The following is a 288,358-nucleotide window of genomic DNA, read 5'->3' as shown; positions in this document are numbered from 1 at the left end:
AGTGAGGGGACGTGCAGAGGTAGGAACCTGGACAGAATGGGCAGGGACGGCCGTCTGGTTCACGGGGGAGGGGTTGGCGGGGAGGGGTATTTCATCCACCTACAGGTTCAGTAAGGTTCAATAAGGGCTTTATTGAGCTCCTGCTGTGTGCCAGCCTCTGTGTTAGGCGCTGGGGACACCGTGAAGGAAATGGACAACTTACATTTCATCTTAACTAAACTCATATGAATTATAATATCATTCATAGCATTTATTGAGTGCCTACTCTATGCCAGCCTTCTTAGCGCCTGCCAACCAATGGTAAATAAGAAAAATTTATAACTTAACCTTGAGGAGCTCATAGACTAATAGGAGAGAAAAGTATAAATCAACTATCACAGACAGCTTAATGGTACTGATAGAAATGAACAACAATTTGCTGTGTATATTAGTTTCCTAATGCTGCTGTAACAAATTACCAAAACTTTGTCTTTGAAAAAACCACACATTATTGGCACTTCCCTGGTGGTGCAGTGGTTAAGAATCCACCTGCCAATGCAGGGGACACGGGTTTGAGTCCTGGTCGGGAAGGATCCCACAGGCTGCAGAGCAACTAAGCCCGTGTGCCACACCTACTGAATCCCTTGCACCTAGAGCCCATGCTCTGCAACGGGAGAGGCCCACAGAGAAAGCCTGCGCGCAGCAACAAAGACCCAACGCAGCCAAAAATAAATAAACAAACTTCAAAAAAAACATACATTATTATCTGTAGTTTATAGAGTCCCTCACAGGTCTCACTGAGCTAAAATCAAAGCAATTGGCAGGATGCATTCCTTTCTGGAGGCTCTAGGGAAGAACCCATTTCTTTGCCTTTTCCAACTTCTAGAAGCTTCCCAAATTCCTTGTCTGAGGCCTATTCCTCCAACTTCAAAACCAGCAACACCAGGCAGAGTCTTTCTCATGCTGTCATCTCAGGTTATCCACAGTCACATGTTCCTCTAATTCTTTTTTTTTTTTTTTTTTTGCAGTACACGGGCCTCTCACTGCTGTGGCCTCCCCCGCTGCAGAGCACAGGCTCCAGACGCGCAGGCCCAGCGGCCATGGCTCACGGGCCCAGCCGCTCCGCGGCACGTGGGATCCTCCCGGACCGGGGCACAAACCCGCGTCCCTTGCATCAGCAGGTGGACCCCCAACCACCGTGCCACCAGGGAAGCCCCCTCTAATTCTTTTAAGGACCCAGCTGGGAAGAGGGGTTGGGCAGGATGAATACATATCAAGGGCTTCCAGCCCTAGGAGAAGTCAGCAGATTTGTGGTGACATTCTGTAACAGGTCATTTGTATACAAGGTGAAGTGCTTTCTTCAGACAGATTGCTGCACTGGAAATGCTCAAAACCACCTTGGGGGAAAGACAGCATTGCCTGGCCCTGGCCCATTGTTGGGATCAGTAACTATCTGAAGTCTCATTCCCCTCCTTAGTGGTTAAGTGAAGACACGTGCTGGAGGTCAGCTGATAAGCACTAGACAAAGCTGGACTTGTACCTGGGTTTAACGCCAAAGTCTGTACTACGCCTCAAAGACCCCATGCTGTTCCCAGCCTGGGCCTTGCCTTTGTCCACACAATCTGAGCAACAGATTCACTAGAGGCAGTTTAGGTAATCTTACTTACCCCATGCCCAAGGCTTCTGGTTCCTCATGCTTTCCTCCATCCGAAGGCATCTATCAAAACTTATCAGCCAGCGTCTCACTCTGAAGGGGACCTCCTCCCTGCTAGGTGAGACTGGAGCTAATGTGATCAACTCAGCTCACTCAGCAGCTGATAATGTACTAAGGTTCTCCTTTCTTACGAGATATTTCTGTTTTCACCAGGTCTTGACACACATAACTAAATAAGTTCTGCATCTAAATATCCAGTCCACTTCACTCTGAGCTGAGACATCCCTGTCTTAGGATGAAGCTGGTGATTCTCTCCAGTCAATCAGAAGACACTTAAGAGTTCCCTAGGAAGCAGTTTATGGGGAGTGAAGGGGATTCAGCAACCTTGGTGGAGGAGGGTGGTCAGTGGCTTTGGTGACAAGGAGAGGAAGCAGAAAAGGTCTTCAAATGGCTCTTTATCAATATGTGATAAAAGATGAGGGCTGAACAACTCAGGGCAGGCATTTCTGCAGGGAGCGTTTTAGCCAATGCATTCCACAGTTTTGCTGACAAGGCCTTCACTTCAAACACCCAATCTGTTTTCTAAATTTTTTTCCTAGGCTTCTTTGATCTCTTCTTGGTAGAACCATCCAGAATGGAAGAGTATAGGGAAGAGAAAGGTTCAGGCTTTCGGTGTGAATTCTGGCTACCCTGGCTCGATGACCTCGAACAAATAACCTCAGCAAGCGTGTTTTCTCATCCGGGAAATGGAGCCAACACATCAACTCCTGGGGTTATTAAATAATGCAAGCAAAACTCTTAGCAGAGTGCCTGGAATACCATCAGCGCTCAATAAATGTAACTGAAAACTGGGCAAAATTAACAGAGACTTCTCAACCAGACGCTGAAAAATCTAGAATTAGCTGCATTTTCCCAGACTCCAGTCTGTCTCTGTAAGAAGCCAAGGCTCCTCTCCATGTCTGTTACCCACAGATGTTGACACCAATCTGTTCCAGCCCCGCGAGATCCCAGTCAGAAGGAACTGACAAAGAAAACATAAGTCGAGCAGTAACCCCTACATGTCAGGATGGACCTGACAAGACAACAGCAAATTCACAGACATCCACAAGGAAGAGTCTACCTGTACCTGAAGATGAACATCGGGTGGAAGGTTGGAGCACTGTGAGCCTGCTTCTCAAAGTTGTGCGATTTGCCAGGTCAGCCCATGGGAGTAGGATTGGAGGGAGCTCTTCTACCCAGGCAAGCGTGCAGAAGTTCCTCCAATCCCACTTCCAGGCCTTTGCTCAGGCAGTCCCTCCGTCAAGAGTGCTCTCATCTCTCCCCTCCAACTTGGAAAAAGCGTGCCCATCCCCCAGTCCCCTCACCCTCACAGCTTGTGTGGTCCCAATGCTTGTTTTATGCTGAAGTTTACTTGCTGTTTTCACTTGCTGAAGGAGGGCAACTGTCATCTCTGTCCCCTTGCAAGATGCAAGGGTTTTAAGACATAACAGAGCCTGCACTGTCCAACATAAGTATGATGAGAGCCACACTGTAACTTTAAATGTTCTAATGATACCAAAGAGTTATTAAGTACCCTTTAAAAAGTAAAAGGAAAAAAAAAAAAGTAAAAGGGAGCTTCCCAGTTTCCCTCCCTGGTCTGGGAGCTAGATCCCACGTGCACACCGTACGTAACAAGGAGTTCGCGTACCACAACTAAGGAGCCGGTGAGCCACAACTAAGGAGTCTGCCTGCCACAACTAAGACCAAATGCAACCAAATAAATTTAAAAAAAAAAGAGGTGTAATAATAATAGTGGTAGTATAGTTGTAATAGTAATAATAATAACAGAAGCTTCTGCTTCTTAAGTAGTGTTATTCTCATTTAATCATCACAACAACTCCAGGAGGTGTTGTTATTATCCCCATTTTACAGGTAAGGAAACTGAGGCTGAGAGAAGTAGTCATATGCCTAAGGTCACAGAGTGACAGAGACTGGATACTAAGTAAAGACTAAGAAAGGCAATAGTCATGATTAAGAGCAGGGACCTGCAGCTGCCCCTGACTTTATTTCCTTACCTGTAATCTACATTAACAATGTACCTCCTAGGAGTTTCTGACAAATGGGAAGCTAGATGTATAGCACTTAGCATGTACATGTCAGCTGAGAGAGCTGATACTCCTATTATTGTCATGATTATGTGACAATGTGAGTGGACATCAAGGAGGAAGACTGAAAGTTCCAGGTTTGGAAGCCTGCTTTCCAAAGGGAACAGAGGCGAAGACGAAGAACCAGGACTTGCAAAATAAATTTCTGTTCTCCCCAGATGCATCTTTCCCCCAGGGCAGGGTCCTTCTCAGCTGTAATTTTACACCAATGTCCACACCCTGCCAGAAAGAAAGAGAGCAAAATGTAAACGAGAATATTTGCTCTGTCTCCACCCCCTAGAGAAAGAGGAGCTGGTTCTCTTCGCAGCTCCCTGGAGAAGTGGGAGGGTTCACGCTCCACTGCCAGCCCCGACTGCAAAGGTCCTGGGACCATGTGAGTGGGGTGCTGGAAGGAAGCCCACTCTGGTGGGGAGAGCAGGGAGGGCTGCTGGGAGATCTGGCCTTCCCCCAAAAAAGGTGGCAAAAGGCAGTAGCAGCGTGCAGGGGCCCCACTAGCCAGCCCTGCCCTGAGATTAGGTGAGGCTGCTACTGGGAGAAGGCACAGATCTTCACCCCACTCACCCACCTCCTAAGGTGGAAATCAAAATGGGCAGAGCAGTGATCACGAAAGCCATTCTTTACTGGATTCACACAATGGGCTACGTGACTGTGGTTTTAGCTCTATTCTCTCCTTTGATCCTACAGCTGTAGTAACTGGCCACTTCCTAGTGCTAGATACTAAGCTAAGCATGTCCGTGAGTTATCTTTCTTAATCGTCTCAAAAACACTGTGAGCTTGGTGCTATTGTTATCAGCCCAATATTACAAGTAGGGAAATTGAGGCTGCAAAAAAAAAAATCAGTTCACTTTCTCAGAGTCCCTTGGGAATGAGGTGTCAGATTCTGGATTCAAACCCTGGTCTCACCAACTCCAGAGGCCAGTTCTGAGTCTCTAAGCTCATCAGGCTCTCAGAGCCCACAGCCCTGACTTCCAGGAGCACAGTTCGTCCAGTGATGGCAAAGGAATGAAGGCAGTGGCCACTATCCACTGAGCATCTGTGTTGTTCATTCAGCAGGTGCGGGAGTCAGGGTCTGCTGAGGACCTTGGCTTCCTCCCTCGAGGCCTTCCCTTCCCAGCCCAAGGTGGAACTCACTGCCCCATACTGCACCCCAGACTTGCTGGAATCACCAAAAAAAAGAAAAAAGAAAAATTAGTTTGCAAATGACTGGGCCCTCTTCCCCACACAGTCTGGCTTTGGCTTCTTTGGCAGATTTATGTGTAGGTCTGGTTTGTTTTTTTAAAGTGCAGACAAATGCCACAGGGCACTTTTCAGCTAAAGAAAACCCTGTCTAGCCGCTGCTCACCTGGCAAGCCCAGTCTGTCTTCCAACTGGAACAGAACTGCCCCTTTGTGGATGGCTGGACAGCTGACAAAGCCCTTTTCCATCCTTATCTCATCCACTCCCTCCGCCCCCACTGCTCCGCGGGCCAGGATTAGTAGTATTACTCTCAGAGCACTCAAGGACAGGGACTGTTTATCCCTAGGGTCTAAGAGAGTGGAGGCACTGAATTGCCAGGAAGGAGGCTCCAGGCCACGTGGTTAGCTAGAGGGTCAGAGCTCAACGTTGTGTCTTCTGACTCTAAAGCCTTCTCTAGGGCTCCTTTTGGATATTCAAGGGTGTTTACTGCACTGTCTGTAACAGCCACGTGCCCCTTACTGGTGGGTCCCTCATATGCACTGTAGCCTTGCTCCTCCGTGTGGTCCCGCCAGCAGCTCGGGCAGTACCGGGGGGTGTGCAGAACCTCAGGTACCACCCTGGACCTGCTGAATCCAAAGCTGCAGTTTAACAAGATCCCCAAGGCGATTCCTGTGCTCATGAAAGTTGCTAAGTCCCACATTACAGTACGTCCATCTGGTGGACCACCTTGCCACATTTTACAAAAGGATGTGATGGACCTACATAGGCTGATGTAAAAGGATCTCAGAACTTATTGCTACGTGGGAAAAAAGAAAAGGAAGTTACAGATCAAAATGAATTTGTATGATTCAATTTGTAAACACATTAAAAAAAAAAAAAACACTAGTACACGTTAATATATGCACAGAGTTGACCAGCCAGGCAGCCTATTAGGGTGCTAGTCTAGAAGGGGAACCCCAACAGCACTGAACTAGATCAAAACACAGTGCCAGTTAACTCAGGTTTCCACGCGGGACAGACCTGTGGTAACCAGGAGGGAAATAGCCTCCTCTGGGGGAAACTAGAACATTCCCTTCTTCGGCACTAGGAGCAACTCTAGGCTGTGCCACCGTGCCAGAGTCCAGCTCAGCTAGGCGACGATTCTCTCAGGTCCGTGGTCTGTCAGCTTAGTCCTTGGTCAGAGATGTGTGCCTCCCAGAGACCTAGTGATCTGTTAGTGCGTCACCTGAATCTTAGCCCATAATACAGCCCCCAAGAAACTGACTGCTTAGACTTCCCTGGTGGTCCAGTGGTTAAGACTCCGTGCTTGCAATGGAGGGGGCACAGGTTCGATCCCTGGTCAGGGAAGTAAGATCCCACATGCCACGTGGCGCGGCCAAAAAAAAAAGGAACTGACTGCTTGGACGACTGCAATTCCAGGGCAATTCCAAGTAAGTTAAAAGGTCAGATTTCATTCTGTGTACGTAATAAATTCTTTGTTTCAAAAAAGAAAGAGGAATGATCTATTTTATTAACAGAAAATCAGTTTCTCCACATCCTGCCTAAGTAAATTTTGAACCACTGTTTTTAAAATATCAAGTTGAGGGGATGCCAAATTATAAGCCTGCCCAGGGCACCTCTGTGTCTCAGTCTGGCTCTGTATGTGCATAAAAAAAACAACAACAAAGAAACCTTGGAAGGATTTATAGGAAACAGTTAAGCAGGCCAATCACTAGGAGGTAGAATTATAAGAAGTTTTACTTTTTACCTTAACGACTTTCTTTCTTCCTTAAATGTTTTGAAACATGCACTGTTGGTGGGAATGTAAAATAGTAAAGCCATTTTGGAGAGCGGTTTCTTCAAAAGTTAAACGTATGATCCAGCCATTCCACTCCTAGGTAATTTACCCAAAGGAAATAAAAGCATGTGTCTATAAGAGGACTTGTCCTTGGATGTTTGTACCAGCTTTATTTGTAATTACCCAAAACTGGAAACATCCAAAGGTCCATTTAACAGGTGAATGGATGAACATACTGTGGTGCATCCGTAAAATGAACTAGTCAGTACTCAGCAGTAAAAAGTAAGGACCTACTGCCACACACACAACATAGACGAATCTCAAAATTCTTATGCTCAGTGAAAGGAGCCAGGCAAAAAAAGCACACATACTGTGTGATTTCATTTATGTAAAACTCTAAAAAATGCAAGCTATTTATAGTGACTGGACAGCAGATCAGTGAGTGTCTGGGGATGTAGGGGGTAAGTGGGGAGGGATGGGAGGGAGAGATTACAAAAACGTATGAGGAAACTTTGTGGAGTGATGGATATAGTCCTCATTTTGATCATAATAATGGTATCATGAATATATATTTGTGTGTGTGTTTACGGGTATGTGCGGGTGGGTGTGTAAAAACATCACATTATGCACTTCAAATATGTGCCGTTTACTGTAAGTATATCAAAACAAAGAAGAGAAGAGAGAAAAGAAAAGAGAGGTAGGGAGGGAGGAAGGGAAGGGAGGGAGGGAGGGAGGGAAGAAGGGAGGAAGGAAGGAAGAAAGGAAAGAAAAAAAACAAGTCTTTTTTAAGTTTATGAGTAGCAAAAAGCAAAGGCACACCCACATTAAAATGTGTGCTTTTTCACTTGTCAATCTCCTGGTCTCCTCTACCTATCATTGCAGAAAATGCATCAAATGTGATCTTTAATTCAGCTCATTTTAAGACTATCTGTTCCTTTCTCTCCCCCATGTCCCCCACCAAGTGAAGCGGAATCCTGCTAAAATGGAATCAGATAAGGTTTCCTCGCTCCACTATGGCCCCCAGCTTCTCCCCATGGAGGTTACAGGCTGCAAGGAATGTGATGGCATGTTTAGTTTGGAGCAGACTTTAGCCAGTAAATACACTCTCAGCTCAGACCAGAATCAGCTGTGATAGAAGATAGGCCCTTCCAAAATAGCTGGAGGTCAGTCCTCTGTCCAAAAGCTCCATGTAGATCTTTAACAGTGAGGAGAGGGGAGGGGAGGGGAAGGCGGTAACCACAGCATTCTCCTGAGTATCACTGGAGCCTAACTGGGAAAGCTCTTGGCTACAGAAACTCACTGAGGAGTAACAAGAGAACAATCAGAACATGGCTGGCCAAGCTTAACGAGGTCTCTGATGGTCCCCCGTTCTCCAAGTGTGAGAGGTTTGCACCTCTGTTGGCCTCAATGGTTGACCAGCCATGTGATCCCAAGTTGGTTAGGACCAGAGGGAATCCACTGGACCAGATGGCTTTCTAGAATGCAAAACTCTAGTAACAATGATAATCATGACATCTGGCGCTGAGCACACATCTATTGGCACGTTTAATCCTTACACAGCTCCATGAAGTAGGAACTGAGTCCCAGAGAGGTTAAGCAAGCATCCTGTTAATAGGTCTGACTCCAGGGCCCATGCTCTGGGCCATAGCACCACACTGCCTCCCAGGAAACCATGGGAAGTCCAGGCATGGCAGAGATTCTGGACTCAGACCCAGGTTCAAATTCCCATTCTGCACTGATGAGTTATGCAGGAATAATAATAATACCTACCTCACACTTGCAAAATCACGTGGGTAATGAGGGCTGAGCATAGCAGGTGATCAGGAAGTGGTAGCTGCCATCATTTTCATTATCATCATCATCACCGTCAGTGTCCAGAAGACCATCCAAGGCTGCTTCTCAATAAAAGAAAAACAAGGACCAGCATTGTAAATAGTAAAGGCTGAGGCTAGGACCGGAACCTAGGCAGTGGCTTGGAACCTGTGATCCAACAACTACAAATTTTAATTGCAGTATTATATTTTCCAGTTCTGGGACTTCCATTTAATTATTTTTTATAGTTTCTAGTTTCCTGATGAAATTCTTATCTAATTTCTTGAATGCATTAATCACAGTTATTAGAGTCTCACCTCAAGCCTGGGGTTTTATTAAGGAACCGCCACCATGGGTCAGTCCTCACTCCAATTTTCGTTCCCCCAGACCTTGAGACACCAAAGCCCTGCCAGCTTCTCAGCCTCTCAGCTGCCCCAGTCAGTACACTCCTTGAGGAGAAAAGCAACTCCCCAGTTACAACTCCCTTGTCTTTCTCAATCATTTCTAGGTGCTCTCGACAGGAGGGGTGACCTGATACTAGCTCGCCTGCCGTGGCCAGAAGCAGGAGGCACCAGCCCTCCCCCCAACCCCATCCTCTTGCTGCTTCTCTGCCAACATGGATAAAGGCTGCAAAATTAAAAAGCAAAAAGAGAAAAGATAGGTGATATTGCAGTTTTCAAAGTTGTGTTATTTACTTATTTGGGCGACATTTTTCTCTATTTTATTTCAAGAAATACTACACAATATAGTTTCTGAAGGAAATGAATGATAAAAGCTGCCATTTATTGAGCACTTCAAAAGGCCTTAATTGTTTTAAGCATTTTACATGTATTAACTCAGTCCTCATTAAAAGGCTGGGAGTAGGTTTTGCCATCTCCACTGCCATGGCTGAAGGAGCCAAGGCCCAGAGAGGTGAAGACATTGGCCCAAAAACACACAGCTTTTTTTTTTTTTTAACATCCTTATTGGAGTATAATTGCTTTACATTGTTGTGTTAGTTGCTGCTGTATAACAAAGTGGATCCGCTATACGTATACATATATCCCCATATCTCCTCCCTCTTGCATCTCCCTCCCACCCTCCCTATCCCACCCCTCTAGGTGGTCACAAAGCACCGAGCTGATCTCCCTGTGCTATGCGGCTGCTTCCCACTAGCTATCTGTTTTACATTTGGTAGTGTATATATGTCCATGCCACTCTCTTACTTCGTCCCAGCTTACCCTTCCCCCTCCCCGAAGACTCACAGCTTGTACAGCATAGAGCAGAGACACAGACCCAGGTATGGCCAAACATTCTTCTTTGTGACCTAAGAGCAAGGCATGAGTAATTATAAGGAATTCGAGTATCCGGACTTGAAAGGGCAAGAAAGCCCGAAAAAATTTGCAGACCACCAGAAAGAAAATGGCTAAGGAGGATGAAGCAATGTCTTGGGGCAAGAAAGAGTTCTGAGCTCTGTTTGGTGAGCCCCAGCTTTGAGGACAGGTAACTTTGCCTCAGTGTCTTCATCTGTAAAATGGAAATGATAAAAGCATTCATCTTACCCCGTGGGCTGTTCATTCCAGGACTTTAGCACTCAACCGCCTTTCCCATTTCCCAGCTCCAAGCAGAACCTGAGACCTTCCCTGTTGAGGGAGGTTTGCTTCAGGTAGAGGAAAACTAGGATTCAGCCAGCTGCACACCTGCCCTGAGCCAAGCCTCATCCTCCTTTGGAAGGAACCTAGATTCGGATGCCAGGCCCTGCAGGGGGGCAGAGAATGGAGAGGGTGCTTTCCCAGGCCAAATGCAGAATCCCTCCAAGTCTGGATGGTCCTACAGGGCAGCAAGGCCCTTCCCACTCAGAGGGCTCACTCAGTCACAGTCTGTGCGCGTTTTCTGAGCACACACCAGTCAGTCAGGACTCGCCTGGTTGCAGGTGACTGAAACCCAGCTGAAAGTCTGAAAGCAAAAAGAGAAATGATTGTCCCTGTAACCAGACAGTCCAAGGGGGTGGTTCAGACGCGTCTGGATCCAGGGGCCTAGGTGACACCTTCAAGATCCACCTCTCTCCCTCAGGGCTCTGCCTTCCCCTCTGCTGGCTTCCTGCTCAGGCAGGCCTCCCCACGTGGTGAGGAAGCCGCCCTCCAGCTGCGCCAGGTTCACCTCCTCGGCAGCCCCAACCCGGAGAGAGCTCCTCTTTCCCAGAACTTCCAGCAGAAGTCCAGGGCTGATGCTAGTTGGCTCTGCTGAGCCTGACCCGCTCTCACAGTCTGAGGGACGTGGGCCTCCCCATGCGCAGCCCTGGACTGTACGTTCACCCCGCCTGGGGGGTGCAGGCAGCCACCTCACTGTTGATATGGGGAGGCATCGAGGACAGATTTACTGAGCCCCGCCTCTGCCAGACACTGTTCCAAGTCCTGCAGATGTATTTAAATCTCACAGAACTCTGAGTTAAATGCCATCAGGTGGGGCGGGAGGGGCCGTATAGGAGTGGGGAAGTGGGAGGTACAAACTATTGGCTGTAAGAGCGGCTCAGAGATGTATCGTACTCACGAGGAATATAGCCAATATTTTGTAGTAACTGTAATTGGAAAGTAGACTTTAAAATTTGTAGAAAGGGCTTCCGTGGTGGCGCCGTGGTTAAGAATCCGCCTTCCAATGCAGGGGACGCGGGTTCAATCCCTGGTCCGGGGAGATCCCACATGCCGCAAAGCAACTAAGCCTGTGCGCCACAACTACTGTGCCTGTGCCCTACAGCCCACGCACCGCAACTACTGAGCCCACGTGCCACAACTACTGAAGCCCACATGCCTAGAGCTCATGCTCCGCAACAAGAGAAGCCACCCCAATGAGAAGCCCACGCACCGCAACGAAGAGTAGCCCCCGCTCACCGCAACCAGAGAAAGCCCAAGTGCAGCAACAAAGACCCAACACAGCCAAAAATAAAATAAATAAAATAAATAAATAAAATTAAAAAAATAAAATTTGTATAAAAATAGAGACTTCCCTGGTGGTCCAGTGGTTAAGAACCTGCCTTCCAATGCAGGGGACGCAGGTTCGATCCCTGGTCAGGGAACTAAGATCCCACATGCTGCGGGGCAACTAAACCCACGCGCCACAACTACAGAGTTTGCAGCCTCAACGAGAGAGTCCACGTGCCACAACTAGAGAAGAGAAAACCTGCACACCACAACTAGAGAGAAGCCCAAGTGCCACAACTAAAGAAAAAGCCCGAGCGCCACAACGAAGGGACTGCGCACCACAATAAAAGATCCCGCATGCCTCAACGACCCGATGCAGCCAAAAAAAATTGTATAAAAAATTTTTTAATAAAGATAAAGAAAATAGGAACATACACACAAAAAATACCATCAGGCAGGTGAGGAAACTGAGGCACAGAGAGGCCAAGTTACCCCAAATTGCACAGTTGGGAGACAGCAAGGCATGGCCTCACACGCAAGCACCCATGGAGCCCGCCCTCCTAACCATTGCACCACACGGCTTCTACCATTTCTCCCTCAAGCTCTGGCCACACGGAATCATTTCAGTTCCTCAAATGATTAAGCTGTCTCTCACCTCCTGGCCTTTGCACTCGCTCCTCTTCTGTTCAGCACCCGCCCTTTCCCTTTCCTCCCAGCCTAGGCTGAAGCAAGCTGGCACTCAGGAAGTCTTCCCTGACCCTTCAGACCAGACGGGCCCTTCTGTGTGCTCCCAGCCCCAGGCACCCCCTGCGATGGGTTGCCATTGCCCGTTGCTTGATGATGTGCCCACCAGGTGTCAGCTGTTCTCGGGAACCATGCTACATCTGAGCAGTTGGTAGGGGACGGGCTGGCTCAGTAGTTGCATTAGTTTCCTGTGGCTACTGTAAGAAATCACCATGAATGTAGTGGCTTAAATCAACACAAGTGTATTCTCTCTCAGTTCTGGAGGCCACAAGTCCAAAGTCAGTTTCACTGGGCTAAGGTCAAAGTGATGACAGGGCTGGTTCCTTCTGTAGGCTCCAGGGAAGAATCTGTTTCCTTGCCTTTTTCAGCTTCCAGAGGCCACCTGCATCTCTTGGCTTCCATCTTCAAAGGGAGCAGTGTAGCATTTTCAAATGTCTTCCGCTCTGTTCCTCTGGTTTGTCATCACATTGTCTTCTGTCTGAAAGACACAGGTGGAGGATACCCTCTTATAAGGACTGTTGTGATTACATCGAGCCCATGTGGATAATCCAGGATCATCTCTCTATCTCAAGATCCTTCACTTAATCACATCTGCAAAATCTCTTTTGCCATAGAAGGTAACAGTCACAGGGTCCGGATGTGGACTTCTTGAGGGGCTACTGTCCGTCTACCACGGGGGTGAAGTGTGAGGACTCCCAGCCTGGAAGCCTGCTCTTGAACCCATGTGGTTCAAACTCTAACTTGCTGTGACCAAGTGATTTAACCTCCCTGTGCCCCAGAGGGCAGCGGGCAGGAGGTGACTGAGTAGAGTCGTTTGAGGAACCGAAAGCAATTCAGGCTGGCTGCAGGACAGGGTCACGGGAGGAGCCTCTTGGCTTCAAGCCCCAGCTCTGAGTCAGTTTCTGCATCTGTGAAATGGAGATGATAACGGTCCCTACCTCATAGCCCTGGCTGTCGGCGGATTAAATGAATCAAGACATGTGAAGTGTTGAGCGCCGTGCTTTGGCACAAAAACACTCGATAAAGGTTGGAAATTAGATGTTGTCTTAGTTTGGGTTTCCTTGCAAGCAAACCCAATTCTAGGATTCAAATGCAAGACATTTATCTGGGAAGTGATCCCACGAAGCACTAGCAGGGGAGGTGAGAGGTGAGACAGGCAAGGAAGGAAGCCCATAAAGGGTGCGTTAATGAGGGGCTGCTCCTGGGACGAGGAAAGGGGAGGAGCTGGGGGCTTTACCATCAGTTATTGGTGGAGGGCTACTGGGGGAGGGGGTGCTGTTCGTCCGAGGCCCTTTTGGACTAAGATGTACAGGCAGAGTGTGGACTTACGATGACTAAATAAGTTAGTTTATGAAAAGCACTCACCCAGTGAGCAGGTGACCAGAAAGTCACCAGGCAGAAGGGCTTGGCTGCCAGCAGCTGGAAGTAACCGGTGTAAGCTGAAGGGGGTCTGGGTGTGTGCTGAGCGTGTGCTATAGTCGTACCAGAGACCATCCCGCCCGGGGGGGCCTGGACTCTGGGGACTACACACACAGTGGCATCCCCCGAAGAGTGTGGCTCCCCCTGTCTTGGAAAGGGGCAGGGCCAGGACTGAGGCCCACGCCTCTGGGCCCCTCAGAGAAGGTGGGAGAGGCTCTTACGCAATGTCATGTACTTTCTCCAGGACAGGCTGAAGTGGAAATGTTAGCAGATCCCCACAGGTACCTGACAGACCAGCTCGGCAGCCCAGGGCCCCAGAGGCCGAAAGGAAGGTGGTGTCTGTGGTCAAAGTCCTGATGGGGGACGGAATGACAGGCATGTGCCTGTGCAGTGAAACAGTGAGGTGTGAAGGGCCCAGGGGTGAGGGGTCCATCGGTAAAGGCAGGGAGGAAGATGACCTTTTAAAGAACAGAGGCCATGAGGCTGTGTGGATTTGGGTGAAGGGCAGGGCTGTTGTGGCTTTCTGAGATATTTCAGGCATGAATAATGCTCAGATTGCTGGGGTGGACACGGAAAGAAAAGTGGGGAGTAGTCCTGAAAGATGGAGAAAGGCCAGCTACTCTGCAGTCACTGCAACTTGGGGCCTCAAAGGCACTTCCCCGCAGCAGTGAGGGATGAAGGCTGTTCCAATTTCAGGGCCCCGGCAGGTACCTCATGGCAAGGCCTGAAGCCCAAGGAACAAGGCTGGTTTGTACATCAGGCCAGAGCTCTGGGACGCTGCAACCCAACATCTTCCCAGTCCTCTCTCTGCTCTAAACCCTCGAGAAGTCCAGCTGACAGAATGTGGCCCGCTGCTCAGAACGTGGGATTCGGGACAGGCCTTGACCTCATTTGAGGTTCCAAAAATAGACCTTTTTTTTTTTTGAGGTACTACTCTAATCCTGGGGCCCCCTGGCTCCATGATCTGTAGATATGAACTTATCTATCTTCTGAGAGACAGAAGAGGAAAATTCAGTGTTACCTGCTAGTCTCCTTGATCCAGGAGAGTCTGTGGTCAAGGACCAGACAGCCTGGGCTCTGATTCCAGCTCTGCCATTCACCAGCTGTGTGACCTTGGGCAAGTTACCTGACCTCTCTGAGCCTCCACTAACTTCCTCTTAGTACATGTGTTGATCATAATCATACCGACCTGGTAGAATTGTAATGACTAAACAAGTTAGTTCATGTAAGACACTCAGCACAGTGCCAAGCACATAGGAAGCCACTAACTTCTCTAGTTAGTGTGTATTATCTCATTAATTCTGATAGCAACTCAAGCTGTGCTCACCCAGTGCCTGTATGTCCCCCTCAGAGCAAATCATCTTGCTGTGGTGGATTATAACTTCCTGCTAACTTTTCAGATCCTTCCACAGAAGTTCCTGGAGCCAGGAACTCTGCGTTGTTTACTGCTTTTCCCAGCACAGCACACAAGTGCTCTAAAGATGTTGATTTTGAAAGTATCCCTGATTTACAGACCAGGAAGCTATGGGCAGAGGGTTTCAGGGACATATTCATGGTTCCCTAGTAATGGGGTCATCCAATATACAGTCTCCAGCCCATGCCATTCTGCCAATCTGCAATTCTTGAGCACATTTTGTATGTCAGGCCTTGGACTGGGCACCAGGGAGAGACACAGAAAAGAAGGTAAACCGCAGCCCCGTCCTTCAGCATCCTTATCTTTAAAAGGGAGATCATACGCTTTTCAAAAAAAAGATATCCAAATGGCCAATAGGTACATGAAAAGATGCTCACCATCACTAATCATCAGAGAAATGCAAATCAAAACCACAATGAGATATCACCTCACACCTATTAGAATGGCTATCGTCAAAGAGATGACAAGTATTGGCAAAGATGTGGAGAAAAGGGAACTCTGGTGCACTGTCGGTGGGAAGGTAAACTGGTGCAGCCACTCTGGAGAAAAGTATGGAGTCTCGTCAAAAAATTAAAATAAGAACTACCATATGATCCAGCAATCCCACTGCCGGGTATATGTCCTGAAGAAATGCAATCACTCTCTAGGAGAGATATCTGTACCCACATGTTCACTGCAGCATTATTCACAGTAGTCAAGACATGGAAACAATCTAAGTGCCATCAGTGGATGACTGGATTAAGATATTATTCAGCCATAAAACAAAAGGAAATCCTGCCTTTTACAACAATATGGATGGACCTTGAAGGCATTATAATAAGTGAAATAAGGCAGACAGAGACAAATACTGTATGTTCTCACTTGCATGTGGAATGTAAAAAGCTGAACTCATTGAAATAGAAAGTAGATTGGTGGTTGCTAGGGCTGGAGAGTGAGGGAAATGGGGAGATGTTGGTCAAAGGGGACACGTTTCCAGCCTTATGGTGAGTAAGTTCTGGGGACCTAATGCACAGCATGGTGGCTGTAATTAACAATACTGTATTAGATACTTGAAAGTTAAGAGAGTAGATCTTAAATGTTATAACCACAAGAAAGTGGTAATTATGTGAGAGGATGGGGGTGTTAACTGACCTTCCTGTAGTAATCCTTCATTACACTGGACACCTTAAACTTACATGTTGTATGTCAATAATATCTCAATGAAGCTAGAAAAAATGGAGATCATACTATCTCCATCAAACGGCTTCTGTGGGCTGAAGTGAAGTTCTGACTGCTAAGAGCCTGGCACAGGGTCCAGACTGAGGCAAGGGCTTGGTTACTGGGTGCTAGTACCGGTCTGTGGGCCTTTTCTTGTTCCTTCATCTGAAATTTCCCTTTTCTCCCTTCAGGCCTCCCAAGCCTGACTAGCACCCACTGAGCCAAGTTGTCACCTCCTCCACGAAGCAGCTCTGCCCCACAGGCCGGCTTAGTTCCTTCTTCTGTGATTTTTTTTTTTTTTTTTTTTTGGCTGCACCACGCAGCAGGCAGGATCCTAGTTCTCCGACCAGGGATCGAACCAGTGCCCCCTGCAGCGGAAGTGCGGAGTCCCAACAACTGGAACCCCAGGGAAGTCCCCTGTGATCCTAAAATGCCCAAGATTTTGATGCACTCCCCAAACTGGGTTAGTTCTGGACCAGACTGTACACTCTACGAGAAGGGGCCTGGGTCCATCTCAGCCACAGCTGTATCCCTGTATCTGGCAAACGATCAGCCACATAATAAATGCTGAGTGAATAAAGGAAACAAACGAGTAGGAAGGAGAATGGATGAATGGATGGATGGATGAATGATAGATAGATGGATGGGTGGATGGGTGGATGGATGGGAGAATGGATAAATGATTGAATGGGTAAATGGATGAATGAATGAATGAATGAATGAACAGGCGCCAGGCTGAAAGGCAGCACTTCATCCTGCAGGCTGTGGATATTGCTGGGCTGTGGGGCATCCACACATGTGTGGCCTGGAGCCTGACAGTTCAGGCCTGAGGAATCTACATCCCGTCCCCACCCTGGGTGGGGTGTTTGCTCTACTCTTATTTCCACAAGGCAATTAACTGCAACCACCCTCCATCCAGGCAGACAGATTCTAGAAAGTCAAACAGCCCTTCCCTCCCTGACTAGGAAAAGAGTGACAAGGTCTTGCCATCCACCAGTGGCTGGCTTCGGGATCCTCGAGTTGGCATTCCCCCAAAGCTCACAGCCCCATCTTTTTATTTTCCTTTTATATAGAGCAAAACATTATACTCACTAGCCTTCTGTTTTATCTCAGGCATTTGGTCTCCTGTGACCTCTTCTGAAATTTATCCTCCTGAAAGATAGCGTTCACCAACAGAAATCAGATGTACTCTGCGCTTGATTTTATTTTCATTTGACCTATTACCTTTTCATGAGAACAGATACTATTTACCTGTGTAACTGCTGGTAGCTGTGGCCAGGCCCTTGCTCTGCAGTAACGTAATTTATTTAATCATCCATCATGTCAGACAACTTGTGTGCTTTACAAGGTCTCACTATGTTTGGGTGTAGAATAGTGTGGCCAGCGTGCTACCTTTGTGTAAAAAGGGTGGAGCAAAGTACGTATATTTACCTGTCTGCATATAAAATACCTCTGGAATGATTTGTGAGGAAATGGTAACATTGTTCCTTTCAGGGATAGAGATGGGGAGAAAATTTTTGCCTTGGATCCTTTGGTATCTTTTGCACTTTAAACCAGGATTTTTTAAAAAAAGATAATTAAATTAACATGAAAAATATCAAGGTTTCCTGCCCTGTCCCACTTGAGGGTGGTTTAGACTTACAGACTCACTTCCAAAGAGTAGAGTTTGGAAAGTGAAAAAAATAGTAACTTCACAGTAGAGAAGCCTGACAGACACCACCTTAACCACAAGCTCAAGGTGAATCTCACCAGCGGCGTCATGTCGGTGCCATGGACTCCTGATAGGATGTGATGAGAAGGGCACTTCACCTCTGTGGTGTTCTCTCTAAAAGCTTATAACCCAGGTCTACTGGGGAGAAAACCACACAGACTGGTGGGCATTGGACAGGAGACCTGCCATTCCTCCTCAAGACCATCCATGTCTTTTTTTGGCAGTGCAGCTTGCTGGATCTCAGTTCCCCAACCAGGGATTGAACCCGGGCCCTCAGCAGTGGAAGCGTGGAGTCCTAACCACTGGACCACCAGGGAATTCCCAAGACTGTCCATGTCTTGAAAAACAGGGAGAAACTGTCACAGACTAAAGGGGAGCCATGATAAGTAAATGCCATGTGCTTCCCTGGATTGAGTCTTGGAACAGAAAGAGGACATTAGTGGAAAACTCCAGGTGAAACCCCAATCAAGTCTGGAGTTTAGTTAATAGCTGAGTGCCAGCGTCCGTTTCTTGGCTGTGACAAATTCACACGGTAATAAAACGTTAATAATGGGGAACTGGATGAAGGAACTCTCCACATTATCATTACACCTTTTCTGTAAATCTAAAATGATTCCAAAATTAAAAGTTCACTTAAAAAAATAAAGATTTCTCAAGTTTTAATGAGGAGTAACACAAAACAAATAGCCCTACTATACCCTTTTGGAATAGGAGCTTGGGTCCCCTTTTTCCTTCTTCGGTCTGTGGTTGCAGGAGCACTGCGTGTTATGAGTCGGAAGGATGGGGCCATTTCCCACATTTCCATCAGCACTTCTGCTGATGGAGGTCTGATTCAGGCCTGGTGTTTGTCTGGGGTTGGCTGAGGCTGTTTCAACACGAGCAATTGCGGTTACCATATAAATAAAATTAATTCCCTTGGTGTTGAGGTTTGCATTTGTTCATTCACCTTAGCTGGTGTCCAGATGTTTTCTCCAGGGGAAATGGCTTCAGGCTGAGGGGGTCTGGAGCCTATTGTTTTGGTGCCACATATGCTACTGGCCAGCAAGATGCCAGCTCTCGAGTGCAGAGTTTCTGAATCTCAGTTTGCCTAACCATAAAATGAGATGATAACTTCTCTCTCATAAAGAACATATGAAAGCACTTTGCAAAAGGTATCATCATTTCGAATATAAGACCTCAAACTTTTCTACTGGGGGAATAAACGCAGCCTGGAAAGTGAGCAGTTGAGAGTTGAGAGTGGGCTGGGTATAGCCCAGAGCAGCCGTCTTCGAAATATGATTTTCTTTTGGTGGGGGTGGTGGTGGTGGTGGAATCTCAGATTTTAGCTTTATTTTTACTTATTTATTTTTTAAAATAAATTCATTTATTTAGTTCTGGCTGCATTGGGTCTTTGTTGCTGCGCCTGGGCTTCTCATTGCGGTGTCTTCTCTTGTTGCGGAGCACGGGCTCTAGGTGCGCAATCTTCGGGAGTTGTGGCTCACTGGCTTCGGTAGTTGTGGCTCGCGGGCTCCAGAGCGCAGGCTCAGTAGTTGTGGTGCACAGGCTTAGCTGCTCTGCGGCATGTGGGATCTTCCCGGACCAGGCCTCGAACCTGTGTCCCCTGCATTGGCAGGGGGATTCTTAACCACAGTGCCACCAGGGAAGGCCCTGATTTTAGCTTTGAAATTCATGAAACTTGACGTTCTAGTCCATGCAGGGCAAACACTAAAGGCCAGGGTCAGCTCCATGGGCGTGCTGCCCTTGCAGTCGACAGGGTTGTGTGCTTGGAAGGGCCAGGCACTTAATTTAATACTCTGCTGTCACCATCTTGAAATTCTCCATACTCTCTGAACCCTACATTTTCATTTTACACCAGGCCCTGCAAAACGATGTAGCCTGTCCTGCTAATGGCACTCGGTGTACATGTGCGAAGGCTACAGGCCAACTGGGATTTTGAGGGCAAGGAGAGGAGTGGCTGGAGTTGCAGAGGAGAGGAGATGTGAAGCTGTGGCCTCAGGAAAACAGCTCCTAGAGAAGGAGCTGCAATGGGAGGTAGGATTTTCAGGAAGTCTTGCTCTACTAGGAAACTTGCCTTTTAAATTCCTAAGAAACCGCCAATAAATTCTTCGTTGCTGATGGTGGGTTGGATTTGTTTTTGGAGGGAGTCCTGTGTCAGGACCGGGTTCCACTCCATCTCCTGCGCCAGGGAGGAAGGCAGGGAGCATGCGCTGGGTGTGCCCTGGGTGCCAGCTGCCATGTTGGGTGTGTTCACGCCGAGAGAACAAACCAAGAAGGCAGGGCTGAGGCGCCCTGGCCATTCTCCTGATCCCTGTTCTAGTCTGAGTCTGAGCAGGGCACCTGTTATGTCCTTGCGTCTCCAATGCTGGGATTTTGAGGGGCAGGGACAGTAGGGCTTTTGAGGCTGCCCTGGGCCTCAGCCTTTTGCTTTGTGCTGGAACTCCACTTGGAGGCTGGCCAGCCCCCTCCCCTGCCTCTGACTTTATCCCCAGCCACGCCTCTTGCTGTGGCCCCACCTGTGCCCTGCCTGGCCCCTCCTCCACACCTTTGCTCCCACCTGAAACCACAGCCCTCCTAATGCTCCAGTCCAAGTCCTACCTGGTCCTCGGGGCCAAGGCTACATCTGGACCCTCTCTCTAAACACTCACAGCACCCGGACAATAGTACAGTCAGTGTTTGCTGGGCCACTGTCTCAAGGTCTATTTGTTTATGAGGGTTGATGAGTTGGGTGTCCAGCCCCCTGCAGTTCCCATAAAAGTGCAGCTTAGTAAATGGCTAAGTGTGTGGGCTCTGGAGTCAGAGACCTGAGTTCAAATCCTGTCTCTACCAGTGTGATCTTGGGCACCTTACCCAGACTTCCTGAGCCTCACTGTGCCCACCTAGAAGGTGAGAATGGTGTCATGGGTTTGTTGAGAGAATGTATAAACGAGAGGACAATTAACTGTGGCTGTTGAAGTTATTATTATGACTGGGGATGGATGAGGACGACTCTGGACAGACTCAAATAATATAGACAATAATGGCCAGACATAGTGTGTTCCAGGCAGTGTTCTAAGTGCTTTATGTAGGAGTTATTTCTTATGATAACCTGGAAAGCTGGTATTATTTCCCCCATTTTACAGAGGGGGAAACTGAGATCCACAGAAGTGGTTATTAAGTGGTTGGCCCAACATTACAGTAACAGGTGGAGCTGGGATTTGAATCCAGACAGTCTGGCTACAAAGCCTGTACCCTCACCCACTGGCTCTGCTAGCCCTCAGACAGCACCATGCTGCTCCCTGTCTCCAGAGCCTGGGCTGGGCCGCTACCTGCTTCTCCCGACTCTTCTGGTGCTGGGTGCCCCCACTGCCAAAGGAAGGAACCCTTGGTCTTTAAATACTTTAGCTTTCCGGGTAGCTAATATCTACTGAGCAAAAAGAATGCCCCAGGAACTATGCAAAAGATTAAAATATCTCATTTAATCCTCAAGGCAACCCTAGGAATTAGGTATCATTGTTATCTCCATTTCATAGACGGAAACTGAGCTCAGATAGCTTAGATAACAAGGCAGAGTGGGGACTTGAATTGAGGTTTGTGCTACTCTCCTTCCCAAATGGAAGCAGACAGTGGGTCCTTGAGGCCCTTCTCCTGTCTGGAAGCCCACCCACAAGCCACAGCAGCAGACTCTGGGAGGCTGGAAGAGGGATGGCCCACTCCCTCCCTGGCTCCAAGAATGTGATGAGGTCAGGGCGCGCTGGTCCCATGCCAGCTCCTGTTACCACCACCCCTACCCACCACTCCCCTACCCACTCCTCCCACTCCACCCTCAGGCTAGAAGAGGCGAGCTCGGCCCCAGGGTTCTGCGTTTCCTAGAAGGCAGGATGAGGAGGGAGCAGCTTAAAAATCCGTATAATGGCCACAGATGATTTCAGGGCAAGCTGGGTACTTTAAGTGACAGTAAGAGCAGAATGGAGGGGCTTGGCCCCTAGGACAGTCCAGGAGGGCTTCACAGAGGTGGTAACAAACCCATAAGCCTCTTCCAGGGCTTCAACCAGGATCTAATGGCGCAGCTGCCTTCCAGAGACAGCAGGAGGCAGATTTCGCAGGGAGGTGGTGCCCTTGCCCACAGTCTGCTTTGCCCCTTCCTGGCTGGCCCAGCTGGCACTTCAGGTCAGACCTTGGCCCCAGCCTCTCTCCTGAGCCTGAGTCAGGGGAACACAAAGCCTGGAGCCTCCTGGAGTGCAGACACCCAGCCCAGCTGCTGGGTGTTCTCTGGGCAAGGACAGCCACCAAGTCTCAGATCCTGACAGAGAGGGTGTCTGCTCCATGCTGAGACCACTGGCTCCTCCTTAGCTGGCCTGGATCCAGGACTGGTCCATTCATGCTGCCTGATTACTTGTGTAGCACTGAGTTCAAGCCCTAGATCTGTCATTCACAAGCATGATGTGAGCTCACCCTGCTGAGCCTCAGTTTCCCCTTTTCTGGAATGGGGGTGTTAATAGTACTGACTCTGCAGTGTTTCTGGGAGGATTCGGAGACAAGGCCTGCGGACTTGTCTGGGCTGTGAAGCTCCCATCACTCACATGTCTGTACACTGACAGGCTGGACCAGCCGGGGAGGGACTATCTCTATGCATTGGATGTATACAAATGTTTCAGTCTATGAGACAACTTATGAAAGTTCAGTGACTAGTATTTAATGCTGACCTACTACTATAAAGTATTCTATATTTATATGACTTCAGAGACTCTTCTGCACTAGGACACCCTCCTTCCAGTGTCCAACAACCAGTGCTAGCCCCAGGGCATGGGGCAGATTTGCGTATTTATTTGTCTGTTCCGTAGGCTTAGATGTCCAGGATCCAGTTTAAAGTTTTAGGATGCCTTCAATACATAACTTCTTTTTTTGAATTTTTATTTATTTATTTTTGGCTGCGTTGGGTCTTTATTGCTGCACGCGGGCTTTCTCTAGTTGCGGTGAGCGGGGCTACTCTTTGTTGCGGTGCGCGGGCTTCTCATTGCAGTGGCTTCTCTTGTTGTGGCGCATGGGCTCTAGGCATGCGGGCTTCAGTAGTTGTGGCGCACAGGCTTAGCTGCTCCACGGCATGTGGGATCTTCCCGGACCAGGGCTCGAACCTGTGTCTCCTGCATTGGCAGGCGGATTCTTAACCACTGCACCACCAGGGAAGCCAATACATAACTTTTTGAAATGAAAATATTTCATTAAAAAAAAAAAAAAGTGCCTGACAGCTAGTGAGCACTCAGGAATGGGAGCTGGTTGATGGGACCAGGTACTGTGCTGGGCGGGGTGGGCGATGCCTCAGGGTACAGAGAGTGGACTCTCAAGTGCCTGGGAGGAGCCGGACAGTGTACCTCTTCTGAGCCTCGGTTGAGGCCTCTGCAGAATGGGGATAAGAGATTCATGATTCAGTCACATAAACATGCATACAGCAGGGACTTAATAAGTGTTAGATTTTGTGATGATCTCATTCAGCTTTGGCCATGTTATCTCCATTTTTCAGAAAGGAAAAAGCACAGAGAGGTGGAGGAGCTGTCCCAGGTCATACAGTGGGAAGCCTGACAAAGGGCCCTCAGGCTGCACCGTCAGCTTCCCCAGGGCTCAGATGAGGAATCAGTGGGTGCGGACCACAACACTCGGGCTGGGACAACTGCCTCAGGTGCTGTAATCAGCCAACAGCTATACGCAGGGCTCCTGACTCCCTGTCTAGCATGTCCGCTGAATCAGTCTTCCTCTGAATGGCCACCCTGCCCTGAGCAGTGCTTGCCAGCCCTGCTTTCATTCAGTACCTTTGGGGAAGCTTACACCCAGATTCCTCATGGGAGGAGGGACAGTGATGTTAGCTGCGTGTCTATCACATTATTCTTTTCAGTTTCATAACCCTGAAAGCATGTATCAGATGTCATTAGCCCCATTTTATATGAGTAATCCAAGCCCAGAAAGCTTAAGAAATCTGCCTGAGGTCACACAGCTTGGACATAGCAGGATCAGGATTCTAACTGACCGATGGGGCTGGAGCAGTAGGAAAGACAATACTAAGCATGGGGACCTGGGCGTAAAGAAGCTCCCAGAAGAGGTCTGAAGGCATGGCCGGCCCACAGACCCTCCTCAGAAGCAGATCCTGGCCTGGTTATGTCAGCTAGAAGAGGAAAAACAAGGCAAGAAGGAACAGGAAACTGTCCAGGGTTACTGAGTGTGCTCCCATATCCGCTTGTCCCTCACCACTGCCCAACTTTCAACTGGCAGCACCTGCTTTCTCTGAGTTGTTAGGGGCCACCCTGTGTCACACAGCAGGCCTGACATGCCCTGGAACTAACACCTGCTCCATCCCAGTGTCCTCAAGGGCACTGACGGCAGATGCCTAAATACTCCAGCTTCCTGAGTCGCCTGTTCCATACCATTTCCCAGTGTTCCCCTGTAGGGCTGTAACCAGACCACACTCAGGTCTGCTCACCCAACATGCAGCAAACAAAGGACCCGAACTCCCTGATGGCTTTCAGGGAAGGGTTTTTAAAGGCAACGTTAGGGGTGAGGGCTGCAGGGTGTGTGATCAGCTCACAGACTTTCTTCTATTTGGTGGTGAGGTAACAGGTGATGCTTCAGGAATCCCAATCGTCAAGCTTCTGGTTCCAACCTGTCTGGGGTCTGAGTGCTTGTGCTCAGCATGTAGTCACCATCCTCCACCTGCGAGGGGGGGTCTTAGTTTCTGCAGAACAACTCAGATACGTGTCAGATTGCTATGTGTAGCCCCTGAGGAGGAACTAGGACTCTGTTTTATCACTGAGCTATCATTTAAGCTAGCATTACTTTTCTTTCTTTTTTTTTTTTAACATTTATTTGGCTGCATCAGGTTTTTGTTGCGGCACGTGGGCTTCTCTCTAGTTGTGGCGTGTGGGTTTTCACTCTCTAGTTGTGGCATGTGGACTCTGTAGTTTGTGGCGCGTGGGCTCTAGTTGACGTGCCCGAGCTCAGTAGTTGTGGCGCACAGGCTTAGTTGCTCCGTGGCATGTGGGATCTTAGTCCCCCAACCAGGGATCGAACCCGCATCCCCTGCATTGGAAGGTGGATTCTTTTTTTTTTTTTTTTTTTTTGGAAGGTGGATTCTTAATCACTGGACCACCAGGGAAGTCCCTAGCATTACTTTTGTTGATTGACCGTTTTTCCTTTGTTCCTCTATTCCCTCACTTCCTTAATTTTAACTTCTTGTGCCTGCCATTTGGAACTCAGGGAAGGTCTAGAGACTAAAGCTTTCTCTATAAACAAGAAACAGGGGACATGGTGGGGCTTTTGTATCTGGAAGGCCCTGCAGAGTCCTACTTGGTCTCAGTCCCCCCTTTTCTTTGATATGTCTCAATTCTGAGGAGAATGGGGGCAGGACAAAAAAAGAGAATAAAGTTTTGGATAGAGAGGTTAATCATAAACTCAGCAGAGGAACTCCGTTTTAGGGGGACTCAGTTTCAGGACTAAGCCCCACAGCGATAACCTGCTCTTTAACACACTCAGCATCAATGTCTTCTCCCCGTCCACTTCCCAGCTTCCTGAGGTCCTCACCTCAAGATCTCCTTTGGGATCATCTAAGTCAGTAGTTCTCAACCAGGGGCAATTCCCCCAGGGACATTCGGCAAGGTCAGGAGGCGTTTTTGATTGTCCAAGTGACAGATGGGAAAGATGCTACTGATTCTAGCAGGTAGAGAGGCTGCTAAACATCCTATAGTGCACAGAACAGTCCCCAGCAACAAAGAATTATCTGGCCTCAAATCTCAATAGTGGGACTTCCCTGGCCGCCCAGTGGTTAAGACTCCGTGCTCCCAACATGCTCCCGATGCAGGAGGCACGGGTTTGATCTGTGGTCGGGGAACTAAGTTCCCGCATGCCACACAGTGAGGAAAAAAAAAAAAAAAAAAAAAAGTCAGTGGTGCTGAGGTTGAACATCTCTGACTTAACTAAGACACTCAGTGGCCCCTCCCTGTTGATAACCATCTAGCATCCTTGGCCAGACAGGCATGGCCCGGAAGAGCCCCTGTGTGGAAAGGGTAGACGGGTGGGCAGCTAGCCGCTGGGGTCGCCTGGCTTTTGCCTGCCTCCATCTCCCCTTCTACCTCCCACCCACTCTGTATGGTTCTGCTGCTGTTGTGGCCCCACAGGAAGACCCAGGGTGAGGATGGGCATGGGAGACAAGGCTTGGCCAATCATAGAACCCCAGCCCAGACCACTGGGATGTTGTTCAGGGAGGCACGTGACTCCAGCTAAGCCAGTCAGAATTTGCTCTGGGACTTTTCCGCCAGAGACTCTCCTTCCACCAGGGCCAGAGAGCTGGCAGGACATGAGCCTGAGGCGTCCAGCACGCAAGCAGAGCTCAACGTCAAACCTGACTAAGAAATGCTGAGGGGCAGAGGCCTGACACATAGACGGTGACACAGATCAGAACCTTCCCTTTTTTGGAATTGCTTTTCTGTCTTGACTAATAGGGCCTTGTCTCTCCCACTGGGCTGGGAATTTCCTGTTCTTTTATCTCATCTCCAAGCACCCCGCCTCCTCCCACTTCTAAGAGTCTGGAAGACAGGCCTGCCCCACAGCAGAGTCACCCAACTGCTCATTTATGACCTAGGGCTGCTCACCTCCCCGTCTAGCTTGTGGCAAACACCTGCCTGAGCCAGTCTCTCACCACATCACACAGACGAACAGACTGGGCTGGGGAAGAACCCTGTCCACCTTGCTAGGAAGGACCCCCCGGGGCAGATGTCTTCTGTGGCTCCTTTGAGGACTGGATGTAAGCTATGGATGGCTCCCGGGGGTTCACAAAACTCCTGATGCCCATTCCCTGCCCGACCTATTTTGGTTTTTCAAGAGAGCTGTCTCTGAATTTTGGACCCAGCTTGAATCCCGAATCTGCGGCTTCCTGGCTGCATAAATCTGAGCGATTCACTTCCTCTCTCTGAACCTCAGTTTCCTCATCTGCAAAACGTGGAGAGTGGAAACACCAACCGCCCAGGGGTTTTATTGGAGTAAAGATTAAAGGAAACAGTACAGGCAAAGCCCTTAGTCTAGTGTCTGGCACTTAGCAAATAGTCAACACCTTGGGGGAATAATAATATTCTGGAAATATTTTCTGCTTGAAAAATAGAGGAGACGCCCTGGGCCACCCCTCCCATGCTAAGCTAGCAGGGCAAGGACTCCTCCGATCTGTGGCCAGCTGTCAGGAGGTGGGTGTGGAGGCCGGACCCTCTCCCACCAGGGAAGGGCCTGGCGTTTGTTCGCACCCGCCTCCCACCCCGTGGACCCGACACACCCAGACCCCCACCCTTGTGAGTCAGCCCCACTCCTTAAGGCGCAGCAAAACCCACAGGTCACTTCCTGGCCACCCCCAACAAAGGCCTAGAACCCGCAGTCCAGGAACTGGCCCCTTATCGCTCCTCAGGCCTGATAAGAAGGGCAGGAGGGTCTAAGTCAGCCAGGAGTAGCCGTTTCACAGCTCTCCCTTGGTCTACGGACTGTTCCCAGCCCCACCTGGGAGCTCAGAGCCCCTCCACTTCCCCTTCTCTTCATGCTGCCCCGAGGGTCTGCCATTCAGCCCTTCGGCATCATTTCCAGAAGGAACCAGCCCGAAACTCTGGTAGGAGCAGCAGGGCACCCAGTGGAGTACTCCCTGGAGTTTATCAGATAAGCATGCACTTCTGGGGTCCAGGGAATGGGACAGGGGACGGGAACAGGGTGAAGAAGGAGGACAAAGGTGAAGGGAGGGGCAGGGCCACGCCCTCCCACTGGAGCATGCCTCTGGGAGGGGCTCAGGCTGCAGCCTCCTCAGTGGCCCCCCAGCCTCCCACCTGGCTCCACTCTGATCCAACTATCCTCCACCCAGCAGCTAGAACCACCCTCTTCTAAGCCACATCTGCTTGTCCCACCCCTGCTGTAGCTCCCACTGCCCTTTGGGGAGAGGCCAGGTTTTCTTCCGACTGCCAAGGCCTCATTCTTGTCATGCTCCAGATGGAGCTACTCACAGTTTCTGGAAAGGAACTTGTCGTGCTTCTGGCTCTTGGCTGCTGGCACTCAGAGGAAGTGGGTATCATAACTTTCTGGGTGAGTGGGTAGAGGTTTGAGGGAAGGCTTCCTAGAGGAGGTGGCACTTGAGCCATCCTGGCATTCTGACGAGAATGATGGAGGCACAGGAGAGGGACACAGGCAATTACCAAACAAGCTGACAACACCAATTCATTCAGCTTCCACCTGAGCAAGCAGCCTGGACTCCTTCCAGGAAGTGGCTTCTAGTGGAAGGAGCAGGAAACTCAGCACTTAGCAGCTCTGTGACCTTAGGCAAGTGTCTCTCTATCTCTGATCTCATGTGAGGCCACCTGTCAGGACTGCCAGGAGAGAGGAAAGCCTGCAAAGTATATAAATGCCCAGTAGGTGCTTAAGCCATTCGATCTGTGAGGGGGTTTTCTCTGGGTTGCGTCTCTGGTCCAAGTCAAGGGAAAGGGCCAGGCTTAGGGGGAAATGAGGCCAGCCTAAGCCAGATTTTCCAATTGTTCCTGACCGCGTGTTTGCTCCTTGGGGCTGGAGGGAGGAAATTCCCTGCACAAAGACAGGAAGGCAGAGGTGCTCTGTGGCAAAGGCAAAGCTTACAGTGGCGCCTGGTACGATGGGAGAGCCCACAGCACCAAGAGAGCCAGGCAAGGGAGTCACAGCAGAGGCTCCAACACCCTGGCACCTCTCACCATCTAAGCACGTCAACTCAGGATGTCACGGGGGGGGACCGAGGCCCGGACAGACTGTGGACCTGCCCTAGGTCACATAAAGACATGGCCTCCAATTCTGCTCCCCCTCCACTTGTTTTCAAGTTCACAGCCATTGACTGAGGACATTCTGTACAGTTAACGAGAAGGTGGTAATCCCACACCAACTGTGGTTTTAAAAGAATTCATTATATACACACACACACACACATATATATATGTATATATACTTTTTTTTCTTCTTTTTGCGGTACACGGGCCTCTCACTGTCGTGGCCTCTCCCGTTGCGGAGCACAGGCTCCGGACGCGCAGGCTCAGCGGCCATGGCTCACAGGCCCAGCCGCTCCGCGGCATGTGGGATCTTCCCAGACCGGGGCACGAACCCGTGTCCCCTGCATCGGCAGGCGGACTCTCAACCACTGCGCCACCAGGGAAGCCCTATACACATTTTAAACAGCTTTATCAAAGAGTAATTTATATGGCATACAATTCACCCATAGGAAGAATACTGTTTGATGAGCGAATTTATACAGGGGTTCAACAACCAACACAAGCCAGTTTTCAAACACTTCCATTACCCAATTTGCTCATCTGCAGTCAATTCCACTCCCAGCCCCAGGAAGTTACGGGTCTGCTTTCTGTCTCTATAATGTTGCCTTTTCTAGAAATCCCCAACCTTTTTAAAAAAAAAAAAGTTAGAAGCCCAGGAACGACCCTGCTCTTTCCCAGGCCTAAAAAGGGGAACACTTGCAAAAAGGTATGTCTGCGAGGGGACCTAGAGAGTGTGGGGCCTGATTCCTCTTGGTTGAACTCAGAGAACTCCCAGATGAACTTAGGGTCGGAGAGGCCTGGGTGGGGAGGGGCCTCTGTGGTCCTACCAGCCCATGCCTTCATCTCACAGACAATAATCAAAGTAGCAGCAGCGAGGGACTTCCCTGGTGGTCCAGTGGTTAAGAATCTGCCTTCCAGTGCAGGGAATGAAGGTTCGATCCCTGTTCAGGGAACTAAGATCCGACATGCCCCTGGGCAACTAAGCCCACGTGCTCTGGAGCCCACGTGCCACAACTGGAGAGAAGCCCGTGCACCGCAATGAAAGATCCTGCATGCCACAACTAAGACCCAATGCAGCCAAATAAATTAATTAATTTAAAAAAAAACAGAAACAAAAAATCAGGACTTCCCTGGTGGTGCAGTGGTTAAGAGTCTGCCTACCAATGCAGGGGACACGGGTTCGATCACTGGTTGGGGAAGATCCCACCTGCTGTGGAGCAACTAAGCCCGTGCGTCACAACTACTGAGCCTGCACTCTAGAGCCCCCGAGCCACAACCACTGGAGCCCGCGTGCCTAGAGCCCGTGCTCCACAACAAGAGAAGCCACTGCAATGAGAAGCCTGCCCATTGCAACGAAGAGTAGCCCCTGCTCGCCATAACTAGAGAAAGCCTGCACGCAGCAACGAAGACCCAACGCAGACAAAAATAAATAAACTCATAAAAAAACCAAAACACAACGAAAGAAACAAAGTAGCAGCCGCGATGGCTACTACTCAGGGCTTGGAGTGTCCATGTGCTGGCTACCCCTGGGGGCCACCCGAGGAGGGAGTATGGATCTGGGTGCAGAGGGCAGGAGTTCCTCTCTTCCCAGGACCAGTGTGTGAGGTGCTCGCTAAATGCAGAGAGGTCTTCCCCCACCCACCGCAGCCTGGATAGCAAGGGCCAGGCCTCTAACCTGCTCTCTCAGGCCCAGCCAGTTCTAGTTCTAACTGGAAAGGCTCTTGTTTCCAACCTTTTGGAAAGCTTCTGGGCCCCAAACCCCCCTGCTAAACTCACCGTGGTTCACCAGCGTCTGAAAAGGAAATTGCCGCTGCACCAACTTAAAAGTGACCAGGGAAATCAGCTTCCAAACTAGACCCAGAGCAACCACCCAGAGAAGAGCTCAGTCCCAGAAGCAGGGCAAGTTTGGAAGCAAGCCTGGGGGCTGGGCTGGCCTTTGCCTACAAATCACCTGGGCAGGTGAAAAGCAGACAGGCCTCCTTCATTCTAATCAGCAACTTGCTGTGTTTTCTGGAGACTGGAGGCAGACTATAAATTTCTTTTTTCTGCAATGACCAGGCCTAGGAGGGAAGGGGAACTTTCCAGTATATTCAGTAGGACAGCCTTTCTCACCCCAAAAGGAGCAAAGTTGTGAGTCTGTGAGTGCGAGTGACTAGAATTAATAATAACAATAGTGAACATTTATTCAGAGCTTCATAAGTACTAAATACTATCTTATGAAGCAGGTACCATTATCACCCCCATTTCACAGATGAGAAAACTGAGGCCCAGAGAGGTGAGGAATGTTCAGAGCCCCATGCAGTGAGGCGTGGGGCTGGGAGCTGACCTCTGGAAGTTAGCTCCCCTTATGTCCCCTGTGGTACTGACTTCTGCCAAGGAGATGCCTTGCTCTCCCCTGAGGCTTGTTAATAGGCCTACACTCAATCCAGGAACACCTGAGACCAATCAAAGCTGACACCAAAGTTACCCATGCCTCTGCTCTTTCTAGCACCCCAAACTGCCCCAAGAAGCCAGCGGTCTGTGATGCTGAGTAATGGAAAATGAGTTAGGTAACTTTGTTGTTACAAGTTGAACTGTGTCCCCCAAAAGGAGATGTTCAAGTCCTAACATCTGGTACCTATGAATGTGACTTTATTTGGAAATATGTTCTCTGCAGTTGTAATCAAGTTAAAATGAGGTCATACTGGATTAGGATGGCTCTAAATCCAAAGACTGGTGTCCTTATAAGGAGAGGGAGATTTGTAAACTACAGATAAACACAGGAGGAGGCCATGTGATTACAGAGGCAGATATTGGAGTGATGTGTCTACAAGCCAAGGAACCCCAAGGATTGACAGCAACTACCAGCAGCTGGGAGAGAGGCATGGAAGAGATTCTCCCTCAGAGCCTCCAGAAGAAACCAATCTTGCTAACAACCTTGATTTTGGACTTTTGGCCTCATGAGCTGTGAGAGAATAAATTTCTATTGTTTTAAACCACACAGCTGGTGGGAATTTGCTATGGCGGCCCCAGCAAACTAATACAGTCGCTTTCTCAAATCTCTTCAACCAGCCCTGTCATTTTGCTGTTTCCCACATTAATGACTTAAATAAATCTTTGACATGTGGTCACTACCTAGTTGTATGCAAACCTTTCTGAAAATGACACTTTGCCATGGCATAGACACAGAACTATTACTTCAGTTCACTCTGCCCATGGTCTGCTAAGCCACGGGCCCCCACTGCCCATCCCTCTGTCCCAGGCAACGGGATGCCGGGACACGGGGACCGCCCAGGCCGAGCACCCCTGTGGATGGCACTCCACCCAGATGGTGGCAGCAGGGAAACAGCCCTCTCAGTCTTGGTCTTTTTTAGCAGCTGGAGGGCAGAGGCAGCCTGGCAACAGAAAGCTGAGAGGTGGAGGGCTAGGGGAGAGGGGACCTTTCTAATCCTGGCCACATCTGAGGAGCTGGGCAAAGAAAATACTAGTAACCTCGTGCCAGAGGTGATGGGGGCTGGGGCTTCGTGACACGAAGCAGACGGCCAAACAGCCCACTGAGGACAGTGAGGTCATCTGGAGGCTGGCAGTGAAGAGTGTGCATAGCAGAAGTCAGCTCCCCCTGAACCCTGAGCAGGGTGCACAGGGTGGGCCTGGGAGTCGGGTGCCTTGTCCTTCATCCTGGGGCTTGGTACCAAGGCTCATCTCATTTCTCATGACACCTTCAGGGCTGAGGCAGGTGGTGAGATGCGAGCGGGGCAGCGGGCTGGGTTTGAGGTCATGTCCTTCATTTACTCACTGTGTGATCAGGAATAAGAATCTGACCATCAGCTTCCTTATTAGGAAAATTATCACCTTTCCCACAGTTCCCAGGAAGCCTCGATGGACTCAGGGCCGAGAAAGCACCTCACAAAGGGCCTGGTGTAAAACTGGCACATAAATGCTAAAAAAAAAAAAAAAATTAAGTCATCCTCAAATGCAATTCCCTTGGCTTTTTTGAGGAAATCACTCTGAGCAAGGAGGTGAGAGGTGAAAGCAATTAAGTAATTTTTTTCCCAAAAATGGAAAATATCTTTTAATTTACAAAACTTACTGCATTTCACGAATTCTAAGATGCACATTCCCCCCCCCCCCCACCACATATTAACATCTCAAAAACCCAGATATTGGTGATGTAATTTGGTAGTGGTTTTTCTTCATGGTAGTATATAAAATAATGGTGTCTTTCAAGCAATGGCATCTTAGACTTATGGAACTTGGTCTAAAATTGATACATGCTCATTGTATAAAGTTTAGACCACAGAAGTATACATAATAAAGGTTCCCCAAATTCCATTCCCCAGAGACCACCGCCACCCTGAAGACAGCCCACTTTGTGTGGAAGTGCACGTTTCTGTTTTTGTTCTCTTTAATCGCCCAGCAAATCTCCGCAGACCAGTCACCCACACCTCCTCCAGTGCACCAGAACCAAATTAATGCTTACCTAAAGAGGGCAACACATTACATACTTGGATTTTGTGATCAGACACCTTCCCAAGCCCCACCCCATGGGGCTGGCGCCTCCCCGCTGCCCAGCCCTGTCTGGAGCGCAGTGCCCTGTGCCGACCAGAAGGTGTGGCGCTGAGGGACTCCATGACTTAAGCCTTTTAAAAAAATGTACGTGCAGTGCAGTTTGTAGTTTTACCAGTTGCAAGTGACTAAAACAGGGAGGGACAGGGCCTGGTCTGGAAAGAGAGAAAGCGGTGGGAAATCAGAAATGTGTGTCTTACGCAAGGACAGGCTTTTTAACCCATGATATGATTTCGCAGAGCCATCAGGAGCCCTCACGCGCAGCTCTGTGCCAACTTAACCAAACGGGGAAGAAGGAGGCACACGGCGTCAACGTTCATGAACAGGTAGCGGCTGTCAGGAACACTGGACTGTGAAAGAGTCTGAGAACCACGTTTTTCAAAGGAGGAGGGGAAAGTGACTTGTCCAAGGTCATTTCTCTAGTGATCGGCGGAACCCGCCTGGAATCCGCTCTAGTCCATCGGCAAAAGCAAATCTGGGGCTTTTTCTACCATGTCACATGGCCTCCAAGGGGATGATGCCTTCTGCTCCCATCAGGCTACATGCAAAGTCTGCTCGGCCGAGTCTGCCTGCATGGCCCTCTGTGGATCACAACTTCAACAGAAGACTGAAATGAGAGGCAAGGGGAAGGAGGCAGGGAACATAGCAGCCTGGGGGCCCGCTGGTTATGAATGAGACTTCTGTTTGCCTGCCCCATGCGTCTGGAATTTTGTATGAAAACAATGAACTGGAAGGAGGTGAAAGCATGCTCCCCAAAGCAAGGCCACCACACTCCCCTGCCCCACACTCCCACCTCGCCTTATAAAAGACCTGCTTTGTTTCAAGCAAAGCAAAGGAGAAGCTGGGGAATATGCTGAGATTTGGGGGAGTTCAGGTGTTTGGGGCTGACATTGCCAACGTCTGGGACGAGGCAGCCATCAGAAAACTCGGGAGCCAAACTAGAACCTGGGATTTCAAACAACAATCATCTTCATGACTGCCCTCATGTTTACGTCATGCTTTACACAAACTTGCAAAATGCTTCCTCAGGCCTTTTCTCAACAGAGCAAGAGCTTGGGGAGGGAGCATCAATTCCTTCAGCCTTCTCGCTTGCTGTCTGGGTGGCACTGCTTTGTCCATGACCGTCCCCATCCCTGCAAGTTGGGCAGGCTGGGCTGGGGTCCCGGCTTCCTCGCCTGCTGGTTTCAAGACCTTGTGCGGGTTAATGGGTCGTGATGCCAGCTGCGTGAGGGCATTTGAGAGTGGCTGCCCGGCAGGATGGCTGTGAGGGCTGAACAACCTCCTAGGTAAGGGCCTGGCTCATGGCAAGACCTCAGTCGATGCTGGCCACTGGTTGTTCCAGCTAGTAAGAGGCTTACAGTAAGGCTGGGGGTATGGCCTAGCCTGGAAGCACCTGGGTAGGTCTCCGGATGTAACTCCTGCCCAGATCTGGGGTGTGTGGGGGTGTCTGGGTGGAGGGGGGAGCGTCATGTGAGGCAGGCTATGGATTGAGTGATGCTGCAGGGAGGGTGGGGTCCACAGGGTTGGGGTCACTAGTTGACAGAGTCCGGCTTTCACTAAAGTGTACAACTTTTCACTAAAGTGAAAAAAAAAAGTGACACACCAGTACTGAGATCTAATGAGGGCCAGATTACATCACTCCTCTTCCTCAACCCTCCCCGGGGTCCTCATCTCAGTCAGAGAAATAGTTACAATCCTTTCAGTGGCCCATAGGGCTTGGGTCCCCACTACCTGTCTGACCTCCCTTCCACACTTGCCTCCTCACTTGCACTCAAACATGACAAGCATGCTCCTGCCTCAGGGCTCTTGCACAAGCTGCTCTGTCTGCCAGATTATGTTCTTTCCCCTAGATATTCACGCAGCTCCCTCATTTCCTTCAGACCTCTGCTCAAACACCACTTTTTCAAAGAGGGCTTCTTTGACAACTTTTTTTTTTTGGCTGTGCCGCTCGGCTGTGGGATCTTAGTTCCCCAATGTGTGGAGTCCTAACCACAGGACCACCAGAGAATTCCCCGCAGATCGTTCATCAGATCATGACACATTTTATCACATATACAAGTTTGCTCTTTCTCTCTCTCCACTAGAATCTAAGTTTCATGAAGATAAGGATTTTGTTTGGTTAACTTACTAGTGCTTAGCAGTATGCCTAGCATGCAATTGGCGCTCAAAAAATATTTGTTGAAATGAACAAACCACCGTGGTCTGCCATGAGTCATTTTTCATTGCCTAGAACTGATATTTCTTCGCAATTGCTTTATGCCAGGCATTGGACTAAGCCCTTGCCATGCGTTAGGTTATTTAACCAAGTACTATTATTACCCCATTTTATAGATGAGAAAACTGTACCTCAAAGGTTGGTTTCCTTACCCAGGTAATAATGGCAGAGCCAGAACTATATCTAGTTCTGACGACCCCAGAGTGTGGGTTCCTAGCAACACGATACTCATTCCTGATGCACCAGGAGTCTGAAAAGATAAACACCAGAACTATAGTAGGCTTACAGCTGATCTGTATCCCTTCTTCATATTTTTCTAAATTTGTTTTCCCCAGTAAGCAGGTATTAGTTTTATAATGAGAGAAAAAAAGAAGTTGATCTGCTTGTCCATCTGTCCACCAGGCCTGACCACAACTGTGGGACCCTAAAGAGGAAGGTTACCCACTGCTCTTCTGGGAGCCTCTGAATTCCAGAATCTCTGGGAACCTGATGAAGAGCAGGAGGGATCTAAGGACCCCTGCACAGATGATGGTGGCAGAAAGATAACTTTCAGGTCAGCTGTGAGGATTGCAACTATTACCAGAAGCAGCAAGTGCTAAGATGGAAGAGAAATTTCTCTACAAGTGCAACTGCGCAACTTCTTTTCCGATTCTGGCACCACACAGACAGTAAAAATTGCTTCAAGGTCTGATACCAACTTAAATCTATGCCACCTTCCCCAAGTTGTGCTTGGCTTTGAAGCTGTGACAAGGCTTGCATTTTTCACCCAGAACCAGCAGGTCAACTTTTCCAAGAAGACAACCCAGTTCCCCACCTTGGTGTGGGTTTCTGTCCCTGCAGGGTCTGGTCAGGAGGAAAAGGATGCTGTGACAACTCTGTGACTAAATCCTCCAATAGTCAGTGAGCACCGCGGTAGGGTCAAGAAACCAGCACTTCTGGTACAAAAGTTAAAAGCTAAGAGCATGTCCTGTTCTTAGGGAATACAAACTAAGGAAAAGGAACACAATGGAAGAGTTGACATTCTCCAACAGTTTAGGGAAAAAGTGTGTGTTAGTGTACACATACACAGAGAGTGATAAAGCAAATGGGGCAAAGTGTAAACAGTCAGTGAATCTGGGTGAACGGTAAATGTTGAGCTCCTTGTGCTATTCTTATGTCTTTATTATTTTTTTATTTTTTGTGGTACGCGGGCCTCTCACTGTTGTGGCCTCTCCCGTTGCGGAGCACAGGCTCCGGATGCGCAGGCCCAGCGGCCATGGCTCACGGGCCCAGCCGCTCCACGGCACGTGGGATCTTCCCGGACTGGGGCACGAACCCGTGTCCCCTGCATCGGCAGGCGGACTCTCAACCACTGTGCCACCAGGGAAGCCCTCCTTGTGCTATTCTTGCAATGTTTCTGAGTTTGAAATCACATCAGAATAAAAAGTTACAAAGAAAAAGAAGGGTATGTGTGCTGAATTAACTAACGCATTCAGCTTAGTGTTTAGAGAAGCTGAACTAAGGGTCTAATTCCTTTTCTTGTGCTGAACTCACCCAGGAAATGGAGAAAACTGTAATCATCTCATTCCTCCTCTTCCCATTGGTCACACTGGACCGTCGTAAGCTTCCTGGTATGGGAAACATCCTGCTTGGACAAGAGCTTTGATCATAAAAATGCAGTAAATGCCCCGAGCCTGAGATTGGAATCTTTGGAAGGGACTGTAGGAGGCGGAAGGGGAAACTTGGTACCTCCCCACAGGGAGGTCAAGGCGGGGTCAACATGGAGAAAATCTGAAAACTCACAGGGCAGAGTGTGATGGTGCTGGAGGGCGGCAAAGGCGAGTGAGGCACAGCCCTGCCATTAGGAGCTCACAGTTTAATGGGGGGTTGAAGCTACACACAGGTGACCCCTGGGGTGGAAAGTGCTGGGGGAGGAGAAAGGTCACAGAAAAAGTCCTCCAGGGGCTGAGGGCAGGGAGGCTGCTTCGGGTATTTTTGAAGGACACTGGGAGACGGAGAGAGAAACTCCCTGCATAGAATGCGGCCTCATGATAACTTCCCTTTCTGCTGAAGCCAGTTCTGCACAACCAAAAGTGTGAATCCTCCCCTGCAATGGGGCAGCCTTTGCACACCCAGCTCCCTCTGTCTCAACTATTTCTGCCACCTTAAATCCCCTCTTCCTGGTGTCCCCCCAAACCCGGCTCTTCCTCCAGGCCTAGCTCCAGTGTGTGTGAAACCACTCACACACCTGCCACTTTCCTATCTTCCCCCTGCAATGACTTCCTGTAATGTCCGCAATAAGTTCAAATCTTTCCTGCCCTTCAAGGCCTGTCTGAGCCTTGCCCCCTGCAAATTTCTCAAGCTGCTCCCTGGAGAAGTCATTTGATTCTGAAAGGAGAGGCATCGGTATGACTCAGTGGTTCAAACATTTAATGCTTCCTCAGGAGGCATGGGGGAAGCTCTTTTGAACTGACCAATCCTACCACACTCTTTGCACTGCTGATCCTTCTGGGAGCCACTTTTGAAAATCCCGACAAAGCACTGCTGCACTCCGCCTTGTCACATGGCACGGACAGCTGGGGGAGTCAGCTCACTGGGCCTTAGGCCAGCCTGGGCAGGTGCATTCCTTAGCAGAAGAGAAGTCCTGAAAGGAGGAGGTGAGTTCTGGGTGGCAAAGAGATCAGAACTAGGACGGGTGCAGTTAGAGAAACAAGGACTTAGGACTCTGATGGCAAGGGACACTTTCTGTTATGAAATGCTGCCACATGTGGTCGTGTGCTCCCTGTTGCACAAGGGAGCCAAGTGAAAGTGGGGAAGCGTATAAAGATTTGTTTCGGCCCACAGCAGAATCTCCCAAATGTCCAACCCTCAGGGCAGTCTTCAGTGGTCTAGGGGGACCTGAGAAAAATAAGGGCAGCATGCAGAGGGCTTCATAAAGTTAGCCCATTGAAAGGACTGTTCCTTTGCAGGCCTCTCACTGTTGTGGCCTCTTCCGCTGCAGAGCACAGGCTCCGGACGTGCAGGCTCAGTGGCCGTGGCTCACGGGCCCAGCCGCTCCGTGGCATGTGGGATCTTCCCGGACCGGGGCACGAACCCGCGTCCCCCGCATCGGCAGGCGCACTCTCAAGCACTGTGACACCAGGGAAGCCCGGACTGTTCCTTTTTTGATACAGGTCCCAGAGTCCGAAAAGCTCTGAAAACCCAGTCTTTGGTTTGGCACCAAAACTCAACTGGCAGATAATCCTGTCCTGAACTGACACATGGTTATTTATAGCTTTTACTTATTCCACTTAGTTGAATGTTCATGTGGTTCACTGCAGAAATTTTACATATTATGAAGTATTGTATGTACCACATTATCTTTTTAAAAAAATTATTTTATTTATTTTATTGCACTGGGTCTTAGCTGTGGCATGCATGTGGGATCTAATTCTCTGACCAGGGATCGAACCCGGGCCCCCTGCACTGGGAGCACAGAGTCTTAACCACTGTGCCACCAGGGAAATCCCCACATTACCTTTCAAAATGTAAAAACTTTCAATTCCAAAACAAATCTGGCTTCCAGGGTTTCATAAGGAACTGCAGAACACTACTATTACGTGCATTCTATTTTTTAGAGTGAAAGTAAATAGTAGCTGTGGCTTGTTACGTTTTTAATAAAAATTGAAAATGTTATTGCTTGGCAAAAGAAAAAAGTTGGCAACCCTATGTCTAGTTCCAAATTTCTGGAACATTTTATTGTTCTAAGTCCAACCCTGGCATAAGGCATTTCTGATGCTTTACAAATCTAGGCTTGATTAGAACAGAGCTTGCCAGCTAGTTAGTCACACTGGCCAAAAAGAGCCTGCAGACATGTTTCATTTGCTTCACACAGTGCATTCTCCCCTCCCATCTGGAAAATGAACATGAAGTCCAGTTTCCAGTTCCTCTTGAAAATTCAGAAGCTGTTAACAACAGTCCTGCATGGCATATAATCAGCTGGAGTCAAGCGGCAGGTGGCCTCCGCTGCTTTCTAGTCAATCCCTCTCTGCAGACTGTAACACCCAGTTTGTATTTTTTGTTGTGTTCTGTTTTTTAATATTTTATTTATTTATTTATTTGGTTGCGCCGGATCTTAATTGAGGCTGGCGGGCTCCTTAGTTGCAGCTCACCAGCTCATTAGTTGTGGCATACAAACTCTTAGTTGTGGCATGCATGTGGGATCTAGTTCCCTGACCAGGGATCGAACCCAGGCCCCCTGCATTGGGAGTGCGGAGTCTTAACCACTGTGCCACCAGGGAAGTCCCTAGAACACCCAGTTTGGTCCACTGTCACTGGACAGACATACTAGAAGAGACTATGTTAAGACTGCTGGTCAGGCTTCCCTGGTGGCGCAGTGGTTAAGAATCTGCCTGCTAGGGCTTCCCTGGTGGCGCAGTGGTTGAGAGTCCGCCTGCTGATGCAGGGGACGCCTGTTCGCGCCCCGGTCCGGGAAGACCCCACATGCCGCGGAGCGGCTGGGCCCATGAGCCATGGCCGCTGAGCCTGTGCATCTGGAGCCTGTGCTCCGCAACGGGAGAGGCTACAGCAGCGAGAGGCCCGTGTACCGCAAAAAAAAAAAAAGAATCTGCCTGCCAATGCAGGGGACAGGGGTTTGAGCCCTGGTCTGGGACGATCCCACATGCTACAGAGCAACTAAGCCCGTGTGCCACAACTACCGAGCCTGTGCTCTAGAGCCCACGAGCCACAACTACTGAAGCCCGCGTGCCTAGAGCCCGCAACAAGAGAAGCCACCGCAATGAGAAACCTGCGCACCGCAACAACGTGTAGCCCCAGCTAGCCGCAACTAGAGAAAAAGCCCGCATGCAGCAACGAAGACCCAACCCAGCCAAAAATTAAAAAAAAAAAAAAAGACTGCTGGTCACCAGCTCCATATAGGAACTGCCCTAGCCAATACCTCCACAAAACTAGGAGGCTGCTGCTCTAGGGAAGGCCAGGAGCAGAGAATTCTGGGAGGCTAGGAGGCCAAGAGCAACTTGCTTGGCTCAGTGATCTCCTTAGCTGATGACACAAAAGAACTTGCTTGATTAGGAATTCCTTCTCACTTTCACAGCAACTCCGGCCAAAGCTGCAATTATCAGGAATATTGTCAGCCTGCCTGAGGCTCAGCTGCTGAAAGCCTGTAACATGGTCCTTAGTCCACAAGAATGACAGCATTTCAAAATATGGTATTAATGAATTTAAAACATCTATTTTAAAAAAAGGCACAATACAAAGCAAAATAAAGATAGTGATTTTTGGTTACTCAACTGGTGATTTTTGGTTACTCAACTGACACCTGTCCAACCAGAGTCAACACTTTGGTCACAGTGGAGTTTGCATAGGTAAAATATGCCACTCTTATAGAGATGGTCTATTTAATCAGAACTCTTTTCTTCAAATACAAGGCATGGAAGACAACATATGAAACACCCATGTACCTGTCATCCCAAATGAACAAGTCTTAAACTCTGCCACGCGTGCCTCTTAAAAAATTAATTAATTAATTTGTGGCTGCGTTGGGTCTTCAATGCTGCGCGTGGGCCTTTCTCTGGTGTGGCGAGCAGGAGCTACTCTTCCTTGCAGTGCGTGGGTTTCTCATTGCAGTGGCTTCTCTTGTTGTGGAGTATGGGCTCTAGGAGTTCAGGCTTCAGTAGTGTGGCTCGCGGGCTCTGAGCGCAGGCTCAGTAGTTGTGGCACACGGGCTTAGCTGTTCCGTGGCATGTGGGATCTTCCCGGACCAGGGCTCGAACCAGTGTCCCCTGCATTGGCAGGCGGATTCTTAACCACTGCACCACCAGGGAAGCCCTACCCTTCCCACTTTTGACAAATGATATTAATCTTTTTCATCTACTTTGAATACTTTTGAAAAGAAGATACGCAGAACTCCCTATATCATATAGAATGCATTAAAAAAAAACTTTAGGGCAATTTTAGGTTCACAGAAAAACTGAGTGGAACACAGCATGTTTTTTAAAAAATTAATTAATTAATTTATTTTTGGCTGCGTTGGGTCTTTGTTGCTGCGCACACGCTTTCTTTTTAGTTGCGGCGAGCGGGGTCTATATTCTTCGTTGAGGTGTGTGGGCTTCTCATTGTGGTGGCTTCTCCTCCTGTGGCGCACGGGCTCTAGGCGCGCGGACTTCAGTAGTTGTGTCTTGCGGGCCCTAGAGCGCACGTTCTGCAATTGCGGCGCATGGGCTTAGTTGCTCCGTAGCGTGTGGGATCTTCCCAGACCAGGGCTCGAACCCATGTCCCCTGCATTGGCAGGCGGATTCTCAATGAATAAGCCACCAGGGAAGCCCAGTATGCATTTTTTTTAAAAGCCCTGAGGGAAATCCTATTTACTTTTCACACTTTGAAATAATTTATTATTAATATTATGGACACTGACCAGGAGTTTTGGTTTGGTTATTAGAAAGCTTAGAGCCACATGTGCTGGGTGGCATGAAGTAATCTTTCCTATAAAATGAGACCAGAAAAAGTATTCAAAGACAGATGATTTAAGCGGGTCAAAGGTTCTATTTACTCCAGGTACTATCACGGTACGTACTCATCTTCACTGATAACAAGGGCTTTATGTGGACACAGCACATATATGTAATTCACCACCTAATTTTTGGCTTAAGTATTTAAAATACAAAGCTTTTTTTTTTTGGTCTAAAGTTACATGACTAAATAAACTCTTCTCATGGATTTTTGTGTGTCTGATTTTATTAGCTACATACATGAAGTACTAGATTAGAATGTCCCACTTTAAAACTACCAAATTTCGTTTGTGGAAGAAAATGTGATTAGCTCTATATACACTGAGGAAAATAAAAATCTGGTTAAAAATATCCAAAACAGGGCTTCCCCGGTGGCGCAGTGGTTGAGAGTCTGACTGCTGATGCAGGGGACACCGGTTCGTGCCCCGGTCCGGGAGGATCCCACATGCCGCGGAGTGGCTGGACCCATGAGCCATGGCCGCTGAGCCTGCGCGTCCGGAGCTTGTGCTCCGCAGGGGGAGAGGCCACAACGGCGAGAGGCCCGCGTACCGCAAAAAAAAAAAAAAAAAAAAGTTTTAAAAAGTATCCAAAACACATTAACTCTCTGAAAGTTAGTTATGGAGTATATGGGGTGGAGGGTATGGGGGAAGGTTAAATAAGCATAGGCTAATTATCTCAGAACAAGTTTTCAACCAAAACCAGAATGGCGTAACTATGAAAAGATTTACGAACAGCGAAGTAATTTACAGTGGAAACCTGTGATTCCAGAAGTGGAAATGGTTGAGGTTTTTCAAGTGCCTTTGGTGCTCCTTCCTTATTGGTGTTCTTTCATCTGCTTAAACAGCCTGCCATGAGGAAGCGTTCTCAGCCCAGCAGGAATGGATCCCTGCCATTTAAGAGGGAAAAAAATGCTGTCCAAACACACATGCCTGCTTCAAATTCTACGTGGAACAAGATCAGACAAATAAATAAAAATTTAGGATAAAAAAACCCTCTAGGATGTAATTTCATAGGAGTTTGAATCTCTGCTAAATGAAATCGGGCCACCTAGATGTACTCTGGCCAATTCAAGAGGTCAAAATGAAAAGATGAAGTGAACAGCAACTGTGGACAGGTGGGAGCATAACCAGAAAACGTTCCTTTACTCCTCCATCAACCACCCACCCCCCCAGTCCCTTTTGCTTTTATTCTCAATGCTCTTGTCTTTTTCACTTTTTCATAGGCTTTATCTCAGTGTCCTTGTAAAACAGGGTAACAAATCATATAAGCTCTGGGTTGAAATCTTTAGGAAGAAATATATAGCTGCTTAATCTGCTGAATGAGCAGCACTGTAAACACACGCAACAAGATATGGCGAACACTTGCCTTCATGTGCCAGGAGTTATTGGCTCCATCCAATCCACGCCCTGGTCTAAGACACTTTCCCCTGTGTAAGAAAAGAAATCCTCCACAAAAACAACAAAAAAACCCCCATATAACCCGATTAAAAAATGGGCAGAGAATCTGAACAGAAATTTTTCCAAAGAAGATACACAGATGATCAACAGGAACATGAAAAGATATTCAACATTACTAATTAGGGAAATGCAAATCAAAACCACGAGATACTTCACACCTGTTAGAATGGCTATTATTGAAAAGAAGAAATAACAAATGCTGGAGAGGATGCGGGTAAAAGGGACCCCTTGTACACTGTTGGTAGAACTGTAAATTGGTACAGCCACTATGAAAACCGTAATGGAGTGTCTTCAAAAAATTAAGACTAGGGCTTCCCTGGTGGCACAGTGGTTGAGAGTCCGCCTGCCGATGCAGGGGACACGGGTTCGTGCCCCGGTCCGGGAAGATCCCACATGCCGCGGAGCGGCTGGGCCCGTGAGCCATGGCCGCTGAGCCTGCGCGTCCGGAGCCTGTGCTCCGCAACGGGAGAGGCCACAGCAGTGAGAGGCCCGCGAACCGCAAAAAAAAAAAAAAAAAACAAACACTAATTCAAAAAGACATATGCACCCTTATGTTCACTGCAACACTGTTTACAACAGCCAAGATCTGAAAACAACCTAAGCGACCACTGATGGATGAATGGACAAAGAAGATATTGTGTATATACGCAATGGAATAATACTCAGCCGTAACAAAAAAATGCTACAATGTGGAGCAGCACTTACAACAACATGGATGGACCTTTAAGGTATTATGCTAAAGTGAAATAAGTCAGACAAAGTATGATATCACTCATATGTGGAATCTAAAAGAATAAAACAAATGAACAAACAAAATAAAACAAAAACAAACTTATAGATACAGAGAATAGATCAGTTGTTACCAGAGGGTAAGGCTGTTGGTGGATGGGCAAAATGGGTGAAGGGGGTTAAATGTATGGTGATGGATGGTAACTAGACTTGTGGTGGCGATCACTTTGTAGTGTATATAGATGTTGAATTATAATGCTGTACACCTGAAAATTATATCTCTATATAAATCCTTCACTAGTTGCAAGGTGCAGTTCAAACCATTTTACAGGGCAAAACTCCAGGACAGTACATAAAACTTTAAAAATGTTTTCCAATTCTAGGAAAATCAATCTCAGATGTTAGTGGTTTGTAAATTCAGGTACTTCTAGAGAAACCAGTCCTGTTCCCCAGACTACTTAGAAGGAAAACTCACCTTTGGCTCTGCAGCCAGATGTCTCTGGGTTGGATGGTTGAAGGTGAGAGGAAATGCACTCCTTTTCTATGGTTCCACAGGTTGCTATGTCTTCCTCTAGTATCCTGTACTGTGACTGGCCCGCTTCCTTGCCTGTATTTCTCCTCTACACCAAAACCTCTATGACAGCAGGAACTGAATATTGCCAGAACCTGGCACAATGTCTCACATCAGACACTCAAAAAGTATCTGTTAAATGAATGGATGTAAAGCCATCAAAGCCTGGAGACACAACATGGAGTAGCAAAAAAATAATCATCCTCATCCTCAACTTTATAACTTACTGTAATTCTGACCATGAGTCAAAAATTCTCTGGGTTTTCTCCCTGATAGGCAAATCGGTGAGAACGAATTGCTAAGACCTCTTCCAGTATTCTGATTCTACGTATGTATGTACAAAGCATGTTTAAAATTGTAAGACTGATGTTTAAATGAACACACCAGAATTCATAAGTGCAAATGAACATTAACTCCTTTAAACGTAGGTACTTCGACAAGGTACTCATTCAATTACGAAAAGCAACTTAGAATTCTGCTTGTTTCTAATTTAAAGCAAAACCAAATAGCTTTTTAATTTACAAAAGCAACATATATTTACCACTAAAAATAAATCAGAAATCATAAAAAGGGAACAGAATTGACCCTCAATCATACAGATAGAAGCACTAGTGTAGCCTGGATAAAAAATCGTTCTGAGTCCTCCTGCTATAAACATATCCTGTATGTCTACATTTTTTTCTTTATAAAACCAAGGTTATTCTACACTGGTAACCTCTTTCTTAATATAGTATGAATATATCCCCACATACTCTGCAAGCACAGCAATCTGTAGCGTGGCAATATTAATTTATTTAACCGATGACCCACTGCTGGATAGTTAGGTTGTTTACCCAACACTATTACAGAAAAATGCTACACTAAATGTCCTGGTAATTAAAATTTTGAACACACAATTATGCCCTCAGAATAAACTTTCAGACGTGAATTTTTTGGGAGGAAGGCTGTACAGTTTTAACACAGTTGACTTGTATGCAGTTTTTTCCTCTTTGGTAACAGATTTCCATCCTTTTGGTAGTAGATGTAATCACTGGAAGCAGCCAAAAGTCACTGGGGGTCAAGTCTGGTGATTGAAGTGAGATCAAGCTAGGCAATACTATTTTTAGTTGAAAGCCTCTGATTATGCAGCAGTGTGACTGGTTTTCATATGTGACTCGGAATTGCTCTTGAAGGCAGTCACAACAGGAATTCCAAACTGTTGTAAGCAATTGGCTCATTTTCAAACTAAGCATATTACTTCCTAAAGACACAACTATAAAAGGGATGAACAGAGCTGGATGCTTTCTTAGGAGTCATTCCACTGCAGTTCTATCTCATTCACACAGAAAGTCTCAACAGTTGAGTCAATCAATTCACTTTAAATAGCTGTACTGGTTCACCTAAAACTTAAATATTTGCAGTATTTATTGACCACTTGACACTTCACATACATTATTTTTAAAATTTTCATACTACCACTAAAAATAGAGATATTATTCTCTCCATTTTATAGATGAGGAAGTAGAGACTCAAAGACAAATGATTTGCCTAAGGCAGAGCCAGTATGCCAATACGGATGTTTTAGCTTTAAACACCACGTTCTTTTCATTTTCTGACCCAGCCACGTAGCACCTTAATATAATTTTTAAATGTGTTATAGGGTTTGTTCAATTCTTTTTTTGTTTTTTTTTGCGGTACGCGGGCCTCTCACTGCTGTGGCCTCTCCCGTTGCGGAGCACGGGCTCTGGACGCGCAGGCTCAGTGGCCATGGCTCATCGGCATGTGGGATCTTCCCGGACTGGGGCACAAACCCATGTCCCCTGCATTGGCAGGCGGACTCTCAACCACTGCGCCACCAGGGAAGCCCCCTACTCTTTATTTAACCTGAAAGTAAACTGAACAAAACTGGGGGTACTGCTTATGAATAGGCTCGTTTATATTCTTAAGAAAAACTGGCAGTTCACTACAAAAACCCATTTATTCAATTTGAATAAAGTAAATATTGATGCTAGACTTTACATTTAAAGAGACTTGTCTGGCAAGTGAGTCACGTTTTAACAATAACCATAGTAAAAGGGAAAAAAATTAGAGCAGTAAGTTAAATAAAAGGCTAATAAAACCTGGAGGAAACAGCTCAGTGTTTTCTTTTAAACCCTGAAGAACACCCAACGTACATTATGTTGCATAAAGAGTCATTTCATGAAAAGACTATTAACAATAAAATAGTAGAGTCAGTACGAAGAATTTCAATGATATCCAACTCAAAAATGCATAGGGAGAGTAAAGTTATTTTATTAAATCATGCACATCACGTGTGTTAGTGCAAATAGTTTAATCTGTACTCCAGAAATTCTATTGTACTTTATATCTTTACAAAATAGATTTAAAACAATTATTTACTTTAAAAAATGTAATTCTGAAGTTAAGCATTTCAGAACAATATTTGCAATAACCTATATACAGGAGGTACTGGGTACCACTGGCATATTAGCATTCTGTGGTGGAGTGGCTTCCTGCAACAGAAAATGATGAAATGAACTATATGACAGTATTTTCTACAAGTCATTTGTGACTAATTCCTCCATAAATCTAGTGATCCTCCCAACAGCAAACCCCAAATGGCTTAAAATATAACCTTTAAAGTATAAACAATGACTGCCAAACATTACAAGGCAAATTATATCCTAAACTTCTATTTCAATATTCGGCTAGGCCTGTGGATTGCCACAGAACATTCAAGCCAATTCACTGACATTCCCTCTCAGTTTTCACTGACTGAAAAATTTAACTATGTGATACTTCAGGATATTCTATGACCTATATAAACTTCATTGACATAACTGTGGTGCCGCACAAAAACCATAGCTAAACCTTCACTTCCGTGTTTTAAATTTGTAACATCAAGCAGTGTTTAGGTGCTTTACTGTGCATGGAACACTATTAATCTTGGGAATAGTGCTTCTCATTAACAGAACGTCCCAATTAACAACAATAAAAAGAAAATGACCATTTGCCTCCCCAACCAGGAAATCTGTTGGTAGGTAACAACAGCTCACCTCGAACATGAATTAGCTTTGAAATATCATTAACCAAATTAAGTCAGTAAAAGCTTATCTAAAGAGATATTAATTCTTTCTTCAATTAAACATGCTTGGAGGAAGAGATGATAGGAAAAAAAAAGTCATGCTTCCTAAAATGCTGTATATGAGAAAGTAACTTGGCTTTTAAAGAAAATATCTCTTTAAATACATGAGGTTTAATAAATTACATTCCAATTGACTCAACAGTTTGGTTTACTGCACTGAAACTGTATAATTACTATGTTTTTGCTCCCAGAAATACTTCAGTTTGCTCAAGAAAATACACACTCTCATGGAAAGTTTTTCAAAGTTGATGTCCTCCACATCATCAAGTCACATTAAGGCTGAACAAACGTGCATATATTCCCCAAATTATCACTAGAACAGAGTATTTTCCAAGTGTATTTCTCCTTAAAAAAAAAAAAAAATCCACGCAAATAGTTGTCTCTAAGTCTTGTTCCCAATAGCTCAGTGGTTTTATAACAAGTAAAAATGGCGTAAATATGTAAAAAATATATATATATATGTGTATATATTCAAACTGATAGGCACTGAGCACACAGGGCCTCTCTTCCCATGTATGTATCAGTTGTTTGGTTTGGGTAGTTATCGAATCAAAAAAAATGAGTTATCTGGCCATTAGAATTCAGAGTAAAATACCCATAAATTTAATGTTATAAATAATTTGGTGTACCAAGAAGCCTACTTTAGGCCACCATAATATTCAGAATTTCAACATACTAATTTAAAAATTACATGAAAAATTGCAAGCAAATTATTGCTTACAGTAGAATAAAGTCACAATTTTATATCCTCTTTATAGACAGATACATTTTATATAATTTAAAGCAATGACCCTACAGCTGTATTCTTGCACTTCTGCTGTTTTAAGAGGTAAAAAGGAAGAAAATGGTTCTGGTTTGTCCCCAGCATGAGTGTGGTGCCAGCTTCTAGAGGGAGGACGGTGTACGGACTCAAGAAACGCTCTCATGGAGAAGCTCTGGCCAGACCTGGCACGTACAGCACGATGGCTGTCACCGCAACCAGGGCAGCCAACATGGGCATCCAGGGCCAGGGTTTCTGTGTGGAAAGAAACCAAGAGTCAAAATCACATTCTCCCTTCTTTTTTCATACCTATTAACCCCTTGGTTCCAGAGAGTCCTGAATACTTGACAGAATATTAGAAAAACCTTATCTTTGCATAAGAATACATTTTTAAAAAAAGAAAAAAAGGTGAGGGAGTGCAGGTGTGAGGAGAGCCATAATAGCAGGAGCTGTTTTAGAGGACCATTGTGTGGAAGCCGAATACATTGCAGGAAACTCTTGGGCAGTTTTCAGTTTTCTTTGAAGCCTAATAGTGAGTACTCTAAGAAACTCTTTGAGCTCAGCCTGTTTTATTTACTCGGGTATCCACATATGACAGCTAACTGATGTCCATAAATGCCTGGAGTATGTTTCTGCCTAAAATGTTTATTTCTTGATAAAAACCAGACTCACATGTTGGTATGGTTTTATATAAGGGGCTGGTGGGTAAGGTGATAGAAAGAAAATGGTCTAAGCTTTGATCCTCTAATCTTAAACCACAGAAGACAAAATCAGAAGGGGTTCAAGATGGCAAAGTGATGTTAGGGACCCTGCTTATCTGATGCTTTTGGTAAAGACCATGTCCAGGGTAATAATGCCACGTGATCATCTCATATGCTCTACTAACCAGTATGCTTGTTGGAGGTGAGCATGGATGGGCTGTTCTCTGTTAACTATCAGAGGGCTTTACAATATCAATTTGTTTTGTTTGAAAACTTTATTTTCACTAGTGTTCTGAGTTGTATTGAGAAAGCTAGCTTTTAAAGAAATATTGTGATGTTGTAGATCAGGGCTCAGAAAGACATGGGACAGGCTGATACTCTCACAAGTAAATGCATACTGAGGTTGAGATTGTGAGCCAATGGTCCATTATGCCACTCTCATCCTTTTTCATCTTCTTAGCCACAGTGTAATATAGGCAAAGGGTTGAAACAACGAAACTCTACACCATGGAAAAGAAGAGGGAAGGGAGGAGGGGGAAGAAAGCTTGCTGAAAACTTCAAAGAGGCAAACTCTTCATTTCTCATTCAGAGCTGATTAAACATAGAATTGGGAAGGGGGTACTAAGCTGCAGCAATTCACAGTTTACTCCGGTTTGCTAGAGACAAAGACTCAGTTAAAGGCAGCATATTAACATCTGGTTAGGTTGGAATTAATTCATAGTTAGCTTTACTACAAAAGAAACAAGACAATATGTTATATGATTAGTTGATCATTCAGTTCATTTGTATGACACAATACATAGCATACTAAATGAAGGGTTTGCTTCAGGTAACAAAATACCTGTGTGGTTTTGCCATGCACTATATTACAAATATGGCACAAACAGGTGACGGGAACAAACAGACAAGGACTCAACAGTAGTGCTTGTACCTTTCTCTACCACAATGGACCGAAACACCAAAACAGGAAAGCCAGGAATAGGCCGATGAATACGGCTGGGACGGGTTGTAATATGGAAGGCTAAAGAAGGGAAGGGATATTAAAATCATTTTATGCTATAAAAAAATCATATAAGATGATTTAGAACCCAGGGGGGTGGGAGGGAGGGTAGAAAGACATTTTAAAGACATCTAATACAATCCAGAATGATGGACTGTGGTATGTAAGTTGGCAAACTACCAGTTTAAAAGGAACAGCTGGAGGCAATGTGGGTGTCCCCAACTCCCTAATGAAATGTAGCGCGTTAAGACAGAGCAATGAAAATACCTCACCAGCTGATGCTCTGCTTGACAGTACATTATTTTTGTTCCATACTCAGAAACCATTATTTGACAATGTACTCCTTTGGAAATGGCTAAGGTTTATTTTATCCCTCTATCAAAAACTTTTTTTTTTTTTAAACCAAAACTCTTTTGCTTGAGATAGTATTGCTTTCAAGCTTAAAAATAAATGCCCTGTGATGCATGGCATTTATTTTTCTAAATCAAGCAAGAGATCTGACACAACATATGAGAAACATTTAGTATATAAAGACAGGCAGCTGAATCTCAGGGCTTTCAGTGATGTTACAAGAATACAAGTAATTTTTAATTTAATTTTATTATTATTATATTTTTGGCTGCACCACGTAGCATGTGGGATATTACTTCCCCAGCCAGGGATCGAACCTGTGCCCCCTGCAGTGGAAGTGTGGAATCCTAACCACTGGACTGTCAGGGAATTCCCAGTAATTTTTTTAAATTGGAAGGGAATTACTACAATGAGTGTTATTACAGAGTAATATGTCATTACCATAAGTCTAATGTCATAAAAATAGGAAATCTACCCTTAAAGTAAATTATTTGTATAACTATAAATAATAATAGCAACGTTACTTTCAAATAGGCTCTAAATCATATAGAGGGATCCATTCTGATTATCCTAGATGTCTTCATAGGTTAATTTAGTAGAAGGTAGACTGAAATTCCATCATCAGAGAGATATGAATTAACACAAAAGAGAGAAGTAACCAAACCATTATGATCTGATTTCAGAAGAGTTCTGTAATTGACATTTTTGAAATAAATGCAATCCATTTTTGCTTATCATAAAGCCTCCATACCCAATTCATAAATTTCTGAAAGGCTTCTACCTAAGCAACAAGTCTTTATTAAAAAAAAAACAAACAAACTAGGACTTTCTTTAGCAAAGAACAGTTGGACACAACTCATAAGCATTCTGAGTGTGACTGTGTAACTGGATGGCCATGCAACATTACTCTTTTGTACTTGTGCTGCAAGTTAAGCAGAGTGCCTTTCTCCATAGGAAGTATGCGGCTCATGCCCACTGCAGTGTCCAAGCCATGACAGGGGTTTGGAATAAGTCAGAGCACAATCAACCACACTGAACATCCATCAATTAGGGCCCACAAAGGCAATGATCATTAAAACGTATAACACAACATTTATTTAGTATAACATCTTTTAAAAGACCATCTGCCTCTCTAGCAAATAAAATACAAATTAATATTATTAAACTCAATTTATACCAAAATGTTCCAATTTCACACACACACCCCCCTAGAGAAACTGACCAAATACTTCCTAATATTTATAGGAGGCCCAGAAGACACTAAGCTTTTTAGAAATGTGCCTTAGTGAGAACATTATTAGTACAAAATGAAAACCATCAAGTCTCCATTTTTTGATACAGCCAAATGCTAAGGAATCGTCACGTATCACTCTTTCTTCAGTGGGTCCCTGGTGGTATAGTGCTTTGTTTCCCAGAGGGGGAAAAACAAGAGCCAGATGAAGGCTTAGTGACAGAACTTCAGATTCATTTGGGAAAAGCTGACAGTTCTTAGGTAAATTATCTTTTTGCAGACAAGGCTCTTCCTCCAGGTAGTCCTTAGGCTCTTCTAGGTGTACAGGTTAAAGGGGCAAATTCTTACTCAAAAATCTGACAGCCCAATGATTCCATCATGGAATTTCATAATGAAAAGCTTAGTTCACGTGTACTACAGGTCTTAGTTTCTCAAATCAGTAATAAAGTCCTCTGAAGAATCAGTTTCAGGGCTCTCACCTGCCTCTCAATCAAAGCTAAGCCAAGTTTGCAAAGACTTACATTATTTCCTTTCTCTCGGAGCAGCTTCAGGTTGTCTTTACATTGTTTGAGCTCATCTGTGATTGATTGTTTTTCCTGCTCAGTCATTTCAAACTTCAACTTCAGTTCTGAGAGTACAGTCTGTGTCTTTTCATACTAAAGGCAAAGAAAAAAGAGTGTGCAGACTCAACTTAAAATGGGTATGAAGTTATGCGTCTAGTCAGGCTTATATACCAGACCCTGTTTAGTCACCTGCAACACCACAGTCAAGTCTTTTTGTTATAAGGAGAATAAGAATCACTTGCACTAATAATAAGAAGCCTTTAATGTTTACTTGATTCTATGTAAGAATTTTGTGGCCCTGGTGTTAAAAAAAGTTGAGAAGTCACCACTGTGTCATCTGTTTCTAATATAAGGGGTCACTTTTTCCACTAAGAGAATTAGAGGAGAAAAGTAAAATTCCAAACTGAGCAAAAGAAAAGCACGTGAAGAAAAACTCCATAGCCTAATTAAATGACAAGGTTAGGAAGTCTGAGTTTATATCCTCGTAAGTAATGTCAGCCAAGCTATTTTAGTCTTGAAGTAAAAAGTATTAACTCTCATTAGGCCTCCCTTTACCCAGCGTCATTGGGTATTAAAGTGTTCTGGATAAGGAATTTCTAGGCAAATGAAGCAAAGAAATATATCTAAGGCACCAATCACTATGATTGGGACATTTCTATCTCTCTATTTAAGACTTATAAGCATCAATTACAAATAATTTTTAAAAATCTGTTTCTGATATTTTTCCATAGTGAAACATGCCACTTCCTGCTCTGGAAAACAGTTCACTATATATAATATGACTTTCAGACACACTACCTAGCCCTTGAACATAGGTCAGATTAATGCAAAACATGGTATGGTTTGCCCCAACTTTAAATGTCCCAGAAGGCAGGAATGCTAGACTGGTTTCACTTCTAGATATTGCATCTTACATGCAAGCTGGGCTCTCAGTCAAAGAGCAAAGACTGTTCTGCTGCTGGCTGTGCCTTTGTCTGGCCTCCACTGCCCCACTTTGCCATTTCTGAAGGTTTTAGAAGGAAGAAAGACAGACAAGGGCTGATTATAAAATAAATATACCACAGGTCTGGCATACCAGAAAGATTCCTCCTCTTCCCTAAACACAGCCCACGAGGCTGGAAAGTCTATAGTTCCTTTCCGCCTGTATCCTAGAAATTTCTCAATAAAGGACACATTTATATGGTGCTTCTGAATAATCCAAACACCTTGGAGTGATTAATCAGGAGCTCATCATTATGCACTCCAAAGATAAATATTACAGATGCAAATGTATAAAAACATTAATCAGAAGTGGTGGAGGCAGGGGGTTAGGGTCAGCAGCGAGTTCACCATAAAGTGGGAAGAAAGACACGGGTACAGAGAGGGAGGTAAAATATGAAAGGAACTCTCTGTTACCTAACAACGTTCCCAGAACAAGTCTGGGTAGTATGCCAGAGAAGGAACTAAGGAGTAAGATTCATGGACTTCATGACAGCTTTTTTTGTGGGGTCTGTGGACTTCCTTCCAGAGGCAAAAGGTTACTGGCAGGTTGCCAAAGCAAACTCAGTGTACCTAGACTAGTCTCTGCACTAAGTCTCTTAGAACACAATCAATTCTCAATGATATGATTCTTAACAGTAACTAATAAAGAATAAGTGAAATGTGATTTGCTGACCAAAATTTTCCCTTATTTTCCTTTTCCACCATTCTTACATCCAGCCTGCCCTTTATACCAAAGCACTTAATCGTTTCTCTGTTCCAGGAGTTGTGGAGAATGACAGGAAGGCAGCTTAGTCCTGAGGATCCTGCTGTTTACCTTCAGCTTGTGAGTGGGTGGGAAGGACTCTGGCCCCAGGGCAAGATGGTGAAGCCAAACAACTTTCCTGAGTCAGTCTTTGCAGGGTGGACTTGTGTGCTCAATGTTTTATGAATTCTTAAATTACAGATATTCCTACTAAATCAAAATATATAGATGCTTTCTTAAGTCAAATATAAAGATGGTATACCATTATTTTTCTCTTAACACTGAGGATTAAATTTTACTTTTCTCAGGTACTTTTTCTTTTTTAAATGTTCAAACAAAAGCTGCCACATATATAAAATCTAATTGTCAGAACAAAGGTCACCTTCTGTAGCCTTAGTGTCACACCTCCCTTGGATATCATTTTGCTCCATCTTGCTTTCTATCTCAGAGATGAGAAATGCACTCAGTTCTGATTAAGAGGGAAATACCACACAATATTACCAGCACCTTTGATTCTTCTTCACAAAAATAATCATATCTGGGCTTGCTTAGTTTGTAATATTTTAACCTGTGACAGTGCTGAAGATACATAATCATTATATTGTGCACATTATGATTCTATGAGAGAAAGGAGAAAAAGGGGAAATGTTGAAAGGGAATATATGTGCATTAATAAAAGGTAGTAATTCATTTGCAGTGGATTACACAGATATAAGAATCTCATTAAAGAAGGTTTTAGTTACAGACTAGTATCCAATAGTTGACATCAGGACAAACGGAAAGAAAAGCAATTTCACATCATAAAGGAGCATGGTATGGTGACTACACTTCATTTCACAATGAAAACATTGAACAAGAAAATAGAAAAGAAACATACTGACAAGATCAGACATATTTTTAAATGTGCTGCATTTAATGCAATCCAAAGGCTACCAACAATTTAGATGCTGTGACAACATGCCACTGCCATTTGTGGTAACAGTTAAAGCATTTCGCACTGATTGCTCAGTGACCAAAAACAGGCAAACAAATAATGCAACAAAATGGCTAACGCATTCAGAGTAACATACAACAGAATTATCTTCCAACCACAGCATTCTTCCCAGATTTTGAAAGAATTATGGCATGTGGACTGGAAGGACACAAAGTGCTTACAGTATTAAATACTAGTATATTTACTTTGGCACAAAATTTGTGTTCCAACCAAATAAAATGAGATTTCTCCCAAAATACATATCCTTAGCAAGAAGATAAAAAATGAACATATTACAAAATCAATATGGCCACATGTGAATAAAAACTGTTACAGTTTTTTTCTTTAGGAACAAACATGAAGACAGAAGAACAACAATCATTTCCAAGTTCAGGATACTACAGGGAAAGAAAAGTGCAAAGGAAAACTACATTGATTAAACAGATCTTCTAAAAACAACTTTGGGAAAATTTGTTATTTAAGACAAAGAGTTGTCTTCAACTTCCTTCTGTTTAAAACAAATCCTTCATTTAAGAGGGTCTACAACTGGGGTGAGCCCTGCCGGGTAGATGAAAATGCATCAGCCTTCTCCATCCCCTAAGCTGGCCAGAAGTCAATGCAGGGAATAGTATAAGGCCAGTAGGACTGATTGCAGCTCTTATTGCCCCACTCTCAACTTCAAGGCTCTCTCTGCTCAGGAAAAGCCTGGGTGGGGTCTCTGCTCCAACATCAACCCTCACCATTTTAAACATGGTTTTTTTTTTTAAAGCCGCCAAAAAAACGGTCACAGAACATGTTTGGCTGGCTGGGTATGAGCTGAGTTTTCTCATCAGCAACTTTTCAGGCCAGTGTCATCTGAGGGGTTTAGACAGCATTATGGTGTGGCCCCAGTTAGCTTTCCAAAAGTATTCTAAATTAAATATGATACTGTCTTTGAAAGATAAACAGTGAATTAAGTAATCTGGTACAAAGGACTTCTCATATAGATCAACTAACTGGTAGAGAAAAACTTTTAACGTAATTTTGTATATTTATATTTTTGAGACCAAACCTTACTGATGAATTCTCTACATATGGATCATGATACACAGCTAGAAATCACCAGAGATGCTCCCAGTATCAACTCTGTGACAGGTAATGCTTCCCTTTAGTTCTAACTAGCATGAATATCTGATTTGCTTTTGGCTTTAAGTCCAACCATAATTGGGCTCATAATGTCTTTTCGCTTTACCTCTTTCTGTACATCCTTTGCTTGGTTTTCAGCCTTACTGAGAAGAGTTTTTAAATCAGCTGAATCCCGAAGATGCTGTTCTTTCAAGGATCCCACTTGATTCTCAAGCTCTTTCCTAGTCATCTGCAGGATGCTGAGATCACTGGTAAGCTCTAAACTCTGCTTCTGAGAACTGCAACATAAATATTGACAGTTATTCATGTAGAAATCACACACAGCAGGAAGTCCAATTTCTTATACATTTTACTAGGAGGGATGGAGTGGATTTCAGATGAGGAAAGAAAAGTGTAAAAAAGAATGATATTTTCAATAAGTAAAAGCATTAAAACACTAAAACAGTGAAAGTTTAAAGCTGTGTCCTATTTTCAGATAATCAAGTACACACAAAGTTTGAAATTGTAAAAATAGAAGGTGACTAATTGTGTATTTTGTCATATCACATTATATTAACTGTATCATAAAAAGATTCAGTGTAGGTCTTCTACAGGAAAAGAAAGCACATATTCCAACTATTTTCTTTAAGTACTTGACAAATAGGATGGCAGACAGAAACTTAAACCTTAGGAGCCACTTCCAACTTAAGTAAAGATAAACCTACTGAAATGAGAAGACACCAAACTGGGGAGGAAAGCACAAGACAAAGAACCAGGAGTCTGGCTTCTAGACCCCAGATCTGCCACTATTTAGTTGTGGGATGTTGAGCAAGTCACTTAACTGGTGCCATTTCATTCTCTGAGTAAAGCATTTCCTGAGCTCTGAGATCTGTGCCAGGCACCATTCGCACAGACACAAACAACACAAGGAGAGTCTCAGTGCCCTCCACTGTCAAACAAGAAGACAGAACTCAATAATTTCTGAGGCTGTTTTCCAGCTTAAATTCTATGATTGCTGTTACAACCTGATGTAAAAAAAAAAGTCCCATTTACACACTAGGAAAACACCTTGATAAGCAGGAATAGAAATTCTTTGTTCAATTCCTTCTACACCATGGACAACAAAGAACAAAAGACCTGTATATTGAAGCTGTGTTAAAGAATTTGGCTCCCATCTGCAACAGAAATAGCTAAAGGAGGATAAGGTTTTCGAGACATCCTCTCAGGATGGATCGTAAGACTCAGACTCAATATTGTAACTGAAATACTATAGAGTATAAATCCCATGCTGATTAGATGCTAGGCAGATCGTAGGGTGTACGTGTGATGTTGTCAGGGCAATATAGCTAGGAACTGTATGGCATGTAAGACACTGTAAAGGGAGACTAGCTTCTAAATACTACTTACATGCTGGGGAGGCTTAACAAATTAACTTAGAGAACTATTAAATCAGAAAAGTTTAAAAAACAGAATTAATGTCTTAAATAGTTTTTGTGAGTTTAGACAGATAACTTGACCAGAATATATTCCACGCTTCTGGGGCCTAATATTATTAAACCATATGCTTCTAACTCATGAGGAGTTTGTAGGATTGCTTTTCAACATTTAAACAAAATTTGAAGTCATTAAAAAAAAAAACATTTAACAATCGGCCAGATTCCAATTAATCATATCTCAAAAATAAGGGATCAAGTCTGAATCTTTAAAGTATCAAAAATTCCAAAACAAGAATAATTTAAGATAATCAGTACTGGAAACCAAATATCAGTATTTCTTGCTTGAGAGAATATGAAACTAAATGGATTCACCAAGATCCAAATGTATTCCAAATATGAAGAACTTGAGTGTCGGTATCATCTTACACACACTTTATACCAAACAATTTGCCCACATGTTCTGTTACACAGATGAGCAGTTGGTACATACATATACACAAACGTATGCGTGTGTGTCTGCGTGACAGCATCCATTTATTTATTTGTTTGTGTTTTGGGCCTTTATTTTGTCCTTTTCATATTTTGAAATTGTTTTCACAAACTTTTACATAAAAAACAAGCATTTGTTTTGTTCTTTATTATTAGTTATCTTTAAACATTCAGAAAGTAATACACATAGAAAAGACTATGGAAAGATATGACACTGGAAGAGAAAAAAATGCTTTAAAGATACTGATATTGACCATATGATGTTGTAAGGCGTTTTAGAGAATAAGTCAGCACATCTTGCTCCTTCAACTAGTTCTTGATTTTTAAAATGTAAAACCGATATTAAAGTTGCCTTTGTTTTTTTTTTTAATTGAGGTCCTGTGAGGTTATATAACATTTTTTTTAAGATTTTTTTTTTTGATGTGGACCATTTTTTAAAGTCTTTATTGAATTTGTTACAATATTGATTCTGTGTTATGTTTTGGTTTTCTGGCCGAGAAGCATGTGGGATCCCTGATCAGGGATCAAACTCGCACCCCCTGCATTGGAAGGTGAAGTCTTAACCACTGGACCACCAGGGAAGTCCCGCCTTTTTTAAATAAGAGATAACAAGGAATACTATTTTCTGATATATCTAGTCCTTTCGTTATCATTTTTCCCTAAAGCTTGTTTTCTATGGGAACTGACCTTGGTCACTGAGTTTTTGTTAATCTTAATGCTTTTCAGGAGTATAAATACAAGGCTAACAAGAGAGTAATGACTCCCATTTTTGGTGTACTCTGGGGAGGGAGAGGGATTAAAGAATGGCTTCAATAATAAACACGTACTACTTTCATATCTGAATTAGAATGTAAACATTGTATAAATAAAAAACATGGAATGGATCAAATTTTTAAGGAAGCAATAAATTTTAAACTATGCAACAAGTGTTGATGAGAAAATAGGACTCCACTAAATTTGCTGGAATAAATCTATTACATTCATTGGTTTGCCTGTAAGGTAATGGATGTTAGAAAGATTTAATTGCTTTTAGCAAATTTTTGATCTCACACATTGTTACTTTTTATATAACCCTGTTTGAAATTCAAAAGCTGGATTTGTATCTTTCAACAGTATCAATTCTTTATCATAGCCATCTCCTGATCACCCTTATAAACAGAAGGGATCATTGGCAAGAAAGAAAAACAAACTTGTATTTGAAATTTATTACGATTTAGTTTAAAGGGCAAGTTCAATCATAGATCTTTTGCTGTCTGTTTGTTTAGATCCGTTTGTTTAGATCTTTTGTCTATCTTTTGGTGCGGAGAAGGGGCATTTAGTGAATCTATATTCCATGAGTACACCAAAAGGAAAGGACATGCAAGTGATGGCAGGAAAAAAAGTGCTGAAGTACTCATTTAGCGTGGTTAACCTGCCAGATAGCCAAAAAGAGTCTGGATGAATATTTTGCTCCAAAAAGGTATTTAAGTATCAAAATTAAACTTAAAATTTAGATGAAAATCTAAAGATAAAGAAACATTTTGAACCTAAAAAAGAGTTCTTGCATACTTGTGCAATTCTTTTTCTTGCCGCTGCAGTTCTGATGATAGCAAAACGTTTTCCTTTTTTAGAGAACGGCATTCGGCTTCCAATACATTCCATTCCTTTCTCAACTTCTCTAGTTCACCTAAAATAGTCCCAAAACACATTTGTTAATATAGGAACATAACTATTTTTCCCCTTAAACACTTACATTTTACATGGCTATTCTTTGATTCCTGTTACTTCACAGTGGCGCCTCAGGGAAGTTCCCATCACCCTGAACTTCAGTAATATTTTTTTCTCACTTCACTTTTATAAGACAAATAATTTTTAACAGTATTTAAATAAAATGTAAAATTGAAAAGATTTTCAATTTATTGTAGAGCTTACAGACCTGAAGAATGCTTATAGCCCCAATATAAAAACACTGCTTTATACAACCAATCGTTGTCAAAGACAAAACTAGCCTGAATGGTTATTTTCCACAAGTTATAAAGTTATCATTATCAAGAGTTAAGAGCTTTATGTAAAATACATTTCTTACCTTGTAGCCTCGTTGCTTCTTCTCTCTGCTGGTCCTCACATTGCTGACATCGAAGCTGAAAAGTATTTTGCAAACTCATGATTTCTTTCTCATATTCAGATGCTGCTTTCCGCCACCGCTCAAGCTCGGCTCGCACTTTCTTAAGCTCTTCTTGTAGAGAAGCAATGTCAGTGTCCCGCTCAGAGGCAGCCTTTTCTGCTGCTTGATGAAGGAGTAAAATTTCATCTCGGGCACTAAGCAATTCATCTCGAGTGCCGGTGATTTCACTATCCTTCTCCTCCCGGAGATTCTCAATATTGATGTGTAACCTCTGCAGTTGGGCTACAAAAGTATATTTACTCATCATTTTCTTAGTCCATAGTAATCAGGAATAAAAGAACAGCCCATATGGGACTGTAGTTACTACATGGCCCAGGCTGTCAGAGCTGTTTGTTGCTTTTGATTAAACTGTACAAGCAATCCATGTTTAATGCAGAAAATGTCAAAATACAGAAATACAAAGAGAAAAAACCCCCAAAGCGACCTTTATTTCTCCCACACAGAGAAAACTGTTTCTAACATTTGGTACTTCCTCTCCTAGATTTTTTCTATGCATTTATACACATATAAAAACAAAAATAGGGAGGGATCATAATAAATACAATGTTCTCTATGCGGCTGCTGATGAATATTTTTCAATAACAAAAACCAGCTATACTAACTTTTTTTTTTTTTTTTTTTTTTTTTTTTTGCAGTATGCGGGCCTCTCACTGTTGTGGCCTCTCCCGCCGCGGAGCACAGGCTCCGGACGCGCAGGCTCAGCGGCCATGGCTCACGGGCCCAGCCGCTCCGCGGCATGTGGGATCTTCCCAAACTGGGGCACGAACCCGCATCCCCTGCATTGGCAGGCGGACTCTCAACCACTGCGCCACCAGGGAAGCCCTATACTAACTTTTTTGACTAATCCTTTATTTTAGACACTTGAGGCTGTTCAGATTTTAATTACTATAGACAATACACCTTACAAAGCAATCTTGATTTTTTTTTCCTTAGGGTGAATTTGTAGACATAGAATTGCTTGGTCAAAGGGTAAGCATTAGTAAAACCTTTGATGCTCTTGACTCAATTTTCTGTTCAAATGTCAATTCCTTAAAGAAGCTTTTTCTGATGGCTTATCTAAAAATAGCCCTCTGTCATTCTCTAGCCCTTTACTCTGCCCTTATTGGACATCACACTATATACTTATTTGCTTATTCATCTTTTCCACTAGACTGTACATCTCATGTGTGCTATCCCCAATACTAGAAGAGTAAACAATCAAGAATTATTGGTTGAATTAATGAATTAATAAAGTTAATGAATATTGCCTAATGAAAGAGGTATATATTTTAAGGATCTGGTCTTGTCCTCAATAACTTGAACTGGAAACAATTTGTATAAAATCATACTTGGTTCAGAACTAGAATACTGGTCTTGATTATAATAACACAAGAAAATTATAGGTATAAAAAGTTCCGTAGGTAGAAAAGAAGAATAATTAAAATAATTAAGAGGATTTAAGCCTTGTGTAGGAAGAAGTTGCCTAATAAATAAACATTAAAGAAAATATTAGACCTTTTAAGTCTGTGGGAAATGTTAAGAGGTAACAGGTTCAAAAATCTGAAAAGACACAATGGCCATGGATAACATGACCATGGACTTGTGGATAAAATCCTGAAATATACATGTTGGCACTAGAGAGCACTCAATGATGCCCACGTAAGACAGCTTTAAGACAAAAGGAAGCACTACATCATAGAACCTTCAGGGATAATTGCCCATACACAATACAGGATGGAAGTATAGATTCAAATCAGATTTATATAAACTAATGGATAATGGCATTAAACTATAAGAGTGTAAAGAGCTTTCAATTTAAAAAGATATACAATCTACCCTAGAAATTCTTGTTTGACCATAATACAATTTTTTAAAATAACTCACATGTCCCACTCAAAAATAAGAAAACCCAAAAGACTGGTTTTTCTTTGGGATATTTTAGGGCAAATATCATAGGCCTTATACAATGACTCCCCATTTCGTGTCAACAGAGATTACTTCTCTATTTAACTTCTTCTTACTGTACCTCTCAAACTAAAATTTTAAAATAACATTGGTTCCTTCTTTGACAATGAAGGCAAATTAATTTTACTTTAGGAATTTTACTGTGGCACAGGAAAGACATCTCCTGGAGTATCTCACAATTATAACCTCAAAGTACCAGGAGCTCTGGGTCGAAGAAAACCCTTGACAGGCAGGGGTCTTTCGGGTCATTTCTGTAATGACCCTGTGATAGCCCATACAAAGAGATAGCAAAATGGTGGATACGAAGAGCAGCCTTTACCAATGAAGGGAGTGCAGGGACCACTGTTCTATTCCATTTGGTAAATAATTTTTGTTGCAGTGCAAGTGTGCTATGAGCATTAGAAATAATATCACCAACAAGCTAAAAGTGCTGATGCACAGAACTACTCAAACTGATTTCCTGTCTGAAGGTCTCCTTTGTAGTAAGTCACTACATAACCCAGAAAATGACAGTCTTACCAAATCCATATCTTCAATCTTCCTCTTCCCACTCCAAGTGGGAGGTACTACTGGAGTACTAGGGAATCTTCCCTTAAAAAAAAAAAGGGGCCACAAAGAGCCCAGTTACAGTCTCAGATTCTAGGGAAGAACCAAAGCCTTGAAAAATGGGAACCCTTTGCATTCTTACTTTCCATTTCTTTTGAATTGCTACAAACAAACAAACAGTAACAATCCCAAATAGCCTCCGGTGTTCCATACCTTGAAGAACCTGTATTTGTTTACTGGATTCCTCAACTTGATTTCGATAGGCTTTTCTTTCTTCTTCCAAAAGAGCTGAAAGTAAAGCACAGTATTTCTAATTTAATGAAAATATTCAGAATCGAGCAGCTGGAAAGTTCTAAGAAATTCTCTCCTAAACCTCACTGAAAGAAACAAAAGTTAGGCAGTGTTATCAGTGTTAGCAGTTAGGTAGTTTAAAGATTTTTTAAGGAGCACAAAACAGTAGTAAGTAATAAATGTATTCAACCGAGTAGTAGTTGTCTATACCTCGTATTGCCAAGATAACATGTGCTGTTCTTTACTTGAGAAGCATTCTTTTTTTTTCTCTTTTTTTTGCAGTACGCGGGCCTCTCACTGTTGTGGCCTCTCCTGTTGAGGAGCACAGGCTCTGGACGCGCAGGCTCAGTGGCTATGGCTCATGGGCCCAGCCGCTCCGCGGCATGTGGGATCTTCCCAGACCGGGGCACGAACCCATGTCCCCTGCATCGGCAGGCGGACTCTCAACCACTGCGCCACCAGGGAAGCCCCGAGAAGCATTCTTAATAGTTGTTAATCAGGATTTTGAGCTTAAATGTGAAAAACAGACTTAAAATCCTCATGTTCACTGCCAAGTACATAGTAAGTACTTACTGACAGGAAGTTCATAGTTCCCCGTGGGATGCAAATCTTCGTCCTGGTCAGGAAGGCCATTTTAGAGAATATGAGGATTCTAAGACTTTGTAAGGTACTAATTGACTGCAACTAGGTAACTGCTGTGAACGCTATAGAAATGTAAGCTCTAGGGAATAGCACAGACTCCAACTGGCCTATGACTCTTATCGGTTGGGACATTAGAAAATTCTATACCTTAACCTTGCCTGGTTCCTCTCACTTACTGAAGAATCCACTGTAAAACTGCAGGGAATATAAATTTCCCTTATCTTATACTGAGTAGCTAATATTAGGTATAACTAAAACGTAGAAATTTATATTTCTAAGTTTTTTCCTTTTGCTGTACTTAATGTGTAATTAACTTTTAAGATATTTCATTGGTACAGGCCTTTCTTTCTTTTTTTTTTTTTTTGCGGTACGTGGGCCTCTCACTGTTGTGGCCTCTCCCGTTGTGGAGCACAGGCTCCGGACGTGCAGGCTCAGTGGCCATGGCTCACGGGCCCAGCCGCTCCGCGGCATGTGGGATCTTCCCAGACCGGGGCACGAACCCGTGTCCCCTGCATCGGCAGGCGGACTCTCAACCACTGAGCCACCAGGGAAGCCTCAGGCCTTTATTAAGGCCTGTACTGTATTATTAGTACAACTGTAATTCTCCTCACTTTACTGATCTGAAACATAAGCTCAGAGAGCATAAGTGATGTCCCAAGATCACATATCTAATAAAGTTGTAGATTTGGAAGAAGGTAACCATGCCTCTGGACTTGGAAGTTTGGGGCCATTCAGTTATATCTTGTTGCTTTCACATCCCCTAAAGAATCAAAGTAATCTTGATCTCACCTTGAAGTTCAAAGCATTTTTGTTTACTTGCTCTAGCTAGTTCCTGGGCTTCAATCAATTCCTTCCGAAGATGCTGAATTTCTTGTTTTGCCTCAATTTCTGACTGTGCACCCTGCAAGTCATCTGACAAAAATATGTTTATTTTAAAAGCAAGAGTTAGTATCATACCATAATCTCTATAACCAAAGATTAGCAATCTTTCTCATGTTTGAACATGCATAGTTAACAACAAAGCACAACTAAGTCTAATAAAATTTAGAAGCAAATTGTATTAAGCATTTTAGTCATTTTACCTTGGAGAAAGAACACAAATATGATTAAATTATTTTAGTAATTCATGGCAATGGTACTGTAACATACATACTAATATATACTAAATTATATATTTCACTTATATAAGGCTTATGTAGAGCTTATGCAAGGTTTGAAATTTAGTAGTATGATCATAATGCTATTCTTCTTTATTAATTTTGAAATTTCTTCATAACAAGTCAGAAAATTTTCACTTGGAACTTAACTGGAAATGCAAAAATAGAAAGAAACTTTTCTTCAAGAAAAAATATTTTAGTATGATTTCCCCAGCTGTGGAATACAAAATAAAAACTAAGCTGAAAGCTCCACTGTGCTCCCTTCATCATCACTGTTTCCTCAACACTACATACATAACAAGTAAATATTTGCTTAATTATCATTATTATTTACAATTAATTAATTAATTTATTTTTGGCTGTGTTGGGTCTTTGTTGCTGCGCATGGGCTTTTCTCTAGTTGTGGCGAGCGGGGGCTACTCTTCGTTGCGGGGCACGGGCTTCTCGTTGCGGTGGCTTCTCTTGTGAAGCATGGGCTCTAGGCGCGCAGGCTCTAGAGTACAGGCTCAGTAGTTGTGGCTCACGGGCTCTAGAGTGTAGGCTCAGTAGTTGTGGTGCACGGGCTTAGCTGCTCCGTGGCATGTGGGATCTTCCCGGACCAGGGCTCGGACCCGTGTCCCCTGCATTGGCAGGCGGATTCTTAACCTCTGCGCCATCAGGGAAGCCAAGCCCTGCTTAATTAGTAAATGATGTAACCTAAGTGATTTTATCAAAATAAATTAGAGCCACCATTACACCTCAAATAAGCTCCCTCCCCTAATTCTTTTCTCTCTAGTCACTCCGCTCATCATCTTTCATTGTATTAGAACTTTCTACTACTGAACACTGCCTGAAATAAATGTATCATCAGGTAGGCCATATTCTTCTAGTACATTCTATTTGACTACTACTTTGGTTTACAAACAACTCAGGCATAACAACTTCAATCTATCAAAAAAGAATTAAGAATAAAATTTCACAGTGTAATCACTGCAGGTCTTAGATATTACAAACACATGTTTTCATCCTCATATCTTACTTCTCCCTGTCAAAAATCTGACTCTAGGTTCATCTATTTTAGCCATTCTATCAACTCTTCCTTCAAACAGTCATGGTAAGGGTGGGGGCAAAGAGAGAGATTGAGAGAGATTTTCCGGTGGCAGGTGCATTGTCACAGCAACTACAAAACTTCTCTTTCAATATCACACATTGGGGGCTGCAAAGGTTCTAGCTGCCCATCTCTGGAATTGTCATTATGTAGGACAACGTCCTTATTCTTAGGAGTATTAAAGCAGGAAGTATCATGAAGTATCATGATGTATCTTTTTTTTTTGAAAAAAGTTGATTTACAATGTTGTGTTAATTTCTGCTGTACAGCAAAGTGACTCAGTTATACATACATTTATTCTTTTTCTTATTCTTTTCCATTATGGTTTATCACAGGATATTGATTATAGTTCCATGTGCTATACGGCAGGACCTTGTTGTTTATCCATCCTATATAGAATAGCTTGCATCTGCTAATCCCAAACTCCCAGTCCTTCCCTCCTCAACCCCACCTCGTCCATGGCAACCACAAGTCTGTTCTCCATGTCTGTAAGTCTGTTTCTGTTTCGTAGATATGTTCATTTATGTCGTATTTTAGATTCCCACATACAAGTGATATCATATGGTATTTGTCTTTCTCTTTCTTACTTTGCTTAGTATGATAATCTCTAGTTCCATCTATATTGTTGCAAATGGCATTATTTCATTCTTTTTTTATGGCTGAGTAATATTTCATTGTATATATATATACCACATCTTCTTTATCCATTCATTTGTTGATGGACAATTAGGTTGCTTCCATGTCTTGGCTATTGTAAACAGTGCTGCTATGAACATTGGGGTGCATGTCTCTTTTCGAACTGGGTATATGCCCAGGAGTGGGACGGCTGGATCACATGGCAAATCTATTTTTAGTTTTTTGAGGAACCTCCATACTGTTTTTCACTGTGGCTGCACTGATTTACATTCCCACCAACAGTGTAAGAGGGTTCTCTTTTCTCCACACCCTCTCCAGTATTTATTATTTGTAGACTTTTTAATGATGGCCATTCTGATGGGTGTGAGGTATAGTTTTGATTTGTATTTCTCTAATAATTAGTGATGATGAGCATCTTTTCATGTGTATGTCTTCTTTGGAGAAATGTCTATTTAAGTCTTCTGCCCATTTTTTGATTGGGTTGTTTGTTTTTCTGTTATTGAATTGTATGAGCTATTTGTATATTTTGGAAATTAAGCCCTTGTTGGCTGCATCATTTGCAAAGTATATGTAAATATCATTTGCAAGTATCATGATGCCTTTATCTTACTTTCAAGTGGTTCGGCAAAAAATATCTACATAATATCCTTCAGTAGATATTTTCCTACTTGTATGTTAGGGTTTTTTTCTAAGCACTTTTGACAATTTGGGCTACATAATTCTTTGTTTTGGGGCTGACCTGTGGATCGCGGGGTGTTTAGTAGGTTCATTGGTTTCAACCCACTAGATGCTAATAGCACTGCCTCTCAGTTGTAACAACCAAAAATGTTTCCATATATTGCCCAATGTCCCTGGGGGTATAAAATTGCCCAACCTTGAGAACTACTGTTCCATGTTAATAACTTTATAACCAAGAGAAGACAAATCTACACATAGGCTTCTTTCCCACAGAAGCACTGGTTAGTAATTCTGAAACTATTTTCTGTATATTCTAAAAATGTTTTAAAAAATTCATAAATTGTAGATAATGGCATCCAGGTTTCTCACTATTGGGAAAGACAATGACAGATATGGAAATACGAAAGACAATTAATTCTGTGGTGTAAGGTATGAATTAGAAGATCTGAATGTATAAAATAGACTCTAATAGATTTGAATGCATAAAAATAAATAGATATAGAAATAAATATAGACATGTGAAGCAGTAAAGATAGCCATACATGTATGTATGGATATGAATATACATACATCTATTTCTTAATTCTGTCCACTCAAGTGGGCCTAGAAGTAATGAACACACCATATACTCAGATCTTGGTTTGTAAATACCATTCTCTAGTTTAAAAAACTAGGGCTCTGTGGAGAAATGGCATTTCAGAACTAAATCTAAGTGCAAGATGAATGTAGAACATCTTTTTTGTGTCAGAAAGTAAGAAAGGACTCAAAGAATGATTGGGTCCAAAAAGACATAAGGGGCTCCCACTGGCCAAACATAAGACAATTTGAGTATCAAAATAAATAATGACAGTGACAGATGATAATCCACTGAATAAAACATGAATCCATAAATTCACACTGATATAGAAAAAGAAAGGAAGGAAGGAAAGAAGAAAGGGAAGGGAAGAGAAAACTCTTCCATGTTGTAGAAAGCTTGCTAATAAATGTAGAAGGATGACAGAATTATGAAATCACTACTTGGCAACTATGATTACAATAAATGATTCAGGCAATCATCATAAGGAGACATTAAAGCTAAGAAGATAAATGTTTGAGGAGTAACAGGATATTTAAAGTTAACATCATCAGCGATAGAACAATTCAACATCAGGTGCCTCCTGATATGATGCCCAAAATTATTTCTGTTATATTACTGCCAAAGATGCACAACTTTAATCTAATCATGAGGAAACATTAGATACAACCAAACTGAGGGACATTTTAGAAAATGACCATGGTTCTTCAAAAATGTCAATGTCATGGAACACAAAGAAAAACTGAGGAGCTCTTCCAGATTAAAGGAGACTAAAGAGACATGACAGATGAATGCAACGCATGACTCAGGATTTTCTAAGGACATTATTGAGACAACTGACAACACGTGAATAAGGTCTGTGTATTTGATAATAGTAATATATCAGCTTGTAGTTAATTTCCTGATTTTGAGAATTATACGGTAGTTATGGAAGAGAAACAGAAAACACACATGAAAATATTTAGGAGCAAGGTTATCACGCCTGCAATTTACTCTCAATGGTTCAGGGAGAGAGAGGGAGGAGGAAGGAAGAGGGAAAGGGAGATGGATAAATCAAATTTGGTAAAATGTTAACAGCAAATAGGGTGAAATGTTAACAGCTGGAAAATCTGGATGAAGAGTATATGAGGTTCTTTGTTCTATTCTTGTAACTTTTCTGTAACTGTGAAATTATATCAAAATAAAAAGTCAAAAGAATAATTTCTACATATATACATAAACAAATAAAGAAAATATGGCAAAATACTAACAACTGCTGAATCTAGGTGATGGGCACATATGGAAGTTTTTGGCATTCTTTAATTTTTCTTGTGTTTGAAAGTTTTCGTAGGTCTCTTGAAATTACCAATCCTAATGCTACAATCCTGGAGCAATCATTTCTCCCTATATTCTTATCCTTAACCTATCTTCCCCTTCTGCATTCTATATTGCATTGTGACACTAGAGCAATTTTCTTGCTGAGATCAAGAACCTACACTGCCGGGGCTTCCCTGGTGGCGAAGTGGTTAAGAATCTGCCCGCCAATGCAGGGGACACGGGTTCGAGCCCTGGCCTGGGAAGATCCCACATGCCATGCAGCAACTAAGCCCGAGCACCACAACTACTGAGCCTGTGCTCTAGAGCCCGAGAGCCACAACTACTGAGCCCGCACGCCTAGAGCCCGTGCTCCACAACAAGAGAAGCCACTGCAACGAGAAGCCCGTGCACCGCAACGAAGAGTAGCCCCCGCTCGCCACAACTAGAGAGAAAAGCCCACGCGCAGCAACGAAGACCCAAGGCAGCCAATAAATAAATAAATAATTTTTTAAAAAAGGAAGATAACTGAAAGCCTTACTGAGCTAAATAAAAACTCATTTTATTTAGATGTGCAAGCCAAATGGAAATAAATGTTTTTTAGAAACTATGATGAGGTGAAAAGATTAACGGAATCTGTTTTCCTTTTAACACAAATCATGTCTTTAGAAGTGCTTGGTGTATAGTCTGGGCCAGGAACCAGCTTTTCTCAGACTAAGGCTAAATCCTATAAAAAGGTCTACACCACACAATAACCCACCAAACAACCAGCTGTGGCACACAGAATACGTGATACTCTAGATTAAATGTGTTGTCACTATTTCTTCAGAAGAGTGACTGGAGATTTAACTTAAAACCTGACCTTTGCTTTAAATGTGGGTGAGATACTCTGAACCACGGGGTAAAGGGCCAAATCAAAACATTTCTGCCTGAGTTCTATTTTGCACGTGCATGTTTGTGGAAGGCTAATGTAGCCATAACATCTGTTACCTCAGCAACTGACAGAAGTGACCTAGCAGAAGCAGCTGGCCAGGTGGGTGCCACCCTCTTTCTACTACTATCACCCATTCCTTTGGAAAGTCTGGTAGTTTAGTTGCAGGCTTGGTTGGCGAGAACCTTCACAGTGGAGGAAGACCACTTTCTTGCTGGATATGTGTAGTCGTGTGAGATAGCCCTAGGTGGTAGCCTATGAATTTAACTTTGGCAGCAGCCTCTTACTGTTGATTCTCACCCCTTTGCCATTCCTTCTGACCAGCCGGGTTCCTTCTTGACAACTGGATCTTTTGTTGGCTCCTTTGTCCTTCCCATTGTTCTTCTCTTTCTCTATAAATTCCCCCTGCTATCGCAGTCCATCCCTATGCAAAGAATTCCCAAACACTGTTACTGACTTCTTTCTGACCCAGTCTTATCTTTCTCCACATCTGCCCCACACAGCCTGTGTTGCACCACACTTTCCTACTGGTAAATGTTATTCCTACATTAAACATTAATCCTATTTGTAAATGTCAGTACTATTTTAAGGAAAGGCATGGCTCCCTTTTCCCTCTTGGTGTACCCTGACTTATCTTTAACCAACACATTTGGGAAGCCCGTTCTGACTACTGCTCCACCCCTGCCCTGCCCCTAGCCAGGAAATTAGCTCTGCTCTCCAAAGTTTTCACCACACCTATTAAAATACTCATTACACTATCAACATGTCTCCTTACTCCATAGGACTGTAGCCTCATGTGTCTTATCTCTGTATCTCCTGGGCCAATAAATGTCACAGAATTAAATGAAAATGGCTTTCCAGTCCTAGTTTCTGTATCACACTTCCAACTGCATTTCTGGTTCTGAGGGTGACAATACAAAACTTCTGAACGTGAAAGGAAGAACTTTTAATAATTATGCTGGGACAATGGGTATAAATGGTTTCAGGCAAAAAAAAAAAAAAAAAAAAAAAAGGCAAACCAGAACCTATGGAAAACCTTCCTGTTCAACATGTGCCAAACTAAAAACATCACATTGTCTTTCCACCACATCATTTAGACTATGTCCCTAGTTATTTATACGTCCTGCAAGTTGGCAGTTGGATCTAGAATCTTGATCAGATTCTGTTTTTTGTCACTGAAAAAATACATCACATGTGGTATGACACACTTTCAGGGTCATCTCAAATGATACTTCTTCCATGAATCGCCTTTCCTCCCCATCTTCTAAGATAAACAGAAAGGAACAAATATAAAATCTGGACATTCTTTCTCCTTTCTTTGACTCCTAATGGCAACAACCACCAAGAAACAGCTTATCATCTATACCTCTTCTATAGTCAATTTGTCTAGAAACTCCTCAAGTCCCAAAGAGAGTCTTATTAGACTTTGAAACCACTGGAGTCTCTGGCACAGTTCCCTAAATAGAGCAAACTTGCATTAGACACTGCTTGGACTGAATTCCAGTCTTCTTTTTGTCTTTTTTTTGGGGGAAATGATTTCAAGCATATAAAAACCTGTGGATCAAGCCACAGCTTTATTTCTCTCAAAAGTGGCATAAATTGGTTGAAAATAATATTTCAGGAAAAATTACTACTGCTATCATCATTTCATTAATATCTCATGGTGAATGTTTAATCTACTTTAGATTCTTCTCCTAACCCTAGATGACTAACATGACAGGTAGCACATTATAATTCTAAAAAAAGATTGGCTGTTTTTTAAAAAGGAAATAATAAAATTTGAAAATAATGGTTCAAGAAGCCAGGCATAGGGTTTCAATGAATAAAATAAAGGGGCTACTTTCTACAACTCTCAAGGTCAATAACACTGTGGTCTAATAATTTATATTCTTCATTTAAGAGAAAAATTGTGTCAGTCTAGTGAATCTAATTACACAGACAACAAAACATAACCACATACACTCAAGCATAACCCAAGTGTTTCTCATAAATGTCAGTAAATACATTATTTTAAAGAATTTAAGACTTCCCTGGTGGCGCAGTGGTTAACAATCTCTGCCTGGTAATGCAGGGGACACAGGTTCGAGCCCTGGTCCAGGAAGATCTCACATGCCGCGGAGCAACTAAGCCCGAGTGCCACAACTACTGAGCCTGTGCTCTAGAGCCAGCAAGCTACAACTACTGAGCATGCAAGCCGCAACTACTGAAGCCTGCGCGCCTAGAGCCCGTGTTCCACAACAAGAGAAGCCACCGCAATGAGAAGCCCGCACACCGCAACAAAGAGTAGCCCCTACTCGCGGCAACTAGAGAAAAATCCGTGCGCAGCAACGAAGACCCAATGCAGCCAAAAATAAATTTATTTAAAAAAAAAAAAGAATTTACACAACTCTTACAAAGAAAAACAATGGATGAAACAACCATTTAGGGCTATTATGACTGTTTCTTGGAGACTCTTCTAAAATTTCCCGCTTCTAATGGGTGATTTTTCTTTATCTAATTACTGATTGATTTAACAATTCTATTCTTTTTTTTTTTTTTTTTTTTTTTTGCGGTACGCGGGCCTCTCACTGCTGTGGCCTCTCCCGTTGCGGAGCACAGGCTCCGGACGCACAGGCTCAGTGGCCATGGCTCACGGGCCCAGCCGCTCCACGGCATGTGGGATCTTCCCGGACCGGGGCACGAACCTGTGTCCCCTGCATCGGCAGGCGGACTCTCAATCACTGCGCCACCAGGGAAGCCCAACAATTCTATTCTTAAAATCAAGTTGCAAAATCTTTCAAGAGGTGTTGATAAAAATACCACTTCATTAAACAAAAGTTGGCAATCATACAGAAATGTAAGGAAAGTTTGTGGGTTCTGTTTTTGTCACCTTAACTGAAAGCAAGGTTAGGGAAACTAACCTATTTTCATCAATGGCACTCCAAACAATTACCAGTAGCATTCGTACACCCACCCTCCTTCCACATACACCTTGTGTTTTCCAGTCTCTATCTCCTACAGCTTCCCCTTTTATACCCTCTTCCTTGAGTCTGATTCTCTAGCCTATATCATGGGCACTTTTACAGATATAATTTAGCCTTCCTGTTGTACTCAAGGATTAAAAAAAATTTTGCCCTGACATCTGGCAAAGTAAACAAATTAATACATTATTAACTGGAAAAGATCCACAACCAACAACTGCTTTTCCCTAAAAGATAAAGTAGGAAATATTTTTTTAAATCCCACAATCTTATTTAATTAATGAAAAGTTACCCTTTAACTGATAGGTTTGCCTTTTTTTAAAAACTAAATTTATTTATTTATTTTTTTGGGTCTTTGTTGCTGCACATGGGCTTTCTCTAGTTACGGTGAGCAGGGGCTACTCTTCGTTGCAATGTGCAGGCTTCTCATTGTGGTGGCTTCTCCTGTTGCAGAGCACGAGCTCTACGCATGCAGGCTTCAGCAGTTGTGGCACACAGGCTCAGCAGTTGTGGCTCGCGGGCTCTAGAGGGCAGGCTCAGTAATTGTGGTGCACGGGCTTAGTTGCTCCACAGCATGTGGGGTCTTCCCGGATCAGGGATTGAACCCGTGTCCCCTGCATTGGCAGGTGGATTCTTTTTTTTTTTTTCTTTTTTGCGATACGTGGGCCTCTCACTGTTGTAGCCTCTCCTGCTGCGAAGCACAGGCTCCGGACGTGCAGACTCAGCGGCCATGGCTCACGGACCCAGCCACTCTGTGGCATGTGGGATCTTCCCGGACCAGGGCACGAACCCGTGTCCCCTGCATTGGCAGGCGGACTCTCAACCACTGCGCCACCAGGGAAGCCCAGCAGGTGGATTCTTAACGACTGCATCACGAGGGAAGTCCCCAGATAGGTGTGCCTTTGTTAATCACCATCATTATTATTATTATTATCAGTATCTTCATTATGGGGCTTAACATGTTATGTTCCCAACAACATATTAAGCAATCTACTTGTACTGTTTCATTTAATCCTCACAATAATCCTATGAAGTTGGTTTTCCCCAAACCAACAAACGAAAAACACTGAAGCACAGAGGGGTTATGCAATTTGCCCAAGGATATATTACAAATAAATGGCAGGGGCTTCCCTCGTGGTGCAATAGATTCCACGCTCCCAATGCAGGGGGCCCAGGTTTGAATCCTGCTCAAGGAACTAGATCCCCCATGCATGCTGCAACTAGGAGTTCACATGCCACAAGTGAGACCCAGCACAACCAAATAAATAAATAAGTGAATTAAAAAAAACAACCCACAAATCAATGGCAGAGCTGGGTCAGAACTCAGAGATCTTTGGCTCTTAGCCTCTTGGCTAGAGCCTGTCACTTTCCTAATGCTCTTGTGGTTTTATAACTTTGATGTAAGAGGTCTATTATTAATTCATTCAACAAACATCTGAGTTTTTCCAAATATATGGCATTGTGGTAGGGAAGAGGATAAAAATAAAATCTAAAGCAGATGGACACATAAAATTACAAAAGCACTAAAGCAGTTGAATATAATTAACACAATCATAAACACTATTTACAGGAGTTACTCAGTTTTCCTGGGTATCTCCCTTGTATACAGGAGGTATACATGTTATTAAACTCCTGTTGATGTTGTTTTTTTCTAAAAAAAAAAAATTACTACTTATAAATCAATCTGGATTTGGCTGCTGAAAAGCTTTCTGGGAAATTTCTACAGTAAAAAAAGATCATAAGAACAGCTACTTCTTTACGACGGGTGTCCCTTCCTCATTCACCTCCTTTTTGTTTCTGTGTGTCCCCCAAAGGCCCAAGGTTCCCAAACTTTTTCAGGATCAGCAAAAACATTCTATGCATTAATGGTCTTACATTTCTGAGAAGAATCAGAAATGCTCCAAGATGAGATTTCTGGCCTGTACACACATTAAATTAGATTTATTATTACCACACTAGAAAAAAGGCATGTCTCGTAAACACCAAAGGTCACCTGAGAAGAGTGTGGATCGATAAGAATACTGGAAACTATTATCATACTTAAAAACAGGTTGGCAATTGGTTGCCCGGGCCAGTAATCCTCAGGGCTTCCCTTGGTACGGGAATTCAGTCAAAGGTGCCTCAAAGAGCCATGTCAGCTTCAGTGTCCATGGGGGAGAAAAGAGAAGGCCATGATGCCCAGACTAAGGAATTCGAGAGAATCTGGGTAATCTCTTGGTTAACCAACCCCAATCCCAATCATTATACAACTAGGAGAGCAGCAGGATCATGCAGGGTGAAACTAAGGCTTCCTTATATAATCCAAAACTTAGGGTCTGTACTGGGAGATCCCTTAATAGCCCAGCCAGAAGCAAAGGCATTTCTATACAAAGAAACCTCCACAGGCTGCTTTTGCTGCTAATTTCCAAGAGTTGCCTGGTATTGGTCCACTGCTACTAAAATGCGTAACCTAGTGAGCTGAACTTATATGTCAACTTTTCTTGTGTACAGTAAGGCAATTATAAAAGAGACTAAATGCTGGGTGGGAGAGGGAGGGGATATGGGGGTATATGTATACACATATAGCTGACTCACTTTGTTGTACAGCAGAAATTAACACAACATTGTAAAGCAATTATACTCCAATAAAGATGTAAAAAATAATAATTTTCTCTAAATGAGAAATGGATCAAAACACTTAAAAGTGAATCTTCGGTGTAGCAGCTCTTGTCATGATTGCAAAAAAAAAAAGGAAGATTAAATGATGACAATCACAAGTTTATCAATAAGCCACCCCCAGGCACTTTATTTTAAAAACACTTTTATAAATGCGAATTTAATTCCTACCCATTTCATTCTAAACAAGTAAATATCAAATAAATGTACTTCTTATTTAGAAGTGACACAAGTGAAAGAATTTATTATATGCACTGCTCATCTTAGCCCCACCCAAAATTTCTAGAAGAGTCCTAAGAACCTGGGGATATTTACTGGAGAATGAGGAGGGCCAGAAAATGAGGAAATTTACAACTGCTACATATGATAACAGAGCAAACAGGTAGTTCTTTCAAGAAAGTTAATATTTTTAATCTATTTTTAGTTTACATTAAAGTGGTAATGAGTTTCTATCAGAGACATCAAGGTAAACACAAAAAGACCACAGCTGCATTTCACATTCTACCACTTATTGCCTTGCCTTCATATAACTTTGATTGATACAAACTATTTTACAACTTAAATGTTTTTCTTGAAAGCACTGGCACCAACATCAACATTTTAAATTTTAGTTCCTGATACTTTAGAGAACCTATCTTAATCTTTTAAGTTAAAACTTAGTTTTAACTAAAGCTTAAAACATCATATAATACATGATTTTGTGGCAAAGGGTGAATCTGATGCCCTGGTTTAAAATGTCTTAAAAACAAGTTAAAATACCTTTTAATAGGGACACTTTAGCAAAGGGTTCATTTAGGTCTTGCTCATCCATTTGGGCGTCTACAAAGGGGGGAAAAAAGATAATTATAAACAGTAAACTGTATTAGCAAGCTATCATTACCAAAATAAAAAACTGAAATTTATACAGCTATTGTATTTGGATCATTGAAAGTAGTTTTTAAATTTATCCAAGATTCAAGGGAGTGACTTGATAAACAGAAGTATTGCTTTTTCCCCCAAACACAAACTTTGAGAACTCCACCCACACTAACCTGCATACCTGAACTGCTCGGTAGGTAACAATAACATCTACAGATTTATAAATATTAGGTTAAAACTCACCTGTAGTGTCGTCACTACTTTTCTCCTTGCTTGGACTCAGGGTATCTGATAAATCAGATTCCTTTGCTCTTGCCTGGTTCTCTAAGAAGAAATAAATAAATAAATAAATAAATAAAAGTAGAATCTCTTTACAATTAAATAGCTTATATCAATAAAACTGCTTCAGGCTATGAGTGCTCTAAATCTACTGGTATGCGAAATACTTTTAAAATTAACTGAGATCACTGAATCTCTTACTTCTTCACCACTCTAGTCCAAAATGGAATGCTGGTTATTACACGTAGCTCATATTAAATTATAATGTGGATCATGATTGCTGTGTAGAGGAGGGCTGGGGCTTTTGTTCAAGGCTGTCCACTGGCTAACTGGAAACAAAAATGAAGCAAGCTTTGCTAAAGTATTCAGAGACCTGCAACAAATATAGCAAAATTCCCAGGACAATGTGGATACTGTATGAAGATGATGAAAGAAAAGGATTCTATTATATAAAAACACTAGTTAGGTTGCCTTAGTAATATTTATACTCATGATAAAAACTCTTTTTAAAAAAATCACCATTGTCTTTTATAAAAGTAACATTTAAAACAAGAAAATTAACAGCCTTTTATATCTAAAGAAAGTATTACTGTCCCTGAACCACAGGCCTGAAATTCTTTGCTTGAGTTGATATTTCCTTAAACTCAAAGGACCATTCTCACTACTTGGCCTATTCAGGCTATATTAAGACATAGCTTAAGCTCCATTACCTCTAAGCAAGTCTTCATTTCTCCAGCATGTTGCTCCTTTTTATTTATCTTCTCTGGGACATAGGGTTTTATAATTAATCATGTTCTATTTTATATCATTCTCTGTGTATACATATATCTTGTTTCCTCAGTGAGATTATAAATTCACTAAACATATAATTACTTTTTATAATGTTACGCACTTAACTATACCGTTTGCGGTAATCTGTATCAAAAATTTAAATGTGTACATCCACTTCTAGTACTTTTCCTAAGGAAATAATAGGCAACATATAGTATATATACATAAGGACGTTCATTGCAGCATTGTTCATTATGGAATGCAAAATGTCCAAGATATATTCACTACTACTAAGTAAAACTAAAGTCTGTTAAGCCATGTATAAGATGACCCCCTTTAGACTGAAAATGGCTATACACTTAGCTATGAATTTTTTGTTGTATATATTCATTCAAGTCTAGAAGGATCTACAACAGAGATACCATGGTCATTTCTGAAGGTAGGGATGAACATTTATTTTCTAACTTCACATTGTTTTATACATTGTTTGAAAAATTATAGCGAACATATAATTGTTTTCATAATCAACTTAATCAAGAGATATTTTTCATTTTAGAAACAGTCAGAAACATATCTAAAACCAATACTGTCAAAATAATTAATATTAAAATATAACTTGTTCCATTAAGAACTATTCCATATAAGAATAAGAACTAAGCTATTCCATATAAGAATACATTAGAACTTATGGCTTCATTTGTGAAATGAGTGATGGATTACAAGAAGCCTTTTGCTTCCTTTCTCACTGCCATTTCTAGTCAAAGGCCAACTGGGGAGAGACAGTGAGTTTTTTTTTTCGTTTGTTTTTTGTGTTTTTTTTGTGGTACGCGGGCCTCTCACTGCTGTGGCCTCTCCCGTTGCGGAGCACAGGCTCCGGATGCGCAGGCTCAGCGGCCATGGCTCATGGGCCTAGCCGCTCCGCGGCATGTGGGATCTTCCCGGACCGGGGCACGAACCCGTGTCCCCTGCATCGGCAGGCGGACTCTCAACCACTGCGCCATCAGGGAAGCCCCGACAGTGAGTTTTGATTACAAGTGAAGTCACTGATTACTGAGGTCCATGGGAATCTAATCTGTGACCTCTGGTGCATTCACAGTGTACTATAGTCAGACATTTCTGAATGTACTAGTTTTGATCACTAAGTTACAGTCTCAAATAAGGCAGGCTAACACATCTTGTCTATATATAGACAGAAAAGAAACCACTGTGGGAACAAAAAGGAAAAGACAAAAATGACTCTTTCCTAATTTTAATATTCTTGGCAATTTGATGATCAAGATACAGAGGTAAACCAAGAGGAACGCATTTTCAAAAGTATTCTTCTGTCTTAGAAGGAACTTTTATTTCCTATTTGGAGTAGTAGCCAGGAAGGTAAAATTGCCTTAGAGGTGGGACTATCTTCCCTTAAGATCTTACTAGAATATAAGCTCCATGAGTGCAGGAATTTTTGTTTTGTTAACTGCTATAATCCCATTGCATAGAACAGTGCACGGTACATAGTAGGTGCGCTAAAAAGAGGACCATTAGAAACACAATTTTACTTTGAGTAAGAAGGCAAGCTTTTAGCAAGTCAAGTCATGGTTCACCATTGTTGTGTCCTGATACTAGAGTTATTATACGGAGAGGCAAACAAAATCTATTCAAGATGAAACACAGGACACAACAAATGAGTGGTAGAGTCTCTACTGTTCAAAACATCTACTTTTCAGCTACGAAGCAGCACCCAACTTTCCAGTATTAAAAGTCTTTACTAGCTGATTTTCTGTGCAGTATTTAATCATTAAAATGCATACCAATAGTATATAGAAGTAAATGGAGGAGTGTCTACCAACATCAATACCAAAACTGTTCCCAAACTGGCAAGTCTAAAATAAGGTGAATATTTTCACTATCTTCAAGCAGACATAACGACGGATGGGCAAGACAAACACAGACCACTTCCTACACCACTGGAACCATTATTTGCAAAGAAAGCAAGGTCAAGGGTCAAGGGGAAAAAAAAAGGAGAACTAACATTTGTTGGACAACGGACCAGTGCTTCCTGCTTTATAAGCAATATTTCATTAAATTCCCACAAAATCCTCTAAGTTATATACTGTCAATCCCATTTTACAAATGAGGAAACTGAGGTTTAAAGAGCTAAAGTAAGTTGCCTGAGGGCACATAGCTAGTTACTAGTAGAACCTGGAATTAAAAGCTACTGTTTGACCTACCCTGTATTCTTTCTACTTCCACCTTGAAATCTACTGTAAACTGCAAGTTGAGTTAGGACTTAAATAGAAAGCATACGCAACTTATGATTACATTTTTCATTAGGTGCAATACCTGAAGGAAATACTACCAAGACTTGTAACAGCTGGTAATTGGCAATTTCCAACAACTGATATTTAAAATCAGTTTTAAATATCATTCCATTAAAAACATCAGCAATGAAAGCATTTAAAAAATAAAACAATCCAGCCAAACCCAAAAGAAAATACTGTATAGCCAGATATAAAGCATTTAAAATGTAATTTATTTCAGCCAAGTAGTTTGTCACAAGGATTAGTGTACCTCTGCATGCTGTCTGTGGGAAGTACCAGTAAAATGTTGACTGCTGATAGAAATATCTCTGGGTATATAAAACATCTGTTTTATCATTCTTTTTTTGGCCACGCTGCACAGCTTGCAGGATCTTAGTTCCCTGCCCAGGGATTGAACCCGGGCCCGGTCAGTGAAAGCTCTGAGTCCTTACCACTGGACCACCAGGGAATTCCCTGTATTATCATTCTTTTTTGGGGGGCTGTGTTGGGTCTTCGTTGCTGTGTGCAGGCTTTCTCTAGTTGTGGCAAGTGGGGGCTACTCTTCCTTGAGGCGCGCAGGCTTCTCATTATGGTGGCTTCTCTTGTTGCGAAGCACGGGCTCTAGGCGCGTGGGCTTTAGCAGTTGCAGCACGTGGGCTCAGTAGTTTCGGCATATGGGGCCTAGGGCACGCAGGCTTCAGTAGTTGTGGTGCACTGGCTTAGTTGCTCCGCAGCATGTGGGAATCTTGCCGGACAGGGCTCGAACCTGTGTCCCCTGCGTTAGCAGGCAGATTCCCAACCACTGCGCCACGAGGTAAGTCCCCGTATTATCATTCTTAAAGGATGTATTCTATTCACTTGCATGGAGTTAGTTGCCATAATTTATTTAATAAATGCCCTTATTATTGGACCCTTATGTTTTCCTTTCTTTGCCTTTAAAACAACACAAACAAATGCACTTGCACATTTGTCCAATTTGTTCCTTAAGATAAAGACTTGGAAGTGAAATTGCTAGGTCAAAAAGCATGTTCTTTAAAACTTTAAATACATATTTTATAGCCAGATTTCAAAAGGAAATCATAAGATTTTCTTTTTCAATAATGACATCACATAATTTGAAGGAAATATATTCTAATTCAGAATGCATTAAATAGAAGCACTTGGGTAGCAAGATACTTTTCTTTAATTATAAGAAGCACTGATTTTTTTCTAAGGCTCTACTTCTACATCAAAGTATTGGCTATTTAACCAACTAATCTGAATAGGTATTTAGGTGGTGAAGTAAAAGCTATTTTAAAATCTGTTCTCATCTCACTTTAATAAGATGAAATAAATTGCCATATGTACTAAAAATAGTTCACTGTTCTGAAACTCAATGCCTGTTTGCCAGAACAATATTAGTGATGCATATTTTATGCATTCTTTCTCCAAATATGGCATCTGCCATGCACAAAATTCCAAATGGAAGCCACCAGATATATGAAATAACACTATCCTTTTAAATATTTTTAAAAGCCAAATGGATCCAGTTACTTTCATAAAACAAAACGTAATGAAGTGGAGTATTGCAAACTTTTATCACTCATTGTTTTAGCTAACCAAAATGATTGTCAATTTAGTTTTAAATTTTATACTGGTATGTTCTTCTGATGAAAGTCCTAGAATGAATAATGAGCATATCCCACTAAATTTATTTGCACAATTTCCCTATACATAAAAGTGACTTGACAATACGATGCTTTAAAACTCACTTTTCTTCTCTAAGCCTGACAATTGTAACAGAAAAGAATCAACAGAATAAATTACTTCAAGCTATTACAGGACTGTTCATTAAAAAATATAAGGTTCTACATAATCACTTTTGTTTAAGTCAAATTGAAATGCTAACAATTAAGATAATATTAAATATCATAAGGACTATTAAACGTATGATAACCAACAAAATGGAACTGCAAGCATTTTTCACCTGTTTCAAAAAAGATTTACATTGCGTTTGATTAAAATTTTGAGATCAAAGCTGAAAATAATGCTGGAAGTGAGACAGAGAGATTGCAACAAATCTTTAATACCTAACGAAACCTATTCCAAGCATTAAAAAAAAACCCACACATATATACCCATTTAAAAAGAAACTTTCTGATGAACATATCCTTCTTAAAACAGAACTCCAACTATTTTATATTATTATCTGATATTGTTACTAGATTGCCATTTTGTGAGCTGTAAGACACAAATTGATGGTTAAAGTACTATGAACTTGGAAATGTATACTAACCTTCATTATCCAAAAGAGTTGTCAAAACCCACAGAAAAATGCCACAGAAACCCACAGAAAACGAACCTTTTGAAAGCTTTGTTTCTTCTACCACTTTGGTTAGATGCCCCTCGACGATCAGCTTCTCTGCCAAAGAAAATAAATGTTACTATCGAAGCCCAAACTGAGTAGCAAGCACTTCCCTGAGCTGGGCAGTGTAACACATTCCATGACCAAATTTAAAGATGATAACATTACTCCCATGACTAGGCTTGAACAAAAACTTGAACCTGGAAGGGGAACTAAGAGAACTGGAATGATACTAGATGAGTCAGGTTAATGCAGAAATCCGAGGGTAAGGGAACTGAACTGCTTTCAGTTTTCATTAGCTTTCACCTTATTTTAAAAGCCTTGAACTTTTAAAAAAGGACTCAGAACAAACAAAGCAACCTTCTTTAAATCAAGGATATTAAGTTGAAATAAAGGAATTCTGAGAAGGTATTTCATTTAAATAAAGAAGTAATACAAATTATATTATATCAACAGTTTACTTTTCCCTATTGACACAATTTAGCAGAGATGCCTGTATGACATGTTTCAGTAAAATGAATAATTTTAGAAGAGCTAATTACTGAAAGAAATTTAAAAAAACTTTTGCTTTTGTTTTATGGGGGAGTCTCTGCAAATGTATAATGTAGTTTCTTTATAATTTATTTAAGGTCAGATTTTCATATTCTGCCTTTCAGTCAGGAGGATAATATATCTATTCTGTATACACCATTATCTGATTCTATATGTCAGTTGGTCTCCTTCATTTTACACTTTGAAGTATGTGAAATTTCTCTATTCTTCTATCCCTCAACTCACTGCAACTTGGTCTACACCCATTACTCAACCACTGAAACGGCCCCAAGATCACTATAACCTATCTGCCAAAGCCCATGGTTCCTTTTCTTAATTTTCATTTAACATAGGCTCTTTGCAGCATGTGGCACTGTTTGCTCCTGCCTCCTTGAAAAATAGGAAGTCGAAGTAATAAATTTAGATAATTTTAAAAGGCATTAACCCTACAAGATATGTAACATAAGCTGTCTTACCCATCCTCTGTCCTACTCCATTCCATTCTTGAAAAAATCACTTCCTACAAACAACAACTTTTAACTTTTAGCCATTTCTTCTGGTATTTACATTTATATTTCTAAATAATACATTGCTATTTCTTAATTTTTCCATTTTAGGCATTATTTACTGACAATCTCTTACAGATGATTATGCTCTCATATCCTATTATCATCCTCATAAGAGTTACATTTTGTCCATCTGTCATCAGTATTTATATTATGACTATTATCTATACCTGAGTTATATAATATGCGATAATTATATTTCTTTCCTTGTACAACATTTACTATTTGGGGAACTTACAATGCCCTCTTTTGTTTTGCTAATTTTTAAAAATATATCTCAAACACAGCCCAAGTTCTTATAGAACCATAAAACTCTCAATATCCTCAAACATATCAGGCAGTCTATCACATTATATATCCCTGTCTCTCCCTTCTCCCGGCCCTTTAATCTTCCTGCTCCAGTCTGAGGTGTATCCTGTACAAGATCCCCTGCCCCCAGATCCCAAATCTTCCTCTTCCTGTTTTATTCCCTTGTTTTAGTGTAATATATCCTCTGATAATTTCCTGATAAGGGGTGGGTAGAAGGTAAAGGTTTTGTAACTTTGTTCCTCTGAAAATGTTAGTGTTCTACCCTCACATTTGACTGGTTTGACAGATAACATAATTCTACACGACATAATTTTCCTTCAGAATTTTTTTTTTTTTTTTGCGGTACGCAGGCCTCTCGCTGTTGTGGCCTCTCCCGTTGCGGAGCACAGGCTCCGGACGCGCAGGCTCAGTGGCCATGGCTCATGGGCCCAGCTGCTCCGTGCCATGTGGGATCTTCCCGGACTGGGGCACGAACCCGTGTCCCCTGCATCGGCAGGCGGACTCTCAACCACTGCGCCACCAGGGAAGCCCCCTTCAGAATTTTTAAAGCATTGTTCCACTATCTTCTAGCTTCATGCTGGAAGGTGGGTCTAATGCCAGTCTGACTCTTGTTCCTCATTATGCACTGTAGAAGCTTCTTGTGCTCAGCAATGCCTGGTTTGCCTGTCCTTTCTGGGCACCTGAGAAGACTGCATATTCCAAGTCCCTAGCACTCAGGAAGGTCCATGTGACTGGTTCTAGCCAGGGCCGAAGCATTTAAAAGAGAGTACAGTAGGGTTTTTCTACACTTGTTCTCCGCCCACTCTAGAAACTGTGTGCTCAGATTAGCCTAGATTCCTGAGTAACAATATAGAACAGAGTGTTCTCCCTCACCATGGACATGTAGCATAAATGAAAAGTAATGTCTGTTGAATTAAGCCATTATGATTTCAGGATTTATTTGTTGCTATATTATAATTTAGTTTATTATGATTAATAATACAGTATGAGATCCTTTGTTTCTCTCTGGCAATTTTCAGAATCTTTTCTTTATCCCTGGTGTTCTTAAATTTCATATACCTCAGTATATGGTCTTGTTTTTAAAAACTGAGGTTAAATTCACATAGTGTATTAATTTTAAAGTGAACAATTCAGTAGCATTTAGTATATTCACAATAATATGGAAGCACCAACTTCATCTAGCTCCAAAACATTTTCATTATCTCAAAAGAAAACCTCTTATTCATTAAGAATTTACTTCCCATCCTCCAAAATCTCTTACCATTCAATTGATCATTTTATATTTCTAAAATTAGTCTCTACTCTCATTCTCTTTGTCCTTGTGTCCTATGTGTTTTATAATATTTTACTATGAATGGATCCATTCACCATATTTAATCAAAAGTTTACTGCCTCCCTTTTAAAACTCTTTTCCTTTGACTTCTAGGATACTACTCATTCCTACTTCTTTTATGTGCCTGCTCATTCCTTCCTTCTCAGCTTTTCACTGACTTTATTTTATTCTATGATCTAAATCTGTATATACAACTCAACAGCAAGAAAAAAAAAAGACAAAAAAAAATCTGATTAAAAATTGGGCAGAAGATCTGAACAGATATTTTTCCAAAGAAGAAATACAGATGGCCAATAGGTACATGAAAAGATGCTCAACATCACTAATCATCAGGGAAATGCAAAGCAAAACCATAATGAGATATCACCTCACACTTGTTAGAATGGCTATTATCAAAAAGACAAGAAATAACAAGAATGTGGAGAAAAGGGAACCCTGGTACATTGTTGGTGGGAATGTAAACTGAAGCAGCCACTATGGAAAACAGTATGCGGGTTCTTCAAAAAATTAAAAATAGAACTATATGATCCGGCAATTCCACTTTTAGGTATTTATCTGAAGAAAACAAAAACACTTACTTGAAAAGATATATGCACACCCATGTTCACTGCAGAATTGTTTACAACAGCCAAGGTAAAGAAACAACTGAAGTGTTCATCAATGGATGAATAAAGAAATTATGGTTGGTATATATAATGGAATATTATTCAGCCATAAAAAAGAATAAAATCTTGCCATTTGTGACAATATGGATGGACCTCAAGAGCAATGTGCTAAGTGAATTATGTCAGACATAGAAAGACAAAGACCATATGACCTCTCTTATATGTGGAATCTTAAAAAAAAAAAAAAAAAAAAACAAGCTCATAGATACAGACAGCAGACTGATGGCTGGCCAGAGGAGGGGAGTGGGAGGTGGGAGAAGTGAATAAAGGGAACACAATGTTTAAAAAGGGGGAGGGGAGGTAGGCAAAATGTAGACTTCAAAAGCCTCGTGTGAAAAAAGTGATAGACTTGACATCATATAAATTAAAACTTTCTATATGATCAAGCTCACCATAAACAAAGGAAAAGGGCAAGTGCAAACATGGAAAATATATTTGAAAAACAAATAACAGATAAAAGGTTATTATTCGGGCTTCCCTGGTGGTACAGTGGTTAAGAATCTGCCTGCCAGTGCAGAGAACACGGGTTCAAGCCCTGGCCCGGGAAGATCCCACATGCCATGGAGCAACTAAGCCCATGCGCCACAACTACTGAAGCCTGCATGCCTAGAGCCCGTGCTCCGCAACAAGAGAAGCCTCCGTAGTGAGAAGCCCGTGCACCACAACGAAGAGTAGCCCCCGCTCGCCGCAAATAAAGAAAGTCCACATGCAGCAACGAAGACCCAACGCAGCCAAAAATAAATAAATAATAAATAAATAAATTTATTTAAAAAAAGGTTATTATTCACTCCATTAATTCATTCATTGAACAATTAATTAGGGAGTGCCTACTATATGCCAGACACTGTCCTAGGTGCTGGAAACACTAGAATGAACAAATGACAAAATCCCCGCCCTCCTGATTCTTACATTCTAATGGTGCGGGGAGGGACAGGCAATAAAAAAATAAACAAATAGTATGTCAGATGGCAGTTACAGAGAAAAATAAAACAAGAAATGAGGAAAGAGCCTGTGGAGAAGGCAAAGATATGACGCCTTCCAAAAATGAGTAAGAAAAAATCAAACACAAGAGTAAAAAGGCCAAAGAACAAGAACACAGAATTCACAGGCCAAGAAATGCAAATGTCCAGTAAACATGAAAAATTCTTGGTCTAGCCACTAACGCAATGCCACGGCATTATTTGCCCATCAGGTTGGCAAACTTTCAGTACTGGGAGGAGTGGGTAAATGAGTAATCTTGTGCCCCTTCACAGTGGAAGAGTAAATTAGTATCATTTTTTTTTTTTTAGAGGGCAATTTGGCAGGAACTATCTAAATGTTGAAAGCACGTGCCCGTTGACCCCACAACCCCTCTTCTGTATATCACACTGGAAAGAGAGAGGCTTGTACAAAGATTTCCAATGCAGCACTTGTCTGTACTGGGGGAAAGTAGAATACAAATTTTTAAAGTTCTGCCAAGCAAGAAAAAATTAGTCTTTGAGATTTCAAAAATTATTTTCTAATAGCATTAACTACCTGCTACACTTGAATAATTTCTAAATTTTGATGCCTAGTCTAGCTCTCTCTCTCTCACATCCCAGAACCCTAATGCCTAACTGCTTCTCAAACATCTTCACCCAGAAATCCCACAGGAACTTAATCTCACCCCTCAAAACTGAATTTATCTTCTCTTCCTTTCTCCTATATGGATTTGGTAACTCTCCTCTTCCATAGCTCTTCATTTGTATCTCTATTAAGCTATACTACAACTATTTATTTATGTCCACCTTTCCCAACATACTACAAACTCTTTGAGGAATATACTCATTCCTTCAAGTACTTACTATGCACCAGATACAGTACTAGGTACTCTTCATGGATTACCAAGATAAATGTGATAAATCTAGGAATTTAGGGTCTAGTGAAAGCAGGGAGGCATCTTATTAATAATTTAATTCTCAACACAATTATGTCACATAATACAGTTCCACAAAAGCTTGTTATATGAATATAGCAAATAATGAAATAGTATAAACACAGGTTCTGGAAGCCATTCCAATCTTTCTCTAGGATGTTGAAGATTGAAGTACCACCTTTAAAAAATTATAAACACACATTAGGAGTAATTTATTGCTCAAAACTCTCTCACCTTTAGAACAAAATCTTAAGTCCCTACCATGATCTACAAGGTCTATAAGCCAACTATGGACCCACAGAGCCAAATCCAGCCTTCTGCCGCCTCAGTAAATAAAGTTTTATAGGAACATAGACAGGTCCATTCATTTACGCATTGTCCATGGCTGCTTTTCACAACAATGGCAGAGTCTGGTAGCTATAACAGAGACCTTTTAACACGCAAAGCCTAAAATATTTACTATCTGGCGTTTTATTTATTTTTTTAAAGGCATTTTTATTCTAAAACTCCAATTTCAGACCTGCCTTGGGTTTTCATATGGTTTCTCTCCATCTCACACACTCTTTCTGCAGACACATGTACAACTCACTCAGCTTAGTCCCAAATCTGTTCAAGTCCTACATAATACTTTTATCACTCTCTATTGTCTTATAACCTTCCATTTTTTCTTCCGCAGATTTATCACTACCTGACATATTATTAGTTTATTAGTTTTCATCTCCTCAAGAGAATGTAAATTCCATGAAGGCAAAGCTATCTTTGTCTTGTTCATTTCTATACCTCCCAAATAATGCCTGGTATATACATAGTAGATGCTTAATAAATATTTGCTGAATGAATGAATTAGGCATTTATGTTTAAAGAGTTCAAACTTGGAAAAATTATTTGAATATTTTCCTCATTGTAAAAAACTAAGGATTAAATACATATAAAAAGTTTCGAACAGTACCAGTATTAAGCTCTAGATAATAATTACCTGCTGTTATTATCACTATTGAAATTATTAAGGCTATATTACCAATCTAGTGAATCATTAGTGTCCTGTGATTAAAGTATTAAGGAAAAGAATATTGTTTTTAAAAAAGTTTCTAACCGCTAGTTCTCAAACTTGGGGTGGAGACCTCAACTCTTTTAAGAAGTACTGAAAATCAGAGACCCCTCAGAGACAAAAAAGAACTTCCATATAATAATAACTGCAGGTCTTGAAAGAACTATTTGCCTTGGCACAAATGAAAGATAGATTTTCTTTCTTTCTTTCTTTTTTGATGTGGACCATTTTTAAAGTCTTTATTGAATTTGTTACAATACTGCTTCTGCTTTATGTTTTGCTTTTTTTGGCCGCAAGGCATGTGGGACCTTAATCCTCAACCAGGGATAGAACCCGCACCCCCTACATTGGAAGGCAAAGTCTTAACCACTGGACTGCCAGGGAAGTCCCCAAGATTTTCTTTCTTTTTTAAAACTCCCTCTTTTTGAGGGTTACTCTGGAGAGATTATTATTCATTTTCCCCTGTTCTAAAACTATATTTATTATGAAACAAGACTTAGAAAGGGGCATAAAACACAAAGGTACGGGTTAATAACATTTTTTTAAAGTTAATGTCTGTATGACTACTGCCCAAATTAAGAAACAGAACCTAACCACCACCTCCATAGCCTTCCACATTGCCTTTTCCAATCAAAGTCCCATGAGGTAAGCATTATCCTGACTTCTGTGGTATTTAATTTCTTGCATTTCTTTATAGTCATACTACTCAAGTATGTGTGACTAAATAATGTAATTTTAGTGGTTTTGAACTTTATTCATCCTATATACCTCAGTGTTTTTTATCCATTTAACTACTGATGGTCTTTCAGGTTACTTCCAGTTTTGAATTACTGTGAATAATACTGCTGCTGCGGACATTCTTGAATTGCGCCTGATATACATGTTTAGGCATTCTGTAAGGAACCTACCAAGGAAAAGAACTGATGGGTATAAGTTTGACAACATTTGAGAACCACCACCAAAGCACTTTGTTTAGTCAGAAAACATATTACAGAATTGCAAAAACTGCCTAATATTGTCAAAAGACTGAATAGAAGAGAACCAAATGTATTTCTTGGCTGATAAAAATATATTATATACTATCTGTATTACTGTGTGGCGCAAAATGAAAGTGAGAAACAAGGCAAACAAAAGAAGCTCAAAGGGAGCACAGGTGTGCCTAGTTCTTAGCCATTTTCCTCACATGACAGCTACAACCAATTGAAAGCAGAAAATAAACTCAAACAGTACTATCATATACAGATGTCAGCTCCCTAGGGATCTTAAACAGACAGAAAAGTAGAAGAATAAAAAAGAACTGCATAATTTGCTGTTGTAAATGCCAACCTGGAGAATATTTCTAAATCTCAAAGTTAGATTTCATTAAAAAGAAAATGTTATGACTAGGGCATCAAAATAATGTGCTTGAGACCAAATTTTTAAAATGGCATGCATATTGGTAATTTAAAAGTTAGACAATCCCTAGATTGTTGGAAACATATTACTTTAACAGGAGCAATAAAGCTAGATCAATTAGCTTTCACTGTCTTGAAAATGGGAATAAAAAGGAGGAAAACAAGTTACTTCAACATGAAAGCTCCCATTAACACCCTCTCCAAACTCTGCCCCACGCCCCTGCAAAAGTTTTCTACCTTCTAGTTAACACGTATTTCTGTGTGCCAGGAATTAGAGCACTTAGTAAACATTATCTCATTTAATTCTCATAATCCTATGAAGTAGGTACTACCATCCCATTTTACAAAAGAGGAAACTGAGGTTTGAAGAGATCATACCACCCAGAGTCATACTGCCAATGAGGGACCAAATCAGAATTCACATAAAGGTTCCTCTGATCCACCTCTAAACATCATAAATGAAAATGAGTTACTCAGAAGGTCATTAAGGGAAATACAGCTAAGAAACTGAGATTAGAATTAACATCAAGGGGCTGGTAGCGCAGTGGTTAAGAATCTGCCTGCCAATGCTGGGAACACGGGTTCCAGCCCTGGTCTGGGAAGATCCCACATACCGTGGAGCAACTAAGCCCGCGAACCACAACTACTGAAGCCCGTGTGCCACAACTACTGAAGCCCACGCGCCTACAGCCCGTGCTCCGCAACAAGAGAGGCCACCGCGATGAGAAGCCCCTGCACTGCAACGAAGAGTAGCTGCCGCTTGCCCCAACTAGAGAAAGCCCGTGCACAGTAACGAAGACCCAACGCAGCCAAAAATACATAAATAAGATAAATAAGTTTATAAAAAAAAAAAAAGAATTAACATCAAGATACAACCAAAATAAAAATTAACAATCAGCATTCAACATCAAGCCAACAATTTATTTCCCTTCAGAGAATAGCAGCTCACATAGTAGAAAGAAAGCTTTAGAACTGCACAAGGGTGACTCTGAGAGGTTGCTAATGTGAATAATAGAGACTTTTTCACAAGGTTGTTTGTTTCTGCAGCAAAATACTTAAAGCAATTCTTATTACAGAAGATAATCTGCCTTTCCCTAAAAACAGTTCCAGAGGCTGTTTGCCTTAAAATCTAAGAATAAGGAAGAACAAAAGAAAAACAAATTAGAATTCAATGACAGATTTAAAATTCAACGAAATGAACCAATTTCCAGAATACAGAAATGGATTTTTTTTTTTTAAAGGAACAGTCTATATACCAAAACACTACTGGCATGAATTTAAGACTATCTTCTGTGCAATTATACTGGAAGAAAATCTGGCAGAAATATTGGAAAGCTAGCTGACTGGGGAGATGGTTGGTACAAATAAACAACAAACAAAACCCCTCCAATATATCTTACATTGGACAACTACTCTAAGAACAAAGAAATAAAAAATTAGCAACATCTAGTTAAAACTCAAGAGTTTTCCTGTAATGGGGACATTAACTACTAAGAGAAGGGAACCACACCAAGTGTTTTCTATTCTTTGGCATAAATAAACTGCTTTGGCTTAGAGAAATAAAAGTTTAAAAGATGAAAATTTAAAACTCTGTTTCAAGTACAATATGTAATCAGAATAAGCCTGAAATTGTTTAGAGAGGCTGATCTCATAGAGTGATGAAAAGTAAACAGTCACAAGAGCAACACTGATTCAATGCATTACTCCAAATAAGGCAATTTCTATGTGAGAGCAAAGCCCTAAGAGCACGGAGGATGGAATGAGAGAATCATACACAGATAGTGACTGTAATTTCAAAATGGGGGTGGGAGGCAGGGAGAGAATTTTTTTTTTTAATCAGGAAAAAAAATAAGACATGAAATATTAAGAGAATTAGACTTTTGCCTGATATGATAGTAAAAATGATTAAGTCGCATAGTAAGCATGGATTAAGAATACAAAGACATGAGGTTTATTTCATAGGACTCTTAACTCCATCATCAAAAGGCAGATGCCCTTGGGGGAGTGGGCAGTTTGTCTCTACAAAGCAGACCTCAGAGGAAAGTTTCTCTGGCACCCAGACACCTCGACAAACAGTAGCAAGAGAAATCAAAGGGGCAGGAAGCAGTCCAGAGAAGGCTGTTTTTCACTCCATGCCCACCAAGTGATGGCAGGTCTCTACATCCTTAGCTTCTCTACCTTTTACACCCTTCATCCTTTCACTCAGCATACAAGTTAATCAAGTGGCAGAATTCACAAAATATGTATGAAACAGATTTAGAGATGTACAACTTTTAACTCAGAAAGCATCTTTAGCAAGCATACAAAAGTCTCAATGTATTCATTAAAGTTTATATGGTAAACCTTGAGTGACTAAAATTTGCAGGGAACACAGTATGTGGAGTTCTGCTTAAACCAAACTTCATGCCTGAATCTCTGAAGAAGAAAATTTGTGAAAACTTTTTAGTAAGTTTTATTAAAGTTACTTGTTAATTCTAGATTTTATATGATGTATTTTTATATAGAAAATTTACTTCACAGTTCTGGAATTATGCAAAAGGTTATATTTAAATCTGTTCAAAATCCAATCTCTATGCCAGAGAATAAAAGCTTTTCTCCTAGTAACTTCCCCGGCAGTCCAGTGGTTAAGAACCTGCCTTCCAATGCAGGGGACACGGGTTCCATCCCTGGTCGGGGAACTAAGATCCCACATGCTGCGGGGCGACTAAGCCTGCGCGCCACAACTACTGAGCTCCGGTGCGTCAACTAGAGAGCCTGCGTGCTGCAAACTACAGAGCCCACATGCTCTGGAGCCTGAGCGCCACAACTAGAGAGAAGCCTGCCCGGTGCAGCAAGGAGCCCACGCGCGCAACGGAAGAGACCACGTGCCGCAACTAAGACTTGATGCTGCCATAAATGAATGAATGAATAAATAAATAAATATTTTTTAAAAAAAGCTTTTCTCCTAAAAGAGAATTAAAAGGAACAGTCTGTTTTACCATAAAGGAAAACAAATTGAAATGTGTTCCGACCCATTTAATTTCTTCAAAATCACCTTATAAATGGAGAGAGCCAACAACCAAATTGTTCTCTTACGGAGTCATACACATAAACTGAAAAAAAAAATCTGTCAATATATTTAAAATAGGCATGATGAGACTTCCCTGGTGGTGCAGTGGTTAAGAATCCGCCTGCCAATGCAGAGGACACGGGTTTGAGCCATGGTCCAGGAAGATCGCACATGCTGCGGAGCAACTAAGCCCATGCGCCACAACTACTGAGTCTGCGCTCCAGAGCCCACATGCCTGGGGCCCATGCTCCGTAACAAGAGAAGCCACCGCAATGAGAAGCCCTCACACCACAACGAAGAGTAGCCCCCGCTCTCCACAACTAGAGAAAGCCTGTGCACAACAAGGAAGACCCAACGTGGCCAAAAATAAATAAATAAATTTTAAAAATAAAAATATAATAAAATAGGCATGATGACTCCTATGGAAGTGAACTACTTGCTATCTAATTTTTAAAACACCAAGTGAATTTACACTATACAAGCATAGTAAATAATGAGAACTAGATACTTAATATTTGCTTTTTAAAAGACGAAGCAAAAATATGAAGTATTACTGCTCACAGAATATACACTTCATTGTCAAGATCATAAATCAGTTCAAGATGCCTATCAATGAAAATAATGGCAAAAAAGTTTATGTGTGCTTGTCAAAAAATAATCCAAAATTGTTTCAAAAGTTCACTTGAGTAAGATTTTTGCTGAATTTGCCTAGCTTGCCATAATATTTATTAAGCATGACAATTTCAATAATGGCACCTTGTCATCAAACAATACAAATGTCATAAAATAATGAAAATGGGAACAAATCAAACCAGAGGTAACCCTTACTACGCCAGCTCCAGCTATCCAAATTTAAGGAGCCAAACAGATTTGGAAAATTTGAGATACAGCTCTTGCTACTTGCCACCAAAACTCAGGAACCAAACAGATTCAGATAACAAGCTATATCCCTAGCTACCTGAATTTACAACCCAAACTTCCACTATTTATACTTAAGAACCCAGTGGATTCAGACATCTAGGAATGCTTATACTTTATTTTTTCTGTTCTTTGGTTCACTCTTTGTCCAAGAAAACAGGGTTTTATATTTTCATTTCCCCTCTGTGTATCACATTTAGCATTTACCCGTGCCATTACATAGTCCTTGTAAACATTATTTTATTGGCTAATATCCTCACTGAGGGGATTGCTATAATTTATATAACTTCTGCTCAATCTCTGAATGTTTATTTGCCCCCATAACTATGACCCAATAAAAATCTCCAAACATCTTTTTCTTTATTTAAAACAAACATTGCTCTGTGTTAAAACTACAGCTAAATATTTTAGACATTTCATAATAATACTTTAAATGATTTTTGCAAACAGTAACTTAGTAAAACATTATTTTGATAGTTCTCTGTTCTTATTTCTTTAGGCTCAAAACATAAATCCCAAAAGCTCAAAATAAAAATAACTTATTTTAAAATGGTCACATAACTAAGCATAAAACCCTTCTCTTAAAGATATATATTTTAGGTTACATATCCTACTTTTAGTTGGTTTCAGTGGGTACCAATTATTTTGCCCCAATCCCTGTGTCTGCTGACTGTAAAAATGAGATTTAGTAACCAGAAGGTAACAAAAAGATGCACGAATCTTTGCTTTATGAAAAAACAAAGAACAAAGAAATGTGCCATATTTATTAAACAATTTGGCTCAAAGTAATATTAAACTTACATTCAACATTATAGTCTCTAAAATGGACAAAAACAGAAGTTCTTCTAAAACTACTAAATGAAATTCCATGTTTCCTTAAAGCATCTCTAAGGAGTATAACATGTGATCTGTTGAGTTTGTGCCTGCTATAACTACCAGGTGTGACCCTTACGATCCACAAATGCTCTTGAGATTGGCAGGGTGGGAGCACAGGGTGGAACAGTAACCACACATGCATGCACACCCATAAAATGAATTCATGAGCATAAATACTTGGAAAACCACTCATTTCAAAGAGAGAGCAAACAGGAAGAAAAAAATGCCTGACAAAATGTGTGTCTGATAGGAAAAAGTATAGATTTTATCAATGAATCTTTACTACACAGCGTGACCTTTAATTGTTACTAAGAAACTAAGAGAATAACACAACCTTGTGATTGTTACAGATTTAAACAGTCACATGATTTTCAAGTAAGATGGAATACACAATTGTTTTGTTCAGAATTCAGCATTCAGAATTCTTTTGTTCTAAATCACCTCAAAAGCCAACCTGTCTATCTTTTAAATATTATTAAAATTAGCCTTGTACAACTTCCCCAGAGTAGGTAGTAGATGTCACACTGTAGGACAATCTATTACTACTTCTTCTCTAGAAAGCTCTTGCTACCCTAAGGGCTATCTCCAGAACTGAGTGTCCAAACGAAATCACTATTTTTGTGGCTTCATTTAATCATTTAAGATATTTATCTAAGAATCTCAAAATCCAAATCTGTGATAGAACTAGAACTTAAGTAAAACAGGTTAATGTTATTACTATCTCCTAAGTATCCAGACAGAGGTTTCGTTGCTTGACATTCTATTTTATTCCCTACTCAGTAATGCTTTTTACTTAAAAAGCTTGAAACTGCTTCTTTTTTGTGGGCAATATGAAATGCTCACCTCCATCGTGAAGGCAAATACAAGAGAAACATTTTTCTCAAAAGAGAGAAACAGTATTAAAAGAACCACTGCTGTCTGAAGATGGCCTTTGTGCACTTCTACCATAACAAACACGTTGAGATGTTAATTATTCCTCTCATTTTTCAATTTAGACCCTGACTTCATTAAAATCAATGTGAAAAATACTCTGTACTCACTCTGGCATTCTATGAATTGATGAATAAAAGTGCAGTCCCCGCCACTCTTTGAAAGCAAGTGCTCTAATAAAGAAAGAAACACCTTTAAGGATACAGTTTTTGTTGCTGTTTTTGAAAACCAACAGCAAAGGTAGGAAAACCAAAATGTATTAACATGGGTAACTGAATAAGATTAATAAAAATTTAATATATTTTAATACTAACAGCAGACATATTTTGGAGTTAAAGTTAAATGACTGAAAATTATAATTATATAATCTTAATCTGTACCCCAAATGGTTAGCTTTTAAAGGTGCAGTTTCTATCCAAATAGCTCAAGAAAACCATAGAAATATATTGCTTTAAAAAGCTTCTCCCACTTTTAAAATACATCTTTTTCTTGAGAGCTTAACAAACACCCTTAAATAATTTAAAAATTTTATATTTGTTCTTACTGAATTAATTTTCAAATGACTGTTCGCCAACAGTCCCCCTTCAAAGATATTCATCTTAGTTAAGAGGCAAACAGTAAATACTTTAAGAATACCATAAAATGCCTTAAAATTTTTAAGAAACTGATATAATATTTTAATTTTTACACTTTCATTTCACTAGTAGTCTTTCCCCTTGAGTCACTTAATCTATACTTCATACACTATCAAATCATTACATTGTTATCTCTGCCTAAATGATTAAAATCAATGCCCGTACATTTTAAAATAAGAGCTTGGTAAATGGTTTCGCTCAGGTCAAACAGATTTTTTTTTTTCAATAAGTAAAGAGAATCAAAACCTAACACAGTAGTTTAATAAATGTTTCAGCCCTTTTCTTACAATAAGCTTTATTTACTTTGATTCAAAGAGTTAACTTCGAAATCTGGACAACATCCTTCAAGTACATATTTGTATCTTTCAAAACTACCAAACAGACATTGGAAGTTCAAGTGTTAAAAATATATTCCAACATGATGACTATCTAGAAGGTGTAAACACACAAAAACCTGTCAAAGAGGACGAGTCAGTACCACTCTGACTGTAAAAGCTTCTTTTATCTTCCACCTGGCCTCACCCCTCATCATTTCAACTTTGCTTAAGAGGCAGGCATCTCCTACTCTGATGGCTGGACAACCTCTCTTGACACCCTTACTGATGGCCTTCTTCTTTACCTTCATATTCAAATCCCTCATTATCCTTTATCTACTTACATGGTATGACGATATATATTTCTATATAAACACACATACAGTTATATACAGTTGTAACTACATATAACACATACATATATATAACTACATACAGTTATACAGAAATACAATGAAAAAGAGAAAAAAAGGCTAACTGCAATAGAAATTAGAAATTAAAAAAAAAAATCTAATAAATAGCATTTGCCAATTGCAGCCAAGAAATCCAAAACAGGAGTCTTCAGTTGAATAGTAATTACCAAAATAAAAAGTTGTTTACATAAATCCTATGTAAGCTATAGAACATTTTCAAAACTCAAACTGTACAATATCACTGTTAAATATGAAAACTCAGTAAAACCAAATTTTAGCCTAACTAAAGGACTTTATAAAACATATTTAAAAATATATATATTTGAAACCAAATTTCAGAGAAGCATCACAAGACTTCAGATGAAATTTATTAATGCAGGACATCCCACCATCACATACCAAGCCAAAAATCAAACTTTTTACCTACTCTGATTTTACTATCTGGACTCTACATTAAAATATCTACTATACTAGTTTGGATAAAATGCAAGATTAATATAAAAAGATAAATATACATGTGACTTTCACAAAGGTTATTTCCTAAGATACATGAGGAGAGTCTTTCAGGTAGTACATGTAAAGGATTTGGATGATGACACTGTTAACACTTCATTACTTGAATTCAGGACCTTGGGAATTTCACTTTGCAAAAAACTACAAAAGATGTCACTGATAATCCAAACCAAGAATCAAGAATCAGATACTGAAAGTGCTGGGGCAGGGGAGGGGGTGCGTCCTGTGCTACTAAATAGAGCTGTAGGAATATCAAGAAAAAGCAGATACAGAAACATAATAGAGAATCATGACACTTAAAATGTGTTTTATTTATACATGAGTTACCTATGGGTTTTGATTTTTTATACCTGTGTTGTCCAGTACAGTAGCCATTAGCCACATGTGGCCACTGAGCCCTTAAAAAGTTGCTAGTTTGAACTGAAATGTGTTGTCAGTGTAAATTAAATATATACTGATTTCAAAGACTTACTAAGGAAAAAAGAATGTGAAATCCTCATTTGCAATCTTTTAGTATTGATTACATATTGAAATAATATTTTGGATATAGTGAGTTAAAGTAAATATATTATTAAATACATTATTAAAAATTTACCTATTTCTTTTTATAATTTTAATGTGGCTACCAGAAAATTTTAAATTATGTATGTGGCTCTCAGAATAGTTCTATTAGACAGAGCTTTTCTATACCTTCTAAGATATATTTAAAATATGCTTATAACATTTTAAAAATTACAGTACAAAACTGTGCTTATAGCAGCTACTTTAGATTTAAGTAATCTCAAAAATGGGATTTAATGGAGAAGTATTATTAATCTTAATTTCTCCAGACATTTTTGAAATATTCTCTTATAACCATACTTGGTTCTCGCTCTATTTAAAGAGTAATTTTAGTTAAAATCATATCTGATAGCACATTATGATTGTGGACTTTGGCAATATTTGAATACTTGATAATTGGTTTCTTACTATATCATAAATAATTCAGAATAGACCCATCTTATTCCAAAATCCATTTTGTAACTAAATCCAGTGTATGAATCTTTTGTGCATATCCAGATATTTACTACTCAGTTTCTTTAAAGACATTCTATTATTCACTCTCACACTACTCAATTTAGCACTACCAGAAAAACAAATACCAGCAAGGGAAAAATAATCATAGCAAGGAGCACCCTAAAGTGTCCGAAATATCTTATTCAGTGTTTTTTTTGGAGGGGGGGCTGCATTGGGTCTTTGTTGCTGCCATCGGGTTTTCTCTAGTTGCAGTGAGTGGGAGCTACTCTTCATTGTAGTGCACGGGTTTCTCATCGCAGTGGCTTCTCTTGTGGAGCATGGGCTCTAGGCATGGGCTTCAGTAGTTGCAGCACGTGGGCTCAGTAGTTGTGGCGCACGTGTTTAGCTGCTCTGTGGCATGTGGGATCTTCCAGGACCAGGGATCTAATCCGTGTCCCCTGTATTGGCAGGCAGATTTTTAACCACTGCACCACGAGGGAAGTCCCCTTATTCAGTTTTAAATCAAGGAGCTGTCTACAACTATTCTCCTCTAAATCAACTGGAATTGGCAAAAAATTTTAAGCAGTAATTTGACAATTCTAAATAGTATAAAGATGGGTCAGTGTATATAGAAAGATTCTTAACTGAAGGAATAGAATGTTCCCAGCTCGAGTTAACACTAACATTATCCATGAATACATGCTCAAGTCAAAAGGGTGATGGATTTGAATAAGAAGTGTACATGCCAGAAAGAGAAAAAAGGGCAAAATAACGACAACAGAAAATATAAATTCATTTAAGAATGAGAAGCCTTTAGAAGATGAGGATTAAGTCTTTTTACATGTTTGCTAAATATACTTTAGTAATAGTGGTGCAATGAATATAAACTACACCTTTAAAAAGTCTCAAATTGAAACTCAAACTGAAATTTTAAAATGTCAATGTATTTTCACAAAACATACATAAAATAGTCAAATAACAATGATTAATGAAACATTTTTAAAATTTAGAGTTTCAAGATTTGTTATATACAGATTATTTAGCTCTCGACCTTGCGGCTCACATATACATGATTACCTGAGCCTATTATGCCAGTTCTTGATTAAAATCCAACCAACCAAACCGAATCAAAACAAACCAAAAGAGCACCTCCTAACTTTAGCAGAGTTTGGTTGCTGCCCAAGAACTATAAAGATATCCCCTGATACATGGAAAAAGTATTTAGTAAGAAATTCTTGGGTATCGACCTTGATGTCTTCCACCAACTTCTGTATAAAAACTGAGTTGAGAGGCACATAGATTTGTAAACACAGAAAACAGTTTTATTCATTTTGTACTCTAAGCAACCAATACAGGATTTGGCATACAGTTGGTGCTCAATTAATGTTGGGTGAATGGGGTGGGTAGGAGGAATCTTAATGACTGAAGGAATATAGAAACCATTGAGTAGAAACCCCATGTTGCACTAAGAAAACCAACAGAGGCTGTACATTTTTGGCAAGAGATAACCCAAGCTATCCAGAAAGAAGGGTCATGTATCAAGAACAAATAAAGAATTTTTCAGATGGCAGAAATGACTGACACTGTTATCTCTGATTGATGAAACAGACGGATAAAGAGAGCAATTTCTATGATACGTTCAAAGGCTCACTGGCCTCTGAAGTAAACTCCTGGCCAGGAAGGGGGCAGGGGGTGCACAAACATTAAAAAATGGTGGCCAATTATCCCCAGGAAGCGGTATTTGATGGAAGAAAATGGTAGTATCGTCTTTGAAAATATAGTGGGGGAAAAAAGCTATACTATGTTATATAAGCCAGTACTAAAGTTGAACATTATCATTTTCTTGTTATTTGAATAATTGAAATTTCCATATAACAAGGGATATCTAACCATAGATCACAGAATTAAGAATTACAAAATAAAGGGAAGCTTGATTTTTACAAGATGGGATTTAATAGTCAATGAGCAGCATGCTTTTCATTCCAAACACTTAAAACCTAAAAACCCTGACTTCTCTATCCTGCTTAAATAGTAAAAGGATATCATGAAAGAAAAATATTTAAGTTTTTTACACTACCTTTTTCTGTGCTCCCATTTATTTTAGGTAAGAAGTCATCAACTTGTGTCCCTAGGATTAAGACAGTGTATCATTGCCTGATCAAAGAAAGTATTATTTAAAACTGGTCTCAAGTGTAACCATGGCATTTTGTATCCCTACTTACATTAAGACCGATAGAACACTTTAAATTTATTTTTACAAGAAGGGTTCAACTTCCCATTTTCTATCATCTCAGAGAAAACCTACAACTGCTTAGTAAGCTGCCAGTGAACCTCAAAAGAAAAAGGATCCTGCTGTTGATGTGTTTTTCTTATTTAAATATCTCTAAGCAGACCGTCTCAGAGGCAGAAATTTCATTCATCTCAAGGACTAAACGATGGTGCCCACTGGTGGCAATCAAGCATATTTTTAAAGGAAATTTTCGGAAAGAGGGTAGATACTTTACACCTAATACGTAAAACATCCTTCTTAAAGAAATAAGTACCCAATGTGAGATAGTAAACATCAAAAATTTAATAATAAAAATTCAGCTTTAAATAAGAAATTTGGTGACACCTACCTAAGCTGCTGCATTCTTTAAGAGTTTTCTCTTGAAGATGTTCTAACCGTACTGTAAATAAAAGTCCAAGAAAAAGATATTTCACAGATAAAAAGAAAAAATCAAATCAAATCTATTTCTGGATTAGCTTAACTTACCTTGTAAAGCTGTTAGCCTTTCATTGGTGAAGTCATTATCAGCTTGCAAAGCTTCTATTTTTGCCTGGAGCTCCTGTTCTTTTTCTTCCATTTCATCTATTTTATGTTGTAATTCTTTTTTCTCAGCTTGTCCCTTCTGTTGGATTTCCTCTTGTTTTCCCTCTGCTACCTGTTGAAAAAGAGAAAGAAAATTCAGCTGTTTTAATAAAATCGAACCTTGATTTAAGAGGTCTAAAGCAGGACTGCTTTTATTCACATAAACTTCTACGGAGAATATTCTATATTATAGAACATATCTGTAAATGTCAAAATGATGTCAAAAATGATATGCACTGTGTCATGCCTCCATATCACTTAGGAGAGAAAAACTTGTAGCAAGCAAGCAAACTCAATACATACGGAGATTATAGGGGTCAAAATGAAAAACACATTTTTCAAGAGGGAAATAACGGTTTCCCCTGAAATTACTATTGTTCCAATTAGTTTGTAAATTCTAAAATGTAACTTATTCTGAAATTTTAAACAAAATTACGTTTAGCTGAATGAATGATGATTACAAGAACTTTTTAAGATGACCTCTTTTTAACAAGTCCAATATTTAAAGCTATTATAGGTTAACCAATCACACAAAGAGGAGGTGTGCTCTGGTCTTCTCTAACAAATGTGTATCTTCTAGCCACTCAATCCATGGTTAGAATTATATAAAGATGTGTCTTCACAAACTCAGTTCTAACATTTTACAGCAGTGGTCCCCAACCTCTTTTTTTTAAAAAAAGCATTTAAAAACATTTATTTATTTTTATTATTAATTAATTTATTTATTTTTGGTTGCACCGGGTCTTAGTTGCAGCACGTGTGCTCCTTAGTTGCGGCCACGGGCTCCTTAGTTGTGGCATGCAAACTCTTAGTTGTGGCATGCATGTGGGATCTAGTTCCCTGACCAGGGATTGAACATGCATCCCCTGCATTGGAAGGTGGATTCTTAACCACTGTGCAACCAGGGAAGTCCCAGTCCCCAACCTTTTTGGCACCAGGGACCAGTTGTGTGGAAGAGCATTTTTCAACAGATGGGGTGGGTAGGGATGGTTCAGATGGTAATGTGAGCAATAGGGAGCAGCAGATGAAGTTTTGCTCGCCCGCTCGCCCACCGCTCATCTCCTGCTGTGCCGCCCGGTTCCTAACAGGCCGCAGACCATTAGTGGTCTGCGGTCCGCGGGTTGGGGACCCCTGTTTTACAGGACCAACCTGGCATTACCTATGGTCTGGTCTGTCCTCATCCTAAATGTCCTATAGCTACAAGGAGATGCAGCTGAAGTGAAGCCAATGGCCTCCCTAGAAGGAATCACTCCAAGGTTCCCTCTGGGCTTGTGCTAGCACTAACATAGCTGGGCCCTGATTTTGGGACACCCGAAAGATAAGCAGATTCCAGTTTTTCAAAAGTCTAAATATCTTGGGTTTTGCTGACTCTCATCTATTTCCTGTTACATATTTTAAAATGCCTATTATGAAGTACTATTTGTTTCCATCCAAAGGAAATATGTCAGCTTTTACAAACTTTCAGTTATCTGTGGTAAGGGGGTTTGGGCTAAATGGCACCTGATTTTTACTATGAATTTAAACCATTACCAAATTTTACATCAACAACTATTCAGCAATAACTAACTCTTAAGCTATCCAGTGTATTAGGGACGATTAATTTACATACTTCTAGGTTGAGAAATACCTACCTTTAATTTATCAGATAAATCTTTAATCTCATTAACTGCTCCATTATATTTATTGGCTAACTCTCTTAATTCTTCCTGAGTCCGTTCATTCATTTCTTTCAGGTGGGTACATTCATCTTCAGTATTACTCAGACTTCGCTGTAATTCAAATTTACAGGCAATTGATTTAGCATAAATGCACATTCTAAATTCAATTTATAAAAAGTGTAACTCTATGGGCTGTTCTAAATCAGCATCTACCCTGGACTTTATATAAAGCTGAGTTAAGTAACATAAGAATTTCAATTTACTTTAGGTACATGCTAAAACAGAAAATACCAAGAATTTGGAAAAACAAAAAACAGGGGGAGGGAGAAAAGGACAATACCTTATATAATTACACTTTTTTTTTTTTTTTGTGGTACGCGGGCGTCTCACTGTTGTGGCCTCTCCCGTTGCGGAGCACAGGCTCCGGACGCGCAGGCTCAGTGGCCATGGCTCACGGGCCCAGCCGCTCCGTGGCATGTGGGATCTTCCTGGTCCGGGGCACGAACCCGTGTCCCCTGCATCAGCAGGCGGACTCAACCAGTGCGCCACCAGGGAAGCCCATAATTACACTTTTTAAAGGCCATTGGTTATGAGTTTTAGCCTTGAAAATATTTTAAGCCTATCAATTCTTGAAAACAAGTTTAATAATGTGCACAGAATCAATTTAATAAAATTAGAAGACAATTAGCAATTTTCTTTCCTTGCATGTCATATTAATGACATGACAGTGAATCAGTCACTTTGGGATGGGGCTATTATAGAAACTATCCTTATATTAAAATATGTTTACTATTTAGTTTACAATGGACATTTTAACTAAATCCAGTAACATGTAACTTCTGTGGTAATTTTCCAGTACTTCAAAAGAATAACCCATATTATCAATTATGTTGTTTTAAAGCAATGAGAATCACATTTTGATTATTCCTAAAAGACCTAGAAAGGACCTCAGAGATAATTTCCCCTGTGAACCTCCAAACAGGAACAATTTTCCTCTCTGGAGGATGGGTAAAGTAAGAATAGTGGTGTTGCTCTCTACCTTACACTGACTATCCTCAACTGGAAGAAAAACAAAACTATGTGAAATGAGATCAATTCCCTGGCACGTATCGTGGTCCACTGTGTGGAGGCTGAATCCTAACCAAAGGGCAAATAGTAAAATTCCCTGGTTAGGCTTTTATTTCCTCAGCCACTGACTAGAGACCATAAGCACCAGAACTCACAGGGTTATGTTGAGAATTCCTGACAATGAAAACAGCATACTGCTCCTTCCCACCAGATAGACAGGAAAAATTTTCTAGCTATATAATAATATCCAAGTTTGAAATGTCCTGAAATGCTAGCTAGCACTTTTAGGCTAAAATTTTAAAATCATAGTACTATTTAGTATTTGTTAAATTTAAATACCTCAACTTCTGAAAGTTTTCTAACCACTTCAATTTTCTCCTGAAGAACCCGCCTCAGGGACTCTTTGGCTGTCGTCTCATAGTTGTGTTTATCCTCCTGTAATGCTATAAGTTCCTTCCGTAAACTATCTTCTGTTTGATTCTAGGATTAAAAAATATTTATAATTATAGCCAAGTTATTTTTTAAAGTATTTTCCATTTAAAAAAACAACACATTGTAATGCTCTTTGAGTTCTATATTAAGGTACCTCCAAACACAAATTATGTTCACTCTGTATTAATTGAAGCTGTTATTTAAAAGCTGCATGAATAAATTATGCCTTCACAAATATATTAATTCACACTTCCAACAGAAAAAAAATGTCGAAATAAACTGAAAATTTCTCTCAAATATACAAAATGAATGAACTCTTCTACTTGCCATATTCTCTGAAAGCCACAACATTTACATTTATGGGCAAAAATAATCTCTTACCTCTAAAGGGGTCAAGCATTTTAAAATAATAACTAAACCAAATGGAATAACAGCACCCTGTGGAAAAAGCTGATTCCACGTCTAAGGCAGGAAATGTAAAAGATGAGTATGGACTATCTTGTCTGATATGACAGCAGGAAGCTATCAAAGTCTTCCAGGGTTCTACCAAAAGAACCCAGGTGCCAACCTGAAGAAGTTCCTATAGACCAAAGGTGGGATAACTGGGAATCAATAAGGAAAACAAATGAAATAGGTTTATACACATGAAATATATTTAAATCTAAGTTGGGGGGAAAAAAAATACTTCATTGGTCATTCTTTGGTGGATGAAAAGGAACCAAACCATTATTTTGAAATCCAGTAAATAAAGGGAGAAAATCATTTATCCTGCCTTGCCTAAAGAAAATGTATCTCAGGATAACAAAATGGTTTATGCGGGGAAGTTTCTCTTTATAGAAGTAACTCAGCTAGTAAATGAAGGAAAGATAGAATCACAACATCACGATTTTTGCAACCCTTAATAAAAGAATGGATCTAGGAAAGGATAATCAAAGACTGCTAATATCTCAAAAAGAAAGACAACTAGACACTATGGTGCTTCCTGGTGAAAGTACACAATATTATCTACGAAGTGTTGAAAGAAAAAAAAAGTTGAGCCTACATCAGAGTTGATCTAAATCTGTAGATCAAACTACGAATTTATGGTGTGGAAGGAGGAGCTAGAAGAATGTTTAAATATCAATCCAGACTGAGGAAAATTATACAGAACAAATGACTCAGTTTCTCCAACAAATATCAACTATGATGGAACAAAGAGAGAGCTGTACATGGGTATTCACTATACAGTTCTTTCTATTTACATGTATGTTTGAAATTTTCCATAATGATAGAAGATTAAAAAGAATGGTGAAAACGTATAAACGTTTTTGCATGTATTCAAAATGACAAAGACATGAAGCCACATAAAAAAACTATGCATTCTTCTTTATGTACTTGAGATTAATACTTACTTTGGAGCAAGCCTGTAATTGGTTTCCCATAACCTCTAACCGTGATAAGAGTCTATCTTCATCTATTAAAGCCTGTTGAAGAAAAATTAAATATCAGTAAAATCCCAGAGGAATAAAAAAAAATATATCAAAATGGTTGCTACTGCCAGAAAAGATCTAAAATCATAACGCTGACCAACATCCACTGAAAAATGCTAAATTTTCATTATTTGTTCATTAGGAAATAACTTTGCCTTTGCTTCACAAAATTTTAGTTTTAGCTTAATCAACAGCTAAGGGATATTAAACTGTGCTTAAATGCTTCTTGAATATAAAGGCAACTGGAATACCTGCCAACTGGTATCTGAAGCCTCCTGGGTGATGGCTAGTAGCCGCTGAAGTGTGGCTAACTTCTGTTCCAACATCTGTTCCCGATGTAAGGCCTCCTAATATTATAAATCACAAAAGAAATTCTAATAAACTCAGCATGATACCTTTGAAGAGTAATCAATTTTTAGCACATTCTGAAAATATTCTCATATTACAACCCACAGTGTATCTCACTTTCAAATCTGATAAATCTACTTTGTAAAATATATTTAGGCCACATCATTATAGCCTCATTTGTTGAGCTGTGAGTAGTGCTATTAGGGGTGCTGTAGTTGCAACTTCCCCTATAACAGAAAACAGGTCATCTGTTTTTGTTTTTTTTACTTGTAATTAACAAGAGTCTAAAAAACCAAAAACCTAGGGCTTCCCTGGTGGCGCAGTGGTTGGGAGTCCGCCTGCCGATGCAGGGGACACGGGTTTGTGCCCCGGTCTGGGAAGATCCCACATGCCGCGGAGCGGCTGGGCCCGTGAGCCATGGCCGCTGAGCCTGCGCATCCGGAGGCTGTGCTCCGCAACGGGAGAGGCCACAACTGTGAGAGGCCCGCGTACCACAAAAAAAAAAAAAACAAAAACCAAACCTAGAGTAGAAAATCTGACAAATTCTTTAACCCCTGCATTTTATATATACACATTTAAAAGATATGTGTGTGTGTATATATGGCGAGAGAGAGAGAGAGGGCGAGGTGAGAACAAACTCATTCCAAACTAAATCCAAACAATCTGGTTAGCAGCAAAGATACTTCATAATGGCTTAGCTACATCAGTAGACATCTACAAATTTTTCCTTTTAAAAGTGTTATATAAACACAGTGTTTTATATATATATATAAAGAGAGAGACTGCTTTATTCTCACAGTCTACTCCATTTTCAGGTGTTCTAATTCTCTCTGTGACTGTAAAACACTTAGCCATAGTCGAATATGCCAAATATAAGTAAGAGTCCACCAAGTGTTAGTTCAATGTAATTAAGGGCTCACGGAGTTATATAACTATTTGGCAGCTCCAAAGGAATATTTTTACAGAGAAAGACACTGGCAAGCAAAGCCTTATTTCTAGGTCACTTGTTAACATTTGATAGCTGTTAAGAGGGTCTCCATCACTGGAAGTCAAGGTGAAAATGCTCACACAGCATTCAGTTGCGGTTTTGGCACATCTTTAAATTCACTTTCTTCTGTTTCTGTCATTATCCAAAGAAGAACATTTACTACCATAATACCTCTGAGCCACCTCAACTGAGAAGTATATACTTCAAACATAGTATTTGAGGTTTAAAGCATTCATTTGTTGCTCTCCACATCCTTGATAAATAATGATTAGGGAAAATTTGGTCTGATTAGAGTCAGAGGTACTGCTTTTTTTAAAAAAAAATAAATTTATTTATTTTATTTATTATTTTTGGCACTGGGTCTTAGTTGCTGTGCACGGGCTTGCCATTCTTCGTTACGGTGTGCGGGCTTCTCATTGCGGTGGCTTCTCTTGTTGCGGAGCACAAGCTCTAGGCGCGCGGGCTTCAGTAGTTGTGGCTCGTGGGCTCTAGAGCGCAGGCTCAGTAGTTGTGGTGCACAGGTTTAGTTGCTCCATGGCATGTGGGATCTTCCTGGACCAGGGCTCGAACCCGTGTCCCCTGCATTGGCAGGCGGATTCTTAACCACTGTGCCACCAGGGAAGCCCCAGAGGTACTGCTTTTTAATATAACTCTAAAAGTACAGATTAAGGAATCTAATAAAAGTCATTCCGCCTCAGAACACACATTAAAACACAGCTTACGCTTAAAAGGGACAAGATGCCAAGTTTATTTTAAACTTCTAAAACATTCCTAATATCCAGGAAGTTACACTAATGCTGCAAAAAGTTTTACTTAAAAACAAAGCCACCAAACAACCACTACTTCCACTAGATGGTGTAATTTCTCCTTTTTTACTCAATTCCATTTAGAGTTTCATAACTCCATGAACCACATCCTAACAGAAATCTAACACTTCCAGGAACGGACTTTTAGTTCTAAGGCATGAAATGCATGTATTTCAGTTTTTATTCAAAAGGTTTACAACTTATATTAGAACTTCAGCAATTCAAAAAGACGTATACAGAAAAGACAATCCAGTATAATTTTCCCTCAAAGAATTAGAAAAAGAACAATGAAAGATTATGCCATTATGAATATTCAAAGAACTGACAAGAAAGATGGAAAGAGTACTGGAGTGAGTCAGAACATTAGATTCACAGTCCATGTTGACTAGTAACTGAAGTATATAGCCCTGGGAAATCATTTTACCATATTTCTCATATGAAAAGTGAAGGTTAGACCAGATTAATCTCAAAGTTTTCTTCTACCTCTAAAAATAAGAGAAATTGGGCTTCCCTGGTGGCACAGTGGTTGAGAATCCACCTGCCAATGCAGGGGACACGGGTTCGAGCCCTGGTCCGGGAAGATCCCACATGCCACGGAGCAACTAAGCCCGTGTTCCACAACGACTGAGTCCACGCACCACAACTACTGAGCCTGCACGCCACAACTACTGAAGCCCGTGCGCCTAGAGCCTGTGCTCCGCAACAAGAGAAGCCACCGCAATGAGAAGCCCACGCACCACAATGAAGAGCAGCCCCCGCTCACCGCAACCAGAGAAAGCCTGCACGCAGCAATGAAGACTCAATGCGGCCAAAAATAAATAAATAAAATAAATAAATTAAAAAAAAAATAAGAGAGATCTAGGTCAATTAATGTGACTTCCTACTGAATGGTAAACAACTACTAACATTTACAGCATACGTTCTATGTGCCAGGCACTGTTCTAAGTGCTTTACATGTATTAATTCTTTTGTTGTTGTTGTTTTGTTTTGAATATTTATTTATTTGACTGCACTGGGTCTTAGTTGTGGCACACAGGATCTTCGTTGCGGCATGTGGGATCTAGTTCCCTGACCAGGGATCGAACCTGGGCCTCCTGCATTGGGAGCTCGGAGACTTAACCACTGGACCACCAGGGAAGTCCCTTGCAGCTTGTGGGATCTCAGTTCCCCAAACAGGGATCAAACCCGGGCCCTCGGCAGTGAATCACCAAGTGCTAACCACTGGATTGCCAGGGAATTCCCTGCATTAATTCATTTATTCTTTACAATTCTGTGAGGTAAGTGCTATTATTATACACATATCATAGATGAGGAAAATGAGGCACAAACAACTTTCCCAACAGGTCAGAAGTTAAAGCCAAAGATCAAATCCAGGGAATTCTGGCTAGAGTCTACCTACGTTCGTAAATACTAAACTGCAAGTGTGTAAAACCACTTTTCAATCCACCATTACATTATGCCCAGTGGAAGGTAAAATCTGATTAATGCATTGATAATTTTCACAGATGTGTACATTCTTAACTGAGGTAGAACTGCTCTTAGTGACTGACCTATAAAAGAATGTAGGGACACAGGATCACTGGTTTGGTCCTATCATTTTAAACAAAAGGCAACTGAAGACCCACATATGTAAACTGACTCACCCAAGGTCACAGAACTCATTGAGTAGGAGCCAAGATAAAAACCTCAATCTCTAAACTCCTGATTCAGGGTTTTCCTTAATCATGCTCCCTCACTAGAATAATAAGAACCATAATCCGGTCTAAATCTACCAAACTCAGAAAAAAAAAGAAAGAACAACCACTTGTTTTCTTTTTAGAGATCTGTATGGCTCTTTAAATATGGCATTAACGTCTTCAGGAGCCCATTCTAAGTATCTGCCCTACCAAGAGATCTTTCTACAGATTGAGCAGCACAGAACAGTAGTTAAGAGAGAGACTCTGAGGTCTGACTTGTCTGGGTTCAAATCCCAGCTCAACCACAGAACTCGGTGTGTGATATTGTACAAACTATTTAAACTTCCGTGTCCCTCAGTTACTCCATCTATAAAAATGGGAATAAAATATGTACCTTACAGGAATTTTGTGAGGATTAAATGAATTAATATAGGTAAAGTGCTAAAGTCTGCTAGAGTCTGGCATATAGTAAGTACTACATAATTATTTGCTATTAATAGTTAATATTTTAACAGTTCATATTATTTGCTATTATAGCTATTAATAACAACAAAAATCTGTCCGGATTTAATTTTATTTAAAAGTCACCTTTGGATAAAGAACAACTGTGGAACTTCTTCATATGTGAAGAAAAAAACTTCTCTTGTACAGAACCTTATCTTCTCTAGACTAACAATCGGATTTTTTAAATCCTTTTTTTTAATAAGACCTATTTTTAATTTTTTTTTTGTACTTTAAAAAGGTATTTCTTTTGTACTTGTATCCAGCCAGTATTTCTTTAGCCTATATTTGTGAACTAGCAAAATCAAATCTAAGTTCTGCTTTTAAAGACTAAGAATTCTCAAGATATATTTTACCTGAAGATACTGAGAAAGCTGGAATAGTTCCTGAGAGTACATACTTGGAGTGTTAGCAGCAACCTAGAAACAAAATGATACACCATTGACAGTCACACAGAATATTTGCAGAAGACATTAAAGCCAAATCAAGTCCTTGCAATGCCTATTTACTGAAATATGCAAAATAAAAATTATTTTTCAAATGAACAATTTTCTTTAGTTTTCAAAATATTTCTGCTCCATGTCTAGAATTTATAAATGGTATTGTATTACGCTGATCAGTTTGGGATTTACAAGCAGGATGGTGCAACAAGTGCTACCCATGAAAACATTCCTTGATAAACCAAATCACAAACTTACGGCACAAAGGCAATACAGCCTTTTCTTTACCCAGAAATAATACCTGCTAAATCAACAGATCTACATTTTTCCCCTTTAAAATTCATTGTCAAATAGTTCTTCAACATGTCAACAAGTCACAATCTGTTTAGAAGTAGCCATCTTCAAAATGATATTTGTATGTGGGCACGTGGGGAGAAGCAGGGCACGAAATACAATACTTTGTCCAATGGCCAGAGGCAATGAAAAAAGGTCTTTTTTTTTTTTTCCTTTAAACTGTAGGTAGGTTTTAAGAAGAAAAAGATGGGAAATAATAGTGTTTAAACATTAAAGTCACAGCCAAAATGCTTAGAACTCAAGAGTATTGGAAGAAATAACTTCTATAAAGGGTTTCTCCTGGGTGTGGAATATAGAACCACAGAATTATTTTTTTTAAAAAAAGGCACTAACAGGTTGCTGTATCATTCATTTATCCATATTCTCAACACTACCCAAGCCTTATATGTTAACTTATTAGTGATGTTAACAGCATCGTTCCTTATTAAGCTCAGAAAGTCTATTTTTACTAATATGCTAAGTAGAAGACAGAGAGGTGGCATTATTTTTTTAAAAGTTAGTCCTAAATCAGCAAGGCCATTATTTACTTCTGAAATGACTCTTGGTATTGCTGAAGTTGATGTTTAACCACTTTTACTTCTAAAAAGGGAATCTAACAGAGAACTTCAGTTTCAGGTAGGCTTTCATTCTTTATCCAAATGGAAGGAAAAAAAAGTAAAATGTTTTTCCCAGTAGTTTAGTTACTTTACTAAGAAAACTCAACATACACTTTAATGCCAAAAGATACAAGAGATCTTTTTTTTTTGCTACTTAGCAATAATATCTACAGTTTAATACACCATTATTTCTGAACAAAAGAAAAATATTTTCTAACAAGTAATTACTGCAAAGTTTCTGTCCAAATCAAGTTAAAACTGATCTTCAAGAACAATTAAAGAGAAATTTCTGTAAGCCCATATTTCTGTGTTATTTCCATGTGTAGGTATATTTTGACTAAATTATCTGGGTGCAAAGCTTTAATAAATATTTCTAGACAGAAATGCATTATAGAATAAAAAGTAGTAACTAACACTTCTTACCTTTGGCCAGGCACAAAACAAATGCTTCTAGTCTAGAGTCAGCCACTGACTTGAGATAACAAAGGTTTTGTCCTAAGAAACATCCATCCTAAATTCTCCAGTTTTTGAAGATCAGACTAGAATAACTATACAGCTATATGCATTCTTGTATTTTTGTTACAAAAGAGAAATAAGTTTCTAGGTAAAGCATATTAAAAACGAACAAACAGAAACATTTTCAAAAGCAATATAGCTGAATCAGTTTGGAAAAAATAATCATTAGCAACTTACTTTGTCAACAGGACTTGGTAATGGAGCATGGATGACACTGAAAAGTAAAATTTAGAATTTTTATCTGATTTCCTGACAATAGAGGAAATAGAGTATGACAGTACAAGAATATCTTAAACCCCAAAGTTGGCACACTTGTTTTCATATAATTAAAAGAATGTGAATTATTTTTAATCCTTCATAAACATATAGAATTGTTAGAAAACAAGGTAATAAATACACAAACCTTTTACACATTAATGTATTTCTAAACACAAATTCAAAATCCAAAACGTATTAAATGCCCTTGCTGGATCTACTATTAATGAGGGCTATGGTGAATTCCTTGGTTATAAGCACTTCTAAACAGAAAGGAAGCACTCCTTAAATTATCCATTTAAAATTTTAGAATGTGTAAATTAAGTTCTCTTAAAATTAAATACTTCTATACAGAAAGCCTTAAAAAGCAAAGTTCTACTGTAAAGAAGGCTATAATTTGAAAATACATTCTAGTGGAGAACAACTTCAGCTAGCCAAAACATTAGTACTACTCTTCTCTACCCAGCCACCTCACACACTGAAAGCTTCCATGTAGTTATGAATCTAACTCAGTATATCACTTTAAAACTAAACAGTAACACAGTATTAATTGGTATTAATTGCCTTTTGGGCCTTATAAAGTACATAAGAGGCAGTACAGTGTAGCAGTTAAGCATGCAGGCTCAGAAGCTATACTGACTGGGTCCAAATTTTGGCTCTACTTACCAGGTATGTAATCTTGGGCAAGTTATCTAACCACTATAGGTCTCAGTTTCCTCATCCATAAAATGGGGATAATCATAAAACTAACCACATAGGGCTACTGTGAGTATTAAATGTGTGAATAGAAGTAAAGAGCTTAAAAAAGTACCTAGACATAGTAGCACTTGATCACTACTACCACTCCCATGAGAACAGAGCCGCTAAGGAAGCCAGGGTTCCTGTCTTAACAAGCACTGTAAGATACTGTAATGTGGGTTGGTAGGGTGAGTAGACGGAGCACAGAGCAAGACTGCCACCCATGGTCCCTACCAGTTGCTCCTCACTCCATATCCTAGAGGCCAATCTGGTAATGGTCTGCTTGACGGTTGATTAGGTAAAGTTCCTAGATTCAACAGGTTAATCACGTGTAAGTTGCTGACAAACTGATCTTGCAGGACTTAAAAATAGGGATGACAATTCTGATTCCATTGTAGTAACTGCAAACATCCTAAGAATATTTCAATTTAATTAGTCACAAATACACTAAGATGCTGAATAAAATGGAATACTAAGTATTAGCCCCCACTTCCCTTCTGAGCTCCCCTGATATCCTGTAGAGACTCCCACTGAGACCATATAATCCCCTGCTCTACTCCTTTGATTTCACATCTGTGTTCTCAGCACTTTGAACAATTCACCTCTGCATCCCCAGAACCTATACAAGGCCCTAACAAATCTGGTGCCTAATGAAGGTTTAAAAAATTACATACAGCTTTAGTGTTTTTTCCTCTGCCTCATAAAAATGCAATAGACGTTTTAAACATAAGTTTCTTTTTCTTGATTTTATACAAGTAATACATATTGACTAGGGAAAATGTGTGAAGTAAAGCATGAGGAAATAACTAAAAACTACCCAATGCCAGCACCCAGATATAGCCATTTTGGGTATATACCTTTTCTCTGTAGATATGCACATACAGGGAAATGAACTTGAGAAAGTCTAAATAGAAGCAAATGGTATTAATGGAAGCTTTTTGTTTTTTATTTTGGCTGTGCTGGGTCTTCATCACAGTGCCTGGGCTCTTTGTTGTGGCGCACGAGCTTCTCTAGTTGCGGCACGTGGGCTTAGCTGCAATATATGGGATCTTAGTTCCCTGACCAGGGATTGAACCTGGGCCCCCTGCACTGGGAGCATGGAATCTTAACCACTGGACCACCAGGGAAGTCCCAGGAGGTTTTGTTTTTGTTTTTTTTTAAACGAGTTTTCTCAGTGACCCAAGTACAAAATTTTCCGTTCTCATGAAAATCTGGTTGATAAACAAAAGGCTAAAAATCTAGCAAAACATTCCATAATTGATATATATTTGTACTTTACAGAAACTATTGTGGATACAGGCGTATTTTGTTTGAGTTATGGAAAAAAGTTCATACGCAACAAGGCACTGTAGAAGGAAAACTTATTTAGTGTTAGGGTGGTGGGATTATAGGAAATTTTTCTATGTTTCTTATTATTTGAAAATTATTTGTGCAATAAAAATAAAAATCAAGGAAGAAAAAAGAATCAGCTTTTTGAGAACGGTGTACCTACTGAAGACCTTAAAAATATTAAATGGTATTCTGGCATACTTAAAAGCATCTTGACTGCTAGAAAATATTAGATTACAATAAGAGAAACAGTATTCATCGTGTGCTCATTATGCACCAGGTACTACACTAAACTCTTTAAGTGTACAGTCTTGCTTAATCCTCCTCATAAAATTCCTGCTCAATAGGTACTATTATTAACTTCATTTTACAAATGAGAAAAGAAAGGCCTGATCAAGTCACAGAACAGGTGGAGTTGGGCTTTGAACCAGACTATCTACCTCTAAAGACCGTTCTGATCTTCCTCCAGCTTGAGGATTGCCTGTTCAAAATTCATCTTCTCCAGAAAGTCAACCAGATTACACACAATGAAACTGGCAGCGAAATTTTAAATGATGCTAACATTTAACCACATAAGAAAAACCAAACAAAGAGACGGAAAAAGGGACAAAGATGAAAAGCACTGGGGGAACAAGAGGGATAGGAACACAACTCACTGATGTAGACTTTGAAAAAATTCATATGCCCTATCGGATGGAAGCTGAGAACAGACATGACCCTTTATGCAGCTGCTCAAAGCTTTTGAATCCATGAAAGAAAAATCTCATTATCAAATACAAACATCCAGGTCTTTAAGAAGCCATTTGTTATTAGTTGATTAATAGTTACTCTTATTTTTAAAACCTTAACTCTTGACTAACTCATATTAAAAGCTAAGTCACATTAATGTTCCCAGAGTTAACTATATTTTTAATAATTAAACTATAATTTAGAATAGGGAACAGATTAACGTTTTAAATTTAAAATGTTTAAGGGCTTCCCTGGTGGCGCAGTGGTTAAGAGTCCGCCTGCCAATGCAGGGGACACGGGTTCGTGCCCCGGTCCGGGAAGATCCCACATGCCGCGGAGCGGCTGGGCCCGTGAGCCATGGCCGCTGAGCCTGCGCGTCCGGAGCCTGTGCTCCGCAACGGGAGAGGCCACAACAGTGAGAGGCCCGCGTACCGCAAAAAAAACCCCAAAAACATAAAATGTTTTAAATTTTCTGTTTTATTCAGATATCCTGAAAGGTTTTTTAAAAAAACAAATTGGTAGCCTCCAACTGAAGCATAATATACAATAATTCTAATGAAAGCACTATTATAGTAATAAGAGGATCTCTCTCTGCTTCCTTTTTCCCTCTCTCTTTCCTACTCACTATTCTATTTCACCTTCAACTTACTGCTGCTCTCAACCTCCCACCCTCAGATATTTGTTTCTGCTTTTGTAGGACAGAAAATATTATGCTGGGTGTAGAAACAAGCCTCTACCATATCCAATATTCATATTTATTTATTCAAAATAAAAAATGCTTAAGTTTAAAGACTGTTTAGCTCCCTCTAACACTTCATAATAATAATCTGTGAAAAGTACAAGATCAAAATGTATTTATGCTTACATTTTAACATTTGCATTTTATGAGCAATTTTTCCCTCTCAAGTTTGTCCTCGTCTAAGTGACCTTTCCACTGCTTCATTTTAAAAAAGAAAAAACTACAGAATTGGAAAATCCCTCCAAAAACTCCCACCAATATAGACTACTAACTGTGTCAACATCCTTAAAGTCCTTTAAGATTATGACACTGGCATTAGCTTCAAAGGCAACCATAGTTTAAGAAGTCGTATATGAAATGCAGATCAAAATGAATACAATTATCACTCATCAATAACTTACATACTCCAAATATTCTAAAAAACTAATTTTCCAGCAAATATAAGTTATAAAGTCAATTTTGGAAACAAAATAACTGTGCCTCCTTACACATTATTATTTACTACAATTGTAACTAATGTGAAAAGCAATTATACTGTAGTACATTATATTCCAAAAGTACTACATCAATTTTCTAACATTATTAGAATAATCCTGAAGTATAAACAGTATACTATCATCTAGAATATTATTAACCAATGTAATTAATACAAAAAGTTCATAGCTCTATATTATACTCACTCTGAGCGGAGCCGGGCTTCCATACCATCTGGTAGAAAAAGTTTTATTGTGGAAACAATACACCCATGGGTAACTGGTTAAAACAAACAAATAAGATGGATAAAATAATTGTATAAAAATATATACCTTCATACCTCTCATATCTAAACATATATTTTATTCTTAAATATAATAACTTCCAGGAACGAAAATAATTTTGGTGGTTTAACAATATTCATTCCCCTGGAGAAATGCATTCCTATCTATAATGAATCACAACTGCAAGGCAGAATCACAGATAAAACTGCTTTGAAAAGTGCCCTAACGTCCAATGCTATAGCAACAATGAACCAAAGGTCACTGGAGTATATGGAAATACAATTGAGGGTCGGGGTGGGGGGGAGGGGGAGACGTACTTTCTCCTCTATATGCTAGCATCAAAATCTAAGCACAACTAGTGGGGCTTCCCTGGTGGCGCAGTGGTTGAGAGTCCACCTGCTGATGCAGGGGACACGGATTCGTGCCCCGGTCCGGGAAGATCCCACATGCCGCGGAGCGGCTGGGCCCGTGAGCCATGGCCGCTGAGCCTGCGTGTCCGGAGCCTGTGCTCCGCAACGGGAGAGGCCACAACACTGAGAGGCCCGCGTACCGCAAAAAAAACGAAAAACAAAACAAAACCCTAAGCACAACTAGTACCCAGTTTAAAATTTAGCCCTTAGTCCTCAATCTCCTGTCCCCAACCTATAACTCCTATCCATACCTCACAAAACTCTAAAGTTCTGTATAATAACAGCTTGGAATATGCCATTCAATACCCCATTTTATGAGCGAGAAAACCAAGACCTCAGACTAGTGAAATTGCTTCTACAACTCTCTGCTATTAAGTATCAGAGCTGTTGGCTAGAACTCGAGTCTGAAGTTCCCAGTTCAGTATTTAAAATCATGGTTTTGTGGGGCTTCCCTGGTGGTGCAGTGGTTGAGAGTCCGCCTGCCGATGCAGGGGACGCGGGTTCGTGCCCCGGTCCAGGAGGATCCCACATGCCACAGAGCAGCTAGACCCATGAGCCATGGCCTATGAGCCTGTGCGTCTGGAGCCTGTGCTCCGCAACGGGAGAGGCCACAACACTGAGAGGCCCGCGTACCACAAAAAAAATAAATAAATAAAATAAAATTATGGTTTTGTTTTTTCGGTGGTTGTTTCCTCCTCCACCTCCAAACATCTTTATATAACATTATATCAGTCACTTTGTAGATAGCTTCTTCTTCTTTTTTTTAAGGCTTTTTATTTATTTATTTACTTTTGGCTGCATTGGGTCTTCATTGCCACACACGGACTTTCTCTGGGTGAGGCGAGCAGGGGCTACTCTTTGTTGCGGTGCATGGGCTTCTCACTGTGGTGGCTTCTCTTATTGCAGAGCACGGGCTCTAGGCTCACGGGCTTCCGTAGTTGCAACATACAGGCTCAGTAGCTGTGGCCTGCGGGCTCTAGAGCGCAGGCTCAGTAGTTGTGGCGCATGGGCTTAGTTGCTCCGCAGTATGTGGGATCTCCCCGGACCAGGGCTCGAACCCATGTCCCCTGCATTGGCAGGCGGATTCTTAACTACTGCGCCACCAGGGAAGTCCTAAAGATAGCTTCTTACCATTGCTTCTTACTTCCTCCTTCTTCTGAATATTTCAAGAGACAAAACCTCTCAAAAGCAGTACTTGTACAGAGCTTCTCTTTCTTTTACAGAAAAAAATTATTTTCATAGTTTAAAAGTTGATGGTTTTGGGGAATTCCCTGGTGGTGCAATGTACCAATGTGAGATGAACCAAGGGCTAATACTACCTGGGCAGTTCGAGGTTGCTGAACTATTGAAAGCAGTTAAATATCAGTTAAAGATCATGTCTGACTAAGCTGATAATCTAGTCTAGTCATGCCTGCCTTTGGAAAGGTGCTTGTGACAACTAGGTAAACAGATGCATAGAAATGTTAGTAATCTTTTCAATTCGCAAAAGGCAAGTATTTAAAGCAACCTGACAAAAATGTTTCGTTCTAATACTTTTATTAATGACTCTACCTAGCAGCATTTCCTAAAATGGAGTGCTAGCAGGTATTAACAAAAAAGGATTTTGGGGTCAGAAGAGTTTGGAAAATACTTGGTTAAAAGACATTTAAAGAGTTTTTATTTATTTAAACCACAGGCTTTCTCAGAGCTTAATGGGCTTTTTGTCCATAATGAAACTCTAAAGGTTATATGTGTTTTCCAAACTTATTTGACCATTGAGAATTCCCGCTCCCCTTTTTAGGAACACTGGAACTGGCACTATGGTATAACATACACGGTATACATGGTATTATGAAGAAACTACTTTGGAAAATACTGCTCTAAAGCTTTTTTTTTTTTTTTTTTTTTTGCGGTACACAGGCCTCTCACTGCTGTGGCCTCTCCCGTTGCGGAGCACAGGCTCCGGACGCACAGGCTCAGCGGCCATGGCTCACGGGCCCAGCCGCTCCGCGGCACATGGGATCCTCCTGGACCGGGGCACGAACCCGTGTCCCCCGCATCGGCAGGCGGACTCCCAACCACTGCGCCACCGGGGAAGCCCCTAAAGTATGTTTGAAGCACTTTTAAAACAAACTTTGCTCTAGAAATTCATCCAGAAACATTATTACTGTCATACTGCCAAGATTCAAAAACAAAATTAATTGTAAAACACAATTTTAAAGTTTTTTGGGCGGGGTAAGGAGGCTGTAGGAACACTGCCACGTTAAGTGTACACATGTATTGTAAGCTAAATGCAAATTTCAGAAATGTTAAAACATGAAAAACATGTGTCGAGGGAAAACAAGGTATATCTGCAGAGAAAAATCTGCAATTACCTGCTGTATTTATGGCACTTCATTAAAAATCAGAATTAAGACTATACACGCTGACTGCCATTTAAATGAGTTCTTTCCCTATTATCTTATACAGATTATTTATTTTGCTTTGGAGTTAATATATTTACTTTATGATATACAGTCAGCCTTTCCTATTACCTCTTTACACATACACCACTTAAAGAACCAATGTTCACTGTGATAAGTTTAAAAACTGTTTAAGACCCTGGACTGGGAGACTGAAACTACTAGAATGTTGGAGTCTGGTTCTGTCTCCTTCCCTCCATTGAGTAGGAAGGTCAATACTACAATCTACTTGAGTAGGTTGAAGGGTCTCTTGAGATGACCGGCAGTAACGGGAAGTAAAACTCCAGAAACATTAAAAAAAAAACAAGACCCAAATGAGAGGTTTTAACATTTCCAGGATGGGAAATTATTCATATGCTTGCCTTTTTAAAAAATAATTAATTAATTTATTTTTGGCTGCTTTGTGTCTCCATTACTGTGCTCTGTCTTTTTCTAGCTGCGGAGAGTGGGGGCTACTCTTCGTTGCAGTGCGAGGGCTTCTCATTGCGGTGGCTTCTCTTGTTGCGGAGCACTGGCTCTAGGCGCATGGGCTTCAGAAGTTGTGGCTCGCAGGCTCTAGAGCCCAGGCTCAGTAGTTCCGGTGCACGGGCTTAGGTGCTCCGAGGCATGTGGGATCTTCCCAGACTGGGGCTCGAATGCTTGTCTCCTGCATTGGCAGGTGGATTCTTAACCACTTTGCCATCAGGGAAGTCCCTCTAATTGCCTTTTGACTGCAATCTAAAATGAAAGTTACCAAACCTTCATTCTGGTATTTTTTGCTACATAAAGCTTCTAATTCTAAGACTGCTTTTTTTTTTTTAAGGTTAGAAAAGAGACAGGGCAAGTTAGCTGGATAGACAAGTACTCTTCAAATTAAGAAAAAAATTTTTTTTAACTTGAAGTATAGTCGATTTACAATGTTTTGTTAGTTTCTGGTATACAGCAAAGTGATTCAGTTATACATATACATACATATTCTTTTTCATATTCTTTTCCATTATGATTTATTTTAGGATATTGAATATAGTTCCCTGTGCTATACAGTAGGACTTTGTTGTCCATTTTATATATAGTAGTCTGTATCTGCTAATCCCAAACTCCTAATTTAATCCCTCCCCCACCCCCTTTCCCCTTTGGTAACCATAAGTCTTTTTTCTATGTCTGTAAGTCTGTTTCTGTTTTGTAAATAAATTCATGTGTTATATTTTAGATTCCCACATACAAGTGATATCATATGATATTTGTCTTTCTCTATCTGACTAACTTCACTTAGTATGATAATCTCTAGTCCATCCATGTTACTGCAAATGGCATGATTTCGATCTTTTTTATGGCTGAGTAGTATTCCATTGTGTATATATACTACATCTTCTTTATCCATTCATCTATTGATGGACGTTTATGTTGCTTCCGTTTATGGTACATGGGTTACTGTAAACAGTGCTATGATAAACACTGGGGTGCATGTATCTTTTCAAATTATGGGTTTTCTGGAGTTTTCTCCAGATACATGCCCAGGAGTGGGATTGCTAGATCCATATGGCAACTCTTTTTTTAAGGAACCTCCATACTGTTTTTCCATAGTAGCTGCACCAATTTATATTCCCAACAACAGTGTAGGAGGGTTCCCTTTTCTCCATACCCTCTCCAGCATTTTTTACATGTAGGCTTTTTAATGATGGCCATTCTGACCAGTGTGAGGTGGTACCTCACTGTTGGTTTTGATTTGCATTTCTCTAATAATTTGCAATGCTGAGCAGCTTTTCATGTGCCCCTTGGCCATCTGTATGTCTTCTTTGAAGAAATGTGTATTTAGGTCTTCTACCCATTTTTTGACTGGGTTGTTTTTTTGTTATTGAGTTGTATGAACTGTTTGTATATTTTGGAAATTAAGCCCTTGTCGGTGGCATCGTTTGTAAATATTTTCTCCCAGTCTGTAGGCGGTCTCTTCATTTTCTTTATGGTTTCCTTTGCTGTGCAAAAGCTTATAAGTTTGATTAGGTCCCATTTGTTTATTTTTGCTTTTGCTATTGCCTTAGGAGACTGACCTAAGAAAACGATGGTACGATTTATGTCAGAGAATGTTTTGCCTATGTTCTCTTCCAGGAGTTTTATGGTGTCACGTCTTATATTTAAGTCTTCAAGCCATTTTGAGTTTATTTTTGTGTATGGTGTGAGGGTGTGTTCTAACTTCATTATTTACATGTGGCTGTCCAGCTTTCCCAATACCACTTGCTGAAGAGACTGTCTTAGAAAAACTTTTTTTGAATTGATATTCTATCATCCTGTCTTCATTTGTGAGCTGGAGTTCAGTGATTAAAAGAAACATTTTCTTCAACTACTTGTTTATCTCAGGTATAATTCCTACAGGAAAGGTAACACAAATGCTTTATTCTTCTGTTTTCAGAATGAGAAATGGGTTTCCTAGGTTCTTCCAGAGGTGATCAAATCTTTTTTTCTTTTTTAGTTTCATTGTAACTTTATGGATTTGAACATATTTGATATATTTCAATCCACTGCTCTTATTATTGCTTGATACTCAAATTGTCTAACATTTAATCAGCCAAAATTCCACGTTAATTCCTGAGTTCTTCTAACAGAACCTCAGCAGTCTTAGATAACTCCATTGCTTCCTGATATAACAAAAATCTTATAAATTCAACTTATACATTTCCTGCCCTAGATTCAGAGGCAGCTATTTCCCAGAGAAGTCCTCTTTCGACCTATTTATTTGATGGGAGGAATCCTTTCTCTAGGTATGTGGATTAATTTGCTACTTTATTTCTCTTGGAGTGATATTGCTTGTTGGTTTATCTTTTGACTTGGTTGGTTCTTTGGCTTTACCTGTTGGCTCAATATTCACTGAAAACATGCTGGCTACAGAGGAGCATGCTGGGAATGACAGGAAAAACCAAGAGGACTACAACCAGGTCCCTGTCCTTGAGATTTCAATTCAGTTTGTAGACAGAACTAGAAATATCTAACATAACAACAAAGGGGGAAAAATGCTATAAAGCACTGTGGGAATTTGAAATGGACAAGGGCAGGGGCATTTATGAAGAGGGTAAAGAAAAAAAAAAGAATAGGATTTCAAAAGCTATAAATGGAAAGGCAGAGAGAGTGGCATGAGCAAAGAAAAAGAAAACGAGAAGGATGTGAGAGAGCTGCACATCTAATGAGGGCAGCTGGAGGAGATTGGAGGGAGGGGGTAAAGAATATATTTCAAGGCCCTTTAGGTGCCAGTAGTTAACATGTATAGGTGCTAAGCACACTATACATGTTAACTACTTATGACAAACCACGTAAATAGTTATTTTTATGTTCTATTTTTACAGATGAAGCAACTAAAGTCAAAGAAGCTAAACTTGCTTGAGATCCCATTTTGGCAAGTGGCAGCGCTAGTATTCAAAAAGAGTTTCTTCTCCTTCTTGCCTCTAAATAATGTTGCTTAACATACACTAAGGGAAGTAATGGGAAATAAAATCAAAAGGTTGAATTGGATCCACATTTTTGAGGGTCTCAAGTGTACAGGTAAGCATTTCAGACTTTATTCTACAGTATGACACAGCAACTTAAGGCTTCTAAAAGCAGGAGAATGACATGAATAAAGCTGTAACAGAAGAATATTCTGGAGGCAGTGGGTTGGCAAAATATGGTGGCCAGAAGTGGAGAGCTACTGTAACATTCTAGGTTGGCATCAGGAAAAACAAGTAGTAGCAGGGAAGGGAGGCAAATGGTGTAGGTGACAACTGCTTAAGGTAAAGAAGAGACAGGATTCAGAAAAGATACCAATATTCTGAGCTAGAGTGTTTACAGAATGTTGGAGCAATAAATGAAATTGGTAAGTTAGTGGATTGCTCTAGTTTGAAGGTGGAAATTAGGCTTTGTACAGAGTAATTATAAGGTGAAAGTAGGACATTCAAGAGGAAACAATCAAGCAAGCAGCTGGAAATACAGGTACAGAGCCAGGAAGTAGGGATTCACAGCAGACAACATGAGAAGGGAAATTTGGGACTTGAGGATAAGGGAAAGCCCATAAAACAGTTGCCAGAAACTTAACAGAGCAGAGTTCTTAAACCTAGTTGTCCAAAAGAACAACCCAAGGCTTTTTAAAAATAGGTATGCCTAATAGAGGGAACCTACGTCAACATAATAAAGGCCATATATGACAAACCCACAGCCAACATCGCCCTCAATGGTGAAAAACTGAAACCATTTCCTCAAAGAACAGGAACAAGACAAGGTTGCCCACTCTCACCACTATTATTCAACATAGTTTTGGAAGTTTTAGCCACAGCAATCAAAGAAGAAAAAGAAATAAAAGGAATCCAAATCGGAAAAGAAGAAGTAAAACCGTCACTGCTTGCAGATGACATGATACTATACATAGAGAGTCCTAAAGATGTTACCAGAAAACTACTAGAGCTAATAAATGAATCTGGCAAAGTAGCAGGATACAAAATTAATGCAAAGAAATCTCTTGCATTCCTATATACGAATGACAAAAAATCTGAAAGAGAAATTAAAGAAACACTCCCATTTACCACTGCAACAAAGAGAATAAAATACCTAGGAATAAGCCTACCTAAGGAGACAAAAGACCTGTATGCAGAAAACTATAAGACACTGATGAAAGAAATTAAAGATGATACAAACAGATGGAGAGATATACCATGTTCTTGGATTAGAAGAATCAACATTGTGAAAATGATTATACTACCCAAAGCAATCTACAGATTCAGTGTAATCCCTACCAAACTACCAATGGCATTTTTCACAGAACTAGAACAGGGCTTCCCTGGTGGCGCAGTGGTTAAAAATCCGCCTGTCAGTGCAGGGGACACGGGTTTGAGCCCTGGTCTGGGAAGATCCCCACATGCCACAGAGCAACTAAGCCCATGCACCACAACTACTGAGCCTGCGTGCCACAACTACTGAAGCCCACACACCTACAGCCTGTGCTCTGCAACAAGAAAAAGCACCAATGAGAAGCCCATGCACTGCAACAAAGAGTAGCACCTGCTCACCACAACTAGAGATAGAAAGCTTGCGTGCAGCAATGAAGACCCAACACAGCCAAAAATTTAAAAATAAATAAACAAAGAACTAGAACAAAAAAATTCACAATTTGCATGGAAACACAAAAGACCCGAATAGCCAAAGCAATCTTGAGAAAAAAAAATAGAGCTGGAATAATCAGGCTCCCTGACCTCAGACTATATTACAAAGCTACAGTAATCAAGACAGTATGGTACTGGCATAAAAACAGAAATATAGATCAATGGAACAGAATAGAAAGCCCAGAGATAAACCCACGCACATATGGTCACCTTATCTTTGAAAAAGGAGATAAGAACATACAATGGAGAAAAGACAGCCTCTTCAATAAGTGGTGCTGGGAAAACTGGACAGTTACATGTAAAAGAATGAAATTAGAACACTCCCTAACGCCATACACAAAAATAAACTCAAAATGGATTAAAGACCTAAATGTAAGGTCAGACACTATAAAACAGAGAAAAACATAGGCAGAACACTCTATGAAATAAATCACAGCAAGATCCTTTTTGACCCACCTCCTAGAGAAATGGAAATAAAAACAAAAATAGGACTTCCCTGGTGGCGCAGTGGTTAAGAATCCACCTGCCAATGCAGGGGACACAGGTTTGAGCCCTGGTCTGGGAAGATCCCACATGCCGTGGAGCAACTAAGCCCATGCGCCACAACTACTGAGCCTGCACTCTAGATCCCACAAGCCACAACTAGTGAGCCCTGATGTCACAACTACTGAAGCCCGCACACCTAGAGCCCATGCTCTGCAACAAGAGAAGCCACCTCAATGAGGAGCCCGCGCACCACAACAGTAGCCCCCGCTCACCACAACTAGAGAAAGTCCGCATGCAGCAACAAAGACCCAACACAGCCAAAATTAAATAAATTTGCATATTAATAAAATAAAAACAAAAATAAACAAATGGGACCTAATGAAACTTAAAAGCTTTTGCACAGCAAAGGAAACCATAAACAAGACCAAAAGACAACCCTCAGAATGGGAGAAAATATTTGCAAACTGACAAAGATTAACCTCCAAAATCAACAAGCAGCTCATGCAGCTCAATATCAAAAAAAACAAACAACCCAATCCAAAAATGGGCAGAAGACCTAAATAGACATTTCTCCAAAGAAGATACAGATTGCCAACAAACACATGAGAGGATGCTCAACATCACTAGTCATTAGAGAAATGCAAATCAAAACTACAGTGAGGTATCACCTCACACTGGTCAGGATGGCCATCATCAAAAAATCTACAAACAATAAATGCTGGAGAGCGTGTGGAGAAAAGGGAACCCTCTTGCACTGTTGATGGGAACGTAAATTTATAGAGCCACTACGGAGAACAGTATGGAGGTTCCTTAAAAAACTAAAAATAAAACTACCACATGACCCAGCAATCCCATTACTGGGCATACACCCAGAGAAAACCATAATTCAGAAAGAGTCAGGTACCACAATGTTCACTGCAGCACTATTTACAATAGCCGGGACATGGAAGCAACCTAAGTGTCCATCGACAGATGAATGGGTAAAGAAGATGTGGCACATATATACAATGGAATATTACTCAGCCATAAAAAGAAACGAAATTGAGTTATTTGTAGTGGGGTAGATGGACCTAGAGTCTGTCATACAGAGTGAAGGAAGTCAGAAAGAGAAAAACAAATACCGTATGCTAACACATATATATATGGAATCTAAAAAAAAAAAAAAAAGGTTCTGATGAACCTAGGGGCAGGACAGAAATAAAGACGTAGACGTAGAGAATGGACTTGAGGACATGGGGAGGGGGAAGGGCAAGCTGGGACAAAGTGAGAGAGTAGCACTGACATGTATACACTACCAAATGTGAAATAGATAGCTAGTGGGAAGCAGCTGCATAGCACAGGGAGATCAGCTCAGTGCTTTGTGACCACCTAGAGGGGTGGGATAGGGAGGGTGGGAGGGAGACACAAGAAGGAGGGGATATGGGGATATATGTATACATATAGCTGATTCACGTTGTTATACAGCAGAAACTACCACAACATTGTGAAGCAATTATACTCCAATAAAGATGTAAATAAATAAATAAATACACACATACATACATACAAAGGGAAACAAACAACAAGAAAAAAATAGGTATGCCTAGGTCCCACACCTAACAAGTCTCCTTCTTAGGGCTGAAGGGTGGGATCCACACATGTGTAGCTTTACAAAGCTCTGCAGGTTAATTCTGGTGCATATCCTGGGTTGAGAAGCCATCTTTTATTTATTTATTTTATATTTATTTATTTATTTATTTATTTTTGGCTGTGTTGCGTCTTCATTTCTGTGCGAGGGCTTTCTCCAGTTGCGGCAAGCGGGGGCCACTCTTTATCGCGTTGCGCAGGTCTCTCACTATCACGGCCACTCTGGCTGCGGAGCACAGGCTCCAGACGCGCAGGCTCAGTAGTTGTGGCTCACGGGCCTAGTTGCTCCGCGGCATGTGGGATCTTCCCAGACCAGGGCTCAAACCCGTGTCCCCTGCATTGACAGGCAGATTCTCAACCACTGTGCCACCAGGGAAGCCCGAGAAGCCATCTTTTAAATGAACAAAAGAAGACTGCCATGCCATCAGACAGATTCTCTCAATCTGGCAAATTTGGCACATTCTGTGTTGAATCAGCTTTGTGATTTCCGTTAGTAGCAGGAAAGTGGAAGTATGTAAAGCTTATGGTGAAAGTTTCCAAGAGCTAGAAATAAGCAAAACAGCATGGCCAAAAATCACGGAGTAGTCAAGGAGTTGGTGAGAGTACCTCTGAAATGCGAATGATGGGTTCCAAAGGACAGATGGGTAAAGAAGTCTGGGGCTGAAGCTACTGAGAAAGATGGGCAAACTTGATGGCAAAAAAAGATGGTGCAAATGACTGGCAAGGGTTTCAGTAATAATTAAAGCACCTGACCCTGAGCTAAGCACTTTATGTTCACTCTTTCAGTGTTCACATTGAACACTGTGCCACAATGTGAACACTCAATATTATACCACAAACCTGAGACAGTTAGTAGTATCATGAGTCCCCTTTTACAAGATGAGGAAATTAAAGCTGAGACAGGTTAAGGAGAGGTAACTGAGTAGTCACAGCAGAATAAAAAGGGCAGTGGGTAACAAGAAGGTTGCCAATACCCAATCCTCATATAAGCCTCCAGATTAGGAGGAAGGTTGTCAAAATCTTAGTTGAGATGATGTGGTAGAAGGAACTTTTGTAAAATGGCAGATAAAGATTTATGAGACGTTTGAAAATTTATTCAACCAATATGTGCCAGGTTAAGTGTGGAGAGTCTACAATGAAGACAGACACACTGCCTGTTCTTGAACAGCTTACAGGTTAGTGAGGGAGGCAACCATACAAAGAGGACGAGTACAGTGTGCAACAGGGACATGGAAGGGCATTTTGTTCAGCCTAGAAAGCTTTCTAGGTGAAGGAAAGATCATGTGCAAGGGCTTGAAGGCCAGAAGGCGCAAGACCTACTGCGGGAAGTAAAAGCAATTCAGTGCAGTTGTAGCACAAAGCAAAAGGAAGATACCATTTGCCTTACTCATAACAGGCCCTTTGTTCATAGAGGCTTAACCTAGGAACAGAGTGGGTAAAGTGGGACCTGGACTGATCAGCTAATTGGAGTTATATGTGAAGTTTATAGAACTAAATGGTCCCAAGATTTGCAACAGAGGGTTACTGTAATGTATGACCCAGAAAACTCATGCCATCTGAGCAGTTTGTGGGTTTGTGAACAGAGGAGTGGCCAGCAATCGGGTTGTTAAGGCTCCCATTCCAGGAGGATCTGATAGGTTGGCTTTCTCTCTTTCTCCCTTCCTTTTTCGTTTTCTTTCTTTCTTTTTTTTTTTACTCTATTAGAGGGCTTCCCTGGGGGCGTAGTGGTTGAGAGTCCACCTGCCAATGCAGGGGACACGGGTTCGTGCCCCAGTCCGGGAAGATCCCACATGCTGCAGAGCGGCTAGGCCCGTGAGCCGTGGCCGCTGACCTGCATGTCCGGAGCCGGTGCTCCGCAACGGGAGAGGCCACAGCAGGGAGAGGCCCGCATACCACAAAAAAAAAAAAAATATATATATATATATAAGAAAGTCATCCTATTTGTTTACAATAACATTTTATATCTATAGGGCAGGGTATCACTAAAGTGCTAACCAATGAGTCTTTTCCCTGAAGCCACACTGTGTGGAAAGCCAAACATCAAAATCAGCTTGTTTTGGAGAGCTCGGAAAAGAAGACACACTAATATGAACTGATATGTTCAATGACCTCAGACTCATCACATTTTTAACAAAAATCCTGATTTATACATACATACACACAAATATAAAAACACTTTTATATATTATATATATATTTTTAAAATTTCCTTTTACACATATATTACTTTATACAAATACATAAATGTCATATATCCTAGAGGGGTTTTATTTCAGTTTTGCTACTCTTGCCCTTTTTAATTTGGCTCCCACTTCTCCTTTACTCCTCCTCTCCAATCAAACTCCAGGAAGACTCACATTAATGACTAGTATGTATGCATTCTTCCATGTTTTCCCATGTTCATAAAATCATACAAAAACACATGCATATAAATGTACATTTATAGAGATTGATGATACTTTTTAAAAATAATGAAATTACTAAAGTAATTCTTTCCTCACTCAACAATATATCTTACAGAAATCCCTGCAATTCATATAATACTAATGTATTCTTTTTAATACCTGCATGAAGGGGAATATAAAAATTATCCTTCCATTGTTTTTTGTACTATGCACAATGATGTAAAAAAATCCTTTCACAGATCCCGACAAACTAGTTTTTATCATTTCAAGTATCTAATTTGATATTCTTATTATAAATGTATTCAAAAGCACTATAGAGCATCTGTCTCCTAGAGTTATGGAAATATAAACAAAAATAAACAAATGGGGCCTAATTAAATTTATAAGCTTTTGCACAGCAAAGGAAACCATAAACAAAATGAAAAGACAACCTACAGACTGGGAGAAAATATTTGCTAATGATGCTACCAACAAGGGCTTAATTTCCAAAATATCCAAACAGCTCATACAATTCAATAACAGAAAAAAAACAACCCAATCAAAAAAATGGGCCCAAGACCTAAACAGACATTTCTCCAAAGAAGACATACAGATGGCCAATAGTCACATGAAAAGATCTCAACATCGCTAATTATTAGAGAAGTGCAAATCGAAACTACAATGAGATACCACCTCCCGTGGGTCAGAATGGTCATCATTATAAAGTCTACAAATAATAATTGGTGGAGAGGGTGTAGAGAAAAGGGAACCCTCCTATACTGTTGGTGGGAATGTAAATTGGTGCAGCTACTATGGAGAACAGTACGGAGGTTCCTTAAAAAACTAAAAATGGAGTTACCATATGACCCTGCAATCCCACTCCTGAGCATGTATCCAGAGAAAAACATAATTCAAAAAGATACGTGCACCCCAGTGTTCATAGAAGCACTATTTACGACAGCTAACACATGGAAGCAACCTAAATGTCCACAGACAGATAGACATAGACAGATGAATGGATAAAGAAGATGTGTTTTATATAGATGATGTAATACTACTCAGCCATAAAAAAGAATGAAATCATGCTATTTGCAGCAACATGGATGGACCTAGAGATTATTATACTAAGTGAAGTAAGTCAGATAGAGAAAGACAAATATCATATGATATCACTTATTTGTGGAATCTTAAAAAAATGATGTAAATGAACGTATTTACAAAACAAAAATAGACTCACATAGTTTCATTTCTGAATTTAATTTATTAATACCCTAATCAGGATTTTTTTATCTACTGTCACAAATGAAATTAGTTACAATTTTCTTTATCTGTATCAGACTTTGGCACTAATGACAGGCTGCTGGCTTCTTCAAAGGATTTTGAGAGCTTCCCACCTTCACCTATGTTGGAGTATTTAAACAACATTGGATTTATCTGTTCTTTAGTAAGACCAAATTCGGCTGTGAATGCCCATTTCTGGTCAATCTTTAATAACATTTTTTAGTCTCTTTTAAAGAAATCAACTTAAAAGTTTCCTACATCTTGGGATAATTTTGCCAGGAAAACATTAATTTACTCTAGTTTTTTTTTTTTTTTTCTTTGCCATAGTTTGGCATGTGACAGTCTCTAATAATTCTTTTGGTATATCCCATATCTGTGTTTATATCTCCTTTTTCATTCCTTATATTTTTTAACCTAATAAAGGAATCAAGGCTTATTAATTACCTATTTTATTTTACTGTTTTGTTTTAAAGATCCAGCCTTTGGGTTTGTTTAATCCCTTTCAGAGTTTTTTGTTCACTTCATTAATTTCTGCTTTTTTATTTCTTCTTCCCAACTTCTTTTTCTTGTTGTTCTTTTTCTAATTTCTTCTAAGTGCCAAGTTCCTTCATTGTTTGTCTTTCTTCTTTAACACGGAAAATATTTAAGATTATAAATTTTTATCTGAGTAAAGGATTTACTGTATTTTGGTATGAAAGTCTCCTTTCCTTTCCACATAGTTTGAAATTCCCTTTTTGATGTCTTCTTTGATCCAGGGGTTATCCAGTAGTGTTGTACAATTTCAGTAGGATTTTCCAAGTGATATAAAGCTTATCATAATACTGTTTAGCATAGAGCATCTTTTTTTTATTTTTTAAAGCATATGTTTAAACAGTAACACTCAACTCATGACACAGCTGTATCCCAAGAGGCCATGCATACTATAAGTCAACTTTTTGAAGGCAATAAATACCAAAAGAAAGAACATTTTAAATGATGAAGAAATTTTTCTTTACTTTCCTTAAAGTTGGCATAAAAGATAAATTTTCAAAGAAGCCTGCAAGAATCTATGTTGTCAAAATAATATTGTACTAATAGTAACCCTGAATCTCAGAGTTGTCCTCTTAGCTTTCTACAGCATTTTCTAAAGTGGCCCCCACAGCTAGATGGGGAAGAAGAGAGGGAAGGAGTTTGGAACTTACCTACATCTTATAACAGTCACCCCCTTGAAGATCTGCATATATGTTAGCATGTTATAAGGTCGGAGAAGTCCTGACTATCTTTAGTTAACTAAGCATTCCTAAATGTATTTGATTACTTCATTCTTCTATCAATTAACACCTTTTAATTCTCTTTGAGAAATGCAAGCCAAGAAAATAGATATTCCTTGGAGAGAAAGACAGCGTAATCAAATTCTGTCTTCTCTGTGGGCTTCTCACAGCTGGGGTTCTGTAAATGTTTGCTGAATGACTTGCTAGCAGAGGAGGTGTGATGTGGCAACAGCAGATATCAGAGTGTCCACTGCAGCTGTTCTCAGTATGTTTATACATAAGTTGAGCTCTTAGTAAGGAGCACTCAATATTTTGCATCAAAATACAAACTGTCCCTTCTATTTTAAATTGTAAATGAAAATTCCTAAGACGTTGGCCCTACACACATCCAAATTTCAAAACCTAACACCTTAAAAAAACAAACAAGCAAACAAACAAAAAACCTAACACTCTGAGGAGGCCAACAAAACCCAGCAAAAATAATACTGCAGCTGCAGTATGTAAACGTATATGCACGTGTACACACACACACTATCATCACCAGTACCCCCTGGATTCCCATATCTACTGTGCAAAATGCCAGAGACTAATGACTTAGGGTATTATCAGATCAGAGTGTGCTCAGAGAAACAAAAGCAGAAACTTGCCAATCGGTTCCACTGTCTATACTAAACTGAGACAGTGGGACTGCATACTTTTGGTTCCTATTTATTTAGTTTTATGATTCAGCCATATAATTTTTGGGTCATAAAGTAAACAGTGAACTAGGTAGGGCCAAAAAGCCTCAGAATTGTAAAATTAATCTAAATTTATTTAGCTAGAGAAAGCCTAGTTTCAAATACTTGAGACATGAAATTTTATATTCGTGGTAGCTGCCTACAGAATTCTGATTTTGTTTGGGGCAACAATGAAGACACAACCAAAAGGGACAAATCATAATTGATCTATGCCAGTCACGGATCTCCTGCTTCCCTTTGCCAAGTAACTTCCTTCCCAGGCTCCTTTGTAGCTACAGTTAAAGGTATGTATGTGACCTACCCATGCAGCCAGTGACACAAAAGAAAGAATCTGCTGGAAGGAGTCTATGAAAGATTATTCTTTCAAACATGAAAAGAGAGCCACACAAAAAGGCATTTTGCCCCCACCTTATCTTTTTTGCCTAGGACACTGGTGTGAGGAAAATAAAGCCTGGGGCTGCAGCCATCACCCTTAGACCATGAGGCAACAAGCAAAAGCGTAAAAAACCAACAAGTAAGGGATAACAGAATGGGAGGACAGTAAGACCCTCTGGATTCCTAATAACATCACTGAGCCAAGTGAACAGTCTGGACCTACCTACCTCCAGGCTTGTTGTTAATAAGTTAACAAGAAATATCCTTATGGTTTAAGCTCCTATTGGTTGAGTATAGCATCACCACAGCCAACTGTTTTCTAACTGACACAGCAGTGCCCTGTGTTTTCATACTGTGATAAAGAATATAAATTATATAACATTTTATAATTTAAAATTTTAGAAAAACGATAGGGAAAGTGAGAGACTCAACTTTTCACTGCATAAAATGTTGTACTTAAATTGCTTTTGCAAGCATGAAATGTTTTGTAACATTAAACAATAGAATAAAAAATTAAACAAACAAGACAAATAATAGGAAAAATCGATCCATACCCGTACCTTTCCGTGTGTTCTCCGTCACATCTACCCCAAACTGGATAATGTCACCGGAAAGAATTTCACATGGTGGACTTTCTTCAGAGCCTCGACTCAATCTCTGACTATTTATAAAGGTACCATTACTACTTTTAGTGTCTTGGAGATAAAACTGCAAAAATAAAATTTAAAAAAAGAGCCAAAGATTAGTAGTAATAATTCCAAACCTACTTTTAAAAAATAGTTATCAATACTTCCAACTTTGCAAACTACTGCAGGTAGATTTTTTTCCCCTATCAATTCAAACCACTTATTTCAGCTAAGATTCTCCTTCATTACATATGAAATTAGAACCCTGAAACTGGGTGATTTAAAATCCAGCTGGACAAAATGGTATATCACTTCAGAAAACAGTTTACAAGGTCCTCAAAATGTTAAACAAAAAGTTAGCATATGACCCTGCAATTCTACTCTGAGGTATATACTGAAGAGAACTGAAAACATATGTCTTCACTAAAACCTGTACACGAATGTTCATAGCAGCATTATTCCTTATAGCTAAAAAATGGAAACAACCCAAATGCCCATCATCTGATGAACGGGTTAACAAAACATAGTATATCCACATGAATTATATTATTTTACAATAAAAAGGAATGAAGTACTGATTCAAGCTATAACATGGATGAACTTTTAAAACCTGATGCTAAGTAAAAGAAGTCAGTCACAAAAGACATATATTATGTAATTCCATTTATATGAAATATCCAGAATAAGCAAATCCATAGAGATAAAAAGCACATTAGTGGTTGCAAGGGGCTGAGGTGCTGGGACAGACGGTGGGATGGGGTGAATAAGTGCTAATGGGTATAAGATTTCCTTTTGGGGTGATTAAAAGGTTCTAAAATTAGATAGTGGTGATGGTTGCATAACTCTGTGAATATACTAAAAACCAATGAATTGTTCATTTTAAAAGACTGAATTTTATGGTATAAATTATATCTCAATAAAGCTGTTATTTTCTTTTTTTTAAGCCAGCTACACAAAACTCTAATTTTATCTTTCCATCTCACTCTGACTTTGTAACTTTGCTCCTAGGATTTCTGGGTTAAGTCAAAGGAAGTGCTGTTTATTCCAAAGGCAAGGACAATTGGTATTAGGTAACACCTATATTAATTGCTATCAGTTAACTAACATACGTGGTACCAGGCCCAACACTTCAGTAAACTCTTTGTGATAAACATTTTGGAGACACTAGAAAGTAAAATACTGGAATCAACTATCAAGGTACCACTTCCTGGCCCCCCCAAACTTGCCTTTCATCACTTGGGTAATCTTCCTTCTTTAACAAGGGAAGGGACAGCAGGAGGCACAGGAAGCCTACCTATTTATCACCTACCTATTCCAAGAGAAATTAGGAACAACTGGGATCACACACAATAGACTTACTAGGAAGAGAACAACCAATAAAAAAAGATGTACCTTTCTTTTTGCATCTTTCTACACTCTCCAGCCCTGCTTATTCTAGCAACACATTTTCACTGAATGCCTTCCTAAGGAAGAAAGGAAAGAAGAAAACTAATATTTATTAAAATACATGTTGCACCACCAGGCCCTTATTTAACCTTAACATTAAAGCTATGTTATAGATATTATTTCCATTTATAAGTGAGAAAAGTGGGGCACAGGCAAGTATCTTTCCAAAGTCACAGAGCTATGGAATACAGAAGCAGGGATTTATATCATAGAATTAAAAGGGACATTTTTCCCCCATTACTTCACACTGACCTTTATGTTTCATTTATCCTTCACTCCTTCCAAAAACCCTCTTCCAAAATGAAACACAACAGAAGAATAAGCAATTTGCAGAAGATACGAAAATGACATTTCTTTTCATTAATTCCTAGGTGACAATTTAAAGGCCACCAAGCTGTCTATAAATGACTTAGTCTCTGTTTATAATTCAAAAAGAGACCGTTACTTTCGCTAGCAGTTTATATAGTTAATTACAGACCATTAATAAAGAAAATTGTGTTGATATTTTACAAGTCCATTTGAAACTTAGAGGCCTTAATATTTCACACCAGGGAGATAAGCACAGGCAATATGCTCAAGTAGGAACAATTATCCTCAAGATTTTTTCTACACTGGAACCTACCGTTGCACTGTATAAACGAGTTTGTTTTTTAATTTTAATATATTCTTGGGAAATGTGGCAATATCTGAATTCTGCTTTGGTCATTTTCAGTTATATGTGCCTTGGCAAGCCAAATAAGGGGATTATAGATTTACAGGGGTTTCCAAACTTCAAATTCTGATCCATTAGTGTGTTACTAAGTCAATTTAGTGGGCTGTTACTAGTGGTTTAAAAAAAAAAAAATTAAGAGAACAAAAGTAAGAACATATGAAATGAGGTTCAGTACTGTTTAGAAAACTTTGTTTGAAAAACAAAAATGTGTGTGTGCTTTTCTGTGTGTATACACACACACACACATATATCTCAACACCTCATGTTTGTAGCTCTTAACTCTAAAACCATAAATTTTCAAATTAAAAAAATTTTTAATCAATATTAACCCATGTTCTTTTCATTCTAACATGTCTATATTATGTCCAAAGCACACCATGGTATCTTTGGCCTTCATTTAGCTTGAACATACCATTTACGTTAGTTGCTCATTGATCCTCTGCTCTCAACCAGCTAATGGCTTCCAAACACCTTGGAAGAAAGTCCAAAGTTCTTACCATTACAGCCAATAAAGCCCCACATGATATGGCTCCTGGTTCCCTCTCCAAACTCATTAACTCACACTATTTTCCTCCCTTATCCCTCTCAGCCACACTAACATCCACTCATGCCCCTGAGCCGCCACACTTGAGTATAGCTAGACTGCAATTGTTTACTTCCCTGCAGAAATATTTTCACTGATTTAACCTTCTGCCCTTGGTGTTTTGAAAAACTGTTATTAAAAATAATGTTTCTGCACCTTCTATGAAACAATCTGCCACTATTCAGTCTACATTGTACAGAAGCTATTCTATTTACTATCAGGTTAGATAGGTATAATAAATAAGTCAACTTATTTGCAAGGCACTGGGAAGTGACTGTGCTTACAGTCCCTGGATGCATTTCCCGTAGCAGGTATGTCAGTTGGTCCTTTGTCACTTTCAAACCAGAAATATCTTTCTCCTCTATGCTGATACACCTTTTTCTATCAGGCTTATTTATTTATTTATTTATTTTTGGCTGCATTGGGTCTTCATTGCTGCGCGTGGGCTTTCTCTAGTTGCTGCGAGCGGGGGCTACTCTTCGTTGCGGTGCGTGGGATTCTCATTGCTGTGGTTTCTCTTGTTGTGAAGCATGGGCTCTAGGTGCATGGCTTCACTAGTTGTGGCACATGGGCTCAGTAGTTGTGGTTCTCGGGCTCTAGAGCGCAGGCTCAGTAGTTGTGGCGTACTGGCATAGTTGCTCCGTGGCATGTGGGATCTTCCCGGACCAGGGATCAAACCTGTGTCCCCTGCACTGGCTGGCGGATTCTTAACCACTGTGCCACCAGGGAAGTCCCAAAAGAGAAAATTTTTAACTACTCTAAAAAACAAATCTTGTTGAAGCTTTAACTATCTTTATTTCCTAGTAGCCTAAGGAATGCCCAAGCATCTCTGGTGTTTGTATTAGCCAATGGGCATTCACTTTGATGTTGAGCAGATGTGTAAGGAGCCCGGAATTTATAAAATCCCCTGGAGCTCGTGGCCAAAGTTCAACTTTCGCTGTTTTCAGGCTTTATCTTCAATTAACTCCCTGCCTTCCCCTGACTGAAGGTTAAGCTCCCCCAAATCAAGCACTGATGGTGATCCTTGAACTGAAAGGTTGTCCTTACCCCATCAGTCACTTTTCCTTGTTTCTTGCTTATTACGATTACCTTCAAAGACGCAGGCACAGCACTTTACAGGTTGCATAATTTGCTCTTTGGCCTTCAGAAAGTTTTCTGCTCTTTCACTCCATAAACAAATACATTTTGCATCACTTTCAGCTTCGCTACAATTTGTAAATGCTTTCATTTCCACTATAATGATAGACTGCTTCTTTCTAGCTTTTCTACGTTGACACGTTTTTGTAATATCCAACCACCAATAGGGATTTCCCTGGTGGTCCAGTGGTAAAGAATCCGCCTCCCAATGCAGGGGACGCGGGTTCGATCCCTGGTCGGGGAACTAAGATCCCACATGCTGTGGGGCAACTAAGCCCATGTGCCACAACTACTGAGCTTGCACCCTCAATGAGAGAGCCCGTGCTGCAAAGTACAGAGCCCACACACTCTGGAGCCTGTGCACCACAACTAGAGAGAGAAGAAAAAAAGAAACCCACACGTCACAACTAGAGAGAAGCCCGTGAGCCGCAACAAAAGATCCCACATGCCTCAGTGAAGATCCCACACGCCTCAACTAAGACCCGATGCAGCCAATAAATAAATACATATACACATACACACACACACACACAGATATGATGATAGTAATTATTAAAAAAATCCAACCACCAATAGCTTAATAACATTTGAATTAAAGCTTCAGAACAAAACACAAACCCAGGACATGTGCCACAGGCCAGAGGCCAGAAATTCTAAGTCCATACAGGGGGGTTTTAAAAATGTGAATGCAGAGTAGATTCTGGATTCTAGATGGCAGATACTACATCATAGATTTTTTTTTTTTCTTTTTCTTGGCCTGCACCACGCAGCATGCAGAATCTTAGTTCCCTGACCAGGGATCAAACCTCTGTCCCCTGCAGTGGAAGTGTGGAGTCTTAACCACTGGACCACCAGGCAAGACTCCATACATCATAGATTTTTAACTTACTTGAATCAACACCTAAAATCAAAAAAAGTGACTAAGACAGCAAAACCAAAATCCCATGGGCAACGTTTGCAACAAAAATTGGTGACAAATTATCCATATGAACCTCAAAATCCAAGCGGGGAAAACCATCAACAGTCACAAGACCTTCATGAAATCAGCATCTGTGCAGGAGGATGTGTATACAGAAACAATGCAGGATTTGAGGGACTTGAGAACCTCAGAATAGTCACTAGATATTTACTGGACAATATGATAGCTAATTTGAGAAGAGAAGATGAAAATGGGAAAGGTTCAGCCCAATCCACTAACAAGTGAGTATGAGGTAGATCCTGAAAAAGGCTGGAGCAGTCTGAGTCTTATAAATTCTTAAAACCAACCTACCAACCAAAGCTGCCTTCAAGGATAGGGTTCCACACTGTGGGAAAGCTGTTGGGTGTGGAACCAAAATTGATCAGGGCAGGGACAATAGAGACAAGGAAAGAAAAAGACCCAGATAAAAGTAGAAAAGGGGAAAGGAAGCCATCATATTTTTAAACATTTTACAAAAACAACAGAAGAGGGAGCTCTGTGACATCAGAAAATTTATCCTGAATCATGACCCCCTTCTGTAAGTTCAGGAAAACAAATTACACATAAAAATGAGCAACAGAAAAATATCAGTGTCCCATGTCATACAGTTATTTAAAAAAAATAATAATAAAGAGCAAAATAACATTCCCTACAAATAATGACAGACAAACCTCGGGAATAGATCAAAATTATACTATTTCAGAACAAGTTAAAAGACATTAAGAAAATAACTCAAGGCACGAAAAAGAAATATCAATCACAATTATAAAACTCAGGGAAAGGTGAAAGAACTCAAAAAGAAATAGAAAAAAAAAGGGAAATCATTTCAGGAATGAGTATAAAATTAAAAGGACACAAGTAACTAAATATAACAAAAAATGTCTTAAGAGAAATAAGAAATAAAGAAGGAATTTTTTTTTGAATCAAAACAAATGAAGAAAGTGAAATCAGCAAAATGACAGAGTAGGCGGCTCCAAGCTCTTATCCCCACACAAAGGCTGAAAAAACAAGCAGAAACTGTCAGAACCAACTTCATCAGAGCCTTGGAAAGCAAAGTTTTACAGCAACCATGTGAACACTGAATCAAGAATAAGGCAACTTAAAAATGGTAGGAAATCTTGGAACTTCCCTGGTAGCGTAGTAGTTAAGAATCTGCCTGCCAGTGCAGGGGACACGGGTTCAATCCCTGGGCCAGGAAGATCCCACATGCCACGGAGCAACTAAGCCCATGTGCCACAACTACCGAGCCTGTGCTCTAGAGCCCACGAGCCACAACTACTGAGCCCGCGCACCACAACTACTGAAGCCCATGAGCCTAGAGCCCCTGCTCTGCAACAAGAAGCCACTGCAGTGAGAAGCCCGTGCACTGAACGAAGAGCAGCCCCTGCTCGCTGCAACCAGAGAAAGCCTGCGCACAGCAACGAAGACCCAACACAGCCAAAAAAAAAAGTGGGAAATCTTCATGGCATTCCTCACCCTTGTCCCCTCCCTTCCCCCTGTAAAACAGAAGCCTTGAAGACATCAGCCTGAATTCCCACTGTGGGACCCTGTTACCTAGTTCCAGAGAGAGCAGACCTAAATTGCAAATTATTGTGTCCATCTACTCTAACGTGTCTGGGGGCTACCTGAAGGTCTGACTAGAGGCTCTCACCTCTGTTTAGCCTAACTCAGAACTCACCCATGATGGAAAAGCAGTGGCTTGGCTTGCTGAAAAAGTGGGATTTATCCAAAGTGGTTCAACATAAGTCAATCAATATAATATACCACATTAACAGAAAAAAGGAAAAAACCAAAATGAAACCACAAGATCATCTCAATTGATGTAGAAAAGGCATTTGACAAAATCCCATACCCTTTCATGATATTTAAAAACAAACAAACAAACAAACAAAAAACAACCCAGAAAGCTAGGACTGAAAGGAACTTCCTTAACATGATAGAGGACATTTATGAAAAACCCACAGCTAACATAATACTCAATGGTGAAAGACTGAAAGCTTTCTTCCTAAGATCAGGAACATGGCAAGAAAGCCTACTTTTCACCATTGCTACACAATACTGTACTGAAGTTCTAGCCAGACACAAGAAAAAGAAATAAAAGGCATCCATATTGGAAAGGAAGAAGTATACTATGTCTATTCACAGATGACAAGATTCTCTATATGGAAAATCCCCTGGAACCCATAAAGAAGCTACTAGAGCTAACAAGCAAATTCAGCAAAGTTGCAGTTTACAAGAAAAACAGAAAAATCAGTCGTGTGTATACATCAGCAATGAACAATCCAAAATGGAAATTAAGAAAGCAATTCAATTTATAATAGCATCTAAATAAAATACCTAGGAATAAATTTAACCAAAGAAGTAAAAAACTCGTACAATGAAAACTACGAAATACTGCTGAAACAAATTAAAGACAAATACAGGCATAGCTCGTTTTATTGCACTTAACTTTACTGTGCTTCACAGACATTTCATTTCTTACAAATTGAAGGCTGTGGCAACCCTGGGTCAAACAAATCTATTGGCGCCATTTTTCCAACAGCATTTCTTTTAATTAAGGTATGTACATTGTTTTTTTTAGACATAATGCTATTGCACACTTAATAGACTACAGTATCGTGTAAACATAACTTTTATATGCACTGGGAAACCAAAAAATTCATGTGACTTGCTTTATTGCGATATTTGCTTTATTGTGGTGGTCTGGAACTGAACCCACAATATCTCTAAGGTACGCCTGTAAACAGGACATCCTGTGTTCATGGATTGGAAGACTAAATATTAAGGTGTCAATATTACCCAAACTGGTCCACAGAGTCAATGCGATCCCTACCAGAATCCTAATCGCCTTTTTTGTAGGAATGGAAAAATCAATCCGCAAAGGTATATGGAATTGCAAGGGACCCTGAATAGGCAAAACAATCTTGAAAAAGAAGAACAGGGTCCATCCAATAGGAAAAGAACAGTTTCCTCAACAAATGGTGACGGGACAACTGGATAACCACTTGCAAAAGTTGGACCCCTTCCTCCCCCTATATACAAAAGTTAACTCAAAGTGGATCAGAGACGTAAATGTAAGAACTGTAACTGTGAAGTTCTCCTCAGCCATTATTTCTTCAAATAATTTTTTTCTGCCCCTTTCTTACTCTCTTCTGGGATTTCCAAAATGCATATGTTGGTACACTTGATGGTGTCTCATAGGTCCCTTAAGTACTGTTCATTTTTCTTCATCTTTTTTCTTTCTAGTCCTCAGACAGAGTAATTTCAATTGCCCTAACTTCAAGTTTGACTCCTTCCTCCTGCTCAAATCTGTCACTGAATCTTCCACTGAATTTTTATTTCAGCTATTGTATTAATACTTTTACAATTTCTATCTCTCTACTGATCTTCCACACTTATTCACACATTGTTCTCCTGTTTTTCTTTAATTTGTCCATGGTTTCCTTCAGCATTATGAGCATATTAAAAACGGTTAATTTGAAAAGTCTTTGTCTAGTAAGTCCAATGTCTGGGCTTCCTCAGGGATGCCGTTTGTCAATTTCTTTTTTTTCTCCTGTGAATGAGCCATAATTTTCTATTTCTTTAAATGTTTTGTAATTTTTTTTGAGAATTGGACACCTTGAATATTGTAATGTGGTAACTACGGAAATCAGGTTCTCTCCTCACCCTAGGGATTGCTGTTGTTACTTGATGAAGGCTGCAGTCACCAGTTTATTTACTGACTTTTCCAAACGATTTTTGCAAAGACTATATTCTTTGTCGTGTATCATCACTGAAGTCTCTGTTTTGTCATCTCCATGGTCATCCACTGACCTAACAGAGATTCCCTTAAATGTCAGGATCCAATAAGAAAAGGCAGGAAGGGTGTGTTTTGTCTCTTTAATCCCCTTGGCAGATGTCAGAGAAGCTGTTCTAGTCTGTGGGGTTTGAAACAATGGCCAGCCTCTGTGCCAGGCCCTCAGCAATAAAAAGCAGTGACAAAGGGCTTCCCTGGTGGCGCAGGGGTTGAGAGTCCACCTGTCGATGTAGGGGATACGGGTTCGTGCCCCGGTCCAGGAGGATCCCACATGCCGCAGAGCGGCTGGGCCCGTGAGCCATGGCCGCTGGACCTGCACGTCCGGAGCCTGTGCTCCACAACAGGAGAGGCCACAACAGTGAGAGGCCCGTGTACCACAAAAAAAAAAAAAAAAAAAAAAAGCAGTGACAAAAACATACAACCCCAATTTTTGAAAGACAAGCAAAGTCACACCAGGAATCATGGGCCACCATACCCACAGTTACCCACCACAGGGCTAGGGGATGGAAATGGTAGCCACTGTGCAAAACACTGAAATTCTCAGAAATTTATCACCCTCTTCTTCACTAAGCACTCCCCTGGATGCTGCAAGTGTTTGCTTAGACTCCAGAGCTCCAAAATAATTGCTTCAGACAGTTCATGCTAGCTTAACAGTCATCCTGGTGAAGAAAACCAATTTTTGGAGCTTCCTCCTCCATTATTTTTTATGGCGTCACTCCACAAGTCCCTAATCTATAATAACAGCTACCATTTATTGACTGCCTGCTATGTGCAAGCACTTCTGATCTTCACAACAATCCTACCCAGTAGCTATTACCATGTCCATTTTCTAGATTAAGAAACTGAGGCTCAGGTATATTAAGTATATTGCCATGGTCTCACAGATAGCATAGATTTGACACTGTTATTCCTTCAAAACCTCCACAACGCCTTCCTTCTCTCCTACTTAGACTAAACAGTCTCTGGTCTGTGAGTCCAAAGTTATGAAATCCCACTTTGTTTATGAAGTTTTCCTGAAGCAATCAGAATAGGAAGAGCCAATTTCAACTCTAACTCCACTATTACGGCAAATCATTTTAATCTATAACGTTTACTTGGCACCTGTCTGGAGAGATTGCACATCCATAAAATCAAATACGGAGCAACTGTACACTGAGAATAAATTAAGAGAGTATGCATTAAGTACCAAAATCCTGAGAGGCAGGATTAGGATTAATAACGTTAGGCACAGTCAGTTGCTAACAAGACACTTAAGAATAAGAGAGGTGACCTGAATGAAAGGCAAGGAGAAGGAGGAGATGGAGGAGGAACAGGTATTACAGTATATTTATATACAGTTAAGGCCCAGCCCTAGAGGGTAACCAAAAACAAACAAAGGAAGAAGTGGGGAAATATAAAATAGAATGAAGCTATAAAGAGAGGGCCTGAGCACTGCACTTAGGAGTTTAGATTTCTTAAGACAGAAGCTACTACTAAAGGATTTGATGAAAATACTGTTTTAGGGAGATTATTCCAACAGCTCTGATAATCTAGCAGCTGTGTGTAGGATGAATTACAGTGGGAGTCACTAGAAATAGGGAGATCCATAACTTGTACGTTTTTGCCACCAACAATTTAGTTATTTCTTAGAGTACACAAACTTAGTTTATATGTTCAATATGGATTTGTTTATATAACCTTCCTGGCTTCCTGACTAGCAAAGCACCACATATTTCAGAGGCTGGAATTTTTAAGTTGTGCCACTGAAGGGGGAAATAAAAGTTTTATTCACATGCCATAGGGAAACACATAGAAAAGTGGTAAAATGTTCTCACCAAAATAAAATCTCACAAGTAAACTAGAATGAACTTGTCAATATACACCCAAAGGTCTTACAAATGTTACGAAATTGCCAGGACTTTTTCCATCTCCAAGTGACATCCCAGACACATTTGTTGTAAAGTAATTCTTTCTTGTGGAGCCAGTCCATAATAGAAAGAGAAAGCAAAAGTATTTCTATCTCTCTACATAGGAACAGAGATACAATTATGTAAAACAGAAGTAGAGAAGATGGGGAGGAGAAATTTTTTTAATTTAACGAAAACATTACAAAACATATAAAACACAGCTAGAATGATTACACCCTTCTAAAATATGCAAACAAAATTGTGACAACCCTTCACTGAGAACTCAAGACAAAGTAAATTAGATTTCGGAATCTTAGCAAGATGCAAAATAAACATATAATCAGAACACTACAGTTCTGAGGGGTGAGGCTACTGAAAGCCTGTACCAAATTCCAATTTGGAAGAGATTAACCTATTTCCTATAACCCAAAACTGATGGGTTGACAGGCAAATCCTGATTATTTTCTCCTCTCACAGTGTGTTAATCACAGCAAGATGTATTCTTCTTTGTCTTTGAAGCTCCTACTGAGGTAATTAAAGAACAGATACTGATCTCAAGCTCAATCTTTTAGACCCCAAGAGGTCTTAACCTCAAACGTTAAAATTTTAACGTCAATACCTAAAATAAACATGTCTTTATTAAAATACCACATATTTCAGCATATTAAGGATAGAGCAAAGGGATATTGTGATATTTTAAATACATAATACTCTGACAATAATTTATAGATCTATTTTCCTCACAAAATGTTAGCTTAAACCATCCTGAGGTCAGCTGAAATAACAATAAAATAATTGCACCTCCATTCTTTATCTCTGATAGTTAAAAAACCTCACCCATAGAGTAACAGTCTTGTTTGCCACAAAAGGAAATCATTGTGATCACATTTGTGGGAAATACAGAACAAGGTCACTATATTTAAAGGATGTAGCCCTACATATTGTTTAATAATGCACACTATGGGCTAAATCTAAGGACAGTTGATATTGATTTATACAGTCACTAGGAGGTAGGGGAGAAGGAGAAATTAATTTTTTTCCATTAAAGATTAGCAAAATTGGCAAAACAGGAATCTAGATCTTATTTAGGAAAACAAAAACAAAAAACTGCCCACACATGAAACAGTCTATTTGGCAAACAAACCAAATGGAAATGTTAAAAGACACAAATAGTACATCTGCCCCCCAAAAGAACATTCATAGCTTTTTAAAATGCTTAATAAAGTAATCAAAATGATTATGATGGCCTTTTCTATTCTTTAAGCATAACCACTCAGGTTGGCATATAATTTTAATGTTGAAGACAACTTGTTCTTTACTCACGTCTCCCTGTTTTTAGTGACAGTTAATTCTTCAAGAGATTTATCTCCTCAAGGCTTTGACAATTCACACATCCATAGGGGAGTTCTTTAAAAATTATAATACTTCTACTTTGAAAGAGAAGAGAAAACAGTTACTGAGGACTATAAGTGAATATATAGAAATAATAATGATGAAATTTATGAAACAATGGGAAATGACTATTGGGACGAAAGAAAATAAACCCCTTACGGGGTTGAGTATAGTGCAGAGGCTCCCATTTTTCTGTCCCCCACATGATTCAGATATTCAAAACATAGTCTATTCCCAATATCTCTCATGACATTTCCCAGTATCTCTCATGACATCCACTGTTTCTCAGGATGAGTAGGTAATGCCCCCAATTAAGAGTCACTAATTCTTTTTTTAATTTTGAACTGAAATTTAGTAACAGAAAGTATCACATTCAAATTCCACCTCCACCTACGGCTTTAACACAAGGCCTTAAACATTTTCCCAAGGTTTTAAGGGCCAAAGGTGAAGCTGCTGGGAAGTTTTTCTTTCAGAAGGGTTGTTGATTTCTTTCACTACCATGAAAGGCAACATCACTTATATCCAGAATTCACCTATGTATACAGAAATTTTAAACACAGAGCAAAGCCAAAGAAGAGTTAATTGTTCAACAGTGTCAAAAAGATACCACATAATTTACAATAATCACAAGTTTTTTTGAGTTCTTACCATATGCTTGGATAAACTACTTTGCATGCAGTCTTCCACTTATTCTTTAAAACAGTCCTATGAGGTAGATGTTTTATTATCCCTATACCACAGATAAAGAAATTAGGACTAAAATAGGTTAACTAACCTGCCAAAGGTAGTAATGGGGAGAGATGTACATTTTAAAGTTTTTAATCTCAACTATTCTGCTATGCTACTCATGTTTGTCTGGTCATTTCACAACCACTATCTCTAATGTTTCTACCAACCATCACATGAATTAGGAATGATTTTGTTCATTTGATGGATCCGCAGGTTGAGGCTGAAACACAAGCAACCCATCTAAGTAACCTCTCTAGGGTCACAATAAAATCATAAAACAGCAATCAGGCCTTATGATGCCAAATTATCAGGAAAAGTGAACTTTCAAAATTTCTTTCAGAAATGCATTCACTACCTCCTACCACCTATCTGACATACAATCCTAATAAATTTGAGTTTCCCAGCTTCCATGTCCATGGCAGATTAAAAGCGAACAAGCATATGCCAGGGACTATGCTAGGCACTTTATACACATAACCTTATCTAAACTTCAGAATACTATGAAATAAGTAGTATCCCACATGAACAGACAGGGTAAGAAGTTAAATTATATGCCCAAAGATTACACAGAAAGAATGGCAAATAAGGTCTATTAGACACCTCATGACCATGGCAAATCCCTTGAAGATCAAGATAAGTGATATCCCTAGCCCTTAATAAAATGCCTGCTGAACAGGCATCAAATAAGTTTTTTTTTTTTTTTAATAAATTTATTTATTTATTTTTGGCTACGTTGGGTCTGCGTTGCTGCGCGTGGGCTTTCTCTAGTTGCAGTGAGCGTGGGCCACTCTTTGTTGCGGTGCGCAGGCTTCTCATTGTGGTGGCTTCTCTTGATGCAGCAGAGCACGGGCTCCAGGTGCACTGGCTTCAGTAGTTCTGGCGCACGGGCGTAGTTATTCCGCGGCATGTGGGATCTTCCCGGACCAGGGCTCGAACCCGTGTCCCCTGCATTAGCAGGTGGATTCTTAACCACTGCGCCACCAGGGAAGCCCCAAACAAGTATTTTAAATAAATATTTCGTAAGTGTGATATTTATAGCCCCGACTCATTCCATCATTTACCCACCATTTCCTGAGCATCTGTGAATAGGAATTCAGCCATCAGCTGCTAAAAATAGAATATGTGACTTTCCAAAGTCACTTAGAGCAAGTGCAAAACAGTAATAACAACAAATACTATCAGTAGTAATAATGTCAATAACCCCATAGGGCATTCAATATGTCACCAATTCTTAGGAATTCTGATTCAGAATAATCTCTCAATTCCACACTGCCTTTCCCTCCCCATTACTGTTCCTCTAACTCAGGCCCGTATCATTTGCAAAGACGATGGCTATGATTCCACACTCTTCACCCTCTACACTGATGCTAGATTTACTTCCTAAAATACAAACCTGACCATTTTGTTTCCCTTTGTAAAATGGCTGTTGACCCTTCGCCTTCAAAATTAAATCTGAGAGCTCTGATAACTTTCAAAATCTTTCATAATGACCTCAATCACCCTATCAAACTGGATTTTCCACTTTTCCTAAAAGTACCATCCATTCCATCCTTGCGTAACTACTAGCAATTCCCTACACAAGCCCCAGGTACGATGCTTGCTTATGTTGTGCTTGGACCCGAAAAGCCCTTGCTTCCACCCACCCACACTCTTTACTTGTTAAAAGCCTCCTTTTCTTTCTGAAGCCCCAGTTTAAATATCTTAACAAATAAGATTTCTTGTTCAAATAACATTTCTCACTAAATAATATTACACCTGAACCAGAGACTCAAGGCTTTATTCCAGGTTAAGCCTCTAACTCCCAACCCTCTATGTCCAAATCATAGTCTGAACAGCATTACAATTCCATCTTTTTAAAACTATAACATTTATTCCCTGTCAGAAAGTTCCAATAGACACAAGTAACAAATGATGTTTTAAAATACATTTCAAATAAATGAAATAATTCATACTTTAGAATGGAAGCTATAAAGTTTTGATTTACCATAGGATAGGCCAAACTGTATTACATCCAAATAGCAATATGCTATATGGAACAGAGCATACGTTAAAGGTTTGAATTCCAGCCCCATCACCTTCTAACATACTGTGTGACCTTGAGCATGTTATTTAACCTCTCTGAGCATCCCTTTAGTTATAAAGGGTTATTTATAAATCCCTATTTATAAATTGGGGATAATATCAGTATGTACCTCTGAGTGTTTGTTGTAAAGGTTAAATGATGTTAAGCATGTAAGGTATTTAGTACAGCATTTGTACACAGTAACTGCTAAACAAATGGCAGCTATTATTACTAAATTCACAGAATATGCATAAACGTGTAATCACTGAAACTTTCTTCAGAGAACTGATGCAAGACTTTCCTTTATGCCTTTTCCTTATAACCTTTCTTAAGCTAAAGTTCTTAAAAATAATTTACCAGTTAATTACTTAAACAGTAAACAGCTGATAGAGATATAAATAAATCAGTAACAGCTGAACTCTAACAAATACAGATGTTAAAAATAGCATGTCATTGCCCCATTACACATGAATATTACCATAAATAACCACAACCTGTGCAAAGAAGCAGCTAAATCTCTGTCTCACAGCACAGACTGAAAACCATTTATAAAAAATATGAAACACATCACAATATGGATCAGGGAATTCCCTAATCATAGTTATATCAAAAGGAAATTACTACCCTCAGATATATGTAAATACACTCAGAATATATAGCACAGATTAGCAATCTACAGCTCATTTGACAGTGTGAACTAACTTCTGAATAAATTAAGCAAGTGATATTTAACAGATGTCATTTAACTCCATTTCTAAACCAGAGCCCTACTATACTCCTGGCCCTGAGTGAGTGACAGGGTTGGAAATCCAGTGAAGTCATGGAATAATGCTCCAGAAGCATTAACTCACTCAGTTCAAAACTAAAAATGCTCCTTAGGACACCTAAGTAGCGTATAAATTACTAGGGCAGGGCAGAGGTTTTCCCATTACACCCTCCTATACTATTTGAATTTTCTGTTTAAAAAAAAAAGAGAGAGAGAAAGAGACATGTATGTGAAGGGGCAAACAAGCATCTAACTCCAAAACTTTCAAGAGACCAAAAAGCTCAGGAAGATAGGCAGTTATCAAAGTGGTCAATATCAGTTTGGCGAAGATTAAGAATAGTGATACCTGGCTCTGGCAATACAAAAATGTGGAGAAACAGCTCTCTCACATACTGGGAAATATACTGGGCATATATACACTGGGCATAAGAGTGTAAACTGCTACAATCATTTTGGAAAATGATTCAGCAACACCTATTAAAATTTTAAATGCTTATATTCTTTGGCTGAGCAATTCCACATCCAGGAATCTAACCTATAGAAACAATGAAATGCACACATGTACAATGACAAATGCGTTAAGTATGTACCGAAGCCATGTTAATAGAAGTTAAAAACTGGAAACTACTAATGCCCAGCCAAACTGTCTGATTAAATATCAGACATCATAATCATCAAAAATAATATAACGGTATGGGTACTGAAATTAAAATATATCAAGACATACAGTGATCCCTTTTTTTTTTTTTTTTTTCCCGGTACGCGGGCCTCTCACTGTCGTGGCCTCTCCCATTGTGGAGCACAGGCTCCGGACGCACAGGCTCAGCGGCCATGGCTCACAGGCCCAGCTGCTCCGCGGCATGTGGGATCCTCCCAGACCGGGGCACGAACCTGTGTCCCCTGCATCAGCAGGCGGACTCTCAACCACTGCGCCACCAGGGAAGCCCCAGTGATCCCTTTTATAAAAAGAATGATAGGGACTTCCCTGGTGGTCCAGTGGTAAAGAATTCGCCTTACAATGCAGGGGATGCAGGTTTGATCCCTGGTTGGGGAACTAAGATCCCACATGCCATGGGGCAACTAAGCCCATGCGCCACAGCTACTGAGCTCGCGCACCTCAAGGAGAGAGCCCATGTGCTATAAACTACAGAGCCCAGGCGCCCTGGAGCCCGTGTGCCACAAGTAGAGAGAGAAAACCCGCACGCCACAACTAGAGAGAAGCCCAAGCAGTGCAACAACAGATCCCGCGTGCCTCAGCGAAGATCCCATGTGCCGCAACTAAGACCCAACACAGCCAAAAAAATAAAATAATAAAATAAAATATCCTGAAATTGAGATTCATCTTAAAAAAAAAAAACGATATATGCTTATACGCCATTAGAAAACAAAAATCTGAAAGAATGTATACAAACTATTCACAGTGCTTATCTCCACAAAAAAGAAATCTTAAAGAGTTAAACTTTAATAATATTAAAAGAGATATAAAACTTTATTCAATAAGGCTAACAAATCTTCAATTCCGCATTATCATCATTTGATGCAAGAAAGTGGAAAGAAGATGAAAAGGAACAAACAAAACAAACCCCCAAACAAATAGAAAAATATAACTATGCAAAGAGAGAAAAACACAGAAAAACAGAATTTGCCAGGAAAAAAAAAGAGTTAAACATCAAGTGAGATCAAAGTTCAATAAATTCAAAAGGGTTAATAAACTAGTCATCTCCTTGACACAAGAACACACTTCAGAAGTAAAATCACTGACTTATGAAAGGTACTTAAGAGGGTTAACAGCTCACTTGCTCTTTGTTCTTTCAGATTACAGGACTCAGTTCTGAATGGAAGAGCTTCAGCAACCCACCAGAGTTCTTTATGGGGCGGGGAGGGGTAGAGGGGGGAATCAAATTAAGGCATCTGGTATAAATATGGTCTTCAGGATCCCTGCCCTTAAAATAAAACAGTGCTATAAAACTGGAAAAGCATAACATTAACCTTTTATACAACACACACACACAATGATAATATTTGTACAGCACAAGATTTCCTGACAGACTGGATGTAAAATATGAAAAAAAGGAGTCAAGAAGGATACCAAAGTTTTTGACCCAAGCAACTTAGAAGGATATACAAGTGACCCTTGAACAACACTGGGGTTAGGGACACCAATCCTCCATGCAGTTGAAAACTCCCATATAACTTTTAACTTATAGCTGGCCCTCTGTATCTGCAGTTCCATATCCAGGAATTCAACCAACCTCGGATCGTGTAGCACTGTAGTATTTACTACTGAAAAAAATCTGCATATAACTGGACCCATGCAGTTCAAACCCATGTTGTTTAAGGGTCAACTGTAACTGCCCCTATGTGAACTGGAAGGGCTGAATGTGAGAAGGTTTTTTGTTGAGGTTAGGGAGGTATCAGGAGTTCAGCTTTGGACATATTAAATTTGAGGTGTATGTTAGATATCAGGTGAAAATGTCAAAAAGGCAGCTGGATATGAACCTAGAGTCCGGGGAAAACGTCTGGGCTTGAGATAAAAATGTGGTTGTCATCAGCATATACAAAGAACTGAAAGTTAAGAGACAGAATGAAATCATTAAGCAAGTACAGATAGACAAGAGGACCAAGGACAGAGTGTTGAAGCAGTCCAAAGTTTATAGGTCAGGGAGATGAAGACCAAGCAAAGGAAATTTCAAAGATGGCCAGTGAAGTAAAGTGTTGTGTCCTGGAAGCCATTGTGAATGATGTTTCCAAGAACATGGAAGAGATCAACTATGTCAAATGATGCTGAAAGATCAAGGAAGATTAGGAATAAGAACTGACCAAGGGAAATAGCAACCTGGAAGCCACTGAAGACCCTGACAAGAACTGTGGATGTAGTGGACAATGAAAGCCTCACCAGAGTGATTCAAGAGAAAATGGATGAGGGGAATGAGAAAGTGTACATATAGACAAATCTTTTAAGGAGTTCTGCCCTAAAGGGAAGCAAAGAAATGGGCAGTAGCTAGAAAGTAAAGTGGGGTCAAGATAATAATTTTTTAATATGAGAAAAATTACACTGTTTCATGTACTAACAAGAATAATCCAGTAAAGAGCAAGGGTACTTGACCCAATCCTGAGGATTAAGAAAAGGCTTCTGATGGAACTGTCCCACGCTGAGTCATGAAGGCTGATTAAGAGTGAATCAGGGGCTTCCCTGGTGGCGCAGTGGTTGAGAGTCCGCCTGCCAATGCAGGGGATAACGGATTTGAGCCCTGGTCTGGGAAGATCCCACATGCCGCAGAGCAACTGGGCCCGTGAGCCACAACTACTGAGCCTGCGCGTCTGGAGCCTGTGTTCCACAACAAGAGAGGCTACGACAGTGAGAGGCCTGCGCACCGCGATGAAGAATGGCCCCCGCTTGCCACAACTAGAGAAAGCCCTCGCACAGAAACGAAGACCCAACACAGCCAAAAATAAATAAATAAATACATAAATTTATTTTAAAAAAAAAGAGTGAATCAGGATGAGAAGGGAGGGGACTGAAACAGCATGAGCAAACAGAGGTGAGAAACAACATAGTGGGGGGGTGGCATGTGAAGCACAAGACTGAGAATGACAGGAAATCATGCTGGAGAGGTGAGCAGTCACCAAGCCTTTTAAGATGATTCAAGCAGTACAACCTTTATGATATAGATGATAGGGGACTTGCCACTATAGGGTTTAGATAGGTAAATACTAAGATCAAACTGACATTTCACTCAGGGAGGGAATAGCTTGAGGGGTACTAGACTGAAGGCAGGGAGACCAGTTACAGTTACTGAAATAAAGAAATAACAAGGTCTTAAACTGGACAGTGTTAGAAGCAGTGAAACGGGCTTAGTGACAGATCTTAAGTGCTCAATGTTGAAAAGCAGTAGTTTCTAGTATGAGCTACTGAGCAGATGATAAGGCCATTACCTGTATTTGGAAATACTGGGGAGGGGGTGGTGAATGATTCATTTCAATTTGGGGTATATTGTTTTTAGAGTCTCTATAGGACATTCAAGTGAATAAATGTAAGCAAGCAATGGGTAGAAAACTCAGACCTTAGAGCTCAAGATATCTGAGAGGCATCTGAGTGGTAATTAAAATTATTATAATATATGAGATGATCCAAAAATAACATTTACGAGGAAAACAATGAACTTTTAGGAACACTAACACTTTATGGAGAGTTAGTGGAGAATATGCTTGAAGGAATTTCAGACAAAACAGTCAAAAAGCTACAGAAAAACTCAGGAAAAGAAATAACCAAGAGGCCAGGGAACCAGCCAAGGACTAACACCTTTACCAGTTTAAAAAGAGATAGTGTAGTGACCTGAATACACTGGTGGGGATCAGAAATCAAGTCAAATCACGTAACAGTCTGGACTTTCCAATTCTGTTGTATTAATTTTTCAAAAATTAGTAGAATCTACAGGTCATCTCTTCCTGAGGTCCCTAAGTAGTCAAGCCAATCTGAGTGGAAAAGACTAAAGAACTAAATACAGTTGCACCACTACCTCCTGTAGAAGAGTATTTACAGTTTTAGTAGAAGAGTATTTGTGGTTGCTCTATACAAAGAAAATTGGTGATGTATTTCTTAATAAACCAAAAATTGTTGTCAAGTATAATAAAATGAATAGGAAATTTTTTACTTTTTATCATGCCTGACTTCTTGATTGTTACATAATACTTCACCCACGACTTTATATAAACTCAACTAACAATAAAACTCATAGCCTTATATAATAAGGAAAAGTATTTAAGTATGGATGATGTAAAAACCTATAATGCTAGTACTTAGGGAAAAATATTACCAATACAATAAAAATTTGTCAGGAATAGAAAGAATTTTTGACACTGGAAGAAAAGAGATAACTTGAAGATACAGGGGGAAATAAACAGGGCAAGGATCAATTTCCGTTTCTTGATTTTAGCTCTACTTTATAATTTTTTGGCAGACAATTTGTCACACTGAAAAATCACTTACTCTTGGATGGCTGTACTGTATTAACTGGGAGTGACTCATAAGTGTTTGGTCCCACCCATACAGAAGAACTCTGCAAAGAACTTTAAAAAAAAGAAAATCAACCGGAAGTGTATTTTCAAATGAGCACCTAACACAAAATCATTAAAGCATAGAAAAGATGTGACAGAATTATTACTCACTATGAGAAAGTTAAAAGCATTTTCTTGGAGTGGGGTGGGGGTGACTCTCAAGGTGTGAGTCATAGGATTAAAGGACAACTGGATCCAGGATTTAGTGAAAGCTGGAAAAGCAGGATTCAGATCACATGCAGCTTTCCAGGCCAGAGAGAAAAATAGCTGAGTTGGGTTAGTGCCTCCAGAGTTTAGGTGAGTCACAGAGAGAGCAGAGAGAGAAAAGCACAACCAGACTGGATTTCAGCACATGGGAGAAATCTGTAGCTGTTATCTTTTGGTTTACTTCTTCCCTTATTAATTTACTATTAAAACATGTTAATTACATTCAAAGAAGCTAAAACAGAGGTTACCCCAGAATCTTACTACTCCACAGATGTGGACAAGCTCTGCCACACTGCTTTGCACTTGGACTAGACCAAAACACAAAGCTAACGTCACTACCACAACCTTTCTAGCACTACATATTTTCATTTTGCTAATTTAATATAACAACAATTTTGTAAGATATTTATTTCTGCGGTTACTAGCAAGGATGTCTGTTTGTTTACTACATATATTCATATTGAACAAACTGCATAGTTCTTTGGTCCACCTACAAAAATCTTGTTGACCTTTTATATTGCAAAGGACATTTTGTGTGTTATATATACTCATTTTGCTGTCATAATGAATGCAAATGATGTTCTATTTCCATTGTTCTCATTTTTCATGGAACCAAAGTAGTTACCAATGTTTACTTAGATATTCATTAATTTTTTTTTTTTTTTTTTTGCCTTCACTTGGTTTTAGGCTCTAGCAGTTGCTCATGTACCAATAAATCCTGAAGGAGTTTCCATTATTATACAGTCATACTGCATGTCTTAGAAATTTTCACTTGCCTGATCCAATCATTCCAGTTTAACTCTTTTATATCATTTATTTATGTTTCTTCTCAAATACAGTGCTATCATCCTTTCTTTAAAAGAAACATTTTTGGGCTTCCCTGGTGGCGCAGTGGTTGAGGGTCCGCCTGCCGATGCAGGGGAAGTGGGTTCGTGCCCTGGTCCGGGAAGATCTCACATGCTGCGGAGCGGCTGGGCCTGTGGGCCATGGCCACTGAGCCTGCGCGTCCGGAGCCTGTGATCCGCAGCGGGAGAGGCCGCAACAGTGAGAGGCCCGCGTACCGCAAAAAAACAAGAAACATTTTTTGTGGCTAAGTAATGATATAAAATGTAATGGGTTCCAAGCAGTTCTACACCTAGGTATCTAGCCAAGAGAAATAAAAGACACAAAGTACTGTACACAAATGTTCCTAGCAGCGCTGTTCATAATAACCAAAAGTTGGAGGCAATCCAAATATCCATCAACCACTGAATAAGTAAGATATATCTGCAATAAAGTGAATGAACTGTTGATACATTCTATAAAATAGATGAACCTCAAAAACATAATGCTAACAGAAAGAAGCCAGACACAAATGACTGCATATAGTATGATTTTGTTTATTTAAAATTTCTGTAATATGCAAATCTGTAGAGAGAAAACAGATCAGTGGTTGCCTAAGGCTGCATGTGGGAATCAAGGACTGAATGCAAATAGGCACAAGAGAACTTCTGGGGGTGATGAAAATGTTTTATAGCTAGATTATGGTGATGATTACAAAACTACAGATTTACTAAAAACCATTAACTTCAAGTAAACTAAACTTACTTTTACAATGGGTAAATTTTATGGAATGTAAATTCTACTTCAATAAAGCTGTTTTTAAAAGGCCAATGGGTGCTTCCCTGGTGGCGCAGTGGTTGAGAGTCCGCCTGCCGATGCAGAGGACACGGGTTCATGCCCCGGTCCGGGAAGATCCCACATGCTGCGGAGTGGCTGGGCCCGTGGCCGCTGAGCCTGCGCTCCGCAACGACAGTGAGAGGCCTGTGTACCGCAAAAAAAAAAAAAAAAAAAAAAAAGGCCAATGAACAGAGGAAGGATGAAAAGAATATATGAATATATACATGCACATAGGAAATAACTTTGTAATATAAAAATTTAAGGGATTCAGCTTGTTACTGATAAAAGTGGCAGAAAGTATTTTAAATAACACTCAGTGCGTTCAAGAGTGACATAAGAGAAACATTTTCACAAGCTGGTCATGGGAGTGTAAATTGGCACAACCTGTCTGGAAAGCAGTCTGGCAAAGTATACGAAGTAAGCTTTAAAACAATGTCCCCTTTGATTTACTTCTGAGAACTTAGCCTACAGAAGTAATAAAAAACATATATAAAGATCTAGGTATAAAGATATTCAGAAAGCAAAATTTATAATAGTTTTAAAAGATGGAACCTATGTAAATATTCAACAATGGAAGAACAGTTAAGAAAACTGCAGCCCATCCATGAATATTCTGCACTCTTTAAAAATATCTGTGTGCCTATGGCCCAGCATAGAGCATGTCATCACTGCTGCCACCACCACGACCTACACTCAGGAGGAAGATCCTCTAAGAGGAAGATTCTCACCGTTTCCTGCGGGTCATGGCTAGCAGAACACTGGTGGCATCCCGTAACTGTGCAAATGATGGTACATTTGAAATGAAGAAATGTGACCTTCATGGGTAGTAAGAGGGCCCTCGTATCACAACAGTGCTCGGTAGTGAAGAGAGACTCAGACTCTACAGGATGATACAGACTGTTTGCCAATGGAATCGAACAGAAAGTTATTCGTGGTTTTTGTTACTTATGTAATGTCAAGAAGTTTGTGGGGTCTTTAGGTCGGGATAAAAATCATAGATCATCTCATCACAGCTTACTGGGCTCATGGCTTTAGCTTTACTTGTGGACTTTCTGTCCTAGAAATTTGTAGAGTTTACAGGACAAAGAGAAGGTTGTGCTAAAGGAAAAGTAGGATTAATACACATGTACACTAAGACCTTCTATGGGGATCAGGGCATTGTCAGAGCTCAGGTTCCCCTGAGCACTGGTCTGGCCTGTAAGTACAGTTACCACTCAGTATCCAAGGCGGATTGGTTCCAGGATACCAAGGGGGATTGGTTCCATGGATACCAAAATCCTCAGATGCTCAAGTCCCTTATATAAAATAGCATTGTATTTGCATATAACCCTATGCACATCCTCCCATATACTTTAAATCATCTCTAGATTACTCATAATACCTCATACAATATAAATGCTATGTAAATAGTTGCCTGTGCACGGAAAATTCAATTTTTGCTTTTTGGAACTTTCTGGAATGTTTTTCCCAAACATTTTCAATCTGCAGTTCGTTGAATCGGTGGATGCAGAGTCCATGGATAGGGAGGGCCAATTGTATAATGGAAAAAATGAGGTCTGTTTGACTTTATATTTGAAGCATACAACATGGCAACTTTGTGGAAATGACCGTTTATTTTCATCTGTGAGAAAAACCACTGTGTAATGGAAACATCTGTTTAGAGAGCAGCAGCCATCACTGATTACTACAAGAAAGACAATTTTCTTCCTGGGCTTAGGTCAGATGGAATGGATGCTCTATGTGTCCAGGAGGCAACAAAGATTGCAGCTGCCTATTATACATCTGTATAGGGGATCATACTGATAGAGCTGCAGACTCAATATTATGAAGGACACAGTATGCATGATCTTGGAGCCGGTTACTATACACAAGAAGAAATACAAGAAGTAAGAAGAGTGACCGTATTATGCTTCTCCGAGATAGAATAGCACACAGCAATACTGCCAGTGTTGAAGAATGAAAGGAAACTGATGTTGAAGTGAAGAAAGAAATTGAGAGCACAGTCTAGTTTGCTACAGTTGATCCCAAACCACCTTTAGAAGAGCTAGGCCATCACTTCTATTACAGTGATCCATCTTTTGAAGTTTATGGATCAAGTGAATCACTTAAAGGAAGACTGCAGGGACTTCCCTGGTGGTCCAGTGGATAAGACTCCATGTTCCCAGTGCAGGGGGCCTGGGTTTGATCCCTGGTCAGGGAACTAGATCCCACATGCCACAACTAAGAGTCCGCATGCAACAGCGAAGATCCCGCGTGGTGCAACTATGACCTGGAGCAGAATGAATGAATGAATATTCGAATGAATAAATAAATAAAGGAGCACTGTAAACTTACTATTATGCCTTCAACAGAACATTCAATGGTCAACTTTAAGAAACTTTGTGTTCTCAACTTTAAAAGAAATAAAACCCATCAAACAAACAAACAGTTTGTAAACGTGTTTATGCTACTCTATAAAATTAAGTTTAAAAAGATGGGAGAAAAATTTAATGGGTTCCAAAAGTCCAGTGGTACAGTGAAAAGTACATCTTCTTTCCCATGCCCCACAGTTTCCCAATTTCCCTCCACAGAAGCAAATATGTTACTAGTCTCTTCTATAAGAAAAAATGAAATTTTTAAAAACTGAAACAAATCGACAAACCCAAAAGACAATTTAAAATGTTTAAAGGGGGCTTCCCTGGTGGCGCAGTGGTTAAGAATCTGCCTGCCAACGCAGGGGACGCAGGTTCGAACCCTGGTCCGGGAAGATCCCACATGCCGTGGAGCAACTAAGCCCACGAGCCACAACTACTGAGCCTGCGAGCCACAACTACTGAAGCTCACGTGCCTAGAGCCCGTGCTCCGCAACGAGAAGCTACTGCAATGAGAAGCCTGCGCACCGCAATGAAGAGTAGCCCCTGCTCACTACAACTAGAGAAAGCCTGCGCACGACAACGAAGACCCAACACAGCCAAAAATAAATAAATTTAAAAAAATTTTTTTAAATGTTTAAAGGAAAAGTTCATAAATTCTTACATTCAGAAAGAAAAATATGGAGGGAGAAATAGAAACACTTTGTAATTAACGTGAACCAAGTGGCAGAAGATACGAAAAGTATAGGCTGGGGGAAATTGGAAGCACTGAGTTAAATCTATGGGGAGATAGAATAAGATATTAGACATGTAGGATAGGAACTCTCTCATATCTATACTTACAGAAACAACTCATCCTAAAATAAAATCCAATTCCGAAGTCAGGCAGAGATTTTTCCCTCTTGTGTCAGTGAGTCACAAAGCTGTCTCAAGCTTATTTTACCCATCAAGCCAAAAGACATACCACTCTCTTGTTATAAGGATTATAGCTAGGTATGTTTAATGAACAAGTTATTACAATTAGAGGAAAATACCTTATATCTGTTATAAGTAACAAATTGTATCCCTTAACTGTGGCAGTCAAACTACTGCCTTTTGCTTCCTGGCAATGTTAACTCTCCTAATTTATTCTCTAACACAGAAATAATGCCCCCCATGGTGGGCTGCCTACTGCAGTTACTCCATGCAGAAAAGGAGAGAGCTTCTGAAGATCTAAGAATAAGTGTATTAAAATACAAATTTCATCTTCATTTTGACTGCCATTATAAACTGAGGTATCACAGAGTGACTTGTTCACAGACAAAAATTTCCCAAGCAATGGAATAGCTGAGTCACTATTCACCAAAGACTTAATTATCTCATATAGTCAGTGAAAGAAAATGATATAACATTACAAAAGTCATCTATTTTTGTAGTCTTTGTTCAGGGTTCCAAAAATGAATTTCAATATGGTTGCTGACTCTGAAAGTGATTTTCACACTCAGATTTACCTCTTAAAACATTTGGGTACTTTCTTTTTCTGGGATTAAATTAAATAACATCTATGCATCAATCGAGTTACACCAGAGGGAATGCTCCACCAACTTCTAGCTGAGTTTACAATATAACGTTAGCTTTTTCTAGAATGGGCAAGTCAACTGAGCTCTAACATTCCCTTGGGCTTTATGCCATTTCTCAAGTTTAAAACTGAAACATCAGTTGAAGAAAACTAGGTACAACCTAACAGCCTATGCAACTTAATTACAGGCAGATTAAGCTGCACACATCAGCTTCAGAACAAAAAGAGTTAGAAAAAAACTAAAAAAATCAAATATGAGATTTTTACTGCTGAAATGGTCTATAAAATACTCTCATGGATGAGATAACTTAGGACCTCAAAGAAGTTGCCTGTACAAGAACACAAAACAAATAAGGCAAGCTGGGAGTGGGGGCCAGGGCCTCTAAAACATTCTATTTCATAAATCAATAGCCTCCACAATCTCAAAAATATCTATACAGAAAACTGATTAAACTTTCAAATGACAAATTTAAGAATCACTCACTTGACTCAAAATATTCGCAATAAATAACCTCATTAGAAAGGATCTACATACCAGTAAAAATGGTTAACATTTACTGAATTCTTACTGTGTGCCAGGCTCTATATTAAGTCCTTTACATGTATTTAATTCACTTAATTCTCACCACTCCCCTGTGAGGTATTATTATTAACCCCACTTTAAAAACAAGAAAATTGAGGCAGAGTTTCTGGCAAATTACTTGCCAGAATTCACCAAGCAAATAAGAACTAGGGTATGAACCCATGTAATGATCTCCTCAGCTGTAGTCCCTAACTCCCTACTTCTGACCTCGCAGCTCTTAACCATTCTACTATACCGCCTTTTAAATTTTAGTCCAATTTCTCATTTTACAGATAAGAAAACTATGTCCCCAAGGAAGAGATAAAATTCAATCAAGGTTGAAAATCATTTAATAACAGTACTAGTATTAGGATGCAGGTTTCCTATTCCCATTACGCTCTCCTATTTCACACTGGGCTTTTCCTATTTTTCTATCATCCTATTATCCTCTTTCACATTGGGCTTTTCCTATTTTCCTATCATTTTTCCTATTTCACACTGGGCTTTTCCCCTCTTTTGGTCTTTTTCAAAATTAATTTGTTTTTCTGAGCATAAAATACTTATCACTGAAGTCAAGAACGTACAGTAAAGTATAGAAGAAAATTAAAATTATTCCTCCCAGCTTCCAAGGATAATCATTGTCAACAGTTTAACTTATTTATTTATATGCATTACAAGACCAACACTCCATTGCCCTGCCCCATATGTTTAAAGAAGTTTAGAGACCTACTTTGTAAGTAGTTGTATATTAATTTGACTTTTTCACTTAAATCACTATTTTCCCAAGGCATTAAATATTTTTTGAATATGACTAAATGGCTACATGACATTTCATAAATTTCATGAAGATATTTAACCACAGGTCTTCTGACTATATATATAGAAGACTTCTTGCAATTAATGTCTTTGATGAAAGTGTTATACATATATCTTTATGCAACATATCTGTTAATATTCTGAGATTAAGTCCCTGAAAATGATATTACTGAGTTAAAGGGTATAACAATATATAACACACATGTGCTGCTTACTATTGCCAAACTATTCTAAGTGCTTCACAGATATTAGCTTGTTTAATCCTTGCAACAACCCTGAGAGATGAAATGAATGCCCAGAGACAACAAGTGACTGGCCCAAGATCATATGGCTAAGAAAGTGGCATAGCCAGGATTCACACCCAGCTAGTCAGAATCCAGGATCCAGGCTCTTCATCATTATGCTGGACTATCTTAATTCCACACTTTTCAACCACATGATGCCAAGTCTCCTAGATGTTTACTACAAATGTACAAAAATCATCTGAGGAACCTGTTTTCAGTAAGCATCTCAAGAGATTCTAAAGTTTGAAACCACTATCCTGATCTAAAAATTTTTAAATAGTACAACATCTAATAAACCCTTCTCATAAAACCACTGACAGACCACTGACAGTTTATATTGGTTGATGTTTAATATACAAATGGGAGGGCCAAGTAAGAGAACACTCAAAAATGGTTAAAATATGTCTTCATGACCTGGGATTAGGCAAATGCTTCTTAGACATGATACCAAAAGCACAAATAGTAATATAAATTTAAAATTTTAGGGTTGTTAGAATTATTTTTAAAATGAAGGATAAACTTCAAAATTTTAAACTTCTGTGCTATAAAAGACACCATAAAGGGGCTTCCCTGGTGGTGCAGTGGTTCAGAGTCCACCTGCCGATGCAGGGGACACGGATTCGTGCCCCTGTGCGGGAAGATCCCACATGCCGCGGAACGGCTAGGCCCGTGAGCCATGGCCGCTGAGCCTGAGCATCCGGAGCCTGTGCTCCGCAACGGGAGAGGCCACAACACTGACAGGCCCGCATACCGCAAAAAAAAAAAAAAAAAAAAAAATGACACCATAAGGCCACATATTATGTGATTCCACTTACATAAGTCACCTAGAATAGGCAAATTCATAGAGGCACAAAGTAGAAATAGCAGTTATTAGAGCCTCGGGGAGAAGAGGAGAGTTATTATTTAATGGGTACAGAGTTTCTGTTCAGGATGACGGAAAAGTACTGAAAATGGAGACAGCAGAAGCAAGAAGAACTACAATCCTGCAGCCTGTGGAACAAAAACCACATTCACAGAAAGACAGACAAGATGAAAAGGCAGAGGGCTATGTACCAGATGAAGGAACAAGATAAAACCCAAGAAAAACAACAAAATGAAAGGGAGATAGGCAATCTTCCAAAAAAAGAATTCAGAATAATGATAGTGAAGATGATCCAGGACCTCGGAAAAAGAATGGAGGCAAAGATCGAGAAGATGCAAGAAATGTTTAACAAAGATCTAGAAGAATTAAAGAACAAACAAACACAGATGAAAAATACACTAACTGAAATGAAAAATACACCAGAAGGAATCAATGGCAGAATAATTGAGGCAGAAGAATGGATGAGTGACCTGGAAGACAGAATGGTGGAATTCACTGCTGCAAAACACAATAAACAAAAAACAAAGAAAAGAAATGAAGACAGCCTAAGAGACCTCTGGGACATTAAACGCAACAACATTCGCATTACAGGGGTCCCAGAAGGAGAAGACAGAGAGAAAGGACCAGAGAAAATATTTGAAGAGATTATAGTCAAAAACTGCCCTAACATGGGAAAGGAAACAGCCACCCAAGTCCAGGAAGCGCAGAGAGTGCCACACAGGATAAACCCACCAAGGAGAAACATGCCGAGACACATGGTAATCAAATTGGCAAAAATTAAAGACAAAGAAAAATTACTGAAAGCAGCAAGGGAAAAATGACAAATAACATACAAAGGAACGCCCATAAGGTTAACAGCTGATTTCTCAGCAGAAACTCTACAAGCCAGAAGGGAGTGGCAATGATATACTTAAAGTGATGAAAGGGAAGAACCTACAACCAAGATTACTCTACCTGGCAAGGATCTCATTCAGATTCGATGGAGAAATCAAAAGCTTTACAGACAAGCAAAACCTAAGGGAATTCAGCACCACCAAACCAGGTCTACAACAAATGCTAAAAAACTTCTCTAAGTGGGAAACAGAAGAGAAGCAAAGAACCTACAAAAACAAACCAAAACAATTAAGAAAATGGTAATAGGTACATACATATCGATAATTACCTTAAACGTGAATGGACTAAATGCTCCAACCAAAAGACACAGGCTTGCGGAATAGACAGAAAAACAAGACCCATATATATGCTGCCTACAAGAGACCCACTTCAGACCCAGCGACATATACAGACACAAAGTGAGGCGAAGGAAAGAGATATTCCATGCAAATGGAAATCAAAAGAAAGCTAGAGTAGCAATACTCATATCAGATAAAATAGACTTTAAAATAAAGAATGTTACAAGAGACAAGGAAGGACACTACATAATGATCAGGGATCAATCCAAGAAGAAGATATAACAATTATAAATATATATGCACTCAACATAGGAGCACCTCAATACATTCAGCAACTGCTAACAGCTATAAAAAAGGAAATCGACAATAACACAATAATAGTGGGGGACTTTAACACCTCACTTACACCAATGGACAGATCATCCAAAATGAAAATAAATAAGGAAACAGAAGTTTTAAATGATACAATAGATCAGACAGATTTAATATTGATATATTGATATTTGTAGGACATTCCATCCAAAAACAGCAGATTACACTTTCTTCTCAAGTGTGCACGGAACATTCTCCAGGATACATCACATCTTGGGTCACAAATCAAGCCCCAGTAAAATTAAGAAAATTGAAATCATATCAAGCATCTTTTCTGACCACAACGCTATGAGGTTAGAAATCAACTACAGGGAAAAACACGTAAAAAACACAAACACACGGAGGCTAAACAATACGTTACTAAATAACCAAGAGATCACTGAAGATATCAAAGAGGAAATCAGAAAATACCTAGAGACAAATGACAAAGAAAACACGATAATCCAAAACCTATGGGATGCCGCAAAAGCAGTTCTAAGTGGGAAGTTTATAGCTATACAAGCCTACCTCAAGAAACAAGAAAAATCTCAAACAATCTAACGTTACATCTAAAGGAACAAGAGAAAGAAGAACAAACAAAACCCAAAGTTAGCAGAAGGAAAGAAATCATAAAGATCAGAGCAGAAATAAATGAAACAGAAACAAAGAAAACAACAGCAAAGATCAATAAACTAAAAGCTGGTTCTTTGAGAAGATAAACAAAATTGATAAACCATTAGCCAGACTCATCAAGAAAAAGACGGAGAGGACTCAAATCAATAAAATTAGAAATGAAAAAGGAGAAGTTACCACAGACACCACAGAAATACAAAGCATCCTAAGAGACTACCACAAGCAACTCTATGCCAATAAAATGGACAACCTGGAAGAAATGGACAAATTCTTAGAAAGGTATAACCCTCCAAGACTGAACCAGGAAGAAATAGAAAATATGAACAGACCAATCACAAGTAATGAAATTGAAACTGTAATTAAAAATCTTCCAACAAACAAAAGTCCAGGACCAGATGGCTTCACAGGTGAATTCTAACAAACATTTAGAGAAGAGCTAACACCCATCCTTCTCAAACTCTTCCAAAATATTGCAGAGGAAGGAAAACTCCCAAACTCCCAATTCTATGAGGCCACCATCACCCTGATACCAGAACTAGACAAAGATACTACAAAAAAAGGAAATGACAGACCAATATCACTGATGAATATATATGCAAAAATCCTCAACAAAATACTAGCAAACAGAATACAGCAACACATTAAAAGGATCATACACCATGACCAAATGGGGTTTATCCCAGAGATGCAAGGATTCTTCAATACACACAAATCAATCAATGTGATACACCATATTAACAAACTGAAGAATAAAAACCATCTGATCATCTCAATAGATGCAGAAAAAGCTTTTGACAAAATTCAACACCCATTTATGACAAAAACCCTGCAGAGAGTGGGCATAGAAGGAACCTACTTCAACGTAATAAAGGCCATTTACGACAAACCCACAGCAAACATCATTCTCAATGGTGAAAAACTGAAAGCATTTCCTCTAAGGTCAGAAACAAGACAAGGATGTCCACTCTCACTGCTATTATTCAACATAGTTTTGGAAGTCCTAGCCATGGCAATCAGAGAAGAAAAAGAAATAAAAGGAATACAAATTGGAAAAGAAGAAGTAAAACTGTCACTGTTTGCAGATGACATGATACTATACATAGAGAATCCTAAAGATGCCACCAGAAAACTACTAGAGTAAATCAATGAATTTGGTAAAGTTGCAGGATACAAAATTAATGCATAGAAATCTCTTGCATTCCTATACACTAATGATGAAAAATCTGAAAGAGAAATTAAGGAAACACTCCCATTTACCATTGCAACAAAAAGAATAAAATACCTAGGAATAAACCTACCTAGGGAGACAAAAGACCTGTATGCAGAAAACTATAAGACACTGATGAAAGAAATTAAAGATGACACCAAGAGATGGAGAGATATACCATGTTCTTGGATTGGAAGCATCAATACTGTGAAAATGACTATACTACCCAAAGCAATCTACAGATTCAATGCAATCCCTATCAAATTACCAATGGCATTTTTTACAGAACTAGAACAAAAAATCTTAAAATTTGTGTGGAGACACAAACGACCCCGAATAGCCAAAGCAGTCTTGAAGGAAAAAAATGGAGCTGGAGGACTCAGATTCCCTGATTTCAGACTATACTAAAAAGCTACAGTAATCAAGACAATATGGTACTGGCACAAAAACAGAAATATACATCAATGGAATAGGACAGAAAGCCCAGTGATAAACCCACGTACCTATGGGCAACTAATCTATGACAAAGGAGGCAAGGATATACATTGGAGAAAGGACAGTCTCTTCAATAAGTGGTGCTGGGAAAACTGGACAGCCACATGTAAAAGAATGAAATTAGAACACTCCCTAACATCATTCACAAAAATAAACTCAAAATGGATTAGAGACCTAAATGTAAGACCGGGCACTATAAAACTCTTAAGAGGAAAACATAGGAAGAACACTCTTTGACATAAATCACAGCAAGATCTTTTCTGATCCACCTCCTAGAGTAATGGAAATAAAAACAAAAATAAACACATGGGGCCTAATGAAACTTAAAAGCTTTTGCACAGCAAAGGAAACCATAAACAAGATGAAAAGACAACCCTCAGAATGGTAGAAAATATTTGCAAATGAATCATCAGACAAAGGATTAATCTCCAAAATATATAAACAGCTCATGCAGCTCAATATTAAAAAAACAAACGATCCAATCCAAAAATGGGCAGAAGACCTTAATTGATATTTCTCCAAAGAAGACATACAGACGGCCAAGAGGCACATGAAAAGCTGCTCAACATCACTAATTATTAGAGAAATGCAACTCAGAACTACAATGAGGTATCACCTCACACCAATTAGAATGGGCATCATCAGAAAATCTACAAACAACAAATGCTGGAGAGGGTGTGGAGAAAAGGGAACCCTCTTGCACTGTTGGTCGGAATGTAAATTGATACAGCCACTATGGAGAACAGTATGAAGGTTCCTTAAAAAACTAAAAATAGAATTACCATATGACCCAGCAACCCCACTACTGGGCATATACCCAGAGAAAACCATAATTCAAAAAGACACATGCACCCCAATGTTCACTGTAGCACTATTTACAATAGCCAGGTCATGGAGGCAACCTAAATGCCCTTTGACAGATGAATGGATAAAGAAGATGTGGTACATATATACAATGGAATATTACTCAGCCATAAAAAGGAACGAAATTGGGTCATTTGTTGAGACGTGGATGGATCTAGAGACTGTCATACAGAGTGAAGTAAGTCAGAAAGAGAAAAACAAATATCATATATTAACGCATATATGTGGAACCTAGAAAAATGGTACAGATGAACCGGTTTGCAGGGCAGTAACTGAGACACAGATGTAGAGAACAGATGTATGGACACCAAGCGGGGAAAGCAGCAGGGGGTTGGGGTGGTGGTGTGATGAACTGGGAGATTGGGATTGACATGTATACACTGATGTGTATAAAATGGATGACTGATAAGAAAAAAAAGTACTTAAAATGGATGAAGGTGATGGTTGCAATACATTGTGAATGTATTTAATACCACTTAAAATGGTAAAAATGGTAAATTTTCTGTTATGTGTATCTTACAATAATACTTTTTTAAAGGCACCATTAAGACAATCTACAAAATGGGGAAAAATATTTGCAAATCATTCATCTGATAAAGGAACTGTATCCAGGATATACAACTCAATAATAAAAAGATAAGTAATCCATTTTTTTAAACAGGGAAAGGATATGAACAGACATTTCTCCAGAAAAGTATACAAATGGCCCATAAGTACATGAAAAGATGCTCAATATTACTAGTTAGTAACTGGGGAAATACAAATGAAAAACACAGTGAGACACTTCATACTCACTGAATGGCTACAATAAAAGAGACAGATAATAACAAGTTTGAACAGGAAGTAGAGACACTGAACCTTCATAAATTGCTGGTGAGAAGATAAAATAGTACAGCCACTTTGGAAAACAGTTTGGCACTTCCTCTACACAAAAACTTGTACATATATGTTCACAGTGGCATTTTTCTTTTTCTTTTTTTAATATTTATTTATTTGGTTGCATGGGGTCTTAGTTGCAGCAGGTGAGCTCCTTAGTTGTGGCACATGGGCTCCTTAGTTGCAGCCTGTGAACTCTTAGTTGTGGCATCTGAACTCTTAGTTGCGGCATGCATGTGGGATCTAGTTCCCTGACCAGGGATTGAACCTGGGCCCCCTGCATTGGGAGCGCAGAGTCTTATCCACTGCGCCACCAGGAAAGTCCAGGCATATTTTAATAGTCAAAAAATAGACATGACCCAAATATCCATCAGCTGATAAATGGATAAATGAAATGTTATATATATATATATCCCTACAAAGGAATATTATTTGGCAATAAAAAGGTATGAAGTACCAATACATGCTACAACGTGGACGAATCTCGAAAACTTATGCTGAATGAAAGAAACCAGGCACAAGAGGTCACATGTTGTATGACTCCATTTATATGAAATTTCCAGACAGGTAAATCTATAGAGACAAAATGTAGATTAGTGGTCACCAGAAGCGGGGAGAAGAGGAAATGGGGAGTGACTGCTAATGGGTACAGAGTTTCTTTTGGGGGCAATGAAAATATTCTGGAATTAAATGTGGTAATCACTGCACAATTCTGTGAATATACTAAAAACAACTGAAGTGTATCGAAAAACTAAAAATAAACTAAAAAATATGGTTAAGAAATTCATGATAAGGACATAAATTTTGAAATTAAGTGCTTAGAAGTGGTAATTTAAGACTGTAAGTAGAGCTTCCCTGGTGGCGCAGTGGTTAGGAATCTGCCTGCTAATGCAGGGGACACGGGTTCGAGCACTGGTCTGGGAAGATCCCACGTGCCGCGGAGCAACTAAGCCTGTGCGCCACAACTACCGAGCCTGTGCTCCAGAGCCCGCGATCCACAACTACTAAGCCTCCATGCCACAATTACTGAAGCCCACGCACCTAGAGCCCATGCTCAGAAACAAGAGAAGCCACTGCAGTGAAAAGCCTGTGCACCGCAACAAAGAGTAGCCCCCGCTCACCACAACTAGAGAAAGCCTGTGTGCAGCAACGAAGACCCAATGTGGCCAAAAAAATTAATTAATTAATTAATTTTTTAAAAAATGACTAAGTATATGAATTTAGAGAGAGAATGAGGCGTGGAATCTAAAGGATAAAGGTAAAGTCTTTATGGAAACCATAAGCAATGGAAACAAAGATGGAAATGTCAAAACTGTCAAAAAAGTCAAAAAAATTAAGAACTAGGAAAGTATGTGTCACGCAAACAAAAGTTTGAAAAGTTCTATTAAAATTCACACTGAGGAAAATGGAAAAGTAAGTTTCAGAGTAGAGAGAAAACAAAAATAACAACCAAAACAAAATCATTCAATGACTCATCTAAAGAGATTCCCTGATGACTTTAAAAAAAAACAATCTAACTTAGTACATTAAACAAGGTTAAGAAAATACACATACAGTCTAAATTTATAAAACTGAAGGCGATATGAACAGACTTCACCAAGTGTAGAGCACTAGCAATTTTGGGCAAAACTGAAATTTAACCAGAATACTTTGGATACATATTAACAATATTGCTTTTACACAGCAAATTTATAGGACAAGATGAACTGAACTATGTTGCATTCCCTGTCAGTAAATCAAGCACTCCCTTTTGTCTTAAATAGACTGAGGTGATGAAAACCGGATGATGGCACACTGCACTCCAGAATGTCAGCTCCATGGGGGCAGGGACTTTGTTTTGTTTAACTAGAACAATGCTTAGCACACAGGAAGAGCTCAATAATATTGGCTAAATGAATCAACAGCACTTTGAAATCTGTGTATATATTTTAGGAATTCCCATCTAGATTAGGGAATTCTTCAATCTAGAAATGGAATTTTAATGAAGAGCCAGAGATAACTGAGCTCTAAAACTAGAGCTTCAGGGAAGAAAAGAATTTTCCTTGAAATACCACACTGACTGGAGGCAGATAAGAAGGCTACATAACTTGCTTGTGCTGTTAAACACTTAAACATAATCATAAATTTCTTTTATTTTTTACATTGCCAGCATAATGAAAAACATAAATGAGTCTGTACAATTCTAAAGAGTTAACTTTTTAAATGGTAAAAATAACTATATACGCTTAGAATTCATCATGGTCAAGTTATAGGAACACACAATACACAAGATAAAATCCCCGAAAGACAAAGATATGATTTAAGTAAAATACAATAGATAAAGCCACTATCTAAGAGATCTAAGCAGAAAATATAAAACCTAACTGTTAAAATCTATTCAATACTAACTAAACTTAGAACGATGAACACAGAAAGAAAACAAAATCCTCCAGCTTAAAGGAATTCAGTTCAGGATAATAGACAAGAAAAAACTACTAGACAGTGATAAACACCATAACAACGATAAGAACAATTTCTAACAATGCCTGATTCAGCTAATTTACTTATAAATTTACATGGAGGATCAAAAAAAGACACATCTTCAGATGGGAAAAGACACATACTATAATTTCACTCATATGTGGAATATAAAAAACAAAATAAATGAACAAACCAAACAAAAACAAACATGTAGATACAGAGAACAGAGTAGTGGTTACCGAAGAGGAAGGGGGGAGCGAAATGGATAAGGTCAACTGTATGCTGTATGGTGACAGACAGAAACTGAATTTTTGGTGGTGAGCACAATGTAGTATACACATAAGTAAAAATATAATGTTGTACACGCAAAATATATAATGTTATAAACCAAATTACCTCAATTGTTAAGAAGACACATCTTATTTTAAAACATTACATGTATAAGAAGTTTCTATACCTGTCACATAAATAGTAAAATCAATACCAACGAAACAAATGGTGTTTTTTAATAAAAATATCACTAAGAAGGTTGCATTTAAATATTTAATCAACACAGTTATTACAAAATTTTGTTCTTTAAATCAAAGTACTCTATTGTTAGAATAATGACAAATATCATTACTTAGTTCATTTCACCTCACCTCTCTTTTTAAAAAAGATACTTGTGGGCAATAGACATGCAATTAAAGCTGTAGTTCAAGTTCAAACAACTCCCTCTGAACACACTAAAAAGACAGCCCACTAAAACATCCTGTTATATTTCTCATATTTGAATACTGTCTTAGATTTACCTCTACTAAGAACTTTATTTGAATCTAAAATATCCAGCAAATTTTGGGACTTCCCTGGTGGTCCAGTGGTAAAGAATCCACCTTCCAATGCAGGGGACACGGGCTTGATCTCTGGTAGGGGAACTAAGATCCCACATGCCGCAGGGCAAGTAAGCCCGAGCGCCACAACTACTGAGCTCACGCACCTCAACTAGAGAGCCTGCGTGCAGCAAACTACAGAGTCCAGGTTTTCTGGAACTGGCACGCCACAACTAGAGAAGAGAAAACTCGCACACCACAAGTAGAGAGAAGCCCATGCGCAGCAACAAAAGATCCCACAAGCTGCAATGAAGATCCCATGTGCCGCAACTAAGACCCAACGCAGTCAAAAAATTAAAAAATAAGAAAAAAATTTTTAAGTACCAAAAAAAAAAGAACAAGCAAATTTTGAGATGAAATGTTGTTTCGCTTTCCATTAATAAATAGGTATGTCTTTAAATAGATCAGTTTCAACTCCAAAGTTTAGTAAAGAACATAAATTGGTTCAGGTATGAGAGATTTCTATTACTAAAACTAATTTTAGAGTATTTAATCTGAGCAAACTTGATGCTATGTAAAAAAGCTTAAGCAATTTTTGGCACTTTCTGTTGATACAGGAGTTCACTTGATAGTTTTCCAAAGATTATGCTGCAAATACTGAACTTTTAAATAGTCATAAACTAGAAAATTAATCATACCTTAACTTTTTTTTTCATTCTCAAATTGTTTTTCAAGATCCTGAGATATTTACACTCTGTTTCAGGCATATTATCTTAGTAGCAAAGCCGGATTTACACTAAGGAAGTGACAGTGCAGATTTTGGGTTTTGACATGCATGCTTTACAATAGAAAACATTGTGCAAGTAAAAAAGTACTAATGTTGAGAACTACAACATATGCTAAATAAAATGGTATATTTTTTTAAAGTAAGACTGCTGCTATATACTTATACTGGGCCAAAATTCCTAAAAAGCCATTCCTCCAAAATCTCCTTCTTCCCCTACCCGCTGCTCAAAGTAACTTTTTCCATCCTAGAACTCATAAAATGTATTTAAAATACATATTTCAGTACATCTTTATTATCTTTCCATTAATGGATATCTCTCTGAAAATGAAAATATTTTATTTGACCCCTTTGCTCCAAAGCAACTTAATTATGTTTTTCCATTAAATTTATTTATTTATTTATTTATTATTATTATTGGCTGCATTGGGTCTTCATTGCTACACACGGGCTTTCTCTAGTTGCGGAGAGCAGGCGCTACTCTTCGTTGCGGTGCGCAGGCTTCTCATTGTGGTGGCTTCTATTGTTGCGGAGCACGGGCTCTAGGCACGTGGGCTTCAGTAGTTGTGGCTCGCGGGCTCTGGCGCGCAGGCTCAGTAGCTGTGGCACACGGGCTTAGCTGCTCCGAGGCATGTGGGATCTTCCTGGTCCAGGGCTCAAACCCATGTCCCCTGCACTGGCAGGCGGATTCTTAACCACTGCGCCACCAGGAAAGTCCCATTAATTTTAAATATAAATGTTTAAAATTCATTCTAAATTTAATGGAGGGCCTTAATCCATTGCCAGTGAGCTTCCATACCCACCACTCCACTGAATAGCCCTCAAGTCACTGATGAGACAACTACCTGACAAATCCAAGGACTGCTTTCAGCTCTTAAAAGGTGACACGAGTATTTTCTCAAAAACTCTTCCCTGCCTTGTACCTCACAAATCCAATCTTTCCTGGTCCTCCTACTTCTCTGGTTGTCCCTTCCAACTCTCTTTTTCTTTTTCCCTCACAGCAGTTCAACTGTTGATCATCCCCAGGGTTCTTTCCTAGCTTCTACTTTTCTAGGATGTACAAACCTCCCTGGGCGTGTATTTCCTACAGCCTTCACTATATCGGGTAGTGACTCCCAAATCTGTCTCACTCCATCCAGATGATTTGGTTGCACTCTGGGAATTTATCTCTAACTGATCTTTCTACTATATCACTCTACTGGGTCTCCTTGCCTCTGAGCACAATTCCAATGTCTTTCATATTGTCACTAAGACTGCTGCTCTAAAAACAAAGTTTTAACCGTGTAATTCTATTACTTAAAATCTTTTGGCACCCCTCACCACTTGTCCTAAAGGAAAAAGGAGCATGACATTAAAATCACTCACAGCCTCGTCCTGAACTGTCTTTTCTGCCTCATCTTCTATTCCTCACCTAAATGATATCACACAAAATCAGTTTCTCAAACAAGCCAACTATTTTTATTCCTATCAGTACCAATAAAACTATCACTCATGCTGCCTAAAATGTACTTCCCCCTCATTTGCATGCTAAAACCTGCTCTCCTTTTAAGATTTGTTTCAGATATCACCTCTGGAGAAGCCATTCCCTCCTTCATTGCCTTCTCAATTGGTCATTCCATCCTCAACATTTCTACTGCAGTCCATTTGAATAGTATCTCTCTAAGCAATTATTTCACTGAATTGTAATTTTTTGTAGACATGTCCACTTACACAGAATCCCTAAAAACAGGGGTTATATCTTTTCACCCCTTTATCCCTGACAGCTAGCAAACATGCCATAGTAGATGCTTAATAAAAAGATGTCCAATAAGCAAATGTTATGTAATTATGTCACTCTCTATTTTAAATACTCTGATGTTTTACAGATGGCCAACAGGCACATGACAAGATGCTCAACATCACTAATCATCAGAGAAACACAAATCAAAACCACAATGAGATATCACTTCATACCTGTCAGAATAGCTATCTTCAAAAAGACCATAAATAGGGTTTCCCTGGTGGCGCAGTGGTTGAGAGTCCGCCTGCCGATGCAGGGGACACGGGTTCGTGCCCCGGTCTGGGAAGATCCCACATGCTGCGGAGCGGCTGGGTCCGTGAGCCATGGCCACTGAGCCTGTGCTCCGCAAGGGCAGAGGCCACAACAGTGAGAGGCTCACAGACCGCAAAACAAACAAACAAAAAAAGACCACAAATAATAAATGTGGCAAGGATGCGGAGAAAAGGGAAACCTTGTATACTGTTGGTGGGAATGTAAATTGGTGGTCACTATGTAAAACAGTATGGAGGTTCCTCAAAAAACTAAAAATAGAACTACCATATGATCCAGCAATTCCACTCCTGGGTATATAGCCAAAGAAAATGAAAACACTAAATCAAAAAGATACTTGCACCCCAACGTTCACAACAGCATTATTTATAATAGCCAAAATATGGAAGCAACCTAAGTGTCCATCAAAAGACACACACACACACACACACACACACACACACACACACACACACACACTGGAATACCACTCAGTAATAAAAAAGAATGAAAAATTTTCCATTTGCAACAACATGAATGGACCTAGAGGTTATTACGCTTACAGAAATAAGTCAAAGAAAGACAAATACTATATGTTATCACTTACATGTGGAATCTAAAAAATAAAACAAGCCAATTAATATAACAAACAGAAACAGACTCACAGATATACAGAACTAATGGTTACCAATGGAAAAGGTGAGGGGAGAAGGGCAAAATTGGGGTAGAAGATTAAGAGGTACAAACTATCAATATTACATATAAAATAAATAAGCTTCGAGGACATTGTACAGCACAGGAAATATAGCCAATATTTTATAATAACTTTGAGTGGAGTTTAATCTATAAAGAATTTGAATCAATATATCATACACCTGAAACTAACATAATACTGTAAATCAACTATATCTCAATAATAAATGAATACTCTAATGTTTGACCCTATGAACTAATATATCCCAGTGTTTTATTTTAAAATATGATCAATACAGATTCAGTCCATGACAAGGCAGATAAACTGGCAAGATAAAGTTGATGAATAGATGTCTGGGAAAAAAACATCACTTATGACTAAACCCCATAACTCAATGTCAGAGTTATTCACAAAAGATACTAAGTACTATATCAACGATATAGACTTCTCTCATAAAAAGGAGATTGCTACTTCAAATTATAATTTCTTTAGGCCTTAATTTTCTCTTCTCTGAGAGAAATACAAACCATTTACCTATGGATATTAGAATACTCATAAAAGACTAGAAAACTTTATTTTTGCTAAAATGCATTCTTCTTTTTTTTTTTTTAAATGCATTCTTCTTTGACAGCTCCCAAGGCTGTATAATTTTCACTGAGTTGGGAAGTAAGCTGAGTGTAGCAGAACGGATGACAGTACTCAATTATTCCACTGATTTTTCCTAAATAAATATTAATTACAATTCCCTGCCCAATTATGTCATGTTTGGCCATATAACTTGCTTTGGCCAATGAAATGTGAGTGGAAGTGACATGTACCACTTCTGGGCAGAAACTTTAACTGTAATTCCATGGCTCTGAATAGCTCTTCGCCTTCTAATACCTACTACCAGAACATGTATGTCCCAGACAGGAGTTGCTCCTTCAGCCTGAATTCCAGAAAGGAGAACAACTGTGGATGGAGCTGCCATCTACCTAAGTATTTAACATGAGCAAGAAATAAATCTTTGTTGTTATAAGGCACTGAGCTCTTCGGGTTGTTTATTACCACAGTATAACTAGCATAAACTAATCAACACACTGAATCAGTTGTTCTTCCTCTATAATATCATAATACACAGGCAGATGACACTATAAAATATTATACTAAAGGTTTTTTATTGTCTTATGCAAATAGACTTATGATTTTAAGAGGGCAGACTCTTCTTTTTTCATCTCTAGCACCTGGTAGTAGAAGACTGATATATTTGACTGATAGTTTGCTGAAAGAACTATGTAAGTTCTTTCTATTTAGTTCTTTCTAAACTATTATGTATTTTCCAACAAATGAAGTTACATAGTTACTGAAAATTTTTTAAATGTAATACAAAAATAACTTATATTGTTTAAAAAAAAAGCTGAAGAAATCAAAATACCTTATACTGTAAAGAAAAGTTGAGGAGATCTGATGACCATCTATTTTACCTGATCTTAGGTAAAATATCTTAATATTATTCTAAAGGTTTTGCCAATATATTTATCAAAGATTTCAATAATACCATTTTACTTACAACATATTCACTTGATAACCAGAAAGGAAAGAAGTGTGGGAGCAGATGTCCAAGCTGATGCACTGTAAAGTTCACATGCTTCCTTATCGGTTCATATTTACAAATGTTTAGTTATTGTTTCTAAACAGTTCCTATAGGAATGGCTGACCTAGAAAACTGACAAATAACAACTCAGATGAACCAACACATAAAAATGCATAATTCAGTAATTTTAAAACTGCTAATCTAAAAAGTCACTTAGCACTGGGATAAAAAACATATAACCTCTAATGGTATTAGTAAATTAGGTCATTAAGAAAAGGTTATGTCCAATACCACATGATACCACTTATATGAGGAATCTAAAACATGACACAAATGAACCTATCTACAAACAGAAACAGACTCACAGACATAGAGAACAGCCTTGTGGTTGCCAAGGGGGAGCTGGTGGATTGTGAGTTTGGGGTTAGTAGATACAAACTATTATATATAGAATGGATAAACAACAAGGTCCTACTGTTTAGCAAAGGGAGCTATTTCAATACCCTGCGATAAACCATAATGGAAAAGAATGCATATATGCACAACTGAATCACTTTTCTGTACAATGGAAACTAACATAACAGGAACTTCCCTGGTGGCACAGTAGTTAAGAATCCGCCTGCCAAAGCAGGGGACACGGGTTCGAGCCCTAGTCTGGGAAGATCCCACATGCTGCAGAGGAACTATGCCCATGAGCCACAACTATTGAGCCTGCGTGCCACAACTACTGAAGCCCGTGTGCCTAGAGCCCGTGCTTCACAACAAGAAGCCTGTGCACCGCAATGAACAGTAGCCCCGCTTGTTGCAACTAGAGAAAGCCTGCGCATAACAACGAAGACCCAACGCAGCCAAAAATAAATAAATAAGTAAACAGATAAATAAATTTTTTAATTAAAAAAAAGGAAAAAAGGAACACTTTGGCCATCTAAACACTAACTTTTCCTTTTTTTTTTTTTTTTTTTTAGTACGCGGGCCTCTCACTGTTGTGGCCTCTCCCGTCGCAGAGCACAGGCTCCGGACGCGCAGGCTAGGCGGCCATGGCTCACAGGCCCAGCTGCTCCGCGGCATGTGGGATCTTCCCGGACCGGGACACGAACCCGTGTCCCCTGCATCGGCAGACGGACTCTCAACCACTGCACCACCAGGGAAGCCCTAACTTTTCCTAGTTTTTAAGTTAAATGATGTCAGAAAGCTCAAAGTCACAGTACCAAAGCAGCTTATAAATTATAAAACTGTTTAAATATAAGGTATTATTTTTAAAAGCCTCCTCATTAAAAGGAAAGTTCTGCCTATAAATGTACCACATCCAAAAGAGACAGAAGATAATCAAAGAACTAACACTGGAAAAGGGGAGATTCTGGAAAGACTTTGAGAATCTAATTGAAAAAGTCCTCTTTGAACTTAAACCCTTATTAATTAATGGTATAGTGTTCCCAAAATTTCTACTATTTCAAGAGATTATAAAACCAAATCTCCTGGAAATGGAAGTATCCTATAGCCAACAAATAAATAAAAGGACATAAATCTGAATCTACCTAAAAGAGCCATAGTAAACATATTTTCTTTTTAAATGAATAAATTGATGTTGATTTATTTAGAATAGGTGGTATAGTTGCACAGTTCCAAAAGAACTAAAAAGGTACATACGCTGAAAAGTCTTCCTGCCACCTTATCTCAGATCAACTCATTTTTCATCCCCGAACCCACTCTCAGGTAACCACAGTTACTAATTCCCTTGTATCCTTCCAGATCTCTTTATGCATAAGCAAATAAACAACAAATATAGATTCTTATTTTCCCTCCTTTGCATAAAAGCTAGATTACTATATACATTGTTCTGTGCCTCATCTATCATGTTGTTTTGTTACCTGACAATACATATCGTGGAGAATTCTCCGTATCAGTACAAAGACAGATTCCTCATTCTTTTTACAGACTTTACAATGAAGCAGAATCTCAAAAAGTCAGCCTTACTTTATAACTCATCTTATAATGCCCTTGTGATCATCTCAACAAAGACAAATATGTAATGTTGCTGCAATAAAAAATCTTTGGAATTTAAAAAATCTTATCTGATATTTTTATTATAAAGAATTTATTAAAGTATGGAACATCTATAGAGAAGTGAACAAATAAAAAGTGTATAAGCCTGATGAATCACCACTAAGCCAACACACTTGTGAATTTTTAATATTTCATGATCTATTAGTATCTAGGAAATATGTTAGAGAAAATTAAAAGTGTTGACTTCGTACACTTCCATTTGGGACACAGTTTGGGGGCTTATGTTTCTTATATTCCATTTCACATTCCATTGATCTTTGTTATTTTTCTTTCAAAATTTTAATTAAGTAGTTCGTACATATAAAAATAAACACAAACATATGAATAACAACTAAAAAATAATAAAAGAAGTATTCATGTACCTAACACCTATCTTGAGAACCCCCTCCCTACCCCTCCCATGAGGCAAGCTGTATGCTTAAGGGTTAAGAGTACAGATTCTAGAGGCAGACTGCCTGAGTTTGATTATAAGGTTTACCACTTATTAGCATTATGATTTGGGGAAGTTAAAGTTTTCTGCACTCTTATTTATAAGCTCCTATACTAATAAATGAGAATAATAATAGTGCCTGCTTCACAGCAGGTACTCATTTAATTATGAGAATTAAATAAGTATATATTCGTAAAGTATTTAACACTTTCCAGCATATACTACATAAAATTTAGCTATTCTTGTATTCACTCTCTGCCACCCTCACAAGGAATTATGTTTACCACTCTATTACTATATATGTAGTAAAATGGATATATGGATGAGAATTGTGATTTTTAAATTTTATACTAACTGGCTACAGAGTCTAAGTACGCCTTTGCAACTTGCTTTTTTCATTCAAAATTTCTGAGATTCATCTACATTGATACATACAGCTATTGTTCATTCATGTTCATTCCTGTACAGTATTCTATGGTGTAAATTAAAAGAAGTATCTACATATTTCTGTCAATAGACATCTGGATTATTTCCAGTTTTTGCTATTATGAAAAATGCTACTACTAACATGCTTGAACATGTCTCCTGATACAGATTTGTAAAAAAGTTTTTCTAGAGTATATATCTAGGTGAAGAACTGCTGGGTCACTAGGTATATACAAGTTTAACATTATAACAGTGTCAAATTGTTTACCAAAATGGTTATATTATAGCATCACATGCTTCATTAGGAAAGAAGCAGCATTAAATCAATGATCTAAGCCTCCAATTTAAGAAACTAAAAAACAGAAGAGGAAATTAAACCCGAAGAAGGCAGAAAAATGGATATAATAAAGGACAGAAATCCATGGAACAGATAACAGAAAAAAATAATAAAGAAAAATCTATTTAAAATAACTGATTCTTTAAGAAGATCAGTAAAGTTGATAACTCTCTAGCCAAAAAGATAAAGAAAAAAAGAGAAAAGATACAAATTATCAGTATTGGGAACAAGAGAGGTAAGTAACATCACTACTGATTCTATAGATATTAAAAGGATAATAAGGTAATGTTATAATTTTACGCCAATAAATCCAACAAATAAGATGAAACAGAGAAATTTCTTGAAAGACAAAAACTACCAAAGTCAATGCGAGAAGAAATAGACCTGAAAAGCCATACAGCTAACAGAGAAATTAAGCTTATAGTTTAAAACATTCCACACACACACACACAAAAAGACACAAACAGATCCAGATGACTTCACTGGTGAACTCTAACAAGCATTTAAGACTAATCTTTCATCAAGAAAGAAGCAAAAAGCCTGAACAAAATATAAGCCAATCAACCAGCAATGTATAAAAGGATAATACAGTACAATGAAGTGGATTCTATCCCAGTAATGCAAAGTTGGTTTAACATTCAAAACTCAATGTAACTGATCATATCAACAATAGAGTACGAGAGTTCCCAGTGCTCTACAGTGTCACCCACACTTGATGTTATCTTTTTTTAAATATGTATTTATTTGGCTGTGCTGGGTCTTAGCTGCGGCACACGGGATCTTCTTTGCAGCATGCAGGATCTTTAGTTGCGGCATGCGGGATCTTTAGTTGCAGCACGTGGGATCTAGTTCCCTGACCAGGGATCAAGCCCAGACCTCCTGCATCGGGAGTGCAGATTCTTAGCCACTGGACCACCAGGGAAGTCCCAATACTGTCCAACTTTTAAAATGAGTATAGGGACTTCCTGGTGGCGCAGTGGTTAAGAATCCACCTGCCAATGCAAAGGACATGCATTCGATCCCTGGTCCAGGAAGATCTCACCTGCCACGGAGCAACTAAGCCCGTGTGCCACAACTACTGAGCCTGTGCTCTAGAGCCCACATGCCATAACTACTGAAGTCCATGTGCCTGGAGCCCATACTCCGCAACAAGAGAAGTCACCACAATGAGAAGCCCGTGCACCGCAACAAAGAGTAGCCCCTGTTCGCCACAAGTAGAGAAAGCCTGCACACAGCAACAAAGACCCAACACAGCCAAAAATAAATAAATTTATAAAAATAAAATAAAATGAGTATAAATGGTATCTCGAGGTTTCCGTTTACAGTTCCCTAGTTACGCTGATCTTATTATCCATTCTTTCTTCCTCTTCTGTGAAATTCTTATTTGTCTCTTTTGACCATTGTTTCTGTTGGGTTGTATTCCTTATTAATTTGGACAAGTTCTTTCTATATTCTGGATACCAATATTTTACAAGTGTATGTACCATAATTATCTTCTGTTAGTTGTTTTTCTTCATTTTTTTCATTCTATTTTAACGAACAAAATTAATCTTAATGTATTTGAATTTATCAATATTTTACTTCAATGTGTTCTTTTTGTGAATTATTTATGGTATCCCTCCGTACGCCAAGGGCATAAAGATAGTCTATATTCTCTAACAAGAGACTTAAAAAAAAAAAAAAGACAAATTTTTTTTTTGGCTGTGAGGGGTCTTAGTTGCAGCAAGCAGGATGTTTGTTGAGTCATATGGGACCTTTCGTTGCAGCGTGCAAGCTTCTCTCTCGTTGTGGCATGCAGGCTTCTCTCTAGTTGTGGTACATGGACTTCTCTCTAGCAGGCTTCTCTCTAGTTGTGGCACATGGGCTTCTCTAGCAGGCATTTCTTTAGTTGTGGAACATAGGGTCCACAGCGTGTGGGCTCTGTAGTTTGTGGCACACGGGCTCTCTTGTTGAGGCGCGCAAGCTCAGTAGTAGTGGTGCACAGGCTTAGTTGCCCTGTGGCACGTGGGATCTTAGTTCCCCGACCAAGGATAGAACCCACATTCCCTGTGTTGGAAGGCAGATTCTCTACCACTGGACCACCAGGGAAGTAAAATTTCTTTCTTTTTTTGGCTGCACTGGGTCTTCACTGCTGCAAGTGGACTTTCTCTAGTTGAAGCGACCAGGGGCTACTCTTCGTTGCGGTGCACAGGCTTCTCATTGAGGTGCTTTCTCTTGTTGCAGAGCACAGGCTCTAGGCGCACAGGTTTCAGTAGTTGCAGCTCATGGGCTCAGTAGTTGTTGCACATGGGCCCTAGAGTGCATGAGCTTCAGTAGTTGTGGCGCATGGGCTCAGCAGTTGCGGTGTGCAAGCTCTAGGGTGCATGGGCTTCAGTAGTTTTGGCACGCAGGCTCAGTAGTTGTGGCTTGTGGGCTCTAGAGCACAGGCTCAGTAGATGTGGCACAGGGGCTTAGTTGCTCCGCAGCATGTGGGATCTTCCTGGACCAGGGCTCGAACCTGTGTCCCCTGCATTGGCAGGTGGATTCTTAACCACTGCGCCACCAGGGAAGCCCCCTGAAATGGTATTTAAATAAGTTTATTCCAGAACTTAAAGTGACGGACAAAAAAAGTCTACCTTAAAATGAGGCACACAAATGCAACCTTTTAACATGCCAAGAGAGAAACCATCTTGAAAATAAGAAATCATACTTTGGAAACTTCGAATTTTGTCTACTCACTATGAATCAAATCCTCACCACTTTCCAACCACTTTATTATAAAGTCAGCTTATTAAAGCAGATGGGTGTTTCATAACCCACTACAGAACATGCCATTTTAGTCAGTAGGGTTATTTGGCTGGGTTAAGGGGAGGCAGAGCTTTCCCCTAAACTACAAATCCAAGATTCTTAACCCCAGGGCTTGGACCTTGGTTCCCTAAAGATTTCTGCCCTATTGCCCCACCTCCACAGCCTTCCTGTAATGGAACCTGACAAGTTCACCTCTGTCATTTAACCTAAACTATCTGCTCAGTCCAGTAGTAGAGCTCCTCAACACACAGCTGCCTCCGGATTATCCCTCTGGCTTTACGCCTTTTCATGCAGACCTTTATACACCAAGGACACCTGTTATCTTCTATCCTAAATCTTCAGGGTCCAATTCAAGCCTTCTCCACCTTAATCACATAGAGCTCTTAATTCCATTTAGAACTTAATTCTTCCCTAGTTGTTTATGAGGCTAGGCCTGGCTTCCCAATTAAACTATAAGCTCCTCAAAGACTGAAGTGATATCTTAATACTTTCATTATGCCCCATGTTGCCTAATATAGCATATACACTCTTACATGTTTCCTGATTGATTAACTAGATTCTCATCATATAACTTACTCAACTCCTTTAACTCCATATCTTCAAGTAAGGTAAGCCAAGTATGCTAATGATTTTTATTCCTTTTAACAGGGAAAGCATACAAACTTGGCAGTACTGGATAATGGACATTAATCAGAAGACTATTTGAACTGCTTTTACTCACAACACTTCTGATACCAAATGTGTGGCTGTCTTTTCTAACACTACTCCTCCAATTTTCTGAGACAAGCCGAGTGTCCTAAAATTCAATTCAACTGACACTATCTACCTGGAGTTAATGTCAGATCCCAAAGATTAAGGGCTCAGTCCCACAAGACTGCCCCCACTTCTACTGCCAGTCAAAAGTCCCAGGTTGTCACCGATACTTGCAACACGGATACAATTTAGGAATGGTCAAAAGAAAGAATTGCAAAGGGCAAGATATGAGGAAAAGGGCTAGGAGCTTCCATGTCTTCTCCAGTGAGCCACCCTCCCAGCACCTCGATGTGATCACCAAACCAAAAGCTCCCTGAATCTCACTGTTCAAGAGTTTTTATATAACTCAATCTTCATCCTGCTACCCCTCCTCTTCCCAGAGATTGGTAAGCGGGCCCCAAAGTTCCAACCCTCTAATCACTTAGTCTTTCTGGTGACCAGTACCATCCTGAAGCTATCCAGGGGCTCCCAGCCACCAGTCATCTTATTAGCATATAAGAGACACACTTATCACTCAGGAGATTCCACGAGTTTTAGGCGTTGTGAGCCAGGAACCTGGGACAAAGACCAAATTTCTTTTTTACTGTATCACACTATTTCTTTAACACATTCAAAGAAGTTTCAAGGTATCAAATAACTTAGTTGAGGAGACTCGAAAGGCAGATATTTGAAGAAGAAAACCTTTTTAACAATTAAAAAAAATAAGCATACAGGTCTTACCGTGCAAACACACCAACTAAAAATATAAAGAAAAATTAAAATAGCCACAAGCTACTGAACACAGATCTTCCTAGACTTACGATGGTGTTATGTCCCAATAAACCCATTGTAAGTAAGTTGAAAATGCATTTCATTCACCTAACCTACCGAACATCATAGCTTAGTCTAGCCTACCTTAAACATGCTCAGAACACTTATATTAGCCTACAGTTGGGAAAAACCATCTAACACAAAGCCTATTTTATAATAAAGTGTTGAATATCTCATGTAATTTATTGAGTATTATACTAAAAATGAAAAACAGAATGGTTGTATGGGCACAGATGGTTGTAAGTGTACTGGCTGTTTACCCTTGGGATTGTAGAGCTGACTGGGAGCCGTGGCTTGCTGTCGCTGCCCGGCACCACAAGGGAGTATCATACCACATTTTGCAGGAAAAGATCAAAATCTTAAGTACTGTTTCTACTGAATGTATTATCACTTTCATACCATCATGAAGTCGAAAAATCCTAAATTGAACTACTGTAAATCAGGGACTGTTTGTACTTATTCTGTGCCAAACATTCTGCTTACTGCTTTACAAGAATTCCCATGATCTCTACAACAATCCTATGAGGTGAATCTCACTATTAGCCTCATTTTTAGATGAGGAAAACTGAGGCACAGAGACTCCTCAAGGTCACACACCTGGCAAGCAATGGAGCCAGGATTCCAACTCAGGTAGTCCAACCCTAAAACTTCTACCAGCAGTGTTCAATGACCCCAAAGATTTGATAGCAGCTCTATTTTCCCCTCCTCAATTCTGCTAACTTCTGGGTTTGCATTTCCCAGAATACATCATTCTCTTTAGGCTTTTCTGCCTTAAACACACACTATTCCCTGGGGCTGGAATGCCCTGCTCTATTTTATACAGAGAGTAAACCCTCACTCTTCATACAGTAGCTTGAAAACAACTTTGTCTATGAAGCCCTCTTCATTCCTTCCATATTTGCTGCCCCCAATCCTAGGGAAGGAATACATCACTCCCTTAGCTCCTTGGAAACAATGATTCGTAGATACTTCTACTGTTGGACTTATTTGTATTGTAACTATATTTTTCAGTACTATCTGCTGGGCACTACACTGCACACATGAGACACTCAGATACTTGTTAAGGACTAGGAATGGTCCCAGTTTAAGTTCAACTATAATTTAAACGACTACTTCCTTCTAGTCAAGACAACATCATTCATTCTAACAATATTTTACCATGCTCTATAGGCCTGCATATGCAAAAGATGCACTGGTGAGAAAAATTAATATCTTAAGATTCCCAGGTTCAGACTGGGACTTATAAATTGCATCTTTCCAACCATTTCTCAACTCCCACATTAAGACTTTGGCACTAGAGCTTCTCAATAATACCAAAATTTTGTCTCTACCTCTTCAGTATTCATATCTTACTCTTGGTTAGACTTTTGTTTCAACAAATGTAGTTAAATTTCGAAACACCATCTACTAAATTCAATAAAACAAAAGTCTAACCAAGAGTAAGACATTCACACTAAGAAACTAGTGACAGAAATTAAGCCACACAGTACTTCAAAAGCTACTCTGCTAGACTATCCACACTGAACTCTACATTCTTCCACTTCCTCCACACTAACCTGCTTTCACTAACCTATTACTCCATCTAACAGTCCTCTTTTTTTTTTTGCGGTACGCAGGTCTCTCACTGCTGTGGCCTCTCCCGCTGCAGAGCACAGGCTCCGGACGCGCAGGCCCAGCGGCCATGGCTCACGGGCCCAGCCGCTCCGTGGCATGTGGGATCTTCCCGGACCAGGGCACGGACCCGTGTCCGCTGCATCGGCAGGCGGACTCTCAACCACTGCGCCACCAGGGAAGCCCAGTCCTCTTTTTTTATAAGAGCATTTTGAGATATAATTCACACACCATACAATTCACCAATCTAAAGTGGACAATTCAGAGCAACCATCACCACAATTTTTAAAAATTTTTTTAAATGCCACAATCATTTTTATAACATTTTGGTCATCCCAAAGAGAAACCTGTACCCATTCAGCAGTCACTCCATGTATTACATTATTCAGGGTTCTCCAGAGAAACAGAGCCAGTAGGATGTATATATATACAGAGAGAGAGAGATTTATTTTAATTAGCTCACATAACATTCTGGGGGCTGTCAACTGAAATTTGCAGGGCAGGCCAACCGGCTAGAGAAGGGAAGAAGTGCTGTTGCAGTCTTGAGTAAGATGGCTCTCTGAAGGCAGAATTCCTTCTTTGGGGGAACCTCAGTCTTTTCTCTTAAGGCCTTCAACTAATTGGATAAGACTCACATTCTGGAGGGTAATCTGCTTTATTCAAAGCCTACTGATTTAAACGTTAATCACATTTTTAAAATACCTTCACAGCAACATCTAGACTGGTATTTAACCAAAAACTGCACACCATGGCCTCACCAAGTTGACATATAAAATTAACCATCACACTCCGTGTTACCTCCTGCTCCTGGAAACCACTAATCTACTTTCTCTCTATGGATTTGCCTATCCTACACATTTCATATAAACAGAATTAAACAATATGTGGCCTTTCACTGAACATAGTGTTTTCAAGGTTCATCCACGTTGTAGTACGTATCAATATTTCATTCCTTTTAATTACCAAATAATATTCCTTTATATAGTATACCACATTTTACTTACCCACTCATCAGTTGAAGGACATTGGGTTGTTTTTTTCTTTTTTACAATGAACATTTGTACAAGTTTTTGTGTGGACATATGTTTTGATTTCTCTTGGGTATATACAAAGGAGTAGAATTGCTGGCTTGTATGATAACTCTGTATCATTCCTTTCTACTACGCAAAATTTTCCAAAAAATTCAGAGCTACAAATTTTGTTTATTCTACAAGCATAACTACCATTGCTATACTAGTAACATACAGCATGATCTTATCTTCTATCCCTGAACTTCTGAAGTGGAAGGAAACATAACTGGCATCTAATAATACAGTTAATATTTCTATATTTAAAGTTAAAAAACCAAACATATTCATTTTTTCTAAATTAGATTTACTTATAGGGGGAGGTCACATATATAATTTAAAATACAACCTCCAAACATACTATACTTAGAAATTATCCAATGAAGGATGTGGAAAGAAGGGAACTCTTGTACACTGTTGATGGGACTGTAAATTGGTGTAGCCACTGTGGAAAACAGTATGAAGAGTCTTCAAAAAACTGAAAAGAGAACTACCATATGATCCAGCAATTCCACTCCTGGGTGTATAGCCAAAAACAAAAAACAAAAAAACCCAAAAACACTAATTCAAAAAGATACATGCACCCCAATGTTCATAGCAGCATTGTTTACAACAGCCAAGACATGGAAGCAAAATAAGTGTCCATCAACAGATGAATGGATAAAGAAGGTGTGCTATATATGTTCAACAGAATACTACTAAGCCATAAAAAAGAATGACATTTTTCCATCTGCAACAACATGAATGGACCTGGAGGGTATTATGCTTAGTGAAATAAGTCAGAAAGAGAAAGACAAATACTGTATATTATCACTTATATGTGGAATTTAAAAAATAAACCAATGAATATAACAAACAGAAACAGACTCACAGATATAGAGAAGAAACTAGTGGTTACCAGTGCGGAGAGGGAAAAGATAGGGGTAGGGGATTAAGAAGTACAAACTACTATGAATAAAATACATAAGCTATAAGGATAAACTGTACAGCACAGGGAATATAGCCAATATTTTATAATAACTTTAAATGGAGTATAATCTTGAAAAATTGTGAACCACTATGTTGTACACCTGAAACTTATATTTTGTAAATCAACTATACCTCAATAAAAATAAAGCATACTAAAAAATTATCCAATGAAAGAGTATCTTTTTTAGTATATTATAGTATCTGAACAGTGATACTCTAATATCTTTACATGTAGAGGTTTTTTTTTCAAATTGTAAAATTTTAAGTAATAAATAAATATTGTTTGAGGAACTGATCTTCAATTGAAACTCTACACAGATTTACTACCAAAATATCTATGAGTTAATAGACAATAAGGTTTTTATTTCAATATTTTTTTTCTTTTGATCTATTGCTCACTAACTGGTTGGTGATGAGATTAACAACGACTAATTGTGCGGAGGTGCTGAGGTAGCAAGCAACAGAGCGATCAAGAGCATGCATTCTGCAATCAGATGACTGGGGTTCAAATCCTGACTTCACCACTCTCTGCGTTACCCTGAACAAATTCCTTCACCTTCCTTAAGCTCAGCTTTCTCATCCTGAGGATAATACTACTAACAAATTCAAAAGTCTGTTGTGAGGATTAAATGAGATAATGCATATAAAACTCAGTGTACCACCTGGTAAGTGCTCAATAAAATGATACTAATTTTACAGCAGTCTGGATGCTGGTCATAACCTAGAGCATATTAACACATTTCAGATAAGCTGAGCATAATTTACTTGATATCATCAGCTAAAAAGTACATTTAAAACTATGATCCAATTGCTTATGAAAAAAAGTAACAACAACAAAAAACCTTACTTATCTACATACCCAAGTAGACAAATGCACAGAAAAAGCTCTGAAAATTACATACCAAACTAATAACAGAAGTTACTTCTAGAGGAAGGGAAGAGGATAAGAGGTACCTATGTGAAGGAGGACATATATATACTCCACATACGTCCTTATTGCTTCAATTTTTATGAGAATGTATCCATTATTTTTGTAAGTGAAAAATAAAAAAAGGAAGAATAGCTTGAAGGTCCATATTGGAAATTCATTTCTACTTGACTCAGCTAGAATAAGTCAGTAGTTATAAATGTAGATAAAATCATAAGCCTGAAAGTACTGATAAAACCTTAATGCAAATAAATAAGAAAACAAAATTTCCTATGTCTTTAAATTAAAATCTAACCCAAATTACATATTTGACAAAGAATACAGCAGAATCACCAAAGGCTTCCATGTTTTCACGTGCCTATATAAACTTTACTTTTTTTCTTTACACCTGTCAGCTATTCTCTTTAAAGAATTAAAAATTTACACGGCACACAAGTTTTTCCAAGGCTGTTTCATTCATTTGCATAAACACTCAAATCCAAATCAGTTGCATGAATGCAAACTTAAGAAAAAATATATTTATTGCTAGAAGTAGTAGGGGTATGTTTAAAAAGTGCTAGCTGACTCAGAGAAATAATTAACTCAGACTCTCTCAGTCTTTGAAAGTCTGTCATATGACAAGCTTTTTAGTTATACTTCCAGAAAATAATAGCTTAGATTACCCTTCAAGAGAGCAAAAGACAGATTTTCATTACAATAATTGTTCATTCCATAATAAGATAGTTCAGAATAAATGTCTAGCAGTTGGCTTTTATCTCAGAGGGAAACAATCTAGATTCTGGTTCCAACTCTCCACAGTTACTAAGAGATGACCTTGTGCAAATAACCTCTAAACAGCAAACTCTTTTTTCATAAAATGGAGCCAGTCTGCGGTTGCTCTACCTATCTCCTAAGTGTTATACAGATCAAGTGAAATAAGAAAGCATTCTGAATATCATTAAACCCTTAAAAGTATTATTTTGCATGAGAATGGATATATATGTAATGGCTCAAAATTCATAATATCACCAATCACAAGATTATCTAAGATACCAAAACACTCGGCAAAGTGTCTTGCACACTGCAAATTCTCAATAAGTAATGATTTATACAAACACCATGTATTGGAAACTGAGTCCATGATCTCAAACTGAGAACTAACTCGAATGACCTTCTGCTCTTTGACCCTCCTCAGGGTCTGCAGAAACAGAAACTGCTCCATTGTTCACATTTCACTCATTCAAGCATTTATGTAGTGCCTATTCCCTTGTTCTCAAGAGCTCACATCTGGCAGAGCAATAGTGCATTTGCGTCATAATTATTTTGTTGTCTGTGTCTCATAACGAAATTATATACAAAGTTCTATGGGAGTATAGAGGAAGAAGCAATTAATTCCTCAGTGGGAGTCAGGGAAGGTGTCACATTGGAACTGGGATGAAGGGGAAAAGTCATTCTGGAAGTCAAAACAGCAAAAACGGCACTTTTTCTAGGAACAATGAGCACTGTCACATAGCTACTGCACAGAGTCTGGGGCAAAGGAAAAAAACAGTAATAGAAAATGAAGCTGGAAAAAAAAAGGAATGAGAGACGATTTTGAAGGTTTTGTATATCATGTTAAAAACTAATGGGGCAAAAAAAAAAATTAAAGGGGCAAACAACCTAGATTTTGAGCAGGCGTATAAACTGTTCATCTACTGGTAGTGGTAGTGAGAGAAGCATGGGCAGGAAAGAGTCCTTAGAACATTTCTGCAGCTAACAAATGCCACCATTTTTCTGGATTCAAGTAACTGATATACATTAAGAACCAATCTCACAATCTTTTCACTTAAAACTCTAAATGACAGACACCCTCCTCCCTATTTATAAAAGAGAATAGATACTAAGCTCTAACATAAATACCACTTGAGAAAACCAAACAGGAGTCTGAGAAGGTAAAGAATAAATTTAAGCCAAGGAATAAAGTCAAATAACTAAGTAGAACAAAAATGTTTTAAGTGTATACACCAACCATATTTTTAACAACTTGAAATAATAGACAAAATATTTCATTAACTTTCCACTACTGTTAAAAGTAACAGAGAAGGAAATGATGATGTGCTGTGGATACATAACCAGGCCTTCTGAACACATTTACATTAATGCACATTAAATATAACATGTCAAATACATGTCTTTCTCTCAAAAACTAGCTCTTAATGACCTTTGTAACTTCTGTAAAAAAAACAATAACAAACAAACAAAAAAACAGATATCTGTTGAAACATAATACAGACAAAATCAATGAATGTATGATCTGCCACTCTCCCCAGAAGCTGAGGCCAGGATCTTTGCAGTCATATGGAAGGAAGAAGGAAGAAACAATCCTGGTTGTCAAATTCTGCAGATTTCTCCTTTGCAATGACTTTCTTGCAACGTCCTTGAAACATGCCACATCATTCCTGCTTCTATGCCTTTACCTGAGCAATTCTTCCCACCCAAAACTCCTTTCCGACTGACTCTATCTACATTCTGCCCTATTCAAAAAGTCCTAAGGTCTAGCTCAAATTGCATCTCGTCCATGAAACCATCTATCCATGAAACCTTTCCTAAAATCTCCAGTCCATACAGACCTTCTCTCTTTGCTGAAGTCCTAACAGACAAGTTAACACATTTGTCTTTTTTCATTTTCTGGCATTTAGTCGTTCTCTTTCCTACTATTAACCTGGCCCACGCCCCTACAACATGACATCATATCTAAACTTTTACAAAGCCTTGGAATAGCAAAGCAGTTAAGAGCTTGGATTCAAGAGTCAGAAAACCTCAGTTCAAATCCCACCTCTACCATTTATTAGCTATATGAACTTGGGCAAGTTAACCTAATCTAATCACTCTGTGCCTTAATTTCCTCATATGTTAATATGGGAAAAATAAGCACCTATCTTAGATATTTAAGTATTAAATAAGTTAACACGTAAAGCATTTAGAACAGGGCATGGTACAATGTACACAATAAGTTTAGTTAAGCTAACAGTTACCCGTTTTTACTTGCTCCAGGCCTCTCTACACGTGGACGTTTTATCACTCTTAAATAATGGTTTTGGTATGTCAATGCTCGGCATAGAACTCTCCTGGGCCTTCCATAACCCATGGGTCCATGCCCTTAGTTTGGCAACAAAGGCATTCCACAACCTGGCACCAGGGTATCTACTCAGCTTCAGTTACTCAACATCTACTTAACAAGAAATAATAGGAAACAGACACATAAGGCAGAGACCCTCTCCTCCAAGGTCTGAAAACTAATTCCAAAAACAAGGCAGAAACATGAAAACACCACACACAACGAATGTTCACCCATAGCTACTATCCAAGACCTTCTATCCAACAAAATCAGTTTCCTCAGTGTTTGGAAGATGCCCAAATCATTCAAAATAACTTGCTTTTGTCTGTTTTATTCCACCCTCATCCCCTCACACACAAACACAACCCATAAAAGCACCCTTTCTTAACCTGTACCTGTCCACTCCTGTTTTGAAGTCTAATTCAAACACCATCACTCTCTAGCCATTTGAACTTATATAATACTGTCTTATCTCAAATCAACTGTTCTCAAGGTGTTTAGTCACCCTCTCTATCCAAATATAAGCCCCTAAAAAGGAGTAACAATTTCTTACCAATTCTCTTCATTTTCCCCCATGCCCCCACCCCACCACTATGCTCTCCACTGAAACAGATCATGATAGAACAGGTGCCCAAAAATATGTGCTGAATTTAAGTAAAAAAGTGAACCTGGAAGTAGACAACTACTACTACTACTTACTACTAGGTAAACTACAGTGAGACTGGAAATAAACTACTGTGTCGACCACTAGACTATCGCTGGTCCACAAAGCCTCAAATCAAATAGGGCCATCCAAATCACAAGGAGGCAGTCCGCTTACTATCTCTTCTATGTAACCACCATATGGGTAGATTTGCTTGTTCAGTGGTACCTTGAGTCAATAGAAGGGTTAATGACCATCCTATAATCTGCCATCTAATTTGAAGAGTCTGACCTCCAAAAAGGAGTGAAGGATGATACACAGGGCCAGAAACCAGGCAGGGCAATATCCAACTGCTACATCCCCGAGTAGATGATTTGGGGAAGCTTATTAAATTCCACTCTCTGGCAAACCTGTCACCCTCCAGCATGCAGGTTTTAAGTACCATAACACATTCCATGAACTTAGCATTAAAAAATGTCACATAGATTTCCATCTGCCTACACTCCATAAATTTCCTACAATAAACATGTATTACTTGAATAATCAGAAAGTTTTAAGTGTTTATAATTTCTTCCAGTTTTTAATGGTTCTCCCATAATGATGAATGCAGAATGCAACACTCACAAATTGAAAGTCAACCAAAGGGCATATTACCCCAATTTTCCACTTCCCGGGTAAGGTGCCAATTTGGGGCAAAGTTCTTCACATGTTTCAATTTTAAAAATTACTTCCACCTATGCCATCACATGAAAGAAAAAAATGTCTCATTACCTTCCTGAGATTCCACAGCACTACAGCAAATTGCAAAGACCTGCCTAGATGGTTCCCTTTCCCCCTGACCCCCAAACACCCTCTTCTCTAAGGACTGAGCCCTTATTAAGGGCCAGGAACAGGGTGCTAAGTGATTTACATGATTATCTCAATGCTGGAAACAACAGTAGGTACTATTATTATCCCCAGAAGAGAAAACTGAAGTTTAAAGATGTTTGAGGAAAAAAACAAACAAAAAGAACTTGCCTGAGGCAATGCTTAAAGGAGGAGGGGATTCTAGTGTTGTAGGAAGAAATTTGCTGGGAAAATATATTAGGCCCTAGGGACTTCTGTTACAATAAAATTGTAACAAATCCTCATACTGGCAATTTATTACAGAGAAAACAATAAATGATATTTGGTCTAATTGTGGGTTTTCTTTGTAACTGTGTACCTCACGCTATCTGGCACATAACAGATGCTCAATCAAAACCTACTGTCTGGGGCTTCCCTGGTGGCACAGTGGTTAGGAATCCGCCTGCCAATGCAGGGAACAAGGGTTCAAGCCCTGGTCGGGGAAGATCCCACATGCCCGGAGCCACTAGGCCCGAGTGCCACAACTACTAAGCCTGCGCTCTAGAGCCCATGAGTCACAACTACTGAGCCCTCGTGCCACAACTACTGAAGCCTGCGCGCCTGGAGCCCGCACTCCCTAACAGGAGAAGCCACCGCAATGAGAAGCCTGCACGCTGCAACGAAAAGTAGCCCCCGCTCACCGCAACTAGAGAAATCCAACGTGCAGCAAGGAAGACCCAACGCAGCCAAAAATAATAGATAGAAAAATTTTTTTAAAAAATAATAGAAGAGGGACTTATGCTTCAGGAAAAGCTGAGTAGGTGTACTTTTCCTTATTTCTCCTGCTGAGAACAAATTAAAAGATTAAAAAAAAAACAACAACCTACTGTCTGTTCAAACCTAAACTTTAAATAGTTAATTCTTAAAACAATTTGATCACATGGCAATATCTGACAGGTTGTTTTAAATAGACTAAGTGGTAGGTGGTAAAATAATCAATAGCTATATCTACCCCTAAAGTAAAGGCCTCACATCCTGAGTATGTTTTGGAAAAAAAAAAAAGTTCAAATGGTAGAAATAAGCTGCATATCCTTTAAAGATAAGGTTTTCTAATAACAAATTTCATTCAAAATTTCAACATATTTCAATTTATACAATAAACACTCACCATTGATCTATCCTTAGTCATCTCAAAATAAATCAAAGAAGGTACATTTGCAATGTACTTTAAGAAACGGTATTACCTGATTAAGTTTCACCTTAACTGTTGCCCAGGGACATAAAAGGACAAAAATGTAAAAGCTGATTAAGGCAACTATCTATGTTTGAATTTGACTGCCGGAAAGATGAGTTCTTTAAATTACTATAGGTAACCTATGAGGTCTTTCAGGCACCCAAACTTTACTTTCCAGGGAGAAAAAAGGATCTGTTCCACAGGTAAATAAATGAGCATCTGGTGTTACACAGAAAAATTAACATACTTTTTAGTTTTTATCCTACATACAGAGTAGGATATAGATATTACACAAGCACACAGCACTTGGGCAATCTTTTCCTCCTTTCTTTGAAAAATGATTTATATAATAATTCCTTAATTCAGAAGTAACGCTTTCTCTCTTCCTTTTGAGGCTCAGGTTTCTTTCATTTCAAAACAGTACTCTTCTAAAAGACTTAAATTCTTCTTTTAAAAAAGACTTAATCATTTAACTCAGAAAGAGGGACCAAAAAGTCAGGAGGTGAAACCGGAGATATTCTTATTAGTCTTACATAACTTACTCTAAGTTGGAACTAATTCAGTAGCTTAACTAAAACTTGAGGTTTAAGCACAAACATGAGCTCTTTAGTATATTCTCCTCACACAGAGATAGTTTTAAAAATTGAAAGGGTCTTACTCAATTTTTTTCTTGTATTCTTAAAATATAAGCAACCACATGTATAGTTAATTAGGATGCCAACATAAAAAGGCTAAGATAGTCACTTATAATGAAGAGCGCTAAATTCAAGCTATCACATCCAGGTAATGCAATAACTGATAGAGCTGGATATAATTTCAGAAAATAAATTAATTTTTAACACTGATTTTTAAATATCACCTCTGTAAGTATGCATTAAGTGTTTTTATTAAGTGCTGAAGGGAACATCAAAAAGTGATTTTCAAAAGCAATTGGTATACGTTCACCCAACCTGCAAACAAAACTCTGAAATCGTAAAGTTAGTTGTTCATGCTTAATTAAATTGGCTTTGATAATTGCAAATTATCCCTTCCTAGGTAAATATGTATCAAATCTTCCAAAATAAATTTACACAAACACTGTCCTTGCTAGAAAAGCCCTGATCTGAACTCAACTAAAAGCTACTGTGTTAACTATATCTCACCACTGAGTCATTTGAGCCCCAGAGTAATACCGGCCGCAGATTCCCTGCATTGCTTTGGGAACTGCTGCTTGCTTCATCAAGCACTGAACTGCAAATTCACCTTTCTAAAAAGACTGAAAGCAAGAAGCCAAGTTTCGCTATCTAGTTTTCTAAAATGAATTAGGGTTTGGGATTTCACTGGGAATGACCACGTTATCAAGATGCCATCGCCCTCTCGAGGCATTTAATTAACAATACCTTCTCTGTTTTCCATTCAACCACCTCAATCAAATTTCCACTAGAACCAGACACACAAAAAGTTGGTTTCATGGCCTTGCTGAAAGTCTCCTCTGGGTGCAAGCCCTGGGATCCCACATTCATTATGCAGAAGGGGCAAAGGGAAACGAAAAGCAACAATTGTTAGACAACGTAGTGACATTACCTTGCCCGTCTTGTGATCAAACCAGACGAGAGCATGGTTCCTTGACAGCACTTTGCAATCAAAGGTAGCATTATTCTGTGCTGGTCGACAGCGGGCCACCGAGCGGCCGATTTTAATAGGCTCGTCCAGGTAGACATGACGCTCCTGAAACGGGTGTGAGTTCGGGCGACAAGTGAAGATGGCCAAGGCTGACGGCATCGAGGACAGACTTGGGGTGTCTCTCCTACCAGGGACAAAGAGGAGTTCCACCGGATCCGGACTGCCCTTCACAAGCCTATACCCCTATCCCCCCCCAAATTTTAAATTAAAACAAACTGCACATTGTCTAAGCATAACCAGTGAACATCAAAAACTCTTCACTGGGGTGGGAAGACAAGCCAGCGCAAGCCCCATCACCTCCTTTAAAACCCAGCAGGGCCCTGATCACAAAAAGTCCCCAACCGGCAGCTTTCAGTCCATCTTCTTCCCTGGGAAGAAAAGGCTCAAACATTGGACAGCTTCGGCCAAGAAAACTCCTGGAAGACAGTTTGAGGACTGGAGGTATACAACCAGATGAGTCACACACCAATTCTTGTGTTTTGTTTGGGATCGCGGCCGCTTTCCCCCCTCGGTGGCGGAAATGTTGCAGCACTGCAGCATGAAGAAAGGGTCGGTGCGGCCAGAAAGGTCCTTTCGGGCGGAAGAAAGGTGGTGTAGCTGAGCACCTCTGGGCAGCCACCGCCCGTCCTCGAGGGCCTCGGGAGTGGAGGGACGAGAGGCGATGGGGGCGGCTAAGGGGTCTAGACGGCCAGCGGGACAGTCTGCATTGCCCCTGCTGCGCGGAGGCCGGCCGGGAGGTGGCACGGGGTCCCCGGACCGCCGTGGGCCGAGGCGGCGGTGGCTGAGGTCCTTGGCACGAGGAGCGGGGACCGGCGGGGGCGCGGGCAGCGGCCGAGGCGGGACTCCGGGGCACCTGGCGGGCGTCCCCGCGACCAGGGCGGGGATCCGGCTCCGCAGGAGGGTGCGGACCGAGCGAGGCGCGACCCGGGGGAGGCTCCGGGGTCTCGACCCGCAGGAAGTTGGTCCCTGAACACCTGGGCTCCTGGCTGCTGCTCAGCACACCGGCCGCCTCCTTTTAGGGTCGCCCCCGCGAGGGTCGCATCTCAGGGGAGGCAGCCGAAGCTCCGGGCTGACGAGGAGGTGGGGGAGGGAGGCCGGCCCGGAGGTTGGGGGAGAGGCCTGGAGGCCCCGGGCTGGGTCCGCCGCAGCCTCCACCACTCGCGGCCGGTGGGACACCCTCAGGCTGTGCCCGGCGAGGCAGAAAACTTTCCGATCTGGTGGGGCAAACATGAAAACAAACGGCCGTCAGCCGCCGGTGCCCGCCCGCCTCAGCCTTCGCCCCTCTCAACCCACCCGAGCCAGCCCCCGCGACTGGCCACGACCTCGGCCGACCTCTCTGCGGACGGGCTGCGGGGATTGGGCGCCCGGACGCCACGACGGGTCCAGCTTCCCTTGCCGCCGCCGCCTCAGCTTACCTTGCCAGCGCCAGCCGCCATAGTGACTCTGACTGAAACCTACCCGGTGCACCGCCACGGGAACGCGCACCCTTCAAGGGCCCTCCTACCCTCTCTCCCGCGCCGTAGTCCGGAAGTCACGTGATCGATGCCTCGGAAGCCATGATGGACAAGGGCAGAAAAAGAGGGCAAGCTAATTTTTAACAAGCCTCCGAACGCCATCTTAGTTAAGGGTTAGACGCTTCAGCACCGTGGGACAACCTGTACCATTTTGGTTAAGGGCAGGAAAAAAATTTGACCTGTTGAAGGTTTTCTAAACATAACTTGCCAAATTCCTACTTTAGCGTCTTGGTAGAAGGCGCCTACTTTTACTAAATTTTATTCACTGTAGTCGTCGTTGAAAATACCACTGAGCAAGGCGAACAACCCCATCCAAAGGAGAGGTTATTAGCATCCATCTTAGCTGTGGGCAGCACAGTCCCCCACGACCGCCTTAGGTGTGAGCAACTAAATTCCCACAGGCCTTGGGATTTGTGCATCTAAAACAAGGTCTATCCTCCCCTTGTTGAAGTCTTCACTGCGTTATCCTGCCCGGAGGAACACTCTTTCTTAGTCCCTGCATTCCATTTCAAACAACCTTTCTTCTCACTGGGCCTGTCTTGTACCCCAGGGCTCCTAACTCAGATTCAACCCCGGAATGAATGTGACTTCATAAAGTTTAACATCACGTTGCTTCCAGAGAGTGGTCGAACAATTTCTAATATGAAGAAAGGGGGACTGCTTCTACTCAAAACATTAAGGTAGATGAGGAGTCATTAGTCCGAAGAAGGAAAGATTTTGCAAAATCTAAACGAAAATTTCAAGAAAAGACAGTGGGAGTGAGTCTTACTCATTTAGAATCAGTGGTGGCTTCATTCTTCAGTTTCCTTTGACAACAGGCTCCACCACTTTGTGACCTTGGGCACGTTTCTAAACCTCTTCAAGCCTCGTTTTGTCATCTATTACATGGAGATAATACTTAACTCACTTCTTGAGAGAATTCAAGGTAGTAATGCATTTGCTCCTAAAAGAGTAACTACTTTGCATTTCAATTCTTATATACAGGGTTTGGACCCTATCCTAAGCTCTGTGCTGGGCCCTGGGGACACATAGGTGAACAAAACCTCAATCCGTGCCCTCTGAGAGTACACCTGAGTATTGTGAGATAGGGATGGGGAGAGGAAGGTGACAAACAGAGATAACTTCACTTTGATGTAATTAAGGCTAAGATGGAAACAAGCACTGGGTGCTAAAGGGGTCAGAGACGGCCTTCTACAGGAGGTAACTGAACTGAAACAAGGCTGGTAGAAAAACGGCAATGAATATGGTATTTGATGAATGGCTTCAGAAGTTTCCAGGAAGAAGGTTTAGCAAGAAAAAGAAATAAGGCTATTTGAAATGGTGGACCAATGTGTCTGGCACATAACAGTAACTCAATAAATATTTGATACGTGATTGAAAATTACATACTGTTACTCATTACAGGATAAAGTAGGAGTGGCACAAAGTGAGTCTGGAGAGAATATGTGTTAGATTATAAGGACCTTGTATACTTTTCTCACACTCTTCACTATTTCAGCAGATATGTATTGAATTATTACCATGTTCCAGGTACTTTTTTTTTTTTCTTTCCAGGTACTTGATTCTGGAGAAAAATAAGGATATGTTGAAAAGTTTTAATATAAGAGGATGAAAGTTTTTCACTTGTGGTAACTTTTAGGCTTCTGTAGAGTAAAGTAATATAGAACCCGCCACATCCCCTAATGAGTTCTGTGCATGACCTTATAAGTCACTTATGCATTCTTGTCATTCATTCACTCTATAAATATTTAATTTGAATGTGGGAAACAGCTACTGCGACAGGCTCTGGAAATACAACAATTAAAAAAGAAAGACTCCCTTGAGTTACTTACAATTTAGTTGATGACACGATAAGATTCTTGCTGTAATGAGTTTATCAAGAGGAATGGGAGCATGGCGGAATAGTTTAAACTGAGATGAAAAATGAGTAGGAGTAGGCCAGCTAGTCTGATAGTAATGGGATAATGAAATTTTAGGCCAAGGAAACATTACAAACACCCAGAGACTCGGGAGAAAAGGACTTTAAGGGAATTACAAGTAGGTCTGTATTACTGGAGCATAAGGAGAGGTGGTCAAGAAAGAAGGGCACAGAAAAGTGGTTTCAGTTGCTGAAGGACTTGCAGGCAATGCAGTGGTCTTCGGAGTATTTCCATCTTTCTCCTAGAAGATCAAAGTAGAATAATGAAAATCAAGGTTTCAGAATCACACATTACATCACCATTTAAAAGCACTGTAAATTATAAATTATTAAGCTTCTCTAAGTTTCAATTTCCTCATTTGAAGAAAAGTAGATAGTACCCCCACGGAGTCTTGTTAGGATTAAATAAAATAATGTTAGGATTAAATACGATAATGATGCCTAGAAAATAATAGATGCTCAGAGAATGTTAGTTTCTATTATTATTACTAATATTAAGAATTCTTCCAGGGCTTCCCTGGTGGTGCAGTTGTTAAGAATCCACCTGCCAATGCAGGGGACATGGGTTTGAGCCCTGGTCCAGGAGGATCCCACATGCTGCGGAGCAACTAATCCCATGCGCCACAACTACTGAGCCTGTGAACCACAACTGCTGAGCCTGTGTGCCACAACTACTGAAGCCCACGTGCCTAGAGCCCATGCTCTGCAACAAGAGGAGCCCCCACTCGCTGCAACTAGAGAAAGCCTGTGTGCAGCAATAAAGACCCAACACAGCCAAAAATAAATAAATTAAAAGAAAAAAAAAAGAATTCTTCCAGCCTTCTACATACAGTAAGGAGCAAGTTGTAATGTCTCTAATTTGTATATGGAGAAGCTTGTTCATAAATGTGGAAACAAAAAATGTCTCTTTATGTTGAGTTCTACTACAATCTCTTAAAATTAACGTTAAATAGAATATGCTTTTTCACACTTTTTTCAAAGAAAAGCTAGGACTGCTATAACCTGGAAGGGTAAAGAATCTCACCAAGCTACACAGGGTGCTGGAAATGCTAAAATGGCAATGAAGGCGTTCCTCACCCACTGGTATTTGGTAGGCACAGAAAAGGCTTAAATTAGACATCTCATACATGAGATATTTTGAATTCTAAGCCATGTGGGTGTTCCTCTCTACGATTCTGTATCCATACAATATTTTAATTAAATAAAAAGCATGTTATGTTTTGAGAAATTTGGAATGATAGTATTTCCCAATGTGGTAGCTTTCTCTTCCTTTATTGTTTTTACTTTTTTAACAAACTGATCATTATTACCACTGCTATGATCCATGCTACTTTTCAATCTAAGAAAAACAAAGAACGAATTGTAAAATTATTACCCTGGTACCGTGAAAGATAGGCAATCATTAGCATTTGAGATGTGTAAGAGACAGCTCGACTTACAGAGTTTACTCTGTAAACTCATTCAGTATGCAACCCTCCCTAAGTGATACTCATCTAATTGGATTTTAACCAATGACATATGATATCATGAATTATGGAACACTTGCATAATTGCTTAAGTAGAGTATCTGGTTTGCAAATACGTATAAGTAAACTAACTAAAGAGGAGACCTGGGGTAGTCAAAGATTAAAATTGAGAGGATATAATATTTTTAATGGCACACACTAGCTTCTTGAAACTGAAGTTTAATCTTCTTCACAATAAGGAAAGCTCTCCTCATCAGGGAGAGTCTAATGAGTGGAAATACTCTGTCATTTCCCAGGTGCCCAGGGTGGAGTTGCCCAGACATTCCAGAGGTACTGCTCATTGGTTTTTGGCTTCCTGGTTCTTCAGGAAATAAAAGAAGAACAATTACCTGAAGACAAGTAAAGACATTTATTTTTCATTCAGCAGTCTTTTTCTGTGAAAATAAAAAGAGGGAATCAGAAGATTAACTCTCGAAAGGATCATGGACAACTAATCCAGTTAGTTCCCTCATTTTGCAGGCAAGGAACCTGAGGCTCAGAGAAGGTACATTTATTGAAAGTGTATTTTTTTTAACATCTTTATTGGAGTATAATTGCTTTACAATGGTGTGTTAGTTTCTGCTTTATAACAAAGTGAATCAGCTATACATATACACACATCCCCATATCTCTTCCCTCTTGCGTCTCCCTCCCTCCCACCCTCCCTATCCCACCCCTCTAGGTGGTCACAAATCACCGAGCTGATCACCCTGTGCTATGAAGCTGCTTCCCACTAGCTATCGGTTTTACATTTGGTAGTGTGTATATGTACATGCCACTCTCTCACTTCGTCCCAGCTTACCCTTCCCCCTCCCCATGTCCTCAAGTCCATTCTCTAGCAGGTCTGCGTCTTTATTCCCGTCCTGCCCCTAGGTTCTTCATGACCTTTTTTTTTTTTTTTTTTCAGATTCCATATATATATATTAGCATATAGTATTTGCTTTTCGATTTCTGACTTACTTCACTCTGTATGACAGACTCTAGGTCCATCCACCTCACTACAAATAACTCAATTTCCTTTCTTAAAAGTATAGAACACTTCACGAATTTGCATGTCATCCTTGCGCAGCGGCCATGCTAATCTTCTCTATCGTTCCAATTTTAGTATATGTGCTGCCGAAGCGAGCACTTGAGCGTGTATTTACCACACGTTTTCCTCATGACATCTCTGTGTGGTATTAACCCCATTTTATAGGTAAGGAAACTAAGGCTTAAAGAGATTGAGTGACTGATCCTAAATCACCATGCTAGATCTAAAGTACGTGCTGGGTTGTTTGGGTTTTTTCTTTTTAAAAATTTTCTTTAGTGTTTTTTTTTGTTGTTTTTTTTTTTTTGATTGATAAAGCTAATACATATTCATTGCATATATTCATATAAGCAACAGTAAGGAAAGTAAAAATCCTCTCTATCCTCATCACAAATCCTCAGCCTAGGGCTAGCTACTATTAACAGTTTATTAGCTATATTCTTCCAGATGTTTTTCTAAGCCATATGAGGCATGCCCTTTAAAAAAATACCATATCATTTATCAGAAATGGGAAAATCAACACTAGGAGTCTTATTCCTAAAAGTGATAAATACTTTATATCAATAGCAAAAAGCCTGGACAAGGGGAGAAAGAAGAGGAAGAGAAGAAATTCTATTTATTTTTGTCACTCTTGTGTAAGTCCCTTTTTGATTACTGGAAGCGGTCTCTTGCTTTTTATAATCAATTTAAGAATGTTAGCTGGAATGCAGCAAATGGTTAAGAATAAAAGGGATGGGTCAGAAAGCCACATGAGGCATTTTCTTTCTGAATTTTTATTGGTACATTTGGGTTTGTTTTTAAATAACTTAGTTATCAATTAAAATATCAGAGACTTTCTATGTGGTGGTTTTGTTCATCTAGTGAGTTTTTTAAAAAATATTTTAAGTATATTCTTTATTCTAGGAAGACTATAACATTTTATTTTATTTTATTTATTTTTGGCCGTGCTAGGTCTTCGTTACTGTGCGCGGGCTTTCTCTAGTTGCGGCGAGCGGGGGCTACTCTTCATTGCGGTGCGCGGGCTTCTCATTGCGGTGGCTTCTCTTGTTGCGGAGCACGGGCTTTAGGTGTGCGGGCTTCAGTAGCTGTGGCACGCGGGCTCAGTAGTTGTGGCTAACGGGCTTCATTGCTCCGTGGCATGTGGGATCTTCCCAGACCAGCGCTCGAACCCATGTCCCCTGCATTGGCAGGCAGATTCTTAACCACTGCGCCACCAGCGAAGTCCCAAGACTATAACATTTTAAATCATCGGGGTTTTTTTGTTTTTTGTTTTTTTTTTCAGTACACGGGCCTCTCACTGTTGTGGCCTCTCTCATTGCGGAGCACAGGCTCCGGACGCGCAAGCTCAGCGGCCATGGCTCACGGGCCCAGCTGCTCCGCGGCATGTGGGATCTTTCCGGACCTGGGCACAAACCCGTGTCCCCTGCATCGGCAGGCGGACTCCCAACCACTGCGCCACAGGCGAAGCCCAAAATCATCGTTTTTTCATGTAATTATTTGTATTTCCTTTTGATAATCTCCGTTAGAGCTTTTCTTTCACATAAATGCATTGTTCCTACAACTGTACAACACGGTCATAGATAATGGTCAAAAGCATCTCACTGAATGGTTATAATTTGGAGAATTCATAGATTTCTTAGGAATCTTTGATCTTAAGCATCCCTAAGACGACTGGTTGAAATGGAGTAAACAGACTGTGCAGTAAAATGAGTCTGCAGTGCCTGCTCTTCCTCCACCCCAATTCCCACCGAGCATGCTCAGCATATGAGGCTTGGTGGGAGAAGACTGTTGCTGGAATCTGCTGGGCTTTCTGTAGGGCTGATTTCATGAATGTGTGACCTTACATGGGGCTTGAGGACTCTGCTGTCTTGAAATTCTTAATACTTTTTAAACGAAAGGCCCCTCAGTTTTACTTTGTACTGGGCTTGTCAAATTATAGAGCTGGTCCCACCTTGGGCATACTGCTTTGAGAACCCAGGCTCCTCTGTACAAGTCCAGCATGTTAACAAGCACAACATATGAAATGCTAGGAGAAATTAGTGGGCTACTGACAGCAAACAAGCATCCCTATAGAAATGAGACCTTTTCAAGTGAAACCAGTCAGGTCCATCTCTCTAGCTCCTGGAATCTAATTATATAATTTGGTATCAGTGGCAAAGATGGTTGCCGAAGAAAACGTGCCTTGATTTTGTGACTTATCTTCTTACTCTTAGACTCTGAAGTTATTCTTGAAAATGATAATTAGAATAATACGAAATCAACACAGAATCTCTGTCCATTAAAGTTTTGCTTTTTATTATAAAACATTTCAAATGTACAGGAAAACTACAATTGCAATGAACACACATATATACTCCTCTTTGAGTAAAAGTTGTTACCATTTGGCCATATTTGCCATATCTATCTATGTATCTGTGTGTTTTCTGAACTTTGCCGCTCTGCGGCATGTGGGATCTTCCCGGGCCAGGGCACGAACCCGTGTCCCCTGCATCAGCAGGCGGACTCTCAACTGCTGCACCACCAGGGAAGCCCCATGTTTTCTGAACTTTTGACAGTGAGTTGCAGACATCATGACACTACTCTGAAATAGTTCAACATGCCCTTCCTAACAATTCAGACATTCTCCTAAATAATGAAAATATAATGCTTTTTTTAAAAAGAAAGTATTTTATTTGTAATGTAGAAAACTTGGAAAACAGAGATGTATAAAGAAAAATTACCCATAATTCCACTGCCCAGAGATAACCACCATAAGTAGAAAAATGGCATCACGTTGTATCTATTTGTCCACACAGAATGAAGCATCTCTACTTATTTTCACCTTTACCAACATTTTCCATGCCTTCTGTAGTAGGCAGAATAATGGCCCCTCAAAGATGTCCATATTCTAATCCGTAGAACCTATGAGTATGTTATGTTGCAAGGCAAAGGAGACTTTGCAGTTACAATTAAGGGTACAGAATTTGAGCTGGGGATCTTATCTTGGATTATCTGGGTGGATCTGTTTTTAATCACATGAGTTCTTAAAAGTGGAAGAGGGAGGCAGCGAGTAAATCAGAGAAATGTGACATGAAGACTCAACCTGTTGCTGACTTCGAAGATAGAGGAAGCCTCCAAGAAATGAAGGGAGCCTCTAGATGATGGAAAAAGGCAAAGAAACTGATACTTTCCTAGAAACTTCAGAAAGGCCAGTGCCTTGATTTTAGCTTAGTGAGACCCAGTTGGACTTCTGACCTATAGAATTTTAAGGTAATAAATTTGCATTGTCACTACATGTGTGGTAATTTATGATAGCAGCAATAGAAAATGAATATATCTCCCCATTTGTATTTGCCTTTGAAATGGAAGTCTTTTATTCTTTAGGACATTTTTTTAAAATTTATTTTTGGCTGCGTTGGGTCTTCATTGTTGCACGCAGACTTTCTCTAGTTGTGGCGAGCAAGGGCTACTCTTCGTTGCGGTGTGCAGGCTTCTCATTGCAGTGGCTTCTCTTGTTGTAGAGCATGGGCTCTAGGTGCGTGGGCTTCAGTAGTTGCAGCACACGGGCTTCGGTAGTCGTGGCTCATGGGCTTCAGTAGTTGTGGCTCACAGGCTCTAGAGTGCAGGCTCAGTAGTTGTGGCGCACGGGCTCAGTTGCTCCATGGCATGTGGGACCTTCCTGGACCAGGGATCGAACCCGTGTCCCCTGTGCTGGCAGGTGGACTCGTAACCACTGCACCACCAGGGAAGCCCTCTTTAGGACATTGTGACTGAATTATTTTCTTATTTTCTTCTTCTATTTGGCTTTGAAAACAATAATGACTAACACAGTGAGAAAATAAAGGCAGTACCCCTAGGTTTTGCTCTGAAAGGGGGACTAGATCTTCTATGGTTCTTTTGACCAGGGCTGGGCTGATACATTCACAGACCATTTACAGACTCATAGGGCAGGGGGAGGGATTGCTCTCTAGTCTTTTTAAGAAATTCACTTGGAATGATGGAAACTGTTTTGAGGAAAGCCATTTATTCTCAATCTCTCACAGATCTTTGTACTTGTCTTTCATAGCACTTATAACACATTGTAATGGGGTACAAGTATAACATCTTGATTAATGTCTGTTGTCCCTCTGGACTCTAAGCAACGTAAGGGTAAGGACCCTGTTGGTTTGTTTTTGCTATGTGCCTAGCACATAGTTGACCCCAAAATATTTGTTAAATGATTGAATGTTTGGCAATGCAAAAATCTGGTTCTTGAGTGGCTAATGAGAAGCTAAACTGCTGTGTGTAATTATATTAACAATTATAATACTAAACTATATATAAGATTGATTATATGTAATTATATATATTATTTTAAAGAATATTAAAACAATAAAATTTTAAAGGAAGAAAAAGCTGTTTTCAACAAGTGCTTGGGAATCTCTTTGAAGATAATTTTGTTTTCTTGGAGACTTTTTTTTCCTGGATGCAAATTCAGACTACACTGTCTGAATGTCATTCTGGAGATACCAATGTGTTCCTGCATATGTGTAAGTTCCTTCCAAACATCCTCACAGGAGGTCAGGAACACATTGTCAGGAAAGACAATGAGTAGTGTCTTCACTTCCTACTGGCAGCAAGCCCTAGAATCAATCAAGCAGGGAGCCCACTCTGGGCTATTGTGCTCAAGTCAGATTGCATTTCACCACTCTAACCACCCAGATGGACAGTTTGGGGGCAATGGAGTTAAAATCACCACTGACTAAGCGATGTCCCCTTGCTGGAGACATTTCTAAGAGCTACAAACCAACAGAAAGGTTGCTCTGTGAAGGAACAGTCACTTCAGGGAACGTGAAAGTGGAATGTCATCAGTTAGACTGAACAGCATAGCGATAAGCCTGAAAAGCACTTTCACACTAAGCTTTGAGGGAGGGTGTACCCAGGGCCAACTTTTTCCTACGGAACCTACGTTGCAGTTCTGTTTCGGCAAGTGTTACTGAAAGCAAAATTTTTTTCAAGTCAGCTGTTATTGGTTAGAGTCCTGTGCTTGCAAACAACAGAAACTACCCCTGGCCAACTTAAGCCTACGGAAAGTATTGGAAAGACATGAGGTAGCTCAGGGAATGGAAATAAACACTGAAGAAGCAAGTCTCAGGCAGGATGGGAAGCACAGCTGATGAGCAACAAAAGCCAATAAGCAGCCTCCTTATCAGCTTGACCTTTTTCAATCCTTGAGTCTCTCTCCTCAAGATTCAAATGCCCCAGAGAAGGTGATTGACCTAGGCTGGGTTACATGCCCATTTCATGGCCAGAAGGGTGCAGAACTTTGAAGGACAGTCCCACTAATTCTATATCTAATGGAAGAAGGATGGTTTCCCAAAGCTGTTGCCAGGAGAAGGGGGAAGGATTGCTGGGCAGGCAAAAGCATTAGATGTCCATTCATCAGCTTATTCACTGAGTGCACATTCAGGAAAATTAGTCTTCTCCTTGAGCCCCATAGCAAAGAACTATAGCTACCTATGGAATCCAGGCAAGTAACTTCCTGTGTGACCTTAGACAAATCATAAACCCTCTCTGGGCCATAGTTTCCTCATTTATAAAATCTATTGAATGGTTTGGACCAGAGGATCCCAAGTGGCTTGTAGAGAGAAAAGAGCCAGAAGAGAGGATCTCCTCCCAGATATTGGCAATATGACCTTGGCTGACTCATTTGCCAATTCTGGGTTTCCCTGTGTGTAAAGGGGGTGAACTAGACACCTTCAGGTTACTTCTAGCTGTAAAAGTCCATGATTCTAAAAAAGAACAGATGGAAGTAGCCAGGTCAGTCTTTCCTCTCAGAATCAATGAAATATCCCTGTTTTTAGGAAATATACACTGAAGTATTAAGGAGTAAAAGGGCCTTATGTATACAACCTCCTCCCAAATAATCCAGAAAAAAAAAACGCATGTATATACATATATACATACGTGTATGTGTCTCTGTGTAAAGAAAGGTTCTACAAATGTTAAAAAGTGTCCAAATGTTAAAAAGTAGTGAATTTGAATAAAAAGTGTGTGGGAGTTCTTTGAGCTATTCTTTTGTTTTGTTTTGTTTTGTTTTGTTTTTGTTTTTGTCTTTGAGCTATTCTTGAAACTGTTCTCTAAGTGTAATTATTTCAAAATGAACTCCAAAAAAAAAGTCAATGGGAAGGGCAAAAGGAAATCTGTTCCTCTGCCTGCTTGTCCAAAGGCTTTTTGATGAATTATTTGTGTGACAAGTGAGTATTTGTATGTCTGTACTGCTAGATCCTAACTCTCTAGGGGAAGTTTTTAGTGCCAAAGCATGGACTCTACAATGCGTTCTCACTACTAGTGTGACAAAGCTCCACTGTGAACCTGGAAGATACTGGATAAGGCCTGTCTATTTACTGCTCCTGAGGAGTCTGACTAAGTGGGTGGAGATTTCCTGTTGGCTCTTATGCTTTTCTTTTGTTTTAACAGTGGTTTAGGGGAACATACTTCAGACACAGCATATGTATTTAATGCTTTGTACTTTTAAATATTCATCTATAACCCAACAAATGTCTCTACCAACTACTTACTAACTTGATTTGAAGCCAAACATTACTACCTTCACACAATCACTTCTTACTGAAAATTGATTTCAGTATCTAGAAGGGTATTCATTGCAGGATCATATTAGCAAAATATTGGGACCAACCTAGGGGTCCAACAATAGTGTACCGGTTAAATAAATACATTCACGCAATGGAATATTGCGTAGATGGTAAAAAAGAATGAAGAAGCTCCCTAAGAGTGGCTGTGTAATGATCTCTAAGTTAAAAATAAATGAAGCACCCACATGTGAGTAAATATGGAACAATCTCCAAGGTATACTTTTAGAGCAATGTGCACAATTATGTGTAGGTATCATACAATTGTATTTTAAAATTGCTTGAAGGAGTAAGCAATGAGTGGACAATTAATGTTTTTGCCTGCTCAGCATATGCCTGTATATATATTTTATATATATATATATATATATATATATATATATATATATATATATATGCAGAACATTTTCTGGGAAGAGATACAGGAAATCAGTAACAGTGGAAAACTCTGGAGAGGGGAACAATGGGTGGGGGTAAGAATCTGGGGAAGAAGGACAGGAGGGAGACTTGATTTTCACTTACATCTTTTGAGTTTTGTACCAAATTTAATGGAGGACTCAGTGCCCCTTCAGCAGTAGATCCTTCTGATCCTCCCTCATCATGTAGGCTCAAGGGAGGATAAATCACTGTAGTCAAGGAAACTGTCCTGTTAGGGTATGAGTATTCTGCATATTGGGTTCATGACTTATCTTTCTGTTCCCAGCAGCTCTTCTTATCTTTGCTTAGTAATTGTTTATTGAATTGAGTTCAACTGGATTGATTTGCTGTGCTTTTAGGGGCACTTATTAGCCCTTCATGTTTTTCCCTCTTTTCTACCCTAAAGGAAAAAATATAAAACAAACATTTATTTTCCATTCTTAAGAATTTAAAACTTAGACAGTCAGTTGATGTAAATTGGTGCCTCCTTTTTGCAGGGCATTTTGGTATCATAAATCAGCATGTAAAATGTACTCATGTTGTAACCCAGTACAGCATTTTGTTAAGATATAGAAACAGATCTTACATGTATATGATCCCATTTTTATCGAATGTCATCCATATATCACTATATGTATATATGCATAGATATCTAGGAGATGTTTATTTCTCCATGATGGGTGGTTTTCCTCTCTGTATTTTTTCATATTATTCACATTTTTCGGGAGTACACATTGTCATCATTTTTACCCAAAAATGAAGCTATTAAAAAGAAAAAGCTGGGGCTTCCCTGGTGGCGCAGCGGTTGAGAGTCCGCCTGCCGATGCAGGGGACACGGGTTCGTGCCCCGGTCTGGGAGGATCCCACGTGCCGCGGAGTGGCTGGGCCCGTGAGCCATGGCCGCTGAGCCTGCGCGTCCGGAGCCTGTGCTCCGCAACGGGAGAGGCCACAGCGGTGAGAGGCCCGCGTACCGCAAAAAAAAAAAAAAAAAAAAAAAAAGAAAAAGCTGGGAATTCCCTGGTGGTCCGGTGGTTAGGACTCAGAGCTTTCACTGCCAAGAGCCCGAGCTGGATCCCTGGTTGGGGAACTAAGATCCCGCAAACCTTGCAGCATGGTCTAAATAAATAAATAAATAAATAAATAAATAAATGATAAAGAAAAAGCATTCAAGTGATTTCACTAGTTTTACTCTTTGACTCATCAAATATTTGTTGATTGTACCACATTATTCTAGAATTATCTTTCCTATTTTACAGTCTGCTGAATTTTCTATGCACCCATTTGAGAAAGCACTGAAGCTAAATACTTATCAAGTACTTTTGAAAAATTTAAGCTCCAGAAAAAAAAAATCAGAACAGTAGTTGTCTCTTGGGAAGTTGGGGATGGAGATAAACTGGGAAAAGGTATGAAGGAAACTTTTAGGGTGATGGATAATGTTTTAAAGGTTTGGGTCACAGAGGTATATGTATTTGTCAAAACTCAACAAATTTAGCCAAGATTTGTGCATTCCTCTGTATGTCAGTTTTACATCAGAAGGAAAAAAAACAAATTGGATTTTAGTAAGTGATATTGATATCTGGAATTTACTTTGAAATGCACTGAAAACAAGATAGATTAATGGATGGTTTGAGGAATGGATAGATGAATACATAATAAAGCAAATATAATAAAATGTTAATTGTAGAATCTAGGTGATGTGTGTATATATATATATATATGTGTGTGTGTTCATTATAAAATTCTTATAATTTTGCACTTTAACAATTTTCATAATAAAATGTTGAGGAAAATGTAATCACCGATCATCTATTGATATACTGATATGTTGAATATGCTTATATTTTATTCTTATAAACTAAATTCAACAGATTAAGTTCTAGAAGTTGCATCCCCCACCCTCCCAATTCAAACTTCTTGGATAGTTAAGCTATTTAAATATATATATATGATATAATTAGTGACAGGGCTGTCTTCATGACCGTGTTAACTATGCCGTCACACAGGGTCACGAAGTTGGTTCAATGCTCTGCTGTTGCTGTCTTGAAATTTTTATTACTTTTTAAACAAGGGGCCCTGTACTTTCATTTTACAATGGGCCCCGCAAATTATGTAGCTGGCCCTGACTAATGAGCAGTAATAATAATTACTAACATATATTATCTTCTCTTTTTGCCAGGCACTATGTTAAACACTTTATATACACTATTTCATTGAATCCTCAAAGACAGACTTAAGAGATAGTCTTAATATCCCCATTTTACAGATGAACATAATGAGGCTCAAAGAGGTTACGATATTTGCTCAAATTCACACATTTAGTGTACCCTCAGTATGCATAGTAGCACAGTACACATGGTAGATACTCAATAAATATTTACTAAATTAATAATAATAATAGTAATTATTATAGCAGCTCCCATTTATTGAGCACCTTCCAGCAGCCTACAATGCTCTGACTGAAACCCAACATGTTCTCCCTAACCCAGACTCCCCACCTTTGGCATCACTACCTTAAGACCACGTTCCCTGCCAGCCTAGATTAGGTCAAGTCTTCTCTTATGTTACCCTGTGCTTCTTTGTCATAGCAGTCATCACAATTGTAATTAGGTAGTTCTTTGTTTAATGCCTGTCTTCCCTTCTGGACTGGAACCTCAGTGAAGACAGTGACTCATTTTTATCTGCTCACCACTCTATTCCTACCATCCAGTGCTGTAGCTGGAGTGTAGCCTGCTTGCCAGGGCTGGATTATATATTTTTTCATTTACTCCTCAACTCTGTGAGGTAGAGATTGTTACCATCATTTTACATCATTTACAAGGCTCAGAGAAGCTAAGTCTGAGTCACCTCACCATAAGGGAAGCATCCACCATAACGTGGACCTACATTTGCCAGGCTCCAAAATCTCTTGTCCTTTCACGGCAGCCCACTGTTTCTATATGACAATCTGCCTGACACTATTTTCTATCTCCAGGCACTACTTATTCCCTTCAGCTCCTATTTTTGCTGTCTGACCTCTGGGCTCTGTGATGAAGAGGAGACATGCTTTCCAGGAAGTAATTACGGCAAGTGATATAACCAGGCTGGCTGAAGCCAGGATTTTATTTTTTAACCTTGATGAGTAAAGCAGCTGGAAATACTACCTTCTAAAAGCAAAGGATCCAATTTCCCCATGGTACTAACTCTTCCTTAGTGCTAGGAAACACCCTGAAGTCGTCTCTTGGGCTATGTAAATATAAAGCAATCTACCCAGGTCTAGTCTTGGGGAAGGCCTGAAATAATTAAGGTAAAGCAAACGTAGATGCTTCAGGCTGTTAACAAGATGTCTCAGTAGTTTTAGGCTTCGATAGATTTCTATGCGAAAATGTTTTTCCCTAAGTGTGGATTTGGACTATCCTATGCTTATGCATTGCTGCATATCTTTGCAGAGTTGAGAGGACTATTCTTTGGATTATTCTTTGTTTGTGAGGATCATAGAAGTGGGATGGGAAGGAATGCTGGGAGAGTGCACAGGCTTATTCTCTTCAGCTAGTGCTGGAGGACAGGCTGTGAACAAGAAATGGAGAGTGCTTGGCCCAGCATGCCCTGGCGTGGATGGTTGAGTTCTACCTGTGGTATTAAAATCCCAGCCTGAAAATCCCAGACCTTAGGAATTAAGACTGATGACAGATTGTGCTGTACTTTGTCTTTTGTAGGACATAGGGCATCTGGTGGTGGTAGAGTTTCCAGAGGACCTAGGTTTGTACCATTCTGAGGATGTTCAGACTGTGGACATCTCAGAGTAGCCACTACTAATAGCAGTGTAAGTTACCCTGTCTATTACACTTCTTTTCTGGTATTCCAAAGCCTTCTGAAAAGACTTGTTAACTGTCACACCCTGGCCTCAGTTGTGCTCTTGAGCTTGTTCTACTTTCTTGGAAGAATATCAAGCACTTCCTAAAGTTAATGATAGAAGCAATGGTGACAGTCATCTGTGCAAAACAGTGGTGCCCACTGTCCTCATAAGGGTGAGAGATAGTAAGGCTGCAGCAGGTCCAGAAAGTTGGGGCAGAAGTACAGGAGGGACTGTTTCTGAGAACACAAAAGCTATGTCAGAAATACAGAAGAAAAAAAAGAAATATGGGAGAGAAGGAGTTTGCCTTTTGCAGGAAATAGGCCCTGAGGGCTTATGCCATCATAATTTGAACAATAAAAGTAAGAATGATCATATTTTGTAGTCACTGGTTAGTGAGATAGGATGTACTGTATCTGTTATTCTATATGCCATAGCCAGTCTCCAAGATGGTTCCCAGAGATCCTTGCTTTTTTGTATTTATGTCTTTATATAGTCTTCTTCTTCAATGAATCAGGGCTAGTCTATGTGAACAACAGTGTATGGCAGAGGTTACAGTGGTTGACTTCCAAGGGTAAGTTGTAAAAGACTTGCAACTTCTGCTCTGGTCCCTTGAATTGCTTGCTTTGGGGTAGGCCAGCAGTCATCTCATGAAGCCTCTTATTTATTTATTTTTGGCTATGCCACGCAGCATGCGTGATCTGAGTTCCCCAACCAGGGATGGAACCCTTGCGCAACTGCATTGGAAGTATGGAGTCTTAACCACTGGACAGCCAGAGAAGTCCTCATGAAGACTCTTAAGCTGCTCTGTGGAAAGGCCTACAAGAGGAGGAACTGAGGCCTCTACCACCATCCAGGACCAACTTGCCAGCCAAGTGAGTTAAGTCATTGAACGTGGATCTTCCAGCCCCATTCAAGCCTTCAGGTGACTGCAGCCCCAGCTGACATTTGACTGAGCCTCATGAGAACACCCTATCCAGAACTTCCTAGCCAAGTGGCTCCCATATTCCCAGTCCATAGAAACTATAAGAGATAATAAGTGTTTATTATTGTTTTAAACTAGTAAGTCTTGGGATGACTTGTTATGCATCAATAAATAAAACACTATACTATAGATTCTATGGAATAAACGTCTATGTGAAACTCTGCCTAAATAGATCAGCCAAGTCTTTAGAAAAAAAGAAGACATGGGTTGAGTCTTCAAAGATGAGTAGGAGCTTGCAGGTGCAGGTAAAGTGGAGAAAGGGGAATCATTTCAGGCTAAAGGAACAGCTTGACTATAGGGCCAGAAGTAAGAGGGCATGGCTTGTTTGAAAAAACAGCAATTAATTCAGCATGACTGAGGTGCAGTATGTTTAAAGAATGAGGTAGAGAAAGATTACAGGAGTAGACAGGAACAAGCTCAAAAAGGACCTTAAATGCCATGTTCATCTATTTGTTTTTTATCCTAAAGGCAATGAGGAGCCACTAAAGAATTTTTAAGCAGGCAACTGACATGATCAATTGTACATTTTAGAATGATGGCCAAATGGAAGATGGATTGGAGGCAGAAAGACCATTTAGAAATAATTGCAAGTCCAGGTGAGAAATGATTAGTGCCTGAATTAAGGTCTTAGCAGTGTGAACGGGGGGCAGGGAATGGAGGGCTATTAGGAGGTATAATTTTCAGAATATGAGGGATGAGGAAAAGGGAATATGTGGGATCCAGGAGGAGGAACAAGTTTTTAAAAAATATTTATTTATTTATTCGGTTGCGATGGGTCTTACCTGCGGCACGCGGGCTCTTTGTTGTGGCGCACGGGCTTCTCTCTAGTTGTGGCATGCAGGCTCAGTAGCTGTGACACATGGGCTTAGGGATCGAACCCGTGACCCTTGTGTTGGAAGGTGAATTCTTAACCACTGGACCACCAGGGAGGTCTTGAGGAGCAAGCTTTGAAGGGGTGAGTTTGAGTGGTGTGTAGGACACCAAGGTAAACATGTACAGGGGACAACTAGAAACACTGGTCTGGCTTGGAACCCAAGAGGGAATGAAGTCAGGCTGAAGATGCACAGAAGTTTTGAAGGCTTTTTCATACAAGCATCCCTTCTTAAAAGGTAAGTAACTCCATGGGTGAAATGAAATCAAACTACAGTTTAGAGTTTTAGATTTACCTTTCATTGATAGCAAAGCCATTTAGAAATAAGATTTACAGTAAAAACCTGGGATAGGATCAATGGCATGAAGTCAGAACCAGGTACAGGTGGAAGGCCATTTTGTAGTATCTTCCAGTTTTGCTGGGGATTCAACCATCAGCAGAATCTGGTGACTATTTAAGTATAGAGATTGAAGGAGAGGGAAGAGTCTAAAAAATTAGTTCCCTCCCCCAAAGTTTCCTTTCTTAGATCTACATTTTCCATCATGTATAACATCTTATGATCTATGCCCCATTTCAATATCACTGATTTAAAAATTTTCTGAAGTAAATTTTGCTTCCATTTTCTTCACCTATTTTCCAGTAAATTTATATGAGTTTCATGATCTTCTACTTCCTCCTTTTTTCCCCTTTCTCCTCTTCCTGCTTTTTGTGAACAAAAGAAAATAAAACCTCTTCCTTTACTGACTATATAACAGGTGTAGCAGAATTCTTGATTTTTTTAATTGAATATTTTACAGGCATTCATTCTTGATTCATTGTCAATAGCTCTCTAATTCTTTGAAATTGTTTTTCAACTAATACAGTGATTTTCATCTCTAACACCTAAGTATGGCCTAGTAGTCAACGCTCCAAGACTTGGAATTCAACCAATTCACCTGATTTGACCTGATCTACTTATCCAAGAGGTATATATTTAGAAAGATCACATAGATAAATGCAGTGTCCATAGCACTAGCACTTCAAGGATTAAAGAAAAAGTAACTTGCCAGGTCATATAGTTTTGTAATCAAGTTGAGAAGAAAGATCACTGTGATAAATGTGCTACAATCCCAGATTTTGAACAGGACTTTTTCTTTTGGTTGTTTCAAAACTATTTCTCCCTCAGTAAAAATTAATAGCAATGGACTTCATGTCGTTTTATTTGTGGAAATAACTGCGGTTAAAAAAAATAATTACCGCTTAATTTTTGTCAGCAAGAAAGCCCAAGGAAAGTAATGTTAAAAATAAGGAAATGGAGCTGAGTGCTTAGTGGTTAGCATCTGGAGACACCACTTAATGTACTTAACTTTTTCAACATTTAATTGATGAAAATTGAGGCTCAATAAAAATTTTCTAAGGAGCAAAATGTCTAATGAATATTTTATATTTAGCTTTAGATAAAACAGTTTTACAGCATAATTAAAGGTAAATCTGTAAAATCCTAGGTAATAGGGCTTCACTGGTGGCTCAGTGGTTAAGAATCCGCCTGCCAATTCAGGGAACGTGGGTTCAAGCCCTGGTCCGGGAAGTTCCCACATGCACTGGAGCAACTAAGCCCGCGAGCCACAACTACTGAGCCTGCTCTCTGGAGCCCGCGAGCCACAACTATGGAAGCCCGCGTGCCTAGAGCCCGTGCTTCTCAACAACAGAAGCCACCGCAATGAGAAGCCGGCGCACAGCAAGGAACAGTAGCCCCCGCTCGCCATAACTAGAGAAAGCCAGCGCGCAGCAACGAAGACCCAACGCAGCCAAAAATAAATAAATAAAATAAATTAATTAATTAAAAAAAATCTTAGGTAACAGATTTTTTTCTAAGATGAAAAAGTTCTTTTGATTACATAATTGAGACATGCTCATTTAAAAAAAATTCAATTGATCCAGAAAAGCAGGAAATAAACTAAATTACATAAACCTCACCAGCCACAGAGAAGCACTGTTAAAATTTTGTGAACTTGCTTCCAACCGTCTCTTCATACATATATTTGTGTATGCATATGTATGCCCGTAGCGTGACCTACACAGAATCATACCGTTCTGTAAACTGATCTTTTCATTTTGCAACACGTTGTGGACACCTTTCCATTTCCATAAATATAGATCTGGTTCCAGCTTTCTAAACAGATGCGTAGTATTACGCTCTATATAAACACCGTAACTTAACCAACCATTCCCACACTGTTGAACATTTGGGTTGTTCCCAAGGCTTTTTTTTTTTTTTTTTTCGGTACGCCGGCCTCTCACTGTTGTGGCCTCTCCCGCCGCGGAGCACAGGCTCCGGACGCGCAGGCTCAGCGGCCACGGCTCACGGGCCCAGCCGCTCCGCGGCATGTGGGATCTTCCCAGGCCGGGGCACGAACCCGAGTCCCCTGCATCGGCAGGCGGACTCTCAACCCCTGCGCCACCAGGGAAACCCTCAAGGCTTTCTTTTAATTAGCAATACCATGGTAAACATCCCTGTCATATTTCTTTCTTTCTTTTATTATTATTATTTTTAAAGATTATTTGATGTGGACCATTTTTAAAGTCTTTACTAAATTTGTTACAAGATTGCTTCTGTTTCATGTTTTGGTCTTTTGGCCCTGAGACATATGGGATCCCAGCTCCCCGACCAGGGATCAAACCCACACCCCCTGCATTGCAAGGCAAAGTCCCAACCAATGGACTGCCAGGGAAGTCCCCTTATTATTTATTTATGTATTTATTTATTTGTTCATTCAAATAAAACATGGCTCGGGACTTCCCTGGCAGTCCAGTGGTTAAGACTCCGTGCTTCCACTGCAGGGGGAACAGGTTTGATCCCAGTTCAGGGAACTAAGATCCCACATGCCGCACAGTGCGGCCAAAAAAAAAAACAAAAACAGAAACAGACAAAAAAAAAAAATATGACTCAGAGCCCCCACTCATCAAGGTGGACAAGAGTTATTTCTGGGATTCTTTTCCCCGCTACAGTGAATTATATATGACCTCCAGGGTTTGAGTGGCCCTAGGAAACTGGATTGGGGTTATGCTATTGATCCTCCTTTGTCTGGCCAGAGACAGTCCTCTCCAGAGGTCTTCTCCATTCTAGGCAGGGAAGCAGCCCTGCAACACTTTTAAAGCTGCTTTCAGGATCTCAGTGCTTAGTGACCTGTCTCCCAGGCATCCTGCAGCCATCCCAACCTGGGTCTGTTATTTTCGAGGGAGATACTTGGAAATCCTAAAATTCCACAACCCCTCCCCAGCCTTAGTGTTGTCTTTATACTAGTAAAGGCTATTTTCTTGAGGAGATGGGGAAAAGGAACTACCACTCAACCTCTCCATATAAACCTATAACAGACAACTAGACAGTTGACTGTGGAGGAGTTACTTAACCTCCTGAAACCTCAAATTCTTTATCTATCTATAAGATAACAACAAATAGCAACCCCATCCTGCCAGTTGTAGAGACCAGAAAATTTATTTGTCTTTAGCTTCCCTCATTCTCTCACTGCCACTCATATTCTGCCTCCTGAACCTTCAGAACAGAACGAGAATCTGACCACTTCTCTCCACCTACCCTGCTTCTACCTTGGGCCAAGTCTCCACCGTGTCTCACTTGGATCTTTGCAGTAGCCTCCTAATAGGTCTCCTTGATTCTACCCTTATTCCTGTCATCAATTTTCTTTTGAAAAGGATGATGGCTTTCATCTAACTTTGAGGAAAAGGCAAAATTCTTAGACTAACCTAGAAAGCCCTCTTATATGACTTAGCACCACCTCCCCCACTTCTCTGACCTCAGTTCCAACCATCCTCTTCTTCAGTCACACTCCCCTTGCCAAAACATGTCAGGCGTGCCTTTTGCATTATCCTCAGGATAATAGTTTCTCCATGCAGGTATCTGCTCAATTACCTTTATCATTATCCCCAGAGCCTGCTTCATTTTTCTCCACAGCACTTATCACTGACATAGAGTATGTTTATTTCACTATCTCTTAAAACTGGAATATAAGCCTGTTGAAGGAAGGACTTGTCTATTTCTATTTAGGTTTTCAGTGCCTAGAGAGTACCTAGCACACATTAGGGGCTCAATAAATATTTGCTGAATAAATGAATGGACAATCATATCTTTCAGAATTGGAGTAAGTGTTCATTCTGATAATGTTAATGCCTATTGAATAGGAAGGACTATTTGAACACAGATTGTTGCTGTATCATCATTATTATTATATTTATACTAGTCTTTGAAGACTGTATTAGAAAAAGGGTATTCCAGCAAAGAACTGACTGAAGCAGAGGCTTACAAGTAGGAAATACCCTGTAGGTACGTGTGACCTGCACTGAAAACTAAATATTGGTTAGAGCTAGTGTTGGAAATGTAGGGATGAATATGGAGGGAACTGAATTCAAGGCTCAGAAGTACGGGTTTGTCCCTAACAGTGGGGAACCATCCAGGATTTTCAGCCAAGGAAGATATGATAAAATCTTGGTTTTTGAAACTTCTGTGGTGATAATCAGTTATCCTGTGTTGCAAAATTGCATTTTGTGGCTTGTGGGAGGTGTGTTTGTTAATCAGAGAAAACGGTGTGTTTCTTTAAGAAATTTTGCTGGACCTTTTTGTCTGATAGGACCTGGCCTGTGACCTTATTTATGATCCCCTCTTTTCATGCAGACACCAAACATCCTCCACGTGGAGAAAAAGAAGGCTGAGAGCCAGAGCCTTGGTGATTCACTCTTAGTTATTTCCCCTTTCATGATTCTAATTTGCTCACCCTTTGGACTGTCTTCTTCAGACTGTGGCTATATTTCATGTCTTGGTTTTCCACTTCACAGGCAATTTCTGACCATATCTTTCTCCATGACATAACCCCACTGTCATTTAAAATCTTGCCATCCGAAGTGCGGTCCTGGGACCAGTAGCACTGGCATCACCTGAGAGCTTGTTAGAAATACAGAATTTTCAGGACCCACCTGAATTAGAATCTGCATTTCAACAAGATCCCTGGTGATCTGTGTGTACATTAATGTTTAAGAAGCACTACACTTAAGTATCCCTTAACCAATGGATGCACCAGTGTCCCCCAGGAGCCCCTCATCACCTCAAATAAACATACAGAGAGGGCTTCCCTGGTGGTGCAGTGGTTAAGAATCCGCCTGCCAATGCAGGGGACACGGGTTCGAGCCCTGGTCCGGGAAGATCCCACATGCCGCGGAGCAACTAAGCATGTGCGCCACAACTACTGAGGCTGTGCTCTAGAGCCCGTGAGCCACAACTACTGAAGCCCACGCACCTAGAGCCCGTGCTCCGCAACAAAGAATAGCCCCCGCTTGCTGCAACTAAAGAAAGCCCACGCGAAGCAACGAAGACCCAGTGCAACCAAAAATAAATAAATAAGTAAATAAACTTATTTTTAAAAAAACAAAACAAAAAAGCATACAGAGTGTTTGCTTTCTAAACAAACTTCCGGACAATTCCCCCTAGCCACCCTTTCCAACTGGAGAGCTTTCCACACTCTACCTTCTGTACAGAAAATCTGAAGCAGCAATGCTTTGAATGTTCGGTGTTTCTCAAGGTACAATCCTCAGATCACCTGCATCTGAATAACCTAGAGAGTTTGTTAAAAATGCAGATACCCCATCCTACCTACATTTACCGAATTGACTCTTTAGGGGGAAGGGCACTGCAAACCACTTTTTCAACTAACATATGATACATACCAACAATCAGAGAACCATCAGAAAACTCCTGGCTGCAAAAACAAATGGTGCTTTAATAGCTCCCCCTTCTTGGTATTGAAACCCTTTTCCAGCTTTGACTCCATTCCCTCATCCAGCCCTGCACTGGGTTATTTGAAATACAGTAATTTTAGTTATGATCCTATTGTTAGAGAGTGCTACTTTTGCAAGAGATCTCATCCAAGTGCTGCTCTGATACCTCTTTTACAAAACTATGTAAATAGCATTCCAGAATTTCTTTTTTACAGGTTATCAGTCTTAACATACAAATGAAATATAAATGTTTCTATCAAGTAATTTAATGTTTATTTTTCTGCTTCTCAGTATTTTCTTATGCAATAAAAGAAGATTTTTTCCTGTGTCTGATGCTTCTTTAAAGTCACTGTGCTCCTCTTCATCAATGTCTCATATCAGGACGGTTAGTTTCATAGTCAGTCCTATTGGAAAAGTACCTAACATGACTTTATAATAACATTCTCTAGGGTCTGGGAGTTTGGGGGCAGGGATAAATGCTGAAACAGGCACTTGGTGCCTGTAGTTTGCTGGTCTACCTCTATTGCTACAGTCTACATCAAGGCCTTCTACCACTGACATGAAAGTTGAGCAGAATGGGTGAAAGAATGGCAGCACTAGTTGCATAACTATTATGAAATGAAATTACACAGTTTGAATCCACATTAATAGATATTAAATGTTAATATCTATTAACATTAGATGTTAATAGAAATGTTAATATCTATTATCATTTTATTACTAAATGATACCTCTTGCAAATAAAATTTAAACAAAGTCTGAATCTTAATGAAGAGGGATCAAGAGAGAATAAAATGTTTTCCAGACTTCTGCATCCACCCCCAACAGTGCTGTTTTAGATCTTAAAATCCTTCTTTCAAAAAACTAGAAAATCAAAACGAAAAATCTCTTTTCTCTCTTAAAGGGGTTCAAGACTTCAAAGGCATTCTTTAATGAGTCTATCTTTATGTATCCTTTTCTGAACCCTCAGCAAGATCTAATCTTATTCTTTTAGAGTGCCTATAGTACTTCCTTTTCTCATTTCCAGTCCTATTACTCTTCCTTGATTCGTGGTCATATCTGGGCCTCTCCTTCTCAGTTGTACTTCCTTGGCCAGTTGTAAATTTCTTTAGGCAGAAACTGCGTATTCTCCTTTTTGTACCTATCAACAATATTTATTGCATTCGTGTTTTTTTTTTTTTAAAGCAACGCTAGGGGTTGAGCTATTCTTTTTTATTTATTTATTTATTTATTTATTGGGTCTTCCGTTGCTGCACGCAGGCTTTCTCTAGTTGCAGCGAGCGGGGGCTACTCTTCATTGCGGTGCGAGGGCTTCTCATTGCAGTGGCTTCTCTTGTTGCGGAGCACAGGTTCTAGGCAAGCAGGCTTCAGTAGTTGTGGCACATGGGCTTCAGTAGTTGTGGCTTGCGGGCTCTAGAGTGTAGGCTCAGTAGTTGTGGCATGCGGGCTTAGTTGCTCCGTGGCATGTGGGATCTTCCCGGACCAGGGCTCGAACCCATGTCCCCTGCATTGGCAGGCGGATTCTTAACCACTGCGCCACTAGGAAAGCCCTATTGCATTCTTTATGCTCAGCAAAGTGAGGCCTACAAAAGTATAAATTATAAAACAAACAGTTTAGCTTGGAAGAAAAATCTTACCCATGTAAAACTGTAGCAATTACTGTAAGAGAATATATAAGTATATAACTAATAGAGACGTGAGTCTTGATCCCATACAGTTCCGTCATGGGAGGTGCAAAACCACTGAAGAAGGTGAGTATGGAAGCCCGGGCTCTCAACACTAAGCACATTTAGCCTTAGGATATACACTTAAAATCCTAGTGGTCTAGAGAGGGTAGATGCCCTCAGTAAGAGCTGCTGAGATTCAAATGGAAAATGAGGGCTGGGAGTGAATATCTCCAAGCTACCATGATGAACCAAGGCCAAAGCTCTTGGTTCAATTTTTCTGGATTCCATAATTGCCAGCATTTCTGTATGCCGCAAGGGGCAAGGAGCACCTGAAGATTGATCATTAACATTAGCCAGGCAGGTGCCATTCTAATCAAGTCATTATTATCTCTCACTTGGATGGATGATTGAAATTGCTTCTTAAATGTTTTTTCCACTTCATTGTTATCTCCTCCTCCTCTGTGTCAGGGGTCCCCACGACCACCTCTCGTGTTCAATGATTTGCTAGGAAGACTTTAATAGGACTCAGAAAACATATAATCATACTCATGGCTATGAAGTATTACAGAAAAAGTGTTCAAAACAAAGTCAGCAAAGGGAAAAGGCACAGGGGGCAAAGTCTAGGGAAAACCAGGCCCAAGCTTCCAAGAGTCTTCTCCCACTAGAGTCACACAGGATGTGCTTAATTCCCCTGGCAATAAGTTGTGACAGCACATGTAAAATGTTGCCAACCAGGGAAGTTTGTTTAAAACTCAGCATCCAGGGACTTCCCTGGTGGTCCAGTGGTAAAGAATCTGCCTTCCAATGTAAAGGACACGGGTTCGATCCCTGGTTGGGGAACTAAGATCCCACATGCCATGGGGCAACTAAGCCCGTGTGCCACAACTACTGAGCCCATGGGCCTCAATGAGAGAGTCCACGTGCTGCAGACTACAGAGCCCATGCGCCACAACGAGAGAGAAGCCCGTGGGCCATAACAAAAGGTCCGCATGCCTCAACGAAGAATCCTGCGTGCCTCAACTAAGACCCAACACTAAAAAACTAAAGTTCTTTTCTTTAGCCCAAAAAACTAAAGAAAATAAATAAATATAAAATTTTAAAAAAGAAAAAAAGAAAACCTCAGCATCCACAGATTGGGGGCAAATCACATAGACATGTTCTGCCTAGCAGGTACCCAAATCCCAGATTCCTCAAAGGAAAGCAGGTGTTCAACATACAGCACATTGTTTATACAAACAGTTCAGGCAAAGTGAGCCAATCTTATCAACGGGGTGATGGGAACCTTCCCAAAACCCGAGTTTCCAGACACCTGCCAAGGACCAATCCTGTAAGCCAGACTTTCAAAAGACAGCACTCAGGCCTACTATGTTAACTCATTTCTGCACATCTTCTAACCCATTCTCCAGTCAATAACCAAAGGAATCTTCTTGAAATATAAACCAAATTATGTGTGTTGTATTTGGACTAAAATCCAAACTCTTTACCATGGTCCACAAGTCCCTGCATGATGTCAATAACTCCTTCCCCTCAAACTCATCTCTTGTCACTCTCCTCAGCAACACCCTGCAGCCACTTTGGCTTCCTCTAAGTTTTGAAAACATCACTGCCCAACAGAACTTTCCTTGCTAACGGAAATGTTCTTCTGCACTCGCCAGTCATCTCTTGGTGTCCACCAACCACACACAGTTATTGAGCACCTGAAATATGGCTAGTGCAATTGAAGAAATGAATTTTTAATTTTATCTAATTCTAATTAATTTAAATTTAAATAGCCAAACGTAGGTAGTTTGGCTACCATACTGGGCAATGCAGCTCTAGAACACATTGAGGTTTTCCCATTTTAAGGCCTTTTGCTGTATGGGAACTTACAGATCAAACTAAAATGCTTGAATCACATAGTTTATTAAATTAATTTAAAACACAGCACAGAGCAAGGGAAAAGAGAAAGGGTAAGTTAACACACTATTAGGAAAGGTTGCATGAATGGTGGAAGGATCACACTGCTCAAATCCTGGGTTATGTAATGCTTGTATATCCTCCCTTTCTTTGCTGTGTCAGCCTTCTCTGCTGACAGACCAGAGTTGAGGTTCAATCGAGAGGGCCCACAGACAGAAGGTGCCCTGGGCCAGTGGTACACACTTGTTCTACCAGAAAGATGCAGGGACAAGTACACCTGGCCAATAGCTGTAGCTTGCCAATTACCCTGCTGAACAGCTATGAGTTTTTATGTTTTGGGCAGAAGACACATACACCAGAACAGTTATTACCAGTGAGTGGCTGGATTAAGAGCTCATAAATATTAAGTGCTCATGTATATTTACTGTATCCTGGACATTAAATATCTCGTATATATTTAATTTGTCATGAATATTTATTTAGTGCTTATGTGCCTTATGTATACTTAGTGCCTCTCAACTATTACTCTTGGTCTTTTAATTTCTTTCTATTTACATTTAACACACATGCTCTACCCACTAACTACTTATCTAAACTTAACATATGTTATGAGTTTCATTTATCCCATTTGCTTTTTCTTTTCTTCTGCATCATAACTCAGTATTCTCAAACAGTATAACTAATGCACCTTACACCTCTGCACATATTTCTTCTCTGCATGGTGACCGTCCTCTGGCTCATCCCATAACAAGCTCCAAGAGCCTTTAGGTCTCAGTGGAAATGTCACCTCCTCTGAAAGGCCTTCTCTGATCACCCATCTGCTATGGACTGAATTGTGTCCCTTCCCAAATTCACAGTTGAAGCCCTAACCCTAATATGACTGTGTTTGGAGATAGGGCCTTTAGGGAGGTTAAATGAGGTCATAATCTGATAGGATTTGTGTTCTTATAAGAAAAGGAAGAGACACCAGAGATTTCTCTCTCTCCTTGTACACAATAAGGAAAGGCCATGTGAAAACACAGCAAAAAGGCAGCTATCTACAAGCCAGGAAGAGAGGCTTCACCAGAAACGAATCCTGATGGCCCCTTGATCTTGGGCTTCTGGTCTCCAGAACTGTGAGAAAATAAACTTCTGTTGTTCAAGCCACTCAGTCTAGAGTATTTTGTTATGGCAGCCTCTGAATTTTTTTTACTCATGATACTTCTAACACCAAATGTATGGATATTTTCCTCACACTAACCAATTCTCCAACTCTTCGGACACCAAGTGGGTGTTCAACAATTCAATTCAATTCTAACACTATAAACCTAGGGTTAGCATCAGATCCCTCAGGTGAAAGGGTTCAGTTCCACAAAACTGCCCCCACTTCGGACACCAGTCACGAGTCCCAGGTACTTCTGACCAACTGGCTATTAATCAGGAGTTCCCACAATTCCCTCCTCAGGTTTGATAATTTGCTAGGACAGCTCACAGAGCTCAGGGAAACACTTCACTTACTATTACTAGTTTATTATAAAAGATACAACTCATGAACAGCCAGATGGAAGAGATGCATGGGGCAAGGTATGGGGAAGAAGTGCAGAGTTTCCATGGTCTCTCCTAGCACCTCCATGTGTTCACCAACCCAGAAGCTTCCTGAACCCCATCATTCAGGGGTTTTTATGGAGGTTTCATTATGTAGGCACAATTGATTAAATCACCAGCAACTGGTGATTAGCTCAATCTCCAGCACCTCTCCCCTCCCCTTCTGTGGGGCTGAAAGTTCCAACCCTCTAATTATGCCTTTCTGGCAACCAGCCCCCAGTCTGAAGCTATCTAGGGGGCCCCAGTCACCAGTCATCTCATTAGCATACAACATTCCCTCTTATCACTCCAGAGACTCCAATGGTTTTAGGTGCTGTATGCCAGCAACCTGGGACACAAATCAAATATTTATTTTTATCATATCATTCAGCCCTAGCAGACTAATACACCATCTATCAAATCCTTCTAAAGTAGGTCTTTCCCACCCCCATTAATCTGTATCTTACCACAACATTTACTTCTTTACACATAATTCGTCATTATTTTTAGTTATTTGCTTGCTTACTTTTAAAAAAAATTTTTGGCTGTGCTGGGTCTTAGTTGTGGCAAGTGGGATCTTCGTTGAGGCACATGGGATCTTTAGGTGCAGCATGTGGACTTCTTAGTTCCAGCACGCAGACTCTTAGTTGCGACATGCATGCGGGATCTAGTTCCCCAAACAGGGATCAAACCCAGGCCCCCTGCATTGGGAGCACAGAGTCTTACCCACTGGACCACCAGGGAAGTCCCTTGTTTACTTTCTTTTTACCTGTTTCCCACAACAAACTGTAAGCTCTGCTATGGCTGCAACTATGTCTGTTTTGCTCATTTTTGTAACCTCAGCTAGTTGTCAATAAATATTTATGAATGAAATTTCAAAGCACTTATTAAAAAATGAGTGAATGAAACTCTTAAGTACATATTATTGTTTGACAACAAACAAACCTATAATTCAGCAAACCTGGCTATTGAAAATAATTGAAAATTATTTTCAATGTATGATTGTGCCTGAAGCCAACATTTTATTTTATCGTGGTAAAATATACATAACATAAAATTTACCATTTTAACCATTTTATGTATACAGTTCAGTGACATTAAGTCCATGCAGATTGTTGTTCAACCACCAAAGCTATCCATCTCTAGAACTTTTTCATCATTTCAAACTGAGACTCTGTACCCATTAAACAATATCTTCCCATTCCCTCCTCCTCCTAGCCCCTGGCAACCACCATTCAACTTTCTGTCTCTGAGTCTTATATGAGTCTCTAGGCACCTCATATTAAGTGGAATCATATAATATTTGACTTTTTGTGTCTATCTTATTTCACTTAGCATCATGTCTTCAAGGTTCATCTATGTTGCAGCATGTGTCAGAATTTTAATCCTTTTTCAGGCTGAATAATATTCCATTGTATGTATATACCACATTTTGTTTATCCATTCTCCTGTAGGTGGACATTTGGGTTGTTTCCTCCTTTTGGCTATTGTGAATAATGTTGCTATGAACACTGATGTACAAATAATTGTTTGAGTCCCTGCTTTTAATTCTTTGGTGTATATACCCAGAAGTGGGATTGCTGTATTATGTGACAATTCTTTTTTTTTTTTAATGTGACAATTCTATGTTTAATTTTTTTGAGGAATTTCTATACTGTTTTCCACAGTGGCTGCATCATTTTATGTTCCCACTGGCAATGTGCAAGGATTCCAATTTCTCCACATCCTCACTAACGTGTTATTTTCTTTTGTTTTTGATTGTTTGTTTTTGATAGTAGCCTACTTAATGGGCGTGAAGTGGTTTCTCATGGATTTGATTTGCATTTCCCTAATGATTAGTGATGTTGAGCATCTTTTCATGTGCTTATTGACCATCTGTATATCTTCTTTGGAGAAATGCCTTTTTAAGTCCTTTGCCCATTTTTGAATTGGGTTGTTTTTTGTTGTCTTTCAAGTTGTAGGAGTTCTTTAGATATTTTGGATATTAATCCCTAAACAGATTAATGATTTGCAAATATTTTCTCCCATTCTGTAGGCTGTCTTTTCACTCTGCTGATGGCATCCTTCGATGCACAAAAAATTTTAATTTTGAGGAAATCCAATTTACCTATTTTTTCTTTTGTTGCCTGTGCTTTTGCTGTCATACCCAAGAAATCATTGCCAAATCCAATGTCATGAAGCTTTTTTTCTATGTTTTCTTCTAAGAGCTTTATAGGTTTAGCCCTTATATTTAGGTCTTTGATCCATTTTGAGTTATTTTTATATAGGGTTTAAGGTAAGGGTCCAACTTCATTCTGTTTTCATTCTTCTTCTATCTTATGGATATCGTTTTCCCAGCACTGTTTGTTGAAAAGTGTATCCTTTCCCCATTGAATGGTTTTGGTACCCTTGTCAAAAATCATTTGACCATATATGCAATGGGTTATTTTGGGGCTCTCTATCCTATTCCATTGATCTATATGTCTGTCTTTATACCAGCGCCACAGTATTTTGATAACTGTAGCTTTGTAGTAAGATTTGTAATCAGGGTGTGTGAGTCCTCTGACTTTGTTTTTCTTTGAAACAAAATTTTTAATCCTACAAATAATTTCCAAAATTATTTGTAGGGGTTGCCATCTCAGCAACAGTGCAAAAATACACATTTCACAGCAATTATTTCCAATAAGAACTGGTCTTCTAAGTAAATTCTTCACAAGAAGGTGTCTAGGAATAGCAGTCCTAGTTTGGAGTCACTGTATTTCTTTTATTTTCCTTAGACAAAACTCTTACTCACACTTGAATTAGAATTTGCAGTATCTTAGCCTTTTGTTCAGGCTGGCACTGCCCAGCTGGGATATCAGCCAAAAAAGACTTCCTGGATTAAGTTTAACTTAGGTAACTCTTTCAGTTTGGGCTATCAGACTCCACTAGTTTGCCCAGAATACAGAAGAGAACAAACATGTTCAAAACAAGCTGGTTGGGATTTTATCAGGCAGGGTTGCTGCACATTCAAGGTTAGACTAAAAAAAAAAAAAAAAAAAAAGTCAATGAGAGAAAAATCATAACTGAAAGTTAAAGGCAAACTCTCAAAACTAGGCAGAGCCTTTCCGGATTGCCTCTGTATATGACAAAAAGAGAATCAAGCTTATTTTAGTGGGGTCTTTGAGATTTTCTCTCCATTTCAGGTTGTGCAGAAGAAAAAGTATAGTTTGAGAAACTTGCCTGGTATTTTGCTTTTCTCCTAACAGAGGTAGGGTGGGGTACTAAGAAAGAATGTTCGACTGTGTCTAAGGAGCTCTGGCTTCCAACAGGATTTTGCCACTGACTTGCAATGGGAAATAAGTCACTGGCTCTGTGAGCTACAATTTCCTCAACCATGTGCTGAAAGAATTGTTGGATTTTTAAGAACTCTAACAGCTCTAATAATATGACAGAATCATGGTTTTTTGTGGGTTTTTTTAACCTCCTCTAGATACTTCTCTTATTATTCTCCAATTCTTAGAAAATGGTGTAAAACGGTTATTAGCATTCATGTTTTGTCTGCTCTGCTAAATTGTACAGTCCTAGAAAACATCACATTCAGTTTGCTATCCCTCACAATTTAAGACTATAGCTTTTATAAGTTAAATATTTGAAGGAAGGAAGGGAGAATGAGTTGAGCTATCTTTTTTTGTGTGTGTGTGGCACGTGGGCCTCTCACTGCTGCAGCCTGTCCCATTGCGGAGCACAGGCTCCGGAAGCGCAGGCCCAGCGACCATGGCTCACGGGCCCAGCCGCTCCACAGCATGTGGGATCCTCCCGGACCGGGGTACGAACCCACGTCCCCCGCATCGGCAGGCGGACTCTCAATCACTGCGCCACCAGGGAAGCCCTGAGCTATCTTTTTTTGAAGATTATTTTTCAGTGATAGTTGCTTCATAATTTTGTAGAGATAAATATCCTTTAGCTAGGTGATAATGATTATATTATAGTAATAGTATTTCTCCCTGTTTTGTCCAATTAAAAATAAGTTGTGGATTATTTTATAATATAAAAACCCAGAAGCAATGTATTATGTTAGTATACTATTATACTGCTTTTTTGGCAAATAAATTCTCAGGGAAGATTTCCTATGAGCAACTCGATGTGATAAAAGGCTAATGTAATGAATCAGGATTATTTACCATGTGCTTGCAAATGTTAGAAGAGCTAGCTCAAACTAGTTCAACCAAAAAGGAAAATTTATTTGACTTATATATCTGAAAAGTTCAGGCTTGGCTAAATCTAGGGTCAAATGGATCTCTAGGGCCATTTCTTCATTTATGGTGGTAAGGCTGCTAACAGCTCCAAGCTATCCTCTCAGTAATCCTGGTGTTAGGACAGTGCCTCTTTCAGAGCAGTTCTAATGCCTCCCAGAGTTGAGCTGCATCATTTAAATGAGTCACACATGGAGATGTGCCTGCATTCATCATTGTTCTAGGTCTATGGAATACACTGATTAGCTAGGATGGGGTTGTATGCCCACACTGCAGTTCAGGGGTAGCATTTACCTCCTCCTGAACCTCATGGACTGAGAATGATCATGGGGTGGCTTCCTGTTGGGAAACTGGGGACTCTTTTTGCGTTTTTTTTGGCCGTGCCACGCGGCTTGCAGGATCTTAGTTCCCCGACCAGGGATCGAACTCGCAGTGAAAAGCGCGGAGTCCTAACCATCAGGGGATTCCAGAAAACTGGGGACTCTTAAGCAGAAGATGCAATGAGTGATAGCCAAGTAGGAGCAGTGGGAATTCACAACAAAAAACAAATCCTAGGGCTTCCCTGGTGGCGCAGTGGTTGAGAGTCGGCCTGCTGATTCAGGGGACATGGGTTCGTGCCCCTGTCTGGGAAGATCCCACATGCCGCGGAGCGGCTGGGCCCGTGAGCCATGGCCACTGAGCCTGCGCGTCCGGAGCCTGTGCTCCACAATGGGAGAGGCCACAACAGTGAGAGGCCCGCATACTGCAAAAAAACAAAAACAAAAACAAAAAAACAAATCCTAGCTCTGCAAAACAAATTATTTTTAATTCTGTTTTTATATAAAAGTAATGAACTGAGAATCAACTCTATACACAAACTTGTTTCTAGCATTTAACTTCTAAAGCTTTCTGATGTAGGTTTGTACACTGTAAAAGCTTTAATACAAAAGCTGACTCATGTCAGTTATGAATCACATCTGGCTGCAAATGACAGATCTAACTATAGTGCCTTGAACAGATAAGGGTTAATTTTGACGTTCAGAGGTAGGTTGTTACTGGTATTGGTTTGGTGACTTATGGATGTGAGTCTCTTGATATTTTCTTCATGGTCCCAGAATGGCTGCTGCAATTTTGGGCTTCATGCCCAGGGTGGCAGTAGGAGGAAGCAGAGGAGTACAAAAGGGCAAGAACTGCCTGCTATATAAACATATATTTTTCTTTTTTCCTGTGTACTTTTTTTTTTTTTTTTTGCGGTACGCGGGCCTCTCACTGCTGTGGCCTCTCCCATTGCGGAGCACAGGCTCCGGACGCGCAGGCTCAGCGGCCATGGCTCACAGGCCCAGCTGCTCCGTGGCATGTGGGATCTTCCTGGACCGGGGCATGAACCCATGTCCTCTGCATCGGCAGGTGGGCTCTCAACCACTGCGCCACCAGGGAAGCCCTTCCTGTGTACTTTTTAAAGAGTATAACCAGATGTTCTAATCAATACTCTTGCATACATCACATGGTCACATATATCTTCTGTGAAGCTTGAGAAATGTAGTCTTTTAGTTGGGCTCAGTGCCACTCCAAATTAAACCAGCCTGCATTACTAAGGAAAAGGGGGATAATGGATATTGGGGGGCTGTCTCAGTCAGCGGGAGCTGCTATAACAAAGCAACACAAACTGGGTGACTTAAACAATAGATATTTCCTTCTCATAGTTCTGGTGCTGGCTAACTCAGCTCCCTGAAGAGGGCACTCCTCCAAATGGCCCTCTTCTTGCTGTGTCCTCACATGGCAGAGAGAGAGGTCTAGTTTCTTCTTACAAGGACATTAATCATATCAAGGGGCCCCACTATCATGACCTCATATAAACCTAATTATCTTCCAGCTCCAAATACCATCACATAGGGGGTTAGAGCTTCAGCATATGAATATTCAGCCCATAACATTCCACCCCTGACAACCCCCCCCAAAAATTTACATCCCTCTTGCATACAAAATACATTCATTTAATCCTAATGGCCCCCAAAGCCTTAACTTATTCTAGTATCAACTTTAAAGTCTACAGTTCAAAATCTCATTTAAACCAGATATGGGTGAGACACGAGGTATGATTCATCCTGAGGCAAAATTCCTCTCTAGCTGTGAACCTGTGAGACCAGGTAAGTTATGTGCTCCAGAATACAATGGTGAGACAGGTACAGGGTAGACTTTACTGTTGCAAAAGGGAGAAATTGTAAGGAAGAAGAGGGTATCAGATCCCAAGTAATTCCAAAACCTCATAAGGTAAATAATATTAGATCTTGAGGCCTGAGAATAATCCTCTTTGGTTCGATGCTCTGCTTTCCAGACCCAATGGGGTGATCCCACCTCTGTAGCTATGCCAGGTGGGGGGCCCCACCCCCCAAGCTCCAGGTGGCTGCAGTCTGGCCCAGCGAATCGGAAGCAACAGATCACCCCAACCCTTGAAACTGAGGAGGCAGCCCCGATGATCTCTGAATCACCTTTGTGGTCATTCCTCCTTTGCCTTGAAGAACAGCACACGTTTGCAGCTGCCTAGCTCCACAGTCCAGTTCTGTGGGGTCTAAGAAGTCTGACAGCCTTCCTTCTGTGCTGGGGTGGCTGATTAGGGCTGTGGCTCATACCCACTACAGGGTGAGAATTTTCCGAATTTTAAAGTTCTAGTTCATTTTTTGTCAACAATTCATTGTTTTGACTCATTTCTCTCTTTTGCGTTTAATGCTAAGTGTCCAGAAGGAACCAAACTGCTTCTTCAGCACTTTGCTTAGAAATTTCCTCGGTTAACTATCCAGTTTCATAGCTTGCAAGTTTTTCCTTCCACCAAACACTAGAATATAGTTCAGCCAAGTTCTTTTGCCACTTTATAACAAGGAGCACCTTTTCTCCATTGTCCAATAACATGTTCCTCATTTCCATCTGAGATCTCACCAGAATAGCCTTTACCACCCATATATATACTAACATTCTACTGATGATTTACATATTCTCTAAAAAGAGGGAAGCTCTCCCTCCAGTTCTCCCCTTTTCTTTGTGAGTCCTCACCAAAATCATTGCCCTTAATGGCCATATTTCTAGCAGGCACCTCCAAACTCCTCCAGCCTCAACCCCTTGTCCAATTCAAAGCCACTTCAATATTTTCAGGTATTTGTTACAGTAGCACCTCACTCTCAGTACCAAAATCTGTATTAATTAGCTTCCAGAGAAAAAGAACCAGTAGGACTGAGATACATATACAGAGAGAGAGGGAGAGGGAGAGACTTATTATATGGAATTGGCTCATGCGGTTGTGTAGGCTGAGAAATCCCATGATCGGCAAAGGCAAGCTGGAGACCCAGGAGAGGCAATGGTATAGTTCCTGTCTGTGTTCAAAGGTCTGAGAACAAGGAGAGGGGATGGTGTAAGTTCCAGTTTGAGTCTGAGTCTTACCTAAGGCAAGAGAAGACTGTTGTCCCAGCTCTAAGACAGTCAGGCAGAGAGGGAAGTCTCCTTTATTCAGCCTTTCTTGTTCTATTATGTCTCCAATGGATTGGATGAGGCCCACCTACACTGGGGAGGACAAACTGCCTTACTCAAGTCCAGCAATTTAAATGTTAATCTCATCTAGAATCACCCTCATATACACACCAGAATAATATTTAACCAAATATCTGGGCAGTCCATGGCCCAGTCAAGTTGACACATAAAATTAATCATCACAGTGGCATAGCAATTTCTGCCACAAAGATATTAGTGAAAACATTGTGATTTAATTCCTTTCCTTTCTGTTTCAGTTGTTTTCTTATTATATAAATATATATATAAAGAAAGCTTTTAGTTAAATAGATATTACACAGATGAAAAAAAAGAAATGTTTAATTCTAAGCAAAAAATTTCTCCTAAGTCAGGATATTTTTTTATCAACTCCAGTGTCTTTTTTTTTTTTTAGATAGTCTATACAAACAGGATCATTCATTATATTTTGTGACCTACCTTTTTCTACTTAAAATATATAATTTGAACATTTCTTTGCTACAAAATATTCTTTTATGACTTTTTTTAACATCTTTATATGACATTTTTAATGACTGCTGAATAGTCTATTGAATGGCATTTTTCAGTCAATCTCCCCTTGTTAGACATTTAGTAGTTTCCAATTCTTCACGATTATAAGCAACTCTATCACACTCTTGGACAGTAGGACTCTCTCTTTTTTAAAAATTTATTTATTTTATTTATTTTTGGCTGCTTTGGGTCTTTGTTGTTGTGCGCGGCAAGCGGGGGCTACTCTTCGTTGCGGTGCACAGGCTTCTCATTGTGGTGGCTTCTCCTGTTGCGGAGCATAGGCTCTAGGCGCGCGGGCTCAGTAGTTGTGGCTCGTGGGCTCTAGAGTGCAGGAGCAGTAGTTGTGGCGCACGGGCTTAGTTGCTCCGCGGCAGGTGGGATCTTCCCGACCCGTGCTCGAACCCGTATCCCTTGCAGTGGGAGGTGGATTCTTAACTACTGCGCCACCAGGGAAGCCCTCTCTTGTTATCTCTCAGTGTTTAGTTACAAAAGCAATACATGCCCTCTCCAAATAACTAAAACAATACAGAATTGTGTAAGATAAAAAGCAAAGCTCCTTATTTCTATTCATCAGCACTTCTTTTCCCCAGCGCTTCTATTCCCCATGGGGCAACCACCATTAATAGTTTACTGTGTGTCTTTCTGAATTTGTTTTCTGACTTCTTTCTTCCTTTTCCTTCCATTCTGTTAACTGTAGGTTTTTGCTTCCTGCTCTTCTCATCCTCAGCCTCAAGCAGCCTCTTCACTCTTATTTGCTGCTTAGTCTGGGAAACCAGACTAGCACATCTACTAGAATTATGTGTAGATTTAGTCAAAATAATTTATGAGTAAAAGCCTCACATCTCTCTGATTAAAGAGCATGAACTTCACTGGTTATCCTTTCTGTTTGGCATTTCGTAGTGAGCCTTTTAAACCTACCTCCTGGTACTAACTGGGTCAAACAGTTGGTAAAGTAACCTTCAAATAAAGTGAGGTGTTACTATGTTTACTTTTCATAAGCTAAGAGTGAACTACATTTAAGAAACATTTTTATGTTGACTTTTCACGTATTCATACAACTGACCATGAAAGGAAATTTTTGTAAAATAGGAGAAGAGCAATTAAAGATTTTTTTAGTGTTTTCATTCATTCAGTAAATATTTACTGAGTACCTGTCACATGTATAGATATTAGGAACGTAAAAATGAAAAACCAAAGCTCTTCATCTTCTTTTTTTAAAGCTTTCACAAGTACTATTTAGGAAACGCCTAACAGTATATTTTGTCTTCTTTGCCTGGATCCTCCCTTCAAAACGTGCATTTGAGCATCTTGTCTCTGAGTCATGTGGCAGTAAACTCAGTTCTCTACTGATAACACATTGGCACTTGAACCCCTATATTCTCTCTATTTTCTTGCCCGAGCAGCTGCAGCAGCATTTAGCTCAGGAGCAAGAGGAAGTCCTCTGGCTGCCCAAGTAGGTGGATATCCAGGACATTTGGATTCCCTTCAGGTCCTTTTGGTAAAACTAAGTCCAGAGACCTTGGCATTGCAATTCACACCATTATCTACAGCTCACCCTTTCCTTTTATCTTTCTTCTTCTTCAACTATGAAAATTGCTGAAATGCCAGGAGTTTGGTTACGGGTGAATAGGGAAGTATGGAATGTTTTTAATCCTGCTCTCAGTATTGCTGGTAATATTAGAAGATCAGCAGAGCCGTGAATCCAGTCACGCTCTTGGCTATAGCAGTCTACCCTGACTTAAGTGCTCCTCACATGAAAAAAGACCCAGGGCTTTAGTTGACAGTAAAAGCAACCTGAGCCAGTGATGTGACCTAGCTGCCAAAACTAGCCAATGTGATCTGAACCAGCATTAATCGAAGGCTGTGGCTGGGACAAGTAAGGTAATAGTCCCAGAGTACACTCTGCAGTGGTCAGACCACACCTGGAGGATGGTGTTTCCTCCTGGGCACAGCATTTTAAAAGTGATGTTGACAAGTTGGAGTACACCCAAGTTGGGCAACAGGATGATGAATGGCCTAGAAACTACATCCTTTGAGGAACAGTTAGAGGAACTGGGGTAGTTCACCCTGGAAACTAGAGGCATAAGGATGTGGGATAACCACTTCCAAATACTCGCAGGGCTATCATGTAGAAGAGTTGAACTCTTCCGTATAATCTCAGCAAGCACAACTTAGACCAATGGGTGTACATTACAAAGCGGTTGATCTTGTCTCCATAAAAGGAAGAATTTTCTAGCCCTTACGAACATCCAGAAAATAGGAGCTTTGCAAGGTAGTGACTTTACCTTAACAAGGGGTGTTAGAATGGTGACTGGCTGACCAAACACCAGAAGATTCACGAATAGGATGGGAGGTTTGGAGAGACAAACTGATCTAAGATCCTTACAGATTCAAAGGTTCTAATGACAGAACCTCAAGAAGGAAAGAAGTGTTAGTACCTTTTTGCCTCAGATCTCATACAAGTATTAACAATAGAAACTATGCTAAAATTGACTCTAAGGTCAAATATCAAAGTTATGAGGATGGAAGGAAAAAAAGTCATGGGAACTTTCTCTTTTCCCTCGTGGTTGTCGTGTTTTGTGTATAAAGATTTGTGTAGTAGTGTTTGTTTGTATTTTCGAAGCAGATGGAATGATTTTGTTTTTCTCTTTTAAGATTCTTTAAAGCCCTGGTTTGCTTTCTTTCTCATCAAACTTATGGTCCTCTTAATAGTTTTCAGGATATTACATTTTGAAAAGATTACTCTTAATCCAAAATTATAAAGCAGCATTTCAGGAAATGGCAGTCTGTCCACATGTCAAAGAAGCAGTCCTGTGGAACAACTGGTGTTTAAAGCTCATTAATCATTAATAATGAGGTAGTGTCCAGTAAAACGTGTATGTTGCAATAGCTTGGCTCTTCCCCATAATCAGTTATGTAAGTAGACCAGAATGATCATTCCTATTTTACCAATGCAGAAACGGGGTCTTTGAGCAGCCTGCCTACCATGATTGTGGATGGAGCAGGTGCTAAAATCCAAAATCCACTAGCACTTGTCTAGTGCTCTTTCTAATACTGTGTTCAATACTAAAAACTGTTACTGTTCTTTCCTAAGAACAGGTCTAGAGACTTACTTAAATGCAGAATATATTTTTTCTCTCTAACTACAGTAGTTCTCTGGAGTAGGAAGGCAGATAGCTTCGGGCAAAGAATTGGCCTCTTAACGTTAATGCTGTCTCTAGTTCATCTTACGTCCTAAAGAAAGACTCTTGCAAACATCACTACTGATGTCTGAGAATGCTTGACCCTCTCCTTGAAAAGAGAGATGCTAACACTTACTTCAAATAAAAATCCTATGGATGTGGACAGAACAATGCTTGTCAGACAGGGTAGATTTGACTGGGTGGTGCAGCAAAACGCTTAGGAGCTCAGGTTCAGTGAGAGAGATGTGGGCTTAAGTCTTTGTTTTGCCACCTACTGGCTGTGACATTACCATCATCTCATGGAGCCTCAGGGCCCTTATCTGTAAATGGGAAGAATAGGACCTACCTTTTTGGCTGTTGGGAGGATTAGGTAAGATAATGTGTGTAAAAGCATGAATACTGTGCTGTTTTTTAAAAACACGTTTATTGTGAGTTATTATGCATTGTCTTTTACTCACTTTTCTATTGGGGCATTATTGTGTGTTTCCGATTTACTTCCACTTTGCAGTTTATGCTCAGCACAGTAGGTGCTAAATAAATCCTAGTCTGTAGCACCACGCTGGACCCATAATCAGTAACAATTCAATAGACTAAGTGCCTCCTGGGTGCCCAGCCCAACGTCGATCTCCAAGAATACTAAGCTGCCTGAGACTAGACCTCTGCTGAGAGAAAGTGATCCTCAGGTTGTTGTAGAGGTGTTCCAGAAAGGTCTGGCGATGGATGAGTGCTGAGTGAGTCACAGGCAACCAGGCCAAGAAAGGTGGGAGGGGGCTTGGTGGAGAGGGGGCTGCTGAATGAAGGCACAGATCTCTGTCAACAGATTGCCTGAGTGAACTGTAAGCCTGCATCAGAGTTTTAATACTTGCTTGGCTAGTCACATAACCTCTCAGAACCTCAGTTTACCTGAAAAGAAATAATACAATGATGACTACCTACTAGATTCAATGAAGTAATATTTGCAAATACTTACTTGGCATATCATCTGGCACAAAGTAAGTGCTCAATAAATGTTAGCCACCGTTACCATTATGTTCTAACAATTTGATAATACCTTATAATTATGAACGGTGTCATTCCAAGAATAATTCATTCCTTGGCCGTTGGACTGCGAAGGAGGATTCCAGGATTCACTGCTTCAGTCTTGAAGAGCTTTAAAGCAAGGAGGCTTCACAAGCCCAGTCAAGGGCCTGCGCGACGTCTTTTACTCCGGGAGGCCGGTACAGGAGGACCCATGCAGAGCCGGGCTCCCAGGGTCACATGGGCCGCGGCCCCGCCCCGGCTGAGCCCGTCCCCCGCGGCTGCGGCAGCTGTGGCTGCGTCTGCGCGGAGCCGAGCGCGCTCTGTAGCGCGGTCCGCAGTGGAGGCGGCGCAAACAGCCAGGGGGCGGCGGATGGCTCTGCGGGGCCTGGCAGGCTCGGGGCCCAGCTCCCGCGGGCCGCTGGGTCAGGCGGGGGCAGCGGACGAGGAACGCGAGGCGCCGGCCGTGGTGGCGGCGGGAGACGCGCCAGAGGACGTTGAAGAGGACGAGGGCCGCAGCCGGGGCCTGCTGCGCTGGGACGGCTTCTCAGCCTGGCTGCATTGCGTGTGTGTGGTGGGCTTCGACCTGGAGCTGGGCCAAGCCGTGGAGGTGAGGCCCGGCCGCACCTGGCCCCCGCGCCCCGTCCCGGTCCCGGCGCTGGGGCAGCCCCAGCAGAGCTTGTGGCCCGCGGGCCGACCGGCCTGGACCCTGCCCGCTGCGCATCCGGGCGTGGCCGGCAGCCCCTCCGCCGTCTGCCGGGCTGCGGTCCAGAGGCAGTTCCCGTGGGAGGATCGTGGGCTGTGGCTAAGGGTGAAAAGTTCTCTCTAGTCCCCTCCTAAATACTTGTTGATGGCCCTGTTTTCTTTTCTTTTCTTTTTTTTTTTTTTTTAACCCGGTGTCACAGGAATAACTAGAATGGTTAGCGGCACCCGGAGAAGACAGCAGGCGGGATGTTTGGGACTTTTTCAAGAAGCAAACAATGCCCCTGACATATGGTGAACTAGCCAGACCTCACACAGCCAACTTTTTTTAGACTCATGGATTGTTTTGGTCGTTTGCAGCGACTCTCAGAACATTCCACTTAGCCTGAGCCGAAATGCTTGTCTCAGCAGGGGTTTTCTCCTTTTCCTCTTTTTGTTTCTCATCTCTCTTATATCTTGATGTTGCTTATGAGACGGCCTGAAAGCTAATAGCAAGATGAACGTAAGGAAAATCGTTCGCTTGTGAATTTGTCAAGTTTTCCATTTTTATAGCGCCTTGTTGAAAGACCTTGTAATCTTGACATTATTTAGGGTTCCTTTTGTAACATAAGAGATTGCTTGTCTTTATGTAGCCAAGAAAAACGTAGAGTCAGAAGGACCTATGTTTAGAAGATTTTTTTGTTTGTTTTGGTGGCAATGACAGATTTTAATGAATCATCTCATTCTGACTTTAGTGGCATGAGTGGGCTATGAAAATTGGCCAGGGAGGTGTTTCTTAATGTGGAGTGTGTATTCAGCCTGTCTTCTCTGTGTTTTATCATTACACAGCTCAATACACTTTAAGTTTCCACTAAGATTTAGGCATTATCTTGGTTGCTGAGCAGACGTATATGAAAGATATACTCTAACCTATATTTATAGAGTAAGACTACAGTTTATAGGAGAACCAAGAATTAATCACACCAGCAGATAGGGCTAAATGCAGTGCCTGGCACGTGACAGTGTTCAATAAAAAATTGATAGAGTGAGTGTATACATGAACAGTACTTTGAGATGGAAACAACAGTTCCCAAAGACTGTGAAGAAGAGATTTATGTCATCTATCATTTACACTGACATATTAACCTGAAGCTATATGTATAGCAAAATACGATTTAATCAGAAAGCATAGGATTGAGTTGTTGTAGTCGATTATATTTTTGAATAGTTAAAGGAGATCCTTTTGGACTCTGACCCTTTGGGCATGCTTTATAACGTGTATGTTTTTTTCTGACCTAATAAACAATACTTAGCAAGTATTGAGGTGCTACAAAAATGTGAATCACTGAGACTATTTTGAATTTCATTTCCCATAGTATATGCTATTGCACAGAGTTTTCTTTAGGTCTTTGGTTCTTCACATTTTTAAAAGGTCCAGAATGCAGATAAGTTATGAACTTCATGAACTCTCTCCCTAAGGAAAATGGTAATACAAAATCATGTATATGCTTCCATTGACTATCTGGGGGTCATTTATGGAGATTCTGTTGCATTGTCCTCAGGTTAAGAGTCACTGATTTTAGAAAGTGTAGGGTGAGGGTGGGGAAGATTCCCTAATAAAGGATCCCGAGAAAGATAAACACATTGAGAGGCAACACAATTTAATTTTGTTTTGTTTTCCTGAGGAATGTAGAATAGTCCCACTTTTAAAATGAAGAAAAAGGAATACAAATTAATAATTAATATAACAAAATAGTTGAAAATATATTTCACTTTTGTAATATGGCCATATCCAGGCCAAAAATGGACAGGAGGGGTGGCTGTAATGGGGCAAGAAGGTAAGTATAGAATTGTTTTGGAGAAATGACGTAATAGCCCCACCCTACTTCCTATAATGCACAACCATAGGGATTCAGAAGGGAAGTTAATTAAATAGGTTAAAAACTAAGTTTGGACAGTATATCCTCCAACTCAGTTGTGTTATTAGAAATGCAGTCATTTAGTCTTAGGCTCGCGAGAGACTTAAGAAGTCAGTTCTGCTATGATAGAAAGTACCAGTTGCAAATTTTAAATGCATAAACAATGCCACTTACTTAAGCTTAAATCCCTACTAAAGAGATAATGTAGAATATTGACCAAGAACTCAGACCCTAGAGCTAGACTGCCTAGGCTTGAATCTGTGTGACTTGGGGTACGTTACTTAGCTCATCTGAGCCTCACACTCCTCTGTGACAGGATAACAGTGCCTATATCATGGCACTGTTGTGAGGGTTAGGTAAGTTAATGTTGATGAAGCATTTGGAACAGTGCCTTGGACTCAGTAAGACCTAGGTAAGTCTGTATTTGGGAAGCACTGAAATTCTTTTTCATTTTCAATGAAGAGAACCCCTAACTTTTGCTTTGTGAAGATGAGGCCTTCGGACCTTAGTTTTCTCACTAGAAAAATGAAGTTGAAGTACTAGAATCAGCATTCTTTTTTTTTTTGCGGTACGCGGGCCTCTCACTGCTGTGGCCTCTCACTGCTGTGACCTCTCCCGTTGCGGAGCACAGGCTCTGGACGCGCAAACTCAGTGGCCATGGCTCACGGGCCCAGCCGCTCCGCAGCATGTGGGATCTTCCCGGACTGGGGCACAAACCCGTGCCCCCTGCATTGGCAGGCAGACTCTCAACCACTGTGCCACCAGGGAAGCCTGAATTAGTATTCTTTTTAAAGTAGGGGAACTTTTTTTCTGGGTAGATGAGAATCAGATGTACCTCAGTGGCTAATCTGGTTGAAATGGGGCCTGTGTGTATATGTTTGGTTGTGGACGACAGAAATTAAGCTATAGCTGAAGGAGAAAAGGCACATTTGCTGTAAGGCCACAGAGGTGTTTCAAGATGTCCAAGGTACAAACCTAGAAGGACTTCCAGAAAATGGCTAGAGCCCAGGACCAGGGAAGTCTCTTGTTTATGCTCTTGTTTTATGGATTTTGTTCATGCTTCATGCTCTCCTTTAAAACTAACTTCTCTGCTTCTGTAATCTTTATGGCGAAGTTGCCCTTTTCGGCCACTTCAACGAAGAGAGTGAATGTCATTCTCATTCCAGACACCGAAGGAAGGTACTCTGGCCTTGTTTGGAGCAGTTTCTCACTCTGCTATAATCAGCTGAAGACCTGAGTGGTTGGAGGAGTGGTCTGTGTTGCATAAAATGTCTGTTGGGAACCCTGTCCTAGAAGAAGAGGACAGTGAAGGGGGTCTTTTGAGCTGGGAAGAGACTGCAAAAGGTGTTGACTACAGGAGGTGTGCTCAGCTTCTTTCTTTTCCCCTGAGATGGCTCTGGCACCACCACAGTGACATTAAGGGTCCTCTGGAACAAGGTTTGAAATCCTCTGAATTTTATATACTCTTTGTCACTTCCAGCTCTGTGAAATCACCTGATTTTATAATAAAGCCTTAATTAATTATCTGAATCCAGAATTGCCTCATTCCAGTTTTTTTTTTCCTCATTGAGTAATAATATGTTCATTGTTGAAAACTTGGCAAGAAAGGGAATTATAAACACTAGAAAACATCACTCATAATTATATTAAGAGATTAATAGTTGGCATTTTTGTTAATGCTTTTTTTCTTTATATAATTTTGTATCTGTCAAGGATTAGTTTGATTGTTAAGAACAGAAATCCTCTCAAATAAATTTAAGTGAAGAGAAATTGATTGTAAGGAATCTTTTGGAACCAGTTGCAGGAAGCAGGGTTGAACCTCATGGGATTTGGAAAGCCCCAGGCTTTTGCCTTTGTCTCTGTGGAGCTGTGTGGTCTTTTGTCTTTGCTTCTCTTTGCATGTCTGTTCTTTTCTCTGTGCTGAGACTGATTTCCTCTGCAAGGGTCTGAATATCTGCTCCCCCATTTCACTTGACTTTGGATTTCCACGGTACTGATATTAGCCAAACTTCTACTTTTGTATTCTGGAACCAGGCAGAAGCTTAATTCGAATACTAGAGTATCTGACTGGTTCAGCATGGGTCAGGTGCTCCCTTTTGTTCAGTCAGTTGCGGTAAGGAGACAGTGTTTCAGTAACTGTAGTGGCCACTTAGGCTCACCCCTGCAAAAGGAGGGGACACTTGAAAGCATGGTCTGGGCAGCAGTCCCCCAAATAGGTCTGCTGTAAGAGTCTGCCATTACTGATAAGCATTCTCACAATTTGCCATATCGTTAAAGAGTCCTCATAAATATTTTTTTATGGACCACAATTTATTTAACCATTTTCCCTAATTTGGATATTTAGTAGTTTCTTTTTTTCTTCATAGTGTGAAGAGTTGTTTGCCACCTGTACACACTTCCTTAGAGATGATCTTCATTTTTTGAGGGCCTTTAAATCATGTGAATTTACGGAACTCACAGAACATCATGGGAGGTGACACATCTGTAATTTGAGATTACCTCTTGAACCTCTCCAGCCCCCACCCCAATTTTATAAGAATCGAGAAATCATTGGTGGCTTTCCCCCTGTTGAAGGCTATGACCTATCAACTTTTTGGACAGAATATCAATCTAGTGAAAAGAGTACAAGCTTTGGGGTGTTGAACATATGCTAATTGTCCGAGTTTTGACCAGTTTCTTCAGTTCTCTGTGTCTCATTTTCCTCAATTATAAAATGGCAAAATAATATCCTGAGCGTTGTTGGAGGTACTAAGTGAGATAAAGCATGTAAAAATTAATTTCTCTCATTTAATGCATACCCAATATGTTAGCTACCCTTTTTAAAAATATTTTAAAAATTTTGTTTTATTTTTTTATTTTTGGCTGCATTGGGTCTTCGTTGCTGCACGCGGGATTTCTCTAGTTGCGGCGAGCGGGGGCTACTCTTTGTTGCGGTGCGCGGGCTTCTCATTGCAGTGGCTTCTCTTGTTGCGGAGCACTGGCTCTAGGAGTTCGGGCTTCAGTAGTTGTGACACGCGGGCTCAGTAGTTGTGGCACGTGGGCTCTAGAGCACAGGCTCAGTAGTTGTGGCGCACAGGCTTAATTGCTCCGTGGCATGTGAAAGCTTACTGGACCAGGGATCGAACCCGTGTCCCCTGAATTGACAGGTGGATTCTTTTTTTTTTTTTTTTGCTGTACGCGGGCCTCTTACTATTGTGGCCTATCCCGTTGCGGAGCACAGGCTCCGGACACGCAGGCTCAGCGACCATGGCTCGGGTCCAGCCGCTCCGCGGCATGTGGTATCTTCCCGGACCGGGGCACGAACCCGTGTCCCCTGCATCGGCAGGCGGACTCTCAACCACTGCGCCACCAGGGAAGCCCGACAGGTGGATTCTTAACCACTGCGTCACCAGGGAAGTCCCTAGCCCCTTTTTTATAATTAGTGTCCTTGCACATTCAATAATCAGTGTGGGCCTATCTTGGCTATTCCCTCACTCCTATTATTTTGCCTTAAATTTATTTATAAAAACACACAGCTTTGGATGTGAATCATCCAAGCTAAACTTGTGTCAGTCACAAGTACTTAAAGCACTTTCTGGGAATCAAGTTTATTAGGTTTCACTTTGCTGATAATCTATGACATAGCCTATTTGTATGTACATATATGTGTACATACATATATGTATATATACATAGTTTGTATTTCACCTCTTTGGTGAAAAGAATTTCAGGCCAGTTAAATTATCTATAAAAAGCAGGACAATTTATAATCATTTCATTACTGATCCCCCCCTACTTTTTTTCTAACAAATTGAAGATAAATTCCTGCTTTGGGGTGAAGGCAAACTTATGCCGTTTTTAAAAGAGCAGGTAGCAGAATTGACTCCCCTTTTTTTCCCACTTCTGTTTTTTGTTGAGCCAATGCCTATTTATTCCCCCTTAACCCCTAACAGGGTGGAACCTGGAGTAGTCAGCACAGTTTTCTTTATCTTAGCAAAGTTTCTGTTTATTTTTCTGAGAAGGATAAAGGCAGTTGTGTGAAAGGTTTTCGTGTTTCTTCCTCTCTTCTGGGTGACCCATAGCCTCAGTATTTGATCCTCAGCATGTTCACTGTTTTAATTGAAATGGGTGTGTATAATTGCATGCTGCTATACTGTCTCATTGAGCCATCTATTCAGATATTTACTGGACAACTACCATATCCAGACAATGGTATGTTCTGGAGATAAAGCCTTGATTATCCCTTCCTCATTGAGTTTGCAGTCTAGCATGGAAGGTAGACCATTCAACAGTGAATGATAGGATAGGATTTGCAGGGTACTAATAATGGCCTTTAAATTTCCTTGTGAAATAGTAGCACTTCGTGGTAGCTTGATGTAGTTCTATGATTTGAGGTTTAAAACCTTAGTGACCTCTTGAGCTTCTTAGGCTCCCAGATTCTACAATCTAATTGGTGTTACTAATTAGAAATTATATAATCTGGAGATAATCTGGGACATTACTAATCTCTGATTCAGTTATGAAATTATATAATCTGGAGATAATCTGGGATGTTCTCCTGTCTAGTTAGTTCTTTCACAAGTACTTTATGTTTTTGTACTTACTGTGATGAATGATGTGAAACATGGAAAACTGTACCTAAACTTTACTTTTTTTTGAGAAATGCTTTACCGTCCATTCCATTTTCAAACTGATCAAGTTTTCTAGTAGAGTAATTTAACTTCAATCTTGAGAAAGTGGGAATCTTAGACTTGAGGATACTGTGATTTCAGGCCATTTTTTCCACTTTTTAAAGTAAGTAACATTCTCATTGAAGTGTAACACACGTAGAAAAGTGCACAAATCCTAAATCTGTATTTTGGTGAATTTTCAAAAAGTGAGTATACCATGTCACGACCCTAGAGATCAAGAAGCAATATTATTACTGCCCCCAAATTTCCCTTACATTCTCTTTCAGTCATGACCCATTCTCCTTTCCCCTCCAGCTCCTGGCAACCACTTATCTACTTTGTCTCTATGGATTCTCCTTTTCTGTATATTTCATATGAATGGAATCATACAACATGTGGCCTTTTGTGTCTGGCTTCTTTCACTTAGTATGTTTTCAAGATTCATCCATGTTGTAGTATGTATTGGTACTTCATTCCTTTATATGGTTGAGTTTTATATCATTATATGGATACATCACTTTTTTTTATGTTTATTTATTTATTTATTTATTTTTGGCTGTGTTGGTCTTTGTTGCTTTGCGCGGGCTTTCTCTAGTTGCGGTGAGTGGGGGCTACTCTTTGTTGCGGTGCGCGGGCTTCTCATTGCGGTGGCTTCTCTTGTGGAGCACAGGCTCTAGGCGGGTGGGCTTCAGTAGTTGCGGCACGTGGGCTCAGTAGTTGTGGTGCACGGGCTTAGTTGCTCCGCAGCATGTGGGATCTTCCCAGACCAGGGTTCGAACCCGTGTCCCCTACTTTAGCAGGTGCATTCTTAACCACTGTGCCACCAGGGAAGTCCAGATACATCACATTTTGTATATCCATTCATCATTTGATGGAAATTTGGATTGTTTCCACTTTTTGGCTATGATGAATAATGCTGTTATGAACGTTCGTGTACAGGTTTTTGTGTGGATGTATGCTTTTCACTTCTCTTGGATGAATACCTAGGAGTGAAATTGCTGGGTCATATGGTAACTCCATGTTTAATTTTTTTGGCTGCTGTGGGTCGTCGTTGCTGTGCACGGGCTTTCTCTAGTTGCGGCGAGCCGGGGATACCCTTTGTTGCGGTGCGTGGGCTTCTTATTGCAGTGGCTTCTCTTATTGTGGAGCACGGGCTCTAGGCTCGCAGGCTTCTGTAGTTGCAGCATGGGGGCTCAGTAGTTGTGGTGCATGGGCTCTAGAAAGCAGGGTCAGTAGTTGTGGCACACGGGCTTAGTTGTTCCGTAGTATGTGGGACCTTCCTGGACCAGGGATTGAACCCGTGTCCCCTGCATTGGCAGGCGGATTCTTAACCACTTTGCCACCAGGGAAGTCCTCCATGTTTAATTTTATGAGAAGCTACTAAATGGTTTTCCAATGTGACTTCATTTTCATCAGTAATGTATGAGGCTCCTAATTTCTCCATATCCTTGCTACCACTTTGTCCTTTTGATTACAGCCATCCTAGAGGTATGAGGTGGTATCTTACTGTAATTTTATTTGTTTTTCCCTAATAACTAATGACATTGAGCGTCTTTTCATGTGCTTATTGACCTCTTGTATATCTTTTTTGGAGAAATTTCAAATCAGATCCTTTGCCCATTTAAACATTGGGTTATTTGACTTTTTATTGTTGAATTATAAGAGTTCTTTATAGATCCTGTACTCTAGACCCTTATCAGATATATGATTTGCAGATACTTTCTCCCATTCTGCAGTTCGTCTTCACTTTCTTGGCAGTGTTCTTAGAAGTGCAAAAGCTTTAAATTTTGATGAAGTCCAATTTATTTATGGTTGCTTGTGTTTTTGGTATCATAGCTTAGAAACCATTGTCTAATCCAGGGTCATAAAGATTTATTCCTATATTTTCTTCTAAGAGTTTTGTAGTTTTAGCTTTTACACTTAGGTCTTTGATCCACTTTGGGTTACTTTTTGAATATGATGTGAAGTAGAGGTGTTACTTTTTTAACAACCTTATTTTGAGATAATTTTAGAGTTATGAAAGTAATTCATTCAGCTTCCTTTAATGTTAACATTTTATATAAACATAGTACAATTATCAAATCTAAGAATATAACATTGGCATGATACTGTGTACTGAGCAACAGAGTTTATTCAATTTCACTAGTTTTTCTATTAATGTCCTTTTTTTTCAGGATCCAATCCAGGTTCCTGCATTGCATACAGGTGTCATAACTCCCTCTCCAATCTGTGGAAGTTCCTCAGTCTTTTCTTATATTTCATGACTTTGACACTTTGGAAGAATATTGGTCAGATATTTTGTAGTATGTTTCTCAACTTAGGTTTTTCTGGTGTGTTCCTATGATTAGTCTGGGGTTATACATTATTGGGAAGAATACCCCAGACGTGATGTGCCCTTCTTGGTGCATCATATCAAAGAGTACCTGGTGTTAAAATGTCTTATTATTGGTGATTTTAACCTTGATCACTTGGTTAAAATGATGTCTGTCAGATTTATCCACTGTGAATTTACTGTTTTTCTCTTCATAATTAGTAAATATTTATTTTGTGGGAGATACTTTGAGACTGTGCAGTATCTTGTTTCTCAAATTTGCTTGCTAATTTCAGCATCCAAAAGTGGATCTTTCCTGTAGTAACTATTATTACTCTGGTGTTCTCATAGTGATTTGCTATTTTCCTTATTCCTTCTGCATTTATTAGTTGGAATTCTTTTTTTTTAATACAGTATTTCAGTTTCATTTTTATTATTTTATTATTTTTATTTTTAAATATTTATTTATTTTTGGCTGCATTGGGTCTTCGTTGCTGTGTGCAGGCTTTCTCTAGTTGCAGTGAGCAGGGGCTACTCTTCGTTGCGCGGGCTTCTCATTGCGGTGGCTTCTCTTGCTGCGGAGCACGGGCTCCCCAAGTGCGTGGGCTTCAGTAGTTGTGGCACGCAGGCCCAGTAGTTGTGGCTCACGGGATTAGTTGCTCTGCAGCATGTCGGATCTTCCTTGACCAGGGCTTGAACCCACGTTCCCTGCATTGGCAGGCAGATTCTTAACCACCGCACCAACAGGGAAGTCCCCAAGGTTATGATGATGTTTGTTTGTAAGTTAATGTTTCTGTAGGAGATCAAGGCAAGGTTTCTTGGGAAATGTAGTCTCTGTCAGGCCTGGGACACCAGGCAGGGTCATGCAGTAGAGACAGATACCCAGTCACATGGCATCAGGTAGACACCCATTCACACACAACTTGGGTGCATGACAGGCATGAATTTTTCCCATGTCCAAATGATACTGGCAGTAAGTTAGCTGGTATTTCTAATTTTCCTCCTCCTGGGACCATGATTATTTTCATACTGAGTTGGGAATGCTAGAGAGATGTAGATGTATGCAGAGAGATGTACCTTTGAATAGACCCATTTAAAACATTTTGTAATACTCTTTTCCAGTATATATATTAATATTTTTCTGAGACACATTTTTTCTATTGTAACATGATGTGAAATATGTCATCATTTTTAAGCCTTAATAATTATATCAAATAAAACTCACTTTTCTCTTCGGTTATTACCTGGCCACCTCTCCCTTATTTGCTGTAACATGGGAGATCTTAACATAGGTAACAAAACCAGAGTGACATTAGTTGATGCTCTCTGTCCCCCTTTAATGCCACCCAGAATGCCAGTGATTGGGGGAATAGAGATGCCTTTACTTGAGCTATGGAGAGAGGAAGCTTCAAGTGAGAGGCATCTCCAGGTACTGGAGCTAACCCACAGTTGATTATTTCCCATATAGCTATCAGGAGCTAACTGACTAAAACTAAACTAACAGTGATTGTCCAAACTTATATTTAAACTTTTTTTTTTTAACAACATAAAGTATGTACACAGGTAATAATTCTAGTAACTGTGGTAATTTGTGCAGTTCTAGATACTTGGTAGTGGTTACTTTTCTTTCTTTTGTTTTTTAAATAGGGAGTTGATGTTTTTAAAGTTAAGTATGAATTTTTCTTTTTTCTTTTTTAAAAATCTATTTTCACTTGTTTATTTTTTTCTTTTGCCTGTGCAGCAATCAGGATCTTAGTTCCCTAACCAGGGATCGAGCCTGTGCCCCTGCAGTGGAAGCGTGGAGTCTTAACCACTGGACCATCAGGGAAGTCCCTGAATTTTTCTGATTTTTCTGATCTTAGGTACAGTGTGGCCATTTCAGTAGCTGTAGCATATAAATATGCATTGTTTCTTTTTGAATATCATATTTGTTCCAAAATAAAACACTGAGTAGTTCTAACAGAGTACATTAAAATGAAATTCTAGATACTATTTGACAGTCTAGTACAATCAGAGTTTTTACTTTACTTTTTTTTTTTAATTTTATTTTTGGCTGCGTTGGGTCTTCATTGCTGCGCACGGGGTTTCTCTAGTTGTGGTGAGCAGAGGCTACTCTTCGTTGTGGTGTGTGGGCTTCTCATTGCGGTGGCTTCTCTTGTTGCAGAGCACGGGCTCTAGGCTTGTGGCTTCAGTAGTTGCAGCTCGTGGGCTTAGTAGTTGCGGCGTGTGGGCCCTAGAGCGCATGGGCTTCAGTAGTTGTGGCGCGTGGACTCAGTACTTGTGGCTCACGGGCTCTAGAGCAGAGAATCAGTAGTTGTGGTGCATGGGCTTTGTTGCTCCGTGGCATGTGGAGTCTTCCCGGATCAGGGATTGAACCTGTGTCCCCTGCATTGGCAAGTGGATTCTTGTGCCACCAGGGAAGTCCCACAGGCAGAGTTTTTAAAAGGCAGACTATTTTTTTGTGGGTTTTTTTTTTGGGCTGCGCTGTGCAGCTGTGGGATCCTAGTTCCCTGTCCAGGGATCGAACCCGGGCCCCCTGCATTGGAAGTGTGGAGTCCAAACCACTGGGCCACCAGGGAATTCCCTGAAAGACAGATTTGATAGGTTCTGTAGTTTTTATATCCTTTTAACTTACTTAAATATATAGAGCATATATAAGCCCCTTAAATACATGCATATACACACATACATATACACACACATGTTATATATATATATTTAAGGTACTCATATATATGGGTAAAACATACCAACATTTTTCTTCTATACTGTCTTGCTAATATTTTAAACCTTAGGAAACCAATGTCCAGATGAACCATGGTTGATATCTTTATGTAATAAAAAATGGAATTTTGTATATTTGCTTTTGAGTTGGTATTTTAATTTGAGGAAATAAAAATTTGAAGGGCATTCACATAAAAGTGAATTTAGAGTCTAAGATTAAGCTGTTACAGGCCACTAAACTTCTCAATATGTTTTAGACCAGCAAACTCCAGGTTAACTTAGATGTAAAGAGATTTTCATGAATATGGCCAAATAGGTTATAAGTTTGCCATTTCTCCTTTATTTTTATTTATTTATTAAATATTTATTTATTTATTTATTTACTTGGCTGTGCTGGGTCTTAGTTGCGGCATGCAGCATCTTTGCCATTTCTCCTTTAAAGTTAACAAAGTAAAATGGTCTCAAGGTGAAGCAAGGAAGATCTACGTACACTTAAAGAAGAATTACATATTACTAAATACTGAGTTGTTTAACAGAGCTAATCTGAGAGTATATCCACTGATGGAAGAAATATTTTTTTAGTGTCTACTATGCACCAGAAACTGTTCTAGGTGTGAAGATAGACTGTTGAACAAAACAGACCAGGTTCTTGCCTTCATGAATTGTGGAGACAGAGGTTAAGTCAGGTCGGTCAGAACATGGGATACAAAGCAAAGTAGAGCGAATATTGGCTTTGGTGTCATTTTCTATTCCAGGAATGCTGGGTGGTTTTCATGTAACAATACCAGCTCTGTAGACCCTCCTCATACTCCTGAATTGAGAAGGATTATATGCCACATCCTGGCTAGGGGAGGAAGAGGGCTGTGATTGTGAGTTAATGATTGCTACTATGGGTGGAGTGAGGAATGGTGGCTTGTGTACTTTGGAATCAGGCAGACCTAAGTTCAAGTCCTAGTTGTGGCACTTACTAGGTGCTAAATTTTGGGCGAGTTATTTAACTACTGTGAACTTGTCCCCTCTTCTGTAAAGATGTGAAGAATTGACAGAGTTGTGAAAATTAAAAACTCTAGAAGATGGTCAGTAATATGAATTCTCCCCATCTTTTTTCTTACCTTAGTTTTCTTATATGTAAAGTGGGGATACCATTACTAGCCTTGTCTATTATTGTGAGAACTAAATAAATGAAATAAATATGTGAAACCACCTTAATACAGTTTATAATGTGCTATTACTATATGTTATTTCTGGAAATGTAAGATTTTCAGGCACCTGGGCAACTCTGGGGAGTAGAAGAATGCATGGATTCTTCCAGAACTGGAAGAGCAACCTAGTATTAATGCAGTTCCGCTACACTTTGTGTTGTTTCCTCTCTTTTTGGTTACCAGCCACTAGCTAACCTGCTGCTCCGAATCCCATCTCTTCTTCACATTCCCGAGAGAATCTGTACTGGCCCACTTGAGTACTGGTATTCTCTTGGGCAGAATTTTCATACCCAGCCCCATCTGGGCACTTGGTTGATTGGCCTGTAGAGTGGGTGCCCTTGGGTCTGGTGTTTACTAGTGCTTGTTCTGACAGGAGCTGTGCTGGCCTAGTCTTGCTTGCTTCGTGGGGCTGTGGGGCAGGAATTTCCCTCAGAAGGTGGCTGGGTCACTGCAGGCACTAAATTGACCTATCTAGGGAAGTGCTATGACTATTTAAAGGGATTGGAGGAAAATAAGATAGGCTCTATGGTGGGAAGATGGCCTTTGAGGTTTCTTAAATTGCAGATGATCATTTTTTCCTTTTCATTTTTCTTTTAATAAGTAGTTAGTAATTTGTATTACTTCTTGTAATCAATTGAAAATTATTATTTCTTGAAGTAGCTACAAGCTTATAGATCAAGTTCTCTTTAGATTTTAGGCTTCCAAAGAAAAGACTCAAAAAACTTTGAGTTATTAGCAATTCAATTAGTAAATTATTCTTTTTTAAAAAATATTTATTTATTTATTTGTTTGGTTGCACTGGGTCTAAGTTGCGGCACATGGGTTCCTTACTTGTGGCAGGCAGGCTCCTTTAGTTGCAGCTCGAGGGCTCCTTAGTTGTGGCTCACCGGCTCCCTAGTTGCGGCACATGGGCTTCCTAGTTGAGGCACGCAGGCTCCTTAGTTGCGGCTCACGGACTCCCTAGTTGTGGCATGCAAACTCTTAGTTGCAGCATGCCTGTGGGATCTAGTTCCCTGACTAGGGATCGAACCTGGGCCCCCTGCATTGGGAGCGCAGAGTCCTAAGCACTGCGCCACCAAGGAAGTCTCAAATTGTTCTTGATAACTCAAAATTTCACCAATTTTTAGAGATAACTTTGAGTCAAAACTTTTTTTGCCAAATGTAAATCCTCCTCAATTCTCCCAGCTTCTCCTGTGTTTCATTGTTAAATTTGTGAACTGTTTCTTAAACCAATTTGATCATAGCCGACTAGTATTTTAGAAGTACCTGCTAATGTTTACAATATATACTCCATATATTTGTCTAACAAAATTTAACTCTTGTTCTCCCAGGTAATTTATCCTCAACATTCCAAACTTACTGATAAAGAAGTAAGTAAAAATATTGCCCTATATAGTTTACTGTTTTATTTCTGTTTGTTTTTATTGGTGTATATATGTCAGCATATATAGTTTTTGTTTTCTTTTTCAGAAAACCAATATTTGCTATTTGTCTTTTCCAGATTCAAATTCAGGTAACTATTTTTCATGTGGTGTTTCTGTTGAATTTTATACAGAGAATACTGATTATACTCTTAATATATGAAAATTAATTGAAATAACATAGTAGAATGCAAACTCAATTTCATCCTAACAGATTAGTGATTTTGATTCCTACTTTTATGATCCTAGTCGTGTCTTACTTATTTTCGTTGGTTCAACTTTGAAAATAACTGTTATCTTGTAATGAGGTAAAACATCATGGAGCCATAAACTGTTGAAATAATGAAGAGATTGAAAATCATCAACGCTGGTATGTTTGAGGATTTATATTAAGCAGTGTTCTTTTAGTTTAGGATTTGGGAGCTTGCCAAGAACTCTGTAAAAGCAGGGATTTAAAAAAAAATCAGGGTAAACATGGTTATAAAGCATGGCCATCAGTTATTTGCAATAGTTTATGTGAGTTAGTATATATAAAGCATTTGAAATAGTGCTTGGGTATAGAAAGTAATTTATAAGTGTTTGCTATTATTATTAAGCTTGGTTTTGCTGGTCTCCTTCAAGTTCTTCCTTTGTGTGGTCCTATAAGTTGATATCTTTCAGGTTACCTTTTGTGTTTCACTTTGAAAATAATTTTTCAGGCTTACAGTGACCAGAACACTTAAGTTCTTAGACCACACACTTAGAATCCCATGAAGCAAAGGCACTACAGTTCCCTTTCCTTTTGTGGTTACTTCTAATATACTGTTAATTTAGTTTAGATAATCTGATTTGGGAGACTTGACATTTTAGCTTTTTAAAGCATTTTCTCTTTTCCTTATAAATGCTTCCAGAATTTTTTCCTATAGTTTTGGAACTCAGCTTTCATGAAATATGTTTTTTAAAAAAAAGTTAAAAGGATGGCTTTGAGCGATCCCGGGACGGCTTTTGTTTTGACCTGGAATTATTGGAATCTTTTCACATGTTTTGCCTGTTAACGAGATAATGATACAGCGGTCTTATAGGATCTCCCCTTATTTCGGATAACATTTGCCTTACAAAGTGCACACATGTAGTTCTGATTGTAGTGAGTATTGGATTGGACTTCCATGACTCAAGGTCAGGTGAGTTGTGTGGATTACAGGATAATCTGACTTCATGTGATTATACTGCACACTCTTCTTTTTCAGGTCATGGCTGGTTTTCATGGCTCTCTCCCTTTCACCTCTCTACATGAGCATCAAGACTAAGAAGTTAAAAAAAAAAAAAAAGACTAAGAAGTTAATTGTATGATGTCTGATAGTCTTTTTTATTTCTAGTTTTGCAGTTAGTCTCTGTATGAGTCATTTTCTTATTGGAAGTTAAACTCAAGTGTAAATCTGTGTAAATGAGCATTTATTCAGGGAATTCCCTGGCAGTCTAGGGGTTAGGACTCCGTGGGGCCAAAAAAAAAAAAAAAAACCAATTTGTTCAGTATTTTAGGCATTTGAATGACCTACAGATGTTTTGTAATGCCTTTTTTATAAGCTGCATATCAAAGGAAGTGTGGTTCATTTTATTCAAAATATGCTTGGTACTTAGAAGTAAAGTCAACAGAAGATCTTAAAAATAGACACCTTGCCATCTTAACAGAAGAATATTAATCTAGCCAGCAAGAGACTATGCATTTACATATATTTGAGATCACTGTTCTGAACTGTGATTATCCAAATAGTTTGTTTCATTTATGTGTTCATTAAATGGAAGTTGGAATTAGTACTATGCCAACTTTGAAATGGATTTAATTTTTCCCAAGATAGCTTTATTGTTATAGAAGGTGCAGTAGAGCAGTCTTTAGGAAAGAATCATAACCTAGCTTTTGTTTCCATGGTGCACACTTAAAAAAAGTAAAACAACATTTAGACTCTATGGTAAGTTATACAGATAAAGAAGAATACTTTTGGGATTCCCAACGGGAGGATTTGCCAGTCCTCCACTTCCTCCACCTACTACCCACACACAACTTAGATACTGTGACTTTAGAAAAAAGTTTTGTTTTGTTTGTTTTTAGCTTTCAGCTTTTGGTTCCATTTGAATGGCTTTTATCTTTAGGAGCCTAAGTTTAAAGAATGTTTTCTCTCTAATAAATATTTGTCAGATATTTTTCTCATTATTTACCATTAATATCATCTGGATATATGCATTCCTGAGTCTTAAGCTGTGATGGGTACCCAAGGACTGTAATCACTATGCTCTAAACAAGGCCAGAGAGAAAACTTAGCATTAGTAGAGAGAGTTTCAAGTGATGATGAATCCGAGGGAAATATCAATCCTTGTTCTGGATGGATTAGATGTGCAGATAATATTTGTCTCAACAGATTTTCTTCTATGTAAAGAGTTGGGACGTCGTCATGTACTTTACACTTCCCGGTGGTGAAAGGAGTGCTTCTCACACTCATCTGTGTTGAAGGGCCATTTGGGTGTTTTAAGAATTTCCAGTCTGTTGTGGACTGGTGCTTTTATAAAATGCTGTATACATGAATTATTAGAAAAATGAAAGGGAGAAAAACCAAAGAATACAAAATATAAGTCCAAATTTGTCATGGCAATATCAAATCGCTATAAGGGTTTCTAAATGTGTATTCTCAGTTTGGGTATTTATTTTGTCATGTATTGTAACAAGAGTTTGTGGACTCGCATCATTCTATGGACTACACTTTGAGAAGTGTAGTCCCTGGTCTAAACTCCTGCTTCTCAGCGTTTCCAACTCTAATCACAGAGAGGGTGACTACATAGAGCTGAAGGCCAGGGATGGGGCTAGCTCTTAAGGTCTCATGTTTTATTTTAATCTTACTCTGAACTGTTCTATAGCTGTTTTCCGCTAATATAAAAATACTCTGGGACTTCCCTGGTGGCGCAGTGGTTAAGAATCTACCTGCCAATGCAGGAGACATGGGTTTGAGCCCTGGTCCAGGAAGATCTCACATGCTGTGGAGCAACTAAGCCCATGCGCCACAAATAGTGAACCTGCACTCTAGAGCCCATGAGCCACAACTACTGAGCCCAGGAGCCACAACTACTGAGCCCATGTGCCATAACTACTAAAGCCTATGCGCCTAGAGCCCATGCTCTGCAGCAAAGACAAGCCACCACAATGAGAAGCCTGTGCACCGCAACAAAGAGCAGCTCCCGCTTGCTGCAACTAGAGAAAGCTCACGTGCAGCAACGAAGACCCAACGCAGCCATAAATAAATAAATAAATTTATTAAAAAAACAAAAACAAAACTGATCAAGGGTCTTCCCTGGTGGTGCAGTGGTTAAGACTCTGTGTTCCCAATGCAGGGGGCCCAGGCTCTATCCCTGGTCCAGGAACTAGATCCCACGTGCATGCCAAAACTAAGAGTTCTCATGCTGCAACTAAGGAGCTCGTGAGCTGCAACTAAGGAGCCTGTGAGCTGCAACTAAGGAGCCCACCTGCCAGAACTAAGACCTGACGCAACCAAATAAATAAATTAATTTAAAAAAATAGTCTGAAGTTGTCTTTTCCCTTTAGAAGAAATAGTTAAGCTTTTTTCCCTCAAATCTCAAGTAGTTTTTTTAAAATAAATTTATTTGTTTTTATTTTTGGCTGTGTTGGGCCGTTGTTGCTGCGCGTGGGCTTTCTCTAGTTGTGGTGAGCGGGGGCTACTCTTCATTGCAGCGCGTGAGCTTCTCATTGTCATGGCTTCTCTTGTTGCAGAGCACGGGCTCTAGGCGCGTGGGCTTCAGTAGTTGTGGCACACGGGCTCAGTAGTTGTGGCTCGTGGGCTCTGGAGCGCAGGCTCAGTAGTTGTGGCGCATAGGCTTAGGTGCTCCGCGGCATATGAGATCTTCCCGGACCAGGGCTCGAACCTGTGTCCCCTGCATTGGCAGGTGGATTCTTAACCACTGAGCCACCAGGGAAGCCGCTCAAGTAATATTTTTGATACAGGAAAGCATCTTCCGTTTATCTATAGCTTTGCAGTCTTGGTTTGATTGGCAGATGTAAAGGGTAAAATCATCTGTGCCCTTGATAATTTTAAAATGGGAGGAGAGCAGTTTGTGGCTTACCACATGGCATTCGCATAGGAGGAGCCATGAAACCAGTGAGTGTCCCAGAAACCAGTGAGTTCAGCAACTCCTCAGTTGGAGGGGTGCTTTTCAGGACTTCGTTTTCTAAGTGAAGAATAGGAGCTTTTGATCTGCTCCAGTTGGCAGTGATGTAGCATTTTAAAAAAAAAAGCAAAACAGTTTTATTGAGATATAATTCACCCATGTAAAATGTACAATTCAGTGATTTTTAGTACATTCAGAGTTGTGCAACTATTACCGAAGTCAATTTTAGAAAATTTTCATCACCGAAAAAGAAACTTCCTGCTCCAGTTTCCTCCTACCCACCTCTCCCCCTCAGCAACCACCTGTCTACTTTCTGTCTCTACGGATTTACCTATTCTGGATATTTCATATTAGTGGAAGTGGTGTTTTTGAAGTCCATTTTGACTTGAAAGAGCCAGTATGATGTCATGGTCCAGAGCACCAGCTCCAGAGTCAGATGTCGTGGCCTCAAATTCTTGCTCTGCCATTTAGCAGATTTATTTCTTTGGAGGATTACATAACTTTTCTGTGCCTTGGTTTCCTCCTCACAAACAGGACTAATAACGGGACCTACGTGAGAAGCATGAAGACCAAATGAGTTAATGTATCTAAAGTGTTTAGGACAGTGCCTGCCACAGAGTGAGCATTCAGTGAAATGGGTGCTCAATTCATGTATTGAAAGGGTGGAAAATCACTTCTGAAAGCAGACAAAATAATGAAAATAATTTTGACCTGGGATTCTGTTTGATTTCTGTTGTAAGAACTTAGTTGTTTGGAAAAGGATGTTGGGGGAAGGTTACAGGAATTTTCTTGGTTTAAAAAGTGTTGGGTTATTAGTTCTGTTTTCTGGGCTCGTAAAGATTATTCTAGATTAATTAAAGTGGAACTTTTCCTCAAGCTGTGGGGGTTTGCTGAGGAAATTTGCTGTTTCCTTAATCCCTGCTGCTTTATCAGGGAAAGAGTTTATGTGGTTCTTAGTCAAGAAGCCATGTGAAGGTGTATTTTCTTTGGAGAGCTGTCATTTAATCTTAAAATTTGTATAAATTCATCTTTATTCCTTGATTTATGTGAAGAAAAAATACTTTCCATTAAAGCTTTTTACCTTTTTTTTTGTTTGTTTTTGTTAATAATCAGAAAGCTATGGTGCACATAGCATAACTTTTAGGTCTTTTTGGATCTTTATATAGGTCTTTAGTTTTCTTAGTGAATACAGTGGGTAAGATGCTTGGAATTCAGTACAATTGTAGGTCAGTTGTGGAGATTTACTTTAGAATTATTGCATATTACTGCTGGAAGTGACTTTAGAGATTATCTTATGATGCCCCTTAACTTTTGTTTACAAGGAAATTGAGAACCTTGGGCGAAGTGACTTCTAGAAGGCTAATTATTGATGGACCTGGAACTAGATCCCATTGATTGTGGTTCCTTTTTCCTCAGATTATAACCTTTCCCTCATGTGCACAGTCATTTAACCATCTTTCATATGTAATCATTATACTGCTTATGTAGAGGTGCACTCTCCTGTTAAATAGGCAAATTGGTTGGGTCATACTAACAAGGTAGATTTATTTTTGATGAGGTTGTAGGTTATCAGGATTGCCCTGCCCTCCACAGGTATCCTTTTCTGAAAGACAAATGTAAATAACCTGGTTGCCAATCTGTAACACCTCTTTTCCTGTCCCGTTAATAGTGAGGTCAGGATGGAGAACAAAGGTCTACCCAGATAAAGAGTTGGTTTTTCTTTAGTAACCTTTTGTGTATGAGGGAACAGACTTCTGAAACATAAAATGGGAACCATTTACCTCACTTCACAAAGACACTATGGTTAAAGCCTTTTTGACCTGGTGAACTAGCTTCCTGACCAGTTCTGTACAGCTTGCAGGTACAGCTAGTCATCGGAAAGTTCTTACAGCATGCCCATGGTTTGGGAGTGGAGCCAGGGGTGGGTTGGGGTTGAAGGCTGTGGGAGCTTCATTACTTTCTTTCCACAAAGCTCAGCATTCCTTACATTTTCCAGAGACCATACATCTTTCTTAAAATCCATTGCATTTTTTCTGCTACATCTTGCTATGTGTCTCAGAGAAATTAGTGTATACTTCTCAGTGGATCTTTCTGTCTTCTGAAGAGAAAAACTGAACCATCTGTATATAAATCTGTTGAACTAAAACAATGCTAGGAGTATTTTCCATTATCTCAGGTCTCATGTATTTTCCTTATTTTGAACCGTCTGCTATGACAAATAAAGAAACTGAACTGACTCACCCTCCAGTCTCCTTTGTTTCTTCCCTCCTCCAGCAAAGAAATACTAGTTTCTATAAGTGCATTTAGGTATATGTACTGAGTTGCTTTTTAAAACACTTAAACGTAATATCGAGTTTCTGCTTCCTTTTTGAGAACTTGATGTGCTAAAGAAATATAAGTACTTCTGTGTGTAATAAAATCTTGAGCACATTTTGTATTTAATATAATCTCATTAGTTTTAAATACAGTAACTGGGAAGAATTTGAGTGACAGGCTACTTCTTGTGTCTTTCACTTTTTAGAGTATTTACAGTTTTTTGTAATTATTGCCTGACAGTTTAGGTAATATTTTAAGAGGCTTGCTAAAATGATTGAAGTTTAAAAACTTTATAATTAACATGATTAAAATAGTAAGTCTATTACTTGGGCTCTTCCTGAGTCTGCTATGTTTTTGTTTTTTTTTTAAATTCTCATTGTGAAATATAAAACACATATAAGGTCAAGAAATAGAACTTTGCCAACACCACAAAAGCCCCCTCATGTCTCTTCCCAAACAGTATTTCCCTCCCCTGCACCTAAGGTAACCACTATCTTAATTCTTTTTTCTTTTCAATTTTTTACTTTTTATTAAAATTTTTTAAATATAATTTTTAAAGTTTGCCTTCCATTTACAGTTATTGCAAAATAATGGTTATATTCCTTGTGTTGTACAATAATCCTTGTAGCCTATCTCACACCCAGTAGTTTGTACCCCCCACTCCTCCACCCCTATATTCCCTGCCCCTCTGCCACTGGTAACCAACCATTAGTTCTCTATATCTGTGAATCTGCTTTTTTTTTGTTAGTTTTGCTTAGTTTGTTGTATTTTTTAGATTCCACATGTAAGTGATATCATACATATGTCTTTCTCTGTCTGACTTATTTCACTTAGCATAATGCTCTCCAGGTCCATCCATGTTGCTGCAAATGGCAAAATTTTGTTCTTTTTTATGGCTGAGTAGTATTCCATTTGTGTGTGTGTGTGTGTGTGTGTGTGTGTGTGTATCATATCATCTTTATCCATTCATCTGTTGATGGACACTTAGGTTGCTTCCATACCTTGGTAATTGTAAATAAATAAGGCTGCTATGAACATTGGGGTGCATGTATCTTTTCAAATCACTCTACTGATTCTTATAGTAATAAGATTCTTGCTTTTCTTTATAGTTTTATCACCCAACCATGTATTCCTAAACACTATTGTTTAGTTTGCCTGCTTTATTAAAAAAAAAAACTATGTAAATGGATTTGAACAATTTGTGTTCTTTTATATTTGGCTTCTTTTGCTCATAATTATGTTTGTGAATCAACATGACATGCACACAGTTTTCAAAAAGTTTTAATTACATAGAGAAAATGGAATAGGAAAAACAGTAGAGGGACATAGGAGTTAAGATGCATAGTTTACTAATGGCTTTGCCTTTAACCAGCAAAGATGGCTTAGAGCAAGTCGAACTGTCAGGATCTCTTTTTTCTTCTCTAAAGCATGATAGAATGTGTTTCAGTAATTGATAGGACCCCTTTAGCTCTAAGATGTGATAAAACTGGATAAATAAATGTTATACTGTGCTGCCATTAATTTCTTTCATTTTTGTTTTCATTAGGTTGTCTTGGAGATACCCAGTTTTGTTTTAGATTTCGACAGTCTTCTGGGAGGAGGGTGTCACTGCATTGTCTCCTGGATCAATTTGAGAAAGATTTACCAGTTTACTTAAAGGTTGGAAAAGTAGTAATAGAATAATGTCTATGTGAGAGGAAACTTTAGAACTCAGTTACTCAGTTACCTCTTATAGCATTCAGAAATGTTGTGCTTTTGTTTTGTTACTGTATTATACTGCTGAATTTCCTGAGTCTAATTCATAAGGATTTAGCATGTGAGTGAAAGAGACTTTATAAAGTTACTATTCTTAAAACATAATGCCATTGTGAATTATAGAAATTAGAATGTTGAATTAATTTTCTTTCACGTGTTAAAACTCTTTGTTTAGATGTGGAAGTGGGGTGGTAGTATACCAGTAAATATCACCCAGAGTTGAAGATTCCCTGTGGTAATCCCTACCTGCTTTATAGTAGAATTATTGTTGTCTCTTTTTGATTTTTGAATAAACTTTGGTTTATAGTTGTTGTTTATTAAAAACAATTTTAATAATTCAGATGATTCCTGAGTGTAGAATTTCTGTTTGGTACTTCATACTTTTATCTCTAACTACATGAAGAACATTTCCATCTGGTTGTCCTATTAGCACATCCAATAAGAACTTGACATCTTTTGCCTAAAATAAGTATTTACAGCTTACCTTCCTGGTTCCATTAATGACAGGAATCCTCTTCCAGTTAGCAAAGATGTTACCTTTTGAAATGTCTCTTATAGCCATCTTGTCCTTTTCATGACCATTTGCTATCACTAATAACATATTCTGTCAACTGCTGATAATAATAGCTACTACTTATTAGAGCTTTTTATGTTCTTGGCATTGTATCAATAAGCACATATTATCTTATTAATCCTCCCTATATTGTTCCAAAAGAGTTCCTTTTGCAAATGAAGGAATTGAGGGCTATTGAGGATAAAAATATTTGCCCAAAGACATCCATCTTCTGTCTTTTTCAGTGCAATATATCTTACACAGTGTTCCCAGCTAAAGTGTACATATATATTACATAAAATAAATAAAATCTAAAATGATTACTTATTGCTTAATGAATAAAGAGCTAATGATAGTAATATTTCCTGGTTCTCACTTTTTGGGCCTTCCAAAATAAAACCTTTGCCTTTCAGATTTCCAGCTTAATCTCCTTTCTATACATGTGCCATATATTAGCTAAACTGAACTGTATGCTTTTTCCTGAGGTAGCTTGTATTTTTCTATCTCTGCGTGGTTTTGCTCAAACTCTTGGCTGTCTAAACTTGAAATGTCTTTGTCTTTGTTTAAATCATATCCATCCTTCAATGCCCAACTTAAAACTAGCTGCCTCCGCAAAATACTGATCGCCACAGACAGAAGTAACCTCTTCCCCCTTGGCCTCTTTGTAACACTTTGTGCTTTTTTGCATGGTACCTGCCCTCCTATCACATACTAGTCATTTTTGTACTTTTCTTATCGCTCTTAGTTTGTGATCTCCTTAAGGAACTGTGTCTTACACATCTTTTTATCTTTTCTAACACAATGCCTTGTTCAAAGTAGGTAGTCAATAAATATTTGCTTAAAGAATAACAATCAAATAAGGAACTGGACCAGAGTTTATTCCATTAGGATATAAAAACTTTTAAGTTTTTTGGACCTTTCAAATTGTATGTTGATAAATATTCCAGTGTTTCATTATTGTTGGGTAAAAATGTAACTGTCTATGTAAGATTCATATTGGCATTTAACTCCTTTTATTTTCTCTCTTGAAATTTTGCATTAGTATACCTCATAAGACTGATGCCTAACTCAGAATTGTAGGCAGAATTTTTTCAAAACTAAGTATAGCATTGGGGAAAACAGAATTTGATTGTTTTCCTAACTTCCATTAACTACCACAGATATGAATAAAGAACATAAACAGAGTAAGTTATAGGGGGTAAAATCTGACCTTAGTACTTTAGTTATGATTATTTCATCTGTGGGCAAGTTAGCAGGTTTTTATCTTCCAGTTATTGTCATGATTGTTGTTTGCATTGGTGGAAAAGCATAACTAGCTCTTTGTGTGTACCTCATATCTCAGTTCAAGTTTATAAAGGAACCTGCTTTTAATAAGAAAGGATGGCTATATATATATATATATTTTTTAATTTGTCACTTCTTTTATAGAAGGATCCTGCCTATTTTTATGGATATGTGTATTTTCGACAAGTTCGAGACAAAACTCTAAAAAGAGGCTACTTTCAGAAGGTAATTTTCATATACATTAACAGAAAAATATTTTTACATTGTGGTTAGAAGAATAGAAATTATTAGAATGAACAGTCTTTAAAGTGTTTGATATTTTATCTTTAAACATACTAGAATTTATATTTTATCTTTTTTTTTTTAGATTGTAGACACCTGTCCTTAGTTTTTTTTGGCTGCATTGGGTCATTGTCACTGCATGCAGGCTTTCTCTAGTTGGGGCGAGTGGGGACTACTCTTTGTTGCGGTGCATGGGCTTCTCATTTTGGTGGCTTCTCTTGGAGCACGGTCTCTAGGCACGCGGGCTCAGTAGTTGCAGCACGCGGACCCTAGAGCGCACGGGCTTCAGTAGTTGTGGTGTGTGAGCTCAGTAGTTGCGGCGTGCGGACTCAAGGGTGTGCAGGCTTCATTATTGTAGTGTGCGGGCTCAGTAGTTGGGGCTCGCAGGCTCTAGAGCGCAGGCTCAGTAGTTGTGGCACATGGGCTTAGTTGCTCCGCGGCATGTGGGATCTTCCCGGACCAGGGATTGAACCCGTGTTCCCTGCGTCGGCAGGCGGATTCTTAACCACTGCGCCACAAGGGAAGTCCCTAGATTTTTAACTGCTATTGAATTTTGCCTTCCTGCTATCTCTGTACTATGACAGTAAGTTACAGTTATTGTATGAAACTGTCAAAACTCAGAAGAATCTGTTGAATTTTCACATTTTAGAATAAGGGAAAGAGTAAACAGATTGTAACATAGTAACATAGTTACAGCTAATAAAAGCCTGCAATATCTTTTTTTTGAAGAGCTAGTAAATATACTTGATCAACATCTTAGTCATTATTGTTCCCACTCTAAATGTACAATCTTTTTGTTTCTAAAGATATATATATATATATATATATATATATCAATTAATTCCAATTTAATCCCAGCTAACAGGGACACACCTTTACCTTTTGTAACCAGAACATGCCCTGACCACTAATTGATGCCTAATGGAAAGATAAAAAGTAGTTTTCAAGAAAATAGATTTTTAAAAAGTCAGCATAATCTATATCTGAAGTGGTCACAAACTATAAAGTCACAATTTCTAAGAATGTGGCTAAAACCATTGAACTCTAAAATGTAACAGTCATAGCTCTTTGTCAGAAAAAGCATCACAATTTGTGCTTTCCTTTTTAGGAAGAGTTTACCTAGCTAATTCCTAATATTGCTTTGCTGACAGCAATAGTAGCCAGACTTTGGAATTATCCAAGACATTAGTTTGTTTATAGGAAATTCTTTTTCCTGCGCAGCAGGAAAATCTGTGAATGTGTCTTTATGCTCTTAAAATGTAGTAATAAGGTTAAACTTCTGGTGTTCTGCCACTATAGTTTTATGTTTCTTTTAACCATCTACTGTAAAAGCCTTTTTATTTTAAAATCCACACTTTTCGCTGAATTTGGCTTGTTAATAATTGATTATATAAGAAATGGCAAACTAAAATTATAATCATTAAGAAATTAAACATTGTTTCTTTTTTCCCTCCAGTCCTTGGTTTTGATCAGCAAACTACCTTATATTCATTTTTTTCACACTGTGCTCAAACAGATAGCACCAGAGTATTTTGAAAAGAATGAACCTTATTTGGAAGCAGGTAAGTTAAACATTGTGTGAGTTAGGTACCTTTATGAAGGAGTTTTAAATTTTTTACTGGAAATGAATGAAAAAAAATTAGTTAAGAATTTTAAGGACTGTAAGATAGGAGAGAGAGGTAAAACAATTCTTCTGCCATATTTACCTACAAACACCAAAGATCCTATCTTTTATTTCTCCTTTTGCAGCACGGATGATGCCTATTTTTTAGGATAATAATAAACAAATATTGAGTTGCCAATTCTGATACTCAGAGTACTGTTAAACAGAAATCCTTATGTCACTCAATACAGAGAGAAGACATCTGCTAGGTGGTGTGCTTTTGTAGCTAATGTTAGTAGTAATAAATGAGTAGGAAAACTCCCTTTAAACCTAATCTGTTGCTTTCAAAACATGTATTAACCAATTTATATCCTAGAACATAGATGTATATCTGGTGAAATATAAGATATTTTCAGTACTTTTGCCTTTTATCTTCCATCCTTCCCAGTGTATTTTTTCTGCTATATAGAAAGCATAAAGTGGAGTTCTAACTTCTAATGTTCCATTTTTAATATTTTAGTATTTCCACTTATACTAAAGAAATATTTTACTATATTTTTCAGCTTGTAATGATGTTGATCGATGGCCTGCACCAATGCCAGGGAAAACATTACATCTGCCTATTATGGGGGTAGTAATGAAGGTAATAATAGCTTATATTTCATTTGTCTCCTTTTTTAGGAAGCTCACACATGAATTTTGATTTTAACTTCCTAATAACATTCAGTCCTGTTGTTGCTTTCACTTGTCATTGATGTGAGGAGTTACAAAGGTACCGCAATTTATCCTGCTGCACAGAACCATTAGTCACACAACTCCAGGGGTCACCAGTCCCATTTTCATCCTGTAGAGTTTACATGATGCTGTCATTCTTATACAATGCATGTGAATGTAAATGCCACCTCCTAGAATTGTGCAACTTCATGGCCCTCCAGAAATGGATGGTATTGCAGAACACTTGTAGAATTGAGTATGAGTTAGTAAAATTTAAAAGAAATTAGGAAAGCCATTGGTTCTTAGTCTTTTTTTTTTTTTTTTTAATACAGCAGGTCATTGGTTCTTAGTCTTAAGTGATCTTTTTAATGTGTATTTTCAGACCAACATGTCCATCCCAGGGTATTGTTCTCTACTAAGGTTTTTTTTTAATACAATGAATTAGCATTTTGCTCTCAGGCTTTGTATGAATGTGCTGTAAGTGCTTTTGCAATTCATTTTCAAGTTGAACTTATTTTTGGCAATGTTCTCTCTTTAGATGTGCTCATTTCTGTAGGACCTCTGTTCTGTTTTTTCCATGGGAAATCATCAAAAGTAGGTCTGGGTTGAGAGTTCTCATGGTTCCCTGTGAGATTTATCCCATAGTTTGGCAAGCTTGAGAGGGTGTGTTTGGGTGTGTGTATATTAATGAAGCAAAGATTGGAACAATAAACAGGAAGTGGTATGTAGTTGATGTCCTTTTCTGTTTTTCAGCACGTTTGCTTCTCAGTGGGTTAGTGATTTCTGTGTGTATGGGAATGTGGAGACCTTGGTTCACTTACCTTCTGTTGTGACTAAAAATAAATATGACTTTAGTTTTTAATCTGACATAAGTATTTTGTTTTTATGGCTTTTTAGGCATTGTTGAGTGTACCTTTTTAGCATCAGGATAGAGTGCTTCTGATCCCTCATTGTAGCAGGACTCGCAAGTTACAGAAAGGTCATTCTTTTGTAGCCAAAGTTAATTTCTTCTCTTTTAGGTACGGATTCCCACATGTCATGACAAGCCTGGGACAACTCAAATAGTGCAGTTAACTCAGCAGGTAGTGTGCTACTGTGGTAGAATAATCCAGCATATATAGTCTCTTTAACAGAAATTTTAAACTAGCAAATGTAGAGTTTCTTGGGTTTATGATACATTTCTGAATATCACTGAAATATCCTATTAAATAATTTTTAATGAATTGATAATAAGCTTCCTATTTTCCGATTTTTTTTTCTTGTTCTTTCTCTAGTAGACACTGGAGAACTCAGAATTTATACTGTAATTGTGAGGACAAGGAGAAAATTATCTTTTGAAAAATTAAACAAGGTTTAATTCTAACAAAACCTCTTACCTTAGAAGAGTGGTCAACAGACTTCTGTTTTTAGGAAACTTAATCAAAAGGATTCTGTAGTTATAATTGCCCTTCATTTTCCCCAAAGTTACATTTGTTCATGGGTGGGGATGAATTTTTCATTTGAAATGATTTAACTGTATATTAGCACTCCCATTTTCCTTTGAACTAAATAAAAATGGAGAGCAATAGGAAAACAAATTTTGCCTGTTATATATGTCAACTGGTATTATGGTAGTATTCATACAGTTGAGAATTAATCTAACATCTGACCACCGGATTAATGTTTTATCGGTGGAATCTATGTTGTCCTTGACCTGCTGTGTTAGGGGAGACTGTTAAGACCCATTCTCTTTGTAGCTGCTTCTGGAGGAAGAGACTCTTAGAAGACAGGGCAACATGGCTGATTGATTATGAGATAGATAGGCATATTATAAAAGTCAGTTTCTGGCAATTTGGGTGACATCTTGTCTATTTTTTTTTCTTTTTTATCTCTTAGGGAGACACACATATATCTGTTATTTTACCTACTGTTCATGAGGTGGATCTTTTCAGGTAAAGACTAAAAAATTTTGTTAACTGCCTTGTCTCATTGCTTTATGATATTGTTGTTAATTTCTTTAGAAAGTGAATATTCCCATATAAAATGTGGAAAAAACTGGAAGAAAATAGTCATGTTTCACATGTTGTAAATCAGTGGTTCATCCCTGACTGCATGTCAGTTGCTTTGACTACTAGGGAAATTTGGATATGGATTGGGTATTACATGGTAGACACAGATTATTTTTGTTTGGTTGGGTGTGAGAATGGTAAATAATTTTTTTTCTAGGGATGGCCTTTTTTGGGGAGTTGGGGGGAGTGGGTTGAGAGCATAAAGCATGATACTCCAGAATGGGAATATAAAAGTGGTGCTAAAAGAAGACTGTGATTTCCCTACAAACCCCTCATTTTAGTAATTCTACACTGCCGTTAATTTGATGTATACCACCAATATCTATTAAAGGTTTCCTCTCTTGAATATTTAATACTTACCTCCCCCCAATAAAAACTACTTTGTGTAACAGATATTACTAGCGTAATACAGAGGTTTCAGAGAATGCTTCATCTTGTAATTGTACTTCCTATCTGTTTGTGCCCTTGCTGATAGATAACATTACTATACTTCAGAGAAAAACTGATTTGCAACTTTGATGCCTTAAGGGCATCCCACTATTAAAGTCAGTTGGTCAGATGTTTCCATATAGGTCTTTTCCATTTTTCCTTTGCTTATTTTAAAATTACAAATATACATATATAATATATATAAATTATACATTTTAAAAATTATATATACTGTACTGATCACTTTTCTGTAAATTTGTGATTATTTCAAAATTTTACATATATAAATATTTATATAAAATTTATGTATCTGTATAAAATTTTGAAACAATCACAGATTTTACAGAAAAGTGGTCAGTATAGTAAACTTTTTTTTCCTAGAACCATTTGATGGTAAGTTGGAGACCTGATGCCCCATCTTCCCTTAATACTTTAGTGTCTGTTTCCTACAAGGAAGGACTCAATGCAACCAAAAAAATTGGGAAATTAACATTGATAAATTAATACCATCTAATACTAAGACCACATTCAAATGTGTCCAGTTGTCACAATAATATCTAGTTCAGAACCATCTGTTGCATTTAGATGTCATGTCTGTTTAGTCTCAGTGTGGAATAGCTCCTCAGTCTTCCTTTCATGGCCCTGACATTCTTGTGGATTACAGGACAGTTATTTTACAGGAAATTCCTCAGCTTGGGTTTGTCTGGGATTTACTCATAATAAGATTCAGACCAGGAGGTAGCACATAAGGTTGGCTTGCCTCATTGCTGATAATGTTCACTTTGATCTCTTTATTAGTGTGGTGTTCTCCAAGCTTCTCCATTGATAAATTATTCTTTTTCCTTTTGTAGTTAAATATTTTGTGAGGAGATACGTTGTGAGGAGATACGTTGAAGCTATACGTTGAAACTATTTATTTATTGTTGTGTAATAAGTTACCCCAATACTTAGAAGTTTGAAAGAACAAACATTATTTCACACAGTTTCTGAGAGTTAGGAATCTGGGGACTGCTCAGTTGGATGGTTCTAGTTCTAGATCTCTTGTGAGGTTGCAGTTAAGATGTCAGCTGAGGTTTTAGTCAGTTGGACAAGTGGGGCTGGAGGGTCTGCTTCCCTAGAAAGCTACTTTAGCTGTTGGCTGGTGGTCGCAGTTCCTTGTGACTGTTGGCAGGAGACCTTCATTTCCAGCCATGTGGACGTTTCCAAAGGGCTGCTTAAATTTTCTCACAACATTCAGCAGGTGATCTGAGAGAAAGCTGAAGTCACAATGTCTTTTATGACTCAGGCTTCAAAGTTGTATATTATTGGGACTTACCTGGAAGTCGAGTGGTTAGGACTCTGCGCTTCCACTGTATGGGGCGCGGGTTTGATCCTTGGTCGGGGAACTAAGATCCCACATGCCACACGGTTGGGGTGACTTTAGAGCACAAAAAAACCTCTGAGTGATTAAAGCTTAGGCCCACTAGCCAAAGCATAATATCACTTATTGATCCAAAAATTGATCAACGGAACAAGTTACCCTAGGGATAACAGCACAATCCTATTCTAGAGTCCATATTGACAATAGGGTTTATGACCTCGATGTTGGATCAGGACACCTCAATGGTGTAACTGCTATTAAAGGTTCATTTGTTCAACGATTATTGAAAAAAAAGTTGTATATTATTGCTTTAATTTACTCTGTTCATTAAGTGCAAGCCACTAACCCAGCCCACCTAAGATGGTGAGAAATAGGCTCAGTGCTTTAAAAGGAGTGTCAAAGAATTTGTAGAAATATTTTAAAACATTGCACCATGTATGTATATCTGTATGGATTTTTGGTTTCTTGTTTTATTCAACAGGTTATTAAAATCCATTATTCTCATCAGTTTTTGATGTTCAAATTGTCCCCAGTTTGGCCAGTGAGAATCCATTTCAAGCTGGCCTCTGTTTTTCTTTTTTTGTCATATCCTTTTCATTCTTGAAACACTAACTTGTTTGTTCCAGGCTTATCTTTTTTTTTCTAACTAAAAAAATTGATATATAATTCACATACATAATATTCACTCTTTCAAAGTATACAGTTCAATTGTTTTTAGTATATTCACAGAGTTGTGCAACCATTACTACTGTCTAGTTCCAGAATATTTTCATCACTCAAAAAGTAACCCTGTACCCCATTAGCAGTTAGTCCCCATGGCCTCTTCCCTGCAGCCCCTAGTAACCACTAATCCACTTTGTCTCTTTGGATTTGTCTATTCTGGACATATCATATAGATAGAATCATACAATATGTGACCTTTTATGTCTGCCTTCTTTCACTGAGCTTATTATTTTCATGGTTTATCCATGCAGTAGCATGAATCATTACTTCATTCTTTTTATGGCTGAATAGTATTCCATTGTATGGATATATCACATCCATTAATCCATTGAAGGACATTTGGATGGTTTCCACTTTTTGGCTGTTATGTATAATGCTGTTGTGAACATTTGTATATAAGCCTTTGTGTGGACATATGTTTTCAATTCTGTTGAGTTCCAAGATTATCTTGTATTTTCTCTTCCCCAGCCCTGGAATCAGCTACTTAGTAGAGAATAGGATTTAGAAGTCAAGATCTGGGCATTGGTTGTGCTCCTTGCTAAGGGAATATCCCTGTTAGTGGACAGAGCTAAGGAAAATATGTATCTGTAAATGCATGTATACATACACACTCATATATAGTATTTAAACACTTTTACATACATATTTATTTCTATATCCATATATATTGAAAACTATAAAGTCACACCAATACCCCTAATTCCACTCTACTTTTTTCCCTTTTCATATTTGTATTTCTTTTCTCTGACAGAGGAGCTACATCCTATTATCCTTGATTCATTTACTTATTTGATCGGCCCATGCTAGTAACCAATCTCTCGTCTCTGCTGCAACCTTCTTCTCTGAGCAAATGCCTTTCTTATCCTTCTTGGGCTCTGAAACTGCCCACCTGGCTGCTCTTCTTCATGGACACCCTCCTTACCCTGCTTAGGCCCTGCTCCATGCCTGATTGACCCCCCCACGTGGTTCCCCTCTTGCCCCAGTCCGGCTTCCATACCACACGTTAGGCCACCTCTCTTTGTGGATGCCATCCTCACCCTGTCGTGCTCTGACTCCCAGTGCCAAGCCAGCCCCCACGTGGATCCCTCCTTTCCCTACTTGTGCTTCTACACCTTACTGCAGGCCACCCCTCCATACGTTCACCCTCATTCCCCTGCTCTGACACCCCACCATGGACAGCCTCCCCAGCCCACTCTGGCTCTGACCCTCTGCACCTGCTGCCCCTCCACGCCCCTCACAATTCCTGGGCTCTGTCACCCCAAATCAGATCACCTGCACACATGCACACCTTTCTCACTACATTAGAGTTCCAACACCCCCACGACAAGCCACCTCCTCCACATAGATGTCTGCCTTATCTCACACAAGTCCTGATACGCTCTTCAGGCCAGCAGGGCTCTCTTTCCCTCTTGGCAGAGATGCCTACCATGCAGTGTGTTTTGCTGTAGGATTGAATTGTTTAGGAAGGAAGGAGGAAGAGCTCCTTTGCCTTATCCTTGAACTGTTTATTGTTTTTATTTTTGGTTTTTTGCCCTTCCTTCACATTTCTCTTCTTGCCTTTGAATAGTTAAAATGAACTTTCCCTAATTTCCATCTCACAAATTTGTTTCATATTTTTACACTTAAAAGTTACTTGTATTTTTTCCCTTTTCTTTCTTGTGTGTGTATGTTTTCAGGTAGGTAGATTGGTTACTTTTTTTTTTTTTAACATTTACTTTATTTATTTGGTTGCACCGGATCTTAGTTGCAGCAGGCGGCATCCTTAGCTGCAGCACGTGTGCTCCTTAGTTGCGGCTAGCAGGCTCCTTAATTGTGGCTTGCCAGCTCCTTAGTTGTGGCATGTGAACTCTTAGTTGCAGCATGCATGTGGGATCAAGTTCCCTGACCAGGGATTGAACCCGGGCCCCCTGCTTTGGGAGCGTGGAGTCTTAACCACTGTGCCACCAGGAAAGTCCTTTGGTTATGATTTTTATAAATAGATAATGTAGTTTTTTTTCCCTCTAATATACTAGGAAAAATTTTGACCCTACTAGGAGGAAATTACTAAATAAGTAAAAGTTATCAAATTAACTTAGGCTAGATAATGTACCAGAGTTTTGTCCTATAGGCTTCTGCCTAATTCCAGGGCTACTGTAAAAATATGCAACATTTCTGTAGGGGGAGGATCTGCTTAGGAAAGCATTCTGTCGTTTGGTGTTAGAACACCTCCTTGTGATTTGTTTTCCTCATTCTTTAATATTGAAAGCATTGACTTTGAAATTAAGTACATCCAGTAAACATCCTTTGGAAAATTAATTTTTCTTGTTTCCTTCAAAATAGAGTAGAAATTCAAATGTAACAGCAATATTGATAAACTAGATATACTATATGGTATAATAATTTAATAATTATTTTATATGCTTTTATCATTTGTTAGCCATTCTATGTGTCAATATATTACATTTAATTTTGTAAAACTTGGAACAAGTAAAATTGCTATATATTTTTGTGTGGATAAAAGGAACTTATATCTATGTGCATCACCATATTATTATTATTATTATTTTTTGCCTGCGTTGGTTCTTCATTGCTGTACGTGGGCTTTGTCTAGTTGCAGTGAGTGGGGCCTACTCTTCGTTGCAGTGCACGGGCTTCTCATTGCGGTGGCTTCTCTTGTTGCGGAGCTCGGGCTGTAGGCGCGTGGGCTTACAGTAGTTGTGGCTCACGGGCTCTAGAGTGCAGGCTCAGTAGTTGTGGAGCACGGGCTTAGTTGCTCCGCGGCATGTGGGATCTTCCCGGACCAGGGCTCGAACCCGTGTTCCCTGCATTGGGAGGCGGATTCTTAACCACTGCGCCACCAGGGAAGCCTGGCAGATGGATTCTTAACCACTGCACCACCAGGGAAGTCCGCATCACCATATTCTAAATGAATTTGTATATCAGGTCAAGGTACACATAGCTGGAAGAATTGTATCAATGTGAAGTTTTTAGAATGATTATATGGGAACTTAAAAAAAACAGGGATGGATAAATAACAGTGTCTCTGCTGCGTAAACACCTTTCAGGTGTTTCTGCCCAGTTTTCCTTCATAGTCAGATGCTTTGGGAGCTGGTGCTGTTGGGTGAGCCCCTCGTGGTCATGGCACCGTCACCATCAGAGTCGTCAGAGACTGTATTGGCACTTGTTAAGTGAGTATATTTGGTTCCTCATGGTGATAGTTGCAACAGTTTACCACCTGTGATATGTTTGCACACTCATTGCATTATCTACACAATAATCCTGTAAGAAGGTAGTGCTCATTATAACACCATTTATTGATGAGAAAATTATTTCAGATTCCATGTTTTTGTTTTTCTGGGCAATAAGCACATTCATTCACTTACATAAAGTTAGCACCTGATAAAAATCAGTTGTGTGAATGGTCAGTGTCTAGAAAAAGGTATGTAGCTAATGAATGATAGAGCCAGAATTTCACCCCGTCTTCTGCCCCAAATCCAGTGTGTTTTTGGTATGCCATCTACATTACATTTTTCCATTTGTCTTTCTAGTTTCCTGAAATGAGTTATAGATAGATGATCCCACTGGGGTAAACTCTGTGTTTAGATATTTCATAGTTATTGAGTAGGGCCTTTAATTTCTGTCCTTTGTTTTACATGTTATTCTTGCTCTGCAGCTGTATTTCTCCATTAAAGTACTTCAGTGATTTCCGACCTTATTTCACTATTCATGATAGTGAATTCAAAGAATATACCACCCGTACTCAAGCCCCGTGAGTAAACAAAATAACTTTTATTGACCAAGTATTACCTTTATAACCAAATTATGTAGAATTATTTTTGGTAATAATTGAAAAGTTTAAATTTTGAACTTTTGGCAGATTGATTTTATAAAGGAAGCTTTGAGGAGCTGCTGGTAATAATTTCACATTTCAAGAGTCATTATCCTATTTTCTTTGAATGATCTTATTTGTTAGTGGAAGCTGTATTGTCTTCCGCTAATTAATAGCTAATTCCTCTAATTTAATAGCTATCTGACTACTTTTACTTCTATCTTTGTTCTTTACTTCAGGACCCCTTATAGCATCAGTTATCTCTTCTTGCTCTGTAACTTCCTTTTCCTTCTCCCTCTTCACTGAATCAGCATATAAACATATAAAAATTCTTCCCAATCTGTAAAAGGGGAAGAAATATCTTACCTTTCCCCTTTAGTTCCTGCTCTGTTGTTCACCTTCTTTTCATAGCTGTTTCTAGAATAACAACAAAAATTTCCATTTACCCTCTCCACTTCTTGGTTTCCTGGTTGCTTCTCAGTTCGTTGCAGGTTGATTTCTTCATCTCTGCTGAAGTTCTTGCCAAAGTCATCAAGACCATTCTCACTGCCTTGAACCTGTGGGCACATTATTGCCCTGTTTTTCCTGCCTTCCCTTTCTTGTAACACTTACTCTATTGACGTTGAAAACATTTTAATCTTTGGTACCGTCTCACCTGGCTGGTGCATCTCAGTCTCCTGTGCAGACTTCTTTTTCTCTGCCAACCGCTTAAATGTTGGTGTTCTCCAGTATTGTGTTCTGGGTTCTGATTTCAGACTGATATTTCTTTCTGTACAGTCTTATCTGTACCCACAGTCTCTGTTAACACCTATATACTGATGACTGAAATTTATCTTCCTAGTTCAAATCTTTGCAAGGTCTCGACCTCTGTCCAGGTTTTTGTTGTTGTTTTTTTATCGTATTTGCCACCTGGACATCTTAATGGCACCCAAAATTAAACGTGTTCAAACTGAATTCTTTTTGTTTCCTTCTTTTCTTCCCTAGTTCCATGCCTCTTCCTACTTCATGAATGGTGCTTCTTTTCACTTAGTTATCAAAAACCTAAATTGTCGTAAATTTCTCGTTCTTAATGTGCTCCACGTGAAGTTTTACCAAATTCTGTCAATTCAACATCCTAAAATATCTCTCATAACATTTGTTATCTTCTTTCCAGAGCTCTCTTCCTAGTCTTACTACCTCCAGTCTTTCTCGTATTTGCTGTTGCTTTTCCCAAACCTCTTCCCCTTTTTGCACAGCATCTTCCAAATTTCCCCCAGAGTGATCTTTCTAATAAGTACATTTTTGTTCATGTAGCATTCTTCCACTCAGTTCTCTAGTAGCTTCTGTTTGCCTACAAGATAACATCTGAATTTCTTAGCATATTAACTTGGTACTGAATCATCTGGCCAGCATCTGCCCATCTGCTTTCATTTCTGACTATTCATTCTTCCTGCTTTGTGCTCTAGGAATGCTGAACTATATGTAGTTTTACAAACAGACCGTGATCTCACTTCATTGCTTTGCACATACTATTCATTCTCCTGCATCACATTTTCTTCCGTTATCCACCTGGCAAAAGACTCCTGTTCATAACTTATATCATGTTATATATCAACTATCCTTCAAAAAAAAACCTCCTGTTCATCTTTCATAGCTTTGTGCAAATGTCATCTCTTTGGTGAGGCTGTCCCTTAATCCCCTGGTAGACATAGTTTCTCCTTTGTAATAATTGTACATTTTATACCACCTTCACTGTATTCTAATTTCTGGTATCATAATTGGTTATGTATACCGCTTTTCCTGTGTGCTTTTAGAAAAACTGTGTCTTTTCATCTTTATATACCTAGTGCTAAAAATGGTGCCTGGAATGTAGTTGATATGTGGTACCAGTGAAGGAAAAGATTATCTTAGTAATCTTTGAGTAAACAGTAGTTCACTCAAAATAAATTGTAAACTGATGGAACATTCATTTTTTTCCTCACTTTGGTTTTGTTTTGTTTTGTTTTAATGTAGGCCCTCAGTCATATTAGGAGTAACCAACCCTTTTTTTGCAAAAACACTCCAGCACTGGCCACACATTATTCGGATAGGAGACCTTAAACCTGCAGGTAAAGTATAAACTTGGTGTTCTCGTTTTAGTATGTAAGGTGGATGAGCAGGTTTATTTCTTCCTTTGTTTTCACTGCTTCGTTACTTTTTAATTATGTTGATGGCAACCTTCTTTGAGGCAACTTGAATAAAAGCCTTTGGAGAAGAGCATAGCTTCCAGCTAAAATATACAGATTCTTATATGTATAACCCATCGTGTCCACCTACCAAAAAAATGCATAGAGGACATCCATAGATGTCCTTTATCAAGTTGAGGAAGTAGCCCTCTGTTCCTAGTTTGTTGAAAAAGATTATAATGAATTGGTGTTGAATTTTGTTAAATGCTTTTTCTGTATCTGTGGAGATCATCGTGTACTTTTTGTCCTTTATTACTACAGTATACTAAATTAATTGATTTTTTATGTTAAACCAACCTTATATTCCTTAAATAAATCCCTTTTGGTTATGGTGTATAGTCCTTTATTATTATTATTATTAGTTTGCTAATTTTTTTTGAGGATTTTTACATCTTTATCCATGAGGGATATCCTTTTCTTGTGATGTCTTGATAGCTAATATTTTTGCTGCTCTGAGAATCCTCTTCAGACAGGTGAAGTTACCATTTAAAAGTAGGACCTAGGACCAAGGGAGGGAAGGGGACACTTCTTGAGTTTATTTTTCAAAATGGGCGTAAGGGCATATATGGAATATTAATTACACTTTATTTTTTTTGTTTTTGTGGTGCGCGGGCCTCTCATCGCTGCGGCCTCTCCCGTTGCGGAGCACAGGCTCCGGACGCGCAGGCCCAGCGGCCATGGCCCACGGGCCTAGCCGCTCCACGGCATGCGGGATCCCCCCGGACCGGGGCACGAACCTGTGTCCTCTGCATCGGCAGGCGGACCCCCAACCACTGCGCCACCAGGGAAGCCCTACACTTTATTTTAAGCAGCCTATTTTAGGGATGAGATGCTGTGTTCCCTCTGATTATTTCTGTCACCAGAGTATTTGGACCATATCATATAGAAAAAGGTATCACTTTTTCTACAGGAGAGTGATGATGTTGTATGGAAACATTATGTTTTATAGATCCTTAGTGGTCATTGAGGAGTGGATGGTAGAGAGTGTCAGTGTCCTCAGTTTGGTCCTTGTTCAATTAGCAGAGGTGATACGTTGTGAGCAATGATACCAGGGGTGTTTAAATGATTTTGAGCAAGACTGTAGTACCTATTTCTGGGACTGGATTGTGTCGTTTGAGCACAGGTCTTAACAGATGTGCAAAATTTCATTAAGTTTAGTATGTTTATGATACTTTTTCCCACTTATCTTAAAATTTTTTTATTATAGCAAAATATATATAACATAAAATTTACCATTCTAACAGTTTTGAAGTGTACAATTCAGTGGCATTAAGTACATTAACAGTGTTGTGCAACTGTCAGCCCTATCCATTTACAGAACTTTGCATCATCTCAAACAGAAGATCTGTAGCCATGAAACAATAACTCTTTATTCCTCTCATCTCCCAGCCCCTAGTGAACTCTATTCTAATTTCTGTTTCTATGAATCATACAGTATTTCTCCTCTAGTGTTTGGCTTATTTCACTTAGCATAACATTTTCAAGATTCATCCATGCTGTAGCATGTATTAGAATTTTATTCCTTTTTTTAAAAAGCTGTGGTAAAATATACATAACATAAAATTTACCATCTTAATCATTTTTTAAGTGTACAGTTCAGTGGCAGTAAGTACATTGACATGGTTGTGCTGCCATCACCACCATCTATCCACAGAACTCTTTTCATTTTGCAGAACTGAAACTATTGCACAGTAGCTCCCTATGCATTCCACATCGCCCCACCCCCCACCCTTGGCAACTACCATTCCACTTTCTGTCTCTGTGAATCTGACTACTCTGGGTATCTCATGTAAGTGGAATTCTACCTACTTGTCCTTTTGTGACTGGCTTATTTCACTGAGCATAATGTCCTCAGAGTTCATCCATGTTGTAGTATGTGTCAAAATTTCCTTCCTTTTTAAGGCTGAAAAATATTCCATCATATGTATATACCACATTTTGCTTATCCATTCATCTGTTGATGGATACTTGGCTTGTTTCCATCTTTTAGCTATGTGAATAATACTGTGAACATGTGTGTACAAATATCTCCAGTCCCTGCTTTCACTTCTTTTGGGTATATAGTCATCCCTTGGTATCAACAGAGGATTGGGTCCAAGACCTGCCACAGATACCAAAATCCGAGGATGTTCAACTCCCATAGTTGGCCCTTTGTATCCACAGTTCCACATCTGTGGATTCAGCCAACTGCAAATCTTGTAGTACTGTATATATTCATCAAAAAAAGAAAATAATCCATGTATAAGTGGACCTGGGCAGTTCAAACCCATGTTGTTCAAGGGTCAACTGTATACCTAAAAGTGGAATTGCTGGACCATATAGTCATCATGTTTAACTTTTTGAGGAACTGCTATACTGTTTTCACTTTTCATTCTCACCAGTGGTGCACAGGATATCAACTTCTCCACATCCTCACCAACACTTGTTATTTTCTGTTTTTTTGATAGTAGCCTAATGGGTGTGAGGTGGTATTTTATTGTAGTTTTGATTTACATTTCCCTGATGATTAGTAATATTGAGCATCTTTTCATGTTCTCATTGGCCATTTCTATGTCTCCTTTGGGGAAATGTCTTTACAAGTCCTTTTCCCTTTTTTTTTTTTTAATTAATTAATTTATTTTTGGCTCTGTTGGGTCTTCATTGCTGCGCACGGGCTTTCTCTAGTTGTGGTGAGTGGGGGCTACTCTTCGTTGCAGTACGCAGGCTTCTCATTGCGGTGGTTTCTCTTGTGGAGCACGGGCTCTAGGCGCGTGGGCTTCGGTAGTTGTGGCATGTGGGCTCAGTAGTTGTGGCTTGTGGGCTCCATAGCGCAGGCTCAGCCGGTTGTGGCGTACAGGCTTAGTTGCTCTGCAGCATGTGGGATCTTCCCGGACCAGGGATCGAACCCGTGTACCCTGGCAGTGGTTAAGGCAGATTCTTAACCACTGCACCACCAGGGAAGTCCACTTTGCCTGTTTTTTAATTGGGTTGGTTTTTTCGTTGAGTTGTAGTTCTTTATATTCCGGATACTAATGCCTTATTAGATGTATGCTTTGTAAATGTATTCTCCTGTGGGTTGTCTTTTCACTCTCTTGATAGTATCCTTTGATGCGCGGAAGTTTTTAATTTTGATGAAGTCCAGTTTATCAATATTTTCTTTTATTGTCTCTGTTTTTGGTATCACATTCATGAAAATCCATTTGTCTTTTAATTTATGAGTACTGGGCATATATCTTGGGATATATTTCTTTTCTACCATTGATCTCAAGACTAGGACCACTGCATATGCTACACAAGTTAGGAAACACAACAGCTCTGCCTAGGATCCTGGCTTTGAAAATTGAAGACTATCTGAGAGGGTCAGTAAAACTGCAGATAAAGTATGTTCTGTAGGACCAGCAGGGAAGGCATAGCAGAACTGAGATTTTGCTCTCCTGGGCCCAGAAGTTTGTAGCTTTATTAGAAACATATATATAGTTTTAACCCTGCAGAGGGATCATTCCTCTTGCTATAAAGGGATTACTTCTTATGGGTTATACCTAGTTTTAGTTCACCCAAATCCTATTAAATGAAGAAATGTAATGCTAGGATAATGGTACTGAACAAGCATTCCTCAAAGAGAAAGTAATTCTACTAGTGTATATTGGATCACATTATAAACTGAATTTCTAACCAGAAATTAGGTTTGATGATTTAATCAAACGTAAACCATTTGACCTAAATGTAGAAGATTGTTATGCAAATGTGCAGAACATTATTAATTTAATAATGTTAAACCCCTCTCTTATGTGCATGTACATAACAGACATTGAATAAGTATTTTTTAATTAAAATAAACATCTGTAATTGTAGGACTTCAGTTCATTTTCTGGCATTCTTATTTTATTTTCCAGATGTATTTGACAAATACCATTTAACTTTTTTTGGCAATAAACAATGTATCTTTATGACTAGTTTTCTTTATGTCTATTATGTACTACAGTGTAAGAATTATAGTGGCTAGGGTTAGAGTTCAGTATGCATCTTACACCTGATGAGGTCCCTTGAATCAGGTCCCTTTGGGTTCTCAGAGTCAGAGGCAGATAGTGATTTGAATTTAGTTATCTGTAGAGTTAAATATGTATTAATTCCGCACTTTAAGAAAAAAAAGTTTTACAAATCTTCTGACCAAAAGCTACTCTGAACTCTGGAAAGCAAAACCGTGAGATAACATTCAAGATGAGAGACATTCTCATAAGAATTAGTATGTGGGGACTTCCCTGGTGGCGCAGTGGTTAAGAATCCGCCTGCCAATGCAGGGGGCCAGTGTTTGATACCTGGTCTGGGAAGATCCCACATGCCATGGAGCAACTAAACCCATGCGCCACAACTACTGAGCCTGTGCTCTAGAGCCCGTGCACCACAACTACTGAGCCCGCGCGCCACAACTACTGAAGCCCGTGCGCCTAGAGCCCCTGCTCCTCAAGGAGAGAAGCCACTGCAATACGAAGCCCATGCACCACAACAAAGAGCAGCCCCCTCTCACCGCAACTAGAGAAAGCCCGCGTGCAGCAACGAAGACCCAATGCAGCCAAAAAATAAATAAATAAATAAGAATTATTATGTGGGAATATATAGAATAAGTTGACAAAGTAAAAACTGTGAGCTAATAAATCAGAAACATTCCAGAAACCTGAGTGTTTCTGGACTCTTTCCTATTGTTTCTCAGTCTGTCCCCAAAGCCTCTTGTTTTTAAATCTCCGCCACAGAGCTACAGTAGCTCACTTTCTTCTCTTTCCTTGCTGCACATGTCTTCAGATTTTCTTTCTACCCAGGAGCAGTATTCAACAAAGCATACATTTCATCCTGTAATCTTTTCTCTCTTTTACTTCATACTCCTTTTTGCAACACAGCACCCCTGCTTAGGAGTCCAGAGTCCAGTCCACCTGTGGCTCAGGCCTGTGGTTGTGGCTTCCACTATCACCACCTGGTGGCAGTGTTTTTACACTGCAAAAGCAGAATTTGGGGCGGTACCAGAAAAAAAATCTTTGAATACTACATCTTCATACTAACTTAGGAGTTGCTTTCAATTCTCTTTACTCTTAAATGGTATTATATTTGGCATCATATTCAAAATGGTATCTTATTCATGTTTCATATATTTAGCACAAAGATTTTAAATTTTAAGTTGAGTGACAAAAAGGGAAATTTTAAAGTAGTGATAGATATTAATGAAAGATCAAATATCCATTTTATATAATTTACACAATTGTTTCTGTAATGCTGTTATATAGCCCAGTGTTCCCTTTATCCAGTTTTAAAGTACTAGGAATAAACTCTTAAATATTCACTGATGTTAAGAATACCTTAGCTACAGCATCCCTGACTAAGTACATAACAGTTAGTGGATTATCAGTCTTAGAAAATTCCAGTTTTGTGATATGTGAAATTCAAATAACTATAAGAATCTTTGTGATGTTTCCTTCAGGTGAAATTCCTAAGCAGGTTAAAGTGAAAAAATTGAAGAACCTAAAGACTCTGGATTCTAAACCTGGTATTGACTTTTATTAATTTTTAAAACACATACTATATGGGTAAATGGGTCATACTGCTCACCTCATTTTCTTTTCTTTACTTCTTAGGAGTTTATACTTCTTATAAGCCATATCTAAATAGAGATGAAGAAATCATGAAACAATTGCAGAAGGTGATTACTTGCTCATATTATTAATTTAAATTTCCTTACTCAGGTATGCAGTATCCAGTAAAGCAACATGTGCTTTATGTACAATAATATGAAAAGAGGTCTTTCTGGACTCTGGACTTTGAACCAAAGCTTCATGAAAATCAGGAGACTAATGTAGCAGCAATTATGGGCTAGAAATATGGGACTGCAGCTACCAACCTAGTGCCAATCTTCCTGAAAACTTAGGAGTTATAGTGAGAAAGTCGTGGACTGTACTATGAGGTAGCTTAACACCTAATAGGATAGTTAGCATTTTTTTAGAAAATGTAAATATTGTTAATACAACAAGTATGAAATAAATATAGTCTTTGTTGTGAGCTAATATTTTAAGGTATGGGATGAATGTCTTATATTTTTCTCTAAGGATTTTTTTACAGGATATTGCACAGTGAACTTCACATTAAATTACTTCAAGATGAAGTTCTAGGGTTTTTTTCCTATCAAGTAAAATACATATTTACATATCAGCTAAACTTCTATAAGCATTCATTGTTTTGTATTCTCTGACACTAGAGTATAGGTTCTCATTTTTTTCCTCTTTTAAGGGTGTACAACAGAAGCGTCCTTCTGAGGCTCAAAGCGTTATTCTCCGACGTTATTTTTTGGAACTGACACAAAGCTTCATCATTCCATTAGTAAGTTAGCATACGTATTTGCTTAATTTAATGCTTTGTTGAAGGGCACATGAATGTTTTTTTCATCCACCAAAACTTTATCTTAAATTGTTTTGCTTGCTCGTGTGTGTAGTGATTAAAATAGAGCCCTTTGCAAGACACCTGAATTCTTTGTTCTGGTATTAGCTGTGTAATTTGGTAAGTCACTTCCTTTCTTTGACCCTCAATTTGTTTATCTGTAAAATGTGGCTGATTACACTTTCCCTAAAGACTTTTCAGGGTTGTTGTGAATCTTAAATGAGATAAGTTTTATGAAATATTATATAATTATTGAATTTTGTACCTTAAAATGTTCTACTGGAGCTTCTTTCTCTGATGTTATTTATTTATTTATTTATTTTTTGATCGGTACTTTTTATTTCATGCTAAGAGAGTCAGATTGTGCTCCCCAAGCAGATGGGGAGGTTTTAAGCAGTGATGTTGTATGCTCATATTTCCATTTCGTCTGAGGTATCAGGACAAAGCTTGAACTGGTTGAAGGAGGCATTGGGGTAGAGATGAGGTTGAACATTTTAGGATTCTATTATTAGTCCAAGATCCTACAATAGTACCTATTCCTTGCAGAGCATACCCAAGACTTCCAATATTTCATTCCCAGGATACTGTGCAGGTGAAAAAACATGTTTACTGATTATACTTTCTAAAGAATTAAATAGCAACTCCCTAGGATCATGGTCTGGGCTAAATAGATTTCACTGGGAAGAAGAACTTCACTATGCAGAGCTAAGCAGGTGCTTTCTTAAGACTGCCAAGCACTGGCGCTAGAGAGCAACAATTTGTTTAATTCTCCTAACAACTCTATGAGGTAGCTGCCATTATCATCTGCATTTACTGTAATGGAAAGAGCAGAAGTTTTCAAATCTGATACTATTTTCTTGAGCACAATTTGATATGATACCTGTGAGAATGTAGTTCCGTGATGAAGTTCCTTATCTGTCTTGTTCATTACCTTTCCTCAGTCTGTCACATGATAGCACTCAATAAATATTTATGAAATAAATGACTAGATGATATAATTATTTTTTGAAGTTCAGTGGAACATCATGTTAAATTACTAAAAGTTATGCCTCACAGTATAAGGCAGTACCATGATGTGGTCCTAGTCTGGAGACTGCATCAGAGAGAGACTCGTGTAGTTGTTAATGTAATCTATCTAAGAATATTATAGGAGGGCAGTCTGGAAATCTTTGCTATTATACTTTGGGAAGAAATATTTTTTCTTAGTCTATAGATGTCAATTTATTTTGTTCCATTTAAATCAACTTGCTTAAGTTGATTAAGTGAACTTTACTGTAATGCTTAATTAAGAGCATGGGCTGAAGTCAAGTAGACCGGAATTCAAGTTCAAGCTGTGTGAACTTGGGCAGGTTACTTAGCCTTTCGAAGCCTCAGTTTCCCAGTAATACCTGCCACAAAGGATAGTTGCAAGAGTTAAAAGAGATCACGCATGTAAAATGTTGAGTACATTTTCTGGCACACAGTTACTCAATAAGGTTAATTATTATCATTAAAAATAGGTAGTTCTTTGGATTATCTGAGATTTAGTTAAATTTTTATTGGAAGTCTGACTTCTCAATTCAATCTAAATTTAGTGTATCTATTGAGACTGGTGATGGTGTTGTTGATGTCCATTGAAAGAGCATATGATGAAAAACTTGGAAGCCCACTTTTTTTAAGTAGGTCAGTTTAAACATTTTTGAAGACTCTCTCAGTAAGAACACCTGACTTTGACTAACTTTTTTTTCTTGGACTTAGGAAAGATATGTGGCAAGCTTGATGCCTTTGCAGAAAAGCATTTCTCCATGGAAGGTATAAATATATTCAGTTAAATTCCTATTTGAGTTGTCTAACTGCAGTTAACTTCTGTGAATATATCCATTTTTAATTTTAAAATACAGTGTGTCATGTTTTCTAGAGTCCACCCCAATTAAGACAGTTCCTTCCAGAAGAATTTATGAAAACACTTGAGAAAACAGGACCTCAGCTGACCTCTAGAATAAAAGGCGATTGGATTGGACTTTACCGGTTGGTCCTTTTTTTTCTATTTCATCCATCTATAGAGCTTTATTTAAAAATGAAACAAAAAACTGGGCTTAAACATATCCTTTTTTTTTTTTTTTAATTTTTTGGCTGCGTCGCGTCTTAGTTGCAGCATGCAGGATCTTCATTGCAGCGTGCGGGCTTCTCTCTAGTTGTGTTGTGTGGGTTTTCGCTTCTCTAGCTGTGGCACAGGGTCTCCAGAGCGCGTGGGCTCTGTAGTTGCAGCGCACGGGCTCCAGGGCTTGTGGGATCTGTAGTTGTGGCGTGTGGGCTCTCTAGTTGAGGCGTGTGAGCTCAGTAGTTGTGGCGCACAGGCTTAGTTGCCCCACTGCACGTGGGATCTTAGTTTCCTAACCAGGGATTGAACCCTCGTCCCCTGCATTGGAAGGCAGATTCTTTACCACTGGACCACCAGGGAAATCCAACATATTCTTTTTTTTAAAAAATTACATTGTTTCACATGGTTCTCCTAGCTATCGGTAGAAAAAGTATTGAGAGGAAGTTAAGTCATAATCAAACTTTGCTTTTTAAAAATTTATTTTTACAGGCATTTTCTAAAATCTCCAAATTTTGATGGTTGGTTCAAGACCCGGAGGAAGGAAATGACCCAGAAACTGGAGGCACTCCATCTGGAAGCTCTTTGTGAAGAGGTTAGAAAACAGCACGTTTGTGTGATGATTAACAACTATTGAAAATAAAGTTATTCATAGAGGCTGAAAGGTTATATCCATATCCACTACTTTATAAATAGTAATAGCTAACTTTTCCAGATCATGTGCCATGTGCCAAGGACTGTGCAGGTGCTTTAAATGGACAGTCTTTTAATCTTCATAGTTCATTGAAGTAGGTGTGTTATGATCTGCGTTATGAGACACTTGAGTGATTAATTGAGACAATTGAGTGATCCATTAATCAATTAAGTGATTTGCTTCAGATCACATCACTGCTAAGTAGTGGAACCAGCAGTGTGCTCGAGCCCACTTGCACTGGCTCACAAGAGCCAGCCGTGTGCATCTCTTCCCAGCTCTGTATTCAGTGATCTCAGGTTGGTAGCTTGAAATCAGCTACAGAGGGAGAATTACACCACAGCAACTGGCAAATGGTATAAACCAGGAACTTTTCCTGAGAGCCAGTTGTTAAATATTTACTAGCATACCACTGGATGGAGTTAGAATTCAGATCCGAGCAGTCTAACTCAACACCTTTTCCACCATGCGTTATTCACCTTTCCCAGTTATTAATATATTTTTCCTGTATTTGGACTTTTTCGTATTCTATAATTTGTCAGCAGACTATTTGAAATTAAGCTACTTTTAAAAATATAAAGGATAGTCTCAATTTGTGTTTAGCTTGAGGTGGGCTAGCCTCAGTGTTAACTTTCTAATCATAAACTCTCAGTGACCGGTTTTCAGAGAAAGAATACCATGAAGGCAACCACAAATAAGCCCAGGAAGAGCTTATTTGAAGATGCAAAGTTTGTATACAGTAATATATTCATGTTCGCAATTATCTTGATTTGTTAGTTGATGTACCTTATAAATTACTCAATACTTAGTGGAGTTAGGGGTTAGTATCGTACCTTAAGTTCCAATTTTGTTTCTCTTGATTGATCTAAAAGGGCCAGAAAGGAATTTCTTCCATTGTGTTTTACTTCTGAATATTAGACAGTCATTCTGGCTAATGTCAAAAAGTATCTGATTCACATTGTCAGAATATTATGTACAGAATTATACTATAATGCTATGTCTGGGTTAAATACCCTGTTCTCCTTTTCCTTCCTGTCCTTTCTTCCCAGTAGCCTTGCCTATTGAAATAGAACGATTTGAATATTGTTTTGAGTATTTACTGATTTGAGATTTGTTTATTCTTCTAGGACTTACTTCACTGGACCCAGAAACACACAGAAGTAGAAACAGTAGACCTTGTATTGAAGCTAAAAAACAAGCTGGTATGTAGCCAAAGCAGCCAAAGATCTGTGAAGTTGTTTTGCTCTTATTTGAGGTGATAGCTTTGATGTATCACAGAAGTAAATTTTTAAATGAGAGGACTTATGATTGGTCAATTGATGGTAGATCTGACTGAAAATACTTGGTCACTCAAGCAGATCATAATGAAGCCATATATTTTTTTTAGTTATTTACATGGAGTCTAATGAGCTTTACAAAAAACATTGTGACTTATATTTAATACCACATGGTCTGCGTTGATATTATCTATTAATTTACATGAAGTCTTTTTTCGAGCTCAGCAATTGTATTGTTAAAGTGGCATGTTCTTTGCTTTTTTATAGATTCTGTAAATTCTGGTCTCAGTCTGAAGTTTCCAAATCTTTGACCATTAAAACTGTTTATTTAGAGAATAAACTGTATTAATACAGCCTCAAAAGGTAATTTAAATGCTTCCAAATGTTCCTTATATAGTTGCAGGCTGATCGAGAGCATTTACCTGTGAAACCTGACACTATGGAAAAGTTACGGACACATATAGATGCAATTATTTTAGCATTGCCAGAGGACCTACAAGGCATACTGCTCAAAACGGGCATGACATGATATTTGCCAGGATTTTCCAGCCAAAAGGATTGTACATCATGAAGCATACTGACACTTCAACCAGACGCCCAAGATCTCTCGGAGCGGAAAATAGCCGTGAATGCTAGCTACAGGGTTGAAAGACTATACTGTATAAACAGACCTTTTTAGTGCATTAGTTTTAAAAAAATGGATATCTGTGGTGGTTCCACTTTAATACTGAAACACCAAAAGGCATTTCTATATTTTTAATCATGTTCTAAAGTGCTCTTATGAGAGACCTGTGGGGCCATCAGTTTAAGCGATTCCAAACTGCAGTGCTGGCATTGCAGATATTTTTTTAAATTGGTGCTTCTCTGCCCAATCATGATAAAACTCAGGGGGATATAAAAATGACATTCACACTGGCTATCTTCTTAAGAAGAAGGAAAAGACTGAACTGTCAGACTGTAGTTAGGAGTGATTAATGCTTTTGTAGTGCCTTCCGTTGTCCTACGTGTTTCACAAAGCCCAGCTGCTAGTCTTGAAGCTTTTTCTTAACGTGATTATATGTAGTTTTTTATAAGGCATTCTTTTGAGTAATCATTGCTTAAAAATATGTTTTTTGCCTCCCATTGTGTTCATTATTAGTGGCATTGGTGTTTTTTTTTTCAATTGTCATAGAGGTTTCATTTCATTATTTTCTATACCAGTTTCAAATTTAATCTGTTTCACCAAAGGGAAGAAGACATCTAGTATTAATTATGGAAGAGTTTATTTCCTCTTACCTTTGCTAATTGGGCCCAAGTTAATTAGCTTGTCTGTTTTTCAAAGACATTCTAATTATAAACCTCATAATCAGCTACTTTTTAAAACAACTATTCTTATTTTAAAGGCATTTGTAAAACTTTTTTTTTTTTTTTTTGCGGTACGCACTGCTGTGGCCTCTCCTGCCGTGGAGCACAGGCTCTGGACGCGCAGGCCCAGTGACCACGGCCCACGGGCCCAGCCGCCCCGCGGCACGCAGGACCTTCCCGGACCGGGGCACGAACCCTTGTCCCCTGCATCGGCAGGCGGACTCCCAATCACCAGGGAAGCCCTAAAACTTTTATGTGATAGTCATTTGAGCGATTATAAGATTGATTTCTAGCATTATTTGTTTGGTAGGGTTTTTTCCCCCAAAATTAATATTTCTCAGAATACTTTCCCTACTGTTGTTTGACATGGAACTTTTGCCTCAATCACTGTTATAGCTAGTTTTTTGTCATTGTTGTTTTTGTTTGTTTCTGTTTTGTTTTG

The 288,358-nt window shown here is 39.9% G+C and overlaps 2 protein-coding genes, 1 long non-coding RNA gene and 1 other non-coding gene across 35 annotated transcripts; 2 read left to right on the top strand and 2 right to left on the bottom strand.

Annotated features, from left to right (window-relative positions):
• Positions 1-46,950: 46,950 nt before the first annotated feature.
• On the bottom strand, positions 46,951-196,184 carry SLMAP (sarcolemma associated protein). 29 transcript variants are annotated; one of them, XM_027121160.1, is made up of 25 exons: positions 195,893-196,117; positions 133,527-133,680; positions 116,806-116,878; positions 112,513-112,549; positions 110,786-110,848; positions 106,362-106,457; positions 106,033-106,104; positions 104,549-104,689; positions 103,115-103,252; positions 101,388-101,556; positions 101,251-101,301; positions 100,710-100,760; positions 95,872-95,934; positions 82,180-82,305; positions 76,816-76,896; positions 76,474-76,533; positions 64,533-64,655; positions 63,024-63,098; positions 60,222-60,542; positions 59,705-59,822; positions 56,359-56,530; positions 54,662-54,772; positions 52,390-52,524; positions 50,218-50,307; positions 46,951-48,840 (listed from the first exon to the last, which is right to left on the bottom strand). In XM_027121160.1, exons 1-24 carry the CDS (start codon positions 196,088-196,090, stop codon positions 50,224-50,226), a joined length of 2,712 nt encoding a protein of 903 aa, XP_026976961.1. In that variant the 5' UTR covers positions 196,091-196,117; the 3' UTR covers positions 46,951-48,840; positions 50,218-50,223. The 29 variants fall into 29 exon arrangements, with proteins under 29 accessions (XP_026976961.1, XP_026976988.1, XP_026976959.1 ...); XM_027121187.1 differs by lacking the exon at positions 50,218-50,307 and adding an exon at positions 134,991-135,061 and having other exon boundaries at positions 133,533-133,680; positions 195,893-196,001; XM_027121158.1 differs by lacking the exon at positions 50,218-50,307.
• A 5,091-nt stretch (positions 196,185-201,275) lies between these two features.
• Positions 201,276-214,634, top strand: LOC113628036 (uncharacterized). The gene is made up of 3 exons (XR_003435854.1): positions 201,276-201,433; positions 202,523-202,590; positions 211,955-214,634. It is a non-coding gene; the product is annotated as an uncharacterized LOC113628036 (long non-coding RNA).
• LOC113628174 (U6 spliceosomal RNA) lies at positions 201,953-202,057 on the bottom strand. Its single transcript, XR_003435912.1, has one exon. It is a non-coding gene; the product is annotated as a U6 spliceosomal RNA (small nuclear RNA).
• A 23,685-nt stretch (positions 214,635-238,319) lies between the features above and the next one.
• DENND6A (DENN domain containing 6A) lies at positions 238,320-287,703 on the top strand. 4 transcript variants are annotated; one of them, XM_027121155.1, is made up of 20 exons: positions 238,321-238,606; positions 252,814-252,852; positions 252,953-252,995; positions 260,915-261,027; positions 263,108-263,185; positions 264,699-264,804; positions 265,409-265,488; positions 266,579-266,641; positions 267,435-267,490; positions 273,164-273,286; positions 273,772-273,867; positions 275,920-276,014; positions 281,578-281,643; positions 281,732-281,796; positions 282,381-282,470; positions 284,265-284,318; positions 284,425-284,534; positions 285,097-285,199; positions 286,423-286,497; positions 286,970-287,703. In XM_027121155.1, the coding sequence occupies exons 1-20, from the start codon at positions 238,370-238,372 to the stop codon at positions 287,099-287,101; spliced, it is 1,824 nt and encodes a 607-aa protein (XP_026976956.1). In that variant the 5' UTR covers positions 238,321-238,369; the 3' UTR covers positions 287,102-287,703. The 4 variants fall into 4 exon arrangements, with proteins under 4 accessions (XP_026976958.1, XP_026976956.1, XP_026976957.1 ...); XM_027121154.1 differs by having other exon boundaries at positions 238,322-238,606; positions 263,105-263,185; XM_027121157.1 differs by lacking the exon at positions 273,772-273,867 and having other exon boundaries at positions 238,320-238,606; positions 263,105-263,185.
• Positions 287,704-288,358: the final 655 nt, after the last annotated feature.

The sequence above is a fragment of the Aethalodelphis obliquidens genome, unplaced genomic scaffold, assembly GCF_003676395.1.
Source record: "Aethalodelphis obliquidens isolate GAN/ISIS:26980383/991018 unplaced genomic scaffold, ASM367639v1 scaffold22, whole genome shotgun sequence".
In the NCBI taxonomy this organism is placed as follows: Eukaryota; Metazoa; Chordata; class Mammalia; order Artiodactyla; family Delphinidae; genus Aethalodelphis; species Aethalodelphis obliquidens.
This window is presented reverse-complemented; position numbering and strand designations above follow the sequence as displayed.

What these genes read in the sequence shown, in the direction of transcription:
- SLMAP (XM_027121158.1), bottom strand. Translation starts at nt 196,090, where the DNA reads ATGCCGTCAGCCTTGGCCATCTTCACTTGTCGCCCGAACTCACACCCG. An exon ending in TAAAGAATGCAGCAGCTTAG is followed by an intron (nt 100,761 to 101,250) that starts GTAGGTGTCACC and finishes TCTTAATCCTAG; the next exon opens with GGACACAAGTTGATGACTTC. An exon ending in TCCGAGAGAAAGGAAATAAT is followed by an intron (nt 48,841 to 52,389) that starts GTAAGTCTTTGC and finishes CTTTCCACACAG; the next exon opens with AAACCCTGGCCCTGGATGCC.
- DENND6A (XM_027121154.1), top strand. Translation starts at nt 238,370, where the DNA reads ATGGCTCTGCGGGGCCTGGCAGGCTCGGGGCCCAGCTCCCGCGGGCCG. An exon ending in TAGTGCAGTTAACTCAGCAG is followed by an intron (nt 266,642 to 267,434) that starts GTAGTGTGCTAC and finishes TTTATCTCTTAG; the next exon opens with GGAGACACACATATATCTGT. An exon ending in AGGAGACCTTAAACCTGCAG is followed by an intron (nt 276,015 to 281,577) that starts GTAAAGTATAAA and finishes TGTTTCCTTCAG; the next exon opens with GTGAAATTCCTAAGCAGGTT.